Genomic DNA, 288,358 nt, shown 5'->3' on the forward strand with positions numbered 1-288,358 from the left:
GACTAGACAGCCCGGGTTTCTGTCGGTGTGTTATTCTGTGAACTCTCATAACCCTCTAAAGAAATGAACGGACGTGGTTGTAATCCGCTCTTGCAGGTAAGGAAATGTAATCGCTGGGCCAAAGTTCCTGGCTCACACTTATCAGAAGAGGAGAGGACGAGGGTTGTAAAGGACATGATGATTTCAGAGGTCCAGAAGGGAGCACAAATCTTTGCAGTGCCAACCAGATTCGTGCTATGTTTATAGCACGCTAATAAACCCACCAAATGACCCCTAGCCATTGTTTAAATAACAAATCAAATTGAATGGAGGCGGTTTCTAAACCCCAACTTATGCCCTATTGAACAGCTACCTTGAGCAAACAGCCAATGAAACCGAAATCAGGAACAAAGGAAAATAGCACTCTCTCTCTCCCTCTCTCTCTGTCTCTCTCCCCCTCTCTCTCTCTCTCAGAAAGAGAGGCCCTTGTAAAATGTTTTAAGTGTCAGTTGAACTGTCCTATTTATAAGGCCTTTGTTTTTCTTTACTGGAAACTCTTAAGATTGCTGCGGTGGCTGGCACAATTCAATATGACTGAAGCTCACCGGGGTCTTGATCTCCACGTTCAGCATACCGCAGAGTGATTTATAAACCCTTGCCTCGGACCCTGGAGCATCCCAGGCACCGGAGTGAATTGAGGCTTCCACGTGAACACCAGTGCTATGAATGCCAATGTTAGAGCGGCATGAGAAATGTCCCCAAACTCATTTCCTGAAAGGGAGTGGGGGGGGGGATTGGGGTTGGAGGGAATGAGTGGAGAGTGGCAAACCCCGAAAGGAATGAGGTTGGTACCCAATTAGCTTCTTTTCATATTATGGGCTTGGGGAGGCCAAGTAATCCCAAGATGGCCCCAGTCATTTTCACGTTGGCAAAGAGGAACAATATTGCTTTTTAATAGCGTGAGGTCGGAGGAAAATAAAAAGGGGCAGAGAGAGGAGAGAGCAAGCCAAAGGAGGGCGGTCAATACGCACAATTCCCTGGGCCTGAACAGAGAGAGAGAGAGGAGAGAGAGAGAGAGAGAGAGAGAGAGAGAGAGAGAGAGAGAGAGAGAGAGAGAGAGAGAGAGTAAAAGAAAAAGAAAGGATTAAAATATTGGTAACATGAGGTATCAATAAAAATAATTAGCATTGCACAGTCTATTTTTCATAAATCACTCAGTGTCCTACAAGTCATTGTTAACACAGCACTCAAAATACACAAATACTAAAAAACTCCTACCAAAAAAATAAAAAGACTTTCCTGTTCAAATTACTTGTTTTTTTTTTTTCTTTTAACTTTCTTCCTGCCTTTTACACTCAACCGTTTGGTCTAAAGACAGTCAGAGAGCTAAATATATATATTAATTAGAACTCTTGGGGCTGGCATCAGTAAGATACAATTATACCAAACGGATGCCATTCTGGGCTCTGATAGCTTCATTTAAATTCCTGAATAAAACATGAAATATCTTTAATGAGAAATGAATATAGTTGTCAGGAGGGAGTAGTTCTGATATTGTTACTAGTTGAGATATAGAAGATGAAGACATAATGTGAATACCTTCCATTTTATATAAAAATGATGGCTGTTAGGAAAGACATATCCCTCTTCTGAGACATCGCGTGCACAGCAAAATCGGAAAATTACAGAGCCTAACGGTGCAGCCTTCTCCCAAGGAACCTCAGCTTTGGAGCTTCTGTGCATTTGTGGAAAGCACACGCTCGGTCCGCTCCTAGGAAAATGGATCATCTCAGACAGCTGCAGGAAGAATGGATGAACGTACGCACTCCGCTGAATACATTGTGACTGCCTTCGAAGTAAGATCTCATATCCATAAACACATTTTTGTCAGGAGCATGAGAGATCAATAGAAGCGCACGTCTCTGCTCTCTTCAAGACAGATGAAAAATACTAAAATAAAAAAGTAACATAGCAGGAAAAAAAATGTTTTTAAAGGGCACCGCTCAGTACAGAAGGACGTGGAAGCCACGGAGGGGAGCGGTTAGTGAAATGACGGGGTCGGGGTGATGGAGATCCCATGGCTTCTCACGCTGTCTGGGCCTTGCTCTGATCTCTGCTCCCAGGAAATCCAAGCCTGAGCCCCAGGCTCCAGCCCAAGCCTATTCACCTATTGGGCTGTGACTGGGATTGTCCTCTTTTCTTTCCAGAAGCTTCTTCCCATTTATTGGGCCTTTCGTAATTAAAAGAGCAGCATGCTCTCCTTTGCATCTGGTCTTGTACCTGCCTTAATCTCAAGTGACCTTGAAAAATATTACCGATGCTAATAGGGCTCTCTGGGTTACCCAGCAAATTCAGAGAGTCAGTTCCTCGGGCAGAATGACAGGAAAGCGGGGAATCTGGAGTCTTGAAAGACAGTCTGAAATTAAACATAGGAAGATGAGGGTCTTTTGAACCCTAGTCCCTGAGCCAGCCTAAAAGATCAACAGAAGGCCACCCGGCTGCTTCCCGACTCAGGAAAACTACTACTCTGCCTTTAGAAAACAGTTTAAGGGCTGGGAAGGTGGCTCAGTGGTAGAGCACTTGCCTTGCATGCATGAGGCCCTGGGTTCGATTCCTCAGCACCACATAAGCAAAAAGAAAAAAAAGCCAGAAGTGGCGCTGTGGCTCAAGTGGTAGAGCACTCGCCTTGAGCTGAAGAGCTGAGGGACAACGCCCAGGCCCCACAACTGGACCCCTCCCCCAAAAAGAAAGAAAACAGTTTAAGAAGTCAAGTAAAGGAACTAGAACCAGGCATTGGTGGCTCATGCCTGCAATCCTAGCTACTCAGGAGGCTGAGATCTAAGGATCCCAGTTCGAAGCCAGTCTGGGCAAGAATGTTCATGAGACTCTTACCTGCAATAAACTACCAAATAAGCCAGAAGTGGAGCTATGGCTCAAGTGGTAGAATGCTATCTTTGAGGAAAAAAAAAATCTCAGGGATAGCACCCAGGACCTAAGTTCAGGCCTCAGGACAGGCACAAATGAGAAAAGGAAAAGAAACTGGAGATGGTCTGTTGATAAAGGTTCTGTTCCTGTGTTCATTGGATGAATGAATGGGTGCTAGGTACAATGCACTATGGGAAGAAACTGAGACAACTATGAACACCTAAACTAGGGTAAAATAATAGACTAGATCAGTTCAAGAATGAGCGGTCAAAGAAAAAACAGAGGATGACCTTGTGGAGAGGGAAGGAGAGAGACAGAGGAGATTTGAAGCAAGAGAAATAAAACGAATACAGCTAGGAGGCAGCCTGGGTTTCAATCACAACTGGGAAACGGCTGCTGCAAGACTTGACACAGCTAAACTGCCAAAGAACAATACAACCAGAGGGCCAGAGTAGTTTGTTTTGGGCGGAAAAGGTATCCTAAAGATTTCTGTGGTGCTAATCTTACCTAGCTCAGAGACCATCTCTGAGAATTCGATGAGACAACACATGATTCCAAAGGCGTCATTCGGATGGCCCAGTGAAGCTATCACGGGAGCCTAATGCTCCAGGTTTGAAGATCACACTTAGGGTGAAGATCACACTTAGGTAAAGATCATACTTAGGGTACCAAAGACCCTGTGGAGGGCCTGGCCAATGGGTATTTCCAGTAGACCCCTTATCTCAGTGGCCCTCAAATCTGAGCCAGCGACAGGTTAACCTGCGGACAAGCGCATCACACAGATTTCTAAGCTCCATTCACGGGATTTCAGGATAGCAAAGCTGGGCATAGCCTGGGCACTAGAAGGACCAAAAGTAAAAGACAAGCCATCTTATGTACCCTGAAGCAGCTGCAAGGTACAGACTGGGGTGGGGTGTAGGGGGAGTTTCCCCACTTCTCCAGAGAAAAAGCTGTTTATAAACCAGGCCCAGTGAGAACAATGTACCTCAGAGTTATTAAAATATACTAACAAATGCCTTAATTAGGAACAGAGCACCCCCATAGTTCTCTTCCCAGGTCCCTCCACAGATACAACCACAAGTTCCTTTCTACTTTATACATGCTCCAGGAACAACAAAATTAAAGTCCTCTCCCCTCCCCCCACACCCCCAAATGCGATTCTAAACATTAAACCCTATTTATGGGTCTCAGTGAAGAAGTTACCATAGAATTCCTGTTGCATTTCCCCTCCTTTCTTAAGTGTGCCACAGGCTGTTATTTGTATCCACACCTCTTCAAATAACTTCACATTTCTTGAACAGACTAGTAGATCAGAAAGAAAGAGAATAAGCCCTTCTTGAGAGGCTTCCTGGACAAGGTGACATTGGAGGAGTTGTGGTGGTCTCCAGATGCCCACAGATGGGGGGAGGGAAGGGGAAGAGAAGTTAGGCAAGACAAGCTAGACATTTATTCTCTAAGATCAATTCTGCCTTCGACATTCGCTCAGCCGTTGTCTCTCTAGTGGAACTGGCTCTCTTCTGCAACATTTGCCTGGTGTTTTGTGTTGGTTGTTTTTTTTTCTTGACTTGCCAGGCCTGGGCTTTCTTCCATAGAAGGACAGATTTCTGCATCAGGTTAGGAGATGGGCAAGGTCTCCCAAGAGTCTCTGACTCTGCCTGGAATCACACCCCTGAGCGATCAGATCCAAGGACTTTGTCCCAGTGTTGAGGTTGGAGGCCCAGTCAGACTCCACCACTTCACTCCAAGGCTCCACTCCATGGCTGCGTCACCGCAGGCCAGGGAGAAAGGTTCACGTGGCAGGGATGTCTTCGGTGCTCAAGCTGAGGGCTTGAAATCAAATGGCCTGCTGTTGGCTGGGCTTTCCCCCGGGGCATGTCTGTGTCAGTCACCCGGGGAGTTGCAGGAGGGGCGCTGGGCCAAGTCTGAGGAGAGAAGGTCCGTAAGCAGCATTCTGTTGCACACGGCTGAATCCTCAAATAAAGACAGCCTCACTCGCCCATATTGCACACCCGTCTTTCACGTGGGACCCGAGGTCACCTGCCTCCCAATAGATGTTCTGCGCTCATTCCAAGGAGGACAGGAAAATAAAAGGGCAGGGGGAGTAAGGACAAAATATTGGAAATAAAAGTTCATTAAAAATAAGATCAGCTGGTCACCGGCGGCTTGTGATCCCAGCTACTCAGGAGACTGAGATGGCAGGCGTGATCCACCAGCGACCTCCTTGGAATGAGGTTTTTTTTTTTTTGGGTCCGGTTGTGGGGTCTGAACTCTGGGCCTGGGCGCTGTCCCTCAGCTCTTCAGCTCAAGGCTAGCGCTCTACCACTTGAGCCACAGCGCCACTTCCAGCTTTTTTTTTTTTTGCTTATGTGGTGCTGAGGAATCGAACCCAGGGCCTCAGGCATGCAAGGCAAGCACTCTACCACTGAGCCACCTTCCCAGCCCCTGGAATGAGATTTTAATGTAGACTAACTACTTCATGGGGCTGCAAGGGAAGGGGGTTTTTAAAGGTTGCTCTGCCTGTGAGTTCTCACGCTCCAAGCTGGCGTGCATAGAGCATCCGGCACAGCTCCTGAGAGCAGCTCTCCAAGCTAAAGAGTGAAGTTCTTTTTTTTTTTTTTTTTTTTTTTGGCAGTCGTGGGTCTCAAACTCTGTCCCTCCGCTCTTCAGCTCAAGTCTAGCTCTCTACCAGTTGAGCCACACCACCACATCCGGTTTTCTGATGGTTCATTGGAGATAAGAACCTCACGGACTTTCCTGCCCAGGCTGGCTTTGAACTGTGATCCTCAGATCTCAGCATCCTAAGTAGCTAGGATAACAGGCGTGAGCCCCTGGTGCCTGGCTAAAGAGTGAAGTTCTTTACTGCTTCCCTGTGCAAGTCTCCCGGTGACCCATTATGAGATGTCTCAACCAGCATTCCTTCCAATTAACAGTCTTTACCACCCACTGCGAAATACAGCGGTGACTGGAGTCTATTTTATTCAGCATCTATTTGACCCTACCTGCATCCAAAATTAGACACAGTCCAAGTCTCACTGTGTTGCATTTAGGTACATTCCAATATAGGGTAGTCATTATTAAATTACATACACGATATACGTGCACACACATCCATACACACATAAAGTGTAATCATGAATGCCAGCAAGCAAGTCCTACTTGGCTATCCTCTGAATGTTGCTTTTCCTTTAATGACTATAATTTCATCTGATTTTTGCAATCACACAGAAAGACAGCAAGCATATTCTGGTGGCATGACAGAAATCAAAGCTAAGGCACAGAGAGGTTGAGTTAATGTATTCAAGCTCACACAGCTAGGAGATTCCATGGCAAGGAGAGTTGAACCCAAGGAGTCTGACTGTGGAGCTATTTTCTTACACACTTCCCAAGACTGAAGCACAGTGGGTATAGAGGAATGAGGAAAGGAAGAAGCAATAATAATGTACACAAGAGAACAGGAAATAGAATAGGATGAGGTCTTCAATATCCAGAAAAGTCATTTGGACTTCGTTCAGTTGGAAGGAAATCTCGATGTGTGAATGCACGGTCCTTGCAGGAAAGTACCGACAGTTTGAACCCTCCACCCTGGCCATTTATTGCAATCTAAGCGTGTAGGTGTGCGTGCGTGCATGCGTGTGTGTGCGTGTGTGTGTGTGACTTGAATATGCTTGCTATTTCCTGCAATGCACGTGTCGTGTGAGTAGAATCTCATGGGATTTCTCCCCCTTGGCCTCAATGCCGGCCGCAATGCCAGGCACCCCGAAAGCAGTTCACCTCTCTCCAGGGCATCCACCTGAGATGCCAGGTTTCAAACTCCACCGTGATCTCCAGCCCAGGATGGCGTGAAACACCCCACCTCCCCACCAGCTCGTCCCTGGTGACATTGAAAATGAGGCTGCGAGACCTGGCGAAGTCCACGGCTACCCTTTCCTCCCGTCAGCTTCGGATATGAACAGTGTGGGCCGCAGGTGTCACTGCAGTCAGTCTGTCTGTCTCTATCTCTTTCCCTCTCTCTCAATGATCGTCTGATTTTATAGGGACTCCTGTCACAGAGGCCACCCTTGCCTACCCGCTGTGCAATTTCCCTTTCCTATCCATTCCCCTGTCACATAGCTGCGTTTGAAGAGCCATAAAGGAGGGTGCTGGAAGAGCCCACGAGTTGCACGTGCTTTCCCCTTTCCCCATTCATCCTGACCGGCCCTCGGATCATTGCCCTTCCCGCTACGTAGAGTGCAAAGCACTTAACCTTCTGGGGTTTACTTTTATGCTCCATTTTCTGTGCCATTATGAAGGAGGTGAAAGTAAATGGAGTTCACTTAAGATGGGCGCCAGCATTGCCCCATTTAGGAAGTTTCCCCTACCCTCACCGCCTCCTGAAAGGAAACACAGATGCAAAGGGAGGGGAGGCATCCTCCAGTGAGATGTGTTTCGGGGAGGCAGCTAGGCCGGAGCGCGTGCCTGCTGCTGAGAACGCCAAATTGGTAAAGCACCTAGCATTGATCCGTCCACATGAGCATTTACTTAGAAATAAAACAAACCAGGACACGGCCAGCTTGGCTGCCTTGTTTATCCTCCCCCGGGGGCTCCCCGGCTTCTCTTTCTCACCACTTACCGCGGGCCACGAACCTGTTTTGCCTTGGCTTTTAAGGATAGAGTGATAGTTATCCATCGTCATGTCATTTAGTGGGCTTCAAACAGAAACAGATGTGTTCTGTTTTATTTCGTGCTGACAGCTACGCCATCTGGGTCAGGACTGTCGGTTGCAGCCCTGGTCTACTGTGCGTGGTTCCGTCGGGGTAGCACCAATGGAGGGTCCGAGCATTCACTCCCGAGACGGTCCAGGAGAACCAAGGAGGCTCTTGCATGGGAGAGGCTCGGCTTCCTCTCCTCATGTCTTCCTCCACAGAGTCACTGAGTTTCCCAGTGACGCAGTAGCTTTTTGTTTTCCCAAACAAGTCTTCAGAAGAGATAAGCAGCGGATATCATCGGTCCCTGAAAAGCTGAGCCCCCAGCCCCTGTGAACTGAACTGTATTCCCCTAAAGAGTTGCCCTGGAAGACTAACTATCAGCACTTCAGACGGTGGCCTTATTTGGAAATAGGGTCTTTGTAAATAAAGCAGAGGCCCTCAAGACAGGCCCTAATCCATTGTGCCGGGTAATCATATAGAAAGAGGAATTAGGTGCCAAGGGAGACAGTTGGAAAGACACACAGGAAAGTGTCATGTGAAGGTAAAGGAAGGGACTAGAGTGACACACTCATAAGCCGCAGCCTACCAGTCAGGGGCCATGGAACAGATTTTTCTCAAGAATCCTCAGAAGGAGTGAAACCAACAAATACACTCCTTTATCTAGAACATTGGGACCCCACACCTGAGAGGTGACAAATGTCTGTGGTTGAAGCCCCAACTTTGTTATGGAAGTCCCAGAGGTCTAACATGCTGGCATTGCATTCTGCTTAGCCCAGAGTCAACACAGACACATGGAGAATCTTCTCAGGAGGAATGCAGAAGGAACAATCTGGTCCATCTCAAGTCCCCCCTCCCCCAACATGGAAGCAGAGGCCATGCCTAACTTATTTCCCATGATCATATTTGTGCCTGATACCTGGGGTGGGAGAGGGGTTACAATAAACACTTATAGAAAGAGAGAAGATGATCAAAGATGGTGTCTTGTTTTACTTTTCTGAATCATATTGGTGTAAAGCTACCTTTCCTATATATATTTTTTTCCTGAAAAGTCCTACTTTCTAGTAGCCTAGACCCTAGGTTACTATTGGACCAATGCCCTATGTTTGCTGTGTATCTCATATCAGGGTATTTCAGGAGTACATGGCCCTGTGTCCTCTTAGCCCCCACCCACCCTGTGTGCCCAGGGAAAGCAGAGTGAACATGACCGAACCTCGAAGGATGGAGAAATCACCCAGGAACCAGCCCCGCACTTCAGTCCTCCCATTCAGACTCCCATCCTCTCCTTGAAACGTCTGTGCACCTGACCACCCTAAACTAGATCAGGTCTGGCTAAATCCAGACCAGGAATTAGCCTCTGTGTTCCACAGTTCCTAAAGTTATGTAAAAGCCAGAGGGGGGGAAAAAGAGGAGCAAGAGGAGTAGGAGGAGCCGAAAGAGGAGGAGGAAGAAGAAGAAAGAAGGAAAAGAAGAGACAGAAGAGGAAGACAAAGAGAAAGAAGAGGAGAAAAGGGAAGGAATTAAAAAAGAGAAGGAGAAAGGAGGAGGAAGACAACGATAAAAAAAAAAAAAGGACAGGAACCACAGAGGAAGAGAATGAGGAAGAGAAAGAGGAGAAAGGGGAAAAAGAAAAGCAGTAGGAAGGGCTGGGAAGGTGGCTCAGTGGTAGAGCGCTTGCCTTGCATGCCTGAGGCCCTGGGTTCGATTCCGCAGCACCACATAAGCAAAAAGAAAAAAGCCGGAAGTGGCGCTGTGGCTCAAGTGGTAGAGCGCTAGCCTTGAGCTGAAGAGCTGAGGGACAGCGCCCAGGCCCCACGACCAGACCCCCCCCAAAAAAAAAGAAAAGAAAAGCAGTAGGAACAGAAGAGGAAGAGGAGCAGAAGGAGAAGGAGAAAGAAAAGGAGAGAAGGAAGAGAGGAGGAGAGAGCAGTTAGTATGAAGCCCTACTGGGCCTGATGCTGTACATATATTGTTCCATTTCACACAATACGTCTATCATCTTTATTATTCTCACTTCTGGGCACACAGAGGAAATTGAGACACAGAGAAATTATCAGCTTGGGACCCATATTGTACCACTGGAGAATAGCAATACAGGGATACAAGTTCAAGTTCCTAAAACTCCAGAGCTGGTCTTTTATTTGCTACGTCACAGGAAGTGCCAAAGCAAACTGGAAAGTCTGTCATACCACATGAGCCCTGAGTTTGGCAATGGGAAAAGTCATTTACCAAAAAAGTCACCTGATGGCAGAGCAAGCCTCGTGGCGGACCTTGATGAGCCTGAACACTTGTCTTCTATTTCTGGATAGCCTGTCCTATCCTCTTAATCCAAGAATAAATTCCCTCCCCCGTGCATGAAATCCCACCGTAGAATGTCATACCATGTCACACACACTCGTGCTCGCTCCGCTGCTATTTCTCTTCAATATAAATATTGGCACTTTCTTAATAACCATGGACTCCAGGGGAAAGTGACATGAAATGTTTCAGGCTCTATCTAAGACTCACAAAGGGCAGGAGGAGACGGGGGGGGGGGGGGGGGGGGGCGGGGCTGATACCCTGCCTCTCGCTTGCTGTCTCTTCCTGAACAGCATTTTTCTTTGGGATGGTTCCAGCTTTTGAAGTGTTATTCCTCTGCAGCTCCCTTTCACCTTTTGGCTGGCTACTTAAGGCCCTGGAGTCTGGAGGAAAAAGGAAGGGGGAGAGGGAGGGTAAGGAGACAGGAGGGTATCCACGATAAGAACAAAGATCTAGCAAACTCCGGAAGCCCGTGGAGCACGCCAGCCAGAGGAAGAGACTTCCAGCAACTTGAAAAGATGAGTGAGGAGGAGAATTACGGGAACTTCCTTTTCTTGTGGTGTAGCTGGGTCATAATGGGTCTGTGGTTACTCAGAAAAGGCTCATTAAAACAATAAATAAACCACAAGGGCTCTAAAAGAGGAGTTCTCTTCCCCAAGCATGCCTGGTGGATAAACAAGGGCAATGGCAGCCTAAGTCCTGCCATTCTGCTGACCTTGCCCCTCGTATCGATAATATTAATTTAGAGCAGCAAATAATCATTTTAAAACAGGAGCCGAGATCCATTATTTCTTACTATAGTCTGTGAGATGGGGGTTGTGAAAAGGGTGAAGGCTTGTAAGTATTCAAGAGAATACTTCACTGCCGAAGAATCTTTCTGGATAATAATCAGGTCTCCCAGTTAGTTAAATTCCATGTTCATAGGACAATTTTCTTTGGGCTCCATAGAAAAGGCCTAACTTCTGCTATCGTTGAAGAATGGATGGCTGCCTTTTTTAAAAAAAAATTTTTTTCAAAATGCTTCCCTAGGTGGCACCTGCATTTGAATTAATGAAAGAGGTGAAAATGGTACTCCAAAGAGAAGTAACTCAATACGACCAAATGACACTTTAAAATTCTTCCTTTCGCTACAACTCTTTTTTTCCCTTCCCTCATCTAAAATTCCAAACGGCCTCTTCTAAAGGAGATACAAATAACCCTATAATTTCAATAATACAACATAATGGAAGGGTTTAATCCTAAACTGTCCATTTCTAAAATATAAGTGTGACTAAACTACAGGTCATTCGACCTCCTTTTTCCAATTATCATATAAATGCATCTGGTTAAAAAAAAAAAGTCCTTGGAACTCTAAATCCCCAAATTGTAACTGTTCCCCATTCAATACCAACTAATAGTCAAACTTTCCAGCCTGGTCTTAGAGACCTTTCAAGTTCAAGTTCTGGCCCACTTCAGCCCTCCAGTCTTTTCTTTCGCTCTTCTCAGCAGGTGATCACATGTTACTAAAATGAATTTTTCATTGTGTTCTAAATAGGACAGGGCTATCAGGACGCAGGGAATGAAGCTGCTTTTGCTCCATACCTCGCTGCTGCACAGGGTTGAATAGTACACACTTTGTGAAAAGGGAGACCAAGGCTTCAATCTCTGTCTGGTCACTGGTCAGCAAAATCATCGAGGGCAGAAAGACCACGGACTCAGTTTAAAGTGATGAGAAGAGTACGGGAAGGATTAATCATGAAAATTCACATACGCGACTTAGCAGAACACCTGACCTAAAATAAGGGCTACAGAAATCATTACCTCCGCTCGTCAAAGCTCTCCAATCCCAAGAAGATCTCGTTCGAAGCTAACCTCAAGATTACTCCGCGAAGAGCAACTTCTTTCCCTTCCAAAATTCCACCTGGCTAAATCACATGTCTAAAGGGGATTTCTTTCCATGGAATCATTTTAGTACAATCATAAAAGTGCCTTATACTTAATGTGTATGTTCATTAGCATTCCAAGCACTTACTATTCAGAATGATCATTTGCTCTCTCAATTAACTCTGTGAGCCTCCTGCTGCTCCATTTCGCAGATCAAGAAACTGAGATTCAGGTGGGCTAAGTATGTTGTGCCAAGTTACACAGCTACATAAAGGCAGCATTAGAGTTCTAAGCCCAGAATGATATGCTGTGGGCAGGGTGGGTGGGCTCCATTCTTAACTAGTACACACTAGCACATCCCGGGCTGATATTTTATCAGGATGACAGTGGATGAGTCCTTAACATTTTTATATCAGTGACCTCACTGAGCTTCTTCTGGTTCTAGTCCTATTTTTTTTTTGGCAATAGAAAATAAACAGAGTTTAAGATCACAAACTTGTCCTCAAATTCCATTAGCCACGTAAGAGCTATGCAAGTCACTGCCGACTTCAAAGTCTCCATTTTCGAAGAGCTCAAAAGTGGACATTCTTAAAAAAAGATTATAAGGGGGAAGAGAACATGTATTTCAAGTACCGAGCATCCAAGATATGATAGGAACTCGATTGATATATTGTACTAATATCCTTGGAAGGTTTTAAATCTCAGAGATCATATTTTGTATATTCTCTGCTCCTCTGAACAAAAATCTCAGAAAGAATTCCAGATACTCCAGTGCCCAGAAGAGCAACAAAATACATGCTTGTGGCCTGGAGAAGAGGATGAATAAGTAGATGCTTGTGGTACATAAGCAAAACACTCAAGAAGAGCAGAGAAAATTGTCCCATTCGGCTGCATCTGGACCTAAATATCTTATTAGTAACACAGCACGCATTTGTTTACGTTACGGTGGCATTTACAAGTCACCTTTAATAAAACAAGCAATCTCTCCAGTCCCTGGGCTCCCCTAGTTCAGGTCCAGGCAGATGGAGTGTCTGACTCAAAGGCAGACAGCACCACCTACTGAATTATGATTTCCCACATTCCAGAAGGAAACCAAAAGTGCACTGTGTCAGGGCCAGGCCACAACCCTCCTATCCAAGTTTAAACACAGCATCAGCGAAAGTCCCGGGATGCGGGATGGCGGAAAAAACAATATGGCCAGGATGAGGAAGGTGTCTTTGGCCCGCTAAGTGTCATGTTTGAACAAATATTGTGAGAGATCCTGGAGGCCCCCTCCCCTTAAAAAAAAAGAGTGGACCAGGCGCCAGTGGCTCCTACTTGTAATCCTAGCTACTCGGGAGGCTGAGATCTGAGGATTCCCATTCGAAGCCAACCCTGGGCAGGAAACTCTGGGAGACTCGTATCTCTACTGCACTACCAAAAAAAGCTACAGGTGGAGCTGTGGCTCAAGTGGTAAACCATCTGCCTTGAAAGAAAAAAATAGCTCGGGGACAGCGCCCAGGCCCCGAGTTCAAGCCTCAGATTGGCGACCCCCCCCAAAAAATAACGTGGCTAATGATTCACGACATTAACAGCAAAATGGCTTCAGAACTGGTCCTACAGGATAGGATATAAGGTCATCAGAGCCTGGGCTGAGATCTTAAGAAGCCTCAGGCAAATATCACTGGGGTTTGACTCAGTTTCTCTGCTTTTCCCTTTAGGATCCGGGCCTTAGAGTGGGAGAAAAGTGAACAGGTCTCTCTATGTCTCGCTCTGTCCAGTTCCAGCTGTTTCTTTTTCTCTCTGCCCCTCTTTCTGTCTGGTTTCCTTTCCTGCTGCGTGGTTTGTGTGTCACAGTCTCTCTGTGCATCCTTTCAGTTTGCAGGCAAACGCTTTCTTTCTCCTTTGTGTGTGTTCTAGTGAACGTGTCTTTTCTTCCCTTCTCTCCTCCCTCCCCTCCCTTCCATCCTCGGTCAAAGTCAACACTTACTTCAGTCCTGAAACAGTGGGGTCTTTCTTAGTGCCAGCCACTTTGGGAGGGGCGGGGAGAAAGGGGAAGTGGGGAAAGAAAGCACTGTGTCCTCTGAGCTCTGATAACTATGTGAATGTTGGGGACACAATATCTTGTACACACCTTCCCTCCTTCCTTGCTATGAGACCCAGAGAACCATTGGTTCTTCCGTGACTCACAAACTCCCTGGGCTGTGGACAGCAGACAGAGGCGGCTGGGAACGTACGCAGGGTAGGAGGCAGGCCTGGGCTGTGCACTTCCTGCAATGAAGTCCATTCCTTGACATGCTGACAGATGATTGACAGCTCTCCCTCTCTGGAACTCGGCCTACCAGATTGAGCAGCACAGACAGCAGTTTAACCCAAGCATCAAAGGGCAGCCAGGCGTTATCTACCAACTGGCTTGCCTTCCCTTCTATCTTCCCTTCTGAACTCTGACCCGCAGGGGCCATGTTGGAGGGTTTGTAGCCAGGACTCAGAGAAGCTAAGTGCTTTTCCCGTGCCCCTCCCCTCTTTCCAATAACTGAAACTCACCACAAAATCCTCACTAATAACATACAGAACATGTACCAGAGGATACATCCGGAGAGGCCAGAGTGACAGCTCATTAGTTTCATAGGCCCAACACACACGCATGCACACATGCATCCGTGCACATGCATGCATGCACACACACACACCATTGTGCACATCAATGCCATCCTGTGAATCTTCAGTTGATTAAAGATGAGAATTGAAATGTCTCTTAATAACCAAGAAATAACTTACAATCTAACATCTTGACTGTGCTAGATTTCAAAGGGCAGAAAGATATGTTCAAACCGCACATATCTAATCACCAGTGGAATTAACAGATTTGCAAAAGTTATGCTCGAGAACACGATGAGTAGCTGTCGCTGCACATAATCAAATTCCCATTTAATTTTATTAATGCTAAAGTGCAGACTATTTGCGCATTACCCTCCTTGCTGATATTAATTCGGAGGGGATTGAGACAGCACATCTTTAAAAATGTTGTCTTTCTCACGGATATTTTTAAATCAAAATCACATGTATGAATGTCATACCACTGGATAAAAATAAGAGTATTTTTCCCCTCCATTTTATTTTTTTTAACCTTGATCTCAGAAACCTAGCTTGGTAGTGGAGCAGAATTAGACAACTTGGACTCTTTGTGCAGATTTCTCCCCCACCGCTCCACCACCCCCATCCTGCCTCTGCTCTTCACTCCAAGGTTCGCTGCCAGTAATGTCCACAAGTCAGACAATTGTTCCAGCTCCTGCCGGCGGCCTCCGTGGTTTCCCTCTGCCTCATGCAACTGTCCTGATCTTGCAGCTCAGCAAACACAAATCTCAGGATCATCCTTCCCTTCCCTAGAGACCTGTGTGGATCAGAATCACATCCTAGCCAGAGCCCCAGTGAGTAGCAAGTGAGACAGGACGCCACACAGTTTGAATTTGGAAACAAAAGGACTCACATGATTAAAAAAAACTACATAAGGACTTTTAAAAAGTATGAATTTCATGTACTTAAGAGCTCCACATGGTGATAGGGGGGTTATTTAATGGTACACTAAAGTCAAGCATGTAGAAGTCAACATATTTATTCATCGATTTATTGTGACTGAGCTTAACATTCAGGTCAATGGTTATATAGGTTGCATAAAGGGTTCTCAGAGGAGGAGACAAGAGGGAAGAAATAATCTTTCCTTGAAAGGGAAATGTTTAAGTGACCAAGCAGATTTTAGCAAATCACACATAGAATAACCTCAAAATGCATTAGGAAAAAATACTATTATTACTATTTAGCCAGTACTAAAGCTTGAATTTGGGGCCTAGGGCCTGTCCCTTAACTGTTTTTTTGTTTTTACTAAAAGCTGATGCTCTACCATTTGAGTCAGAGCTTTACATCTGGTTTTTTTGGTAGTTAATTGGAGATAAGAGACTAATGAATAGCCGGAGTGTGTTTTGAACTTTGATCCTCAGATCTCAGCCTCTTGAGTAGCTAGGATTACAAGTGTGAGCCACTGACACCCATCTCTCAGGCCCCTTAACATGACCTGTGTGTAATGATCCTGTTGCAAGCTTACGAGATTTGAATGACTCATCAGGCACTACATATCCCAATACTCTATAAAATCTTAAAAGTCACGTGCATACAATGGAATATTATGCAGCCATTAGAAATGACAAAATAATGGCATTTGCAGGGAAATGGATGGAGCTAGAAGGAATCATATTGAGTGAGGTAAGCCAAGAACGAAGAGACAAACAGTACATGGTCTCCCTGATAAGTGGATGATGAATCCAAAATGTTAGGTGATATGACAAAACTAACAGGACTTAAGAAACAAAGAACTCCCACTCATCTGGTTGAACCACTACTAAATATCCCCATGCTGCTGATCACATATATGGTATATAACATATGAGCACCGTTATATATTACAGACTGTGATAGACAATTTGCTCCAGGAAAGTTAGAATGAACTTGTGACTTTAAATGAGCATCATTATTCCACAATACTGTGAATTTCCGGAAATTAAGTAATCACTTAATCACAATCAAAAAAAAAAAAAAAAGAACCTTGGGGAAGGGAGGGAGGGAGGGGATGGTAGGGGGAAAACAATGGAGGGGGTAACAATGTTCAAGAGGAAGTGGAAGTGTACTCATTACCTCACTCATGTAACTGTAACCCTCTGTATAGTATCTTTACAATAAAAAAATTAAAAAAAAAGTCACGTGCATATAAGATGCAGCTATTATACACCTTTAGTTTTTATCATGAGCCTGGCTATATTTACCCTGTTGTTGTTGTTGTTGTTTTCCTTCAAAACACAGCTGCACATTACCCAAACACGCCTTTATTCTTAGCATCAATTCATTGTACCAGGGCATTCCATTTTAACACTTCTACTCATAATAGACCAATGCATCATCATCAGAGTCATCTCTCCCTCTCTGCTCCATCCTTTGCTCTTCCCCTTTCCCCATCCACTCTCAAAGAAATGAGTCTGGACTGGGATGTGGGGACAAGAGGGAGCTCTGGGAAAATGAAGATGGAGAAGGCAGCCACAATGACATTTGTGCACATGGAGCAAATACTCACATTTCTGCACAATGCCTACACAAATCTTCAGTCTTATTTGTGGAGCCACGCGAGTCTAAGCAGAGCCTTATTCACTGAAATAATAACAACTAAAACAAAACAAACTGCAACACAGGAATGTATTGTGGCTTCGAGCCTCAGAGAGGCCTAAGTTCCGATCCCAGAGCCGACAGTTGAAAACTATCGGACCTCGGCAATTTTACTTTTCAGTAAATCTACAGAGGAAAGAAATACCTTCCTTGGCCAATTATATGTATGATGCAAGCAAAGTAGGTCAGGAGGACTTCAGAAGTGAACAATCCCTACTCAAACACAAGTACCAGAAGCTAAATTCAATCTGGCTCAAAAGGAACTAGTTGGCTCTCACAATATTGTTTTCCGTGTAAACAGATTCTCTCACTCCAAAACAACCTAGCACCTATGTTCCTGCTATTTTGCTTTCAACTCACTTAAATTCTTTCCTTTCCAAACAACCATACAGGCAACCCAACTTACCTTCTTTCCGGAGCAAGCACGTGGGAAGGTACATCTTCTACTCAGTTCACAGTTCACCTTGTTCAGAGTCTGAGCTCCCGGCTGAGATGTATTTCTTCCCTAGTAGGTTCCAAGATAGAGGTGTATCTCTGAGCTATCTGTAACCTCCTCTCCTTGGAAGAGAGGAAAGCCAAGCCATGTCCAGATTTCCTGCAGGTAGAGAAGGCATTCAAAGGCTCCACTAGGGCCTGTAGTGCCAAGTCCTTCTCATAAATCACTCACTCATAGGTGCAGGAAAACGTGCCCTGCAGACTCACTCCTCACTGGGCTGCTCTTCTACTGTGGATCTCTGAAATCTTCTCATAAACATGTTTATGACAGCTGCTGCCTTGACCCTCATTTGAGAGATCTGAGCTGAGTTGTTTGGAATCAGGAGCTCATTCCACAGCTGCTGATCCTAAAACCTAATGGTCAACACGTGAATCTTATCAGCAGGTTGGTTTTTTTTGTCCCCCTCCCTAAGTGTTTTCTATAAACAAGCCAATCCCAGAGGTTACAAAGGCTCCCGGATCTTCTCCTCTGCCTCACTTGCTGGCTGATCTCCGTCCTCCCTCAACTCCTCACAGGCCTGGAGTCCTCCCAGCTCCACACAAGTCTCTCTGCAATCTGTAAGTAAATGATCTGGTTTTTTTTTTTCTTTCTACTTCGAACATTGTTGTTCCAACTTTTTAGTATAGCTCACCTGAACGACACACCTAACCACCTTCAGCAAAGACCTTGAGACCAAAGTGGGAAGGAAAATCACACATTTTATGTTCTTCAGGAGTAGCTCACCCCCGCCCCCCAAAACACTCGTCGAATCCTTTCTGGTTGAAGGTACCATCTTTGCATTCTTGTCTCTTAGCAACAGAATCTGATGCTCAGCTCTGGTTAGTAGACTCAAACTCATCGACTCCCTTCATGGCATGTTTCTCTGTGTAAAGGTTGTTCATAGGGGTGAAGCAGGGCTAGGAGACTCTGGTACTTTGGCTGTCTCTCTCCTCTCCCAGGATGTGTCCAGTGGTCAACTCAGGGTAAGCAGAGAGGGATGCCACATAAGTAGCAGATGAAATTTTGTAACTACATGGAAACGAGGTTTCTTTGCACCATCAGAGTCTCCCTGTGACAGGTTTTCAGTGCACCAGGTTGGTGTGGAGATGTTTCTATTGGGGATGGAGGGAAGGGAGAGGCGAAGGGAAGAGAAGGGAGTTAGGCTGGGGTGTGTTGTTCGGATGAGACTGTAATTCCCAGAATTCTGTGGCTTGGATTGTTTCCAGCTGTTGGGCCACAGAAGCGTTTCTTGCAAGTGGTTTGGAGGTGAAGCAGCCACCATTTTGTATTTCAGGCTGATGGTGGTTCTCCAACTGACCATCTGCCTGATTGGTATGATGCAGTAACTGGTGTTGAGATAACTTTTTCCCCATGAGTTCCCCCTGGAGCTTTGTAAAACTCCTGGACTTGGTGTTTATTTCCCTCACGGTGAAGGACACAGCTTCTGCAGCATGTTTAAATGTCAGACACAACTAGTTCTGACACATTTTTTAAGCCCATCTTTAGGGTTTCTGGCTCATGCTTCCATGTTTCTGCTTGTTTGGGCACGTTCCATGTCTAACCCATATTTATCTCATTGATTTCACAGAATGAATGAACCTCCATTGTAACTCAAGGTTTATTTCTGCTTTCTGATACCTGAATGGCTGAAAGATGGGGTTCCTCTAGGTACCTGGGGAAGGTGGTAACAGCCAGAGTGTACCCGAGTTTCCAGTTCACCTGGGTCTTTGCATTTGTATGGGAAGTACTGAAGTAACATTTGTCTCAGGTGAGTTTTGCTACCTGTGATTATTCCCATGTAAGAAAATGGAATACCCAACTAGTAGTCTTGCCATTTGCAGCTGTGGTAAGGCTAGTGCAGGAATAAGCAGACGATGCCAATGCACCGGGAATAACTGGACCATGCCAACGCATCTCACCACCAGCTACTTCCACTTCTTTCACAACCATAATGAACAGACTTAGGACCGGCTACTGACCACGCCATGCATGAATTGGATATTTGTGACCAGTTTGTGACTTGCTCTGTTCTTCGGGTGTGTAAATCAACCCAATTCCATCTTCCATCAAGATACTCAAGTGGTCGTTTTGAGAGCTGAATTGTGTACCATAGCAGCTCTGCTCTTGAATTTCCCCATTGCTGTACAATGGTTCTGGTGTCACAGTTTGCCCATGTTAATCAAGCTCCATTTGTTACTAAGCCTGCAAGCTGTTCTGTCGGATTCATCTTGTGCAAATGAAAGAAATGGAGAGCCGGGGGGGGGGGGGAAATGGAAGAAAACAAGCGAGGGGGTAACACTGTTCAAAAATAAAAGTACTCTTTACCTTACTTATATAATTGTAATTCCTCTGTACATCACCATTACAATATTTTTTTTTAAAGAAAACCCTTGGAAGAAATAAAGGAATCTCTACCAGGAGACGATTTTTTTAGAAATAACAGTTGAAAACCTTTCCTCCCACTCAGAGGTCACTTTACAACTTCAGGTGAGAGGAATGAGGGAGAGAAGGGATAGAGGGAAAACAACAAGGGAAGGGGTAACAATGCTCCACAAGAAACGTACTCATGGGAGGTGAGGGGAGGATGGGAAGGGATGGGAAGGGGAAACAAAGAGAAGGCAACAATGCTTGGTAAGAAATGTACTCATTATCTTGCCCATGTAATTGTAACTCCTCTGTACAGTATTTTCACAATAAAAAAAATAAAAATAAAAAAATAAATGTACTCATTATCTTCCTCATGTAACTGTAACCCGTCTGTACAGCATCTTTACAATAAAATAATTTTAAAAAAGAAAATGTATAAAAACTGGGTTTTTTCCCTCAGATTTTTCAATAAATTAGTTAAACCTCAATATAAGTTTATTTGAGAGAGAGAGAGAGAGAGAGAGAGAGAGAGAGAGAGAGAAATTCACCTTTTTGACTAGGAAAACATGTTCTTATCATACTTCCTAATAATTTAGCTGACAAAGTGACCAAAGAAATAAGAACAGTAAAAGATTCTGACCACCCACACCTTTGAGCTCAAAAGAAAAATGTTTTTTCCATATTAACTAAATATATTTTAAAATCTGGATTTTGAGTGTGAAGTTTGTTTCTCTCCCATAACTTCATAGCCAATTTAATGAACATATACCTTGCCCTCATAACTATCATGTTACCTGAAGTTATGTTCCTTCAAGAGAAATACAGCAAGTTCCCCTTACCATCATCAGTTTTTAGTTTTAACTACAGAAATACATGATATATCTTAAATAGGAGTCAACTTTATATGATGTGCCTGATTCTCTTTAAATGACTTCAAAAGGAAAATAAAATTATTCTATGGTATGAGCTCTTAAAAAAGAAAAGAAAGTCCTGCTGGACACCAGTGGCTCAAGCCTATAATCCTAGTTACTCAGGAGGCTAAAATCTGAGGATCGCAGTGTGAAGCCAGCCTAGGCAGGAAAGTCCATGAGATTTTTTTTTTAATCTCCAATTAACCATCAAAAAGTCAGAAGTAGAGCTGCAGCTGAAGTGATAAAGCACTAGCCTTGAGCACAAAAGCTCAGAGACAGCAACCAAACCCTGAGTTCAAGGCCTAGGAATTGGCCTTGAACCTAGAGGTAGATTGTCAGCTATGCTCACAACCAGCCTTCTTCAGAAACCTTGCTTAGGTGCTCTAGAACCTACTTTCGAAAACAGAATAATTGATCATGAAGTATCTCAAAAAAAAAAATCAGTAAAAAAGAAAATGAAGACTGTCTTCCATTTTATCACCCTGAGAAATGTATTCTTCTATAAACGGGATGATGGATCTATTACCCAGACCTTATCTCTCCATAAAATGAAGCTTTTATGTCCTTTTCATATCTGAAAATGTTTTTAGTCCACAGTCCCTGTTGAGTAAGCATTTGGTTTAATATATAAAGTTCCCTCACATTTACTTTTAATGACTGAATTATGGCACGCGGGCTCCTGCAGGCCTGATTGCTCTAGCCTTAATAGCCCGCCAAATGCCCTCCCGTTATTTTTGAGGGAGCCCCCGGAAGCCAGTCTGTTTCCTCCAACCTCCAGGCCACAATGGGCCCGCTCCCCACCCCCGCCCACCTGTGCTCACCTGCTGTCCATGAGGCCTCCGCCTGTTATTACACCTCACCCAGGGACCGAGACGAGGGATGCCAGCTGCTCTGGAAGCTTCTTTCCAGCCTCGCTTGCCAAGGCTCAGCAGAGATGGAGGGGCAACTCCTCTCTGACAGAACACCAGAGCAGCGTGGTTTCTGTTCCAGACCGCAGCCCTAAACAAAACGCACGTTCTACCCCCGGGGTAAAACCTTCCTGATTACTTCCAGCCATCGCTGCTGTTCCTCTTCCCCTCGCTGAATGAGAGAGACCATCGACCAGCGTCAGGAGGACATTTCCAGGGCCGTCTTGAATTCGAGCAATAGCTTTGAGTTTTGGAACATCGCAGGAGGAATGATTACTGACGTGAGCCATTCATTCCTCCAAGAGACCCCATTCCATGTTTGGACAGTTTGGAGAAGTAGCTCACCCTTTTCTGCTGCCCTTTTAGGGAAGGGGCTGCACCTCAAAGCCTGCCAGCATCTATGTACGTACGTAGATTTCCCACATGCAGATTTAGGAGGCCATGAGTTCGGGACAAGTTTGATTTAGAAATGTAAAACACTACAATTCTTCTCTGCGGCCGGGGCCTGCCCACTAATCCTTCCATGAGCTGAGCCTGGTGTGGTCTGTGCCCATGCAGGAATTCCGTGGCCCAAGAGCCCCGTTGCAGTGTAGAGCACTGAGAGCCAGTGTTCACTCAGAATAGATGCTCAGGAGATCAGCATGGCCGTGGCCCAGGCATTTCCAGGCTCTCCTCGGTGGTAGAGAATCCTCTGACTGTGACACGCTGTGTTTTTGTTCATCTCTTCTTGCTGGCTCACACATTTATTTGGGGGGCAGCTTTCCTCCCGGTGAGGCTGGCCTGACATTGGAGGATTGTGACCACCCCCAGGAAATTTAAAAAGAGGGAGAGAGAGAGATGGAATGAAGAATTGAGGATGGGAGATTCACACCCCCCCCCTTAGATATTTTAGGGGAAAAAAGAGAAACATTGCGGATTACAGAATGGTTTTGTTCTAGAGAAATCCCTCTTTTACTTTTCACAGCATTGTATTATACCGCGATGTATTATCTTGCAGTGTATTAAGACTTTACAACATAGTGACATTTAACACAGGAATAGCAGATCAGTCGAAGTAAATTCTATTAAAACTCTTAGAAAAAAACATTAAAACTCTTAGAAAAAGAAACAATAAGAGTAACATGAGTGACTATGATTACATGTATTCATAGATGGAGTTCATACGAAATCACTTTGTACAATTAATAGGAATATATAATAGATCAGTTAATATTTAGAAGCTACTTATTTCTCATTTTTAATCCGATAAGTACAATAAAAATTATATAGGCATGTGTAATGATCAGCTTTATGTGTCCTCTTGGTTGGGCTGTAGTCTTAAGTCCTTTAATCAAACATTCCTAGGTGTTACGATGAATGTTATTTTGTAGATGTGATTGTTATCTACAATGAATTGACTCTGTACAAGATGGCCCCGGGTAATTTACACGGGTGATAAGAATAGAACTTCTTTTTAAAAATCAAGTTAATCATGATTTTATTACCCGTGGTTGCACCAAGGGGTTACCATTGGACAAGATAGTCCATCTTGATTCATATCACCCCTTTCAACTTCCCCTCCTCTCCCAACTCCGCCCATCCCTTCAATCAGAACAGAACTTCTCTGAGGAAGACTGTGCCTACATCAAAACAGTTGCAACCCCCCGCCTCCCCTCCCCCCCAGCCATCTTCTCTCTTTCCATTCCCTCCTGTTCTGAATGCCTCCTCCCCCGCCCCCATTCACTTCCTTTAGCCTTGTAGAAAATAAACACCTGAATGATGGTGGGCCATGAACTAAACATCATCCTTTAGGCTCCCAAAGAAGAAATGGCCAGGACCAGGAGGTAATGCCTCTTTACCAATGATCGGCTAAAATGCCATTTCAAAGATCACATTTTCATTGTGAAAACCAATAAATGGAGAAGAGGCTAAAATCCTCCCCTGCTCTACCTATGGCCAAAATACATAAATAAAAATGTTGTATCATGTATTGACCTTTTTCTAGCAGAACCATGATTTGCCTTGTGAATCATCTCCAAACTTCTAATAACAAGGGCAGTGCCTTACAATCTTTAAGCGAACATAAAGCATGGCACCATTACCACAGAGAATGGAGCAGACTTCTAGAAGGATAGACTTTGCGTGTGAAGTATATGCAATTGGTCAGACATGTTGGCAATTTACCGAAAAAATTAATAGGCCCTCCATGTGACATTAAATCGCCTTTTAACAAGAGTGCACTTAGATTCCACACCAACTTACACAAAATAAATAGCACTCGGTTGACGAACAATCACATAAGGATTTGTCTTCCATTTCAATTTAAATGACTCTGAAAGACAAGCAAACCTAAGAAGCTAATGGAGGAATAAATCCCTATTCATTATGTTCCCTTTGACATAAATGGGGCCCCAGTTGTCTTTGGAAAAAATTAAGCCACATCATTTATTTCGTATTTTCCATACACCAGTCATTAGGGTCTCCTCGATAAATAGCACTAAGTGGAACACAATAAGGTTATAATACCATCACAAGTGCGCACAAAGGGAGAGAAGAATTAGATGTTTCCGGAGAGAGGGAGGAACACTTGTTTGTGTTCTGTGAAGGATTAGGTCAGTCAAGAAGGGCAAAATGAGTTGCTATGTGGTGAATGCAAGCTGGAAAATGGATGGAACTTGCCTCAAACCTCCTGAAACAATTCCCCAAAACTGAAGATCTGTGTGTCCACCGAAAGATATTCACAGCGGGAGATAACAAGCAGAGTGGAATTTAACAGCCATCCCAACACACACTTACACATGATGAAGTCAAGGGCTGGAGGAGGAAGGGGGCCGAAGGCCTCTCAACATTCCCATCTCACAGTGAACTCAGTGTTTTCCTCTCCTTTATCAATAACACAGCGATGGTAGGATTAGGAGGGGAAAAAAAAAAAAAGCAAGAAGGCAGAGTGACACTTGCCACCTAGAAATGGCAGATGGTCAAGTCGTTGAGAATGGGCAAACCCCTGTGTTTCAGTTGATCAGTGAGGGTTGCCTAGACCCCATGGTGAGCATTGTGCAATCGCCATAAATGATGGAATAAGGACAGGAAAGCACCAGGTGGTCAAATCACTGCAGCAGATCGGAGAGATTCCCTGTCCTTTCCCTATGAGAGTTATTCATCACCCACTGCTGAGTTGCACACGGCAAGCACCCCATCCAACCCCCACCTGGACCCAGTAGAGCCCCACTCTGTTGACAGGGCCTGGCCAAGGGAACTTCATCTGCTCAGGGTGAAGTGAGCAGGAACTCATACACCCCTTTACTCAGATTAGCTCTTCTCTTCCTTCACTGGGATTTAAGCTTCCTACAACCTCTAATTCTTGTGATCACTCATCACCTCCTTGAATCTGAGGGGGGAAAAATACATCACAACCCTGGTGAGAATTTACAGGCCTTAAACAACCATTTGTAGATCTTTAGATCTCATCCATACTGTGGAAAATGGAGGAGAGCAGTAGGAAAGCAGTACAGGGTTGATCATTCGTGGCTTGCCTATGATACATGACATTGATCAAGATGTGTGGTACTCGTAATGGGGGACATGTCCAATCAAAACCCCTGTCTACAATTAACTTGGAAGATCATTTACAAATGAAAATAAACCTACAATAGTCTCACACAAGCTCCTGTGATGAAGGCTTGAGTTCCAGCTGGTAGTAGAGTTATTTGGGGAAGTGCTGGGGAATTTTAGGACCTGGCACATAGCTGGAGAAAGCAAGTCATGGTGGGGGGGGGAGGGGGGTGTCCCTGGTCACTTCCTGTGTGTTTCTCTCCACTCCACCCCACCAGGCCTACCCTCCATTAGCATGATGCTCTACCCTACCTACCCAGGGTCAAGCAACTAGAGAGAGAGAGAGAGAGAGAGAGAGAGAGAGAGAGAGAGAGAGAGAGAGAGAGAGAGAGAGATAAGATAGATAGATAGATAGATAGATAGATAGATAGATAGATAGATAGATAGATAGATAGATAGATAGATAGATAGATAAAACTTCCCTTCCCCCATCTTTGTCAAAGCCTTTTGAAACTCTCTCAGCTCCTCTCTATTTCTATTACTGCTACTGGGCCATGACCAGCTAGCCGTAAGGGAGATGAAAACTATAGATATTCCATGAGGGGCCTTGTAGCCCATCAAGTGTCTAAATACTGAGGAGAAGTGGAATTGGATGTTGGGAGACAAGCCATCTTTGCCTGGTGGGGGTGATGCTTGCTTTCCAAGTGTGCTAGGGCTGTCATAACAAAGTACCAAAAGCTATGGGTCAAATAATGCAATGTATCTTCTCCCAGATCCAAAGGCCTGGCACCAGGGGGTGGGGGGTCGGTCAGGATGTTTAGTTCCTTTGGAGAACTCTAAGGGGGAAAAATCTATTCAATCTATTCTGCCTCTTTTCTCGCTCAGGTGGTATTTCAGCAATTTCTAGTATTCCTTGTCTTCTAGGTAGAACAAGTCTATCTCTGCATTCAGATCCACGTTTTCTTCCCCCTGCGCCTGTTGCTGTGTCCATGCGTCCTTTTATTAATATTTTTTATTATCATTATCATCATTGAGCAGTTGTACAAAGGGATTACAATTCTTTAAGGGATTACAATGTCACCCTTCCTTCATTCTCCCCCATCCTCCCATCTCAACGCTCAAGTTACATACCTCATTTGTTTTTGCATATATATTGAATATAATGACTACATTTGCTTCCTCTTCCCACATTCCTGTGCCCTCCCTTTCTCCCTGCCCCACAAACCATGTTGTTCCTTCCTGGTATTCATTTGGATGAACAGTACATTCGTTGCTCACCTTTGAATTCCTCCCCTAAGTATTTTCACCCTTGAGCCGTGTTATTTGTTGCATGCATATGTGTATGTTAGATCTAGCCTCCACATTTGGGAGAAAATACACGCCATTTGTCTCTCTGAGGCTGGCTTACTTCACCCAACAGGATCATGCTTGCCTTTGGCATGAGGTCACCACCAGCCATACTGGATTAGGGACCGGCCCAAAGACCGTACCTTCACACTTGATCATCCACTCCATCCTCTTTCCAAATAAGGTCACACCCCTATGTGCTGAGTGATCGAGGACTCCACTATATCTGCGGGCTCCTCATTCCATCCACGCCTTTAAGTTTGCGACACTCACGGCCCAACCTCTGCCATATCATTGGCTCTGCTGCTTTCCATGGCTGCTGATGGTTCACCCTCTCTGAAGCCTGGTTCTCAAAACTCCCTCAGTGCTTTCTCTCTTCTTCCCCGCTCTGTGTCCAATGCATGCATTGCCTCCATCCCAGTGGATGTCCACATCCAACTCCTCACCCTGCTTTCTGCTCCCACACAACCACCAGGTCTTCCCGTCAACCCTCCAACCTTCGGCGAAACTCCTGGCCAGGAAATTATTGGTCTGCCCAGATCTGCAGCGCTCCCCGGGGTCCAGTGGTGTAATGAGCTGGTGGACGGAGCTGCAGTAGAGTTCACCCCCATTCAACTCCTACCTAGCACAGCTCATCAAAGGGAAGAATAAACACCGTAGGACCCTCATAACTAAGCAGGATTTATTTTATTTCGTATCTGATCAAATGGGTCCCACGTGGAATAAAACAGTCGTTACCTGTGGCTCCCCAAATTGGCTGCTGCGGTGGGTAATCACGGTTTCCGACCACAGAGGAGAGCCTCGGGCGGGAATCAAGGAGCCGCCAATGGCATCCTCAGAAGCCCACACCCAGCTTGGATGCACACTGTCTCTGGAAATAAAGGATCAAGAGGAAAAGAGGGCAGCTACAAGAACCTCCGAAGGAAGAGGTGGCTCTAAATTAAATATCATTCAAAGTCTTCCAGGAGGCATCGGTAGCATGTTAAACATTAAGCAGCAGCAGAAAGAAAAAAAAAATCTCCACGTGACTGCTACAGGTAGATAGCAAGGGAAAGAAAAGATTGCTTTGTATAATCCAGGACATGGTGAGTAGGGAAATAAGGGCCACAGAGCTGAGATAATTTATCAGGGAAAAAAAAATAGTGGCTTCCAGCAAAAGGTTCACAGATGCTGCCTTCTAATTAAATTTTTTTAATTTTAGAATACAATCTTACAGACTCTCTACCTGCAAATGCACGCCTCGCTCCACGTGGTTTCTCTGGGCACGCAGGGAAGGGAAAAGCCAAGGCTGCCTTCAGTGGCTTAAGCCTCACTCCATGCCCCTGCGTCTTCTGCCGTGCGGTGGCCAGAAACCAAAAAAGAAGGGGGAGATTTAAATTAAAATAAAACACTAGGTGTCCAATATGTGTTTCCAAGTGGTCTAAGCTGGGACACAAAATTGTGTTCTGTAAGAAGGCCGGGCTGAGTTTTATGAGCTGTCTCTCTGGCTTTAGAGACATTCGGAGCCAGGGAATTTCAAAGTGTCCCTGTGACTTGCTGATCCAATCGTGTGGTTTTTAAGTCTTTATCCAGAGGAAAGCTGTTTGGAGATGTAACAGGAGAGGCAGGTCTGGGAAGTTTCTAGCAACTATTGAGCAATCAGACATCCCCCCCTTCCCCTTGAGCCTAGATTAATCTTAATGATCTCAGGAAGATACCCAGGAACCACTGAAAGTTGGTCACCGTTATCCACTTAAGACTGAATGCATTTCCCAAATTAGGTCCCCAGCAAGCTGGGTTAGAACAATTGGCCTTGAGAACTAGTTAGATCTTATGGGGGATTCAGAGGATTTAGCATTGTGAAGAGATCTAACCTCCTTTGTGTCTGACTTAAAGCGAGGTAAGAGTAATCCTTGTGAAGTAAGAACCATGGTCGCCCAAATGTAATAGTGCCCATCAGAGTTACCTAACTCAGATCTACTCGAAAAGCACTTGAGAAGGATGGAGAAGTTGACATGGGAGATGGGCATGAACTGAATGATGAGCCCCAGGCATAATGAAGTCCTGTATCACTCAGTACCAAGGAATGCAGTCTTTCTTGGAGTTAGGGTAGAGTGGATGATCAAGTGTGGAGGTGTGGTCACCAGGGCAGTCCCTGAGGCAGTCTGACTGGTGGTATCGCTAGGGAAAAGGGAAGTGTAAGTGTGTTAAGTAAGCCAGGCTCAGACATACACACACACACACACACACACACACACACACACACACACACACACACACACACACACACACACACACACACACACACACACACACACACACACACACACACACACAGAAAAGCGAAAAGCTAAGACAGATGGAAAGTTGACCTTGCCTTCCCTTCATCTTGGTGAACTAGCAGCAAACTGGGAGGTAGCTTCAAATGGAGCTCACTGTTGACTTCTGGTTTGGGCATGCTAACAGAGCAGACTCCCCAAGTCCAGCCATAGTGGGTTCTTGCACAAACGAAGGGAAATTCTGTGTTAATCGTGCCCGAAACTTCACAGGGCACTCAGTAAGATGAAATGGAAGCACTAAAGAAGAAGAGGGGAAAGTGCAGAATGAAGGATGACCACCGACAGTGGAACCTGGAATGCTGGCTTTAGATTCCAAACCCAGAGTGAAGGAGCTAGTCACGATATCAGCCAAACCGTTCCAATATAGTGATGATCTCCCACATTCAGAAGCTCGAACAAGGCCTGGTTTGTCACAAGTCAAATTTAGAAAAGACTAAACCTTTTCTTTCCTTTCCTCCTCCCTCCCCCTCCACAGATGATAACAGCTCCTTCTTCCTGAAAGCATTGGTTCTAAGTTCTGGTTGGTTTTTTTCCCCCCCATAGAAAGACTCTGTATAGAGAACTTGCCCTTTAACATATCAATGAGATACCTCAAGCCATGCAACTTAATATTCCCCACAGTTGATCCTCCCACATTTAGAACTTTAAAAAAATTAAAAGTAGTGAAAAAACCTCCTTTAAAAACTTTTAGTATTTATAACACTTTGTTTTTCATCTACAGGAGGGAAATAACAAGAGGTCTTCTGATGAATGTGGAAGATCACCATGGTTACAGTCCAGAGATGTGGCCAAAAAAAAAAAAAAATCCATTATGGAGGAACAGAAGAAAGAAATGCACCTCTTTGTCAGGATTTGCTCACAGCTGTAATAACACAAGAGTACTCAAATGAATGCGAAATAACCGAAATATTGTGGCATGTTAAATGCCAGCACATTAAAAAAATGTATTTCAATGTCACGTTATGTAAAATGACAGGAAGCCTTCGTTCTAGCTGCTCCAAGAAACTTGTTCAAAGATACAGGGTTGAAGGGGGGACATACACACCAACAATCCCTACAGGGGGAAGACTTCAACACGGTTTGTGAGAACATGGGAATCCGCAAGATCAACCTGTGACGTGCTATTATGAATCATCTCCACTATACGTATTTGAGTTTAGCCCCGACCCCACGCTCTCCAACATTAGAATCATCACCTAACCTTCCCTTTGAACAGCAAACTCCAAATATTTATACTAATTGAGAGTTTTCTCGATGACGCATGTTACCACACTGAGCAAGCGAGACCCAGATTCCAGTGTGGACTTCATTTGCACAACTGGATTTGCAACCAAAACCTCCCAGGTTCTGGAAGGCTAAGGATAAAGCCATCCACTTTCCTGTAAGAGAAAAGTTTCTATTTCAGCTTAGATAGCGACTAAGTCTTGGTTTTTGAAATGTGAGTGGCAGGATATACCACTTGGTATACAATATTGAAATTCCATTTCTCTATGTGTGATTCTATGGTGAGAGCTGCCTTCGCCAGTTCCCAGTTCCTGCCAAGGCTCAGCCTGCTGTCAGATCCTCTACTCACTCTGCAGTTCAATTAGGCATCCAAGCCGGCTGAAGATGGATACTAAACAACGTTCCATTATTATGACCTATAAGATGGCTTTAGTGTTCTAGACATTGTACATTATTGACACGGTTGCTTGCAGGATTAACTGGGTAGAAGGCAAGGATCTTGGAAGCTCACGATGAAAGAAACTACCCCACGCTGGAAAGACTCAATTCCTCTCCTGGTAAATCACAACAGTGAAGGGTCAAAGTCAAGGTCATGAGTGGGGTCAGGAACCACATCTCCCTGCTACCAGACCCTTGTGATTTCTTCATTGCACACCCCAGGTGGTTATGGCTCATTATTGCACGCACAAGGTCCGGTCTCTTTAGCAGGAGAACTAAATTAATCTTTTTTATATCCTTAAGGGCCTCTTCAGGTCAATTGCTATGACAAACCACTAAAAAGTTACATAGCCATTAATTTTCTTTTTACTTTTTAGCCGTTGTGCTAGCCCCAGGGATTCTGTGGGCTGGATTTGTCTCTCTCTCTGTTCTGCAATGGCCAGAGGCCTCTCCAAGAAGTCTGGAAGGTGAAGCCTGAATCTTCTATAAAGGCTCCAAAGTCTGATATTTGGGTTGGCATGACACCAAGACTGAAATGCCTCTCTGGGGTGTCTCTGTGTGTCTTGTGCTTTTGTGTTTGCCACCTGGTGGTGGTCCATGGCATCTTATATCACAGCTCAGAACTCTAGGCATGAATAGCCTAATAAATTAGAGGCTGACCTATCTCGCTGACTCAGACTCTGAACTTGTACCAGGTTCCCTGGGTCTAAGGGCCGTTCATCTCAGTGGATGGGACAATCATCTTAACTATTCTGCAGGGAGAAACATCAAGGTTTTAAGGCCAACCCCACACTACACACAACCTATGACCTCCCCTTTGGACTAAAGAGAAACACATTACTAATGATTAGGCTTTAAGTAGTTAAGCTAGAATGGCATTTAATTCTTCAAGTTGCTTGTGCTTGTTTCAACCAAGTAGAAGGGTTTCAGAAGGGATGCAAAGAACCGAGAGCAGGTGAATCCGCATTAATGTTTCTCTAGCTAGCTACCTGGGGTTGAAAGTCTAAGCTGGTCATAGTTATTCACCATCTTAACTTTCTACAACCGTGTTAATAAGGATTCCAACCTCTCCCACACAACGAGTAAACCTCAAAGAGCTCAATTTCTTCCAATCTTCCTTTTATAGATAAGATAATGACCAGCAGAAGAATCAAGTGACTTGTGACAAGCTAAAGATCCCTCCGGGTAGGCCATAAATCCAATTGGCCAAAGTTTTGTTTTTTGGTTTCTTTTTTTTTTTTTTCAGGATAATTGTACCCAGAGCCCTAAATTCAAGTCTGAAAACTGGCTCTAGTAACCTTCCTTGCTCAAATTCAAGTGCTTATTTCCTAAGAGAAAAAGCATGTAAAGTTTGCATTGAAGCCAAACAAACATTAGAGTAAGGCAATTGCTTATCAAGATGGAATGATTGGTCGCCATGCATCCAATGCCCACTCACACTTTCCTTTGCTTTATTTCAGTACACCCAAGGCACTGCGGTCAATGCAGGAGTTGGGAATGTAGCTGAGGCAGAGAGCCTTTGGATGCTCAAGTCCCTAGCTTTGACCCTCACCAACGGAAAGAAAAAGTCAGAAAAAGTCAATGCATTGTAGGAATAAAATAGTATTTTGACGTCCTTGTCCCAAACCTCTAATTGCTTCTGTGCCCTGGAGCAAGTCGCTTCACCTTTATGTCCTTTAAAATTCTCTTCAGAAAAGTTGAATGTGGCAACATATAATCCTCAGTATTATTTTGGTCACTGAAACCATCCACTTTTGAGCTATTTGTACTAATCCCCTGTTCCTGTAATTCTATGTCTTTCTAAGAAAGAAAGAAAGAAAGAAAGAAAGAAAGAAAGAAAGAAAGAAAGAAAGAAAGAAAGAAAGAAAGAAAGAAAGAAAGAAAGAAAGAAAGAAAGAAAGAGAAAGAAAGAGAGAAAGAGAGAAAGAGAGAAAGAGAGAAAGAGAGAAAGAAAAGAAACATAAACCTTCTCTAAGTCCACTCTACTGGGTGAGACTATTCTTGACGGGGGCGGGGGGAGGGGGGAGGGGAGAGAATCCTGCCAGACAGTTAAATTTGTGAATGGCGACTCTCACGATATGATCATCTGCCCATTTGTCATCAAGTAGTCAGAAGTCACTCTCCACTGCTTGAGTGTCTGTGAAATTAATAAAGATGCTGCTTATCTGAGCCACGCGGCCCTGTTCATACAATGGTTCCATGGGTCAGTCCTTCAAGTGCTTCCCTTCCCGCCTTGAGCAGAAGGGACCGGGGGAGAGGAAGTGTTTGAGGAGCAGCCACTGCGGTGTCTGCTGGAGCTCAGGATAGGATTGTCCAGGTTTCCCTTGTGCAACACACAGTTGAGTTGCAACCGGAGGAGTGAAAGGCTGGGGTTTGAAACAAAGGGTCTCATTTCAGAGCGGCGGCACCTCGTCACTTTATCATTTGCTGTGTGCTCGTGTCAGATAAGAGGACTTGCAAAGCACTTTAATTAGAATCAAGGATTATGCTGGGCCGGAATCCACTGGACAGCAGGCCTCTCTGTGGGGACAGAAAGCCCAGACTCAATAAACACTAGACAGACGTTAGGATCTTACTGGAAAAATGAACTTAGAGCAGCAAGCAGCCTTCTCTTGGGCCTTTCTCACACTTTAGAGATCTATTTATAATTTTTTTTCCTCTTGTTTGTTATCTAAAAGGATGGGAATACTCATCTTTTTCTTTGCCAAGGAGAAATTCAAAGCCCTCAGAAGAATACACTTAACACACCCTGGGATTCCAGAGGCCATAAACGAAGGCAGCTGATGACAGAACTTGCCAGTGAGCTGCACAAATAGTGGGTTGGATTTTTCTGCACATCTAATGCTCCTCTCTCTCGGCGTGCGGGTCAGTGATTAATGAAGGGTTTCACCGAGTCCATCTGCCTCCTATGGATGAGGGGCCGCATCTCCCTGATTCTAGCATATATATTCAGAAGAATCTTCATCTTTGACAAGGAAGGCTCTCTTCAAAGAACAAAGCAAGAGCCACTCCAGGCTTCCATAGCTAACACTGTTTATAGCCACTGGTATCTAGCTATCCTACTTGTAGGAAAACAAATGCTGTTGGGCTTATGCTCACCTGGGTAAAACTGCATTCAAAAAGACCATCCTGAGGATGTTTTATTGGGGGAATTTCTTTTGTGGGGTGGGAATGAATCATACTACATGATTGTCATCTCATTTTAGAACACCCGCTAAAGGTATCTGTTATGTCTGCTCTTAGGCCTGCCACAGTCCTAATGTAGGCATTCGTTGTTACCTCTGAGTCCATACTCACTAGTCAATAACGTCAAAGTGAGCACATCCACAGTGAGATTCGTGTAGTTTAGCTCCATCTTTGCAGTTGTGATTTCATTTTGGAGAAATAGGAGATAGGTGACTGCAAACCTGGTGGTACTTAAATCTGATCTCCGGTTCGTTTGGAGAGGAGAAAACGGAGATAGGAAGTAGATGGAGAAACGTCTGGGTGTGGAGGAGCCCAGGGCATTGGTATCTCTCACCTCCCTCTTTGCCTTTAATGCCCACACTTCTACGCACACTGCGTCACAACCATCAGAGAAATTGGATATGCCAAAAGCTAAAATTTGATATCCAAAAGCTAAATCTCAGAGAGCAAATGCCACCTTAAAAAAAAAACAAACAGAAGCCTTTTAACAACTACCCTCAAACCTATGAGGTATTAACAAGTTAATCTCTGTTCTTGATGCCAAACGTAGCCTGAATTATTACTTTTCAGATTGGATAGCCTCCGTATCGTGGGTACAGCCACACAGCTGTGTTACCATTGACTACAGATCACCATGGCTTCTTTCTTCAATGGACACACACAGGAAGGGCTATCTATAAGCAATACACTATTGCAAATACACATAAGCAAATACATTATGGGTATATATTTAATAATGGCATTGTTGTCATAAGGAGCATACTATCGTGTCACACTAAATGAATGTTCCAACTCAAGAGTGGGAACAAGTTCAATCTTCTGAGATATTAACTCCTTGGCCAAAATGTATTGGTGGAGCAAAGATAAAGGCTCCCAGACCACAGAACAAGTTTCCTGCCAAAAGAAGCAAATAGCTTAATAAAGCAACACCCACACCTGCCTTCTTCGATGTATAATCTCTGTCTTGATGCAGGGCATACACAAGAATCAAAATTTACCATCCCTCACATGCACATTAATTGGTTTTTAACAAAGTCAGCCTGTGATGGAACTTGAGCCATGCGATCACTACTAATGTCACCAAACTCTAAAAGAAAAAGACTAAAAGTCTTCTTCTAACCCGTCTGCTACCTTTGCTGCCTTTAACTAGAAGAGCTAAGGGGACACAGCAAGTCAGTAGCTATATTTTCCAGATGAAAGAGTGTCCCTCGAAAACATTCTCAAACCGATGCTAATCCGTTGTGAATATGACAAAGCTAAGCCTTCAGTGAGTCTTCAAAGTGCACGAGAGAAGGTCCACTGTCTCATCATATCTCATTGTCCTGTAGATTTAAAAATAACGTTTATAATTATCATGTTTGGCCATCTTCAATTTTCAGCTTCTCTTTCTCACAAATAACATTTCAGTTCTGTGTCTGAAAGCCATGTGATGATGTCAATTGCAGCACGGACTATAAACAGCAATTATTTATGCTCATCCCTCACCAGAAGTCTTGAAAGGAAAATGGGCCCGTGTGTGTGTGTGTGTCACATAAAATCAAATTTATTTTTAAAAATGAAGGAGGATGCTAAAATCATCTTGGTTATTCAATTCCTAAATTTACCAAAAAAAAATTAAGATGGATTTGTGCTCATTAGCCATACAGAGTCACTTGTTAAATGTGTAACACATAGAATTCAAATCCCACCTAAACCTTGAAGAAGCCGTCTCAGAATTCCCAAGACAGTCAAGATAGATTTGATGATCTCTGAAAAAAAAAATTCTCCTTTTAAATTTCCAGGAAGACACATGTTTAATTTCAGGAAAACAGAAAGAAGAAGTGAAGGGTAGGACAGTAGAGAAATGGAAAGGGAGGGACAGAATGCACAGCAAATGTTCCGAGAGAAAGAGAAATCTCCTATGAGAAAAGTCTTGGTTCCTGACATGACATGAAGATGAATCTACTCACCAGCTGAATAGGCAACAGGCTCTGACTACATTCTGTGGGGTGTCTGTGTCCATTAGGTTCCAGTCTGCATCTGTTATTGATAACAGACCTGAAGTACACACCTTCGAGTTCAGCTCCATGCATAGCCCTCAGCTTGTGCTAACGGGGTCCCATCTCAAGTTACCTGCAGCTAGGATTCTTCCTAAGAGCTTTCTTGAAACACATGATATTGACCAGGAGTTCTGGTCATTTCAGTTCTCCACTTGCCTAACTGGTACTCTTGGGGAGTAACTTAATCAAGATCTGTTCAAGGTCATAACAACTAAGGAGCTCTCTTCGCTTCTTTCATAGCATGATCCATACCTCACAAAGCAAGTTCTACGTGTAGAACCTGACCCCAAGTAGGTTGGAGGCAACGATGTGACTCAATCAGATTGAGTCTGCTTTCTCCATATTCCCAGATCCCTGAGCCAGCTTCTGAGGGAAGGGACACAATGATCCCACCAGTGCTACCGCACTGGCCTCTTGACATTCTTCTGCTCAGCTCTCTACTGTGAAGGTTAATGACAGGCCGAGGAAGGCAGCCGACTCGGCATGGGCATGGAAACACATATGGAGGAGTGAGAGGCTGACTTGTGTGTTCAACAAAATGGCAAGCCTCAGATGAGGATTATAAACACGGAAGAATGCACGATCCCTGCCTTCAGTGAGCCAGAAGTAAGAAAGGACAGAAACACCATAATAATAAAGGACTCAATCATCAGACAAAAGGTTTGCTGATAGAGAGATCTAATAGTTTCTCAGCAATAGTTCCATGAGCCATTCTTCTCCCCTAGGATGGCCAGTAATTCTGTTGAAATACACAACTTCTTTTTTTTTTTTTTTTTAGTAATTTTCAGAAACAATTATGCCAGCAGATAGGGTTTTCTAAAGAATTTTTCTTTTCTCCCCCCACCCCAATGCATTTGGCATCTTTTACTGCTCATTCTGGACAAGTAGAATACAGAATCTTTGAGCTCTGGCCTTGTGTTTGGCATGAAAAGCCTCGACCACTTGAGCTGTGCCTTCAGCCCCAAACAGGTCGTTATTTAGCAGTTTTTATTCATTCTATGATTTTTCATATAATGTTTGTTACAAGTGAGGCATTAGGTTAGATACAGGTCTATGAGAGCAAAGAGAAGGTCCTTGTGCATACAGAGCATTTATATATAGTAATGGAATGCCATCTATTAAACATAAAAGCTAATAAATGACAAAGGTTAAGTGGTATCTATTGAAGACAATTAATCAGGGTAGTATAGAAGAGTGACTGAGAGTAGAGGTAACTTAAGGTGGGTCATCAGGAAATGGCTCAATGAAAAGATATTTAAAGCAAGAGCTTTAGTTTAGGAAAAGGCAAACATGTGAAGCTGGGGGAAATAGGTATTTTCTAGGCTAAAGGTTGATTAAGTAGGAAAAATAACTAAAATCTCCTTGACCTTGACATGTCCTCTAAGAACTCTGGGAGACTTTAGCATCTAAAGTAGATTGTGCAATGCAAGCATCGGGAAACATGAGTCTTGTGCTACACAAGTATTTTTTTTATATTTTTCTTTGCAGATTGGAGCCGGCCTATGATATATATATATATATATTCCTGGATTATGCTCCTTTAAAAAATAAAATACAGAAATTGCCAAAGTTTGGACGACTCTATCTGTACTTGACAGAGAACATTCTGTTTACGGAGTCTGATTCCACAGTTCTGAGCTGTGTGTTGACCTCATGGCTACAAGAGGGGGCGGTGGTTCTTCCCACGTGGAGGAGGGGGGGCACCATGGGTAATTTCACAGTCTCAAGAGAAATGGAACAACATTCCACTTCCCTTTGGGATGATGCAAGCTACTGATGGAAGAGTTCAACTATTCTCCCTTTGATGAGTAATTTCTTTTACAAAAAACTAAAGATAGAATGATGACAGAACCCAGAAACTCCTCTAGTGAGCATGAACCGGAAGGCAATGAAATCAGCACACGGAAAGGACGCCCGAACTCCTGTCTATGATGATGCTATTCACAAGAGCCAAAATTTGGAAACAAGCTCGATGTCCATCCATGGATGAGTGGATGTAACCAAAATGGCACCTATCTCCAGCCGCACAGAAGCATGAAATCTTCTCAATTATAATGGTAAATGTGTGTATCTAGAGGATAATATTTTAGGCAAACTGACTCCAGCACTGAAAAAGAAGTACCACACAATCTCACTCATAAACTGAGTCTAAATAGTGTTGATTGAATAAAAGTAGTTACGAATGGCAGAAGACATCTCAATTAGATGTGAACTAACAGGGCTTGGCTGATTCCTTCATTGTTGACTACCTTAAACACTACTGCTTTTCCTTCTACCCCTTTACTACTTTGTATTATACTAAAAACAAACATGTCTTCCACATAGATGCATTCAAATAGCAAAAAGCACTTGTTATAATTATTGGTGTTGTCTCAATTTACAGTAGGGCAAACTGAGTCACAGGCTAACTTACCTGTACTGACAGCCAATCATGGGCAGAGCCACGATTGAAATCTAGACAGTCTGGCTCCAACGATGATATGCTTCCTATTGATAGTTGACAAAAGAATAAAGATTAATGCAAGCATCAGGGGCTAGAGTAAAACTTGGAGAGTTCAAATTGATTTCCTGGTTCCCCTTTGCTAAGAAGCACCAGAGCTGGGAATTCAGTCTGCCTCTTCCGACTCCAGATTTTATGCATTTGTTATAACTGTTCCACCCTGGCCTTTATATTTTTTAATTGTTTTAAAAGCAAATGCATTTTTGCGCTCTGTGGACATGGTTTTAATAAGCCTGTTTAAATATTCATAATTCAAAATGCAAATTCCCCTGCTATAGCCTTCTGTGATATACAGAGCTCACCATATGACCTCTGGCCCTGCTGCTGGAAACCCCACGAACTGACCTGCCCCAAGTTTATCCCACTTCCTGTACGATCAGACACTCGGAACAGACTGCTAAGCCAGGAGGTTAGAATAATCTGTCATAGCTTCCAAAATATTAATTGGATAGTCATATTTCTGCTCTATAGGCAGCTGGTTCATAACCTGACTGAGAAAGTGCTAAATGGTGATTTAAAAAAAAGTGTCTTGATTTCTGGGAGAAATGATCATTTAGAACGTGTCAGGAGTTAACATGAACTTGCCATTAAAAATTGGGGGTGGTGGGGAAAGGGGGCATTGATTCCTCCCAGTTCACTTTTAACAAGTGTTAAGAAATCTCATAGTGGGATGGGAGTTTAAACACAAACCTGTGACTGTCAGTCTTTGACAGTTGTTTGATTGATTTTATACTGGTCGTGGGGTTTGAACTCAAAGCTGGGGTGCTGTGTCTCTGAGCTTTCTTTTTTTATTTTTTTCCTCTCTCATGGCTAGTACTCTACCACTTGAACCACAATTCCACTTCTGGCATTTTTTTTTCATTAGTTAGAGATTGGCATCTCATGGATTTTCCTGCCTGGGCTAGCTTTGAACTGTGATCCTCAGATCTCAGTCTCCTGAGTTGCTAGGATGACAGGCATGAGCCACCAGCGCCTGGTTTATTTCCCCAGTGTTTTTCTAGAGACTAAGGAGTGAGTGTTAGGGAAGAAAGCTGTCTTGAGTTGGCTTACACAGTTACGGAGGCTGGCAAGCCCAAACTTCATGTGGTGGTCCCTTGGATTGGAGACTCAGAAAGAACTGATGTTACATTTCAAAACTGAAGTCTTTCTGCTGACAGAATGCCTTCCAGTTTGAGTCAGGGAAGTCCTTGTAATAGGAAGATTTTTCAAATGACATGATCGGGTCCAACCACGGACTTACTTCACTGAGGCTAAAAATATCTTCACAGAAATGCACAGAATGTTTGATCTGTATCTGGGAGCCGTGGCCCAATCAAGTTGATGTACAATTAAATCATCACAATTCATTTTTTAAAATAATGTCAGAAAAGAGCCAGCGTTGGACAGTCATTGTAGATGCAAGCCATCGTCATGAAGTCATATTGGAGCAAGGTGGACTGATGACCTGTAGAAGAGACACACGCAGTGATAGGAGACAGATCAGAAGGACGATCTGCCAGCCAAGAAAAACTCGAGGTGGCAGCAACACCAGAAGCTCAGAGAAATGCAGAGAACTGCACGGAGAAAGCCTGTCCCTACCAATGCCTTGGCTCTGGACATCTAGCTTTCAGTTCCAGGGGGAAACAAACCTGGATGGTTTTGCACCTCCTGACTTAGATTCATGGTGGCTACAGGAGGAAATGAACAATTTGGTCACCTTCCTTCAGGCTTTCAAGGGTGCAGAGCTATAAACAAAATGCTATTCTCTGGGGAAAATAAATAACCAGGACGTTTCCCCAAATGAGGGTGGGGTGAGGGAGAGAGAGCAGAGACAGAGACAGAGAGACAGAGAGAGAGCGTGCAAGAAGATCTCACTCCCTGTCGCGATGTGCACAGTATAGACACCAAAGTGTAAAAAGCAAGACACAGATCTGTTGGTGGAGCGGGGAGCCTGCAGGAGACAGGGGACAGCAGTGATTTCTTTCATATATATATATGAACTAGCTGGAGATATTCCACAGAATGAAAGACGCCAAGCAAGGGCAGAGGGTGTCGGGGTCAGACATGCTTTAGTCAGCTTGGTCTTTGATACAGGTATCTATCCTAGAGAGCTTTTCAGAAAGATATCTAAGAGTCACTCAGAGGGCCCATATGTTGCCTCCTGCAAAATTAGGAGTAAGAAAGAGAAGAGAGAAAGAAAGCCGGAGGGGCTGGGGGTAGGTGGGGGACGGGGAGGCGGGGAGGCCAAGCCAGACCTGCTGTCGCTCTGGAAGAGAAAAGTGTCAGATCGCAGCTGGTAAATAAGATGTTACGCTGGAGCATGAAAAGCCGGGTTCTTTCTCCTTTATAAAGGATCTACCTGCCTAACATGAAGGGAGTTGGTGACAGACACATTAAAACACCATTAAACTGTGAAATAGAACACAGTGTGAAAATAGATTTAACCTTCACAGCGTATCGATCTCTACCCCCGCGCCGTGCCCAAGTTCTCGGACAACTGTTTTATAATAGGTTTTACTTATTTTCCTGTTGCTATTCTGACTTCCTCAGAGGAGGGTGTTATTTCTAAAAGCTCCTGACAGCGACACACGGCCGACGGGCTTCTCGGGGAGTGCCTTGCACTTGCCAGGCACCTGCCGCCGGTCCCAGAAACGGTTCTGTTCAGGCAGCAGCTCATCGTGGAGAGGAGGGAGGTCCTTTTAACTGCAGATAACGAAGTTGGATGTTTATGCCTCTTACGACTTCAGTCAAGAGGCCCAGGGGTGGGAGGTCTTTCTACCTGGTAAGATGGCTCCTAAGTTTAACTTTTGTTCTCCCCTCCAAGTGTGTATATACATCCACAGTCAAAACTCTAACAGGAAGGAACCAGCTATTCAAGACAACAGATGTGGAGCTAACTTTCTCCCACGAAATGTGCAGGAAGTATAGAAATAAAATTATGAAATATGGGAGGGGTGGTAGTGGGCTGGTGGCTCACACCTGTCAGCCACTCGAAGGGCTGAGATCCAAGGATCACCATTCGAAGTCAGCTCTGGCAGAAAAGTCCATGAGACTCTATCGCCAATTAACCAGCACAAAGGTGGACATGGAGGTATGGCTTAAGTGGTAGAGCACCAGCCTTGAGCAGAAAAAGCAAAAAACAATAACACTAAAGGACAGCACCCAGTCCCCCAAGTTCAAGCCCTAGTACTGACACCAAGACACTGAAACTAAAGAAACCTTATAAACTCCTGTCTTGTCACATAGAGACTTAATCATGTGAGTATTGTTTATTCATTGATCTGGACATCAGGAACAAAGCATACAAAATACTCCCAGTTCATGGCCCCGTATGATTCATTTGTTAGAAAATGCTCTCTCACCATTTTATTTGAAATGTTTTTCCTTCCTTCTTTCCTTCCTTCCTCCCTCCCTCCCCCCTCCCTCCCTCCCTCCCTCCCTCCCTTCCTTCCTTCCCTTTTTTCCCCACTCCTTTTGGTGTGGTAGTCCAGTGCTGGGAGTTAAGTACAAGACCTTGTAGTGGCTGAGTGAGTGCTATACCAAGTGAACTGCCCCAGCCCTCCTTCCCACTCCTCTTCCTCTGCTGGGTGTCCCTCTGCCCTTCCGTTACTGAAGTAGCCCGTTCCGATGTGTATGATACCACTGCCACTTAGGGTTGCTGGGAGAGTCCATGGTGACCTCACGCCATCTGGGTTTTGGTGTGGAACGCCCAGTTCAGCGGGTGGAAAGTGTGACCCCAGTGTGTGATGGTTGAGAGGCGCGGAGGGGGGGGTGGAATGAGGAAAGGCCAACTTAGGCTCCAGATCCCTCATTGCTGATCTCTGGGTGGTTTCCCCCACCTAGCGTCCACTGGGGCCTCATTATCCATGCTGCGAGGTAGACAGAAGGTGTTTGCCACGCCCACTTGCTGCCACTCTAGAAGGCTGCACCCCCAGCACTCTGTGGGCTTATCTTTGAGTTATTTCCATATAGGCCCGGGGTGCACTTTGAACTAATCCCAGCCCTCCACCATATTCCTGCTCCTCTCCTTTCTCCATCCCTCTTTTCCAGCTACTGGTGGGTTTTATGCTGCGCGCGCACACACACACACACACACACACACACACACACACGCCACAATGTCTTTTTTACACTCGTATCCCATTGCTAAAGCACCATCACTATCATCACCATCACCGTCACCATCATCATCAGCTTAGGTCTCTTCTCCACACATACACTATTTGTCAGCCTCCAAGACCTTGTAAGTTACATAAACCTATATCTTTACACACGTCTCAGCCTCGGATATCCTGCTGTAGTAGCAGAAATCAAAGCCACACACATGAAGCGCCATCTAGGGAATACCTATCATTTCGTAAGCCCCCTGGTGAATATTAACCAAAATTAAGTTCGTCATTAAGTACTTCCCTCAAGGAATGTAGTGCCTCTTCATTCAATTAATCAATCCTTTTTTACAGCCACTAATTCTTTCAAGCTTTTTCTCTGAAAATGCTTGTCCATTCATTGTGAGGTTAAAACCTCTAGTTTTTTTTTTTTTTAGAGTAATCATCATTCTATTAAAAGGCAGAATGCAAAAGGGCAAATAGTTGCCTGCTAAGGAAACCTGTTGAATCAGAAGATGAATGACAAACCCACCAGAGGGAAAATATCTGGTACATAGGCAACAAAAAAGCTAGTAGTCTAAATATATTAAAAAGTGATTGCAAAACAAAAGAAAATGGTCAAATTTGGGCATGTTTAAAAACACACAAAAAGAGAAGAACTAGTAATATTCAGCAAATAAAAATAAACATTCATGGCTTTCTATCATCTAAGACCTGTATGTAACTTGGTAGAAGAAAGCACTTTATCAAACGTGTTAATTGGAATTTCTATTTCAGTGACAGGCACCCAACACAATGTAAATTATGTTGAAAGGGAGATTACTGGGTCAGCTTAACCGGGATGTCTAGGAATGGTTCTTGTTTCAGACCCAGGTTAATTTTGTTCTGCATGGTGATTTTGTACGCTTGACAGCAAGAAGTTGCTGCTTCTTGCCTTCTAGACTGAGACAAAAGCAGGGCATTCTCTTCAATGTCTGTACGTGACACCCAGGAAGGATTCTGGTGCTGGTTGAGCTACGTGCTTATGCTGATCCAACCATGAGAGCCAAGGGTTTGATCATATTAGGATGCTTTAGTCTGAACCATCACAAGTGAGTTTGCAGCTAAATTTCTCACAATGATTAACAACTGTACCAGCATTGAGAAACAGGATGCTTTGTCCAGACTAAGTTACACACATAAAATTTTACATTCTTGGTGATGTGGTACAAATAACCAATTCCTAGGCTGATAGGGAATGGGGAATGATATTTCACAGACAGAGGAAATCATCTAAACATGCATTTTTTTAAAAAAAATTTGCCATTGTAAAAGCCCCAGCACACACACACACACACACACACACACACACACACACACACACACACACACACACACACACACACACACACACACACACACACACACACACACACACACACACACACACACACACACACCCTAAGAGATTTGTAAACTTAAAAATGAAGAAATATTACACATGACTCTTTGATTTGTGGGTATAACCCTGCCCTTAATACTGTGAACTTTTCCCTCTCTCTTTCTCTCTCTCCAAAAAACAACTGAGGCCAGAAAATCAAGGTAAAGTTGAATGCTCCTGATACAAGTGATAAAATGAAGGGGAAAATAATTAGATTTGTTCAAAGATGGCCTGGGAAGCAGAAGTTGGGTAGTGTTATGGAAAAGAAAAGGAACCAAGCATTGAGACTCAGCACTGACTCTGACCTAGCCTGAGCACCTATGAGTTTCCTGAAGTGGCCATGCCCTGCTAGCCAAATGTACATCGACACCCAGGTTCTACCATGTTGTCTGCCGAGCCCCAGAAAATAAGCATGCTTATCCCTCTCACTTAGGATCTATGCTGCTTCCACTCTGGACACTGCCTTTTCAGTTTGATCCAGGTTTCTTTATATTTTAGAACAGGCAGAATTTGTCTACAAACTTCAAGGACTTGCCCACTAAAACAAACAACCCTCACCCCAAAACAAGACTACAATTGAAAGGTTGGATTTTGGTCTTCTTGTTGTTGTTGTCATATTGTTGTTGTTTTTGTGCCAGTCCTAGGGCTTGAACTCGGGGCCTGGGCCCTGTCCTTGAGCTTTATTTTACTCGTCTAGTGCTCTACCACTAAAGCCACAGCTTCACTTCCAGCTTTTCAGTGTTCAACTGAGATATACTATTTCATGAACTTTTCCACCCAGGCTGGCTCCCAAACCATGCATGATCCTTATATCTCAGTCCTCCTAAGTAGCTAGGATTACAGGCATGAGCCACCAGTACCCGGCCAAAAGGTTGAGTTTTAACACTGGCATAGGTCTCCAAAATCACAGCATTGCCCCAACTTCTAAAGTTCCTTGGAAAGGTATGAAACCCTCGGATCACTGGTGTTTAGTGAAGTTAGAGTTGGAGGCTATGATTTACAAAATGGAAGCAATGGGCAAATTCAGCGGCTACAGATCTCTGTACAGGAGTTATCTGTCAGCGTAGAATTTTTAAAAAGGTGGGGGGTTGGTATGGAGCCCATTGAAAATGGAAAAAACAATTAAAGTATATTGAAAGTAGGAAGAAAAAGAGAAATCATTCCTAATTAATTCTAGTGCCCTGTTCAACCCCAGCCCCTTTGTAATCCTACTGGGAACATCTCTATTGATCCAGGGGTCCTGCAGCCAGCTTTGGATGCTTATCTCAGCATAAAAACAGGCTCTCGTGATGAGCAGTGATTTAATTACATGACAATCACTGTTAACAATGCATGGCAAATACCAAAAAAAAAAAAAAAAAGCAGTAGAAAGGAAGAAAGAAATATACAGAGCAATACAGGAAGTGATAAACGCGAAGAGGTGACATTGACTCTTCCTGAAGTTTCCACCTAACACTTCCGGAGCTTTCCTCATGAATAAAGATATTCAGTGGCCTGAAATGTCTAAGAACTGACGGCACTGGTGTGAGTTTAGGTAGTAAGGAGAGAGTTTACATTTTGCCTAAGAACCTGAGACATAAAGTTGCCGGGAACTTTCCCACAAAACAGGGAGATCTTTAAAAGACAACAAAGGTAGCCCAGCATCTGTGCTTTAAGTTCATCTGTGCCTCCCTGCCCTCTCCCCACCCCTGATATTGGGAGGCTGAGAAGCAGGGGGGGCGGGGGAACATGGTTCAAGGCCAGCCCAAAGTCAGTGTGACAGAAAGAATGGTAAAATGTTATAAAAAAGAAAGAATAAACCCGTGCAAATTATGAGAAAGAAGAAAGAGACGGCTGTGGAGAGGAGTCGTGGGGATGAGTGCAGATGAACAGAATGGGAAGAATTGGTCCTGAAAAGGAGATGTTCAGGAGGAGACTAGGGTGGGGTCTGCCAACAACGAAGGCATGTTGTCAAAAAGGGGGAGAGCTGCAGAGTTTACACCAAGGCATACTGTCAGACATTCCTCAAGCTGGAAACCTCCTCTTACGGCAGTGTCCTTTCTCAAACGAGTTGAGACACAAAGCCAGACTAGTTGGGTTTGAAGCCCTGCTCAGTTACTTACTTCTGTATGCCCTGGGACAATTCCTTTGACTATCTGAGCCGTAGAGTCCACAGTCACCTATTGAGGATAATGACAAAACTACTTAACACAGCTGTACTGTTATTTTTTTCAGCAGGAGGCATAAATGACAGAAGTTGTGCATATTGATAAGCAAGATAATACTGTGATACACACATTAGGACATTGTTACTACAATAAGGTTGCATAATGTATCCATCATTTCACTCCGTTGACTTTTGCGCATGTGCTAGGGTGAAAATAATTAAGATCCACCTTCTTCTTGGGAGGGTGATGTAGCTCAATGGTAGAATGCTTACCTGTTTGGTGTGAGGTCCTGGACTTATTCCCAGTACCACAAACAAGCAAAACTATTTTCTTCGCTGATCTAAAAAAATATACTTTATTATTAACTATAGACACCATGCTCTCCATTATGTCTCCAGAATTTATTCAAACTATGCCTGAAATCCTGCATATCATTTAGCCAGCATCTACCCCTTACACTACTGACCCTACACCCCCCATGAATACTGGTGGCTCATCCCTGTCATCTTAGCTCCTGGAAGGCTGAGATACAGGATCAGGATTCAAAGCCAACCCAGGCAGGAAAGCCCAGGAGATTCTTACCTCCAAGTAAGCACCAAAAAAGCCAAAAGTAGAGCTGTGGCTCAAGTGGTAGAGCATTAGCTTTGAGCAAAAGAAACTCAGGGACAGTACTCAGGCCCCGAGTTCAAGTCCCAGAGTTAGCACACACATGCACACACGCACTCACACACACACTCTCTCACACACACACAAATTATGCTTCTATACTCTAACCGTGTTTGTCCCTTTCATATTCTACCTAAAAATGCAATTATGCCATATCTCGATTCCTGCATGTGGTTTATTTCACCTAAGGTTCTACAGATTTACTCATGTTTATTCATGTGACAGAATTTGTTTCTTTTCAATGCTGAGTAGTCCTCCATTTATCCCTTTATCTGCTAGCAGAAAGGTATGTTGTTTTAATGCTCCTGTGCTAGAGATGTAACTTTCTCTACTGTCCTCCACACCTTATTATTAAAATGAGCAGCAATCAAGATGGGAGATTAGATATGTCTTCCATCAGCTCATTTCACTTAGACTGACTTCTAGATTTATGCCCAGAAGTGAGATTGCTCAGTTATACAGAAGTGCTATTTGAAACCATGAGGTAACCTACATGATGTTTTGTACAATGGCTGTGTCCATTCACATAATTTGCCTGCCCAAGAACAATGCATGAGGGTCCCCTTCTCTCTACATCCTTGCCAGAACAAAGTGTCTATTGACTTTGTCATAAAAGCCTCCTACTAGGTGTCAATTGATATCTGACTGGTTGGGTTCCCATTTCCCTGAGGGTTAGCAATGTGGAACATATTTTTTCCCCATGTTGACCATTTGTCTGTGGTCTGGAAAGAAAAAAAAAATGTCTTTTCCCATGTTTAATCAGTCGACTTCCTCTTTTGTTGTTGAATCTTGCCATCTAAATAACAGTTTGCTACGCCTAATTTCGAGGGAGTCTTAAAGACATTAATATGTGTTCTTCAGTATATTCAGGGAGAAAAATCAAGAACAGAAAGACACCAGCTCCCCTAACCCAGAGATACGGGCCACCAGGGTAAAGGAAGAATAGCCCAGGTGTGAGAAAGTGAACAAGGTAACAAGGAACACTGGAGTTGGACTGGACAGTGACATCCTGATCTCAAATACAGAAGAGCTAAATGACAGCCTTTGTTAATGATGCAGGAAAAGAAGGCAGAAGTCTACAGAATCATACATTTCTTAGGTAATCTGGAGTTTATGTTAAGGAATATCGATTATCTTAAATTGGCACTTGGGTTTCTAGTAAGCCACACTAACTGACGAAGACAGATGATACAGAAATGGCTTGCACTTTCCAATGTGCTTCAACAATGCACATTATCACTCTCCCTCCTCTTCACACCTTTGTATATGTGCAAAAAATGCTACATTTTATGCACACGTGCGTGTGTGCACGCACACACACACATGCACTCTCTCCCCACATATTAGGCTCAGAAAACCAAGTCGTGGTAAGTTTAATTGTCCAAAGGTTACAAAGCCAAGAAGCTAACTTTCCATCCAGCATTAAAAGAATTCTCTACAAATCTGAGCCCACCTCGATTTATATCCTAAAAGATGCTGTCTGGCGGGAGGAGTTTTGTCAGGTCATGGAATGGAAAGCTTATGCCCACCCCGGTAACTCACCTTTCAGAGAGTCCTCTGAAATCCTCTGACAAACCTATTAAAACAGGAGCAATTCCTTAGGTGACCCTATCTCATTAGCCTGGCCAAGGGTGGGGGTGCTGAGGCGTGCACACGCATTCCCAGCTGTGCACACCTAACACCTCTGTACCAGACCGAGTTCTGTGCAGTTCTCTAACGAACAACACAAGCCAGAGTCAGAAAGAAATCCAGACCCCTGTTCAGTGTTGAGCAAAGATCCAAGACTGCAAATCACAGCATAAATGGCATTTCTACTATTATGCAGTTCCTAGCTTCGTGGTTTCCCCAATCCTGACATAAATACTTTCTACTATGGGCTAAAGTAACGCAAGATGGTGATTACAATATAATAAAAGTGAATGGATATTATTCTATTATTATCTATTATTCAGTTCAGTCATGGCCCAAATCAGAGAGAAGTTTCTTCAAACCAATTCATTTACCCAGTCTGAAGTTTCATAGCAGGGTTTGTCTTTATCTCAAGATTTTTTTTTAATTTTATCTTTTGCTTTCTTCTATCACCTGTTGTTCATGTAGGGGCATATTATTTCATTTCCCTATATAATTTCCATCTTGTTGCTTTGTATTTTATTCTCTACTTAGAAGATACATATTTTACTAAATTTATTTCTAGTTTGGTGTCTCTGCTTGTCACACATATATAAAACTCTTGTTTTTGTTTCTGAAATCTTTTTCTACTTTGGATCAGATATTACAAGGAATCCAGATTTGTCTATGGTGTAAGGCAGGTATCAGTGTTTTTATTTTATCCCTATTAATACAAAAGTATCTCACTATCATTTTCCAAAAAGTTTTTGCCCCCATCCCTGCAAATATGTCAATTTTGAAACAACTTAAGCTACATGTTGCCAAATACGCATGAAAGTCTATTACTTCCTGATGGTTTAGACTATTTTTGTACCAATATCCCCATGGTCTCGGTTATCATACCTTTATCATAGATCTTGATATCTGCTAATGTTCACTTGATGCAATATTGCTTGGGCTGTTCTTAACACTCTTGTATTTCCATATGATCTTAGAATCACCTAATCAATTTTTGAGAAAAAAAAAACAATGATCAGAACTTTAAACAGCATGTTGCAATGTTAATCTGTTGGATTCTGTAATGCACAAATTCCATCCTTTCTTTGAGGTACTGATGATGGAAGTCATGGCCTTGCCAAATTCTCAATGGCTCAAGTCACAGCACTAGCCCATGGTGCTAGCCATAGTTTCTTAATAGACTCTCCACTGGCTGGCCTAATACCAGGATCCTCCCTTCTACTTCACCCTCATAGTGGGACACAAATACATACCATCACACCTTCCGGTCCATTCAAGACACCTGCATTTTATTCACTACTGGCCTGTGAGCTCAAGAGCAAGGGAGGTGGGGAACTGGAATGTGCCAAAGAGAAATCATAAAGTGCTTCCTTTAGGTGACACTGTGAAAGTTCTCTAAATGATAAGAAAAAACTCTGAGTAAATGGAATATAGCTCTTTTCTCCACAGGAGAGGGAGAAGGGATTAATTACAAGGATGGGTAGTGACTTTGGCTTTTGGCATATCCCCCAGGATGCCAGGAACCACTGGGTTTCCATTCATCTGACAGGTCCCTTGCAACTTTGAATGTGTCCCTTTAATCAATTAATTGTTTTCATCTAATGTCTATTAAGGTTGATTCCATTTAGTTCCTCCATCCCTCACAGCTGGTCTTTGGTTCCTGCCCCCCCCCCAAACTTTCAACACTGAGAATTCCAGTTAGACTAAGAAGGAAATAAGTCCTAGCTAAGGTTGCTTTCCCATGGGGAAAATTGTTTCATTTTGAAATTCTGTCGCACAAGAACAACAATAAAGTAGCAGTTTCATTAAAAAAAAAAATAAGGGGTTATTTTGCTCCTGGAAAGTTTTTTATTCAAATGACTAATCGGATCTCACATGTCAGCTTAAAAAAAATATATCTGACTTAGGTCCTTACAAAATGACGAATGATAAGCTGGGTGATAGTTTGGAGCAAGACAATGAAAGCATTGTTTACCCAGAAGATTGAGTAACTCGTTCAACAAAAGAGCTTCTTGGGTATCTATTGTACGTACAACTAAGAGACTTACGGAGGCTCTTATAATCTCTGCAAGGCTCTTTTCCAGCCAGCTTCAATAACTTGAAGCAAATCAAATCATGCAGAAATCTGTCTCTACCAGAAAGAAACCTACGAAGATACAATATGAAGAAAGAAAGAAAGAAACAGACACAAGATAAGGTTTAGAATGGTCGGCTTTTTCTCATAAACATTTTGTTTGATTATTATTAAATTACAACCCAGAGACAAAAGGGAAAAAAAACCACATACACACACAGTAAAGTCACTATTAAATTAGGTCTTTTTACCTCAACCTTTCTTTACAATACATACACATATAAAATTGCACGTTAAGGTATGCATGAACATCAGTCATTGAAGATTAAATATCATTTGGACCTAGATCCTTGTATACATTCCAGATATGCACAAAGTCCAGGCTTTTTTGTTTGGTGAGTGGGACTGGATATGTGCAGGAGTTAGGTACAAGCAAAAGAACACTTCGGGGTGGGATCTTTCTTACAAGTGTGGCTCTGAGACAAATTTGTATTGTAGATAGCTTATTTTGACCACAGAGAAGCAAAAAATGAGAGAGATCCAGAACACGACCGAAATGGTGATATATTTAAGTCAGCAGCTGCTCTCTCAGTCTTGTCCATGCAGCGATCTCAATACTCTCAGAATTAATTTTTTTCGCCCCCTTCTCCCATCCACGCAACAGCCCGGCCTTTCCCTAACTCCAGGCTGACAGACTGTTTATGGAGAGCGGTGGTTACGCTGAGGCAGGAGCTCTGGCATTTTGAAGGTGACACAATCCTTGCTGAAAACAGATCCCTCAGGACCCCTCTAGGCCAGCAATGGACCAAGGCGCAGGCCGGCACCCAGCTGTGTACATACAGGTCCTCCAAAGGCCTGGATTCCTTCCGGAAGGCATTACAAATGTTTTTTTGTTCTTCTTCTGTTATATATTTATCCGCCTGGATGATGGTTACCACAGACTCACTAAATTGAAAGAAAGAAACTTTGAGGGATACCCTGCAAGAAGAATGGGGGTAGGGGTGAAGAGATTGTGTTGGAGACAGGCTGTGGCCATGTAGCTCAGTCAGCCGGGCCTGGCATCCACCACACAGTCCAAGCTGATACCGAACTCTCCATCCGTATGCTTCAGCCTCCCCCCATCACCCCTGGCCGGGGGAGTGGGGGTGGAGGGGGAAGCTGAGATTACAGTTGTGTGCCACCATACCCAACCGGGAATAACAAGACAGTAATGAGAATCAGCTGGAGGGAGGGGCAGAGGGGGTGGAAGTCAGAATTATTCTGAAACCCATGTGGGTCTCCTGCTGTTCCCCGGGGGGTGGGAGGGGTTCATTCTTCAAGCCAGTGCAAACTGTGCTGCTGCGGTAGCATCTTCTGATCCAGACTCCATGTTGTCTTCTGGGGGGGAGGGTTCTTTGGGGTGAGTGGCTGGGTCTCTGCATCTGAGACACCCAGGTGTAGAGATGGCTGCATGTGAAGAAGAAGAAGACAGGATCCAGGGAGGGGTCTACACAGCCCAGGGCCACATGTCCGGATGCCAGTTTGGTTGGGCACACAATCTAGAGAGTGCTGCGCTTCTTCCTAAGGGGACTCTGGCTGCCGCAGGGTTTCAGTTCTGCATACTGCACCTGTGAAAACAAGCAGTTAGGTAACCCTAGCTTACCACCGAGTGTGTTAATGGCTCCCCAAGGCACCGGGAGGAAGGGTCAAAGGTAATGAATCATTTTCTGAACGCCAAGAACATGGGTTGGGGGCAGGCGGGTTGGGGTGGGAGAATTAATTGCAGGAAGGATTTGAGAAGCCATGCATCATTTCTTGAAACCCCCAAAAATATCAAAAGAAGGTATTTTTTTTCTCTCCCCTTCCCTTCCTAATGAGATGCGTAGAATTCTACCTGCGCCGGGCATGGCCAGATGATCTAAGTTTCGTGCACTGTGCCAATTTTCAACCATAAGGAAGTTTAATGACCACCTCTTGGGAATGTTTATCTTCATCGAGGACACACTTAACTTAGGGAGATTTATTCATCTAAAAAATATATATATAAACCTAAAATCTCAGCCAATTAGAGTCATTTATTTTCCCTAAGAGGGGAAAGAAATGGCAGAAATTGATACAGGGCCCCCAGACTTCTATAAAGTTCTCTTTTAAAAGAAATTAATTCCGCTTCCAATACAATGGCTAAAACATCTGAGTCAGGCATGGGCATTCAGGGAGATGCCCTTGGCACTGTGGTATGGTGCTGTTAGAATGCCCCCTTCGAGGGCTGGGAAGGTGGCTCAGTGGTAGAGCGCTTGCTTCACATGCATGAAGCCCTGGGTTCGATTCCTCAGCACCACATAAGCAGAAAAGCCACAAGTGGCACTGTGACTCAAGTGGTAGAGCGCTCGCCTTGAGCTGAAGAGCTGAGGGACAGCGCCCAGGCCCAGAGTTCAGGCCCCACAACCGACAAAAAAAAAAGAATGCCCCCTTCACCAGGCCAGGAGCCACTTGCAAACATTCTTTTTGTTGAATCTCCCTGTACACAGCCAACTCCCGCTGGAAGGCCACTCCCAGAGGCCTGGTTCTTCTCTCTGCATAGACAGTCCAGCAAGGGGCTTGATGGAGACTTCTCTTCTCTGAGGATACAGCCTGGACCTCACAGTGATGGGACAATGCAAACCCACCACTTAGCTGTGTGGCTGGGATAGGCACTGGTAGAAACCATTGTATGACTGACCCCATGGGCTCGCTCATTTTAGCATTTGTGCCAAATTGTCCCCAGGGACATTCTGCCCAATCAGGAGATAGGCTACCAGAGGCCGAAAGTAGATACATGCAAAGATTAAAAGTAAAACACCACTATTCCTTCTAGTGTTTGGTGACCGTCTAAGGGACAAAAATGATGATCATCCCCCACAAAGCAGAGTCCAGGTCATCTTTAATTGTGTCACACCGATGTGAAAGAAAAAGATGCATTTCAACAGTGAAGTGTATCAGGAAATGAAGGCCAAAGTGGGGGATAAAATAGCGTCACGGTCAGTTTTAATCTCCAAGAACGTGGAATTAAGAGGGAGAGGAATTCTGAGAACTGGAGGTCCCAGGAATCTCAAATCCACCCAGAGATATCAGGGGGCCGGTTGTGTTCCAGGAGACCTCACAGTGAAAAAAAAATCAATATTTGATTTGGGATTCTCTCTGAGAATAAGGAACTGTGCCTTTGATGGTCATGATTTCACGCCCCAGTCTCCCACCTACCTACTCAGAATTAGAGAGCGAGCTCCCTGCCTTTCCACTACACGGAGAGTAGGCTAAATCTGCAGGACCGCAGCTCAAGCTGTTCTCTGGGGCTGCGCTGCCTTTGTAAGCCTGGTTATCCACAAAAAATGAGACGCTGCTGGACTAAGCATCCGTTCCCTGTGAATAATACTTGCAATTGATCTCAAGTTATTTCCACGACGTGTATTAGAGAAAAGCAGGGACTTCGCCCTCAGCATCCCTGAAGTCTTTAAAAGGAAGGAGGAGAGAAAAAGGGAGGCCCTGGAAATAACTGGGGGCAAACAAGTAGAAATAATAATAATAATAATAATAATCCACTTGTCCTCATACTTCCCCAGAAAATGCCTGCCACCCGGAAGCAGCAGAAAGGAATACCCGTCCGGTGCGGATCTGATGTGATTCCAGTCCTTGAGCTCATCTTATCCTCTTTAGAGAGACGAGCAATCAAAGCGGGAAGGAACGCCAGCCAGACACTACAACGGCCACGGCTCAGTGTGAGCTCCCAATCGTTCCTAAGTACCTCTTTCCTGGGATAATTTTCACCATCCTCTCAAGCTTTAGGCACCAGGTGTTTGGATTTGTGTGGTTTTGCACCTCCCTGTAAGCCAGATCTCCATTTTGGGGATTTTTTTTCCTGGCTCTTTGTTCTCAATGACACAAGCAAAAGCCCTGTACCCCTGGAGCACCAGGCTAGCAGGCCCCTGTTAGTGGCGACCATGGACTACAACCATTGACTACATACCTTTTGAACATCCGATGGTACCCTGGAGAGAAAGTCTAGTAGCTCATTATTGTCGATCGAATAGGGATTTCGAAGCTTCTTCGTAAATTTATTTATGCCTGGAACGAAAACATAGAAGCCCTCGAATATATCTATCTTTAAAAGACTTTCCTGATGGGCAGGTGGGGGGCAGCATTCACAAGTAAAAATTAGTGTGAAAACAATGACGAGATTGCAAGTCATGCACATCTGTCATTTGAAATCACTCACAAAGATTTTTTTTTAGTGAAGGAAAGAAGCTGGGGGGCGGGGAGCGAGCAGGGAATGGTAGAAGAGGGGCTCTCTCCTCTTCAGCTGTGAAAAAGCCCATTACAATCCCAGCAGTGCGGCAGCAAGAAACACGCTACAACTGGGGAGCTCATTGGCTTCTTTTTCTTTTTTTTCACTTTTGGAAGATGGCTGATTAACAGCCTCCTCATCTATGAACACAAACATCCCAGAGGGGAAAAGGCCTTCATTACCCAAAACAAGTCTCTGCTTGGAGCCTGTGGACCCAATGTGACTGGGGGAGCGGAAGGCGAGAGTTTTCCTTCTCAAACACAAACTGCAACAATCCCCCGCCCCCAGTCTCTACTTCCAACTTATTTTCACAGGATCTCTGTCTCTGTCTCTGTCTGTCTGTCTCTGTCTCTCTTTCCCCCCTTCCCTCTCCAGAACAGAACTTGACATGTCGATTGTACTTTGCTGCAGGAAACTGTGAAAAAAGGAAAGTTATTATTGGAAAATGATCTGACTATGGTAGCTAACTTTAATGTATAGAATGCACCGCCAGCATGTGGGTTTCGCTGCTGGGCGGTGAAAGGTGTACCAACTGAAGACCAGCCAAGGGTAATGAGAAGGGGGGAGTCCAGCATTGAAGACATCAATGTATACTGTAAGCTTCTGTCTTGGGTCGCTGTAACTTTGGGCATGCCCAGAGCACATCTCCCAAGCTCTCTCCCATAAGAGAAGAGACTTCCTCTCAATCATGCTTGAGTATCTACCATGTTCCTCAGGGCTGCATGCCTGTTATCCAGAGTTCATGAACAATAGTCCTTTAAAAAAAAAAAAAAAGACAACTTCTTTTTTTTTTTCTGTTGAGTTTTAGAAGCAGAAAGATTCGGTGGCCTTCTGAAGTTTTGCCACAGAGTGCTTAACAAGGATCGTATCCAAAGCCCTGTCAACCCCAATGATGCTGAATGAATTCTTCACGTAGGTGTGCTCCAAATGTTAAGTTCAACAGTTCCCAACACACATACGTGCGCACTCACACACACACACACACCACTCACCCACAAGGTTTGATGTTTTCTTTTGTTCAATAAATATGACTTTGCTTTCATCTAAAGACTAGACTTCCTGCACAGCATTATACCTAACACAATGCCAGTCCCTGGTTCTTTTCTTTTGGGGGGTCAGATTTGCATCTGCTTTGCAAATGGGGGGCAGCCATTGTTCATGGGTAAATGGTGGCCAGGGGGAAAAGTTCTCTGCAAACGATCATCTTTCCATCGTCAAAGCTGCGCTCTGCCTTTCTTCCCTCTACCCTGACTTGCAAGCCTCATATTTCTAACTACCCCCCACCCCAGAGTTCCTTTTAAACCAAAATACTCTTGCTGTGTTATTTTAAAGACATTTAATTGTAGCATGGGCTTTTTGGCAAAAGAAAACAGACAAGGCAGAATGATGAAGGGAAACAAAGACGTATTGAGAAAAGATATATCTCCCATTGTTAATTATATATAGTGCGCGCATCTGGAGTCTTTACAATGAACAGCAAGGCAGGGATAATATCACAGCCGATCAAAACACTGCATTCTTAGTCACTGAGAAGATTATAAACCTGCACAGTAGCTCAAATGCACCAATAAAGGCAGAAGTAGTCCACAATGCACTAGAACTGTCTACATTTGGGGGGGAAAAAACTTTGAATAAAAATTACAAGGCATTCAGATCCCATGCTTCAAAAGTACACCTTATTTTTTTAAGGTCTCTAAGTCATGACTATTTGAGTGATTCTACCATATTATCTGTTATGGAAGATCAAGTGTGAGCAGATCATAACTTCTGGGTCATGGTAAAAGGTGATGGGACAATGTAACAAAGGTTATGGAGCAGGAAAACCCGAGCCCCAGATCAAGCTTGATAATGTATTAGCTGTGTGGTTTCAGGCAAAATACTTAACCCTCCTCTGTTTCTTGTTATCCCACAAATGAAATCTTTTTTTACATAAATACATTTTATTGTTATTGTAGAGGTGATGTCTATAGTTACATAAGTTACAGTTACGTGAGTCAAATAAAGAATACATTTCTTTTGATGCCAATTTGGAACCCTTTCCCTTCTCTCTCCTAGGTTTTCCCTGGCCCACAAGTGGCATAGTTCATTTTCCACCTGGTATCTAGTACAAATGAAATCTTTATAATAAAAGTGTTGCCCTATGTTGTTTCCAGGGTTGATACAATATCACCGGAACCCACAGGCAAGAGGATTCTGTAATCTGTAGTCTGGAAATTTCCTGTGACATACAGGATGACGAGGTTTTGCAATCACAGCCAAGCTGTAGACATCAGCATGCCTACTGTCATTGTCCTTGTTGTTTTTTCCATTTTCTTCTTGTTTTTACAGCCAAGAAAAAAACAGAAAAAGACAAGGGATAAGATTGGGGGGGGTGGGGGAGAGAAGAAAAGAAAAGAACCATTAATGGCCCTAGATCATAGACCAAATGATCGATGAGGCAGACTGGAACCCTCTCATAGGAAAGAAAAACATATCATCACTTTATTATCAGGCACTTGTACAGGTAAGTAGCAAGTGGCCCTGAGTATAATAACTCTCAGTGGGGCAGAAGAGCCTGCATATTCTTTTAGAAAACCCTGAATGTTTTTCCTATAAGAGAGATTATGTTATCAACTGGAGAGTCAAAGGTAAATGAGTTGTGGATCCTACATTTTAGCTCAGGGAATTCATACCCTCCTAGCAAACTCAAATCCAACTGAGCAATGGTTATCTGAGTGTGTATGAAGTGGGGGGGGGGGGGGGGAGTCCTGGAATCTTTTTTAAAAAAAAAATTCAAAATAATGCTTTCTTGACTGTTTTAATCATAAACTTCCTTTTCAGTAGTATATTTTATTTTTATCATTCTTTAAAATTTTCTTTAAGTAGTTGTACAAAGGAGTTGCCACTCAACAAAGCAGTTTATGAGTTCAGCTCTTCTGGAAATAAGGCTTTCAAACAAGTCTCTAAATTCCAGTAGATGTTTCCTAAGGAAAACTTTGGTAACTTGATTGAATACCTACTTGTCAGTTAAAAAAAAATCTCCAGCCGGGCATGGTGGCTCATGCCTGTAATCCTAGCTACTCAGGAAGCCTGGGCTGGGAGACTCTTATCTCCAATAAACCGCTCAGAAAACCAGAAGTGGCACTGTGGCTCAAGTGGTAGAGTGCTAGCCTAGAGCTGAAGAGCTGAGGGACAGTGCTCAGGCCCAGAGTTCAAGCCCCACCACTGACAAAAAGAAAAGAAAAGAAAAAACCTCTCACACAAGAGTTCTAGATTCAGGAAAAGCAACTCCAAAGAACAGAATAGAAGGAAAAGGGTGGTTGGGAGGAAGTCTCTTGCATACAGGAAACCTTGGGTGGAGCGTCTTCTGAGCATGCCCAAAGCCCAAGGTAGAGCTACCAAGGATAGAGACTGTATAGCATACTTGCATCTCAAACGCTGAACCTCGCTCTCATTACCACCGCCCTATCCTAAGTTATCACGCATTCCATCTTCCAGGTAAGCTCATGTGCTGGCGTTGCAGTACACAAATTGTTAGCAACCATTCACAGCAAGATAATTTCCCGATGACCCAACTACTTTCCTGATGCTTATGGAGAATGTGGGAATCTAGAACCTATGTGCAGATGTGTTCTATTCTCTGGAGGAAAAAAAATAACCTAGCAAATTTTGGGCTCTTTGTCTACTTTAGGAGTTAAAACAGTTAACTTACGTCTTCATAAAGATTAAAAAAAGAGAAAGCATTAGAACCTTCATACACATAAATAACAAATTGGCTGGGGAAAAAACAAAAGTCCTAATAAAACTACAGAACATATTCCAGGGTGAACTCACAGGTTTTCCATGATGAGCCAGGCAATAGCTTTTGACTAGTAAGCTCATCAGGAAACTATGAGCTTCTGTGTGGAACCTAGAACTAGAGAATAAAACTCAAAATGTTTTGGCCCACGAGAGAGCATAATAAACTCCAGTTTTATCCGTAAATGGAATCAGTGTTTCATTAAGTAAATGCATAGAGTTGTTCTGTTGTTGTTTTTGTTGGAAACCTGCCAAGATTTTGGAGGATCAGATCAGCAATCAAGTGATTTGGGTAAATAGGAAGAAGGGAGGAATCCCAGGTTTGACAATGAAATTGGGACAGACCAACACAGGAAGTGCCCACAGGGGTCACATCCTTGGATTCCACAAACCATAGACCAAAAGTATTAGCAAACATCATGTCTATATAGAACATGTACAGGGTTTTTTTTTCCTAGACACTATTACCTAATCAATACAGTGTAACCATTATATCGTATTCATAGAGAATGATGCCAGGATATATACAGGTTATGTGTAGAGTCGGTGCCATTTATTTACTGGACGGGAGCTTCTGGTTTAGGGTGATGTTTGGGTATCCACAGTGGGTCGTAAAGAAAAACAAAACTGGTGGATGGCTGTATCAGCCTTCTCTGTGGAGAAAAAGATGCACGGAACCAAGCATGTCCCCATGTTTGCAAGCCAACTGTGACAGTCAACTTACATGAACTTGAAAATGAACAAAACACATCAAAGGAATCACACCTGGGTAGGATCAAACAGAAAATTTTGAGGCTTAAATGTGGTCTATAATTGGATATGGAAACTAATTCTTACAGGGGGGAAGAGATTATTCAGTCGATGTACATTAAGATTTAGTATATGAAGTCTTCAGCTAAAGACTTTGGCCAACAGATGCCTGCATAATCAGTGTACCACCAAAGAAGTTCACAGTTCCCCATTCAGTGGTAGCGTTGTTGCCAACTAAACAAATCCTTAGCGTGACTAGGAGAGGACTCGGACCCATGAAGAGAGGGCTAAAATGTTGCTTCTTCTTTACCCGGACTTACTAAAACATTAAACAACATAGGAACGATTGGATTATAGTCTCTCAATATCTTTCTTGTCCTATAGTGATATAATTGTCATACTTATCCCATAACTCACTCTCTCCCTCCCTCCCTCATCTCTCTCTCTCTCTCTCAGTCTCTGTCTCCATTCCTGAATGTCTAGTGTTGACTTCCACGTCTCACCAGAGTTCTATATCTGGAGATGTTCTTCATGGTTCTACAAGAATGGTAGATTTTTTTTTTAACCAAGCAATTGTAGGTCCTCCACTACTGCCCAAGGTGAATGCATGTCCAAGCTGCCTCTCACCTATGTCAACTTCCTGCACGTCTTTACCTGAGAAGATGCCCAGAAGTTGGGAGAATGGAAACCACACAGCCATAGATAAAGGTTGTATCAACTTCTTCAACAAACAGGTCTGACACCTCCCTGTACCTCCCGTCAGTCAACCCAGATCCCACCCCTCAATGGGCAACATCGCTCAAGTAGTCACAGAAAGTCTCCTCCCTCACCCATTCCTTCTGGATTTGAGTATGGTGTGAGTTAGTTATTATCGTCTCCCAAAGAGATGAAGTAATACAAGCAACCTGGTGGGCAACTAAATCTACTTTTACAGCATGCACAGGGACAAGATGCAGGTGTGTGCTTGCAGTGCGGGCCTCAGCGTTTCTGGAAAGTTACCAGCCACAGCAATGTATTGTTCCAGAGGATTTATGACTGGGGAAAACTGGGAGGGAAATGGCCTGCGCCGTCACATTTTTTTTTATTTGATCACAGTGATGCAAAGGCGCCATAAATATCTATACAGATCGTTCATGCAACTGGGCTTTCTGGGGAGGTCCTGGAAGATTTTCTTCCCCAAATGCTTCCCTTTCGTCTCATGTTTAATTGCCAACAAGAGCACATTTAAAAGTTCACAGTTGTACTTTAAGAGTTGAGTAATTGGTTCTTACCTCGAACTGCCTGCTAGCAAGAAGACCAAGGCAAACTTACCCCAGATTAAAACGATGTAACGCAGAGGAACGAAGTACAAGATGACAGTAATGATGACAAGGGTCAGGCAGGCCAGTAGCGAGAGGAAAGGGACCGTCCAGTTAAAGGTGCTGTGGACAAATCACATCGATGTCATTTCCTTGAAGCTCAGAGACTTCCACAGTCACCCTGGCAGGTGTATTTTGCACTGGTAGTAAAACCAAGTCTATTGGCCAAGCTTCTTGAAGCCATGGAATTACATGTCCTTTCATAAAGGATTGTCAAGATCAAACTCCACTGTATGATTTGAGACCCGTTAATGAAGAGAAAGAACATCGCCCAGTAGCCATTCTACTTGTGAGAACAGCACTGATTTTGCTTTCCAGGAATCAGAAGTTCCTAACAGAAGACTTATTTTGGTCAAAGAAGTAACTAGAAAACTCCAATACTACCACACATGTAGACAAGTAAGCATTAGTTCGATCTATACGCTTCTACCTGGAAAAACAAAGGATGTAGTAACACTTCTATCACAGGTAAATTTGCTAGAGTTGAGCGTAGTCTTCTATTTTAGTAGTGAGTTCAAGATCTGGCACACTGTATACTCTCAACTGGAGGAAAGGAGTTTCCTACTTGTGTGTTGTCTCTGACACTATTTTCTTGGCTTTGTTCTTAGTGTTTAAAGTACTTCTTTGGATAGTAAAGAAATCAGTGCTCTGTCATGGTTTTGTGTTTTATTTTAGGTCACCTTTTTTTTTTCTATTTAGTAGCTTTGTCTTTATCTTGTTCGTAATTTAACAAATAAAGATACATCTTCTTACATGATCAAATTCATCTTTATGTTTCCTTGTCAGTTTCTGGATTTGGTCAAATGATTACAAGCCTACCACTCATTGAAGTGTTTCCTCCACTTCTTTATTGACGATTTCGATACACCTATGTAGAACCAGCCCCACCCTCACCTTTTCAGAGTAAAACTCGTAACAAAAGGTTGGGGGCAGGGGTAAGTTCAAAAGATGTGTCTGATTATAGGTGGGCTTCACATTTGCTCCAGCCACCTGTGGTGGCAAAGCATCAATCCCTATCACGTCACAACCCCAGACAAGCCCCATGAATGTCCACCAGTGCAGCTCACCACAGCAGCACTTACAAAGAAAATAACCTCACGAAGAAATCCCTCTACAAAATATCCAAGGGAATGAAAAGCTAGATTTATACTCTGCAATAACGCATGGGTGTGGAAAGCTATGAAAACAGAAGAATATCCACGCACCCAAAACTACAAAATGGATGTTCAAGGTAGAAATAGTGAAAAATATACATATAAGTATATTTGTAATATGTAGTGAATAATTGCATATAATAATTACATATATGTTACATAACATAAAAATCACATGTAATATATAATTCCATACTATATATAAATAATTATACGTAATATATAATTTGATACATTAATAATGACATATAATATGTAAATAATTACAGCTATATCACTGAATTTCTACATGTATGAATTCTGTGCTTACAGGTTTCATCCTGAGCACACCTCTGAAAGATACTTAATGCTAACTAGCTATGATTGAAGAGGAGGAAGGTAGGAGACACTGCTTCATTGGCTGTGTTTGATTATGTTTATAATGGACTCCTACTAGATATAATAGAATATCAAGAATATTCAACGGCATTAGCTTTTTTGCTTTTTTTAAAGTGAAAACATAACAGAAAATCCTGGATACAAATCCACTCTTTTATTTTTCACCTTGGCAGATTACTAGCTTAGTATGTTATAATTTGAAATTTTTCTGTTCAAACATTCCTTAACCAGAAGCATGACCACCAATATTGCACCAAGCTCTCAGTGTTTTACTCACATTTCACATATGCAAAAAACAACATCTTATAGAGACAGAAAATCTTTGATATTTTATCAAATCTCTTATCCCAGTATCTAGGACACAGTCATCTATGTACCGTCAACAGTACTATCTGGACTAAGTGTTAGCTACACTCAATTTTTCCTTGATCCTGTGCCAAGTTAGCATAAATATGAGAACAAAGCAAATCAGGTAGGATTTTGAAGACAAGGAAAGTTAACATAAATGTATAAAATTAGATTGAGAAAAAAGTATGCATTATGAGGGTTCCTTAAGGTGTAATACTATTATACCTTAAGAAAGTAAAATACAAGGTAAACCACATCTTAGCTCATTTTGGAAAGAAAAGGAAGAAGAAAAGGAAATGAGGACAACACTAGGCTGACATGAAAATAAGAAAATAATAAGAGTGTGACAATAAGATGAGACAAGGACTCAGGTCGGGGGTGGGGGAGGGGGAAGGTGAGCCAAGGTCTAGTTTTACTCTGATAATTCCTGTGAAATACTGGAATGCTGAGTTTATTTGCTTCCTGTGTGGTCCACGGGGATACAAGATAAAGAGCCAAACAGATTGCCACCCTGGCCTGAAGCGTACAGACTCCGCATAAAGCATGAGATACAGAGGATAAATGAAAGGAGGAAGAAGAACTATGCAAAAGTGGACATAACCATGCCAGCCAGGACCTTGACACTAGGTAAGGTGACCAACCAAAGTCGGGCCACCAACACAGATGGAAAAGTTTCACAAAGCATTAGGATTAAAAATAAAAGAGGATCTAATGTTGGTAGCTGCCCATGGTAACTGTTTAAAATCCTCTCTAGTAATATTCACTATCAAACCAGACAGTATAATCCCAGAACAAAACCCAAGAAATATGATTTCCCAATTACGTATAATGCAAACACGTACACACACACACACACACACACACACACACACACACACACACAGTACCACAAATAAGAACCAGCAGAAGAAATAATAGAGAGGAAGTTCCAAAATAAAAAAGATTTCCAGTATTGAGAACTAACCTGAAATGGTAGAAGTGATAAAAGTGGAGAATGAAAAGTAATACTATCACTAAGGAAGAGATAACAAAGAGAGGACCGAGAAGATTTAAAAAGAAAGTAGAATGCTGACAAAGGAAAATGACCATCTTTAGAAATCCAACTATAGAGTGAAATGTCTCAATGCTATAGAAACAAACACAGTACAAGATTGTCCATGGCAAACACTCAGGAAGGCATCACCCACGAAACGCAAAAATGAAAGACACCAGAGAAGTTCAGGCTCCCAGAACTGAGATGAAGAGTCCCACACTGATGAGGAAGTGGAATCAGCAGTTAACGTTAGACTTCGGGAAATTATGCTGCTAAATGAGGAGTGACAACTAAATGAATAGCAGAAGAGTATTTCAACTCCTGGCAATCAGAGGAAAATCACACACCTGAAAGTTAAATGACAGGCAGGGCCAGGTGACTTATGCCTGTCATCCTAGCTGCTCAGGAAGCTGAGATCTAAGGATACAGGTTCAAAGCCAGCCTGGGCAAGGGAAGTCCATCAGTCTCTTAGAAAAAGACTCCTCAGAAAAAGCTAGAAATGGTGTTTCAAGTGGTAGAGCGCTAGCCTTGAGTACAAAAAGGCTCAAGGACACTTAAAATCTCAGCCTATTACTAATTAGGCTACTTCACATTGGCTAATAAGCCAAGTCACCAGGAGAAGAAGAGTTTTAACACACTAAGAACTGATAACTTTACTTCAAATACATAGAAAACAAAAACTAACCAATCCACAAGGATAGACAAATTCCCAGTCACAGAAGATTTTAACATGTCTAAGAGAACCAGCCGACCAAAACTCAACACATGAACAATACACACACAACAAACCCTGTTGAAAAAATATGCACAAACATACATGTGTCTGCACAAACAATACACCCAATCTTTCACTTGCCAACATCAGGGGGGAAATTTATAGAAGCAGGCCATTGGTAAGTCAGTATTTTCTGAACATAAAGAAATTAAGGGACGAACAGGAAAAGTAGAAAACCAGATGTAGAAAATCCCTAAAGTGATAAGAAATTAAATAATGTATTCTGGGACCAAGAAAGAAATCAAAATAGGAATCAGAGACTAGCTCTCGCTAAATGAATGAATATAAAATTATTACGAGCCAGAATTCTTGGCAGAGTCCAATCTTTCCCATCTTCCAATCAAATCATTTATATTTTAAAAACAATTCACAGGCTCATCAATTTTCCTCCCATGGGAGCTCCACACATTTTAAGAAGGACTGATTTAAGGAGACATGAAACAAACGCCGAGGGAGGGGGGCCGGGGAATATTGAGTTCCTCCTTCATTCATTCAACCACATAGGCTCACCAAAGTGTAAATAAAGATACAATTGGCATTAATTAATTAATTAATGATGGTGCACACATCCCAAAAGCAGAGCCTACCTCCTCTCCAACCTGTCTGCCCTCATTGTTTTCATGGTTGGGCCAATGTGGTGATTACTTTCCTTGACTCCTAGGCAGGGACAAATGAAGTCTTCTGAATTCCTCACACAGACACAAAGAGACAGACAGATAACGGATGATGGATGGAAACAGATAGATAGATAGATAGATAGATAGATAGATAGATAGATAGATAGATAGATAGATAGATAGATAGATAGATAGATAGAAAGATAGAGACAAATTCCACCACCCCCACTTTGGACTTGTCTGTTATAATATTGTCCCTGCGTGTGCTTTCAGTCACAGTTTTCACCTGAGGTTGTAAACTCTCCTTACACCTGAGCCCTAGACCCTAGACCCCTCCTGGGTCTTTCTATCTTCATGATTGTTCTTTCCGACAGGGGATTCTCAGATGAGACCAAACGCATGATCCTATCCCTGCCCTGCTCTCGATGTGCTTGTAACCCACTTGCCCATCTTCCTCACCCAGGCAATCTCCACTTCCCTTCCGGGTTGGGGTGGGTTAGCTTCATCCCATTTGAATGTGATTTCTACATGGAGCCCTGAAACATGTGCTGGTGTGATTTCCCTGTTCTCCTAGATCCATGTGAATCTTGTTCTCTCCTTCCTCCTTGGAGATTTCTGTAGCCACTCAAGGACACCGTGGCTGGAGCCATTACTCCATCAGACCAGAACATACACCAGTACATCACCGCTCTTACCTGGCCTACCTGACGTCTCGAGCATATCAACGCTCTATGTTGAGTCATGATGTCATACGTACATTTGACATCTGTATCACATTCGAAGAGGTACTTACACAAAGTACAGGAAGGAATAAAAGAAGAAGACATCATGTATTCCCTGTCAATATAGCGCCGTTGGAGCTACCCCTCCCCCCCCATCCGTAGCCATGAAACTTGCTCCAAGAGTTTTATGTGAGACTGTTCGTTGCCAAAACTGAGGGTGAAAGTTTTCCTAGTTCTTAAGCACTGAATTACAATAGAATTCCAACCGGATGACACACGAAGTCCCACTTGAATGGGCAGCGGGGATGTTAAGGTCACCGCGATCATGCATGGCCAGAGAATTAATAGGAGCAGCTGGGCACAACAGGACTCTCTGTTCGTGGCTGAAAACACATCTCCGCCATGGCCGCCACAGCTGCACCGGGCACAGCTGCCCCCTCAGAAAGTGCTCTAAAACGCTGAGAGCCTCTTTAAATCACGCTGCCCTCTTCTCTCCTCAGACCCATTTCCTTTAACATTATCCACCACACAACAGGCACAGTTGTGTTTTAGAGAGGCGGAAGAATGGGGACCGTGTTCCCCCCCGCACACGCACACACAACATGATCTTCCTTCCTGGGCCTTGCCCCCACTTCAGAGCCTCCTCTTACCCTTCTCCCTTCTGTATGAAGGGGCTTTTCCTTCCACTCAAGACTCTGAATGATAAACCTCATCTCCAGACACCGCCACAGTCCACTCCCTATGTCAGGGGGCTGTTCAATCCCCTCCTCTGGACAAAGGGCCCCCATTGACTAGAGCCCTCATTCACCCCTTCTTTGCCAGCTGTGATCTTGTCCTCAGGGATACTGAGAAATCGTAGTGTTCATTTTTTCTTCTCTCTCTCTCCCTCTCCCCGCTATTAACCTCTCTGTACTAATCAGACTTCCTCCAACATCTGGTCTCCTGGAGAAAGAATTCTCTTGGGTTGGATTTGAGTCAAGGCTCTCCTGGTTTGATTTGGTTTTGTTGTTTGTTTGGGTTTTTCTATGTCTAACTACATACCAGCTGACAGCTTCTGCCCTCCGATGGACAGAGTTGTATGTGTCACGGACCGCATGGCTTATATAAGGATAAGTCTTGTCTACAAGGCACTGCCATGCTGAGACCCCTGAACACGGTGAATCAAGGCCCAGACATCCATCCAGGGGTGCGGTGAGCCATGTGCCCCCTTCTCAGATCACCCAGAGAAAGATTTCACGCCCGACACTCATTGCAATTTGGGATGCCGATGAGAAAGGCTTTCTGAGGGCATCCTTGAGGAAGAGGGTAACCTATTTTTACATCCCAGAATCTATCACCCAAACCAGGGCATGATGGAGAATGAAAAGGGACACTATTAATAGTCACCCTGGGACAATTCACGTACACTGAGCCATATGGTCACCCCAATTCCAAGGGGACACCCAACCGTGAAGCTGACAAGCCCAACACACAAGCCAGCCCACATCAAAGCAGGCTGGTATGATGCTCCTGCTTTCGTTTGCGTTGTAAATCCTCTGGCCTCTCGGTCCCCTCCTTCCACCATCCCTGATCTACTTTCTACCCCACATCATGCACCGATGACTTACTTTTTAATTCTTTCTCCAAAAGACGCTACTTCCTCCAAGATGTTTTGGACAGTGGAGACAATATCCTGGACCATATAGAGTCTCTCAATGAACCCCTTTTTCTCAGATTCCTGGGGAGACAGAAGCGAGATTTAACATAGCCAATGCATATTTTATTGTGCCTCTCCAGAACTCAGGCAACGGTATCAGAATTTAACCAACAGAGTTTTATGTGTCCAATGTATCACAACTTGTTGCTTTATTATCATCAGCTGCCTCTGTTCTCCCCCAGCTATCAGGTGGTGACAGGTCAAAGCCCCTAGAAACCAGGGGCTTCGCTTCTGGGCCTGGGTGGCCTGCACCTTCCCCTGCAGAATTCCACAGGGTCTAAGCCAAGCGGACTCCGTTCTTGCCCTTCTTCTCAATGTCATCTCAAGAACCCTCTTCTCTTGCAGTCCTGCAGTACTGCTCCCACCGCAAGGATATGTTGGAGATACACATAACACACTCCTTCACACTGAGGTTTCTTACTCAAACTGCTGCCATTTTATATCATGTGGCCAGCCATTGGCAGGTCTGAAGAACATTCCAGTCATTCCTCTTTGTTGGGCAAACACCAAAAGACCCCGCTTGAAGCAACTGGATCATCCATGGCCCTGGACCCCGGCCTCCCACATCATTTGTGCAAGGACATTTGAGAGTCGTCCATGTGTTCATGATAGCGTGAGCAATTAGAAGCTCATCTTCCTCGGTTTGTAATTCTTCGATGGCGACGGATTTCTGCTTTCTAAGAGCATCCTCCCCAACTTGTATACACAGACTTTAAATGTGCGTGTACCATGGTACAAACACAGAACGTTACCAACATAATCTAGACATTAGGCAAATGGCCAAGGAAAGAAAATTCCCTAATTTCTTCTCTTCTGCGAATATCTCCTAACTTCTCCTTGAGCCACACCGTACTTGGGGTGAGATAATCTCATCTCTCCTGCCCTTCTCTGGCTCATTGCTACTCAGGTTCAAGTCTCAACTTCAGATATCGTCTTTCTTAATGATAACTTTACTTGGGTTCAACTTACAGGAGGCTAATAAGCAAATGCTTCTAAGTTTAGGAATTGAGTCCTATCATATTCCCAGTGCATCAAGAGGGGGAAAAATCATGATATTCATCTTACGTTTTTGGCTTCATTAAACTGGAATCATGAAATGGAACACTACCCACCACCCTTGAGCGATGTCAACAACAGCACAAATTGGGTGATGACAGCAAAAAGCACTAGCTCCTTCTTTTATCTGCCCTTGTTTCTGAGGCTATGGATAAAACAGACCAAAGACGAAGGCCGCGCTAGAACGTAGTATTATTACCTTCTCTCTTGAAGTACTGGGGTCTACAATGACTTGAGGGACTTCTTCCCAGCTAGTCTGTTCTCTTACATAGCCATTTATTCTGTATTTCTTTTTTTTAACACTTTTTTATTGTAAAAATACTGTACAGAGGGGTTAGTTACATGAGTAAGGTAATGAGTACATTGTTTTATCGAGCAGTGTTGCCTCCTTTTTTGATGTTCCCCTACCAACCAGTTAATATAGGAAGAAAAAAATGAGTCTCATCATTCCTTCTCGCAATACCAAACTTGCAAGACACTTGCATTTTTATCCTAGTTTTAAATTCTTTTTTTCCCTCCCCTCCCTTACTATAATTCGCCTAAGCAGTTTGTATTAAAAATTAGATATGCAGCCAGACCGACCTCATTTATGTTCAGCCAACTGCTGACATCTATTCATGAACACAATGATGAAAACCCATCTCTGTCTCCTCCATAAGTGCCCGGGTTTAGAAAAGGCACATTTGAAAGCACTGGGGAATTTGACCCAAAGGGCAAAAGTGGTTTCCTCTTTTCTACAGAAACTCATTTAGGTCAAAACAATTTCTTGGAAAAATGGCTCAAATTTCCATGTGGTTCAATTTAATATAAAAAAAACTTCCTATTTTAATTGCCTGATTTTTAATTTTTTTTTTATTTTTGCCTATGCAACAACCAAATACTGCAGACTTGGTTGTAAAGAGAGGATTCCTGAATTAGTAATACCAGACCAATAAATGATTTTGACAAAGTCCTTTTCATTTTTAATGAGTTTGATGCTTTAGTTTCAATATTTGGAATGCAAAGACTAGGCTAAAAGGGCCTTACTATAATCCAGGGTAAAAAATAATAATAATTTATCATCCAGTTCCGTTTACTCTTAAGAAAGTAATCAACTGCATGTAATTTTTGTTTTAATAAAACAACTTGGTTTTATCGTATTGGTGGAACTCTATTATTCCATTTCATTTTCTTAAGCCCATTATTTCAAAGCAAAACAGAAACCTAAATTGTGCACATTAAAATGACAAACTGGTCATGATGGTCATGTGAACAGTTTAAATGACACCTAGTGGCATTTTAGTCCAATCTGTCTCTAATCCCATGCCAGGATTATTTTAAAAATATAATTTCTAATGTCACCTTTTCACTTGTAATACTTCACAAAATTGTTCTTAATCATCTTCAGAGCTACACTAAATGGTCATTAAATTGACACCTTAATTGACTCCACTGTAGATCATCATTAAGCAATACTTTTCAAGCCAGGCGCCAGTGGCTCACACCTGTATTCCTCCCCACTCAGGAGAAGTCCTACACAAGACTTTGCCACTGATAGATGAGAAGAAGAACTGTCCATCTGAGCCTATCTGAGGATTAAGACTGCAATAGTTTCTGTTCTCTGAAAAGCCTAGATGCCTTTGGCTACGGTCTGTGTGTACGCTGCAAGACATGGTAGCTTCTGTCCTAGAGGAGGATGCTATTTATATTTTCGTTCATTTTCTCCACAACCCTCCCATTCTGCTACCCTATGTCCCCACTTGAACTGATGGACCAGCAGATAAAGCCAGACTGCGCTATCTGACCTGGTTATCAGCATCACCAACAACTCATGCAGGTACCTCCTCCTTGGTACTCGAGATGCTTGGTTGATGAACAAATGGATGCGTGTAGGGCAAGAATAAGGCCCACATGTGTATAAGAGGATCAAAATTGATCCAGCTTACACTGATGGGTCAAAATAAGGACTATGATTTATAAGGCCCTGTGATCTCGTGGCTTTGAACTTGTATTAGACCACTTGTGGGGCTATAGCAAAGTCTGGGAGGCTTGCTGATGTGCCCAGTAAAGAGGTTTATTTGGACGATGATTTGGATGACTGAGCTTACCACCCGTGTGGGCCTTGCACAGCAGGGACCAAGAATGTGGCATGCCCTTGTGTTATAACAAGCAGTCTAGCAACCACTCATTCCACCGGGCTAGCATCACTCACTTTCCCCGGGTGGTTCATCATGGCCCAATTCCCTTCCATGAGTCTCCTGCTCACTGTCACACTGGGGACCCAGTTCCTAGCAGTCAAACCCTTGGGAAACATACCCAAACAGAGCCTACCCAGAGAAAGCTTTACCCATCTCTTGAGTCCCAATTACACCATCAGGAAAAATGAGGGCCATAATTCTTGCCCTGATGGGCATATGGTGAGAACACGAAACCCTATCAGATACATTTATTAACAACCTGGATTACTCTCCAGGTGTTTCCTAAACATAAGCACTTCCCCTTCAAGAAGGGCGGGGGGAGGACAAAGAAGGGCTTCCTTTTGTCTGGTTGAAAGAATAATGGTTTAATTTAAGTCTCCAAAGAAATGATCTTCGGGACAAGTCTACTCATGTCACCCCGAGTTGCAGGAAAGATCATTTGGCAGCTCCCTGCACCACGCTGCTTTTATTTACACATTTCAGATTGAACTGGGGAGTGTGGTGGTAACATAGTTTAGCAAACACAACATTACATCTGCGGCAGCCGCAGCAAGGCCGAGGAAGGGAATGAGTCACGGAGAAAGTCGCCCGGTGAGCCCTGTGCCTGTGTTTGCATTTCCCTTTTTCTCATGCAGGCTCATGATTTATATGTATGCAATCAAACAGTAGAGATGGTCACTGGTCAGGTTGTGCAAGTGGACACCATGATGGGGATTAGACATCGATTTCCACTGGGTTTTTTTTTTTTCCATTTGAAAAAGAAGAGGATTTTACTTGTCATTCAAAAACCTGAAGAAGCCCACCATTCACATCTCATAAAATTCCCTTAAAAAATACTAAAAGGGGGGACAAAATAGCACTGACTGCAAAAACGAACTCTAAATTTGTAACTCGAAATAGCAATCTGATAAAGATGAATGCAAGGTCGGTCACCTTTCTATAAATTATCTCCTTTTCTAGAAGACATCAAATGGATCGAGTCTTTTGGACTAAGTTTTATAAACAGCCGCATTAAAGACAAATAAAGTGCCCACAGCATAGCATAGCTGCTGTTCGTTAAAAAAAAAAACAAAAACAAAAAAACCAAAGGCCATCAAGAATAAATCAGAAGGCAAGCCCTTCCTTCCTCAGAGCCTTGTGTTCTCTCCTGTGTTTCCAGCAAGTCTAACACCGTAGGTGCAATAAACTAGCTTTGAACCTCTGGGAGAGAATTAACACCATCAAAATGAATTTTCAACTGAGAATTAATTATATAATCAGTATGTTACTTTAAATCTTTCCTGCATGTTCTGATTTAGAAAAACTCTCATTCCTCTATTAATTATCTGAACCAAACCAGAGATATCCCTGAAAACTGACCCGGGTAAGGAAAAAAAAAATTCTCCCAACACTTTTAAAAATGAAGTTCTACTCATCCCAGAACACCCACAACTTCCGAAAGCATTGGATGCAAAATTTTTAAGCCTCAAATCTTCCCATTATTTTTAGTCACCCAGAAGAGAGATGCAAAAAAAATGTGATCTTTGGACAATGAAAATGCATTTGGTCTATTCTCTATTCCACTCCATAGTAAAATCCTGTAACTTGAAAACTTCAGGAATTATGATGTTAGAAACAGGGCAGCATTTAATGCAAGAAAACTTCTCCATCATCTGTCACAACAAAGAGCACAACACATCATTTCTCATAAATGCGATTAAACTTGTTCTTTGGGAATCTCAGAGCTTAATACACCAGGAAATACCTTAAGATTTTTTTTCCTATGAGACTTTATGATTGGACAGTCTGTCTTTGTCTCTGTTTTCTGTCTCTGGCTCTCTCTTTCTTCCTCTTTCTTCCCTTACAGAGTATTTGAATAAAGGTGGAAGGAGATGTCTATACTCTTTCTAAAGAACATTTCTTTCTCAGGTAGTTCCTTTATTTTGGGAAATGAATACACAGGCTTCAGATGTTGAACCACCATCATTGCTAAGGGCCTCCATACTGCTCTATCTGTTCGTAATACCAGGCGCCACACTGGTACTTACCAACAGGTGATTGGTCCTAGAAAATAAAAGGAATCTCCATGGAGGACCTAAACACTTCATCCAAAAGATGAAAAGTTAATTGATGGAGAGACATCCAAAACTAGAAGATAGATGATTGATAGATAGATACATAGATACATACATAGAAAGATAGATACATAGATAGATAGATACATAGATAGATAGATAGATAGATAGATAGATAGATAGATAGATAGATAGATAGATAGATAGATAGATAGATAGATAGATATAGATAGATAGATAGATAGATAGATAGATAGATAGATAGATAGATAGATAGATTGATAGATAGATAGATAGATAGATAGATAGATAGACTGATGGATGTATGCATGGATGGATGGGTTGGTGGATGGATGGATGGACATGGATGGGTGGGCAGACGGATGGACATATGGACAGATCGACACATAGATGGATAGATGAACACTAGTCAATCAGGAGGATGGTGGAGAGACATTTTGAATACTGAAACCCATGGCTTAAGATGTACTTTAACATGTAAGTTGTGAAAGTACGAAATACATCCAATACCCATTTGCATCTTTTTATTATAAAATATGCTTCAATCAACAATGTCAATGTTTCTTAAAAGAAAATCTCTGTATCTGTTTTGATTTTTCAATCCGTAATGGATAGAGAAGAATTCCTTTTTTCATAAACCCTATCCAGGCACTAACGACCTCACTGATGATGGTTGAAGTCCTTTGGTAGCCCAGTTTCAAACAAACAAACAAACCAAAACAATCCAGGCCACAATACAGGTTCCAGAGTAGAATTTATTTTCCCTGCCAGAAATAAGTAGGTGATTTTTTTTCTCTCTTACTACACAGCCTTGTGATTCCTTCTTCCTGATGTTAACAGTACATGGTAAAATATTCCATGTAAGTGATTGTCATGCTAGAAAAAAAGAAACTCTAATGCAGGTATTTATATCTACCTTCCGCAATGAAAACAAGATATTATTGTCTTGTCTGACCTTTCCCAAGTGAGAGATACAGCATCCTACACAATAGTTTCTTGGTTCATGCTTCAATTACTGACCTTTACTGTGTAGAAAATTAATGCAATTTTCATTGTAATCCATCCGTACAAATAAGGCCCACACGGAAGGATTCCACATATGGAATCTAATACAAATAGGAAATGTCAACCGATTGCTGGTGGCTGAACTTACCCATTATCTGTTTGTTCTGAGGTCCCTAGCGAACTATACTTATAACAAGCAATTTCTTACATGGGCCATCAGGTGTAAGAAAGAAGGATTTCCTCTCTTCAAAGGTGAGTCTGAATGTTTCATCTCTCAAAAGCAAAAAAAAAAAAATCTAGTTACCCAAAACTTTTATGCCATCACTAAAAGTTCATGAAAGAAAAGACAAAATTGTGGTTTTTCGAACACACATTACCATCGTGTGCTTTCAGCAATGAGAAGGAACAAGAAGCTCTAACTGATGTCATTTTACAACCATCTCTGTTCCAGACAGTAAATGTGTGACAGACCCCAGACTGCGTTCTGTTCTGTGCTTCAGAGACAGACACAAGAAGGGATGGGAGTGGGGCAGGGAGAGGCAGCCTTTCATCTTCCAGAGACTTCTGGGATGGTACTAGATAGAAGAGGAGCTAGCAATTAAGGAGTGTCACCGTCAAGATGAATTGTTTGGGGATAGAAAGGAGTTTCTCTTCTTCTCCGGTTGTGCCTGGAATGGCCGAGTGTTTATCACTCGTAAACAGTCCCTCCTGGCGCGGATGTGTTACACATCCCAGGAGCAAGGGCTGTCTTGTCTAACATGAGGCATGAGAAGCACCCAGTGTGGAGAACACCTCCAGACAGAACGCCGGGATGAAGAATCACCAGTCACTCTGGGCACAGGCCTAGGATGAGCACTTGAAGTGGAGCAGGCTACTACACACTGAGACAGAATGATGTGCAGCCCTCTCTAGGGAATGTACCCTCCAGCAGTCTTGACTTTGAACTTCAGGCTGAGCTAAATCTAGTTCTGCAACTCTCAAAAGAGAAGGGAGCATCAAGGCCAACTTCCTAGGAAGTTGCAGGAAGGTACAGTCAGCAGAAGGGGCAGAAAGAGGAGTCAAACTTAAGAGTTTCAATTACCTCCATCTAGATATTGCAGGGAAATGCAACATTGAGGACTCAAGTATAGTAAAATAATGGTAATAATAATAATAATGGAAATGCAATGGCTATAAAAAATTATCTTAGAATACTTGAATGAAAACATCTTAGAAATGGTCTCATCATCTGGGTACCTGTAATCCTAGCTACTCAGAAGGCTGAGATCTGAGGATCACAGTTCAAAGCCAGTCTGGGCAGGAAAGTCCGGGAGACTCTTATGTCCAATAAACTACTCAGAAAGTGGCGCTCTGGCTCAAGTGGTAGAGCAATAGCCTTGAATACAAAGAGGCTCAGGGACAGTGCCCAGCCCTTGAGTTCAAGCCCAAGAACCGGCACATGCACGCACACACACACACACACACACACACACACACACACACACACACACACACACACACACACACACACACACACACACACACACACACACACACACACACACACACACACACACACACACACACACACACACACACACACACACACACACACACACACACACACACACACACACACACACACACACACCCCCTATGGCCTGATTTTGTTGCCTTTGAAAATACTCCTTTATCAGATAGCCCAAAGATATTGGGTCACAACTTTCTCAAAACGGAGGATGGGGCCAGGAGCAGCTCATTTAAACCAACTTGGGCCAAAAGAGATAAATCTCTCACTTCTGAGCTTTGGTATAAAAAAAAGTAGAAGTTTGCCTAGTGTGATTTTTTGTGATATAATAAGAAATATATATTTGGTTTGTGTCCTGGGCTCATGGCCAAAGCTCTTGGAATTGCCCGAGTGAAAAAGAGTTGCACGAAGTATGTTTTGTTCTGTTTGGTTTTATCCTCCATGCCTAAAATCACTCTAGAATGTAGAAAGGGAAAGAGAAACTTTTGCAGTTGAAATCATGATTTTTTTGCACCTCGCTTTAAGTTAATGAGGCCTTTGGGGTTGTTTGTTTTTAAAAAATAAAATAAAGTTTATGGCCAGGCACCAGGAATTCTCACCTGTATTCCTAGCTAGTCAAGAGACTGAGAACAAGAGGATCACAGTTCAAAGAAAGGCCAGACAGAAAAGTCTCTGGGACTTCACTTCCAAAGTAAGCAACAAAAAAGCTGAATGGGAGGTGTGGTTCAAGTAGTAGGACACAAGCAAAGTCAAATCCCAGAACAAGTGAAAAAAATGTATTACACCATAATGTCTGAATTAACCTTCCAAGTTAGTGACTGTAGTAGCAGAAGCTACTAATTCATCTCCTCAAATTCTCTTGCTTTTATTTACTTCATTTTGTGCCAGTTCTAGGGCATGAATGCAGGGTCTGAGCCCTGTCCTTTAGCATGCTTGCCCAAGGCTGACACTACTATTTGACCCACAACCCCATGTCTAAATTTTTGGTAGTTAATTGGAGATAATAATCTCACAGACTTTACTGTCTGAACTGGCTTCAAACCAAGATCCTCAGATCTCAGCCTCCTTCTGAATAGCTAGGATGACAGGCGTGAGCCACCAGTGCCTGTCCTTTTTGAAATACCTTCCTCTGAAGATCAGCAGACCTTGTTGCATTACAGCTCTCAGAACACATTTCCTTCACAAATTTAGAGAGGAAACTCAAGAGAGTCTCCTGGCTCAGCACCTTCACATTCATGTTTTTTCATGCATGCCATATAGACCAGGCTCTCAAAAAAATGTTTTTTAGAATGACGTTGTACCAGTGAAAAGGAATGGGTAGGAAACAAATGCCCAACACTTTATAGTCTCAGCAAGTTCTGGGACAACTGGATTTTGCTATTGCTACCGGATCCCATGTGCCAGCCCCTCCTCCTCACTCACAAGCACTGAAGAATGGACTGTGACATGTGTTGCTGAGCTGGAAGTATCACTCGATTCCCCAAACAATGTTTTTGTGCCTGGCATTAGTCTATCTGAGGCAACGAATCTAGTAAAAGCTTTATCAACCAGGATGAGTCAACATGAGAGCCACATCTGAGCCATTAAAACTAATTAATAGATCCTGTCTCCCTGATTTAGTCCAGTGTCAAGCACACCAAAGACTGCCATAATCCTCCTCTTCTTCCTGTTAAGAGTCCCATTAGGAATAAAATCCCATGAACTGGATTTTAGAAGAGCCATTAATGATGAGGGGGAAAAACTGGTTGGCGGGGAGACCGGCCATGCGACCAGAGACACATGTGACTGGCAGACAAGCCCTAGACTTCTGGAAAACAGAGATAGCTGGAGGCTGAGACATCAGGAGGGTGGTGATTGAACCATCCTTGCCTTCCTACACAGCCACAAACAAACCAAACAGTACAAGGCTGTGTTCAGGTTGGTACTGGGCCTGGAGGAAGGGCAGAAGCCTCACACTCCCACCTCCTACCTTCCCCTGACCACCAAGGCCATCTGGCTGGGCCCAGAGTTTCACTCTTTAGAATAAATCAGTGAGTGTTTCCTGAGGTTTATGAGGCATTCAGGATCTGTCACATCCTTGGAGGGGGATGAATAACAAGTCAGTCCAAAGGACAAGAAGATCTAGACTTGTGATGGGCACCCTCCCAATGAGCGGACAAGTTCACTGGCACTCAGCATTTTCTCTGTGAATACCTCTGGGTATGCACTTGGCATAGCCATGAGCATTGAGATTCAAAGACTTTATCATCCAAAAACCATTCCTACTAGCTCCTCAGAGAGCAGGTTGCATTGGATGGGACCTCTATCCTGGAAAAGGTGGATTTCTTTGTAACTATGTAACTTGGTTTCATCGTTTGGCCAGTGATGGTCATCTGGAGAACAGCAAATAGGATTTACATTGTAATCCACCCATTTTCTTCAAATGGGCAAAAAAAAAACCATCTGGTGTACTTAATTAATTTTTAAGGCCCTCGATGACATGGATGGAAATTTTATTGCAGGAGGATTTGCTGGCATGCTAGCTCTTACGGTTCACCTTTCAGTCCCTTCCCTCCCCCTCCCCCAGCCTCCTCCCTGCGACGCACGCCAGCCCCATAGATCCACAGGTTTTGTTTTTTGGTTTTTGGTTTCTTAAGGGACTGCAAACCCAGGAAGCTTAGAAATATCTCACTTGGCATTCTGCTATTCCCCCCCCCCATTTTCTTCCAGAAGGTTTGTCTGCAAGTGTAATGACAACAAAAGCAGCAGATTTGAGAGATTGTCCCAGGAGGAGAAAAGGGACAGATGTACACAAGACACGGAGCTGCAAACGCTGCCAGCAACAGCTGGACCAGTGACAGGCTCGGAAGTGGGTTGACCGCACCGTAGCGTGCACACAGCCCCACGGAGCGGCGATCTCCCTGCCTTTCTCCCAACTTCCCCTGGGCTGCCTTTTATCTACAAAGGGGAGGCCTGATCTGGGCTTACATCCAGCCTCTGGCTTCTTGGTATGCTTTTCAGGACACATTTCTTGCTCTATCCCTTCTCACCACCCCACTCTTGACAGTCCTAGAAAAGCACGCAGACTTTTACACAGTCCATTCTGTCTTCCAGAAAGATACACAATTAGGATCTATCAATTGAAAGAGATAAAACTGGTATGATCCGTAAGACAAATGCTACTGCTATCACAGTTGGATAAGGAGGCAAACTTATGGTACAATTATTCTATGCTGTTTTATTTCGTTTTGGTGAGGTTCTTTCCCCCACCATTTTATTTGCATCAACTAGCTGAACAACGGCGCGGGGAGGTGTCAGCCTGACCCCTCTATGTCCGCCCCCACATGCCTTGATTGCATTCACCCTCCAGGTCTCCAAGCCCATCTCAAGCTATTCCATCCTACATATCCAGAACGTATGGATTTCAAACAGTCTTACTATGCTGTGCACTCTGTATAGCTCTGCTGCCAGCATGAATGCCCTTTTCCAGCTCTCTCAGGACGAGTTCACGTACCTTATCATCATCGTCTTCCTCCTCCTCTAGGTCTGTGCTGTCCTGAAAAGAGACACCCCCCCACACCCACAATTCATTAGTACAGATTGACTGCCAGTTACACAAGGCAAATGAAACTCATGCACCTGCTTAACTTCTTTCTACAGGGCTTAAGCACTGGCCTATTTAAGGTCCGCTATAACCCTCTCATGTAATCACACGTTTAAAGTTCAGGGACATGGTGGCAAGACCGTAAACAAGAAGTACAATCTACATAGAAACTGTGAACTCTCAACAAAGCTATGAGGCGAGCACCCTCTGCAGGTGTGCAGCCGAAGGAAAGCATCGCTAACCTCTACCATCTAAGAACAGTTTTTCTTGCTCTGTGAGGGCCAGAAGCTGCACTCTTCCATTTGTGCCGAGTTTGTGGTCACAGTGACTTTTCTCTTTGAGACCACACCTCCCATTAGACAGTAGAAAACACATTCGGCTGCAAATAATCAAATTAAGTCACAGGCTTTCCTGTGCCTTTATGAGTTTCCTCGGGCTCCTGTGTTGAAAGGCCTAAGGAAAGAAGAACAGCCCAGACTCCAGTGTTAACGAGCAGGTGTCAGGAATGTATTTGGGGATGTTCCTCGTGGCTCAAACAACATTTGAGCACCATGTGGTGATGGTGATAGTGGTGGTGGTGGTGGTGGTTGATGCAAGACAAATACCAGTACCGTGTGAATCTCTGCTTACCTGGCTATCCTGTGTACTGTTGACCTTTCCTTTCATGGGTCCGATGAAATTGTAGACAAAAAGCAGGAGTAATGCCAGGGGGATCATATAGAGTTCAAAATTCCAGACCGTGACCAAAAACACCTGATTGGAAGACAAATAACGTCAGACATGTTGGATGATAAAACAGCAAGAGAGCCGGGTGCCGGTGGCTCGAACCTGGAATCCTAGCCACTCAGAAGGCTGAGATCTGAGAACCGTGATTTGCAATCTTAGACCCTTATCTCCAACTAACCACCAAAAAGCTGGAAGTGGAACACCGGCTCAAGTGGTAGAGCACTAGTCTTGACTGAAAAAAGCTAAGGGACAGCACCCAGGCCCTGAGTTCAAGCCCCAGGAATGGCACAAAGATTGATAGACTAGACAGACAGACCAATAGATGGACGGATGGACAGATGGGCAGTCTGATGGACAGACAGACAGAAATCTATTTCCTGGGCTGGGAAGGTGGCTCAGTGGTAGAACACTCACTTTGCATGCATGAAGCCCTGGGTTCGATTCCTCAGCACCACATAAGCAAAAAGAAAAAAGCCGGAAGTGGCGCTGTAGCTCAAGTGGTAGAGCGCTAGCCTTGAGCTGAAGAGCTGAGGGACAGCGCCCAGGCCCAGAGTTCAGACCCCACAACCGGACCCAAAAAGTAAAAATCTATTTCCTTGTCAACCCTACTCGTTTTCTTCTGGACTTCTGTGTGTCACAAATCAGAGAAAGCAGCAGGGAAAATCCAAGGTTACAAAGCACCAGGCCACACAGACCAAGCCTTCAACTACAGAGGGTGATGACGTTTTTTATAAGGTCAGCTGTCCAAGTTTAAAATGAGCAATATTTAACATCAAAATTCCAATTTCCAGACTTTCAGGGAGATACTTAGAACTTGTCCCCCCCCCACACCCCTTAGGTTTGCATCACTGGTGGTGGGGGATGGACAAGCCCTGTGGAGAGGAGACAAGAAGGAACTTAGCGGCCCCGATCTCCACCAGCCTGGGAAACTGCAAGTCTCCTGCATACAAAGACCAGCGCAAGCCCAGCTCTCAGAGCACCAGGCTACGCCGGAGTCAGTGCACGCATCGTGTGCAAACCAGACAAGCTCTACCTCCAAGAAACACACTAATTAGGATAAATGAGAACACTTGATGAGCCGAGCGTGTGGCAGGACTGAAATCTTAGGCAAATTACTTCCAAATCTGAGCACCCCGAGCAGGGAGGAAAATGGGAGAAAACGAGGGAGGGGTAGCACATTTCAACAAGAAATGTACTCATTACCTTATATGTGTAACTGTAACCCCTCTGTACACCACGTTTGCAATAAAATAAAACTGAGCAACTTCAACTTCCTCGTGAGCTCAGAAGCGGTCTAAAAGATGAAATAAGGAGATGCATAGATATTGGCTGTCCACAGTAAGTAAATGTCACTGCCTAATATATCCACTAATATATGCCCATTAACAAGGACAATTATTGCATTTAAATACAGTAACTCTTCCTGTCCAAAAGCAATGTTGTTTTATTTCTGAAAACTTTTAAAAGTTTTCAATATGTCACTATTGTTAAGATTTCTTGCTGTCTTATATTTGGGTTGCTATGTAATAAATACATTTTAAAAAAACATTTCTTGCAATCTATCCTCAAATAGATTATGACTTATACATACAAAGCAATCATTTAAATGTTGGGTGCTTGTGGCTCACACCAGTGATCAAAGCTCTGCAGAGGCTGTGATCCAAAGGAGATCACAGATCGAGGCCAGGCTGGGAAGAACAGTTTGCTAGACTCCTAAATCCAAATGAAACAGCAAAAAGCTAGGCTAGAGGTAAGGTGATACGGTAGAGCACCAGCCAAGCAAGAGTGAGAGACTGAATTCAAACCTCCTACTGCCAAAGATTCACCCATGAGTGATTATAGCCAGTGCTCGGAAATTAAACACTTGATAAATAGATCATGTGTTTTTCCTTCTCTCTTCCATGATGGAAAGTATTAGAGGACCGGAAAGACAGACAGACGGACAGACAGACAGAAATCTATTTCCTGGGCTGGGAAGGTGGCTCAGTGGTACAGTGCTTGCCTCACATGCATGAGGGCCTGGGTTCGATTCCTCAGCACCACATAAGCAAAAAGAAAAAAGCCAGAAGTGGCGCTGTGGCTCAAGTGGTAGAGCGCTAGCCTTGAGCTGAAGAGCTGAGGGACAGCGTCCAGGCCCAGAGTTCAGGCCCCACCACAGGCAAAAAAAAAAAAAAAAGCTTTTGTACAACTAAAGATAATTAAGGAATAGATTTTTAAAATGGGTAAGAACCAGAAATTTGACTCTTTTAAGCTATTTCCTGACTAGAAAGGAGGAAACATTTCTCTCTCTTCATTTCGCGCGCGCGCGCGTGTGTGCGTGCGTGTGTGTGTGTGTGTGTGTGTGTGTGTGTGTGTTCGGCGCCAGTCCTGGGGCTTCAGTTCAGGGCCTGGGCACTGTCCCTGAGCTTTTTTGCTCAAGGCTAGCACTCTACCACTTGAACCACAGCTCTACCTCTGGGTTTTTTATGGCGGGGGGATGGCGGTGGGGGGGGGTGGAAGTAGTTAATTGGAAATAAAAGTTTCGCACGCTTTTCTACCTGGGCTGCCTTGAAACTGTGATTCTCAGAGCTCAGCCTCCTGATGAGTTAGGATTACAGGCGTGAGCCACCAACACTGGCTCATTTCTCACTATTTTAACCCTTGTATTGACAATCTGTTACTCTAGTGAGGATGTAGCACTGGCTAGTCCAAGAAGTGTGCTAGGTTTGATTCTCAGTACTGCAGACAGAATGAGAAAGGCTGGAGAATACCATAAAGAAGTTCCAGATTTCATTTATAAAACTACTGTAATCAACTAGGCTCAAGAAACCTGTACAGAACCACAGAGAGGGTACGGTGGAGAGAAATGGTCGTGTCTCGACTATTTTAGAAGCTACGCCTCTATTTAAACCTCCACATTCCCACTAGAGTCTCTGCTTTCCACTCTGATTGCATGATATATAGAAAGCTTACTGATTCAATAACTCATCAATAATCTTCAAACATCTGTAGAGTGTAAATTCTACACACTTCAAAAGAGTACTGTGTCTAGGCTCTATATGGATTGGCCTTGAATACAATTACACAACACATAATAAGCTGGTTGATTCATGGTATTTATTCAACTTTCATCAATTAGTTCTAGTTTGGGGTAGAAATGCGCCCAAACAGTAGTTTGTGCCTTGTAGTTTTTTAAACAGACACGTAGATTGGATGTTTATGATCTTCTGCAACGAAATAATGCATATAAATTTCAAGCTATCTGCAGTGTGTATTACACGATCCTAAATATATGACCCTAAATATACTAAGGTCATCAATCATACATAGAATCATATATATACAAGAATCTTAGTATATATGCATTACATATCATACAGCATATTTCATATAGATATAATGCATGTCATATATAATCCCATGCATATTAAGGTATTTATCATAAAATATATATTATATCAGAGGATCATGTATATGGATAAATGTGATCTTAATATCAAATAGAAGTTGGATGTCTTCAAGTGGCTTCTCCTAGAGATTTTCTTATTAACTTTTTATTTCCCCTTTTTAATGTACTAATGGGTTTTTTTAAATAGAAAGAAAGGCTTCTAACCTATTTTATACCTGTGTGTCTTATTAAATAGTCTTCTCTTCCTATTTTCTTCTCCTTTAAATGTGAGGCATTTATTAAAATCCCATCACTTTAATGCTGTCATTGCGCTTCTGGCCACTCTACACGTTACATTTCTTGATGATTTTATGGAAATGGTAAAAAGCCCAACAATCACCTATGGCCTAATAAAAAATTCTCACACCACTCATAAAGGCAGAGTAACTAGTTTCCAAAGCAGCAAAGTACTACATGAAAGAGAAGAAGAGAAAGGAAATAAACACATCTAATATGCCGTGACTATCACCTTCTTCCTCTGCAATAATCATCGTTTCAGATCCAGAATCAGATAATAAATTTCTCATTACGCATTTTCACAGAAGGTGGAAATTGGGCAGTTGAGAGTCTGGCTTTGGTAAAGATGTCTTTCCCAGCCATCAGCATCTTCTCTGTGCTGATTAAAGAGAGGAAGTTCTGTGCCCCCCACCTTCATTTATTGTACCCAGGATCCATATCAGAGGAGGTCAAGAAGAAAAAAAAAATAACTCTCTGTGGTGGAAATCCCGTGTGTTAGCAAGAGCACATGGTAGAATGAAGCAAGTTATTGTATTAAGTCACTCAACTTCAAGCTTCATCTCTGCCATAAAAGAGGCAGGATGGTAGTTAGGTCACAGGAAGTGGATAAATTCAACCCACTCCCAACAGAGGACAGGGCTGCACGGGGCACCATTCCATCCACTAGCGATTCTTGAGTGATACTATTTTACAAACATAGTTCCATCCCATTAGGAATCCTACCAAGAATCTCTTAAGTGGTTCCCCCAATGAGCACTGACTTAAGTGAAAAACCAAAATGGCGCCCCATCCCCGCCCCCGACATCCTTGGCACTGAGGACAGAAATGATGTCAAGACCTGGAGCGTCCTTTTTTCTTGCAGGTGCTTTTAGAATGCTTGAATTATTCTGATCAGGAAAACACAGTTTCCCTTCAAAGCTGAAACATCACCGCTAATCAAGGAGAAATCCAAAATCCAGTCTTGAAGCACATGGGCACACACGTTCAAATACACTCCCACGAGCTTTCGCACAGCCGAATGAAAGTTCACATCAACAACCCAACAACCACAAATTGTATCCAGTCAATGAATGTGGTTAAAAAAAAATTTTAAACCAACCCAAGCAACAATCCTGAAAAGATCTTTTGAAATTTGCCCAAGTAAAGGATTTTTAAAAAGAAATACCAACTCCAATGGCAAGAGTAGGAAGTCTTCCTGGGTTGCTGAAGCTTCTACGCACAAAATGAAAATATTTCAGGAAGTCCTTTAACAGATGTTCAGATAACAGCAAAGCCAAGAGATGGTTGATTTTAATAAAGCTATTATATATGCACAGCCTCAGATTAGGAGTGGCATCAAGGGCAAAGGAATGTCTAAATCATCATCACCTGTGCCACCTAAGAAATCAATTAAAGTCACACTTGCAGCATTCTTCCCACCCAATAAAACTTCAGACAGCTTCATCAAGAGACACGAGTGGCCCAGAGGAGGGGCGCTTGAAAGCATCATGTGACTCTCAGTCTTCCACGACTTTCCTGTTCCTCAGGCGCATGAGCTACTCAGAGCAAGCAGTCCTGGAAACGGGAAGGAGCAAAATCAGGGTGCTATATCATCCCTTCAATACTGAGCATTCCGCTTCCTGTTGGGGAACTGCATCCTCTCCTCCAAGGCCCATTTTTCCCTCTTTTCTTTTCCTCCCGCAGAGCCCGATTCAGGGCTCCCAGGTCTGTACAACTGGAGGAATCCAGCTCTGCAAGTGGAAAGCGAGCAAGGGCAAAAAAGCCATGGCGGGTATTGTAGTAATTAAACGAATATGCATAATGAACCATATGCCCAGTGGGCCTGTTCTTCATGGGGGCCAGATTTTTGTTTGAATTTTTAATTTTTATATACAGATGAAACATTCAGTGTAATCTACCCACAGTGTGAACTAACACACAATAAGAGAAGTGCAAGGGACTTGGTCCATACAGACTCAGGGCTGGAAGATTCTAGAGAAAGACACAGGAGGAGATATGTGTGGGAGATATATATATATATATATATATATATATATATATATATATATTCGAATGTGTTTTTCTCCCTCTAGCAATTGTTTCCATCATCTGTTCGGAGTCTTCAAGAGACACATATAACACAGCCACTGACAGCTTTATTCAGGAGGAGTAAAATACATCGCCGTCAGCCCAAAAGTGTGGCAATCCGGTGGGACAAGCAAGGAGTTCTTTAAAAATAAAATAAAATAAAAATCCTTCTGTTTCTCTTCACTCAGACTACCATCTTGAATTATAAGGAATTCTCCAGGGCCTCTTCGGAAAGCTACATAAATAGGATATTGCAAAATCCAGGCCACATCGACGATTTGTGTTTGTAGGTGGTGTGTTTCTAAGAGGCATTCTTGGATTCTCTCCTCTATAACGCAACCATAGCTGGTGTGGTTAGGACATGACCTGTGCCCCCGCCCCCACACAACTCCTGGGGTCACACAGGCTATGGGTATAACAACCTCATCTTCTCTTCCAAACACCTCTACCCCCCCAAAACTGCTATTGTAAAAGAACTGGCCATTTCGCTTTTTCAGCGTCATCTAGAAACTACTGAGATAGAATCAGAGCAACATTAGAGAATTAGAGCATCTGATCATTTTGCTGCCTACAGCACCCAGATTCAGCAAAAGAGTGGGAAACGTGCCCACGTGTGGAGAACAGAGCATTTCCACAAAATGTGCGTGTGTGTTGTGTGAGAAATGAGCAAGGAGGGCCTGGGACTAATGTGTGGGTCTGTCAAGCCTATGCCCAAGCCAAGCTAATCCTTTAAGAACAGCATGTGTGGTGGAGGGGGGGGGGTGATATGTGTGTGATATGTGTGCAGTGTAGTACACAGTGTGTAGTGGAAGTACACAGTGGGGTGTGTGCAGTGTGTGTGTGGAGTGAGTTTGTATGGGCACAAATATGAATAATATGTACGTGGTTTGTGTGTGTGTGTGTGTGTGTGTGTAAATGGTGGTGTGAATGCATTGTGTATGGTGATGTGTGTGTGTGTGTTGGTTTGCAGGGCAGCACCATTCTCCACATGTTTAACTGAAATAACCCAAACTCCAAATGGCACCTGAGCAAAAGACCGTGACAGCCATCCAATCACAAGCCAGAGCTACACGGTGGGGGGGGGGGGGAAAGGCCACCCTGACTCCAGCCCTCCTCCTGAGCACAGAGGTGCTGGGAGTTCCCTGTGCAAACACCTCCGTTGGCATGCAGAACATTTAGAGAGCTGGAAATCACATATCTCCTCTCCTTGCTCTCTGCCCACCAGCCGTCCCAGCCAAGCAAGGGACCCTGATCTAGTGGTCTCCCCGGAAAGCCAGTTAACCTGCAAATGCAGGCAGAAGACAAAACCTGGCCAGAAGCAGCACCTTTGCTGACCGGTGAAATCCATGAAGGAAGTACATAAGCAATTAGAGGAGGAGTGTAATCTTGGCAGAGTGCATTAACACAGGGCTGAACTCCCGGACAATAGATCGTCAGACCCTAGACATATAATGCTTCCCCAAGGCTCTTTAGCCGTGGACTTGATCTGTTCGTCACATTGCGTGTCTTACCGGGGGTATCATTCACGCGTGCGCACTGCTGCCTGTCCACCAGCACAGCTGGACTGAGCTCACTGCAAGGCTCGAATGCCACCGTCATCCTCAGCACGGGGGGCGTTTTTGTGCTGGTGATTGATGATGATGATGATGATGATGATGATGATGATGATGATGATGATGATGATGATGATGGGAATTTCTTCTCCTCTCCCTTCCCTCCCCCACCCCCACCAAGCAACCAAGTGTCTTCTGTTCAAGTGCATTCGTCTCATTAATATTCCTAAGTCATTTGGTGATCCTAAGGCAGAAATGAAGGTCAACCCCCAACCCCCCCAAAAACACACCAGGCTTCTTTTTCTTTTTCTTCGCTCCCAAGATAAACTTCATCCTATCTCCACCGAGAGAACTTTCTTGTGTGATAAGCAACGCCCAAGTTATTTGCCAAAGAAAAAGCAAAAGGGGAAGGCAAATAAAATTCTCACCCTGCAAGCTTGTTAAATCTTCATCTGCTCCGTGGGTCTCTCTGCAGGACAACTGGTCAGGTAATAACCTATTTCCTGATGAACACAACCTTTCCAGGCGCTAATCTCATCGCGGAAGCTTGGCTTTTACCATTTATTATAAACATTTTCAAGAACTGCTTACTACCATATTTTTTTTAATAGATTAGATTCTGGTCAGCTGCTCACAGAGCAGAGAACTGAATATTCTTTATAGGAAATCTACAAAATAGGTTTTCAGGGCGTCTGACTTCTCCCTCATAGATAATTAGAAGAGCAGGCGGAACAGAACATAAGCAGGCCAGAGGTTTATTTTATTTCTCCCCTTTCTTCCTCTCCTCTCCTATTTACCATCTTTTCTCCTTCCCTCTCCTCCCTCCTCCCCCTCTTTTTCTCCCTCTCTCCCTCTCCCTCTTTCTTTTCATTCTGTCTCTCTCTGTGTCTCACTTCTCTTCCTTCTCTTCAGTCTCTGTCTTTATCTTTTTCTCCCCTTCTTCTATGACAAGAAGATAAGAATTCAGCAGTTGAGGGTATAAGATCTCACTGGTTTTGAACTTCACCATAATACTAAGTAAGATGTTTAGGAGTGAAACAATGCTGAAATGCACACAATTTGTTTTTTAACACCATCACAGTTGTCTGCTGATAACGCTCCACATCTACAGCCTAAAGCATTTAAACCAAAATAATTACATTTCCTCGAAATCATGGCAGTTCCCCTCAGAAAATGTGCACTGCAAGGTTTTTTAAATGAGACTTCAAGAAAATAGGAGAGCTGAAATTAACTTTATGCTTAAGCAGATCACTCCAGAGTTGGCATTTTTCAAATTTAAACTTGAAAAAAAAGGCAAATGAATATATATGCATCTATATGCCAAAAAGCAATTTAAGGACTTTCGAACTTTGGCCACAAAGAACTCCCAAACTACTTAAGTTTGTAACTTTTCTTTGATGAATCCTAATGTCCAAAATGCAATAATTTAAAAAAATCAAACTGTGATTTTGTCCAAAATGCATTGTCTAATGTTTTAAAACTATTCATTTATGCTGTGCTTTTCTAGTTGGGTAATGCCCGTGAAGGAATTTGTGATTCAGAACACATTAAAACTAACCCTAAGCCACAAAAGGAAAGAAAGATATATTCTCTGAAAGCAACTAGATTGAATTTGGTATCTCTCTCTCTCTCTCTCTCTTTCTCTCTCTCTTTCTCTCTCTCTCTCACACACACACACACACACACACACACACACACACACACACACACACACACACACACACACACACACACACACACACACACACACACACACACACACACACACACACACACAAATGTTTAAGTAACCAAAGCATTTCATAGAAGCTGAATCTCCTCCATGGTATACGTCTCAAACTTTAGCTCCGAGTAAAACCAACTCCCCTCCTGCCAAAAAAAAAAAAAAGGCTTAACAAGATTTGATGAAGATGAAACAGGTACCAACTTGATCAGACCTTTCATCTTCTCCCTTCTATCAAAGATGGATGTGAAAGACCATCAGAGAATAGTATCATAAAGACGCAGATGAAAAAAAATATTCTACAGAGACTTTTTCCTAAATTAAACAGATGTAATAATTTCCACTTGTAGATGATCGTATCAATTAAAAAAAAAAACAAATTGCTGAAATTAACATCCCCAAGAAATAATCCACCAGAAATGCACCTTGGGATTCTGATCATTTATGAATCTCTTTCGCCACCTACAGGACAATCTGTGCACAAGGAGAGCAGCCACTATTGCCTCTGAGATCCTAGTGGCTGAAGTGTTTAACAGCTGAGCCACACAATCAATTTTTCCTCTTTTTCCAAAGTTGAGTTCTGGGGTTGAAATTTGCAATGGGGAACTTTCCTTACAAGAAGGACTTTATCAGTTTCCAAGGAAAACAAACTGCCCCTGGAATAGCTTACCAAATATTCACAATTGCATATATTGCAAATATTCACAATGTGCCTAGAGGAATCCAGAGCAGGGAAAATGTCACCATTTGTAAATATGCATTGAGTATTTGGTTACCTCTCCTTTTTCCCCCAAACACGGACAGCTTCAAAATTTAGTTTACTAAAATGATTAGTGTGGATCTACGAATGAAGGACAAGTTTTTGCAGAAACCAAAATCAAAACACCTTCCAACACAAAGGAAGAGTTATGATCATCGTTGTCGTTTTTTACTATTGTCGTGATGATATCATAGTTGCCAGGAAATCTTAAAGAAGGCTCATGAGCTCTAACAGAAGGGCCACTGACGTGCAGTAACACTACAGATCTATGATTCCCCACAGTAGGCTGTTCTGGGTAACAAAGCCACAGACTTGCAAAATATTTCCAAATGTTACAATCTGAGAGAAAATGTACTTTAAAAAATAAAGCCAGGCACCAGTGGCTCTCACCTATAATCCTAGCTACTTAGGAGGCAAAAAAAACTGAGGACGAGGTTCAAAGCCAGCCCTGGAAGAGAAATCTGAGAGATTCTGATCTCCAGTAACCAGTGAAAAGTCAGAAATGGGGTGTGGTTCAAATGGTAGAGAGCCAGCCTTGTGTGAAAAAGCTAAAGGACAGTGCCTGGGCCCTAGGTTCAAGCCCCAGTACCAGTACACAAATAAATAAATAACCTATGGACACAGGACCTATGGGACTGTGTAGATAGATGTTCACACTCATGAACAAAAAATAATCATGGAAACATTTGTGGTGATTAAAGTCACATGTAAAAAAAAAAAAAGAACACAGTTGAGAATGCTTTTCTTCTCCACACTCAGGAAAACAACACTACAATGCAACCCTTGGTTTCTTCTACCCTGAACAAGCACTGAAGAGCCTCTGACCTCAACATCCTAGGCTGAAATGTAAAGGTCATTTCCAAGCCTCAAGAGAAATATATAGTCATGTGTTAGGAGAGAATCTCAGGAAGGAAGGTTGTCAGGCCGTCAGTTATCAAATGACAATGCCTTGAACCTGATTTTTATTTGATGCTATATTTGTTTGGTGTATCATTGAGATCTGGGATTTTATACCAATAGTCATCTTTCCCAAATAGATCCATTATTTAAAAAGCCAACCCCATACACACACACACACTCTCTCCCTCCCTCCCTCCCTCCTTCCCTCCCTCCCTCCCTCTCTCCCTCCCTCTCTCTCTCTCTCTCTCTCTCTCTCTCTCTCTCTCTCTCTCTCTCTCTCTCTTTCTCTCTCTCTCTCTCTCTCTCTCAACTCCAGATAAAGGGAGAGGTAGCAAGTGCGCAGTAGTAAACTCTAACCAGACCACAAAGAAGGTTGCACTCCATAAACATCAGATCAGGCAGCTAGAATGATTACTGGGCTCTCTTGTAACTGTCACCTGTAGTGGGTCTAATTAGAGGCTACCCAGGAAGCACGCCCACATCACACAGCAATAAAAGGGCCCTTCGTTTGCCAAGCCCAGGCAGACAATGAGAGCACACATGCCACCTGATGCAGACTCCCAAAAGATCAGCCAGGGAGACTAATAAAAATGACAGCTTAGAAACAAATAACAAAGCTCAGACTGAAAAGAATGGAGGGGGGAGGAAGGGAGAGGAGGCGGCAATACTAAATTAGCCAGAAATACAAGTACAAAGCATGGCTCTCCCACAGATCAAAACCTACATGGAGAATGGTGATAACTGTTCTCTGTCTCTGTCTCTGTCTCTGTCTCTCTCTGTCTCTCTGTCTCTCTCTCTCTCTCTCTCTCTCTCTCTCTCTCTCACACACACACACACACACACACACACACACACACACACACACACACAAAACGCACTATTTCCTCTGTTTCTAGATATTCCTTTCCATTTTTTGCAACACACAAAAATGTTTGCACATCCAGGTGTCCTGGATTGAAACAAATGGAAGAGGAGAAAAAGCATTCCTTTCTGTAAAAGTCAGAAATAAAGTATCCCCGCCCCGCCCCCTCCCTTCCTACCCCTGGCTTCAAATTCACAGACTTGTTGATCCCAGTAATGAATGTGTGGTTCCCTTCCTCCTCTTCCCAGAGTCCTGCTGATGGTTACCTTTGGTCATTTTGCTGCTGACTAACACCACCCTGACGAGGAGTTCGGCTCAGGAAAGTGACACTCACGGCAAGGTGAAGTTGAAGTTGTGAAGTCATTTTCTACATTTTAGCCACCAATAGGTGTGCACGAATTCTAGCCTTCTTCCAAGAAGCATCGATCCCATGCCCGCTGTGTCCCTACCACCGCTTACCCTAAGCGGGAAGGACTGAAGAGTGGGCCTTGGCTGTTTTTTGTAGCTCACCACAGACCATAGCAATCCACGTGGTGGGTGTGCTGTAGTTAAGGTTGATATGTTCCTGAAGGACACGTGATTTCCACCTGTGCATCTATGCTTCTGTCTGGAAACTTAATCCAAAGACTGAAAACATGCCTATGAGAATAGGCTAACACAGGTAAGTGTGTCCGTTTACCTTCTCAATGGATAAGCCTTTGAATGCAACGACTGTCATTCCATCAAATGCCATAATTAGCAAATGCCCGAGAATCGCTGATAGAAGATGCAATTATGTGTTTAAAAAAAGTAAAATCACAATGTGCAGTGATGGACTGTTCACTCCAGAAAATGCTAATTTAAAAAAAAAAACTTTAAAATAGTTTCTGAAGTATAGTACGAAGATTTCCCTAATAAGGAAGATGTGGGAAGTCACCTAACAGATGTTACAACCAAGAAAAATGCCTACTAGGTTAAGAAAGCTACGCAACATGCACAGATACCTTACAGGCATGTGTTTATGTGCGTGTGAACGTTTAAAAGACCTTTTAAAATTCTCTCACGTAAAATCGGGGGTCTCCTTTTGTTTTGCTTTTCATCCTTATGAGAACTGCCTGGGTTCGATTCCCCAGCACCAAAAAGAAGACCAAAAGAATTCAATCAAATGCAGATACAGCTGCTGATAAACAAATCAAGGCTAGACCTTCAAGCAAAACTAAATATTTCTGACGATCATGACACACAAATACCTAAAGCATCAAAAGGCCACCTGAACAGCTTTATCTGGGAATGCCCACCAATCTCAGAACGCCACTGGGACTCCATTTGTCATTTGCACCAAGTCAAAAGCACCAAATGTTCTTTGAACCCAAGAGGCTGCATGGGCAGACACCATCCTCGAGGTCTCCGATCCAGGTTTTCCCCCAAAACGCCCTCAAAAATGTGCTTGGGGACAACTTTTGCTTTTCAAAATGCCCTCTGCCTCTTTCTGCGTGATTGCGCTCACCTATGGAGTTGCTGTGTGTGTAGGGAGGGTTGCTTGCTTCTAATCCTAGGGTTGATTTTTAATTTCACAGTGAAATGTGTTTCTAGTTCTTGTTACACTAGTATCTCTAAAAGCCAAGAAATGTATAAATGGTATGTATAGGATTGTCAGTTAAAAAAAAAAAGAGTAGAGACTTGGAACCATCTGATTAATGTCTTAAATTATATAGCACATTACTGTCCCTGTCAATACTGAAGAATAAATAGTTCATTTCCCTACACTCAAAAAAAATTTTTTTGGAAAAAATATCACAGATGTAAAATAATCATAGCTTTATGAAGATGCCTGTTGATCAACAGTAGATAGAGATGACTGCTTAACATCAAATGTCCAAGTTAACAGTTTAATAAAATGAGGAATCCATCAATGCCTCCTTCTATGTAATAGGAGTGGGTTTGACAACACTGGTGGAAAGACAAAAACCATATAAATGTAGCCCTGTTTTACAAGCACCAGGAGATCTTTGCTATTTAAAATAACCTCCTGATGATGCCATCTGTTGAGTTTATCAAATGAAAAATTCACTTCTTTAGAAATGTGAATAGGCAACTTTGCGGGTTACGAGCTGTAAATGTATCCTGGCGAAATGAGACCAACACAAAGCCAGAAGTCAAGCCCATACCTATGATTTTAGACAATTAATAGACACAACACTGTCTCTTGAAAATGGATTCATCTTCATCGCCATCAAACACTAATCCAGACTGAGGCTGGGAAGATAGAACAGAATCTCCCATTGGTAACAGGCATCTATTTCTTGGATCGGATGAATCGGATGATTGGAAGATGTTCTGAGTTCTCTCACTCCCCCTCCCCCCCCCCCCCCCGCCCGCCACCTCCGCCACCCTTTCTCTTACACTGAACAGCCTAGAAATCTTAAAGAAAAAAAAAACTTTAAAACATTAACTGCCTTTCCTATCATCCCCACTTAGTTTTACACAATCTGCATTTTTATTTTTCCTTAAAAATTCTTCTACCTCATCTAAGAGAAATCTCCGGAAAAAAAAAAAAAAAAAGTAGGGGCAGCGGGGAGAAAATCTCATATTCCAAATTGGGAATCCACCTCAAGCCAAGGCTCTGGAACTTTCCATCTGAATTCTTGTGCCAAGGCCTGAGCTGCTCCCCTGGATGCGGGGGGGGAGGGGGGGTTGCTGAGGGAGGGGGCAAATGTGGCCACCTACGGCTCCTTTCATTTAAATCCTGTCACCTCTAATAAAGTAAGTGTGATGGAGAATCATTTCTCCGTAGCCAAAGACTGTGTAGGGCTCCTAAAGCATCCTGGAGCAGTCTTTCCTGGCACACTGATATCAGGAACAGATCACACGTACATCCATCCTGTACAGCGGGCCCAGATTTCAGTGCCAGCTCTGTCTCTTTTAAAAACATATGAGCTCCTACAGGTCCCTTCACCTAGAGAGGCTTGTTCTACCACGTACAAAGAAGAGGACAATAGTACCTATTATTAGGCATCGGTACGTTGCTGTTAGAACTGAATGAGTTAACGTTAGTACAGTGCTCGGGCTAGAATCTGAACCAATGGAATAACCTGAGCTGGGAAGATGGGTGAGCTGCAAAGCCTGCTGGGGCAGAAGCAGGAGTCCGTGTACGAAAAGTGGCTTACATGTACAAATCTACCCACACGAGACTACGCGAAGACACTCAGCGCTAGGCCACTGGCAGTAAAGTGCCATGTTGTATTAACTTGTCTTTCAACTTAGAACATCAAGAATGCAGCTTTGGGGATAGGAGAGGAAGATAACCATTATATATGGATAAGGCCTCAAATAAGTTTTAGTAAAGCATTTTAAAAAAAGGCACTACATAAAAGTATTTAGGAAACTTTCAGGAAAGATAAAAACACAGGGTTAAAAAATATGTCTAGAGGAAAGGAAAGGGAAGGGAAGGGAAGGGAAGGGAAGGGAAGGGAAGGGAAGGGAAGGGAAGGGAAGGGAAGGGAAGGGAAAGGGGAAAGGGAAAGGGAAAGAAGGAAGAGAATAAAGGATGAAAGAATAAAGGATGGAAGGAAAGGCTGGATGGAGGGAAAGGAAGAAAAGAAGGAAAGGAAGGAGGGAAAAGGAAGAAAGGAGAAAGAGGGAGAGGTAAAGGAAGGAAAGAAGGGAAGAAGGAAAGGAGGGAGGGAAGGGAAGGGAAGGGAAGGAAAAGGAAGGGAAATGAGGCTAAAAATGGGATTTTTTTTCTGCTCCAAAGAGTGCAAAATTATTTTTATAATAGCAATGAATTTAGCAATGATAACCTCTTCACTTGATCTGAATTTCCTCTCTCCAGGTTGAGGAGGGTGTCACTCATATGGGTTCCCAGGACAAAGCTCATGGTGGAACAGGACTAAGTTTATGCGACCTAACAAATTGGTTCTCTTATTTCTGTCCACCTCATTCTGATCACATCATGAGGACCTGGATCTCACAAGGCCGTGGACTGTACTTTTCACAACGGCTTCCCACAAGATAGCGAGGCGTTCCCGTCGGGCTAAGACTTCTTTCATGAAGTCTGAACGTTCATCGCTGGCCTAGACTACACACGACCCTCCAAGGCAGCATCAACCGGAAATAAACACACGCACATGAAGCTAACAGACTATTTTACAGTCATTCGCCACCCAGAAAAGAACTCAGCCCCTCCGTTCTGCCCCGAGGATGGCAGGCCACCCTGTCCGTACTTCCAGAGGTTGGAAGAGTCCCGCTGGGACCAGCTTTGCCACAGTGGCTCCTTTCGGTGTTGTACACTGAGCCTTCCACGTGTCTTCTGCCCCCACGCCCTGTGGATGGAGAAGAAGCTCAGGCAGAACTTGGTCATTTTAACCCATTGTGGGCTAAAGATTGGGCTTCGGAACAGCAGAGAGTCATGTCTTACATTTGCAGAGGCAAGCGGGTGGAACATGCAAGATGCTTCCAGAGAAGGCAGAGAAGAGACCCGGTTCATTGATGAGCCTCCATGTCCACATCTGGCTCACCTCACCTGAAAATTCAAGGCTCTACAGAAAGATACCTTACACTGGAGACTCACACACACAGTACCATCGCGACTGGCGTCCCCAGCAGCAGCGCCACGAGACCGCTATGCCGAAACAAAAAAGCCATACAAGAAAAAAGAGATGATCCCACACAACAAATGAATCTTGTCATTAAGAAATAACTAAGGAAAGCCCGGCACTGGTGGCTCACACCTCTAATCCCAGCTAGTAAGGAGGCTGAGATCTGAGGATCTCACTTCAAAGCCAGCCCAGGCAGGAAAGTCCATGAGACTCTAATCTCCAAGAAACCACTAAGAAAACCACAAGTGGTGCTGTGGCTCAAGTGGTAGAGCGCTCGCCTTGAGCTGAAGAGCTGAGGGACCGCGCCCAGGCCCAGAGTTCAAGTCCCACGACCGACAAAAAATAAATAAGTAATACATAAAATAGTAGACTAGAAGAGAGCTAAAACAATTCTCTCTTGGTCCTTTCCAAAAACAAAAAGTATTTTCTTTGTAACCTCTTGATTTAAATAGCAGAAATGGCTTTGACACGATCACGGGGAACCTTTAGTAAAACCCCACACTTGGTGAGCTCAGAGCTAAGAACTCTCAGCATCCCTGTGGGAGATGCTCCATGCTTGAGCAACACAAACATGCTAGGGCCCCTGGAGTGTGAAGTTTCAGATGAAACTCAAGATGGGTGGCGAGCACACTGCCTTCCCATGCTGTTGTGGTTCTGTGTGCACAGTTACCCCGAGGACTCTGTGGGGGAGGGGTACAGGGACATTCCGCCCAGACCCCCACACGCCCAGATGTGCAATATTAGCGACACACACCCTGCTGTGCCCTATAGCTCTAGATGATCTGTAAGGTACAATACAGGCAACTCTAACTCAGGTATAGGTTCGCGAATGTAGGCACAGGACATATATGCCAATGGGACATAGGCGGAAGAAATGTGAAGTCATTGTAATCCTGTTGCATTAAGGGGGTGGGGGATGCCTAAATTTATTTATACAGATGTAATCTCACCCCTCTCCCCCTCCCCGCAAATCTTTCCAATACAGACGCGGAACTATATGGAGTTTGTAACTAGCTGCTTTTTCTTTTCTTTTTCCTTCTCAATGATACCCTGAGGGAAATAGCTCCCTGTCCACAGGCAGTTTCATAAACACCAGTGAAAAGAACGGCAGCTGTATCCCCCTTTCTGTGGGTCTTAGACATCTGAAGACACAAGGCTGCCTCTGCCAGCCGTGCCCAGGGCTGGGCTAGGAGGTGATGTCCAGCAGAGAGACCCACCCGGAACACAGCAGCAGAGAAGTGGAGCCCTGCCAGGACGGCCTTCCCGCCCGTCTAGAAGTCCTCTCTCCCGGACAAACTGTTTCTATTCATTTCTTCTAATCTTTCTTGAGATCAGACTGGCAGCTCATTAATCATTTCTGTCATCTCCCACCTCCCCCCCCCCCCACCAATCCTAAGCCACCACCACTCCCAAACCCAGGGCAACAGATCCCTGTTTTTCTTTTAAAAAAAAAAAATCACAGAGCCAGAAACTGAACTTGAGAAAGAGGAGCCCCCAGGTCCTCACGGCAGCAGTCTGGAAGAAACCACAAGTTGTGTTCACATTTCCCCCTTTCGCCCAGAATTGCACAGAGCATTATTACGTGGGAAGTTTTGAAGAGGAATCCAAGGGAGGCCGAGGTGGTAAGCACAGAAGCCTAGCCCACTGAAGAGGACCTGGGAGAGGGAAATGGATACTAAATGCCAGCACAAAGGAGGATGTGGGTTAGCAAATTCCTCGTTCTTGCAGCCAAATAGGAAGCTTAGACACCAAGAAGGTATAGTAAAGAGAAAGTCTGCTCTGCGTCGTGGCTCAAGTCTAATCTCAGCTGCTTGGGAGTGAGAGATTGGTGAGACTGTCATCTGAAGCCATCCACCCCGAGCACAAAAGTTCATAATCTCCCTAACTCCCCTAATAGAGAGACAGCAGAGACCATGGTGGGCATGACATGGATTAAGACGTACTATGCTCATAAAGTGACCTGTGGAACTGAATCCCTTTGTACAACTAATGATTAAAAGATAAAAAAGTACACACACACACACACACAGTTCGTGAGACTCCACCTCAACCAGGTTGGAAACGGTAATGCAGGAAGCCTGTTATTCTAGCATCAAATGGAAACCACAAATAGGAGGATGATAGCCCAGGCCAGCTCAGGGGCATATTGTGAGACACTACAAGGAAAATAACCAACACAAAAAGAGACTGGAAGCATGGCTCAAGTGGTAGAGTGCCAGCCTAACAAGTATGTGGCTCTGACTGAATTCAACCCCTAGAACCACCAAAAAGAGCAAGAGAGAAAGAGAGAGAGAGACAGAGAGAGAGAGAGACACACACACAGAGACTGAAAATGGACACACAGGCAACATAGCTCCTCTAGGCCCTGAAATGACCAAACAAAATGGTAGAAGAAATATCAAACTCCCAGTTTCCTATAGCAGAATGATACAGCAATAGCCTTTTATGGAGCAAATATACTGATGGTGTAAAAAATGAGAGCGGGACCCTTAACTGAGTCACATCTAGGAAATATTTTTTTTCAGGCTCATAGGATAGGAGAAAACAAAATCACTGACACTATTCTGACTACACGAAGGTAGATTCACGCCACCCACAGAAATTATGCCCTACATTCACTCATTCATCATACCAGACTAGCTCCTACCGTAATCTCTGTTCTGTATAGATTAATGATGTAATACCAAGTATGCAAGCTTTACCCTCGGGAGACATGGAAGTCATTTACAATCTGATTAAGGGTAAGTCCATTTTCAAATGAGACGGAAAGCCCAGAGATGTGAAATGAAGGCGTTGTGCCATCTGTGAAGATTCCAATACTCTCTCCCTGACAGGTTTTTGTGGCTTTGAGTCTGTGGTTTTGTTACCTCTACAAGCACAAGCTGGTGAGAGGAAGGTGGGGGTCTCCACTGCCACATTCAGCCCAATTGTAATACGTACTCATCAGCTAAGCTCCAAATGGCTTGATGCAAACCCGAGTGTTTCATATTCATGTCTATGAGTGACTCCCAGAAAACCTAAACTGGGCCAACTTAGGTATAATCTAATCATGTGATTTTTTTTTTCAGCTACCATTTTGAAACATTGTGGGCCATTGCCAACCCCAAAGGAGGGAAATAATCAAAAATGAGAATACGCTACAGCCTTGGCAACAGAACAATGATGGTGCTATTTTAAAATACCAGCAGCCGTAAGCTGGCCACGAAACAATGTATGAGTAGGATTCGAGGTAAGACCGGATTTTCACATGTTAACTTTCACCCTTAGGTAAGGGTAAGTACAGCATGAGAAAGATAACTTCCTCCATAACCTCCTATGCCAGGAGATATCATAGAAAGACCAATGGAGATGAACACACAGCAATTAATTTGGACTTAAAAGGAAACTTACCACGAATGCTATTGTACTTCGCAACGTGGATTCCCACTGAAAACAACCTTTGAGGAACTGTATTGTATTCCATATCGCCAAGGAGAGTCTTTTTACCCGGTCTACATCTCTTGACAAAATCTGATTTAAAAAAATACAAAAAGTATTCCAAATAGTTCCTTTATATCAAGAAGACTAGCCATTTAAATTATATCCTACAGAGGTACCAATTGAATAAGCAAAGGGAAGACTCCCCTACTTCTAAAACTCTGCTTAAAATATTATCCCCAAAGGAAAAGCACATCCAATTACTCTGAAGTTCATCTGTTTTAATAATGTTTAGTAATAAACAATAATATTCAGTACTGCAACCAGGCATACTGCATATGTAGGGGAGATAGAAGGAAGAGAGAGAGAAAAGAGATAGAGAAACAGAAAGCTTGAAAGAAGGGAAAGAGAAAGAAAGAAACAGAGAGCTTGAGAGAGAAAAATACAGAAGTATAGTAAGATGAAAGCAGTTTAAAAAAATAGGACTGAGGGTTGGCATTTTGTTTGGAAGCAAATGGCTGGATTAATAGCAGACACTGGCAATTACTACAACTGCTCTAGGCCGGAAGTTTATGAGAAAATATCATTTGGGAAGGGGATTCCAATTCTGCCACTTCCTAGCTGTGCCATCTTGGGCAACCTTCTTAACCTCTCCCACCCAATTGGGTTAATATTATGTCTCCTCTTACAAGCAGCTGTGAGAATTAAGGGCCTGGGGGGAAGGAGGAGTACTGCTATATAGCCAATCGCTTTGAAGTATTTATCTCCTCAGCAAACGTTTCAACGGTTGTGAACATCCAGTGAGGCTCAGTAATAAGCAGCACAGGGAGAGAGTCCTGACACACCCCGGGATTTCAATCCCCCATCCCTGGCTGCTCTCAGAGCCCAGAGACACCCCACGTGGAGGAGATCTTGTTTTGCAAAGGAAATGTCTTCTCTCTCAGTGGTAGGCAGATTCATTTCAATTTGTCTGCAAAGCAGATGAGCCAACAACCCTAAGTCGGGTTTTAACTTTCAAGCAGAGAGAAAGGCAATCATAACAATAATAATAAATAATAAAACTCAGATTACACAAAATTAAATATGACACTCAAGGCCCTGGTAGACCAGCTCTAAACACGAGGGATGTTTCTCTTTCCAAGACAGGCACAGGCTTTGCCCAGCACACCCAAAAAGTTCCCCAGGGGACAACAGGATAAGATGCTTTCATAGCCCGCGGCTCTGTGTCGTCCACAGCTGCTCCCCGCAGAGGAAATGGTGGAAGTAATAAACACTTTGAAAAGGGGGACACGCTGTCCTCTACCTAACAACTCGAGAGGACAGGGGGGACAGAATGCAAAGCTAGGGTGTGTCTCAAACAAGGGAAGGGGGGAGCGGAACTCTGAACCAAGTGATCAAGCTCATAATCCAAAAATAAATAAATAAGGTGAAAGGTCCCCTTTCTGTCCCAAAACTTCACTTTTTGTTCAACAGAGAGGAATTCAGGGTGACAGGAAGAGGGAGTTAATTCCTTGTGGGGTAAAATGTCAACAGGGACCAAATTTAGACTATGTAAAAGTTATGTTTGGGTAACCCGGGGTCCACAGCCCCCCACAAACCTGCTGGGCAGCCTTTCTTTACCATCAGCAGAGAGGAAAGCTTCCTGCGACCCACAGAGATTAAAAGGTTGACTGAGCACAGGAGGGCCACCAAGGAAATCGGGACAGCATTCATGTTCCGCAATGGAAAATGTCATCTAGAAGATGATTCAGGAGCATCCTAGAAGCTGATAGCTTCTTTCCCCGATGGGTATGTTTTTGGAGTTGTGGATTGTTTTTGTGCCGGTCCTGGGGCTTGAACTCAGGGCCTGGTGCTGTCCGTAGTTAGCTTATTCACTCAAGGCTAGAGCTCTAGCACTTGAGCTACTGTTCCACTGATAGCTTGTTTGCTGGGTTCCTTGGAGATGAAGAGCCTCATGGACTTTTCTGCCCAGGCTGACTTTGAACTATGGTCTCAACCACCTGAGTAACCAGGATTACAGACATGAGCCACTGCCCCTTGAGTCTTAGCAAGCTCTCTAAAACCCTCTCCTGGGATGGAGACAAAGACGTAGAGAGATGCAGGAATATGGGAGGAGACAGGGGTTGGTGGGAAATGAAGAGGCACAAGCCAAGGCACAACAGATGACTTCAGTCCAGGTGCTGAACTATGGTGCCAAGCCTGCTTCTCGTGGCCCACACCTACCTTCTTTGACAGCTTGCGGCTATCTTCAACAAAGCGCTTTTCTCTGGGAGTAAATGTCCTCAGACTTGCTTTGACCTAGAAAACATCATTGTTAAAAAGGGCAGAATTCATACACATACTTACACACACAAACATTATTGTTATTGTAGAGGTGATATACAGAGGGGTTACAGTTGCATGAGTAATAAGTACGTAAGTAATAAGTACATCATAAGTAATAAGGTAATAAGTACATCTCTTTTTGAACCATGTCTCCCCTTCCCTCTCTCTCTCTCTCCCAGTTTTTCCCTCCCATCCCCACCCACAAGGTGTACAGTTCACATTCCATTTGTAAGGAAATGGAAAGGCTTGGAAAAAATTATATTAAGTGAAAGTAAGCCAGATCCAAAGAAACATAGGTCCCATGGTTTCTCTCCTTGGTGGTTAACTAAAATGTGCCTCTAAATCTACAAGTAAACACACTAGGATTGTCTTTAGTTATGGAATAAATGGGAAGTATGATGCCATAAGACTTACTGGATTATATATGAGGTCCATTTCTAAGTAAATTGTTCCTTTAAATGCTTGTTCTAAATCTTTATTCTTCAATACATAACAATTCGGTTGTCCATCTCTAATCTGTTCAAACCAAAAAGATGGAATCCATATTAAGGCAACTCTTGTTTACTGGTTGGGATGGTAATAGCTTTGAACTCAGGGCCTAGTGTTTTTTAGGCAGGTAATCTACCCCCCACCCCAATCCACATATATACACCCCCTTACCCCAGTTTCCGGTATAAACTTTGTCACTGAAATGTAATAACCAAAGCTAACTTTGACAAGGTAGAGAACGTAGAATGATTCCTGATGAAACAAATATCCATCCTAAATCAATGTTTAGTGCTAGTGTCCTTTATCTGCTAGGAAGATAAATTAACAGGTGTGTTGATTGGTACAAATTAAATGACGCAAGTGTTTGTTTTTCCTTCCAACATCTCAGAGGTTATACATTTCCACATTCTCAAAATTGATAGCTTATAAACCTCTGGCCAATCTTCCTCCAGATTGACAAGGCCAGGGGGTGAGAAGGGAAATCACGGACTAGGAAACTGTCATAAATCAGAAGAGACATGGGAAACGAGATGTGTAAATGCCATGTGGTGTTCTGAATTAGACCCTGACGCCGCAAAGGACATTAGTGCAAAAGCTACGAAAATCCAAACAAAGACCAAAGTTGAGTTTATTAATAACACTTCCCCGACAGATGCTTTGACAAATGCATCATGGTAAAGTTAAGATGCTCACGTGAGGAGAAGGTAGCCAAAAGGTTACTGAGCACACTCTGCCATTTCTAAGTTTAACATTATTCCCCAAATAGAGCATTAAAATATGTTGGACAAAAAAGGAACCTTTTTTTTTTAATAAAGGGATCAGCGTTTCTCTCACTCAGAAACAATGCACAGCAAATAAGTAAATCAGCTTAGCTCAAGTTGAGGTCAAAATCATGCAAAACTGCCCAAAGGGCCAGCAAACCTTCCTAACACACAAGTCCTTCCAACGTGTGCTCTCTACCTATACTAGCTCTACCCCCTCTCTTCCTCAATCACTAAGCTACCTGTAGGCACAGCTTACATCTATGAAAAACAACTCCTGCATTATTTTAGAAAGTAGTCAGCTTCCACAAAAGGCCAACTTCATTAGCTAGATTTAATCATGTTCAGATTTGGTAAGAGTCATACATCTTGATACATGGGAATGGGATGGATGGATAGACAGAAAGATGCATACATACATATGTAAATATGTAGATAAAACAGACAGGCAGGCAGACAGACAGACAGACAGACAGGCAGACAGGCAGACAGACAGACAGGCAGACAGGCAGACAGAGACATATAAAAATACTCTGGATTTTAAGCAGCATGCTGTTAACTCTAAGAGAGCCATGGCAAATTCGGGTTGACTGTGCGTCCCACAAGGGATTGTAATGATCAATCATTTAACTTAGGAAACTCAAGGGCATGAAATCTGAGCCATATTTTAAGTGACTATTGGTGTCATTACAAGCCTTCACACAAGTGTTCTTATAAACAGTGAGGGAAATGAGGTGAATCTGGCACAGGGGGAAACAGTAATTGAACATTACAAGGGAGAGGTATCTTCCTTCCCCAAGTCACCCCACCTCTCTCTGATTGAATAGCTTTTATACAGAAAGATGGTTTTCCTGGCCGGTGACTGAGAGGAAAGGGCTGCCCCCTATAAAGACCGGGTTTCCTTCCTCCACGGTGTCCAAACAGGATCTGGAGTTTCCGCTCCGATACACAGCCTCACTTAATAAATGGTGGGTGTTAAAGTTGAAAGAAATAAATACAGAAATGGAATGTCACTTGGCCACGCTGAAGTCAGCCCAATTGTATTTGTTTCAAGCCTCACTCATTGTAAGGCTATCTTAAAATTTCCATGATTGCTTAAGGAACAGGGAAGGTCAACGGAAGAACCGGAGGTATCAGTATAAAAAGAAATATGTTATAGCAAAAGGAGATTTTTTTCCTTTTTTTTAATTTGGTCAATGGCCATATCCTGTTACTCAATGTCCCATCCATTGTGTCCGCAAAGACCAGTATCCACCTAGGAACATGAAAGCCATCATCAAAGCCAGAGGTACAATCAAGCTGTTCGTGCTTAGCACTTAAAACATACTGTCTGAGTTTGAAAATTACCAACAAGATAAACTTAAGTCCCTTTTGACACTCCCAAACTATACAGCCCTTCCCCTTAGCAGAACGTAAGATAGGAATTTGGTTCATATCTTTTATTTTTATTGAAACTTCATACTCTTAAAATAGCTCTGACAAAAACTGCTTAAAATTTTCTTTTACCAAAGTAATAAACTGAGTGAATTTTACAACTTTATTTTGGATCTACCAATATGATTCGCTAATTTATATATATATATATATATATATATATATATATATGGATGTGTGTCTCACTTTTTTACTGCTATACAATATTCAAAATACAAATAAGGAACAAATTCTTGATTCTTTTGACAACTCTTGTCGATTTTTTGTTTTTTAAAGCCATTATCTAAAAATGTTGCTTGGAAAGTGGTAACAGGTTTGAAGAAGAGAAAGCATAAATCTGTTAGAAATGCACATGGGTTAAAAACAGGTAGATGGGAGCTGGGAAGGTGGTTCAGTGGTAGAGCGCTTGCCTCACACACATGAGGCCCTGGGTTTGATTCTTCAGCACCACTTAAGCAGAAAATGCCAGAAGTTGTGCTGTGGCTCAAGTGGTAGAGCGCTAGCCTTGAACTGAAGAGCTGAGGGACCGCGCCCAGGCCCAGAGTTCAGGCCCCATGACACACCAACAAAAAGGAGGAGGAGGAGGACGAAGAGGAGGAAGAGGAGATGACTATGTAACAACATAAGTAAACACTAGCATAGTAACAGAAGAAATTATCTTTTCATTTCTGCCCACTCCATAGGATTCAACTTCCAACATAGAAACACCAATCTCCTCCATGAGAGCATATCCAGGCTAGGAAATTAAATGGAGCCACACACCTGCCTAAAACCAGGTTTCCAATTTATACTTAAAACAATGGAAGGGTTGCTCTTAATCAAAATGCATTGTACCCAAAAGCAGATAGATCAAAGTATAACCCCTCTGTACAACTACCTAAAGATAATTTAAAAAACATACATCTGAATTTTTTTAAAGCTTCAATGTCATCTCTCACAGTGTATGGTTTCAAACATCTATTAAATGAGAAAAATATAAGCCTAGTCAAAAGACTATTTTAAGGAGTCATGATTCATGTAGACCTTCATCCTAGAAATGAGGACTGCATAAAACTTTATTACGAGTTAATGCTGAGACGTCCCCATCTACAGACTTAAAAATAAACATGACAGAGTATGTAACTCATCCCCAAGGGAAGACTCTCCATTCACTTGGAAATTCCTTCTGGGCTGAGATCTGGAAGGGGGTCATTTTACTGAAGAATAAGGGTCTTCAATAAAATCCTAAACTGAGTTTCACAAAGTAAACTCTAAGTCACTCAAGACCCGTATCTTCATATTCACCTCCGTGCGGAAAAGCAGCACATGCTCCTAAGAGACACCATGAGAAAAAGCAGCTCCACAGAGCAATGGCACAGGAAGAGACATTCTCATCAGCAGAAAAATAAGCATTTCCAGGACCTTTCTGTCATTTTCCGACACACTATGACTCATCAGAAAGCTTTTGCTCAGGAGCAAAGTAACAGTCAATTGCTGGCATCATTAGCCAGTGAAAAAAGGACCTTCAGGAAGTCTTCTTTCTAAGCAATGGTTCAGGGTGTGGGGGCCGAAGGAGAAGTTGCTGAGAAGGTAGTCTGGGTTGAAAGTTTAAACTGTGGTCACTGTTGAACCATTTGGTGTTTGCTCTGTATAAGTAAATATTAGCCCTCCTGAAACGAACTGCAAATGCAGGAACTTTTTTATATCTTAAAAAAGAAAAAACATTAAACCAAGCAGAGTGGTATAGACCTGTAATATCAGCTACTTGGGAAGCGGGAATAGGAGGAACTTGTGGTTCAAGGCCTTCCCAGGCAGTCAGTGAGATCCTAACTCAAAAACCAACCAGCCAGGAGCCAGTGGCTCACGCCTGCCATCCTAGCTACTCAGGAGGCTGAGATCTGAGAATCATGGTTCAAAGTTAGCCCAGGTCAGAAAGTTCATGAGATTCTTTTTTTTTTCTCTTTGTTGGTCATGGGGCCTGAACTCGGCCTGGGCACTGTCCCTCAGCTCTTCAGCTCAAGACTAGCACTCTACCACTTGAGCCATAGTGGTACTTCCAGCTTTTTCTGCTTATGTGTTGCTGAAAAATGGAATCCACGGTCTCATGAATGCAAGGTAAGCACTCTACCACTGAATCACCTTCCCAGCCCCTGTGAGACTCTTTATCTCCAATATACCACTAGAAAACTGGAAATGGCATTATAGCTCAAGAGGTAGAGCACCTGCCTTGACCTGAAGAGCTGAGGGACAGCGCCCAGGCCCAGAGTTCAAGCCCCACAACCGACAAACAATAAAACACACACACAAAAAAAAAACAGAAGTCATACCATATCCTACCATCCCAGCTACTCAGGAAGCAGAGGTGGACAGATCAAAGTCTAATGCTGGCCAGGGCAAAAAAATAAGAGACCCCAGCTGACAAAAAATAAGCAAGCTAGAGCAAAAAGGGTTAGAGGCTAGGCTCACAAGGTAGAGCCTCTGCCTACCAAGTGTGTTAAGGTCTTTAATTCAATCCCTAGAACTATAAAATATAAAGAGGAGGAAAAAAAGTAATTGGTTTAGGCTTTGACTTAGTCTTTCTAAAGAAAAGTATGTTACTGGAGCCCCACATAGAGTCTATTCTACTTTAGGTAACTCATTTGTAACCACTTGCACACCAGTATGTTTACTTGTAGATTTAAAGGTACACTCTTAATTTACATATTCTTGTCTCTTCAGATTAACCTTGTAATGAAATGGCTTGTCCATTTCACTGGCTCTTTGAAGAGGGAAGGAACTAATACATGGAGTGCTCGATTCTACCCATTGTTTTTTGTTACTAGTGCCCTTTCATTTTTCTTTTCATTTCTGTGTGCTCCTTGGTTTTATGTTCTTTTACAATGCTGGGACGTGAACCCAGGGTTTTGTGCATATCGGACAAATGCTCTACTGTTGAGCTATCCACCAAGACTTTCCCAAATTCCTTCCTACTTTATTTTATTCATGGTTGTTTCTTTTGGTGAAGCCCTTAATTAATTTTCAACATTTATGTTTGTTTAATGACAAAGCCATTCAAGTTACGAATTTCCCGTGAACAAAACTTTGGCTTTTTCCCTAGGTTATACGTATAGTATTTAATTGTCAATTTTTTCAAGAAGTCTATCATTGTAAATTTCAATATCCACATTAGATACTTGGGATATTTTTCCCACCAAGTAGTTCCACATTTGTTTCTCTTGTTATTAAATTCTCTTTTTATAGTAGTGCAACCACAGTGTAAAGTGGCCCTTCCTAGAATCTGAGGAGTTACCCAATGGGTATCTGAGCAGAGTATGTTCTATTTTCTATCTGCATGAATACACCTACATCATATTGACAGCTTATTGTCTAAACCTTGCCACTACTTTGTCTAGAAATTGTTTAGATAGTGAAAGAAAATTCTAGAATCTCAGGCCTAGAAATCTAGTAGCTGTCAAGTGGCCCACGGGGATGTTTGCTGCTGACAAACACATCCTAGAATTTGGACTGACAAACATTGGGGTTTTCAAGAATGATCACAGCCTGACCAGACGGTGGTGGCACATGCCTATAATCCCAGCTAGGTAGGAGAAGGAGAGCCACAGTGACCCATTCCACGTCCTGAGTAGGGTCCTGACACCTCCAACATGTTTAAGGTATTCTTTCTCAGGTTCTAGAGCAGATGGAAAATTTTACTGATCATCTTTTATTTCTTTCAGTGGACGTGTTGGACCATGAGTAGATGAGGAATGTGGATTGTCTATGTGGAAAAGTGACCATTCTCTGCCCCACACTGAAATCCAGGTCAAGACTATTTTCTCTCTACATTTATTGGCATATATTAATTGTACAAAGTTGATGATTTTCTCCGTGACATTTTTAATCCTTTGCGTATTTGACATCCATACTGAAAGAAGTATATGTATCAAAGCGGGTAGTTGACCAAGAGATAGGTGTACACTTAGAATTAAAACGATCCAAGCCAATGAACCTATTGATTGTGGTTATAAGTCCATGATCACATGGGTCTCCCTTTGTTCCTGGCCTACACCGTGGCTTCAAGCTCACTCACATAAAGAATTCCCTGATCAACTATCTCCTGAATAGCTAACTGTGGTAACAGAATGTTTTCCCTTCACATTGCATTGAATACCAATATTATCTACCTCAATGGCAAAAATTTTGTTGCAACCATCTAAAAACCACGTATCACTCTGCGAATCATGATCATGTAGGGGAAAAACTCCACACAGGTGGGCTGGGAAGGTGGCTCCATGGTAGAGTGCTTGCCTTGCATGTATGAGGCCCTGGGTTTGATTCTTCAGTACCACATAAGCAGAAAAAAAACCAGAAGGGGTGCTATCGCTGAAGTGGTTAGAGGGCCAGCCTTGAGCTGAAGAGCTGAGGGGCAGCGCCCAGGCCCTGAGTTCAGGCCCCACAACTGACAAAAAATTAAAATAAAAAAAAAACTCCGCACAGGTGAGCCCAGGCGGCTGAATGCCCCATTGGAAATGCAAATAAGGATTTGTGCCGCACTTACTGTGAGCAAACTGTTTTAGAAAATTCGCCTCATAAAGTTAATCAAGTGAAGCCACTACTGGTGAAGGACAAGAGGTGTGTGCACTGTGCACTGAGAACTCTGAGCTTCTGTGGGGCAGAGTGCGTGCAGAGGACTCTATGTTACTGTTTCAAGATGCAACTACTCAGGAAGCTGAGTTCAAAGCCAGCCCTAGCCAAAAAGAAAAAAAAAAGACAAAAGTCCATGAGATTCTTATCTTCAATTAACCACCCCCAAAAAAGAACATCATCCTTGAGCACAAAAGCTAAAGAACAGTGTCCAGGCCTTGAAAAGGTTCAAAACCCCAGAACTGACACCAAAATAAATAAATAAATAAATGATGCAGGGTCTCGTAAAATATTGATGACTGTTTTCTTAGTTATTTGGGAATCACAATGCTTTTTCTGTTTTACATATATAGTTAATTCAAAGAATTCCATTCACCTAGCAAGAAAATGTTGTATAAATATTGACCTGTCTACAAAAGTGCATGGAGAAATGTCAAAGAGAGAGGAGGAGGAAGAAGAAGAAGAAGAGGAGGAGGAGGAAGAAGAAGAAGAAGAAGAAGAGGAAGAGGAGGAGGAGGAGGAGGAGGAGGAGGAGGAGGAGGAGGAGGAGGAGGAAGAGGAGGAAGAAGAGGAGGAGGAGGAAGAAGAGGAAGAGGAGGAAGAAGGGGAGGAAGAGGAGGAAATAATTGTAAAAGAATGTTTCTGCTCCTTTAGACCTCTATAAAAGTGAACCCCATATTCTGTTTACATGTGTTCTTCCAGGAATAACTGACAGCGTATGTAATAATAAAAAAAAAAAAGGTGGGGGGAGGAAATCCCAAATTACCATGTCTTCTCTCTGAGTCCCGGAGCCCAGCACCAGAGGCTCAGAGCATTTGGCAGGAGCGGGTGGTACAAGGGAACAGATGCTCCAGGCAGGCTAGTGGAGTAACATCAGGGATATGAGAACTTGGGGAGAAATTAACCAAGCGATCAAAAGCCGGCGAAGAGATATTAAGAGGTACCACTCAGCCCCCTCTTCCGTAAACAGTGCCGGAGCTAGATCCATCCCGTGGTTAAATTACAAAGAGCTCCATCCATGAAAATACGCAAATAGCTTTGGGGGAGGGGAGGGAGGAATAAGTCTTGGGGAAGAAATAAAGTCTTACTGGCTGATGAAGGCATAACAACTCTACGACAAATTGTGTTTAATGGCCGGATGAGAAGCTGAAATTCACTCCTTTAGAAGAGTTCAAGCCACATACTTTTAGTGTCCAATTAAATAATAAATTCAGTCCCCACCTCTCCCCTTTACTCCTGGAAAGGAGATGGCGAATGATTTCTCTGAGGCACTTGATAAGTATTTTTTTTTTCATTCGGTTCTTCCTCTTGGCTTCCCCCTCACTGAACACAGTAAATACTCTTCCTTCGCCAAGTGAGACCCCTGTACTTTCTTCCACACGAAGTATCTTGTGAGTTTGAAAATAAAATCACTACCCAAAAGATAAATGAAACTTTGGGGTAGCTGAACGAAGAACAAATGTGTGTTCACCAGCAACTCATCATTTTTAAAAATGTGTTTTAAAATCCATGTGTGTTTGGCCTTAAGATATGGAGAGAGAGAGAGTTCCTTGAAATCCAATAGAAAGGAATGAAAGACAGAGTGAATTGAAAGACTGGTCAAAATGTTTGGATTGGCTAAGTCAGTACTAGGCAAACACAGAAAAGAGTACGTCTGCTTACATCTGAAATAAAAGGAGAGAAATAAACAGTAGTTTCTGAAGACAGCTAGCAGGAATTTCCCGCCCCCACCCCACACTGAGAAAGATAAAGCAACTCTAGACATGCAAAACTGGTTGGCTCTAAAATGAGTCACGAATGGTTGATTAACAGAGAGAACTTACAGATAGCAAAGGAATGGCAACTTTTCCAAGAAAATCAGGGGGCTTATCTCCATCTTCATCAAGCACTGTCACTTCCAGAACATCATGGATATCTTTAATTGGACTGAAATAAGAAATATCAAGTGTTACACACAAACACACACACACACACACACACACACACACACACACACACACACATGTGAAGTCTGTTCCATGAAGGTCTAAAAACACAGATTCGCTAATTAAGCCTGTGTGTCCTCTGAGTATAAAACTACCATTTAATTAAATTCCAAAAATTAAATCAAACTGACTGTATTCCCAAACCTTCCATCATACACAATTCAGACATCCATTGGAAAAAAAAAAGGAGGCAACTTTTTACTGTGACATTTTCTAATGGGCATGCAATCATGGCTGAGATTGTTAAAGAAACAGGAATTAAGAATGAAAAGGAGAGATGTTTAAAAAAAAGAATAAGGAGGTAAAAGAGAAAGCGATGTCAAAGAAAAGCGAAAAGACCCCATTTCTTTCAATTAATGAAGGATTCTCATTTGAAAAGGCAAAGTGGTAAAACTCACTCTGTGCTGACATCCTTTTTTTTAATCTCCCATGGTAGAAATACAAAACACCCCACCATGCATATTTAAGAATAATTTTTTCTTTGTATGGACCAGAAGCCAGACCCCCAGTGGGAAGGAACACTGGAGTCACGGACCACTGGCAGTACACTCAGAAAACAGGAAACTCTTACACCAGGCATCTGGTAGACCTCGGTTAACAACACAGATTCCCTTCTCCCATGCCCTTGGGAAACACTATGAATACAATCAACCGCATTTGAAACAAACTTAAATTTGTTGGCACAGCCTGAGCATTTTACCCAGCTTTTGGGGGAAGGGGGGACCTGACGGTAGCATCAAGTCGCCAAACCCAACAGTCCTCCCTTGATAGTCAAGGGCCTTGCAAGCTAATGAAATCTCTGAAACTTGAATCCATCTAAGTCTCCTACATGGCCTAGTTTGATGGAGTACAAGGGGCATGGCTACAAGGAAAAGGTCACCAGGATAAGTGAGAATAGAGGAAGCCATGAGGAGTCTAAGGGTTCACAGATAACCTGTATTTTCCCAACGATGGCAGCAGTAGCAGAATATAACGCTTTGCCCATTGAAGTATTGTTATAACATCTAAGCTCCCTGAATTTAGGGCAGGTCTCCATTTGTAACTTTTCATTAACTCAGAAATGAATTAGTCTAGATAGATGAGTTTCCATCTATTCACAGGTTAACTTAGTGATCAACTTTACAAAACTACTCTTCTAACGTGCCACTGCAGTTCCAAATAGTCTTTTCTATTATCAACATCATACTCTATACGACAAAAAGATGAGAGTTTTGTGGAAGGAAAAATAATAATAAAAGTGCCTCTCTGTACATAAAAATTCAGCAGTTTCATTCCACTTAAGGACCCCAGCCTACCCCACACATTAAATGGAATCTGCCCAGATGCCCTTTTCAATGGACAAATGCATTGAGAAAATGTAATATAAACACACAATGGAACTTTACTTATCTATTAGAAAGAATAATGTTGTACCATTCATAAGGAAAAGGAGAGACTTGGAAAAAATTATATTAAGTAAGCCCGACACAGAGCAACAAGGGCTGCATGCTTTCCCTTGTTTGTGGTGGATAGGATATGCCTATAAATCTATAAATAATGGGCAGCATGCAAGTGAGTATAAATGAATTAAATGACATAAAGCAGACCCTACAGAGAGCTAAAATAGTATAACCTTTTAGAAAGATTAGGTCAGAGCCCAACAAAATCAACACGAGGAAATGGGTACATGTAAGAAGGGGAGGGAATGGGACCAATGGGAGAGAGGTAGACAAATGAAGAGGGGAAGGGGGAAAAGGAGGTCAAGAATTAACTATAAAAGCCAGATACTGATGGCTCACACCTGTAACCCAAGCTACTCGGGAGGCTGAGATATCTGAGGGTCACGGTTCGAAACCAGCTCAGGCAAGAAAGTCCATGACACTCTATCATTAAGAAACTACTTACAAAAAACTGGAAGTATCACTGTGGCTTCTATGGTAGAGCACTAGCCTTGAGCAAAAGAAGCTCTGGGACAGTGCCCAGGCCCAGAATTCAAGCTCCAGGACTGGCAAAAAGAAAAAATAATTCATTGTATAGACCACAAAATGAAGAAAAGTAAGGGGCACTTGCCTAGCATCTGCAATGTCCTGGGTTCGATCCCTAGTACCAAAAAAAAAAAAAAAAGGCCAAAAAAAAAAAAAACACACAGGAAAAGAAAGAAAATAGTAAGGGAAAGATGGGTCAAAGGAGGGCAAGAATGTTGAAGGGATGGCACCGAGGAAGATGCACTGTGTTCCTAAACTGCTTTCTTATATGGCACCTCCTTCGTACAGCCACTGAAAGATAAAATATAAATAAATAAAGCTGCTCCTGCAAATAGCAGAGGCCAAGGCACTTACAAGGTAAAGACTTTGTTCCACTCTGGGTTGAGGTTCTTGTAAATGGTATGTGTCTGCAGCCGATCATTACCCAACTCCAGCAAGCAGAACGGATCGCTCTTTCCTAGAAAGAGAACGAAGAAGACATTGACAGAGAACACTGGCTCAAAGACAAATGGACCTCCCAAAGGACACAAGCAAAGTGAAAGGCAGCCATTCGCTTTTCCCACAATGAACTCGTGTTTGCTGAATGATGGAAGTGGGGTTCCTTTTCCCACAAGCTCTGTGGAGGGCCAGTGAGGGATTCTGGAGCTACAAACACCCGACCAGGAAGGAGCATCTTAAAGGATCCCAGACTGATACCTAGATCCCAGACTGATACATAGCCTGAGAGGTAACTCTAAAAGCAAGGTGAGCACCAGGTCTCACGAGAGAGGTCACCAGCATCACATATCATCAGGACAATGCAAACCAAGTACAAGGCAGAATGGCTGTTATCAAAAAGGCAAAAAGTTCATCACGCACCAGTGACTCATGGCAGGAAAAAAATAATCCATGGGACTCTTATCTCCAGTTCACAAGCAGAAAGCTGGAAGTGGAGGTATGGCTCAAGTGGTAGAGCACCAGCCTTGAACAACAAAAAACAAAAAAACAAAAAAACAAAACATGCTGAGCAAGACTTTGAGGCCTTGAGTTCAAACCCAGTACCACCTCCCCTTCCCCCTCAAAAAGGCAAAAAAAATTCACAAATGTTGGTGTGGAAATGGAGGTGGAGATGATTATAACCATTTCTGGAAGGAATGCAAATGAATACCATCATAGAAAAAAAATGGAATGGAGCTTCCTCAATAAATTACCACTGGGACGATTGTGGAATCCAGCTAGACCACTGTCAGGTATGTTGAAAGATAGTCCCACTTTCGCATGATTATGGTAGCACTGACCCCCAGAGGCACAAAATTAACATTTAAAAAGGATGCGACCTATGTGCTCATCAATTTATGGAAGGACAAAGAAAATGAGGTTCACCTATACCTTGGTCTACTATTCAGCCAGGAAAAAAGATTGGCACTTGTGCATTTTTAATAATGTGGATGAGTCTGGAGGACTCACAGAAGAACACATAACATGATGTCACCCGAATATATAAAATCCAAAGAGCTGTTCCCATGGACGTCAACAGGACAGTGATTACAGGAGAGCAGAGAGCGAAGGAAAGTAAGGACTGAGAATGTCTGGCCTACGCATACAAAATCACAGTGAGGCAGGAGGAAAAAGTTCTTGCGTTCTACTTCATGACAGCTTGGCTGTCCTTAGAAAGATTGTCTTGGCTCATTCAAAATGGCTTGAAGAAATTATTTTGAATGTTCTACCTACAAAGAACCCATACAGTTGTAAAACTGACAGATAGCGAAATACCCTGACTTAATCATTATACAATGCGTAAGCGTATAGAACATCGCAACAGGATGTAGTCGTTAAAAATGGTATTCCAATGCCTGGTGCCAATGGCTCACACACCAATTCCTAGCTAATCAGGAAGATCATGGTTCAAAGCCAGACCTGGCCAGAAAGTCTGTGAAACTCTTATCTTCCATTAACAACAAAAAGCCACAAGTGGCTCGAGTAGTAGAGTATTAGCCTTGAGCACAAGGCTAAGGGACAGTACTCAGGCCCAGAGTTCAAGCCCAGGACCAGCAAACAAACAAACAAAGGCACTCTGTGACAGTCATCTCTGCTTTCTGCTTAGATTCTCTTTAGGTTCATATGCATACACTACTCCAATTGGAAGTCTGTGGAAATGTATAGGATCCCATGTTCAGGTGTAGAATAGCACAGAAATACGTCTTCTGGAATTAAAGCTCTGTCAGATGTGAGTGGCCACAAGGATGTGCAATCTTACATACTCAGTACATTAGAAGGTCACATGGGCCGCTCTTAAGACCATGCACACTTGGACAGACAAGTCAATTAACGTTAAAAATGATGTTCCTCACTTGCTTCTTCTCCAACTTTATTTCCCATATGCTTTAAAGAATGAATGAACACACACACATATACAGAGAGAGAGAGAGAAAGAGAGAGAGAGAGACCCACTATCCAAGTTAGATCTCAGAAATTACCAAGTGAAAATTGTCCCATGTTACAGTTAGCAGAGGGATCTAGAATTGGAATGGCCAGGAAAAAGCTTCTATCATTCCATAATGGCCATCGGACGTGAACTGACCACCTGCCCCTAGGGTACATGGGTGCTTTGTAAAGCACTGTGTGCTAAATTAATTGGGGGACATAAAGAGATGTGCTTCTTCAACAAATGGCCCTGAAGTCCTAGGCCAGGGCCTAATGTCCAGGGAACCCAGACCTCTTGACCTCTGACCCACGGTTCTGAGCACCGAAACTACATTTAATCCTCCTAATAACCAAGAGTGTTGAGGTATTGTACATTCTGAGAGCCTTCCAGGAGCTTGTATTTTGTTTCTTTTTAATTCAAAGAGCAGATTATGGGTGAGGGTCAGTGTTAAACAGGAGATTCCTCTCCTGACTCGTGGCTGTCCCGCTCAGATGACTAGCCCAGGCTTTTACCCCAGTGCCATTCTTCAGCACTACACAACGATCAAGCCACGGGCATAAATACACCAGTTAGACTTCTCGATCCTGATGAAAAATGAATAAAAAGACAGGATCCTTGTCAACATTTTTGCAGAAAATAAATTGATGGAAATAATGTCATCTAGCTCTCGGAATCTCTACAAAAGCTGGAAGTCAGGCTCAAAAAAATTTACACTCAGCTAGGCGCCAGTGACACATGCCAGTAATCCTACCTACTCAGGAGGCTGAGATCTGAAGATCATGGTTCAAAGCCAGCCCAGGCAGGAAGGCCCATGCACAAGCCAGAAGTGGTGCCATAGTTGAAGTGGAAGGGCACCAACCTGGAGCAAAAAAACGCTAAGGTACAGTGACCAGGCCCTGAGTTTAAGCCCCAGTACTGGCATACACGTGCATGCATGCATGCATGCACATGCACGCGCACACACACCAAACTAATGAATAAATGATAAGATTATCTACTAGAAGAAACAAGAAACTCGGCCAATATTCCAACCTAAGGAAAGTCTAATGCACCCCACTGTTTCTCCAGAACATCACACCCCTCCACCTATCTGACTATATCCACTTGCAGTATGAATTCTGCTCTCCAACTTCTGGGCAGATTTGTTAATCTCTGGTATCTCACCTAGACAACTACTTATACCCCACCTGGTAGGAGCTCAGAAAGAGATTTTTTTTTTTTGCACCTGTAACCAGAGTAGCCTTGATCGCTTTTCCTAACTATCCAAAACATACAAAGCTTTTGTTGGTGGTGGTGGTGGTCGTGGGGCCTGAACTCTGGGCCTGGGCGCAGTCCCTCAGCTCTTCAGTTCAAGGCTAGCGCTCTATCACTTGAACCACAGCACCACTTCCAGCTTTTTCTGTTTATGTGATGCTGAGGAATCAAACCCAGGGCCTCATGCCTTCCAAGACAAGCGCTCTTCCACTGAGCCACCTTCCCAGCCCCCTACCAAGCCTTTTAAACAGTGGAGGGTGCAGACACAGGGGCACACAAATCCACCATCGTGCACAGAGAGTCGCGGTCCTTCCAAGATGGGGCCTGCGGCCGTGCATTCTGTGCAGGAAGGGGCTGGGTTGGATGCGGGGGGAAAGCGGAGCAAAGGAAAGCCAGACGCCATGGTCTCCTCACCCACGGAGAATGTGAAGAGCACACTGGCTCCTGGCTCCGCTCAGGTATGACAGCCCCCATTCCGCCACCTGGGCTTTGACAGCTACTTAACCGTGTGTCAGACTATTAGTAGGTGTCAACACGGCGCCTCCAGAGACCCCAACATGACACGCCATCAGCCCTGGCCCTGGAGACACCGCCTGGCACTTTTAATGAAGGCCCGGGGTGACTGCACGAAGGGCAGCCCCAGCCCGGCGGGGCGGAGGCACAGGTGGGCACCTGCTGCCGCTCTGGCTCTCCTGAGCAAGCCGGTGCTTCGCCGTCCTAACTAATGAGGCACCCAGCCCCCGCCGCAAACTTCAGTCACCAGCCCCCCCAGGAACCCCGAGATAATTCCGTCAAAGCTCATTAAAATGCTGCCTTTATTAAGATTACGGCATACACCGGCGGGGAGACAGCAAGAAGAAAAGAAAGACATGCAAACACTTACGGAGTAATTTATGGACGCTTTATGGATTGATTCCTTTCTCTTGAAAGGTTGGGGGGAGGAGGGACAGGCTCTGAGTAAGATTGAAGGGATGAATCTTTGTACTGGGGAGTCACGGGCTCCCCTAATAAATCAAAACAACCAACTGTTCCTCACCGGTATGCTGGGAGATAAGTGCTAGGTGGATGGGTACCCAGAGATTTGAGGGGGGGGGTTCCTCTTTGCCTATTTTGTTGTCAGATACCCAAATGACCTCCTGTATTCAAGATGATGCAAACCACCTTGACATAGCTGTGCTGTTGGTGAACCATTCTCATGATACAAGAGTTTCAGGACCTTGTTTAAATATTTTTCAACACTTGAATAAATGCACTTGAACAGCAAGGGTGTGGTGTGTGTGTGTGTGTGTGTGTGTGTGTGTGTGTGTGTGTGTGTGTGTGTGTGTGTGTGTGTGTGTGTGTGTGTGTGTGTGTGTGTGTGTGTGTGTGTGTGTGTGTGTGTGTGTGTGTGTGTGTGTGTGTGTGTGTGTGTGTGTGTGTGTGTGTGTGTGTGTGTGTGTGTGTGTGTGTGTGTTCCAATGGGGCTTGAACTTAGGGCCTGGTGCTATTCCTTAGCTTTTTGTTGTTTTGGGGGGGGTTCTTGCTCAAGGCTGGGCCCCATTCTATCATTTGAGCCACACCCCCACGTCCACCTTTTGGGTGGTAAATTCAGGCTTGCTTGGAACATTCTGTTCCTGTTACAAAATGCTCTTCCCTGCTCTCCGCTGTGCCAACGCCCTCTCAGCCTTGAGCTATCCGCTCAAACTTCACTTGCAATACAAGCAGTCAGGCACCCTCGGCTGAGAGTCCCCACCCCGGGAGCCTGACCTGATGAATATCATTACATTTAGAGATTCTCTGCTCGGTCATTATTCAGTCCACAGGTGTGACGTCAAAGACCCAGCTTTTTTCTGCTACGACGTCACCAGAGCCCATCACAGAAGAAATACGTGCTGAAATACACTGGGATGTAACGAAGAATCGGCCACTAAGATCAAAGGGATTCACGCTAATTTGCAGAAGGCCACAAATGAACCGACTTCATTCCCTCTCCTCACGACACCATGAACTTGTAACTGTTCAATCTTTTACATCCCCCCTCCCACCCCACCCCAACTTTACACAGACCAGGGTCCCCTATTCTGTGGCTGACAGTTAAAACAGATGGCTTGCCCACGTGGATTTATATAGTTTTTCACAAGTTCTTGATTTGGGCTCAGCTGTCTAGAAGGATCTCAGGAAAATTAAGAGCATTCCATCAGCAGCACCGCATTCTCTCCCAGGCCATGTTTTCCTCCTAGAAAATATGGCGTCTTCAAGAGAAGATGTATCTCTACAGGTAGGACTTTCAGAAACAGACAATGAAAATCAACCAGAAAATGGGCATGCAGCCTAAAATTACGAGCGATCAATGACCACAAGGCAATTCTTTCCTGACACAAACAGACTTAACGCCTCAGAACGAAATTACCAAACAGCTCGAAGCCACTGATAATCTTTCACAGAAGTAACTCAAAAGTCAGTCTTAGACTCTAAGCAGAAAAAAAAAAATTCTGCCGTGTATTTTGGGGGGTTTTCAGTGTACTGAGATTATCATGTTTTGGTCACCAGTTTCAAAGAACAGCATTTTTATGTATAAGAATTGATGAGCTCACAAAACTATTTTATATTCATAAGACTGCAGTCCAGATTGCCAAAAATAGAAAAAGTACAAGGATTAAACTAGTTTAGCATGATAATTCCCCTAACACAAAGCTTTTTTTTTTCATTTTTAGCAGGAAAAAGAAATAGAATTTTTAAAAAACAGCAAAGTATTTATGAGCGGCAACTGTAGATTTTAAAGCCATGTGAAAATGAACTAGGTAACTTGAAGATAGAGATAGGACTAAAAAGATGGGGGAACGAGAGGAGGGGTAACATTGGTCAAGATTCATTGTGCTCACAATCTGACTTGTAGAATTAAAACCCCTTTGTACAACTACTTAAAGTAACAATGATAAAACAAAAAAAAAAAAATAGTGATTGGAGAGCTGAAGAGGGGAGCGATGCTTGTATTCCCGAAAATTAAGGAGATGATACACAATAATTCAGCAAAAAGAAATCCTTGGAAATTTCACATCTCTCCACTCGACTCCGCTAAAATAAATGTAATAAAGAATGAAGGAGGGCTGGGAAGGTGGCTCAGTGGTAGAGCGCTTGCCTTGCATACATGAGGCCCTGGGTTCGATTCCTCAGCACCACATAAGCAGGGGAAAAAAAAGCCAGAAGTGGTGCTATGGCTCAAGTGGTAGAGCGCTAGCCTTGAGCTAAAGAGTTGAGGGACAGCGCCCAGGCCCAGAGTTCAGGCCCCACAACCAGACCCCCCCCCCAAAAAAAAAGAATGAAGATGTCAGGGAGCCAAGGGCAGTTTGAAAGAACTAGGAAGTCCTTGTCTGGGGGCCTCTCTCCATCCTGGTCCATCAGACACATGGATTCATGCAATTGCAGAATGAATGGGAAGCTGAGCTAAAGCCAGAAGAGCTTGAGCCTGCATTTTAAACGTGCCAAGAGCACCTCCTAGTGGCACAACCCCTTCTGGTCTTTGAGTGGGTGAAATTTCTCATCTACATGGAAGACACAGATTGCCCTCCACCTCTGCCATCGAGGGTAAGCAGTTACATATTTCTCAAATGTTCCTGGCACTGTCAATTGTATCTCTTCTGATCCTCCAGGGAGCAAAGGCTTTGGTTGGTTTTTCATTGTACTGCAGACCAAAGCAATGGATAACACTAAGGATCATGGCAATCAGACTTGAGTTCCTATTGTATGTCATGGCCACTTAGAAGTATTTACTATATCCATACTGCCACCTCCTTTTCATATGACTTCTCTTTTCCACCCACATTTCTTTTTCTCCCCATTATGGTGGGCATGATGGCACCGGTTGTTACACCAGCATCTGGAAGACTGAAGCAGGAGGATCGCACCAGTTTGAGGTCAGCCTGGGCAATAGAGAACCCTGTCTCAGCCTGGGCCCATGGCTTACGGCTGTAGCCCTAGCTAGTCAAGTGACTGAGATCTAAGAATCACGGTTTGAGGCCAACCTGAGCAGGAAAGTCCTTGAGACGCTTATCTCCAATTAGTCACCAAAAATGCCAGAGGTGGGAGGTACGGCTCAAGTGATAGAGCCAAACTTGTTTAAGTCCCTCTCTACTGGCACATACAAAGAGAAAGACACAGAAAGACAGACAAACAGAGACCCTGACTCCAGCACAGCAACCACCAAAAGTTTGATTACGACGGTGTGGATTAGGCCTTTCTAGATGAGAATTCATTAGAAAATTCACACAGAAGCTTGATGTTATAAGAAACATAGCAGGTGAAACTGGAAGTACTTCTGGAATAAAGACATAGTTAGCAAATCAGAAGAATCATTAATTTTCTCATAAATAATCCAGAGATAGCAAAATACAAGGTCATTTAGTCAAACTACACAGTTTTATTTCATTTTTAAGCAGTTCTTTCCTTTTTTTCCATATTTGAACCCTTTGATTTTTCACTCCAAAATGATCTTGTGAATACGTTGAATGAAAACAAAACAACCATTCTCCCCCCTACCCATTCCCCCATAAACAAGGTTTGCCGAATATTATGGATTTTGCTAAGACTTTTTGTTTGTTGTTTGGTTGGTTTTCATTATTTTCTTATTTGGTTATTTTTGGTTTTGTTTGTTTCAAATTCCTCTACCATTTGGTTGTCAAAGACCTATTTGAAGATGATACATTAGCCATAAATAACAATGTACATCAATACTGATACCATGGATAAAATAAATTAGGTTATAATATCCACATGTGGATATTGTTGTAAATAAAGCTTTAAAAACTACTTTGAATACATTAGTGCTAGTTCCTTGAGATCAAAAATCTCCAACTACAGAAGAAGGTTTTTGGGGTTTGTTTTGTTTTGTTTTTTTCTTACAAATACTGCTCAAGGCGTAATAAGGAAGTTCTCTTAGAGGCCTTAAAACATTTCCTGAGGCAGTAACGATATAGATTCAACACAAAGCTGTACCAAAGCACTTAGAAGACAAAATAGTTCATTCTTGAAAGTTACTAGATAACCCTAAATATGTGTGTGAAACCCACAAATGTCAAAGGCACATGGGAAAATAGTTGCCTTAAGGGTCAAAGGCCCTCGTGAAAACAGCTAATATCTTCAGAAGACGCAACTACAAAGAGAGGGGAATTAGGAAAAAATGTCCGCAGCAGGTGCAATGCATTAATGAATATTAAACGATCATTTTTCCAGGGGTTTCAGCCACAATCCTTAAAAATGTATTCTCTTCCAACTTGACCCAAAGCATTATCTTTGAATCTGCTTCCCGTTCCCTTTCCTTTTCTAGACGCTGGGAAGTTGTGGATTCTGCTGCTGTTGTTCTGTACCTGAAAAATCTGCTGCTAGAAGGTCCACAGCTTTTAGAACCTTCACCTGCAAAATGCCAACATCCTTTGTGTCCTTCAGGGAATTCTGCAAAGCCTGCGGGAGAGAAAAGCCACAGGTTGAGGACAGCGCCCTAAGATACCACAAACACCCGCAAATCCCACAGGAAGGACAGTGTAGGTTTGCCTTCCCTTCCTTGTGAAATTCCTAGCCACGTATATATGGAATCTGCATATATATATATATATATATATATATATATATATATATATATATATATATATATATATATGCACACACACACACACACATTATGCCAGCCAACAGGACACGTCGACATTTCTAACAGCCAGATTAAAAAGCAAACTGACTGAGAATTAATTAACTGCAACCTCAAAATAAACAAATTAGAAGCGCCTGCAATCTGCTTTTCACATCGCCCCCTGGTGTTAGCTGAGATACCCCACCGGGAAAATGTGTGGGTAGAATTACATTCGTTCCCTTCTTTTTCTCTTTAATTCAACTTTTAAATGTTGCCTCAAAGGCAACATTATTCTGATCTAGTTAGGATCAACTTTATGGAGACCAGAGGACTAAACAGAGGCCCGACGTAGAGATTACCCATGGAAAGAGTTGAGGGTTACAAGTAGTGAATTTTTTTTTTAATGTTTTAGCCGAGTCTTTAGACATTTTAGCATTCATGTATCGTGTGTGTGTGTGTGTGTGTGTGTGTGTGTGTGTGTGTGTGTGTGTGTGTGTGTGTGTGTCTATCTGTCTGTCTGTCTGTCTGTCTGTCTGTCTGTCTCCTGGGAAATGAACTCAGGGCCTAGGTACTGTCCTTGAGGTTGTTTGTTCAAGGCTAGGGTGTTCTACCACTTGAGCCACAGCTCTACTTCCAGCTTTTTGGTGGTTAATGGCTCTGAACCTGGATCCTCAGATCTCAGACTCCTGAGCAGATGGGATTATATGTGTAAACCACAGCACCCGGCCCTAAGAACTTTCAAACATTGTTTCTCCTTCGTATGTTCAGTCTAAATGAATCAATTATGTAATTTCTAAGCTAACATGAAAAGACTAGAACAAAATGATTTAATAATTTAGAGATAAACATCTTAGAAAGAGTATTGATTATTGCTGGGCACCAATTGCTCATGACTGTAAGCCTAGGTATGCAGGAGGCATTGATCTGAGGATTGCAATTCAGAGGCAGGAAAGACACAGAAGTCTGTGAGACTCCATCCCCGCAAAGAACCAGCAAGATGCAGAATAGAAGTGTGACTAAAATGGCCATGAACACAAAAGCCTTGTGGAAGCATAAGACCCTGAGTTCAAAGCCTGGTAGGGGTGTACACACATACAACATACCATCTATTTTTACAACCTAGCTAACAAACAAGTCCAGGGTCCTTTAGGACATTTTTGACCAGCATGTTCTCTTAACAAACACTAACTGCTAAGCACCAGGGGCTTGTGCCTATCACCCTAGCTACTTGGGAGGCTGAGATCTGAGGATCACAATTCAAAGCCAGCCAGAGGAGGAATACCCAAAGGAACTGGAAATGGAGCTGTAGCTCCCATGGTAGTTGCTAGCCTTGAGCATAAAAGCTCAGGGACAACATTCAGGCCCTGATTTGTGTGTGTGTGTGTGTGTGTGTGTGTGTGTGTGCAAGTGTATGTGTGTGTGTGTGTGTATGACAACATTCAGGCCCTGATTTGTGTGTGTGTGTGTGTGTGTGTGTGCAAGTGTATGTGTGTGTGTGTGTGTATGACAACATTCAGGCCCTGATTTTGTGTGTGCATGTGTGCGTGTGTGTGTGTGTGTGTGTGTGTGTGTGTGTGTGTGTGTGTGTGTACAAACCTACTTTGTGGTTCAAACCATTTACAAAGATCACTCCTCATACCCTGAGGCATTATTCATGACTACCATGACTACTGTTACTTTATAAATACAAAACAAGTCGCATGGATTTCATCCATTTCTCTACTTATTCGTGGGAAAGCTGGGGGGGAGGAGGGGGTAAGTTTCCATTTTCACCTTCAAACTTTCGTTTCCTAGTTAAGGAAATGAGTCATCAGAGAGAATGTCAATAGTAAATTCTGTCCAAACTCCACACTACGTCAACCTGACATGTAGATTCTGGGCTGAAAAAGAGACATGGAGCTAGGATTTGCACCCTTGAAGACAAAGAATTATTCAACTGATCAATACGCCACGGCTCCGGGAAGCGCGGAAAGATACAGCCATTGAATAGGGATCCATCTTTGTTTCGCTCCTGTAGCTTGCTTATAACATGTTTTGCAGGGATGGCAGACACGTATCGATTTGCACAGAAGACAAAAAAAAAAAAAAAAAACCCAGAATGCAAAAAAAGGCACCTAGAAAAGCCAGAAAACTAGAATAAACAAACAGAGAGGGCAAGGCCTTTTGCTCTACCACTGAGGAGTGGTTTGTGGTCCAGGACATAGCATAGGGGAAAAGAAAAAAATCACCCATCACTCAGTGCCCGCCCCCCCTGGGAACAGAAGTAACAAGCAACATCCATTGTACTGCATGCCTCCCTCCAACTCAGCTAAGACCCGGGCACCCCACTCTGTACGCAGAGCAATGTAGACATTAAAGAGTCAAAGAAGTTACTTTTGTTTAGCTTCTATTAAAATTCCTCTTTCTACATGCAGGAGTTAATGCCGTGAAGATGTCACTGATCTTCCTAAAAGCTAAAAACTTCCTAAAAGCGATACTACACAGTATTTTTTTTTCTTCTCTTTAAATAGCCTAGGCATATTCCTTTCACCTTCAAACTAATGCATTAACCCCTAGTGCGGTCTGACATCTTGTTTTATGAGACGCACAATTAAGCTTGGGACAAAGATCTCCCTGGATGCAGTTTTTCAGGGAACAGACGTGGTGCGGGGAGGGGCGGGGGACAGGAGCGTAAATGATGTCGCAAAGCACTCACATAGCGCTGGCAAATCTGCTTCCGCTCGCTGGGGTCTTCTAAGGGGCAGACACACAGATCTGAGATGGAGACCCCCACACAGGGCGTAAGCGTGATCAACATAAGGAGAGACCCCGGGCAGCTGTCTAAGGGTAGCTCCAAGCAGTTGCCCTGTTTCAACGGGAGGGCGGAGATATCCACTTTACACCTAGGAAAAGAAAAAGAATTCAGGGAAAGAGAAATGGGTTACTTCAGGCCACGGTGAACCCCTTAAAGCCCAGCCCCAACCCCAGCTCTGCCTTTGATCAGTTTTATTGGACAGTGGAGGGACACAGAGGCTGCTGCGGTCTAGGATCTGCACTCACAGCTAGTATTGTCCTAAAATGAAGGAAAGGATGCTGGGTACGGGTGGCTCATGCCTGACATCCTAGCTACTCAGGAGACTGACATCTGAGGATCATGGTTCAAAGCCAGCCTGGGCAGGAAAGTCTATGTGACTCTTATTTCCAATTAACCACTTTTGGAAAAAAAAAAAAAAAGCTGGAAGTATAGCTCAGGTGGTAGAGCGCTAGCCTTGAGCAAAAGAGCTTAGGGACAGTGCCCAGGCCCTGAGTTCAAGCTCCAAGACTGGCAAAACAAAACAAATAAATAAAATTAAGGAGAGAAAGAAGTAAAAACAAATCCAAGAGAAGACAACATCAGGGGCTTAATAAATGAGAAGAGAACAGAGAGGTCTCTGCCAAGTTAGAGCTACAAAAGGACCAGGAAAGTCTGGGGGAGTGTTAATGCCAGCTGGTGAGTTTTTATTTAAAGCAACATTTAAAGTATTTTCTGAGCAGGCTGGGTGCCCCAGTGGGTTTTTCCTGGACAAATGGAGCACGAAGTATTGCTAACTGCTTCCATTTCCTCACCAAACCAAGAAAGGTTCTCCCCCATCCACATGCTTTCTGCTGCTTTTTATTTTCTTTTTGCCAATGCTGGGGCCTGGGTGCTGTGCCTGAGCTTCTTTTGCTCAAGACTAGCACTAGCACTCAAACCACTTGAACCACAGCACCACTTCCAGATTTTTCTGTGTAGGTGGAATCGAACCCAGGGCTTCACGCATGCGAGGCAAGCACTCTACCACTGAGCCACCTTCCTTTCTTAACAGCCAGTCTTCGGGCACCACTGAAAGCCTCCTCCTTCAGGAAGCCCCAAGGCCAAGTTGATTTCTTCCACACTGGGAGGCACAGCCCTCACGCTGCGGTACTGCCTGCGATGCGCAGCAGCCCCAAACATAGTACCCCAGGAAGCAACCTTATCCCCAGGAGCTCTACAACGACCCCAATACACAACGCGGCCTCTACTTCCTGAATAAACGAAGCTGCACATACAAATAGATCCTCGTGAATCAGGAAACACATGCAGTTATAACATCAGTGTTGTCTAGCCACTCCTTTGTTTCTTCCCTTACATTAGAAAAACAGCTGAAGTAAATGTAGTCCTCCCAGGTTGAGAACTCCAGAGTGTTCTACACACCGAAAGGAAATAGGGAATAAATGACTCCTTTTCTTTCTTCTTTTTTCTTTTTCTAGAACAGACATATTAAACCTTTTCTCTCTCCACCACAGGCAGTGAATATGCTGATTTAGCATTGTTTCTGACCTCCTGTGCTTGTCTTTCACCATTAATTCTGTGGCCTTTTAATGTTTCTAATTCAACACATAATTTTACCGTCTCCATCAGCCAAACCTGTTCAAGTTTTCCTTGCCGACCACGGGCTTTTAACCTCGTATTCATTACCATAACTCTATGTTTTATATTACAGACTGGTCAGCTTTTAACTTCCACGCAAAGGGGCAGGAGAGAGTGTGAGAGTTTTAAAAGCTGAACATCTCAGAGGCTAAAGAACCAGGGAAACAGAAGTAAACAGTAAACGTGCCAAGCCTGGCTGTAAAAGCAGATCAATGATCCTGGGTGCCAATTTGTCCAGAGAAAATACACCAGCCCTGATTTTTCACTGCCGGAAAGCCACTAATAAATGGGGAGAATGTCACAGCCGCTTTATAAGACACCATCTGGCACTGAGAGGTGACCGAGAGGCAGGCCAAAATGGGCTCGTGGATTCTTCTTCTCAACCTTTCTTGACTAGATGAAGCCTAAGAACATTCCATCAGGAGTTCATCTCTAAAATCAGCCTGAAATGAAGAAGTACCCATTTAAGAGAATAGGATTTCTTTGAAATAGCACACAATGGAATACTCTATATTCGTATATACTCAAGAGTTCTGCACTTTATTAAAAAAAAATAAATCTTGAGAGTGGATTAAGGCTAGACCCAAGTCAGGTATAGGTAGGTAGGTAGCTCATGTCTATAATGTTAGCTACTCAGGAGACAGAGATCAGAGGACTGAAGTTCAAAGCCAGCCTGGACAGGAAAGTCCATGAGACTCTTATCTCCAATTAACCACCAAAATGTCAGAAGTAGAGCTGTGGCTCACAGGGGTAGGTCATAGTATTTTTTTTAATAGTGGGTTTTAGTAGCCATACTTCATTTATTTAAATTGCAGACTTGAAAATTGTCAGAGTAAGGGGTTTTCTACAGTTGCCTTCTAGAAAAATACCCCCAAATTACTAACAAGAGCACTCGCCATAGACAACGTCAACAGCCACTGTCACTTAGCAGGTTCACGCTGGTGGTGAACCCCTTGTACAACCAGAGAGGAGACTCCGGGGCTCACTGTCCTGGAGATTTGTTCTACCTTCATGTCAAAGTGCCTACAGTGGGAAGCTTTGCTCTAAAAAAAAAAAAATCCACCTCACCCCCAAGAGGCTTTAAATGACTTATTCAAGGTCAAGATACGAGACAGGACCTCAGGAGACAGTTGTCACTTGTTCTCATTGTTGGAGAATCTTCTGATGTGAAAAGAAGAAAGAAAGAGAGAAAGAGAGAGAGAGAGAGAGAAAGAAAGAAAGAAAGAAAGAAAGAAAGAAAGAAAGAAAGAAAGAAAGAAAGAAAGAAAGAAAGGAAGGAAGGAAGGAAGGAAGGAAGGAAGGAAGGAAAGAAAGAAAGAAAGAAAGAAAGAAAGAAAGAAAGAAAGAAAGAAAGAAAGAAAGAAAGAAAGAAAGAAAGCCAACAGACAACAGCCAGGACATAAAATGCCTAAATATAAAATACTTAAGAACATAAAATATCCAAAGCCTGAGAATGAAGGGAAAGATGAAAAAAGCAACCAAGAAAGAACTGTGAGTAGCCTGTCCAGCGACACCTTCAAATCCCAGCAGCTGTGCTTCTGGTGAGGACAGATTTCTCTCCAACTAAACTTTCCTGCAAAGAGCGGACGTGAAGTCAGCCCCCAAGAGATGCTCCCGCTATTTTCCACACCAACAGGAGAGGAAACAAAGGAAAAAGATACTTAAAAAAAACAAAAAACAAAAGCAACGCATGAAGAGGAAGGAAAGAAGAACCAGAGATCAAAGTCCACTTCTCAGTTACAAACAGGAAATAGCTAAAATCATCAATGCATCTCAAAAATTAATAATAAGCCGGGTGCTGGTGGCTTGTGCCTGTCATCCTAACTACACAGCCGCGGGGAAGGAAAGCTGGAGAGACTCTTATCTCCCATGAACCACCAGAAAACTGGAAGTGGCGCTGTGGCTCAAGCCGTAGAGCGCTCGCCTTGAGCTGAAGGGCTCAGGGACAGCACCCAGGCCCAGAGTTCAAGCCCCACAGCAGATAAATAATAATAATACCCACTAGATTGTAATGGGGCAACTTTTGTTCTCCCTAGTATCTGTGAAGCAACCCAACTTTTCATTGAGGAAAGAGCTTCCTGTCCAGTGATGGACACTGCACAACCAATGCCCCGTGACAGACATAGGGATGGATGTACAGACTGAAATCATCTGCGGGCCACTTGCTCCCGGGGGATGGGTTCCCACGGTGCAGATGGCACTTGGGGACACAGAGCACTTTGCGTGGCCTAACTTCTCCCCACTCCCCGGCCAGCCCAGGATCCTTGTCCCCCCGCCCCCCGTTGTTGCTATGTTCAGGGTATGGATATGTCACAGAGCCCAAGCTGCAGCGAAGTGGCTGAGATGTCTCACTTCTGCATGTAAGTGAACAGTGGCCAGCAAGGTCAGACTAGTCACTGACTGGCAAGGACCGTGGAACACTGACCCCGGGTGTCACCTCCTTGAGCCTGGAAGGATGTGTGGCTCAGGGTGCTGGCCTGTGCATAACCTAGCCCAGGGACGTTGGGAACAAAGCAGCCACTGCTGCCTACAGAGGAGGAACGGGTGCAAAGCATGGTGCTCAGGGCACCAGGACAGCGTAGGATGACTAGGAGCTTCTGGACATGTGGGGCGGGATGCAGGCGGTGTGTTGCACACGCAGGGAAAGTTACTGGCATCGGTGCGTGCGAGTCAGGCTTGCTAAAATAACCCTGCAATCGGACAGTGCCCTGCAAGAGGGTGCATTCATTGAGAAACAATAGAATGTTCTGTGGGTACTTCCATCCCTTCCCAACTCGCTCAAAACAATCTACTGAGAGAAGACAGCAGGAACGCTAACACGGACTTCCACAGACCGAGCTAAGAACTTGACAGGAAAAACAAAAAACAGTCTACACACTGGATCTCATGCTATTTCTCCCCCTGAAATCTTTTTCTCTTCTTGGGCCTCTCTGTCCCATCAATGAGCTGCAGGTGATGAGTGATTTGTTCTCTGTCCCCCTCTCTCTGTGTCTGTCTGTTAAGTTTAGCAAGGACTTATTTAGCACCACAGCGTGAAAGTAAAAAGAAACATTTCCCTGCACAAAGTAGAAGCAAGACTCAAAGCGGTCCTCAATGTTCAGCATGCAAAAATAAGACTCCACGCTGACTATTTATTCTCCATGTGCAGTATTCAAAAGAAGTTGAGCTGCTTCCCCAATCACCCCAAGACAGCTGCTGGAACCATGATTCTCAAACCCACCTCCTGTGGAAATAGGGGACCCTATCTTCCTGTCTTCTTTTCTGCTTTTTTTTGGGGGGGGGAGGCAGTAGGGAGTGGTCGGTCGTGGGGCTTGAACTCAGGACCTGGGCGCTGTCCCTCAGCTCTTCAGCTCAAGGCGAGCACTCTATCACTTGAGCCACAGCATCACTTCTGGCTTTTTCTGCTTATGTGGTGCTGAGGAATCAAACCCAGGGCCTCCTGCATGCAAGGCAAGCGCTCTACCACTGAGCCACCTGCCCAGCCCCTCTTCTGCTTTTAAACACTGTTTTTTCAAGACTGCATAGTATCTACTGATGAAATTCTGATCGCTCTGGCCATAGGCCTGATTTCAGAGTTCCCTCAGCCCAAATCATAGGATACGGGTGAGCAGTAGTCTCCCCCCCCCCACCCCCACCGGGCAGACACTAAGTGAGAAGCGGGGGATGGGAGGGGGAAACTCACGTGCCCATGCGCTCCTCGTGCTTTTTACTGTCTTTGCCCCACACTTCAATGTCCAAAATGCCCATCCTGTCAGAGAAGTAGTGAAAGTCAAACTGTTCCTGCCACTGCGGGTTTGCATTCTTACACAGTGTCTAGAAAACATGCAGTCAGATCGTTTACTTTCTTCAGACGCCACTGGCGGCCACAGCAGCTACACAGCAACAGAAATCACTCTACCGGGCAGGAGGGCCCCCGGGGAAGGGGATGTCCCCCTTAAGTAAGGTGGGATGAATGAGATCTCAGTTAGCGGCCTTCCCATCCAGCCAGGTATTGATGTCTTTTATTTATTTTCCTAAGACAGGCTTTCAGGATGGCTGGCCTCAAACGGTCAATCCTCAGGCCTCAGCCTCCTGAGGGCTAGGGATTACAGTGTGAGCCCCCACACCCAGCGAGACCCAGTAATTTACTGACCAAGTTCAAAAGAATACTGTAACAATAATAACAATACACCTTGCATCTATCGAGACATGGATATGTGTGTATATATATTTACACACGCATGAATCTATCCATATTGATACCTATTTATCTATATAGATATGTCTCTATACATCTATCTATATAGATATATGTATGTAAATATATAGAGATACAGATAAGACAGTTTGTAACTGCTCTTTCTTAAGGAAGATAAACAAATTGCTTAATCAAATTCAAATAACATTCTTGTTGGCAAATACGCGGAGTGTTGACTTCAGAAATATATAAATTAACAGTTTGGGGGTCTTAATTAACATCTGTCAAATGCATTAAAGGAGAAAGCTATAACGTCTACATCGCTGCCTATTTTTAAATCCAAAAGCAATGGAATCCAGACACTACAGTGGCGGGGGGTGGGGGGAGAGGGAGGAGGGAACGTAGAAATTCTACTGCAGCCGTATTTAAAAATGAACAGGAGTGATGTGAAATGTGAAAAATCCCATTGGACACGGCTTGCGTTTGCTTCCCCGGCTGGCCGTGTTTTCGTTGATCTTTTATTGATAAAGATCCAGCTTGTGGCTCAAGAGTTAAAATATCCTTGTGAGCTTGAAGCATCCAGGGTGAACGCTTAGCAACGCAGACCTCAGCTGCAGCCAACAGGGGAAGTCACTTAAGCTAGTTTTCACATCGAGTTTAACATATCAGATCACAGGATTGAAAAGCCAGCAAAGGAGAATTAAAAGCAACATTCTCCACAGAAGAACATACTAGATTTCAGTTTATCTACCCTCCACCTTAGTCCAAACAGCCAAATAGTGTTTTTGCTGAATACAATTTCCCATACATCCTTAGCCTGATGTTGGCTGGCTGCAGGAATTTCAGAGGAGATGTGTTCATGCCACATGCATTCCCAGCAAGGGGGCCCCTACAAGAACCTTCTTAAACAAATAATCTGCACTCCGTTTCTTTCTTTTGTTTTAAAGACTTTTTTTTTTTTGGTAAACTAGTTTTCAATGTGTCCCTCATTTCTTTATTCATCTTTTGGGTTGGAGGACAACATTTGTAACTTTTAATTGGGTTCGGAAAATACATCAGGACCGGCAACACCTCAAACCTCCCTAACTAACTCTCAGAGTTGCCTGGATCTTCTGCACTGGTCCCACGATGCAGGAAATCATGAGCAAACATCTTTCCCCACCCACCCCCCAATCTAAATCTCTGTGGGTTTTAGCAAGTGACACAACTTCCAAATACGCTGGCTCTTTTAATTCATAAAACATAGGAAATATTCTTTGCCTGACAGTGATGCAAAACTAATGAAGATTGCTGTTTTGAAAGAAAATCACATCCCATCATTATGATTTAAAAAAGAAATGGAATTTGAATTGGCAGCATAAGATGTCTTACCTATTTAAGGACATTTTAAATGACTGTTATTCTTAATACCTGAGTTTATTTTTTTTTAAACAAATTCACAGCAGAGGAACCACTGTGCTTGTTAACGATTTCTGCTAACTATTTTTGGTGTTGAGATTAACAAGTAAGAGCCACAGGGTGGAGTTTACAGTTTTGAAAAGGTTTTCAATGATCTCCAATGTTCCCATTTAGATATCAAGCAGTACGCTATTTTACCTCTGTTGGATTTTGAGAAATATTTAAGAATCCTTTTTTCTGCATTCTGTGAAGTTTAACTTTGCTCATTTCCGAGATGGAAAAAATAATAATAGACCATGCATTTTAACACTGGTTCCATAAAACTTGCTCTACCTCTGAGTGTCTTATAATCAATTTGCCTAAGCAACCAAAGCAATCCTCGGATTAATTGAATGCATCCAACACAATCATTTTTGTTTTCCAGGACGCTAGTTAATATGCTTCAGGAAAGCTAAAGGTTTCATTCTCATAAAGTTTAGGATGGGGGGGGGGAATAAAACCATGTTTTAGGACTTTTTTCTTTCTTTAATTCTGGAAATGTGTTCTTTCTCAGAAGTAGAGCTTACCTTGCTTTTATACCTCTGATCTCCCAGTCTGAACTGAACAAACACCTCAGTCATATGTCCTCCTGAGAGATTCCTTCCTTCCAACAGAGTGATACTGAGGATCCCATTCCAGAGTTGGTTCTTTTTCAAAGACTCTGAGAGGCGCAGGTTGCGGATGAAAGAGGACTAAAGCGAGACAGAAGAGAGGACAGGTGAGCTGGCCGCCCTCCTCCCGTGACCCTCCCTGAGCACAGGCATTCCTGTGCAACCCGAAAACCACTCCCTCGCTCAGTGGGAAGTTTGTGTTTCTCATTGGCCCTGCAAACGCGGGTCCCCGTTGCAGGACCTGCTTCTCAGGTACTGAGCGATGAACAACACAGCAGAGCCCTACTCCCACCCAGAGGGACTCTGGGCTGTTTTCTTCCTAGGAAGCAAGGGAAGGCCTTCTGGGAAACAGGGAGGGAAGAGCAAGGCGGTCGCTATACAGGGACCCGTAAGTGCTCCTGGGGCAGTTAAGTCATCCCAAGGAGGACTTTATCCCCCACTCCTTATCTGATGAGTTTTAAAAAATCTAGATTCCATAATGTGATTCACAAGGCCACAGTTCCCCCTCGTAAAAAAAAAAAACCAAAACGTGCTAGCAAAGTGAGCTCTGCGGGACCAGAGGGTGGGACAAGATGGATGGAGGAGGAGAGGGAAAAGGGAAGTCTAAACATTCACCAGAACTTCTGGGACCCAGGAGCAATTCAGTCAGCTATTATTTACTTTTCTGAGTCACTCAAATATGTGCGTCGGTATGAGTGTTTGTAATTATGTATATATGCATCAATATGAATATTTGCCTATTTGTATACTTATACATTTATGTATTTACATATACATATTCACATATAAATATATAGATGAGCTAAACACAATAGGCACAAGTAGGCGAGCACCTCCTATTGTTAAATTAAGGTGATGATAGCCAACTGTATTTTTAATTTCCCTTATGCAATATTTTATCTTTTATTTTTTTTTGGCAGTAATTCGGTTTGAACTCAAGGCTTTGGGCTTGCTATCCAGGTGCTCTTGGGATGAGCCACACCTCCAGCTCCTGTAATATTTGTAAGACACACCCAAGGGTTAAAAGGATTATTAGAATAAATCTCTCTGTACTTATCAGACTCCCTATCTTACCAATCTTAGCTCTTCACTCTTATGTTAGCTGAAAGATCTAAAAGCAAAACTGGTTTTTGTTTTTATATACTCATCATACCCCAATCACACTCGACAACAACAAAAATTAATCGACTTCCTGAGTGCCACTAAATACTCTGGTCATACCCTCCCTCCCCACAGTGAACTCAGTGATGTCTTAGGTTTGGATTGAGCGAGAGTCCCTACCCGAGCCACGAGCTGAGTTACCTGGCAGGATTCATTTCCATCCTCCATTCAGTGAGTGGAATGGCGCAGGACAGACTTTTTTTTATTATTATTTATTATTGGAAGGAGAAATAAATGGACTGGAGAATATCAATGGCATCAGGCGTCACGGTAAGGCCGTGAATTTCCAACACTATATAGTCATTCCGGTCATCTGCTCACTCTATCTTCCAAATCATTTACACATCCATTTGCTCAGACATCAGTTAGTCACAATTTATCACAACACATGGTTCCGGGGGACTGTATTAATTACACACCCACTTACCTCATCCCCCCAATGTCCCTCCTCCACTCTCTGCGGATGATTTCACAGTACCAGACCAGGCGGGTTGTTGATCATTTTATGAGATCCTTACTTTTCTGTGATTCATCATGAAAGCCTTTAATGAACTACATGTATGGAAACTACATATATGGTCCCAAACCTTTATCCACACTGCTTTCCTTGGGAAACAACTCTCTCTCTCTCTCTCTCTCTCTCTCTCTCTCTCTCTCTCTCTCTCTCTCTCTCTCTCTCTCTCTCTCACACACACACACACACACACACACACACACACACACACACACATGCAGAAAAAGGAACAGAATGAAACAAGAGGGAGGGAACACATTTAGAGGTTCCAAGACAGAACGTTGCATATAAATAGACAAAGAAGTAATTTTAAAAAGTGGTGTGGGGGGAGTCTCCTCTAGTAAACATGAATAATGCTTTTTGAAAAAAAATTACTTTTACCTTATTTCGCTTTCTTAGGAGGCTGGGATAGAACCCATGACCTCACCCATGCTAGGCAAGCTCTCTGCCACTGGGCTACCATCCCTATCCCTGATGAATAATGCTTTCTTAAAACTTATTTGCAAAAAATATGTGGACAGGGGAAAAAATATTTGCAGTTCATCTCCAGGTAGAATATAATAAAAGTTTGTGAAATTTGTGGAGGGGAAGGGAAAAAACAAATCGCTTAAATAGGGATACAGGTGGACCCACTGCAACAGTGAGATGTACAAGTCTTTATGTCGAAAAAATGAACTTTACAACTTTGGCGGGGTCGGGGGGAAGGGGGGATGAAGTGGGGGAGGTGGGGAGGGAAAAATAATAATAATAAAAGTTTGTGAAATGGTTTAAAAAAAGCAACTTTTTGTATTTGCTGACAACAACACAATATCTGCATACACAGCCCACGCTTGAGCGCACAGGTCTGAAGCTCAGTAATGGAGAAGCGGGAGGTAAACTTCATACATTTTATAGCTGATCAAGGGCAAGGTCTGCAAAGTTCTACCTTCCAAACAAAAATGAGATTTTGATTCATATATCCTGTTGTGATTCCTTTTTCTTCTTCTTCTTAAAAGTTCGACTTGTCAACCCACACGCTAAAGCACGACCTGTCCCACCGCCATGCTTCAAAGTTCCGACAGATAAAGCGTCCTCCCCAAACACTGCAACTATTTCAAAACCCTTTTCACAAAATAAAAAGGGGGGCGGGAGGGGGTGGATGTCCACAAAGGATCAAAGGGCACCCTACAGTCTGGCAATCGCCGAAGAAAAATGGGAGCGCTTCCATGAAATATTGGCCTAAAATAATTTTGCGGCTTGGTATGTCCTAATTTCAAATTGGATGTTTATCTTGGAAAGGCTTCTATCTAACTTGTCCATAAAACGGTCCCACTTAAGCTCCATGAGTTCTGTGGAAATGGAATCCAAAGCCGGTTATTAAGGGGGCCTGGAGATGGGTTCCATATGGCAGACCAGCATGGGAGGGCAGGGCGGAGGCCTGCGTCGGGGGCTACTTGGCAGGAACGCCTGCTCTATCCGCGGACACTCGTTGCATTACACCCGAACATCTGGATTATTGCTTGTAATGTCCCTGGGAAATATCCACTTTCCATCAAAGCCTTTATCTATCTCTGTCGGACTTTGAACATTTTAGTATTTAGCGCAGTCATGTTTGATCTGATGCACTTGCTTTCTTGCTATTCAAGTTGTTGGTGGTGATGGGTTTTTTTTTTTTTTTCCTGTCCTCCCTTTCTCAAAGGCAGGGTAAGAGAATGATCTATTATAGAGTTCACAGACAGAAAAAGACACAAGACATGCCTTCTATTTATCTCACCCTAAATAATAAAGCATGTATAATACTACAAGTAGTAGTAGTACAATATTGATAATCCGACTACTAAAATGGCTCCAAAATTGAAGTTCATTTGCATGCCACATACTGTGGGTGTGTGGGTCTGTGTGTGCGTGCGCGTATGTGTGTGCTTTAAAGAAGTTCCTTAATTACTTGAATGTTTCAGTTCCACCCTCAAGAGGGGTAATGAGGCAAAGGAGTCGGAGGTTGGAGGCGGAGTTCAGACCTTCTATGCACCTTTCTGTGGCAGAGTCAGGATAACATCTATTTGTTCTTCAAACACTCTTCCTTTCCACCCCACAATAAATCAGCTCATCTGCACTCACTCAGTTAGCTGGAATAGCTCAGGCTTTCATGTCCCATGCCCTAGCCCATAAGTGAAATTTGTCATCTTAATGCAGCCCAGGGAGGAGATAGGCCAGAAAGGACCCAGCCCACCTGAACTGAAGGGAACACCAGCAGATGCAGCAGAGTCACCTGGGGCCTGACCCTAATTCCTCCACAGACAGACTAGATAAAATATAGCACATCAGGGTTTTTATATTATCCTCCTTTCCTCTCTTTCTTCCCCCTCTCCCCAAGGATCAGCACCTTTTACTATTTCTATGTTGATTCATTCATCTGCTCTCTCTGCCTGGGACCCCAACCCTATCAGATCCACACCCATTCTTCTTGAAAGGACAGAACCATTTCCACGGAAGGCCGGTGCCGTGGTTATTCATTTGTGGAAGCCAAGGTATGATATTCAGTGGTTAGCCATACTGGTTACTGTAAAAGGGAGAGAGCCTGGGAAATAAGTATTTCTAGGACATGAGAAGGAAGGGGTAGTGGGAGAGCACACCATAGCACGTCCTCTGACTTCAAATGCAGTGGGGGGGAGGCACCCAGAGTCACCCCAGTCTCCACAGAAGGTTTTGATCCAGGAATAGACCTTCAAAGCCATGATTCACCTCTATTCTGAGAGCCACACGGCTGTATTTTAAGGAGTTCCTTGGAGAGGACATGCTAAGGAGTCTGCATTGAGATGCCAGGACCCAGGGTCCTGGAGGCAGCTTCCACAGAAACCCAGGAAGTGAGGTGAGTTCTCTGTCTGCTCTTTCTCCTGAGCCCAGGAAGCAGGGCAGAGAGGGGACAAGTCAAGCAAGATCATGAAAGGTGACAAGGAGTCAGAATCCAAACCAAGGTCACAGTGAGCCAGGCGGAGCTCCAGAACTGCCTGTGATGGCCAGCTCATCCAAGACGCTCCAAAATGGAGAGGAGGAGGAGGGAGGAGCCAAGGGGAGGAGAGCGAGGGAGGGACAAAACCATGAATGATCTGCACATCCTTGAAGTGCCAACTTGTGCACAAAGACCCTTCCTATCACCCGGGTGACAGAAGTATAGAATCATGTTTCCCGTGCATCCTCTTTTTGGACTGGCATCGATCATTTCTTTGATGCTATGGTGACAAATCCGAAAAAAAAAAATTCATCAGCTTGGTAAGAAAAGCAATAGAGTGTACGATTCATCCATGCTGACCACTGTTCCCAACCCCCCCCCAAAAAAAAACGTGATGGGAAAAACAGCCATCTACTCAAAAAGTTTTACGAAATATTCCTTGCAAGGCCCTTTCAACACGTGAAATGGCTCTCTGTCACCGGCAGCTTTTGCAGGTGACACTAAGAAGGCCCACACTTGCAGGGACCCTGACTTCCAGACTAGATTCCCCTTGGCAGCTCTTTTATATCATCTGAAGAAAATCCTGCAAGTATGGATGCTACAGCCACACAGACCCCTTTTGCCTAAGGATCATCAAACATCAGCCTCCTCAGATTTACCACATATGGATGGAGGGTAAGATGTGTCTGTGTAGATGAAAACTCTACCACAGGTCCAAAACAAGACAGAAAAAAAAAAAAAAGAGGAAGAATTTCTACAAACAAGATCATGATTTTTTTTAAAAGCTATTTTACCTGGAATCTTTTTGCAATTAAAAAAGCATATCGTCGCTCGAGTTTCCCACCTAAAAATTTATAAAACAACTGAATGAAGAGAATAAAAAGATTAAGTAAATAGATGAGGTCTTTAAATACCCAAAGAGCTCTCAGAGTTCAAAAATCATTCTCGCGTTCTTACCTACTGCTGCAAACTAAATAATAAAAGGAGTTTAAGTCAACAAGCTTATCTTTTTGTCATAATCTACAGGAAACTCTTATCATCCAATATTTCTTGATTGTGTGTGCATGAGCATGTGCATGCGTATGTGCACGCACGGCCGTATGTCAGATCTAGTCTTTTCTACTTTTTTTCCTGTCTTGGCTTTGACTTACAATGCAAAGGAGTCTAGACCCAGGATGACTCTAACTTTGGTTCTTACAAGCCCCACCAACCTGCAAGGCCAGGGGAAAGGGTCCCCCCTGCACCTCTAAATATCTCTATCTCTTTACGTCTCATCTCTCCTATCAGCCTGTCAGTTCAGACTACACTCCAGGGGGGATCCCTGAGCAAGTCTAAGTCTCACGTCACTTGGAGGGGCGATCGGATGAACGGCTGAAGAAGAGTGTGTCTAGTCTGAAAGGTTCAGACAGATTTCTGGCCAGACAAGAGATGGACTACAGGCTCCTTTCAGAGAGAAGGGAAGACCACCGAAAAGGTCATTCTACCGGCATTAAAGTTAGATGATGGAGACAGATGATGACAGATAGATAGATGGTAGATAATAGACAGAGAACAGATAGATGATAGATACACAGATAGGTAAATAGATGATAGACAGATATATAATAGATATAGATATAGACAGCTAGCAGATACATAATAGATAGCAGATGCTGGATGATAATAGATAAGACAAGGTAGATTATCAGATAAAGTGATTGATTGGTAGATAATAGACAGTAGATTATCAGATAGATTAATTGATTCGTAGGTAGATAGCAGACAGATAATAGATATTATAGATAGCAGATAGGCAGGGAGATATGATGCAGATGATAGATAATAGCAGATAGATAGATAGATAGATAGATAGATAGATAGATAGATAGATAGATAGATAGATATGAAACCTGCTGGTCAAGGGAGCTAGAAAATGCAGCCCTGATGGGCTGGGAAGGAGGTTCAGTGTAGAATGCTTACACCTCATGCATGAGGCTCTGGGTTCGATTCCTCAGCACCACATAAACAGAAAAAGCCAGAAGTGGTGCTGTGGCTCAAGTAGTAGAGCACTAGCCTTGAGCTGAGGGACAGTGCCCAGGCCTGGACTTCAAGCCCCACAACTGACAAAAATAAAATAAAAATTAAAGAAAATGCAGCCTGCAGACATCAGCTTCTGCAGTAACAGACAGTGGAATAAGAGAACAGGAAGCCAAATAGTCTAAAAGAATTGGCACCATCCATTAATTCCATCCTAAATAATAAAGTTATACACTCAGGAAGGTCCCCTCTTAGAGAGAGGACATATAAATGCATGAACCAGTGGCCTGAAAAAAGGCGAGGGGGGGGGCTATGTCAAACTATGTACTTCATCTCTGTAGTGTCATTGTAAGGAATGGAAATCTCTATCTAAAAAAATCATTGTGTTCAGACATAGCACTGCTATAGACCAAGTGACCATGGGGGGGGGGGGGAGGGAGGGGAAGTGTGTGTGTGTGTGTGTGTGTGTGTGTGTGTGTGTGTGTGTGTGTGTGTGTGTGCGTGCGTGTGTGTGTTTCCTAAGTTTCTGAGTCCAGTCAGTGAATTCTCAATTCTGTTTCAGCGATTTCTTCCTTCCCTTCTCCTCTCATGCTGCTTGATAGAAGGGGCAGCTGTTGGTTTTTATCCCCACCCTGGTTACAGTTCTCAAGCTAGACAGAAGGGAGGCTGGGAAAGCGGCCCTGTAGTTACACCGAAGACCTACCAGAAATCCATAAAGAAATTACATGGCAATCCAGGTCCTATTGAATCAAACCGCTAATTGCTTCTTTAAATGCTCATTTAAAATAGGTATGCATTCCTATTTTAGAAGGATATATATATATATATATATATATATATATGTATATATATTTACTATCAAAAGATAAGGCAAAACAGTAAGGAAATGGTTTGGAAGAAGTTTAAACACACACAAACACACACACACACACACACACACACACACACACACTCTCTCTCTCTCTCTCTCTCTCTCTATATATATATATATATATATATATACCACGCAGGTACATTTGATGCAAAAATTAGGAAATTAGAGGAAGAGACACGATTGTCTAAATGAAGATATTATAAGAAACAGATTGAGGTGGGCATGTTAATGATATTTTACCGGCTGTACACCATAATAGAACATGAAGTTTTTCATACATGTCAAGACATTACCCACTATGAACTATAATACGTGAAGCCTAAAAGAAAATGATACTTCTCGCGTAAACATGTCATCAGGTAAGCTAGCCAGTATACACAGAGTTAACGACAATGTCTCTAATAGCGTCTGTGAGTCTATTTTCATAAGACAAATCAGCAATTCCTCCACACCTCTGTTTCGAACTGCACACTCTCAGAAGCAGAAACTCTGGACAGAGTTCCTAAGTCTTCCCCAGGGTATACCTTACATGTTTCAAAGAACTTGAGCAGCTGTCAATGAATTCTTATCATTCGTAAGTTTACTAAATGTAGAGTAGTCGGTGACATTAATAATACTTTTAAACCCCTGCACGCAGAAGTCAAAATTTCAGAAATCAGTATGACTTGGGATAAAAAGGGAAAGGAAGAGGGAGAAGGAGAGAGAAAGGGGAGAGGAAGAGAGGGGGAGAGAAAGAAAGAGTAAGAGAGGAATACAGCTCAGTTTCAAGACACCACATACACATATATACATATACATACACATATATACATACACACACACACACACATATTGCTCTCTAGATCCTCCATTCCCTTCCATATTTCTGAAAGGGAAAGAGGGGGAGAGAAAGGGAGAGAGAGAAAAGAGAGAGAGGAATACAGCTCAGTTTTAAGATACCACACACGCGCATACACACACACACACACACACACACACACACACACACACACACACACACACACACACACACACACACACACACACACACACACACACACACACACACACACACACACACACACACACACACACACACACACACACACGGCTCTCTAGATCCTCTGTTCCCTTCCATATTTTTGATATCTTTCTCCAAGCCGTCAACATTTTTTCCCCCATCCCTCCTCACTCCTTTGGCCATTCTTCCATAACCTCTCCGGTCCTCCCTAGACTCCAATATTCCCCAAGCTCGCAATTTTTCTCTCCAGTCTTTTATGTTCTTCCACACACCAGAGCTCCCTAACTAAAGCTGGTTATTGATGTACAGTACCAATGTTTTAGTGCACTAGCAGAATCAATAAAGGAGGAAATACTGCTTTGTCAGGTTTCACCAAAGCATTCTGGGAAGGTTTACTGCCCTGGGTGGTTGCAGACTGGAAAGGGGCAGGCCGGCGCTGGACCTCGTTGGCCGTGAGACACGGGCCTCTTCCACCCTCTAGTGGAAGCCCAGGAGTAAGACAGACTGGAGAGCTTTGAGACAGGGCACACACAACCACTTAGCACTCTCAGGTTTATTTCTAACAAACTGGCAGGGTAACAACTTGCCGTGGTCACAGGTACTTGGAAGTGTTCAAATGCAAAGCGTGGCTGTATTTCAGTTACGTGGGGGAAAAGCTTCTCCTGCTACCTCCCAAACCAAAAGGGATCCTAACCCAGCCTCGTTTCTCTGTCTCCTATCTTCACACCCTCTTCCTCTCCCTCAAACACATACACATACACACATGTGTACACACACACACACACACACACACACACACACACTTTGATCTGAAGGTATCCTAATTGTAAACTAGTTATTTTATAGAGGAGGCATTCTGTTAGAAGTTAAAGATCTCACCACATGTGCACATCTGTAAGTACAACTTGATTATGAGAAAAGCCTCTGCCTGTCACACACACCACCACCACCACCACCACCACCACCTCCACCACCATCATGGCAGTAGACCTGGATGTAGGCCGTTTAATTAGAATTATTTTCCTAAGAATTTCTCTTTCAAAAGTAGCTAAATGAAGTTAGAGGGCTTTCGTTTACTTTTCTAATAACCTTTGCACTTGGTCTCCTATGTGATAATTCACACACTAAATAACTTGATCAAACTATTACATGCAGAATGTCCCCTTAGAATACCTAAGCACTACTGTATAGCCACTGTGTAATTGCTTGACATTAATAACAAAGTAAAACAAAACAGCCATCATCTCACGAAGAAATAATTTGGGATATTCTTCCGCAAAGAGTAATAGCTTCTTATCAGAAGACATTATCCAAGAGACTTAGAAAACATACCTCACATTCCTTCCTCTCAATCTGTACATTGCCCCAATAATACTGATGGTAGTTTTTAAATTTGATGGTAAATAACTTCCTAAAGGAATAAATCTAACCACATCATATGCTTCATAATCCAAGCTTAAGGGTATATACAATTCAAACATGTCTGGTACATATGAAATGTTACCATTCCAACAAGCAATGAGTTCAACTATCTGGCCAGGCCCATTATTAAATGAAATTTTAAAGGAAAATTGTTGCCTTCTTATATGTTAAGAGACAACGAATACCATAACAAGTAAAGGTTGAGTGATGTCCAATATGTATATGCATTTCTCTTTGCTTCAAAGATGAAGTTTCAGCCACAGTATGGAAAGGAATGAAAAGGAAAACACAGATATATTCACCTTGTTGGCACTTATCCGCTTCCGATGCGACCACCGCTAAGTTTGGCACCATTGGATAATCAAGATGGTAACAAAGGAACAGAGAAAACTCATTAATAAAGTGATTTTACTGTGTTATAGGCTATAATTTATGTGCTATGGTTGGCATTCAAATTCTGATGTTATGAACAAAGCACATTTAAGCAAGAATGTACGAATGCTAAAATTCCCATTTGTACATTGCACCTAATTTTCTTCCAGTGTTTAGTCTACCCAGCTCATAGCAAATGGATACTGTTCTGTTCCTAAAGGTATTATTGAAATGACATTGAAACTGGTACCATTTTCTCTTTTTTTAAAAAAAAAAAAGTAGAAAATCAGGTTTCTCCTAAGTGAAAACACTTATGACTAATGTTAGTTCATGTGTAAGTTTCCGTATTCCCAGAAAACAGCAAATACTATTCGATTAAGTTTCATAAGCTAATACACAATATCCAAAACAACAGGAAAATATGTGGAGTCATTATTTCCTAATTAAGGAAAATAAGTTACTACAGCCCTGAGTAAGAGAAGAAAAATATTTTCCACGTGGTTCTTCCCTCATCTTTCATTAGATATGCTGAGCCCGCTGAGCCACAACTACAATTAAAATTAAAACCTGGCGGCTGGCGGCTCACATCTGTCATCCTAGTTCCTAAGGAGGATCTAATGATCGTGGTTCAAAGCCAGCCAGGCTAGAAATTCCATGAGAGTCTTATCTCCCATTAAGTAGCAAAAAAACTGGAGTGGTGGTGTGGCTCATAGAGCACCAGCCTTGGGCAAAACAAGTCAAAGGAAACAGAGAGACCCTGAGTTTAAATCCCAGGACTGGTACAAAAAAGATTTAAAATTAAAATGTTCTTTCTGCAAAACCATCTTCTTACTCTGGTGAGCATTCTCTGTTTCAAGGCTCTACTTAGGCTGCTCAACCAGCTCACTCACTGGTCGTTAACATTTGGATAAATTTGGAATATGCTAACTCAGTTATAAGCCTAATGGAGAAGACCACATTTACGACTGGACTGAAGGAAAAAATAATCCTTCTCAGTTAACTGGCCTATCCATTTGTCCATATGCCATGCCTGGAGATGAGACACCAGAAATAAATGGTCTTTAGGATAAATTCACTCCGATTCCATTGCCCAAGAACTAGAAACGTTGGTACAGAAATGGCTTGAAAATATTCTTTGTTCAGAACACCTCCCCTGGTGAAACGAGGAGGAAATCAACATTTAACACGTGACAAAGAGTTCTAGAAACTACCACCAGGAGAGTAAAATCAGTTCTTCCAGCTGGTCTTTTCTCAGTGTGGTATCACGTATTTTCACCCAACCCAAATGCCAAAATTAATTAGCATCTTGCAAGAGGATGAAGCTATTTAAATCCTACTCACATAGAATTCTTTGCTTTTTTGTGTGATAATAATCAAAATGGATTATTATTAAAGAATATCCATAGAAAAATGACTTCCCCGCATGGCTTACCCTTCGCTACACACTACCACACTGAATGTGTCTACGTCCTTAGAAGCACCACACCTCTTCATCCCGATCTTCTCCATAGCACTAGGAAACAAATACTTTCCTTATCTTCCTTCCTCACCTAAGGAAAATGAACTGAGAGGTTCAGAGAAAGGTGTAGACTTGATTAACTCTTGGTGGGACTGGGATTCAAAGCTAGGCAGGCTGACAAAAAATAAAATAAAAATCTTTTCATTGCATTCTTCTATTTACTCAGGAAAAAAAAAGTATTTGTCAGCCTTCCAACAAATGTTTTAGCACCTGATCGGAAGATTCCAGTTCTCATCTGTGTTACCTAGGTCTCGATCTCTACCCAGGAGGGAAAACTTGGGACAAGTTGTAGGTGTGAAGGTTTTTCTTGTGTGTGTGGGGGGGGGGGGGGGGGGGAGAGGACAGGTTGGTTCTGTAGCAACAATCACTAACTTCATGGTTGATGGAAAGAAAAAATAAGTGGAGACAAAACTGAGGATCCCTGCTGAAGTCCCTCCATCGAAACTGGAATTGAAATAGAAATGTATCAAAGGTACCTAGTTATCTATGGCCCACTGGTCCCAAGGGCTAGTCCTTTCCATTTAAAAACCTCAATATAAAAGTACCTTGAAATATGAACTTCACTTGATGAAAAGAACAAATGTTTTCTCCTATCTATGACACTCCAAGGGCCCATCACACGCGATTGAAGTAGAAAAGCCACATATGGCTCAGAATAAATTATTATGTGAGTATTCCTAAGCGATACTCTGACCAATATATAAAGAGAAAAAGGCAAGCTGCCAACGAGAAGAGCCAGGGTTTTGTATACGGTCTCCATAGAAATATACAAAATAAATAGGTTGTACACCAGACCAGAAACCACATGAGTGAGCACACTGTCTAACCAATTCTTCAACACAGAAGACAGGCTGGGGAGGGGAGGGTTAAATATAAGAAGAGCCAAACACAGTAAAGCAGGAACTACCCATGGACTTTGAACTTGAAAAAAAAAATTGAGTTGCTTTACAAACACCCAATCCAAGGTGTATCTAGTATTAATCACTCTGCAATTTGAAATCAAGTAAACCTAAAATCCCACTTACTTGGCCTCTCTAAATTTGGGGGCCAATTTAAATGTATTTAAATGGCAAGATGACTGCTCTAATAGACTACAGAAAAATCCACAAAGTAGTCATTTAAATATGTCAATGTGTTCATGCAGGAAATGATGTAACTTTACAAACACCACTTAAATACACAGGAACATTTGAGAATACATTGGTTATTTGTATCTTGGGTTATTTTAAGCTAGCTTCCAGCTCAAAAATTATTTATTTTCAATATCAATTTCAGACATCATAACATCAAAATACCAGATTCACTGACATCCTAAGTATGGGGTACTTCTTTAAAACAAAAAAAAGTGATCAGCAGAGATTTGTTCTGTCTCTGTTGAGCAAACTTACCATCAGGAAATCCAAATTAAAACGCAAATGTTTAGTTGGCACTAATAATTAAAAGGGGACAACCCAGTTCTACTTCTTGAAGCCCACCTTCTGTGTATTTGCTAGCAAACCACTGTTGATGTCCAAATTACAACTCACAAATTACAGCTCTCAGTGTTGGTATGTTCTATGGAGATTATTCTCCTTGTCTGACTCTTGTCTGTTGAAACCTAACTCACACACAAGTGTCAGATTGTTCACAGTGAACTCCACCCAGGCAAGACAGAAACACATTTTATTCTTTCTCCAGCAAAATGAGAAAAAAATGCCTTTCAAGTAAGTTATAATAAGGCACATTTTTGTTCTTATTTTAGTGTGCGGGATTAAAAATGTATAATCCCAAAACATAAAGTGAAATTGTGATTTACAGTCAGCTATATGTTCCTGAGAACAGAGTCTCCTTTGCGTCCTGATAGAATCGGGTGGCTCTGGATGTAACAGACATCTTCAGAAGGCTGGGACTCACGGAAAACTTCCATGAAGGAGAACAGAGAATACTAAAATCTTTCTCCTCACCAAACTATCCCCAAACTTAGTAGGTAAGAGAAAGGAAGGAAAATTCAGAATGCTGCAAATGATTTATAATATTTAAAACATATTCATAAATGAAAATGAGATTTTTAAAAAAGTTTATCTAGGACACACACCCCAAAAAATTACTAAACAGAACTCTTGAAAATGAGTGAACATATAGTTCAGGCAAGCAACTGTAAGTAACATATGAATCACATCTAAGTTTTAATTACAGTAATACTAATCACATCTCTAGCCAAGTTAGAGATAATTCTTTAATGTGCTTTCCTGTTGGTCATTCAAATGACACGTAGGTAACCACAGATGGGTTCCGTAAGTTTATAAAGAAAAGTGTTTGTTTCCTCCTAAAAATAATTATAAAAATGTCAATAGCCCAATAATCAAATGGAAATCACAGGAGCGAGCTTAAAAAGAATAAGAGTTTTCTGCTCACATGTCTCTTGAAATCCCCCTGCTTCACAACAAGGTTCAGGTTTAACACAACCACTCCCATGTCATCTTCTAAGCTGTTTGGATCTTCCAGTTTTAAAATATGCTCAGTCGTTCTGTAAGTGAAAGGCAAATACAAAAATAATGATCATTTTAACACCGACTGGTCTTTTGGCACCATAGATAGCTTATGGTAAAAAGTCTCCTATCTCTTGTGAAGGATCAAAACGCCAATGCTACACGAGAGCCCCAGATTCAGTGAAAAGAAACCAACCACTGTCAGGGCAGAAAACTTGGTTTGGTATCATCTGATCCAATAGCCACCTAACTCATCTGCAAGGCCATGTGGCCCAAATAAAAGATAAACTATTGGTCTTAAGTGAATGAGCCTGAATGTTTAACAATGAAAACCCCAGCACATATTTCCAGGTGTGTTATAAAAGGTTTACTGTCTGAAAAACTAGATTTGTCATCTGCAACGAGCAGAATCTAACAATAACACCAGTCTTTCATTTATTTGGGTTGCTCTCCACAAGTGTCACGCGTGAGGACCTCAAGTTCCCATTAAGTAGTAAAAATTAATTAATTAATGAACATACCTGTTAAGTTGGAGATCACGGAGAACAATGAAAGCAGAGCCCATGAAGTCCGAGGTGGTTAAGTCTCGATCGTACACCTACAGAGCACAGAGAGGTCGGGAATGTGTAGGAATGTGCACAAACCCACAGTTTCTCAAATGAACAACAAGGATCCTTTAAAAAAAAAAATCTCTCCTTCACACCTGACAATAATTTGTACCATCCACTTACAGAGAAATGTAAACCAACCCTATAGAAAGAAGAAATGTATCCAGCCTTACTCATTGGAGGGGGGGGGGTAGAGGAGGGGTATACATTGAAAACAGATCACTTCCTGTTGTTTGAATGAGATCTCATTCTAAGTTAGCACCTCTCCTTACGGGAAGCAGGTCTTAGGAAACAGAAATTTGCTAAGCATTCTACAGCGGGACCTCTTCTCGAACCCAACTCCTGCTCTTTGAGCCCAGATGTTGGAGCAATCGCCGGGGAGCTTGAAGCGCTCTGAGGTATAAAGTGATCCTCACAGGCAAAGCTTTCTGTACGGTGTCATTACTTGCTGCTAGTAACAATCCTCCCCCGTTTACATACGGTCAGTGGAGATAGGATTTCACACTCAGTCTATGCCTCGACAGTGACCCGCTGGCTTCCTAGAAGGCGTAAGAAATCCCAGAGAAGATCTTAGGATTTTTTCCCCCCCAGCCATCCGAGATTACCTTCACCCGCAGCTTCTGATCGAGGCTCTGAATTGGCAGCACAACGATTTCATCCCATACTGGGTTCAGGTTCTTATAGATGACTTTGCTTTTGTACAGGGTCTTCCCATTCAGCTTAAATTTCACATAGGGATCGCTTGTGCCTTTCAAAGGAAAAGGAGAGGAAGAGAGAACAAGAGTTTTTAAGTAGACATAATCCGTTCAGGGCTGGGGCTCAGGACACCGTGCCAAGAGCAGCCAGGTCTTGCTGCTCAGACCTCGAAGGCCCCTCTGGTGGAGGAGAGAAAGAGGGAATGAAATAATTCAGGAGTAAATGACTAATTCCTTCTCTCTCTCTTTTTACCTTTACTAGAATATGAATGGGTACTTTGAGGGTTTTTGTTTTGTTTTCCCCGTTTGGCCCCATGCGGGTCTATCATCTCTCTGCTGCCCACAAAAATTCAAGGCATCAACTCAAGTGTCACGAGTCCTGGGGAGACGGAGACGCAAGCCCCTCTCCCCAAGGAACAGCCAGAGGCCCACCGAAAAGCAGAGCAAGTGAATCTGCAAACCTTCTGCAGCTGGCCCGCCCAACAGAGCCCCCACCCTCAGAAACACAATCACAATACACAAAGCCACCACACGCTCAAAGGACCGGCCAGCAGACGACAGAGCGCGGCACTGAGGGCACAGAGATTAAGCTGACAGAGCCTGGCCATTCTCCCCTGTCCCCCTGCACCTGCCACACGAGCAGCAGCCATTGTTTCTCCCTCCACCCCGCGGCCTGTGGAGCTCCAAGCCTGCCCAGCCCTCCGCCCGCCTCCCAGGCTGACAGCGTGGGACCTGCCCCGGGGAGCTTTGGAGTGGATGCCAACAACAGAGTGAGTGAAGACCTCTCCTCCCCTCCAACCGGCCCAGGGCGGAAAGAGATGACTGAAGATGGTCCTCCACAGTGTTTCTCCCAGATCGATTGAGGAGGTTTTATTATTATCAATAACAACAGCTTGCAAAACAAATACATGGATGATGTGCTGTGCCTTTGTTACATGCACATGTGTGTATCGTTTTATAATGATTGAGAAACAAAAACAGCACAAAGGAGAAGAGGCCATGAGGACCTAGGCTATCTCTGAAACAGAGCAGTGCTCACGAGGATGCAGGGTACAGGGTTCTATCCCCTGGTATAACCAGCCACGCCAGCAAAACCCACCGTGAGAGCCAATGCAGCAGCATCGGAGATGAGTATGTGGAAAGGCAGTCACGTGACACCTTCCAAGCCATGAAGAGCCCCAGATTGAAATCCCTGAATAGTTGAGGTGTTTTGTTTTGTTTGCTGTGGTGGTGGTGGTTTGGTGGTGGTTGTTTCACCGAGTTCTTCCTTTGGCTTCTATGGTCTAAAAATGGCTGCAAATAAATTCAGGGAAGTTTCCCATGATGTGAAATCAAAGCAGCCTCGTGATCAGGGTAAGATCACTCTGCCGTGTTTGCTAGGTAATTAATAGAATTAAGAGACTCCATAAGCCACACCCTTGTTGATCCACCCTTGTTCCAATAGAGCCAAGGATATGAACTTTAAACAAGGACATTAAAGTTCAAATACACACACACACATACAAACACACACATTCAACTATCACTTTTTAAGTTGGGTAGCCGAGCCCAACATTTGTGTTATTTGAAACCTGGACACACACACCATATTGAGCAGTGTTTGTGTGAGGCACTGTTAAAAATACATGCATTCGTAGACACCCGTAGAATTCTCAGTAGTGAGCAAGGCGTCTGTCCACTTCCTCCTTTCTTTAACACTACAGGAAAATACCTCTGGCAAGTCAGACATTAACGATCATCCTGATATATATATACATATATATATATATAAATATATATATATATGTGAAAGTAGGGGGAAACTATAATAAAAAGAGGCCTTTAATTAAATGAAACTGCCACTCGGGGATCAGGCTTTCATGCTTGTCAGCCTACTCTCAAAATAAACATCTCAAAACTCGGCCCGTGGTGTCAGTTTCTCACAGGCAAAGCATACTGGGTAATCCCAGACCTCTTGACAGCTACATAATGTTCAAACTGTTTCACGGGTGAATGGCGGCAGTTGCATAAAAGAAAATATTAATGTCTGGAATTAATAGAAGAAAAGGACCGGGGGTTGACAAAGGCAAACAAGGGAAGAGGGTGTCAAGTTAGTGCAGCGTTAATTGTTAGGAGGGGGAAAAAAAAAATATATTGGAGAAAGGCAGGGAGCATTTGGTGATTTTCACTCCTTGAGCCTAAGTGACTCGTTGTCGAGTAAGTGACATCTCAACTAGGCGGGTTCTGAAAGGGGTCAGCTTCCCAGAAAGGCAGCCGCCCCCCACCCCCCAGCCTCTCCGCCTGACGAGATGACACCTGAATGGGTGGACTTCCACCCCGAAGACGGGAGCTTCATCCACAATGAGACTCCAGGTGGAGAAGGAAGAGGCCTGAAGCCCGGGGATGCAGCCTCCATCCTGGGGCCTCCATCCTGGGGCCTCCGCCAGGTCTGCCCAGTTAGACACCCAGAACCTCTCACTCAGAGTCTCAAGATGGTTCGAGGAATCTCCCCACAGCCGTGTCCCCCTGTGTCTGCACACCACAGCCTCTACATGATGCCACAGAGCCGAGCAACTGCAGACGGACAAACAGGCAGCCTGGGTCAGTTGTGTCTGCCCTGGGCAAGCGAGGAGTTCCCTCAGAGGGGCCGTGCCCTCGTGAACCGGGGCCCGCCCTCACGGCGGCTGCTGACGCATTCGCTCTGCGCTGCTGTTAGAATCTGCGAAGGATTTAAACTGTGAGAAGGCGTACGATGAATATGCGCAACCTGCCTACCACGTGTACACACGTATTCCTAGACACACATGCCCATCATATATGCATACGTGTGTGTGCATGGTGCACACCTGAACATACTTAAGACATGGGTGTATGCACGGGTGTGGACACATTCCCATGCATGTACATGCAGTCATGTGTATATACACCGCATGCACATGAGTGTGTATAGACATACGTGTGTGTACATGCATCCATGCACTTAGGGGCCCACGGAGCCACACGGGGGGCACACAGGGTACACGGGGGTGCACAGGGTGCTCTCTGGGCATTCCAGGAGAGACATGGGTGTTTTGTCTCCTGATCCCTGGCTTGTCCTCCCCAGCAGAAGTAGTAAGCTCCACAAGAACAGACCACACCCCGTACTCTTTGCAAGGGATTTTGTCTTCTTAATCATGTGCATGCGCAGCACAATCCCGTAGACGGGTCCTGTGAACCTCCACCTTGTCTACACACCCCATTATAAATATCCTAAGCCCATCCCTCCTGCCCAGCTTTTCCAAAGGTTATCACACAATCTGACTTCACTGAGTGTAGATTACATTAGAAACCATCCATCTAGCTGGGCGCCGGTGGCTCACGCCTGTCATCCTAGCTACTCAGGAGGCTGAGATCTGAAGATCGCGGTTCAAAGCCAGCCCGGGCAGGAAAGTTCGTGAGACTCTTATCTCCAATAAACTGCTAGAAAACCGGATGTGGTGCTGTGGCTCAAGCGGTAGAGTGCTCGCCTTGAGCTGAATAGCACAAGGACAGTGCCCAAGCCCAGAGTTCAAGCCCCACGACTGACAAAAAAAAAAACATCCATCTATCTATAGACATAGATATATCAGATTATCTATACACATGTATATACATGTATATACATGTATACATTATGCATACACATGTATACATATACTTATCAAATATGCACTCTATATATTAGGTACATATGCATATTATATATACATATTACATATATAAATACCTATCAGATATATCTATATATACAAATGGATACATTATATATATACATAATTAGAAGGATGGATAGAGAGATTAGACAGATAAATGATAGAGGGATAGATGGATGGATTAGAGAAATGACAGATGGATGGAGAGATTAGATAGAGGGATAGATGGATAGATGGATGGATTAGATAAATTAAATGACAGATAATTAGATAGATGGATGGACAAATTAGAAAGATATATTAGATAGATAAATGATAATTGTATAGTTGGATGATGGCTTAGATAGATGGATTAGACAGATAAATGATAGATAATTAGATGGGTGGATTAGATGGATGGATTAGATGCAGATAGATAGATAGATAGATAGATAGATAGATAGATAGATAGATAGATAGACAGACAGACAGACAGACAAGCAGACAGACAGATGCAATAGATTTGAAAATACAAGCTTCCTTGTGTAACTACTCTATTTTTGGCTTTGTAATTAAATGCCCAGGTACAGAAGCAATTTTCTCACTGTAAGCTTTTAAATCAATTTAGCCATGTTTCTTTCCATTGATTTGTCTTTGTTGCTGTTTTTTAACACTTAACTCGTTAGTCCGGCTGGAATTATTTTAACATGAAGAATGAGTGAAAATTGGGTTCACTGATGAACAGGGGAGAAAATGATCAGAAACAACCTTTACAAAGATGAGTCTGGAGACAGCTTGTAACATCGAATAAAGAACAAAAATGAGATTAAGGAGAGGGGGAAAAAGTCTGCTGGCCGAGAAGATAAAGCCGGAGAGCATTGAAGGGCAAAGAGAAAGCTAATCCAGGCAGTAAGAAATACCTGCTGGAGGTCTCAAGAAGCGTGCTCCCAGCACCAGGGGCGAAAGCCAGCCAGAGAAGCAGCGACTGCTACATCCTTGCTTGAAACACATACTTAGTGTGACCAAATACAGAAGACTGCTCAGAAATGCAGCAGGACACAGGGAGCTACTAAAATAATCAGCTTAGAAGTTTCTCACTGCCTTTTTAAAAAAAATTAATATAGAAAACAAAGAAAGTCCAGGAAATGAGTTCCCACAAGAGGGCGTGTGGGGCTTGGGGGGAGGAGGGGAAGAAGAATCAAGAATTCATTGTATATACCATAAAAGAAAAATAAGGGCTGGGCGGAAGGGAGGTGAAAATGGCTACCATCGAGATGGCTTGTGTACGTAAACCGCTTTATTAAATGGGAAAAAAATTCAATGCACAGCCTATAAAAAATTAAGAGAAGTGAAGGAAGGGGCAGGTGGGGAATGCTAAAAGAGGTAGCATTGATCAAGACACACCTTATGCGTACACTGCTTGGTTGAATGTCAACTCCTTTGAACAACTTCTTACAGGTAATTGAAAAAAAAAAGGATTCAAAGAAAGCGTACTTCTGGGAGTATCATGCACGCCATTTTTCACTCATGCAAACATAGTTCAAGAAAGATGCGTGTAGACACGTGCTAGATTATAGACAGGTAATGAATGAATGAATGAATGAATGAACATGGGAGTCCAAGGCCACAAAATCCACCACCGATTCCTTCTTCGCTCCCTTTTTCTTACGCCGTTCCATTTCTACCGGGCAGATGAAAAACTACCAATCTCCAAGGTTGACCTCAAGAGCAGAAGAGCTGGCACACGGCTCTGGTCTCTTAGTTAGAATGCCTGCTAGGAGATCCTACTGTTTGTAGTAGTAGCGCTCAAGTAAGCTTTTTTAAAAAAGGAAACTCAAAGGAGAGCATATAATCACATACGCGGTCTAATATTCATCTACTTTAACATCCAGGATCGAATTCGTCTCTATAATGTTTCTTTGTTGCTGTGTCTTAAAGACATGATTTATCATCTTTATGAAAAATGGTAGGAAAAACTTTTTTTTTTTTTTTGGTCAGTCCTGGGGCTATGAACTCAGGGCTTGGGTGCTGTCCCTCAGCTCTTCAGCACAAGGCGAGCACTCTACCACTTGAGCTACAGCGCCACTTCCAGTTTTCTGGTGGTTTATTAGAGCTAAGAGTCTCACAGACTTTCCTGCCCGGGCTGGCTTTGAACCTTGGTCCTCAGATCTCAGCCTCCTGAGTAGCTCGGATTAGGGGCGTGAGCCACCGGCACCCAGCTTGGAAAAGCATTTTTTATCCTAGGTACTTCTTGCTAGGATTCTGTGCAAATTTTAGCGGGGGAAACTATTTAAAATAGTTTTTGTTTCCCCAGGAGGAACTAGCTTTCTAAATAAGCCTCCCTAAGTTCTCAAAATCAACAGTTCCTCGCTGAAGATGCTGTGTTCTTTGATTCAGCCTTTCTGGGCAGCTAGGCTGTTGGAAACTGGTTTCAGCTGAGCTGTTTCAGCTACCAATCTCAGAACCGTGTGTCTCTGACGGTCCAGTCTTCGACTAGCCTTGCTATTTGCGCTTTGCTATGTGGCATCTCCAAAATAACCAGCAAAAGGCTGGGCCAGAGGCATGACTCAAGTGGTAGAGCCCCAGCTGAGCAAGCAAGCCAAGCAAGAGCACCAGGTCCCATGCTCAAACTCTGGTACCAGCAAAAGAGGGGGAAAAAGTCCACTCCTAAATTTATTATAAATGTATAGCTGTAACTTGTGTAACAGATACTTATATAAAGTTGTATATAACTTACATAAAACTTTCTGCCCTGCATGATCTTTTCCCTACAGGCTGGAGTCTATTTCACTGGACTTAAGATTTATGCTTAAGCCAGTTACCAGTGGCTCATGCCTGTAATCCTAGCTACTTAGGAGGCTGAGATCAGAGGATTGCAGTTCAAAGCCAGCCTGGGCAGGAAAATCTGTGAGATTCTTATCTCCAATGAACCAACACACCAAAAGTGGAGGTGTGGCTTACGTGGTAGAGCACTAGCCTTGAACGTAAGATAGCAACCTAGGCCCTGACTTCAAGCTCCAGAACCAGCACCAAAAAAGGAGGGGAGCTTAATAGTAGCTTGGGGAGAGGATATCTCTCTACAGTATTTTAATTATGTAATTTTAAATGTTAATAATCGTATAGATAATAAAACTTAAATGGTCTGATTTTTAACATAAATCAAAACGTTAGGGTCTGAATAATGGCAAGCGAGAAGCACCAAGACATTTTAATCTGCTCATGACTTTGTGGAGCCTTCCCCTCCACCACCAAAAAAAAAAAAACCTGATGGTAATATATAATACTGAGACCAAAAAGCAAAACAAACAAAACAAAAGGCGCAAAACCCAGCGGCCTGGGTTTGCTTTAGTCTCAGCAAGTGCTGGATGTGCATTTGCATCTCATCTTTAAAGTGTGACCACCCCTCCCTCCCCCCCCCCCGCCCCCCCCCAGCCCAGGCTCCCACTTGAGCCCACCGGTGACTTAGTGCCATCTGGCGGTCACAGTCAGTACTAGGAGAAGTCAGTCCCAAGTTTGCAAGGTGAAAGCGGCCCTGACCTGTCAGTGCCTTTGATACTGTCATAGCACTAGGCCCGGGACAGGAGAGCAAACATCGATATGTATTACATTTGAATACACAATTCAAAACGGGCACCCACATCATTAGGGAAAGAGATATTTGGGTCTCTTGAAGGAAGCCAGTATGATAAAAAGTTCCTAATCTGTGTGAGAAATAAATTTTAGACCGAAGAGGTAAAAGAGAAACATAAAACCACTTGGGAGAATAAGCCTGTATGACTCGGGGAGGGGTGGGGGGAGGGGTGGGGGGAGGGGTGGGGCGGGAGGGGGCGGGTGATGGGGCTCAGGCCTGTCATCCTAGCTCCTCAGGAGGCTGAGATCTGAGGATCATGTTTTGAAGACAGCCAGAGAAAGAAAGTCCATGAGACTCTTTTTATTTGTTTTTATTTTTTGCCAGTCCTGGGGCTTGAACTCAGGGCCTGGGCACTGTCCCTGAGCTTCTTTTGCTCAAGGCTAGTACTCTACCACTTGAGCCACAGCACCACATCTGGCTTTTTCTGTGTATGTGGTACTGAGGAATCGAACCCAGGGCTTCATGCATGGGAGGCAAGCATTCTACCACTGAGCCACATTCCCAGCCCTCCCCCCATGCTCCCCTCCATGAGACTCTTGTCCTCAATAAACCAGCAAAAATGCTGGTGTACCTCAAGTGGTAAATTTTTGCACAAAGTGGCTCAGAAACAGTGCCTAGGCCCTGAGTTCAAGCCCCGGGACACACACAGATACACACACACACTTATACACGAAGAATATCTCCAGAATAGCATTGTAAGTTCTTTGCAACAACAACAAAAAAAAAAGCTGTAAACTAATTTGAAGAAAAACATAAAAACACAGAAAATAGTTATGTGCATGCAACCAGAAAATACTAGCGAAAGCAATGGGTGACTGGGATATTCAGAAAAGGAAATTAAGTACAAGTGCACACATTTAAGAATGTAATGGAGGGAGGGAGGGAGGGAGGGAGGGAGGGGGAGGGAGGGAGGGAGGAAGGAAGGAAGGAAGGAAGGAAGGAAGGAAGGAAGGAAGGAAGGAAGGAAGGAAGGAAGGCAGGAAGGAAGGAAGGAAGGAAGGAAGGAAGGAAGGAAGGAGAGAAATGCAGAGTCATGAAGTCCAGGGCTTTTGCTTGCTTATCCTGCTTGCTAGGCTGGCACTCTACCACCTGAGCCATGCCTCTAGTTCAGCATATTGCTCTAGTCATTTCCTGTCAACTGGTTTTAAACCACAATCTTTCAACTCAAAACATTAGAGGGATAAGCACAGGTATCATTCAGCAATATCAAACCGAGGTGATATTTTGCTTTAGAAAATGAAGATAGAATGACAAGAGTTAGATCTGGGGTGGGCATGGTGGTACACTCTGTAGTCCCAGCTAGGCAAGATACTACAAGTAGGAGAATCAAGGTCTGAGGCTGGTCTGAGACTAGAATACAGGACCTTATCAGACAGTAACCTACAAGCAATCAGGGCTGAAGGCCTGGTGGTAGAATGCTTGCCAAACAAAGGCCAGGCGCCTAAGCTCAAAGTTCAGTTATTGCCCAAATAGAAAAAAAAAAAATCATATCATGACATGTGCGTTCCACTCAAACTTCTAAGAATTATCTACTGATATGTTTTTCTCCCCATCTGCTTTTCTCATGTTTGTCTCCATATATTTGTGAAGTCTTTTCCTTGACCACGGCATCACTTCTGGCTTTATCTGAGTAGTTTATGAAAGATTAGGAGTCTCACAGACTTTCCTGCCAGGCTGTTTTCAAACCACAATCCTCAGACCTCAGCCTCCTGGGTAGCTAGGATTACAGGCGTGAGCCACCAGCACCCAGCTACCTTTCTTTATAAAGCAAAATTGCCACCATAAAAATGATATAATCATATAAATCAGCCTACTAAATAGCAAAACAGACCTGTAGTCCAAAGTGCCTTACACGGAGCTACCTTTGTAACAATCTGGTAATTGATACCTAAGAATGTGGCAGAATCTTCTTCTTACTGGGACATATTTAAACCCCTCTCTAAGTCATTCAAGCATGAAAATGTCTTATCTAATGTCATATTTTTCTTCCTGTCATTTGTAGAGGAAATTGCATACTAAACAAATGTCATTATCTACATGTGTTGGAAATGCAAGAAGAGCAAGCTGTTTCCTGGGCAAATGCCCATGTACAGAAAAGATCACCATCCTCACCCACACTTGCAGAGAGATTTTTTTTTTAATGGTCCTAGAAATGTTAATCATGCACATCAATTGGTTTGTTTTCCTTTCTGCAATACTAAAATATGACCACCAGAGGGCAGTCTTTCAATTGCCAACCAAGGAACTGCTATCCTGTAGTTGGCCAACTTGAAGGAAATGCACAGGGTTTCAATGCGGTCTAGAACCCAGGGCTGCTAGAATGAACTCCACCAGCTCAGCAGAAATTCCCTCCTCCCCCCCCCCAACTAAGTCAGGGTCCCAGTAAGGGAGAAGAGGAGAGAGGAAGGGAGATGGGAGGAGAAAGGAGAGGAGAGGGAAGGAGAGAGGGGAAGGGGACTGGGGGAGGAGAGAGGGAAGATCAGAGGAACTCTGCAGTCCAGAATTCTGAAGTCCATTCTTTCAAAAGGAATTCAAGGGCTGGGAAGGTGGCTCCATGATAGGGCGCTTGCCTCGCGTGCGTGAGGCCCTGGGTTCGATTCTTCAGCACCACATAAACAGAAAACACTGGAAGTGGAGCTTCGGCTCAAGTAGGAGAGCGCTAGCCTTGAGCTGAAGAGCTGAGGGACACATAACAGCTAAGAGAAGAAACAGAATGGGATTTGGGGGCGGCTAAAATAGGCGGCTTACAGCGCTCTCCATCCTATCTCCCTGACAGGCAAACACTTTCTTGAGCTGTTATTATGTGCTAGACACACAGCCTCTTGTGTGACTATTAGTATGATTTCCACAAATGCTCCCCAGGTCCTGACCTCTACCGAGATGGAAATGATCCACTCACAGCCTTCCCAGCAAAATAGCCACACCACAAGAAGGGTGCGGGCTGCAAAGCCCAGGGCTGACCCGAGCAGACTGCTTACCACAGCGGTCCCGCACCACCAAGTTGCGGCCTTCCTTCAGATGGATGGTGAGGAGGTAGGCGAAGGGGCTGGGGAGGTGGCTCAGGCCATCCCCGGCTTCCCTGAGCATCTGCAGAGAATAAAACAAGCATTTCAGTCAGGTCCTGGGCCTAAATGTGCAAGCGACACCTCCAACTCACACCGAAGTGTCACGGCCCCCTGACACTAGCTTTCTAACGAACTCCTCTGTATCTCTCTCCCCAGTGGGGTACAACCCAGATATCAAAGGCAAACGTGATCACATCTTTGCAGGATCAGCTGTCCAGTGGTTGGATGTGTGCCGGGCTATCTTCCGTCGCCTCTCACTGACCGTGAGCTTGCAAAACGCATCCTACAGCCAACATGCAGGGATTCGCTACAGCGCTGGTTCCTGCCAAATACGGAAGCCCTGGCACTCCCGGAGAGCAAACATCACCCTCTTCTTCCTCACATCTCCCCACTACCCATGGGGAATACCCACTGCTCCACGTGGGGTAGTTTCCGTGGGGGAAACCCTCAGTGGCTCTGGTCCATGAGATACATGCTCCTCACTGCGTCCGCACAGGGTCCTCTGTCTGCCCGGGGCTTCCCAGGTCTCCCCCATCTCCATGAATTCATCAACACCCAGGGGCTATCATGCCGAACTCCAGGCCCATTTTTGCCTGTCTTTCCTATGAATCCAGTGGACGGACGCATTTGAGCCGCTGCAAATCTGTGTCTTTCTTCACAGAGAAGGACAAACAGAGCTCATCCACTCTTTAGACATTCAATCGACCGGTCCTGCGGCCAGCACACCACCACCATCCCTCCTAGCCTTGGCTGTCGGCTCTGCTTCCTTCACCTCACACCCCTGCATGGATGCTAGGTATTTTTAGCAGAGTCTGGTCCAGCCTGACCCAATCACTAGGCCCCGAGTTCATCTCTGGACACTGAAACCTGTGGGCCACTCGTTGTGGCAGGTGGCTATACTGGGACATCTGTTAGAAATTTAAAAAATAAATATAGCCGGGCGCCGGTGGCTCACGCCTGTCATCCTAGCTACTTAGGAGGCTGAGATCTGAAGATCGAGGTTCAAAGCCAGCCCAAGGTAGAAAAGTCCATGAGACTCTTATCTCCAATGAACTACTAGAAAACTGGAAGTGGCGCTGCGGCTCAAGTGGTAGAGCGCTCGCCTTGAGCTGAAGAGCACAGGGACAGTGCCCAGGCCCTGAGTTCAAGCCCCATGACCGACAAAAAAATAAAATAAAATAAAAAATAAAAAAGAGGCAAAGAAATCCAAAGGACTGAGGGCAAGAGTCCACAGCACCCGCTCTGGGTGTTAGTGCTTGGGGAAGGACACTCACAGACTCTTCAGAAGGTTGCAATGCCGCAGGAGCCTGGAGATCGCCACCACCACGCAGCTTCTGCAAAGGAAAACAAAAAGCCGGCTGTTGAGAGGGGAAGTGGAAGGATCTGGGAAGGTGGCTCAGTGGTAGAGTGCTTGCCTCGCATGCATGAGGCCCTGGGTTCGATTCCTCCGCACCACATAAGCAGGGACTCTGTCCCTGAGCTCTTCAGCTCAAGGCTGGCACTCTACACTTTGAACCACAGCGCCACTTCTGGTTTCTGGTGGTTCATTGGAGATAAGAGTCTCATGGACTTTCCTGCCCAGGCTGGCTTTGAACCACAATCCTCAGGTGTCAGCCAGGATGCTAGGCATTCCGTGATTATTTTTATGTTCTCCATAAGAATGGCTGGCCATGTTGCTTGCAAGCTCACTGTAAGGCAAATTAATACTCAGTAAAAATGGATGTGTTTGTCTGTGTGTGAGCATATCACGCTTTTTATCTTTGTTTTTATTTGTTTATTTTTGTGCTGGGACAAATCATAGCGCTGATTTTCTATTGGTGATCTTTCAGATGGGCTCTTGCTATATAATTATTATACCGAGTATAAAATAATCCACCCGTGTTGGGCTGCTGGGGAACTAGCTAACAGGCACAGACCACTGGGTCTCTCTGTTGATTGAGATGGTCTCTTTTTTTTTATTCTGCCCAAGCTAGCCTTGGATAGAAACCCTCACCATCTCTTCTTCTCAAGTAGCTAGGATTACAAGCAAGAGCCACATCCTGACTGTGGCATGTGTTTTGACCAAATGCATAGATTTGAATAACCTTGATCTTGTACAGGTATGTACACACACACACACACACACACACACACACACACACACACACACACACACACACACACACACACACACACACACACACACACACACACACACACACACACACACACACACACACACACACACACACACACACACACACACGATACATGAATGTGCGCGCCATGGTAAAATCTTTCCCCAATTCCTAAGCCATGGAAACCTCCGGTCTTCATCTTTTCTACAGCCTCTTGTTAACACGATTGAACAGTATGTCAGCTGTTGGGACTGGCATCTTCCCCTCAGTGTGCGCCTCTGAAATCATCCAAGCTGTTGTCTAGATCACCCCTTTTTAGCAGCTGAGTAATATTCCATTATGTAAGAAAACCGGGGAAGTTTTTTTAACCACTGTGTATCCATTCTAATGTGTTTTTTAAGCAAACCCTTTCAAATACATCATTGGGAAAAAGACAAATAACTTCAGATCTCAACGCCTATAAATCTCAATATAAGCAATGATTTAGCCAGTGATCTACAAGGCTTCAGAGCCGGGCATTATAAAACACGCTGGCCTGGGGACTCTCGATCCTCACACACCTCCTCCTGTCTTTGACTGAAGTGGCATTTAGCTTTTTGATGGGCTTCATTTGTTTCACTCCATCCCAACGTATGCAACAGTAACAAAGAACCGTTCGTTCCCTTTAAGCAATGGCTCTCCCACAATGGAAAATAAATAAAATTACAGACCAGCAGGTGATGGGGCACCGATTATTTGGAGAGGGAGGGGGAGACCTCTTGTCTCTTCACCAGGAACTCTGAGAGCCACACACGGGAGTGAATAAACATGTGTGTACAGCCAGTGTGATCCTGAACAAATGTCACCCTCCCCCCCCACCCCCACCACAGGGCTGTCCAAAGGAACTCCCCACGAAGGACACACAGGAAGCCAAAAGATAAACGACCCAGCCGTCTCAGTGTGCTCCACACTTCAGCCAAAGATGCACACCCGCACTCCGAGAAGCTACACAAGGCATAAGCAGTTGCCGAAAAGATGACTTCCTTGGAAAACCATGCCATTAAAGTGCACAGTGGGGGGGGGGGGAGCCCACCAGGATACATTCGTTATGTAAGTCTGTAAACCAGCCTAAGCTTCTGAGAGGATGGACGCATGAGACTCCAGGGGTCACCAAGGGCCTACAGCATTAAGGAAACGATCGCATAAACACAGCGGATCGGAGGATGACGCGCTGACCACCAAACAGCCACCGGACAAACCTACCGTGACCTCCATGCCCAACAGACGCCAGCATTCCCATACACGGGTGAGGCACCCCAGGGGAGCGGCCCTGTCTGAAAGATGGCGTCCAGGTGAAAGGTGAACAAGGCTGGGCTATGTGGCAGTAGGCTGGGTGTGTTTCTTCACATCTCGCTTTCCACACCCGGGGCCCTCTGCCCGCACCACACCCTCCCCATCCTGGTTGCCAGCCCCGTGACAGCCGCTGACTCCTTCCAGTGGGCCGGGGAAGGGCCGCAGGGCTCCCAGCCCTCCCCTCCCCCACGTACCTGGCCCCCTCTGCCTGGCGGGATGGGAAAGCCCAGCGTGCAGGCTCCCTTGGGGCCCTCAGCCCTCTGCCATGGCTCCCTCCTTCCCCCCTGGCCCCCTCTCCAGCCACAGCTTCCTTGCTCTGCTGGAAGGAAAGAACCCAATCACACGGCCACGGAGGCTAGGCAGAGGCCTCCGTGTACACAGCCTGCTCCTTCACTCTTCTCTTTTATTTTGTCAGTCATTGGGCTTGAACTCAGGGCCTGGACATTGTCCCCAAACTCCTCAAGGCTTGCACTCTACCACTTGAGCCCCAGCTCCACTTCTGGTTTTCTGGTGGTTTATGGGAGATAAGAGTCTCAGGGGAGCCGGGCACTGGTGGCTCACGCCTGTAATCCTAGCTACTCAGGAGGCTGAGATCTGAGAATCGTGGTTCAAAGCCAGCCCGGGCAGGAAAGACCGTGAGACTCCTATCTCCAATAAACCACCAGAAAACCAGAAGTGGTGCTGTAGCTCAAGTGGTAGAGCGCTCGCCTTGAGCTGAAGAGCTGAAGGACAGCGCCCAGGCCCAGAGTTCAAGCCCCACGACCGACAAAAAAAAAAAAAAAGAGTCTCAGGGACTTAACTGCCCTAGGTTGGCTTCCAACCACCATCCACAGATCTCAGCCTCCTGAGTAGCTGGGATGACAGGCCTGAGCCATGGCCGCTTTCTGGAAGGATTATCTTCTCAGGGCTGGGGTATAGTACAGGAACAGAGAGCTTGTCTATCACATGCAAAGTCCTGGGTTCAATTTCCAGCATGGCCAGAAAACATACATGTATGTGTGTATACAGGGATGGACGGAAAGACTGGATGCATGGATGGATGGGAATAGACAGATGGACAAGATAGACAGATGATAGATAGTAGTTATTAGGTAAGTTGACAGATGATAGAACATAGCCTAGCTAGATTGATTGATTAGAAATGTGTACTTGTTTTATATAATAAAAAAAAGACTTCTCAGCAGAGACCTTTCCTGACCACTCTGGTCTATCAGCAGTATTGTGACCCAGCATTCCCCAGGCCCTTGTCCACCATGACACCTGTACTTTGTGAACACCCATGGCCTGCTACTCCTTGGGATGAAACAACCCTGCGGGACAAGAAGGTTGACCTAGCTCCTCAGCAGCAGGAGGGAGCTGCTGGCTGGGAGGGGATGGGAGGAAGGAGGGGGAGGGGGCAGGAAGCTGCCCGTGAGAGTCTCCGGGCTGTGGCTTCCACACCGGCTCCCCCCCCCCCCCCCACTGGATGCCACCAAGTTGGGGCATAGGTTTGAGGTCAAATAGAAATGGTCAAGAACAGATCCAGTGACGCAGCCTGAGGTGGATTCCCTGCCTTCCTTTCAGCTTAAACTGGAGGGGGGTTCCCGGCCTCTAAGGGTCTAAGGCTGTCACAGCTCTGCTCTGTGCCCACCGCACTGAAGCTCTGTGGTTGTCACTAGAACTGCACAGGCCTTCCGGAAAGGTCCCACCAGGGAGCGTCTCTAAATCACCCAACTCGCCCACATCAGCTCCAGCTGCCAAGCGAAACATCAAGTGAGAAGAACGGTGGCAGGAAACCCCGTATCTTTTTTTCCCTCAGGGAATGCAAGGGAAGTTCTCCACAGATGAGTGCCCACACGTGGACAGACGCGGACGTGGACAGACGTGGACAGATGCAGACAGAGGCACCACAGCAAGACCTAAACCATCCCGCCATCCCAGCGAGACCCCTGCTTACATTCCTCAGAAAGAGGAGCAGAGGCCACCCCTGGCTGCCCTGGCATCCTAACTACTCAAGAGGTTGAGGTCTAAGGCCAAAGTTCAAAGCCAGCCCAGGCAGGAAGGGCTGTGAGACTTATCTCCAATGAGCCACCAAAACAAAAGCCAGAAATGGAGCTGTGGCTCAAATAGAGGCGTGCTAGCCTGGAGAGAAAAAGAAGAAGAAGAAAGGAGGACACAGAGAAAGAAGGAAGAAGAGAAAGGAGGAGGAAGAGAAAGGAGGAGGAGGAGGAAGGAAGAGGAAGAAGAGGAGGAGAAGGAAGAAAAGGAGGAGGAGGAGGAGAGAGAGAGAAAAAAAGGAAGAAAGAAAGAGAGAGAGAGAAAGAGAGAAGAAGAAAGAAAGAAAGAAAGAAAGAAAGAAAGAAAGAAAGAAAGAAAGAAAGAGGAGGAGGAGGAAAAGAAAATAAAAAAATCTCAGAGACAGCACCTAGACCTTGAGATCAGGTCCTAGGATTCATACAGAGGGGGGGGGAAGGGAGAGGGAGAGGGAGAGGGGAAAGAGAAAGGAGGGAGGGGAAAGAGAAAGGAGGGAGGGGAAAGGAGGAGAAAGGGAGGGAAGGGAGGAGGGAGGGAGGAAGGGAGGAGGGAGAGAGAGAGGAAGGGAGGGAGTGAGGGAAGGTAGGAAAGAAGGAAGGAAAGGAAGAAGGGAGGGAGGGAGGGAGGGAGGGAGGGAGGGAGGGAAGGAAGGAAGGAAGGAAGGAAGGAAGGAAGGAAGGAAGGAAGGGAGGGACGGAGGGAGGGAGGGAGGGAGGGAGGAAGGGGAGGGGAGGAGAGGGGAGGGGAGGGGAGGGGAGGGGAGGGGAGAGGAGAGACACATTGAACACACTTAACCTAAAAGTTAGAGATAAGATTATGTTCTTGATTTCTTTGCCAGGAGACAGAAAAAGAAAGGAAGAAAGGAAGGAAGCAAGGAAGGAAGGAAGGAAGGAGAGAGAAAGGGAGAAAGAGAGGAGAGAGGGATGGAGGGAGGAAGGGAAAAGAAAAGCTCATTCAGTGGGGTTTCTTAATGCCTTAAAGTATCCCAGAAAAGTTGCTTGTCATAGCTTTCTAACACATAGAGGTCAACCGTACAAGGAATGGAATGCTAGATCCAATCAATATTACATTAATTTCCCTTCTTGTACACCACATTCTCCCCTTCCGGGAAAACCACAGGAAGAGGCTCCGAGCCGTGTGCTCCAAGGGCAACGAATGCACATGGTAGAAAGAAGAAGACACCAAAACAAAACGCAGCAGCGGCCAGAAGGGGCCAGCCCCGAGTCTCACCTCTGGCTCTCGGGCTGCATTTCCTTCCAGCTCTGATACACCCTGGCCAGAGGAGCGCCCGGCCCCCACGGGAGACCCGTGAATGTCCTCCGAGTCTGTTTCCGCCCCTCGGAGATGACTGGCTTCCTCCAGGCTCCAGTCTAATTCCTCCTCCGATTGCTTCAGGGAGCTGCTGCTGCTCTTGGGCAGGATGCCGGCGGTGGACAGGCTGTTGGGCACCGAGGTGTAGGAGGACTGAGGCCCCACGTACGGCCGGCCTTCGGGGGCTAAGGCCTCGGCCTCCAGGAGGTCGGGGACAGACAGGCTGAGGCGGCTGTCCAGGCGATGCCTGGCTCTCAAGTCAAGTGGTCTGCTGGGGTTCTTTTTCTCCTTCTTCTTGCTCAGGTTGAGTAACAGTGGCCTGGTCTTCTGTTTTAAGGAGTCCCAGACGGACGACTTATCCAGATCCATGGAGAAGCAGGGGTCCGCTCCTCCACAGAGGCAGCCTCCAGGGAGAACTTCAGGGACACCTGTGGGCCAGAGCGAGAGTAAATGTCGGTGCGGTAGAAACACACCCAGCGTTCCTTCCCGCAACAGACGTGTAAGAATGAATTCAAACAGATCTGCTCCGGTTAAGGGGAAGACATCAGTTCTTAGATGGTCATCCTAAGCACGACAGGTTAAAAACCTATCCCAGCAGGGTTGGGCCTGGGTAGCTGCCAACGATTCATTGTCTATGCCCTGAAAATAGCTGAGAAACAATAAGCTAGAGATATAGTAACTACATAGGGTGTGAATGCCAGTCACCAGGCCCCAACCATTACAGATTGCAGAGTGCCTAGAAATGTCACATTGTACCCTATAAATGTGCACAATTACTATGTGTCAATTAAAAGTGATAGATAGATAGATAGATAGATAGATAGATAGATAGATAGATAGATAGATGATAGATAGATAGATAGATAGATGATAGATAGATAGATAGATAGATAGATAGATAGATAGATAGATAGATAGACAGACAGACAGACAGACAGACAGACAGACAGACAGATGGATGAACTGGGTCCTGGTGAATTGTGCCTGTCATCCTAGTTACCCAGGAGGTTGAGATCTGAGGATCAGAGTTCAAAGCCAGCCAGGGCAAAAAAGTCTGTGAGACTCTTAACTCCAACGAACCACTGACAAGCCAGAGATGGAGCTGTGGCTCAAGTGGTAGAGCACTGGCCTTGAGCACAAAAGCTCAGGAACAGTGCCCAAGCCCCGAATTCAAGCACCCATTCTGGCACGCGTGTGCATCGTCGCGCACACACACACACAAAGTAAAAATATACTAAACACCCAGACCAACAAAAATGTAGTCCATGCTTTGTAAAACACCACAGTAAGAGCAACAGCTCATTCTGCCCACCCCCTTCCTGACCAACTTCGGCTTTCATTTAACAAATAAAAATAAGTGTTCCTTCTCCAAACTACTAACAGCAGCTAGACAACTTCTTGACAGGAAACCACCTAATGCCAAGGAGCCAAATGGAATTTTCACAGCAAACGTCCTCCACGGCTGACTTGTGGAAATTGGCTAATGGAAAAGCAGCGCATTGTTTGACCTGCGGGCCTCAAGTGTCTGATAGAACCAGGACCACCACACCAGAGCTAGAACCGCAAAGGAGGGAAGAGGCTTTCAGAATGGCACCTGCCTATTGTGTAAGAGAAAGCTCTTTTGAGTCAGTCAGGAACTCTGATTCAAACTGTGCCCTCTCCCCACCCAGAGTTTTTCTTTAGGAGAAACTGAAACTTGATTCATTTTCTCGTATCTAACTATCAAATTCAAATTTGAGAACAGCCCAGGCTTTCCAGGATAATGGTTAACAACATTTTTCTCCATCTGCAATTCAGGCAGAGCGGATAGGCCTAAACTACATAGATTTGGGGAATTTCTCTTTATCCTATGAAGAAAGTAGAGGAAAAATACAGAAGGGAATAAGATGAAAATCTTATAAACATCAACTGTCACTTGCGAATCTTTCCACAGCCAGTCCTCGGTGCATGCTGACCCTCTGAGATTATAAATGTAATTTCCTTCAGCACCCACAGTTCTCTCCTTGTGTTTGAAGACATTAAATCAATGCTTGGACGTCACTCAGCACCACCTCAGTTATTAGACTTCACTGCCCACATCAACTCTCCAGTTTTATGACCGCATCGTTAGCCCGAATCCTGCAAGACCATATCCATTAAGGGGTTTTGCAAACATTGGATAAATGCTAACCAAGTGGTCTTCCATGCTGCTTGAGGGTCTTATCTCTGACCTCCTCATTTTTTCTCTTGCTGGAAATAATTGTGAAAAGCCTTTGAGCTGATATACTGCCCTGGGTTTTCTTTTTCTTTCCCCCATATACATTACTTTGTAATAACTTTCTCTGACCTAGGACATAGGGCCATGTTTACCCATCCTTCCTCTCTCCATTTGCTGCCCTCTCTCCCCTTAACCTCCCCCCACATGCACACCACACATCCTAGATTCTTCGTATCCATTTTTGTTTAACTGTTTTAAGTTTGTTGTTCAACAGAGTTCATCATTGGAATTCTTCCCTACATACTTTAGGTAAGATGTTTATGTATCTATGCATATAACCCTGTATATGTTTACATGTTTATTTATATATCTGTTGTTTACCTGATGCTCAGGTTTACTGGTTCCTTTTTCTCCAGAACCTTTTTCTCCAGAATCTATATAAACATATTTTTAAAGGATATAAACCATACAGGTGTTGGTAATATGCCTCATGAAATAAAAACTCAGAGACAATGTACAAGAGCTGGGAAGGTGACTCTTGGTAGAGTGCTTGCCTTGCATGCATGAGCCCCTGGGTTCGATTGCTCAGCACCACATAAGCCGAAAAAACTGGAAGTGGCGCTGTGGCTTGAGTGGTAGAGCGCTAGCCTTGAGCTGAAGAGCTGAGGGACAGCGCCTAGTACCAGAATTCAGGCCTCACGACCAAAAAAAAAAAACAAAGAACAAGGTCTATGTACATCTCCCTGGCTTTCCCTGCTAGAAGTATCTGAAATGTAATTATTTCATCCCAGTAGTTATTATACCCATGCATTTCTATCCAATATTAAGGCATATGTGGGTATGCATGTATGTAAAGCAATCATTTGAAGCTCTTTTGTTTAGATCTAGCATCTTCTTGTTCTGTCAGTAAAAGACAGCTGATGCAGATTAAGAGACTGTAATGATGTAATTGTAATGATGTTGAGTTGAGGGACTCCATAAAGAGAATGAGACCGCAGGTGTCAGAACTGGTTCCAGCCCAATCAGAGAGAACTGGAGCCATTCACTGGGAAGTCTAGATTTTAACAGGATATCATAAACTCAGTCTTGGCAAGACACAGAGAGAGAGCGAGAGAGACAGAGACAGACAGAGATATGGAGACAGAGAGAGAGGTGATCTGGAGATATTTTGTCACTGAGATGATAACTCAAAGTCTGGGAATGGCAATGACAGGCAAGCAAAATACACATAGAATGAATGTCAAAGAACTCAGACAGTCCATGGCCAGTTCAAGCAGGATAAATGCATGAAGGAAACTCAGAAGACAGAAGAGAGGAGAAAAACACAAGGGTGATGGTGCCTATGACAGACAGAGCCCCGAACAGAGAAACCAAAGAACCCAAGTTTTATAGAGGAAGTGGTCAGCAGCAACACTCAGCTGCACAACACACGAAGATGGAGATACCATGAATTAAGAACCAATACTACAGTTGCGTTTCCTAGACAGGCATTCTGACCATAGGCATCCCACATCCTCTTTTGCTAAGTTAACAAGTTTACAACCGCAAAGGCTTGAGTCAGGACTCCGTTTCCCACTGTCAAGGAGAAGTAAGAATTTTCACTGCATCCGAAAGGAATTACCTGCACAGACCTCCAAATGCTAAGTAACAGTATGCAAACCTTTTGAAACATGCCTTGAGAAATGCCATTATGACAGTGTCGCAGAAATCAACACTGTGGTTATTTCTCTAAATCTGGCACTATTCGTTAGACTGGCATTCACAATTAATGTTAAAATTAAGAATACATTCACAGGACACAGACCTTAATGAATGAAACCAGGCCAATCTGTGTCCAGCAACAGCCCAGTCAGCAACTAAAAACATCTGGCACCCACTGCAAATTGCTAAAACACAAAGGCCAAGAAACATGGAAACACATACACACAGGATGTGCAGATTAAAAGTCATCTTTGAACCATTCTTTTTCAAATGTAGCTCAGTTCACAAACATTGTAAATATCAATGGATATAATACAGCAGCGTATTTAGTGATAACCGTACAATTAGACTACAGGTCTTTAATAGTACTAAAATGCTTTCTGAGACTTCAACATACTTAAGCATTTTTTTTTTTTTTGGTCTGTCATGGGGCTTGAACTCAGGGCTTACTCAAGGCTAGAACTCTACCACTTTGAGCCACAGCACTACTTCCAGTTTTATTTTGGTTTTTTTTTTGGTGGTTAATTGGAGATAAAAGTCTCACAGACTTTCCAGCCCAGGCTGGCTTTGAACCATGATCCTCAGCTCTCAGCCTCCTGAGTAGCTAGGATGAGAGGCGTGACCCACCGGTGCCCAGCCATAATTTATTTTTAATCTTTCCAAGTAAGCTAAATTATCCCGAATAGAAGGGTGTAGTATGGTGATATTTCTGGAACCACATGCTTAAAAGTAATCATCAGAGGAAGAACATAAAACATCAATTTGCTAATTTCCCAAAGCTACTTAAGCACATGTCTAATAGCTATAGACAAACACATACAAGAAATGAACATGTTTTTTCCCCCAAAGTTCTGAAGTACATACAATTTCCTAATCAACCATGTTAGCATTTTTTGTTGTTGCTGTTGTTCTTGTTGCTATGACAAGTATGAAAAGGCATAAACAGTTTCAAGGAGTGAAGATTAACTTTAGCTCTCAACTTCACAGACTTCGGTCTACGGTTGGTTGGATCCATTGCTTTGGGCCCCGGATGAAGCAGAAAGCCATGGTCTTGGAACCATGTGATGAGGAGGCTGCTCACCACATGGCCTCCAGTGAGCAGAAAGTAGGGGAGGTACTGGAGGAAAGCCAGGAACATGGCGTATCTTTGCAGAAATTTCCCCTTGTTACCTATTTCCTCCACCCAGCCCCCACCTCTTCTTTCCCCCCACCTCTCACCAAGACCGCCATGTTAGATATCAAGCAAGTGATCGTGGGTAGAAGAAACAGATGAAGAAGGCAAACAGAGGAGGAACAGTAAAAGATTCAACCCGTCTAAGAGCAAGAATCTGAAAGGCAGTCTCCAAGAGTTCACAAGTCAGCCTTTCATTGGCCACATGTGTTTCAAAATTCAGAAGTTAAGCCGGGCACTGGTGGCTCACGCCTGTCATCCTAGCTAACTCAGGAGGCTGAGATCTGAGGATTGCAGTTCAAAGCCAGCAGGGACAGGAAAGTCTGTGAGATTCCTGTCTCCAATTAACCACCTGAAAACCCGAAGTGACGCTGTGGCTCAAAGGGACAGCTGCCAGGTCCTGAGTTCAAGCCCCAGGGAGAATTTAAGAGTTTAGAATGAAGCATCCTCTTACACAATGCCTCCATCCTCTTGGAGAGCAGCATGCTATACATAGCAAGCCAGCATCAAACACAAGATTCCAACTAAATGAGATACATACCTCATAAACAGCTATCAAAGAAGTCAGATCGGAATTTGCTCACAAAGAAGAAGATAAAATACTTTTCTTTTTTAGAAGGTTTTGAATATTGAATTTGTGGGTCAGAGGTTTCTGGACCAGATGTAACTGCTGCAGAAATAAAACAATAGTGCAAAGAGACAGAGTACCAACCTCCGCTTCCTGACCACCACCAACCCCCCTGACCACCCCCCCACCCCCTCCAGGCACTGTGCTGGACCCCTTACCTCCAAAGGGAGAGGATGAGACTTCAATAGACTCCTGATAGGCCTACTCTCCTCCCAGCCTCCTTAGAGAGAATCTTTTAATGATTTTTTTTTTGGGGGGGTACGGTCATGGGGCCTGAACTCTGGGCCTGGGCGCTGTCCCTCAGCTCTTCAGCTCAAGGCTAGTGCTCTACCACTTGAGCCACAGCGCCACTTCCGGATTTTTTTCTTTTTGCTTATGTGGTGCTGAGGAATCGAACCCAGGGCCTCATGCATGCAAGGCAAGCGCTCTACCACTGAGCCACCTTCCCAGCCCTTAATGATGTTTTTATATTCAGGTCCTGGCTAGGCACGGATGTCTCACACGTGTAATCCTAGCTACTCAGGAGGCTGAGATCTGAGGATCATGATTCAAAGTCAGTCTGGGCAGAAAAGTCCCCATGTGACTCTTCTCTCCTGTTAACCACAGAGAAACCAGAAGTGGAACTGTGGCTCAACATGGTAGAGTGCTCACCTTGAGCACAAGAGGCTCAGGGACAGGGCTCATAAAATAAAAACAAAATAAATCCATGTCCTATAAACCCCATTACCTGTGCTAAACTGGGGGCTGGGGGCTCCCCACAGGAGAAGATCTAGAATAGCCAAAGGGGATGCACGGGAAGAAAATGCTAGAACTTCCCTTCTGACACATTGTAACGTGTCCTCTCCATTTCTATTTTCATCTCTGTTTAATAATATATGTACCCATCAGATCACGTACATAATTTATAAGTACATATGTACACTTATATCGGGTGTGTCCAGAAGGAAGGAAGATCAAAGGAATAGCAGAGAGAATCTTCAGAGGACTTGAACAATTCAACCTTTTAATCTATTGAAAAATGCAAAACAAAAAGAAACAACCAAATAGTACTGAAGTTTAAAAAAAAAGGGGAAAAAAAAACAAGAAGAATGAGTTTCACCCTTTAGGCTATGACTATTTTCAGAACTCTGCCCCTTCTTTCCCCAAGAAGGATCAGGTAACCGGCAAAACACAAACCAGGACACCCGCACCCAAAAATAGACATAATGCTTATTTTAAAAGGAAGGGGAGGGAATAGGAGTGTGATTCAAATAAAGTGTTCAGGAAAGAGTGCTCTCACCTCTGTGGAAGGTTGTTTTGTCTCCGGGGGAAATGCATTAAACATTCATTTGGAGAAGGACCTCACCCGTCTACAGTTTACCCTAACATTTGCAAACTACCTCTTGCTGTGTTGACTCCCCGCTGCCCCCAGCCCCCAGCCCCCAGCCCCTTTGTGAAATTTGATTTTCAAAGTCAGTGCAGTTTGCCTTCCAGCAGACCCAGGCCATCTTGACTTGAGGCGGGGGGGGGGGGGGGGGGGGGGGGGACGGGATATAAAAAGACAGGTGTCTTCTTTTTAAGAGACTACCACTCATCAGAGCAGAAATCCATACTGCACAACATCCAATCAGCCCATTCTCTATCAAGTGAGAATGGAAAGCCCGAGTTAGCCAAAGCCTTCATTGAGCTGTGGCATTTTGATAAGCAATGAGGACACTCATGAAATTGGAGCATAATGCAAGGCCCACATGAAGAAAAAGGAACATATACATACATATAAATATATGTATGTATGTGTGTGTATATATATATATATATATATATATACGCACACACATACATACACACACATTAACTGTGGTATTTTCAAAAGTACAGAACAACTTTTCTTTGTAATGTTAACAGGTCATTGTTAAACTATTACAGATTCCAAATGTAAGAGGTAAGGTGGAATTCCATTTACTCTAGCATACACTCTAGAAAGTTCTTCCTTCTAAACAGATTTCATGTTCAACATTCCCTAGGTATTCACTCCTGTAATCCTGGCTAGTCAGAAGGCTGAGACTCCAGGATCTCCATTTAAAGCCAGCCCAGGCAGAAAAGTCTGCAAGATTCTACCACCAATGAGCCAGCGAAAAAAGAAAAAAAAATGCTGGACTGGAGACATGACTCAAGTGGTACAACGCTAGCCAAGCAAGTAAGCCAAGCATGTTCAAACTCGGGGAGTTAGGGGGAGAAGGGTTTCAAACCTTACTACAGTCCAAAAAAAAAGAAAAAGAAGAAGAAGAAAAGTTCCTTCTCCCAGACTGACACTCAGAGAAGAGAGACCAATGGCAAAGAAGGCCCGCCCCCTGACGTGCAGGTGACATCCTAACAGCCCTGCAAGCTAGGCAACACCATATAACATCGGCACATATTTACTCAGACTCTCATTGCTCGGTGAGAGTGGCCCCATTGTGTAGACAGCTAGCTTAAGGACAAAGCTAAGCAATCAGCAATAAAAGTTAAATTTACTGAGACAAGAAAGGTGTGTAGGGTGTGAAATAAGACAGAGTTTTTCCCCCGAACTGGGTGTATTGGCAGAATGACAAAGTGGTATAACAATATAAAAGTCTCTCCAGGAGACAGTTTAGAAAATAAAAGCTATCTTGGGCTGGGAAGGTGGCTCAGTGGTAGAGTGCTTGCCTTGCATGCATGAGGCCCTGGGTTTGATTCCTCAGCACCACATAAGCAGAAAGAGCTGGAAGTGGCGCTGTGGCTCAAGTGGTAGAGGGCTAGCCTTGAGCTGAAGAGCTGAGGGACAGCGCCCAGGCCCAGAGTTCAGGCCCCACACCAACAAAGAAAAAGATAAAAGAAAAGCCATTTCTAACTAAAAAAAAAAAAAACTTTTCGTACAGTAAGATGGTCAAGGAAGGCATCAAGCTCAGCAGAGAACATTTCCCTAAGATCATCCATAGTTGTCGAAGAATGTGAGAGCCTGCCATTGTTCCAGTGCCTTCTTTAAGAGACAGTCTTCTATCAACTTCTGACTCCACTACATTCCCCCTGCATGTTAACATCCACCACCAGCCAACACCATCACCCACAGCACCCAGCACTACCCGGACTCCAGCTTCCCCCAGCCCCTCCTCAAAGCCAACCGTGCGACCCTCCCCTTCCTCTGTGACCTTTCACCAAACAGCCAGAAATCCCTTCCCTAGACAAGAGCAGGAAAGGGAATTGGAGATTTTCATCTAAATGGAATTTATCTTTACTTAAGAAGTACAAATAAAATGATCTTAATCCCTTTTTGTTGGTTTGTTTTTAGTCTGTACAGGGGTGGGTCGTGGGGCCTAGAGCTCACGAGGCTTTTCCCACCCTAGGCTGGGGCTTTCTCCCTTGAGCCACGCCTCCATTTCTGGTTCACTAGAGACCTTTATTTTTCCTCTCAGGCTGGCTTGGACCCAGACCTGGAGATCTCAGCCTCCTGAGTAGCTGGGATTACAGGTGTGAGCCACCACCTCCTGGGTTATTTTTAGTATTTAAATACATCCCATGGCTATGTGGCCATTATGTCCAAATAGCTACTGAGGGCAAAGGCCTCTATGGTACAGGAAAGTCTTCTCTCTGGATTTCATAATAGAAATTATATCAAGCCCTCCAACTTCTTCCTGCTAAGATCTCCAGAACACCAGGCTGATCAAGTCTGAGACTTAGAAAACTTCCCTTAAAGATATGCTTAAAATCAGCCAGAGCACTGGCACTGGTGGTTAACGCCTCTAATCTTAGTTACTCATGAGACTGAGATCTCAGGATTAAGGTTCAAAGGCAGCCCCCAGCAGGAAAGTCCATGAGACTCTTATTTAAAAGCCCAATGTGGAGATGTGTCCTAAATAGTAGATTGCTAACCCTGAGCAAAAAAAGCTCAGGGACAGTACCCAGGCCCTGAGTTCAAGCCTAGGACCAGAACCAAAAAAAAAGAAAAAAGATATGCTAGAGTCATTTCTGCCCTAACTAGGCTGATCTTTCCACAAGGAAAATTAATGTGTAGGCATAAAATCAATTAGTAACATTAACTGTGTGATTGAATCTACCAATATTTATAAAAGAGGGAGATGGCCAGGAGCTGATGGCTATAATCTATCTATAATATCTATAATCTATCTATCTATCTATAATCCTAACTACTCAGAGGGCTGAGATCTGAGGACCAAGGTTCAAAGGCAGCATAGTCAGGAAAGTTCTTGCGACTCTTATCTCCAGCTAACTAGCAAAAAGCCAGAAGTAGACGTGGGATTCAAGCAGTAGAGTGATAGCTTTGAATGAAAAATCTAAGAGATAACACCCAGGACTTGAGTTCAAGTCTTGGTACTGGCATGCATGTAGACACAATGTGCCTGGCACACACACATACACACACACACACACACACATGCACACGCGCACACACACACGCACACACGCACATACGCACACACACATACGAGGAACATTGCATGATCTACCAATAGAAAACTTCTAAAAATTTCTGATTTTTATCATTCCTGCCTTTGCTAAGAGCCCAGTGTCACATTTATTGACTTATTTCCCCAAATATAGTTCACCGTTTTTTATGAGTGCTGATGAAATACATCTAAAGACTTCAAGGTTCAGAATGATATAATAACAATGTTTCCATTACTAGCAAAATGAAAATTCAAAAATTTCCTCTTGTAAGTTCATTCTTTTCTAAATAAATGGTCATTAATCATTTAAGGCTGTCAGTGGCAAATTAACAATTATTCTCATGGGGAAAAGTACACAGTTTAAAATCATTTATTCATATATGTCCACAACTATCAGAAGATTAAATCTGTGCTTTCTTCACCTTCATATGGCTGAGTTGTGTTGAGCTCGATTTTAGCCATGTATGAAATAATTACCTACCTCCAGAAAATTAATGTTGGATACATTTGCAAAATTTCCAAATGAGTACATAATTTAGAGATGATAAATAATCTCTTGTGACCACAGGCAAGTACCATAGCCCTGAGTTTCCCAAGTCCTCATCAACATAATAAAGCTGGCTAAAATTACCCTGATTACACAAAGTCTTCTCTTCAAGGTTTTCTAAAACACGTATTAGTGACTCTTTCCTACACTGGTGTGAAACATAGTTTACAGAAAAATATAGTTCTAAGCCTGTCAGAGATTCGAATTAAAGGGATATTTGCCAAAAAAAAAAAAAATCATGTGACATTCTGAATGAAAATACACACAGGGCCTACTGAGCACCTGAGACCATAGCTAGCCCTCATTAGGAGCATTATAATGGCATTATGTGTTCCACAGGATCATAGCAGCTCTCAAATGAAAAGGTAAAGAAGCCCGTTATCAATATTACAAAGCCATCCACCTCCTAAAATGGTCTCTATCGATCTTTCCTCACCTCGGTTTCCATCAATAATTCGTGTCAGCTCGGGGAAGAGGCCCTGGCATCTCAGAGCAGAAACTGATAATTCCCCAAGGAACTTTCCCGATTGTCATCCTTTTCATCCCATAAATTTGCCAGTCAATCTTCTACAGGCCCAGCGAAGAAGTGGTTTGGGAACTAGTCAGAAACACCCGAACAAACCTTTCTCAGTGAACTAAAAATGCTGTGAATATGAAACAATCATCTGGGTCTATTCAGGTAAGCGCCTAAGTTTACTGCCTACCCAGGATTCACGAAGTCTTTCTTGAGAAGAAAAAGAATTCATGAAGGACCTGGGGCTTGTCAAGGCCCTTGGTCTACATCACTACTCTACCTTCACAACACCTGAGCTAAGCATTCTCCTCTCCCTTCTCCCCGTGAGAAGATTGAGTTGGAGAGACATTGAAGTCCTCCAGATGGCAGACATGATTTTTATCTGAATCCCAAATTAACACTCTCCCCAGATTCTAGCTGGTGATGACTTCCTAGATGGACGTTTCTCCCGTGGTCTTGCCCGGGGCCTACCTCAGTAGACAGGGCTTTTGGAAAACTGGAGAACTAAGAGAGAGAAGAAAAAAAGAAGAAGAAAACCTGGAAACTTTTGTCTGCTTGAAGCATCTCAATCACCAGAGCAGTACAAGGTCCCCTGACTTCAGAGAAGTTGATAAAAATCAGACAGTAAGTGCCAAAGACTTTTTCAAAATGTTAAATAAATTCCAAGTGTTTTTTTTCCTTTTACTACCCCCATATGGTTTGTGGCTTTTTTTTAAATGGCATTTTAAAGACTACAAAATAGGCCTATCATCTCCCCCATCCAATGAACCCCGGTGCCATTTTTAAAGGGATGTGTGAGAAATGATTATTACTATACACTGTGGCTCAGTCTGGACTAGACTGGCTCCATAAAGAGAGCTAATAAGTCTCTCAGTGTTCATTTCTCCAAGCAAAAAAATCTATTCTTATATCAGCCCACAGTATAAATATATGCATTCACAGGAAAGGGAGGCCGCATTGGACTCTTTTTCGGGCTCCACTTTCTCATATGACTGAAAGAGCAACAATAAAGCCAAGTGCTTGTTTAGCACTAAGTCAGAACTCACTAACAACCAAAAGGCACTTGGCAAGTCAGAGCCTAGCTTTGTGGCCGACCAAATTCAGTTTGTCACTACCAACCACAGAAACTACACAATTTCACAAACAATGCATCCAGAATGCTTTAACCAAGTTGGTACTCATAGCTTAACCAGAAACAGTTATTAATCGCCACGCATCCTAAATGACTTGGCTTCCTGCTGGAATGAAATAAATAAAACTGACAAGCCAAGTATCCCTGGCTCACGCCCTTCATCCCAACCACTCGGGAGACAGAGGTCTGAGGATAGAGGTTTGAAGCCAGCCCAGGCAGGAAAGTCCAGGAGGCTCTTATCTCCAATTAGCCAGCAAAAAAATAATAATAATAATAATAAGCTAAGGGACAGTGCCCTGGTCCTGAGTGCAAGTTCCAGTACTGGCACAAAATAAATAAATGAATAAATAACACTGATGACAATGTTTCTCAAAGACCCATGGTAAGGTGCATGGGACCCAAAGGCCAGAAGAAGCTGGAAGCCTCAGTTATCTCCTCTTAAACTAACCCTGCCTTCAACTTCAGCATCTGCTGACGTGTTCCTGGAGAAATCCCAGATCCGCCATCTGTGGAAGCTCAGGAAGACTCCCCAGAGATGTCTTTGAAGCTCTCCTGAGGCTAGGAGCGGCTTCAGGGACTCCACAAACTAGAACACCAGCCGCACCGGATTCCGTGTGTCTGGATAGACAGCGGGTGGTGGATACACACAAATGCTTAATGGACCCATCAAGGACGACAAACAAACAAACAAACAATAAATAAAACACACCCAGATCTAATCAATAACACCATAAGAATTTTCTCTGGATTTTAAAAGGTCAACACCTGTTTAGGTTCAGAAGCTTCCATGGCTTAATGACATAAATCACAGTGAGCTTGTCCTCACGTGAACGCTGGAGGATGGATGGTATTAAATGCAAGCTGACTGCCCACTTCCTCCACTAGGCCCCTGTGCTTCACGCACTCACCTCCAACTAACAGTGAGCTGTTTGAAAGTGGTAGGAGAAAAAGAAGAGGGGGGGAATAGAGAGGCAGACACAAATAGATATAAATAAGACATGATGAGATATACAGTTATATTCACACACACATATATACACATACATATATACATAGATCATATATATGTGAGATAATATGTGTATAAATGGATCAATGATTCCAGGCCACCAGTCCATCTCTATGTGACAGTAAGCAGGATCCCAAAGTCCAGGGCTCTATCTTTGTGGTATTTTAGTATTTTCTCTAGGTTCGCTTCTACATTGAGCCTGGGAGCATTTACAAACCTAGCAGGCAGAAGGAGGGTACAGCATGGCTTGGCCTGAGTCTTTGAGACCCCCAAGTCTTGTGGGACTTGTGCAAGACAGGAGAATGAATGGAACATAAACGACTTGAAGTAGAATAAGTGGGGGAGGTAAAGCAGGTATAGTCTGGCCTGCCAACCTACTGGGTGACTTCACGCCATTCATTTCCTGGTTTCTCTGACATCGGGTGTGGCCCTGGGTAAGATGGGATGACGGCTATCTGGTGAAGCTGCCAGGACTGGAATGACTAACAAGATGCTACGAGGCTTCAACAACAGGGGCGCATCGCACAGCAGCTTAATCTGTGTGACCTGCACCCTAAAGAAAGCAAGTGACTTCTTTCACTAAATGAAAGAGGAAAAGAATCTATTTTTTAAAAGGGGGGTGGATGGGAAGCTGGGCACTGGCGGCTCCTACCTGCAATCCTAGCCACTCAGGAGGCTGAGATCTGAGGACTGCAGTTCAAAACCAGCCCAGGCAGGAAAATCCATGAGACTCTATCTCCAGTTAACCACCAGAAAAACTAGAAGTGGCGCTGTGGCTCAAAATGGTAGAGCAACGGTCTTGAGCAAAAGAGCTTAGGGAGACAGTGCCCAGGCACTGAGTTCAAGCACCCATAACTGACAAAAAAAGAAATAGTGACTTAGATTAAAACTAATCCGTGAGTGATACAGTGCCCTGCATTTGTGTCCTGTTGATTGACACAAGCTAGACGTTAAAGATGGCCCACAACCACCTGCTGAAATGGGTTTTGTTGGTTTTTTTCACATAAGAAGTTGCTGCTGAAGACAATTCTCCACCTGTGTGTTCTCTGCCCTGCTGTGTCTCATTAAATACTTACTAAAACTTGCTGAGGCCCTTCTTTCTTATTCCTCCTTAAAGCCCCGTGTCCCTCTGCCAGCAGACCTAGGACTGACGGGAATGAAAGGAACGTCAGAGAAATGTGACATGTTCAGACCGGCCCAAAAGTCTGAAGACAACACCTGCCCAAGGAGTCCTCTGACAGAACTGCAAGCCAGCCCTCCGGCAGGTGAAAAGGAAGTCCCCGAGAGGCAGACGCAAGGGAAGACAAGGAAGAAAGCAGACGTTACTTACATGGGAAAGCACAGGCCGGAGAGGAGGAGCTAGGTAGTTCCGGAGTTTGCTCGACCAACAAAGTAAGAACCGTTCACAAAAATCATGTGAGCCCGTATGGTTACAGGGAGAGACAGCGCCATGCTCCACAATCCTGCCAGGCATTCGCTCCTGAAGGAATGCAACGTTCTTTCTAACCCAGGAAACTGGCCTTCGAGCACATCTTGTGAAAATGAACTTCAGGCAATGGAACTAAGAGATGGTTTTTGTTTTGTTTTCCCTTTCCATCCCAGGGTGTTTATCTGTCTTTGAGAGTCAAGGGGGGACACCCAGAAATGGAGGGACAACAGGATACAGCCGTGGTGCTCACTAGACACTGTGTTGAAAAAGAGCTGTACGACTAGTGGGCGGGGACAGGATGGAAAGACTGGCAGAGAGCAAGGGGAGGGTGACATTGCCTGAAAAGAAATGCACTCTTGACCTGACCCGTGTCACTGTGACCCCTGTGCATCACCTGTATAATAACAATTTTTAGAATATTTTGAATTAAAAACAAAAAAGAGGTAGGGCCTAGTTGGAGAAAGTAGAGCAATAGGGGTATGCCTTTAAGGGATACATCTTGTCCCTGGCCCCTCCCTTTCCTGTTTGGCTTCTCTAACTTCCTGGCTACTGTGAGGAAGCTTTCTCTGGCCACATCCTTCAAGCTAACATTCTCTACCTTGACACAGACTTGACAACAATGGAGTCACTGACTGAATCCTCTGTAATTGTGAGCAAAAATAAAACTTTCCTCCTCAAAATGACAGATAGACCAAGGAAGGAAGGAAGAAAGGAAAGGAGGGAGGAAGGAAGGAAGGAAGGAAAGGAGGGAGGGAGGGAGGGAGGAAGAAAGGAGAGAGGAAGGAAAGAAAGAAGGAAGGAAGGAAGGAAGGAAGGAAGGAAGGAAGGAAGGAAGGAAGGAAGGAAGGGGGGGCGGGCTGGGGTGCACACACTTCTAACGAGCAAGACCCGGGTTTGTAGGCACTGCAGTCTGGATGGGCACTGTAGGAACACTAACCGGGGCCCATCATCAACACCAACGAGGAGAGCAGGTAGACCTGAATACCAGGGGCTTTCCAGGGCCCTCTCCCCACCCCGCATGCCCTTCCCAGGACCCCCCTTCCAAATCTAGGAGCCCCCAAGACACCTCTGTGCATGCTTGTAAGCCATGAAAGCAACTCCAAGAGACAAAGAGCTCTGAGCAAGTAGAACCTGGCCTTCCTCCATACTCCAAACACAGAATACCTTCAATGAGGACTGACAAAGTCAGGAGACCCAAGGACCAAAGCCCACCTTAAGGAACCAACCAGTATCACTGGTAGGTCTCACAGATCCTATCTGAGCCCTTCATTGGATGCCTTCCAGGCTCCCTGGACAGACAAGGAACAGCCACCACTCCACCAACCACCTCGTCCGTCTTTCCAAGTTCTAGGCTCCTCATGGGCAAACTACCAGCAGATACCAACTTTCCTTAGAGCAAAAGCCAGGGAGAAAACAGGAAGTCTTGCTATGTAAATATGGGTGGTAAATTACCCAATAAGATTTCAGAATCTCCTTGTTTTAAATAAATACTCGCTGGAATGCCAAGTTTTGTATTAATCCCCAAATTCTTTGCCTTCCGGAATTCACAAAACCTTCTCATCCATACATTCATATACCCATACCCACTTGGCTTTGACCTTTGGAGTTTTTTTTTTCTGACCTGTGTGTTGTTTTTATTTCTAGAAATGTCTTCAATGTATCATGCATGGTCACTCTACTTCCCTTAGACCATTTGAACCAAGTCAAGCCCACGTGTAGAAGCACCTCCTCCAGAGGCTCTTTTAGATGCTTGTAAAATGGTGATAAAGGGTTGATGACATCTTACCGGGGTCACTGCCAAATGAAGAGGGAGAGGGGAAAATAATCATGTCAAGCATGATTCAGGAAAAACATCTTAATCCTTTCTACACAAGTACAAGTCCTTAACAGTTAACTTAGGACATGAGAGAAAAGCTTTCTGGTTTTGTGTGCAGTTACTAGGAAAGGGGTTTTTCGTGTGTGTGTGTGTGTGTGTGTGTGTGTGTGTGTGTGTAAGGAAGCTACTCATTCTCCATGATAAGAACTATCATTTTAAAATTCTAAGTGCTAGGAACTCTTATTCCATAGCTTATCATCATTTGGATGGGGGAATCTAATTTGCATGTGCTTTTAAGAAATTGTTCGTTGAGTGGTTAGGGAATCATTTATTCAAAAGTCACATTAGTCGCTCTAGGATTGTTGCCAATTCTGCCCCCCTGGCCTTTGCCTCTCTTGAAACAGATTTAAAGGAAAAGCAGATGTCATCTTTCCAAGTTAGGTAGATTTCTGTAAGACTATGGACGAATACACTAACACAGTCCTTTCTAAGTAACAATCATGGTCTCTTTTCACTCACAGCTATGGGAAGAAGTCAAAGCAGAATATGAGAAAGCACACGAATAATACAAACACTAGCTCTTCCTGAACACACACACACACACACAACTTCCTATAAAGGTATATAAAGTTTTCTTCATTGGTTCCACTTGGATACAGTAGGCCCTTAAAATAGGTTAAGGTACATTATAGGCCTTTAATTAAAAACAGCTGTTCATCTGCTTTTCCAGCTAGGTTTCAGTTTTACCACCTAAGTTTAATTTTTTAAAAAAAAGTACGCATTATTCATGACAGACTTCTTGAACCCCTGCAAGTAGATTCTATGAATATAAAATTGAGTTCTAGTTTCTAGTCATTTTGTCCAACTCAATGATCCGTCATTGACTAGCAACTACCAGATTGCTTTCTGCCTCCGTTTCTCATCTAAACAGATGAGTACTATCTACTGTGTTTATTCTACACCCCAAGACAAGATGCCGAGCACAGAAGTTGACTTGATTTGGGCTTTTTGTTATTTTTTCTTTAAGGGAAAAGGGGACTAAAACCCAGGCCAGTGTCAAGTTAAGCAAACTAACCACTAAGCTTACTCTCCCAGTCCGTTAATGGGTTTAAGCACCTTTCTCCCCCCACCCCCTTTGTGAAAAATAACAGGTTTCACTGAGACATTTTCCTGAGGGTATAGAAATCTACTTTGATCATCCATAGCAGATTCTGAAGAACTTTGATCTTAAGGATGGCTTTTGATTTTTCCTGTCGCTGTGGATAAGCAGGCTGGCGAATGACCGCTGTGCAAATGGCATTTTCTGTGCCTTTAAGAGACTTGGGTCGGGTGAGTAAATAGACTCCGGAGTCTCTTCTAAGCACCCACCTGCAGGGAAGACGTGGCTAGCCTCTCTTACCAACACCTGTGCGCTCCACAGTGCTCGCTTCTGCTCTTAACAGGTGTGCAACCAGAATCGGTTTCCCTGAACTACTGTAGCTGACCACAGGGTCCGGGGAAGACCCCTTGGGCACCTGTAAGTGTGCCACCTGCCAGAGCAAAGCCAGTTCAATCAACATCCTGCAGGCCCCGGGGTCGTCCAGACCTCCCACAGCTCTGGCACCAGAGAACCCCCCCCCCTTCCACACACACACCCCTTTCATGGGACCACGCTTGCTCGAAGGCTCTCTCTGCTGTTCGGTAACTGAGCAAATGTCAGCGCCCCGGGGGAAGGGGATCTGAAACTCTGCCACCCTGTCCCGGGGGCACGCATGGGATCCGGCCCAGGTGCGCAGGTGCCCAGGTGCGGGAACCCGGCTCTCCGCGGGAAGAAGCCGGCCCTGGGGCAAGCCTGGGCCGTCAGCCTTCCAAACCCAGAGCTAACCCGAGCCCTCCCGGCCTCCGCTCTCCGCGCAACTCGGTCCAGCCGGCTCCGAGGGGGGTGTCAGCCGCTCCGATCCCCGCACCCCCACATCCTGGACCCTCAACCCCACCGCACCCCCTCCACCCAAACCCCATCCCACCAGGCAGAACGCCCGGCGCCGGGGCGCGCGGCCAGGTGAGCCGGGCGCACCGCCCTCACCTGTCCCCGGCTGCCGCGCGCCGGTGGCCGGCGGGCGCGGGGGGCGCGCGGGGCACGCGGGCCGGACGTGCTGCCGCTGCGGTGGCCGCCGCTCGGGATGGCCAGGACATCGCCAGGGCGGCCGGACTTCCCCGGCTACCCCGCAAGGTGGCTCCCACTTGGGGGCCCCGCCTTAAAGAAGGGGCGGGGAGGAGGCGGAGGCGAGCGCGTCACCGCCCGCGGAGCCGCCTCCCCACCGAGCCCGGCGCGCACCGGGAGCCGGAGCCGGCGGGGCTGGGCGGCCGAGGGGGGCGCGGGGCCGGGGGAGGAGGGGGCCAAAATACACACACACACTCACACCAAGTAACCCAACAGGGGTGCGTGTGACTGCCAGGTGTGCGCCTTCCTCTACCCGCCTCCCCGGATGCGCACTCCGAGGCCATCGCGTCCGTCCATCCACTGGATCCCTAAAAGATCAGTCGGCAGAGAACCCGGGCAGAGACACCCCAGCTAGTCGGCCGGTCCAAGCTGCACCGATAGACAGACAGACAGACACCATCACTGAGCCTTGGCTCTGGCTCTCTACAGGAGAGACTGACATGGGTGCCCACCAAGCTGCCCCAAGAGCTCACTTAGGAAAAGACAGACAGGCAGACAGACAGACAGACACAGGTTGCAGTCACCGCCATGCTGTGGTTCTGACTGACTTACCCTGGCGCTGTCTTTTTCTTTCCTGCTCTTTTCTTGCTGCTGTGAGCCTCACCACAGTTTGCTGCGTCTCCCCGACGGCTCACCGGCTTTCCGGTCTCTTCCCGGGCCCAGGGTGTGCTGTGCTGGGCCCCTTCGTTCAGGTTAGGGATCAATAGGGTAAGATCCTGGCCTTGGGGAAAGCCAGGGCCTCACTCGGGTTGAAATTAGATTCAAGAGAGTCATGTGTGTGGGGTTTTGCTCTCTTTTGTTGTTGTTGTTTTTCTTATTTACAAGAGCTAAATCAGAGGTGAGACAGAACAGATATTTTATAGGCCGGTCTGGGAAACGGAGGTCTATAAACCCAGAGGGGTTTAGTGAGTATAATTGCACAAATAAAATCCTAGTTGAGCAACTAATTATGCAAATGCAACAGCTCACCTAACCACTGAATTTCAGCTTTCCCTGGTAACTAGGTGAGATTTAAATAGGATGCTAGCCTTGAGCCAAAAAAACCAAAAATGCTCAGGAACAGCTCCCAGGCCCTGACTTCAAGGCCCAATACTGGCACAAACCAACAACAGCAACAGAAAAAAAGATGCAAAAGAGTCTTCAAAATCCCCCTTATAACACTAGCTACCGCTTGCCTAAGGTACCTGAGAATCAGTTTCCCTGCTTGCCGCCCCCCTCCCCTCACACGTTGATTCTATTTAACTTTCAGGATCTGCAGAACCATTGATCATCTTTCTGACCAAAGATGAAGAAACAGCCTCCAAGCCATGAAATCAGCTGCACGAAGGTATAGGTATCACAAGGTCACGGGAATCCAGGCCAGGTGAGGCTCAGACCAGCACATGGGGGGGGGGGGGGGGCATTTCCAGTGGGCTGAGGTTCAGCATTCCCCGTAGAGAGCAGAAGTAGCCAGGGAAAAAGAAAGAAGAGAAAGAGCAGTTGGTAAAATTAGCCAGAAATGACTTAAAATAGGAAGTGAACCCACACACAAAGCTGCTCCCATCTCCCCCTCCCCCCCCCCCCTTCTTGGCCTCTAAGTCTTGCCCCAGCGAGGTTCCTGTTCTGTGGTTTGGGCAGCTCAACCACAAGCAGAAAAACCAGTGTTTCGAAATCATTAGACGCGGCCGGAATGGCATGCCGGGAAGTGAGGTACTTAAAGATACAGGTAAGTCACGTGATTACCTTTGCCCTCTAGGCTGCACGGCCTCCTAGATTGAATTGGTGGTGGGGTGACTTCTCTTTCATCATCCAGACACATTACGTACTTACCTCCCGTGTGTATGCACCCAGAAAATAGTTTTCTGGCTTCTCCTAATGGAAATTTCTATATAACCAGAGTAGCACGATTCATATATTTAGCTGAGAAACTCTGTGTGTGTGTGTGTGTGTGTGTGTGTGTGTGTGTGTGTGTGTGTGTGTGTGTGCATGCCAGTACTGGGCTTGAAACTTAGGGCCTCAGGCTCTAAATTAGCCTTTTCACTTTAGGCTGGTGCTCTACTACTTGAACCACACCTGCACGTCTAGCTTTTTGCTGGTTAATTGGAGGTAAGAGTCTCATGGGAAAACCTCAGCTGGCTTCAAACTGTTGTCCTCAGAGCTCATCCTCATGAGCAGCCAAGATTACAAGCATGAGCCATTCACAGCCAGCTGGTAGCAGAGAGGTTTTTAATATCCTGTTGCCATATTGAATGTCTTCATTTAAACAGGTCTTAGACCAAGTGCTACATATATAGGCACAGATCTGTGATGTTATCATTGTTACTTTGTAAAAAAAAAAAATTAAAAAATTAGAGTCTCCAGAGTTTATATTGGGCAGCCTTCTCTCTCTGGCCTTCATAATACACAGCAACAGAAAGATATTTGGCAGCTCAAGAAATAGCCCTGTGGTCAGGTGTCATGGTTGAAGTAGAGATTTCCTGCTTTCAAACACAATTGCTTGTACATCTCAGCCAATGGACGCTCTGGACACCGGGTTGAACAGCACTCTGATAACAGTTCCTGTTCTTTTCCATGTGAAGTGCAGGTGTCACTTCATCTGGGGACTCAGACAACTTCGCAGTCTCAGCCACACCCCCTGCGGACCTTCAGACACACTTCACCAGAGGCGTCCTAGCAATGTCACCCTTCCAGTTTGATGGAGACAGTGCCATGCAAGTGAGTCAGACCTCAACTGCTAGGCTCACCTGGAATCTGGGATGTGAGGCTTTTCAAAGCAGTCTTCTTCAGAAGAGGGCATTCTACCTGTAACCGCACAGGTGATAGAGTTCTGACACTTCTCAGTCCAGAGGGACCACAATAGTCTTCCTTGAGTCGTCTTATCAAAGCTGAGTGTGCTGACAATCCAGCCCAGGGTCAAATGGAAGACTGAGGGCAAATCTCGTGAGAAGTCCCTTCTAGCCTGAGAGAGAGGCCTGCTCTGCTCTCCCGACACAGTCAATATTGCTACGAGCTCTTGGCACCGAACGCCATTCCCATTTCCTGTATTACCGCATCTCACCATTCTAGGCCAACAAAAACAGAATTAGAAAAACAATTGAGACATCTACCAGGATGTGAAGCAAATGGAATAATAGTCAAGGCAAAACAGATGTTTTAGTGTGGGGGGGGGAGGGGGTAAGGGAGTGTATGCACTTCTTTGTTACATGGTATCGAGAAATGGCATTCCTTTTATTATTAGTGCAAATAGTCTTTGTTATTTTATTTGCTCGACTCGATTTTTCTATTCTATAATTGTTATTTCATTTCCTCTTTCTAATGGCAGGTGTAGAGATCACATTTAGAACCTGCAGTACCACTCACTGGCTATCTCTATTTTTACCTGCAGGCTTCATTTATCTGAACAAAGGAGGCGCTCTAATTGAAAATGGCCTGTATTTGTCAAAGTATTTATATAAAAAGTCCTTATATAATAACATTTAAGTCTTACTGTAAAGTCTTTCTTCAGGAACCAACATCAACTTTCCACTGCCTTAATCATGATTCTATGTAGAAAGTAATTGTAAATGCCTAGACATACTTAATACAAGCTGATTAGAAAAAAAAAGTTCACTAATTGAAAGATGTGCCGTTAGATTTTTAAGGATGTTCTGCCTTTTCTAGGTGACAATTTGAATGTATAAAATTTACAAAATATTGAGGCTGAGAATGTGGCTTAGTGGTAGAGTGCTTGTCTAGCATGCATGAGGCCCTGGGTTCGATTCCTTGGTAGCACATGAACAAAAAATAAAGTTTAAAGAAAAAAATTTTAAGGGTTGAAATGAATAGAAACATGGAAGATACATCTTGAAGAGATTCAGTCCCTGTTTCTTCAGTTAAGTAAAACAAAAGCAAAAGTTTTTTTTTTTCAGGTTGAGGAGCCTGTCCCATGCTTACTCTCTCAGCACCAACATTTTTATGTCTGATGACTTGAAATCCATCCAGTTAGCTGAGAACTGGAGAGCAGTCCACACAGCATTGCTATGGCCCTCTTTGAATTTGCTGTGTATCATCCACTGTTGGCAATGGTGAAGGTCATTCAAAGAATTGACCTTGAGAAATGGGTCATTGAATTTGCACTTGGAATGCTGGTCGTGGCCATTTTTTACTCTGTTCTTGTTATTGTTGTTTGGTTTTTAAATATGCCTATTTAAGTTATTGAAAGTAGGACTGGCCATTGATCTCAGGACCAGAAATCTAGACTCCCTTCACTAACTGGTTAGAGCACATCCCAGGAGTTCTATAAACAGCACCACTGAATTTGTTTCTCTCTCTAATTGGACCAGGAGAAGGCTGAGCTTGGCCTACTTCTGATGAGTAATCCGAAATGCTTACTTGGACATTGGGCACCAGAGCTTTATTTCCCTAAATCTGAGATGAAATGAGGGTAGTTTTTAGGGCTTGAATATGGGGACAGCAAACCATTCTCTGTAATAAACAATGCAGTCGTCGACTTCCACACTCACCCACCTAGCCAACGCCGCACTTCCAGCCAGGACCTCGCACGAGGGTGCCCACAAGAGCTAAGCTCAACTGTGGTTCATGCAAAAAGGACAGAGATGGTCTCCAGTCACCACAGACACGTCCACAGGAAGACATTCAAATCCACACGTTGATAAACCTGTGCTACCAGCCAGAAACCAGATGATGCATTTGTGTCCCACCGCCCCCACCCCTGTGAACAACGCACCACGCTCCATGATCAGCTCAGCACTATGGAAAGAAAACCCTTGGAGGAGAGATATGTTACCAAATGTTCTTGTAGGAACTGAGGGACATGCTGTGAGACACAGAGCTGGGGAGACCGGGAGTTAAGAGTGAAGAAGCCGCTGCAGGGACCAGAAGGAAGGGTGCAGAGTCAAGTTCAGGATACCAGGGAGAAAATACACAAGGAAATCAGGACTGGGAACTCTAGGCAGCCAGGTGCATAGAAAACAGGGTCTTCAGGTATAACACTCTGCATACACCACCAGGACACTCACAGCCCCAATGAGCAGGTGAAGATGGAGTTAAGGAATGAAGTCAGACTTGCCTAGCACTATTTCCCTAACTGTGTATTCAATTAAAATGCAGACACACAGGAAGAAATAGTGACTACACTTGAAGATGAAGGCGTTGACAAACTGCAGAACTTGATACGGTCTATGGTGGTTGTGACGGTATATGGGACCTGTCATTTTTGTAAGGTTAATTCATCCAGCCACCAATTACTGGCTATAATGATGACCTGGGAAAGAAAGTACAGAATCACTAATGAATGATTGTGAAATGGTCAGGTGTCTTATCAAGTGCATAATAGCAGTATTTTCAAGCTAGCTTGGTACACAATTACCTGCTTTACTGATTTTGAGTGTGCAGCTTTATAGTAACTATTGTTGTCATTTCTTGAAAAGAAAACAAAATCTAGGTCCCCAAAAGAAAAAAAATAGTATGAAATTTAAAGGCTGCGTGCTGGTGGTTCATGCCTGTAATCCTAGCTACTCAGGAGGCTGAGATCTAAAGACTGGGATTCAAAGCTAGCCTGAGCAGCAAAGTCTGTGATTCTTATCTCCCAAGTAACCAGCAAAAAAAAAGCTGGAAGTAAAGGTGTGGTTCCAAGGGGTACAGAATCAGTCTTGAGTGAAAAAGCCAAGCAAGAGTACCAGACCATGAGCTCAAGCCTTAGCACCAAAAAAAACCTCAAAAGAAATTTGACCTTCTAACTCCATTAATTTCTTAGCTTCCAGAATATAGGTACTCAATTTTCCCCCAGTAGAAAACATCCAACTGTAGAACAGAATATACATTCCTTAGAGGAACTTTTTAAAGTATAATGTCCTAGCTTTAACTTCCTGTTCAGTTGATTTTTATAATGAAGAAGAAAGAAACTATGAAATCAAGCATAAAATATACTGCAGATTATTTCAGGGAAGAAGAGTGTCTCAGCCAGCTCACTGTTAGACATCCACAGTTGTCACTTTTGAACTTTTTATTTTAGTTATTTATTTTTGGTCATGGGGCTTGAACTCTGGGCCTGGGCGCTGTCCCTCAGCTCTTCAGTTCAAGGCTAGCGCTCTACCACTTGAGCCACAGCGCCACTTCCGGCCTTTTCTGCCTATGTGGTGTTGAGGAATCAAACCCAGGGCCTCATGCATGCAAGGCAAGCACTCTACCACTGAGCCACCTTCTCAGCTCCACTTTTGCACTTTTTACAGTGACCCTTATACTCAGCCTCAATGCAGGCTTTGACCTGTCTCCTCATTGCTAACTGTATGCAGTAAAGCTAAATGCCTTGTTTAGTGACCTTGCAACACATGGCTCTACTTTTGTATCTCTCATCTGAACATTCCCAGACTTACTCAACTGTATCTGCTTTGGCCATGCACATTCACGGCTAAAATATGCTGAGCAAAACCACAAAATAACAAGGAAATCCAAACTACGTGCTCAAACAGATTAAGTGACTGATGGGGTCTTTGCTAAGATTTCTATCTATAATGCCTCATGTCTTTCAAACAACCTTTCTTCTCCATCAATGAGAAGTAAGCACTTCTTTTGAGAGTTACAAATCCCCAACCTCATGGTTATTTTGTCTGTGCATGCTATATGTGAGAGTGATCTTGAACTAGTGGTGTACATGTGTGTGTGCAAGTGTGTGTGTGTGATAGAATACTTTTCTTTGAGCTTGAAATCGATGACACGAGCCAGCATTTCAAACACGTGTGGAGACAGTGTCCTGTTGGCTATTTTTATTCTGTGTTGCTGTGATGTTTTATCATGGTTGTAGTCAAGGCGGGACTCACAAAACCATACACTTCCCTGCTTCCTGCACTTAATAGATAAGATGCGGAAGAACAGAGGGCCGAATTCACAGCACCACGAGAAGTATGACTGGCCATCAACTGGGTGGGAATTAAAAGGGAAAAAGTGGGTGATCAATAAACCTTGAGAGGGAGCAAAATGGAATTTAAATTGGCAAGGAAAAACTACTCTAGACAGGTGATCAGGAAGCGTGAAGACAAATAAGACAGACAAAAATAAGTCAACGGAAATAGTCTGGCTCTCAGCAGCCATGATCATGGGACCAATACAATCAAAAGTGTATACAGTGTGTGGCTGTAATATGGCAGAGAAGAAATTGGGGAGGAGAGGCAGGGAGGAGAGGGAAATGAGAGAAGACTCCTTCTATGTCTCTCAACTCTTCCCTGTCTCCCGAGGCCTGCCAAATCATTCTTTTACTCACAGAAACCAGTGGGCTTTGTTTAGTCTTCCCACCCTTGACTTCTATCCTGAAAACTCTCCAGGCAGTAAACTGAGGCAAAAGTTAGGTTTGCCTCCTTTATTTTCTGACATGCCTGAAATTATCAGGCTGGTGATGATGAAGATGATGATGAAGAGTCAGAGGGTGATGACATCACACTTGATCCCTTGAAGACAGGTCAGTGAGCACCTTAGACAAGGTTTATGAGAAATAGTCTCTTCCCTCTGAGAACAAACCTTTATGGGTCTAGTCATGGGGCTTGAACTTTGGGCCTGGGCACTGAGCTCTTCAGCTCAAGGTGAGCGCTCTACCACTTGAGCCACAGCACCACATCCGATTTTCTGGTGGTTTATTGGACATAAGAGTCTCATGGACTTTCCTGCCTGGGCTGGCTTTGAACTGTGATCCTCAGATTTCAGCCTCTTGAGTGGTTAGGATTACAGGTGTGAGCCACCGGCGCCCAGCAGCAGCTAAATTTGTCTACATCTTTGCTTCTATACCAAGTTGTGCCTTCTCACAAGTCATCATGATTTTTAAAGTGCTAGCGACCCATTCCTCTCATTTTGGCCAATCTTTTGACTACCAGCCAGGCACATTTCAGTTCTCAGGAATACCAAGCAAAACCTTCCAGGTCATGATGCTGCTTTTCGTGTTCTTTGAAATGTACCAGGAATGTAGTTTTTCTCCCTCAAGATACTAGGACATGATCTTGTTGTCATTTAGGTTAAAATGACCGCCACGTATTTTGGGAAGGAATCTACTGATATGAAGCCATTGAACAATTTCTCCTTCCCAGATGACTGGCACAAAATCAGAGACAGGACTCAAAGTACCCTTCTGCATTGTTCATTTAGAAGCAGAACCAGGGTGTAAATAAATACATCACTCATGGGTTTCTATCCATTCCTGTCCTCAGATGAGTAACGCGTATCTATTAGTTAGATTGATTGTGTGTTTATTCATCCACCGTGCAGCTCAGTGGCTCCCGCTATACCACAGGGCTCCATGGCTTCCTGGGCCACTGGAGGAATAAACAAAGTCAGCCATGCAAGGTCTCGTTCAGATAAGATCCATATTTTTATTTGTCCATTTGTCTTCATGCAAGTTACTATGCAAGCTTAACTTGATAGTTTCTCTGTTTACCTAATATATCCTATATTCTTCATGGTGGAATTTCAAACTTGAGTCTCTACAGCTTCATGTAAGGTTTTGTTTTTTGTTTTTTATTTGTTTGTTTTTTTTTAATATATCCTGGGAAGTAAGGTGATCCAAACAAGGACAAAAGCAATCAGTGCCTAGTGCTGATGGCTCATACCTGTCAACCTAGCTACTCAGGAGGCTGAGATCTGAGGATGGCAGTTCAAAGCCAGCCAGGGCAGAAACATCCATGAGACTCTTATCTCCAACTAACCACCATAAAGCCGGAAATGGTGTTTTGGCACAAGTGATAGAATGCTAACCTTGAGGGAAAACAAGCTCAGGGACAGCGTTAGGACCCTGAGTTCAAGCCCCAGGACTAGCACAAATAATTTCTTTTTTCCTTCCTTCCTTCCTTCCTTCCTTCCTTCCTTCCTTCCTTCCTTCCTTCCTTTCCTTTTTTAGAAAACAGTAAGAAAATAAACTAACAGAACAAGTCTGGTGTGGCCTGTGAGCTTGAGCTCTGGCACTTATTTCCTGGTGACCTTGAACCACTTTATTCATGAATTAGAAGCAGGACCTTCGCTATAGCATCAGTGTGAAGATAGGACATATTTTTTAACGTATCTGAACCAAAATGTTCTCATTGTGCATCAATGCTCATCTCTTATTCCTGAGATCAGAGTTGCATTTATTTTTTACCCACTTTGTTGAAGATGATGATCAGTTTTTATAAAAAAAAAATAATAATGTTCCAGAGATCAGCAGTATGGGACAATTACAGTCCAGGTAGAAGTTCATACAGAATTTTAGAGGCCTAGGATTGTGTGTATTGGTCCCCAGTTCGTGATAACGACCCCTGTGCATGCCATGGTGACTTCTAGCTCTTTCCTTAGAGGGCCATGTGGGTCATGTGACACTCGAAGCTTCATCTCCTGTCCGGGTCTGTGTGCCACACTGTCACGTGCCCTTTCAGCAAAGCCTCTCAATGACTTAAGGTTCTCCTAGATCCCAGGGGACAAAAATGAGACAAATGGGACTCAGTGATGATCAGAGCACACAGCGGTAATGAATGAAAGCAGTCTGGGCCGCATGACCTACTGAAATCAAATAACTAAATTCCCTGTCATCTAGTCAGGACTCTTGAGCGGATTATGACTCCACTTCGATCCCCGCCCCAGTCATTGCCAGCTGCAAGCTACTGAGTGGTTGATGTGACCTCTTAGGGTACTGATTCTCAGGGCCAAGGTCAGGCTGGTTGTGTGTTCTGGGGTTCAGGCTGGGGCTGGTCTTCAGTGCTGCACAGTTTTCCTGTGCTGATGGCAGGAACTTCCTGACGACGCTGGTGGCCCGGGCAGGTGTGCATGAAAGACGCCCAGCTCCTAGTATCCTGTTCATGCAAAGACTGCTCTAGGCTGAATAGCCAGGGAGGAAGCCGCTGTACTTCTTCCTAAACCAGGCACCCGCAGTACTGCTGGGTATTGAGCTCTAATGGTCACAGCCACAGCGGCCTCTCACAGGCAAATGCTGCTGAGCCTGCGGACTCCTCTCTCTTTCTGCGGCTGTAGGAAGAGGTTCCATGGGCAGCCTGGTGTCTTAAGAGTCTTATTTTTTTCTCATTCCCCCCCCCCCAGGTTACAAGATTTTTATTTCACCTCCGCTGTCCACATGATCGAAATCCAGTTTTCTTTCGATTGGGTGAACACTTTAAACATCTTCTATAGAGACACACCTGGGAAATGCAAAGGTAGATATAATAATAGGCCTGTTCTGGTTAAAAAGTAATTTTCAAGAAAAACAAGCCAATGATAACAGCCCTAAAGTAGTCGAATGAACATTTGTCAGAGGTTTCTAACCTCAATATCAACAAGAGGGAACCTTTAACTATTAAAATCAATTCGAAGGGAAAAGCAAAACTAATACAAATTTATATGGAGTCGTTGAATTTTGAAGTGAATTTGCCAACAGATGCAAAGCTGCCTTTTCAGTGATGGACCAAGATGGTTTGCATATTTATGTGTAAGAATGATTTTGAATTGCTGTTACTTATCTAAATTTTACCATTTTGTAAAGTAGCTCAAGGGCAAAGAAAGGTTATATCATATTCCCTGGTGTATATAGACAATGTGTTTTTCCGTGGAGACATGAAATAAATGTTCTCTCCACCTCAATGTAAAAAGATCTGAGGGTGAACACTGGTGGCTCACGCCTGTCATCCTAATTACTCAGGAGGCTGAGATCTGAGGACCATGTTTTGAAGCCAGCCCAGACAGGAAAGTCTATGAGATTCTTATCTCCAATTAACCACCAAAAAGCCAGAAGTAGAGCTGTGGCTTAAGTGATCGAGCACTAGCCTTGAGCAAAACAAGCTCAGGGACAGTGCCCAGGGCCTGAGTTCACACACACACACACACACACACACACACACACACACACACACACACTCTGCAACTTATAGAGATATCACAGTCTTCCAAGTTATTCTGCTCTGAAGTTGGAAAGCTGATATTTATTTATGTGCATACCTGATTCATAGACGTAATAGTTATACACTGTGCATTCTAATGAACATTTGTTTAAATAATGGCCATGTGGAAAAAATTACCCAATGTGACTTCTTTGCTGCGACCGTTCTTTATACAACCTAGATGGAAGGGTGCTTCTCTTTTTCTAATCATGATTTTCTTACATTTTGGAAGCTGGTATTACTTGTTAGGTAATTAGAATCACTTGTCCCCAGCTCTGGTGGGAAGTTGAACCCTGGAACATGAACACAACGATACAAACACTGCGTTGCTCCAGTATTCTCCTTTTGTTTAGGAAGGCTTGGTCCTTATCAGCCACTAGACATTGTTGGGATTTCACCACCTTTTCCCACTCGTGCCCTTTCTTTGTGTCTCAGGCTCCAGTCCTGAAGAAAGCGTCTCATGTAGTTAGCATGTAGATATGCTCACGGTCTCTTCTCGTTTGCAATGGTGTCTTTCTCATTCCTCCCTCTTCATGGACCGCCCAGATTCCCTGTAATATGTCTCTCAGCCTGGGATGATCGTCTAGCACACCAGCCAGCGCGGATCTCATTCTGGGAGGTGAAGGAGCTTTATTACATGACATCACCAATGACACTGGTGATGCCCGGCTTTGCACAGCATAATCCACTGTGATTTTTGTTTTTAAGAATAACTTTGGGATTTGCCTGAGAGTGGAGACAGGCAGTTTAGCCCTGTGTGTGTTTCTGGTGTTTGAACTGGCCTTAGCTTGTCAAGCAAGATCTACCATTTGAATTATGCCCCCAGCAAGTGATGGGAAGAAGAGAGATATGAGTTAGAAGTGGCTCTTGTCCTCGGCTCTGCCCTCCAACCGTCCTTCAGTCGTGAGTCAGTAACCTGGCTCGCTCTCCAGGAGCCACGTCCTTTTCCAAACAGGAAAAGACAAGTCAAACCACCGCCCTTATTATTAAGTGGCTCTTGGGTTTTGTAACTGTGCGGGCCGCCACAAGAAGAACACACTGGCCTCCAGGAATTTACACACACATACACACACACAACAAAGTTCAGCTAAGTCACGCCCTCAGCTCCAGCATCTAGTATAGTCAGTGCAAGCGTGTCCCGGGACAGGACAGGACAGGAGCTCCCCAGGCCCCTTGTAATGACACAAGTCCTCAGAAGTTTGGAAATGAAGGGGGACCCCGCTGTGGGGCAGAGACGCGGGCTCCAACCAGACTCTCAGAGACCGTGGTGGGATTTTGTGCAAGTCTCTTTTAACCAGGATGAAAGATCACTGCAGTTCAAATCAACCTCCTAATGCACATGCAGAATGCACTGACTATAATAGCACTCTCTTTTTAATTTTTTTCCCTCTTTGTTTATGTAAGTGGATGCTCTCTGTAAATAGTCCAGACTTTAAGGAGTTAAAAAAAGAGTCTCTGCTGAGTTAGGCATGGTAGGTAGCTGACTCTTGTAATCCCAGCACCCAGGAGTTTAAGGCAGAGAAACTCTGAGTTCAAGGACAGCCTGGGCTAGATAGTCAGACCTGTCTCAAAATGGTTCTTAAAACAAAAAGCTCTGTATGCATAGATCTTACTATATAAAATAAAACTCTTATTTTTAGGTGTGTGGGAAGGGATGAAGAGCAGAGAAAATGATTTTTTTAAAACCGGGTCTGTACCCGGTGGTTTAAAATGGACTGTACTAACGTGCTTAGAAGAGAAACATGGCCGGGCACTGACTGTCCCACAGAAAACGATGGTTCTGGAGGAAATGAACTACATGTGGTGTTTGGGCGGCTGTTGTGGACACAGGCCTCAGTGAGCTCAGGGAAGGAAGCGCCGGGGGACAGGAAGGCATTACACCTCCATGGAAGATGTTTCCACTAACTGTTCATCCCCTCCAGCCAGAGTACTCGCTGATCATTTATGCTCATTTGATGAGGATGAAGAGGCCGGTGGTAGCAGGAATTACAATCATGACAAGTAATGCTCTTCTGTCACCAGGCCCAGCATTTCACAGTATTGACAGCCTCTCTAGCAACTCAGTGCACTGAGTATTATTACGACTCCTTTTTGCTTGACAATACACTGAGACTTAAAGAGGTCATACAGCTCTCCATCAAAAATGTCAAAGAGAGCCGGGCGCCGGTGGCTCACGCCTGTCATCCTAGCTACTCAGGAGGCTGAGATCTGAGGATCATGGTTCAAAGCCAGCCTGGACAGGAACATCTGTGAGACTCTTAGGTCCGAGTAACCACCAGAAGTAGCACTGTGGGTTAAAGTGCTGGAGTGCTAGCCTTGAGCAAAAAGAGCTCAGGGACAGCGCCCGGGCCCTGAGTTCAAGCCCCACAGCCAATAATAACAATAATAATAATAATAAACAAGAGTGGATAGTCTGGTATTGTTGGGTGGAGAGTAATATTTACATAAAAAGTATTAAAATTTTGAATTATATGTAGTAAGTATTACATCAATTTGGATGATATAACACTACACAAAATTGAATTGTATTTATTACACTCGTAAATCGACATGTTGGATTATTTATGTGTTGAGTTTTTATTTTAAGTGTCTGTGCAAAGGGGTTTCAATGCCCCATGTCAATCTATGAGTACAAGGCACCTTGAGTCATGTGACCCCTTTCCGTTTTCCTCCGCCATCTTTCCTAGGCCTACCCATGCCCTCCAAATCATCCTGACGGCCACTTCCTCCCCTTCAGCTAGTCTGCTTTGAAGTATGAGCAAAAAAAAAAAAAAAAAATGCATTTATTTCTGCTCCAAGTCTACCCGTTTCCAATTTGGGGGCTCTGGGGAGATAAGATGGTTTGCAAGGAGGAAAAGAGAAGAAAATGGTAGAGAAAAAAAACCAGCACAGAAAAGACAGACACTGAGGTTTGAACCAGCCCAGGGCGGGCAGGGGTGGGGGAGGGGGTGGGGATGCCAGGACTAATCATAAAAGGGAACACAGGTTTCTCCAAGAGCCTCAGAAACTTTCTCCCTGAGGCCAAAGGCCACATCTGGTGTCCTGCACTGCCACCTGGAGGCGGCTACTGAGATGAGGGGTGAGCCACTCCGAATTCTCTCGTCTAGAGAGTGCAAGATGTCAGCAGACTCTGAGTCAAGAGAGGCCTTTGATGGGATAGATGTGTTGTTTGCCTTTAACCCTAGGTTTTCAATGACTGTTTTCAAATAGCGTTGTAAAAATTAACTCAGGGGAGGATTGCAATGGGGGAACTCCACGGTTTAACGCTTTGTTAAAAGTGTAACTTACAGTTTAACAAACTCGCCGCTTGACAAAATGCATGCCCAGACACTGAAGCTATCTATATGTTGTGGGCAGGGGGAAGAATTCAAGAGGAGGGGGATAGGCAAACGGTGAGAGGAAGGATGGGAGAATAATACTCACTAATATTCAGTGTCTATATGTGAAAATGGAGCCAGGTAACTTGAGGGGAGGAGGTGAACTTGGGAGAGGTAAGGGAAGAATGGTAGCAGGGGTGACATTAATCAAGATGCATCGTACTCATACACAGACAGGTTGTATGGAAACCCCTTTGTGCAGCTACTTAAAGAGAAATTTTTAAAAATGTAAAACATTACCCCTCCCTTTTAAACTCTGGAATCTGAATATATGCCTCAAGATCTTCGTGTGAGATCGGCAGAGATTTCCCTCCCTGGTAATACGAGTCATGTTGGACTCATCATGGTTTATTTAGCACATATCGTAATTATGGATGGATGGAAAAGACACTCCTTGAGCTGGGTGAAAAAAAGAATCAGCTGTTACTTAGAGCCTGAAATTTTTGGCTTTCTGTTAACTTTCTAGCTCTGTGATTTTTGGCAAGTTGTCTATTTCTTTCTGTGGGATACTATATGTGGAATACTACTTTCAGGATTTGGTGAGAGTTAAGTGAACTCATATATCAAACCCTAATGTAATCCTTGCGTATGGAAGGACTCTACTAATGGTAACTATGACCATTTCCACATTCAAGTCTTGAGCCCCAGCTGGTCTGTGTTTCAAAGCACTCGGTCAAGCACGTCGTTCAGGCTGGAGATGAGCAATTGAATCTCCCAGCGTCCTGGGTACAGATTAGTCCCTGGAATTTATGAAAACTGCTGCTGAGAAGTTTTCTCAATGCTGATAAAAGACTGGAAGGTTCTAATGCCATCTATTGGGATGTGTATTTTGAATGCACCTAGTTGGATGTGCAAGGTCTTAAGAATCCATCAATCTTTTAAATACTATAATTCCCAACCCCCTGTTACCAAACCGTGCCGTTTTCCCTGTGCTTTTCAAACGACCCAGCTTGGTTCCTGTCTTATTCCTGATAAACGGGGATGTGTAGAGGTCTCAGCCTTTTAAGTAAGCCTGCTTTTCCAGTATTTGAGGCAGTTGGACGCAAATGGAACGGAAAATGACCATGATCACGATAATACCGTCTGAGGCCCTCATACCGTTCGTAGCTCTCCCTCGCGATCACAGGATAAAATAAAGTCCACGTTCCAGGGCAGTTTCTCTAATGACTACCATGGGATATCAGCAGCCTAGACTGGCGCTTGCTCTCGCTCTGCAGGGGTGCGGGGTGGCTGGTTCTAAGGTGCAAGCTTTGAGTCAGCAGAGTGAACGCCCCTGGAGCTCTCCTCTTAAATGATAGGCAATGGTATGGTTCAAGTTCCCAGGCAGAGAAATCAAAGCTGGTCCCTGGGGCTGCCATATGCATTCTCAGTAGCCTTCCCTGCGTTTCTGAGGATCATGTTGGGACAAATAGCTGGGGAAGAAATGGAGACATTAGAACTTCACTTCACCCAGACCCCATGCTAATTTCCTTCTGTTCTCTGGCATTCTGGAGGGGTTAGATGGTGGTGGTGGTGGTGGTGGTGGTGGTGGTCGTGGGGTTTGAACTCAGGGCCTGGGCACTGTCCCTTAGCTCTTATGCTCAAGGCTAGCTCTCCACCACATGAGCTATAGCTCCACTTCTGGCTTCTTGGAGGTTCATGAGAGATAGTCCCATGGAGTTTCCTGCCTGGTCTGGCTTTGAACCGTGATCTTTAGATCTCAGCCTCCTAAGTAGCTAGGATTGCAGGCATGAGCCATAAGCACATGGCCTATTTATCTTATCTTTATTTCTTTTCCTTTTTCGTTTTCTTTTATTTTTGGTGCCAGTCCTGGGGCTTGCATTCAGGGCCTGGGTGCTGTTCCTAAACTTTGCTCAAGGCTAGCGCTCTACTACATGAGCCACAGCTCCATTTCCAGCTTTTTGGTAGTTTATTGAAGATAAAAGTCTCATGACCTTTCCTGCCTGGGTTGGTTTTGAACCATAATTCTCAGATCTCAGCCTTCTGAAGAGCTAGAATTACAGAATAATCAGGATTTTATGACAAAGAGAAAACTTGTTGTTCCTAAAAGGAGAGGTGCAGCTCATCAAACCGTCATGTTGAATCTTCACCAAAAATAAGAGGAGTTTTAAAAAGTGATATAATGATTTTATCTAAAGCTAATGACTATTTTACTGATAAACCCCACAATATGGACACAACCAATCCACCAAAGTTTACTTCCGTCTTTGTTTTCTCTTCTTCCCCCTGCCGTCTTCTAAAACTTACTTTTTATTTATTTAAGTAGTTGTGCAAAGGAATTTCAATCCAGCGTGTCAGTTTGTGGGTACAATGCATTCGGTCAATGTCACCCCTTTCCATCATTCTTTCCCACCTCTCTTCACCCCTCCCCTCCCCTCAAATTACCTTGTTTCATCGCCACATATGCACATTAATATTCTGGCTACATTCTCCCACCTTTGCTCTCTCCATTCATCTTCAGCCCTCCCCTAGACACCCCCTTTGACAAGACCTATCTCTCTTTTAGAGACAATAGACTAGACTTCGACAATGAGCAGTCTGAATTTTGCAAAACATGTTACAGGATAAAAGATCCAACAACACATCAAAGTGCCAAATTGTGTTAGCGAACCATCAGAGATCAAGAAGATTTGATTTACAGCCACCGGTAGATGTATTTTTTTCTACTGCGTGTACTTTGACGACAAGCTTGAAATTTTCAACTTAGTAGGAAAAAAAAAACAATAAAAAGATCTGTAGGGAAATTGAGGGGGATTTGTCATTGCTCAGCCTCAGGCTGAGTTTAATATTAATCTTCGTGGAGACATGTTTGCAGGGGGATGGAGAATAAGCGAAATACACCCAGGGTTTCCTGAGCAGGTAGTAGGGAAAAAAATCCATTTTTGTAGGGCTATTTCTCTTCCGCGATAAATGATTAGGAGAGGAAAAGAAGAAAAGCTTAAAATTGGTGTCAAGCACTTTGTTTCCCCCATTTGGGATTAGCTGGAAGATAAATAGATCCATTTCTAATGTATCATTTCGATGCTGTTGCAAAGGTAGACGGGAAAACAGCACGGAGCGGGTCTTGTTCTGTGTGGAAGTCCTCACCAGAGTCTGTCAAACAATAATGGACTATCAATGTGCTTTTATTGACTGCATTTGATGTACAAGCTCTCTCCGTACATCCCCCAGCAGATTACATGGATGAGGAAATAAATGTTGCAAAATGAGAATACATTCTTCTTTCCCACCTATGGTATCCAGCTAAATGCATTTTCTCTACCATTAACAAAGCAGGGACCCTAACACATAGATCATAGTCAAATTTGGGAGCATGTATTAAAGTACAATTGGACAATTAGACCAGAGAGCCATTTATCTTAGTTGTTCGGGGGTAGGGGAGCTACAGGTTCTTCTACGAGCTAAACTTTTAATGACAGGGCTTCAACACAGCTTCTCAACAATTGTGTTCTTTCCTACCAAGCTGTAGGTTGAATGAAAAGAAGTTATTTGGGATAAGATGTCAGTCAAACTTATTGGTAATTCTTCCCCCAGGATGCACCTACACAGCTACCAATTGTTGTTTAAAAGGCTAGAGATAAACAGGTGTTATACTTGTGAGTTCTTATGGTAGAAAAGTTGGAAGGAAGAACAGTATGCATTGGTTGCAGTAAAAGAAATATTCTGCACTTTCAGGTTTCTTGGATTATTCCTTTCATATTCAGTTTGTCTCTAGATGACAGGAAGTGATCTGAGGTTCATTGAGTATTCAATCCTAAGTGGGCTCAAAGTTCCCTGTAAGACTTTTCCTTTCCTCTCCTGTCTCTAGACAACGTTACAATATCAAGGCAGGAAGAAGAAAATCACCATGGAAGCCAGATTCTAACTTCTAGCAACCTAAGGTTCAAGAGGGATTTCCTTGAAGTGCCTTCTGAGCCAAGAGCTTGTCAGGAAATCTGTGCAAGGAACTTCCAGTGCAAGGAACGAAGAATAATAGTGGTGATAAATGTGCTCAAAGACACGGATGGCTCACGCCTGTCCCCCTAGCTACCCAGGAGGCTGAGATCTGAGGATCCTGGTTCAAAGCCAGGTAACGTTGTGAGACTCTTATGTCCAATTAACCAACAAAAAGCTGTGGCCCAAGAGGTAGTGCACAGGAACAGTGCCCCCCGAATTCAAGTCCCAGGACCACCATACACACATAAAAGGTACGTTGTAAGCCACTTGTGAAATATCGCCATTAATACAATTAATCAACAATGAATATATACTAATAAATTACAATGGCAATTGATATATGCCAATAAATCTATACAAACAGAACTCTCCAGTTTGTTCAGCAACAGATACAGTGACATGAAAAAAATCAGATTTCAAACTCTATTAAAAAAAAAAACAAACCCAGGAGCTAGCTGGGTGGCGGTGGCTCATACCTGTAATACTAGCCACTCAGGAGGCTGAGATCTGAGGATCACAGTTCAAAGCCAGCCCAGAAAGGAAAGACCATGAGACTCTTATTTTTAATAAACTACCATAAAACGGAGAGTGATTCTGTGGCTCAAGTGGTAGAGCACTCACCTTGAGCTGAGGAGCTGAGGGAAAGCGCCCAGGCCTGGAGTTCAAACCCTATGACCAGCAAAAACAACAACAACAACAACAAAACACAGGAATAAAGAAAGTCATTTCATAATGGTAGAGGTCAACTCATCAAAAACAAACAACAGGACTTTTTACCTCCCAACTCCTAATGGGAGGCAGACAACATTTCTCCCTACTTTCACCCTGTTAGGCTGAAATAAATCACTGCTAAAACTTTCACAACAACCCTAAACGTTTAGGTACTAAATAAAGAGAGCTTTAAGATCAAGTGAAAACTGGTCCAACTATGGGGGGGGATAATGCTATAATTAGTGTCTCTCTCTCTCTCTCTCTCTCTCTCTCTCTCTCTCTCTCTCTCTTTCTCTCTCTCTTCTCTCTCTCTTCGCTCTCTGCCAACCCACTCAGTAATTGAATAGGACAGGTAGACAGAAAATCAGTAAGGAATGAAGGATGAACAATACTGTCATTTGACCTAATTTATAAAACATTTCAGCCAAAAAAACAACAACAAAAAATGCACAACTCATCTACATTCATCTCAATGCACATAGACTAGTCAGTAAAGCCCATTACATCTGGGACCATAAACCCAGCCTCAATCCACTTAAAAGGGTTCGAGATGTACAGCGTGTATGATTTGGTCACAATGGAATTGAATTAGCAATCATAACAGAAAAAATAACTTGAAGATTTTTATTTTATTTGGAAACTAAACTACATTTTTCAGTATCAACTCTAGGAGAAGCAAAAAAAGGAAGATAATTTAGAAAGCCTTTAGAACTGACTGAGGAGGAGAAAATGCCACTTCTGATTTCAGTGCCGACACCATCTTAGAAAATGCTGCTCACTTCCTCCCAACAGAATAAAAGCTCAAAATGAACAATTCTTCAACCCCACAGAGGCCAAGGGATCACGGATAAACTGCCATTCTGAATGCTGGACAGAGGGACACATGCAGAGAGCTACTCAGTATTCAAGGAGAATCCATTTCAAGATCCACGTTCTCAGACATCCAAATTATGGGAATGTTCTAGGCCCTTATAAATATCATGATGGTTGTATACTTTAAACCATCTCTAGACTACTTCTACTTCTAATAATGAATGCAATGTAAATACTATATAAATAGTTGTTATGTTGCATTGTTTAGGGACCAATGATAAGAAAACTTAAGAAAGTTCCGTGTAGATGGGCAATTTTGTCGTCCAATATTTTCCATCCTTGATTGGTTCAATCTGTAGATGTAGATTGAATATAGAGAAAAGTGGCTGGCCATGTGTGAAGCAGAGTGTACTGGACCATAATCTGATAGGAACTTGTGTGTATGTGTGTGTGTGTGTGTGTGTGTGTGTGTGTGTGCGTGTGTGTGTGTGTGTGTGTGTGTGTGTGTGTGCGCGCATGTGTGTGTGTATGCATGCATGCTGATCCTGGGGCTTGAACTCAAGGCCTAGGCACTGCCCCATTAGCTTTTCACTCAAGGTTAAGGCTCTACCACTTGAACCACAGCTTTTTGGTGCTTTATTGGAGACAAGAGTCTCACCTGGGCTGGCTGCAGGATCTCAGCCTCCTGAGTAGCTAGGATTATAGGCATGACTTACCAGCCTTAATAGAAACTCTTACACCTCAAGTTTGATGAGCCACAGAAGGCTGCATACAGACCGGTAGGAGGGATTCACTCTGATGGAAGCAGTCTCTGCAAACACCGGGCTCTCGCAGGGAGAAGCCGACGGACATTACTCAGGACTGAAAGGAACGAGCAATCTCAGCGCCAAGCCCTGCCTCCCAGAGGAAACGCTCTCATCCTCATCCTCCACCTTATCTTTGGAGGAAAGATCTTTTAGCCCATTCCAGTTTCTTCTTGCTTGTATTGTTAAAGGTATGGGGAAGGCAGATGCAGGAATCTGCATTTCTGGAGAAACACATGTGAACGTCACAGCCCAGAAAACAGATCCAGTAAAAGGAGGAGGGTAAAAGAAGGAGTGAAAGAATGTAAGATGTAAGATGTCATGTCTCACACCTGGAATCCTAGCTACTGGATCTGAGGATCGTGTTTCAAAGCCAGCCTGGATAGACAGATCCAAGACGCTCTCATCTCCAATGAGCCCACCCAACAGGTGCAAGTGGAGCTGTGGCTCAAGGGCTAAAGTGCCAGCCTTGAATGGGAAAAGCCAAGCGAGAGCTTGGCCTGTGCTCTGCCACGTAAGTAGCTCATGGCTTGCCTCCCGAGCACAGGGAAGGCCGGTGAAGGCTGATCGCAAAGCTCTGTCTCCAGGTCTTCCGGGTCAGAATCGTAAGCCTGGGGCTAGCAGCCTTGCACATCCAATGAGTTTCCGAGTCATTTGGCTGTGACTTCCATACAGATGGCACTGAAGAGCTGCTATCTGAGAATCAGTGGCTGGATCATGGTACAGGATCCCAGTGCAGTCGTCGCACGCCGTGCTTGTTTGGAAACTCTGGCAAGCGTTATCATCATTGTCAGGAAATGGGGACACTAAATGACAGATGACACCTGTTACACAGGATGACATCCATGAGGAGCAGCATCAACGTTCTTCAAGTATGTGTGAATGGTTAATAGCATGAATGAAGTAAAAATGGACAATGTCAAACCAACTGAAATATTTATTGAGGACAAACACCAAAGCCAAAACTCCTATGGGTTCCCTGGGGGAACTTTAAACTGTGCGTGAGGCTCTTTCTACAAGCTCCTTCATGACTCCCGGTTTGGAATGAGGCAGAGAAGGAAAACCTACCTAGAAACTTAAACTCACATCACTCAGCTGACCCATGAGGAAGTTCCAATCAAACTCCAGGAAGCTGGTGCCACACGGAAGATGCCAACTCGTTAGAGTTCTTTATTATACTGCACATGATTGTATTTCACGCTCCACAAGTCCAAGTATGAGGGTAGAGGTGGAAAGAAGGTTGTATCCGTTCAGGGACAGGACCGAAACACGTTCACTGAAGTTCCTCTGTGGCCTAAGAATTCCCAGATTTAGAGGCCTCCACCTGGACTTGCTCTGACAATAGGATTTAGTAGAGGAGCAACATTCAAACTGGCTGAAAACTGCGCTGGGATTTGCACTCGGGGTCTCGTGCTTGCTAGATAGGCGCTCCAGGTCTTGGAGTTTTGTTTTTTTTTTTAAAAAAAATAACTCATCATGCAGTTTCCAGGATCAGCCAGACGATGGCAACATGACCTCATGAAATGACACTGCAGATGCGCTGTCTGGGCATGGCCACCAGACGGCAGTCATTGCCCGTTCTTCTGAGTTCTGGACATCAGGTTCAGCCTGTTGGAAAGCCTCCCGTCCCTCCATTGATTCCAAAGCAAGCTTTACCTTCTTAGGAGTTCTGTGGTTTTCACTGCTCCAGATCAACCGGTACCTCCTCAGGGGTTTCTTTATGAAAGGAACTTTTTCTTTTTCTTTTTTCACAGCTTGGGTTTCACAAAAAGTGGGAGATCTCCATGGCTGGGTACGATGGTAGAATACCATCACTGCTCATCCTTTGGAAAGGTTTTGAGAGGTCCTGAAGGCTGGGTCACCCCAGGCCTCAGGGTTCAAGGTCTGGGGGTTCAAGGTCTCGGGGAAACAGATCAGCAGCTTCCCTTCTTCACCCCGCCATGTAAGACTATGCACTGAGCTCTTCATGACTCTAGGTTTTGAAGGAGACCTGGACTTCGTTTTATGGAGACGGTCCATGCTCCAATATTGGCAATGGATTCATCATCGACAGCAGGACCAACAAAACACAAACTATAAAGGGAAAGTCAACCTTTGCCCGGCTACTGGCAGCAAGTAGGTTTCCAGAAACGTTCAGAAGAAGGGCTGGAGTTGGGCTGGAAAGTTCAGAAAGGGCTAAGTTGGGGGGGTGTCCAGAGGGGTAACATTCTGTCCTTTGTGTTTTCTCTTGAGAGAAGAAGCACGTTGGAATACTTGTTCCACACACGATTATATCACAATATTGTTTTTCCTCACGCACATCCTCGCAAGAAGTTTGGCCACCATTTGAAGTTTTAAATAGTGCTAACACATCTCCTTGGACTATTTTCTTTGGCTTTCCAGGCAGGGGAATCATGCTTCTACTGTGCCAAAGAAGTATTTTCATAAATAATAATTGCCATAATATGTCTAGGTGACTCATGTCAATTTGTCTATATTGGAAATTTGTCATTTTCTTCTCCTGAATACGAAAGCAAAGCACGCTCCTATGGGCAGGAAGAGGAGACCTCAAACACTATTTAAACACTTTATGAGCTACTAAAAAGCCAGTTCTGCCCTCTCCTCCCCCCATAACCCTTCCTCCTGTCTACCACAGAGTCACGACATGGTGTACAGTCTTTTTTTTTTCTTTGCAAGACAAAAAGACATGGAGGCAAGATAAATATGCAAACCAAAGGATTCAAAGTCAGGGTTAGGGAGCTGGTGGGTATAACTAGTTGACAATCCACCTCAGAAGTGGAGCTATCGACACCACGCTCCGACTCCAGGAGTCATCTGTGTCAAGACTAGCCGATGGACAAATACAGACACAGGATGAAGGGCAGAGAAAGAAAGGACGTTGCTTCTGGGGCAGCCATGGGAAGGCAGCACTTGGATACATCTTCACCCGTCTTCTGTTGAATAGGGAGAATTGGGGGGCAGAAGGTGAGAAAACTGTGCACAGTGAAAACAGTTTCAAGTCCCCCGTGGGGTCCCAGGTGGTGAGAGGTGGGGTCGGAGGTGGCAGAATGGCCCACTGTCTCAGGACTGCTCCGTGGGGCCTTGTCACCACGGAGCCATGGATCTCAGACAGGTGCCCCAAAGCCTTCTTGGATTCCAAGATGGCAACCCAGTGACTTCCAGAGAGAAGGCCTGGGAGCAGAGGACATGGATTCAGAATGGCAGAGACAAGGAAGCATAGCTCTCATCCCCTTCCCAGTTAGTACGAGGCCCAAATGAAGAGTTCCTCGGCCCCTCTTACACTTCGTTATGTCCTAAGGTGGTCCGGTGACTCGGTGGTTGTGACCATTGGGAGTCACCACCTGCAACAAGCACAGCATATCTGGCTTCAGACTGTGGCCCGCACCTGTACTGCTACTGTCTCCTCCTCCTCCTTCTCCTCCTCCTCCTCCTCCTCCTCCTCCTCCTCCTCCTCCTCCTCCTCCTCCTCCTCCTCCTCCTCCTCCTCCTCCTCCTCCTCCTCCTCCTCCTCCTCTTCTACCTGCTACTGCTGCTGCTGTCCTAGGACTTGAACTCAGGGCCTAGAGCTTTTCTGCTCAAGGTGAGTGGTCTACCACTTGAACCACAACTCCACTTCTGGTTTTCTGGTGGTTCATTGGAGATAAGAGTCTCACAGACTTCCCTGCCCAGGCTGGCTTCGAACAGCGATCCTCAGATCTCAGCCTCCTGAGTAGTTAGGATGACAGGCGTGAGCCACTAGCACCCAAATAAAAGCCACTCCCATAATTTTAATAGGTAGCCAGGATGGAGAAATTCTCCCTCATCAGACCCCCATACCAAAGTCACGGCAGGAAAATAGCACGTGCCTTTCATCCTTTATCGTGGGGAGGGGTCTTTTCTATTCATCTGGACTCACCAGGTTGGAATTCTCCATATGTGAAAAGCAGCTCAGATTTCATAATGCAAACCATGAGAGACAAATATGCACTTCTGCTGTTCTAGTGGCTGCCTTTATGATTTAAAACCCTACAGACAAGCCTCTGTTTCTTGCTTTATTGCCTACAGTCTGCACTTACAGATTCTCTGCTATGAAATACGAAGAAATTAATACACATCTCTTTCCCCCTTCTCTCTTTATCTCTTTACCCTCTAGTCTCTGAAAAATCTTATACTGCCAACATTTAAGGCATTGGCGTTTTGCTCCATAATTATAGTTCACTTAAATTGTCCGCAAAGCGGGATATGTACTAATTTTATAAGAAGCCATAATAATATGTCAAGGATACGCACTGCAACCACTAGTTTTAACACTGAAATAATAGGAAAATAAGCTTGCCGAGGAGAGAATGACATAATGAAAAGAACACCCTGAAAGAAAGCAAGCGAGGCAAAAACACCAAAGTCTATAAAATAAGTAGGATTGCTAGCAGATTGTCAAAAAGACTATTATTAAGCAATTAGGAAAAGACAGGAGCCAACAAAAACAATGTACAAAGAATTTGAACAGGCTCTTCTCAAAAGTCAATATCTGGGTGTCCAACAAGAATGTTTAAGGGAAGCGATAAACAAATAAGTAAAGAAATAAAAAGCAACCATGAAACGAAACCCACTATAAATAAATGAGAATGGCTAAAAGGAAAAGGACAGCAGCCCATATTCACAAAGATAGGTAACAAGACCAACTATTATTCTGAACTTCTCCTAGGAACAGAAGTCAGTGCTTTCTAAGCTTGAACCTGTGCAGTGTGCAGACCCTGCTACGACCCAACATCGCCTTTCCTGTATAGGATCCCTGCAAAACATACGCACGGCAGCCCAAAAGGCATGTCCAGAGGCTTCCTAATGTCAAAAGCCATTTCCAGGACTGGAAAGAACTCAGATATCCATCAACAGCAGTAAAATGAAATGTTCAATTAGACTATGCATGCCATAAGGAAGATAAATAAGCTACAGCCAAATGACCAAACTTGGATGAAGCCTATAGATCACATATGTGTGTACGCATATACATATATGTATGCCTGTATAAAATCTGTGTGTGTGTATAATATATATTCATACAGATAATGAAATTCAAAGGTCAGCCAAGGAATCTTGTGAGAATCTGGCAAACCTCTTGCAGTCCAACCACAGAGGTTTGTGCTTTCTGCATCTCTCCATTTATCTGATATGCTTCAACAAAATATTCATCGAAGCCAAGAGCCACTGGCTCACGCCCATCATCCTCACTACCCAGGAGTCTGAGACCTGCGGATCATAGCTCTAAGCCAGCACAGGCAGGAAAGTCCATGTGACTCTTATCTCCAACTAATCACAGGAAAAAGCTGGAAATGGTGCTGTAGACTCAAGTGGTAGAGCGCTAACATTGAGCAAGAAGGAGCTCAGGGACAATGCCCAGGCCCTGAGTTCAAACCCCAGGACTGGCAAAAAAAAAAAGTTCATTGGAAATAGATTTTTGAAAAAAAATATTGTTACTACAAAAGTGGGGTTACCATTTCATAAGACGGGTGATGAGTCCATTTCTATCTGAACCATGCCATCCCTTCCTTCTGCCTCTCCCAGTGGAACTAGAATCTTTATTATGCTTTTAGAACATCATAGCAATGAGACACACGAGAAGGAGATAACATTCTAAAATTTTAAAAAATTATTCTCACGATAAAATGAATCTCTCAGAGTTAGGCAATTTTCACAAGTACTTCCAAAAGAAAAACAACAACAACAACAAACAAAGCAAACAGAAGGAAGTTAGAGGCATCTCACTGTGTGTAAAATGGGTGGATGCTACTTGCATTGATGATTGACTTGAAGGTAATCACTGATTCTTCTCCTTTGGCAACTTATGTGAGTTACGTAAGTTACATGCAAGGTGTCTTAGTTTCCTCATCTGTAATACGGGGATAGTAAATGATACCTGTTAGGCTGGTGATCTACCGCTGAACCACACCCCTAACCCTGCTTTTCACTGATTGAGGAACGGAGTTTTCCAAGATCACAGGTATGCACACCCACAACCACCCCCAGTGTGGTAGAGATGAAGTTTTCTCTTCCCATTGGCTTGGCACTGTGATCCTCCCAAACTCAAGGTGACAGCCATCTTGCCACCATGTCCGGTTAAGGGTTGGCTAGGAACATCAGGGGCGTTTTTGCCCCAAATGGCGGCAAACCATGGTCCTCCCGATCCCGGCTTCCCAAGTAGCTTGGATTACGTACTTGAGCTACTGTGTACAATTCCTGAACGCTTCTGAAGTCAAATTTTTACCCCATTTCAAGAAGGGCCGAACTGAAGCAGCTAGTGGTTTACAATGTATCCATCATTAGCTCACTTAAACGAAAGGACCATTTTAACTCACCCTGGCCTATCATTTCATGCTTGGAGAATCAGGTAAATGTAATAATTCTCTCCTTTTGGAGATTCTGATCTTAGGCCCTGAGAGAATGTTCTTCTCTTAAAAACGAGGGAAGTTGGGACTTGGGTCTATGTGACATTTTCCTTTCTGAGAGTTCACGTATGATTCTTTCTCCACTTCTCAGTTTTCTGCTTTGCGGACATCGGGCGGCGATGTGATGTGTTCACCCACAGAGACCAGTCCTCCTTGCTGCATATTTCTTCTCGTTCCCCCCCTCCCCCAGTGTGTTCAGGAACAAACACCATTCTTTCTGTCGACCTGCCGAGGAGGTAAGCCAGGCAGACATCATGTGACCGGGAGTCTTTGAAAGCTCATATTTAGCAACCCCTTTTGTTCTTCACTTTCAAAATATTTGTCTCTGGAAATAATGTGTGAAGGAGTTTGTCAAGGGGACGGGAAGAGAGGACAGAACACAATCCCCGCACGGCTGGATGAGCGAGAAGACAGATCAAAGGCAGCAGCATTCACCTGGGGTTCAAAACTTGTAACCTGAGAGGCGCTCAGAGGCCCAGGCCACTGGGGAAAGGCAGAGAGCTCCGAGTCCTCTCTCAGGGAATGAACAAAATAAAAAATCGGGGTGACTGGGGGGTGGAGGGGAGGGGCAGGAAGAACACACAATGTCAACACAAGAGTTGACATTGTTCCTTTAAGCTTTGTTTCTCACCTTTAGCTTTTTTGAGGCTCAAAAACTCTTGGATGGAAATACACCATAAACCCCTGCTATGGGATTTGTTGTTGTTTTAGAAAAGGAATATTGCGTGGGGGTGGTTGAAGTGAAATGAAGATGAGCTGTACAATTGGCACCCAAATCACTTCTGGAAGTGGATGAGAAGGACTGGGTGGGCGTAGTGCATGGACTGACTGTATTCTCAGCCACTCGGGATGCGAGAGAGATTTGAGAGGCCAATCAGGGCAAAACAGTTAGTGAGACCCACCCACCCATCCCTCAAAGCAAGCCCGGCCTATAATCTCAGATCAGGGCCACAAAGTAGATGTTGGATAAGGCACAGCCTGGGAGATGGGGAACAGGGACAAAGTAGATGTTGGATAAGGCACAGCCTGGGAGATGGGGAACAGGGACATCGATTGTGGGGTACAGCAGGAGGGGCTTGTGGACTGGATGGGAAGAAGGTATCAAGAGCATGCTGGGTTCCTCTGTCCAGTCCAGGAAAAAGCCAGCCACCCCAAATGATTTAAGAGCCCCTGGTGATCGTTGCTTCCTCCGAGGATGAGCTACAGAAGACAGAAGGAGAGACTGATCATGGACGGGGTGCTCGACTTGCTTCTGCTTTAGCTACGTTGCTGTTCATTCTGCACTGGACACGGGTTGATAGCATTCGAAAATTTGCAAATATCAAAGTACAGGCCTTCACTTCGTGACCCAGTAGTTGTGACTTGTTGAGGAATTCAAGGACACTGCTTGTTCTCTGTGTTAATTTAGGTAATATTTTTATAACGTGGCCAAGAGGCTTGCTAGAAACAAAAGTGTGCAAAGTAGTTATAGTCAGTGGCGAGAATGTATCCTGTTATGGTTGTGAAGCTTGCACAATGCACGATTTAGAGGAGAAGACTCTCATGGGGTTCTGCTTTGTTTTAGATTGCATACGTTAGCTCTTGTGCTCATGGACTAAGAGGTGATAACCATTGGCCACCCTGGGGACAAAAGCACAGAAGTCTTGTTAAGAGAAAAAGCACAGTAGAAAGAGAGAGAGAGAAAGCTGAAAACACTTGAGAGTCAGTGTAAAGATGCCCAGAGAACATCTACCTGACCACATCAACATGGAGGTAAAGCCACAGGACAGCTTGGCAGGTGGCTGACACCTGTCATCTTAGCTACTCAGGAGGCTGAGATCTGAGGATCAAGACTCAAAGCCTGAGCAGAAAAGTCTGTAAGCCTCTCATCTCCAACAGACTCCTGAGAAAAAAAGCCAGACGTGGTGCTATGGCTCACATGGTAGAGCATTAGGCTTAAATACAAGGAGGCTCAGGGACAGCACCAAGGCCCTGAGTTCAAGCCTAGGACTGGCAAAAAAATAAGATTAAAAAGCTACATGATGGAAACCAGGCTTGATTAGTCATTGGGTTTGAGCCCAGCTCAGGGCAAGATTAGAGTGAGCTGGGCCGGCCCGAAATATCTCCAGGTCTCCGTGGTACCTCAGTGGGATCTTCTTGGGGGAGAAATGAGTCAGATCTTGATGATATCTGGGTGGAGCTAGAAAATTCTCCTACCCAAAGGGGTCGGGACCGTGGCACTTTTGACTTTGTGGTGGGAATGTAGATACGGAAGGTGACCCTTGCAAGCCTGTGTCAGCAGGTTCACATGGCCTCCAGGAGCAGAGGGATGTCTGAGCCACCATCAAGAGCACTTTGTGGTTGAGGCTGGCAGATGACCAAGGTGACTTGTCCCAGGTGTACCGTGTCTTGGCTGGACGCCCCGCCTTCTTTTGCAAAGGTCAGCAGGACTTTGCTCCCACAAAGCATTTCCCTCCCAGAATGAGGGCGCTCCCAATGAAAGCCAGGAGAGAAGATTAAGTAGATTCTCAAGCAAGATAACAGTCACCGGCTGTCTGATGTGGCTCTGAATTATGTTTTTAATGCATTTCTGATTCATTGGAGATGGTAAAGAAGCGGGATATAGGTATTGTTTCTACCACAGCTTGCTTTTCATTCCATCAAAAAAATTAGAGATACTATATCCCTCTTGCTGAGGTGCTGGCTGCTACCCTTTTTGAGCATGTGCAAGGTTGTGTGTGTGTGTGTGTGTGTGTGTGTGTGTGTGTGTGTGTGTGTGTGTGTGTGTGTGTGTGTGATCATGTGCACATACCTGCGTTTGAAATGCCTACTGTCAGTGGTGATTTGGGTGTAAGCATGACCTTCTGAGGTTATTTGACCTTGCAAAGCTGGGGCTTCACAAAACTGTGCTTTAAAAGAAAAAAAAAACAAAGGAAGAAAACCATTATCACATTGCCACCAAGTGATCGTAGATTCAATCCGGTTTAACCTCTTCAAATATGGAATGTGAGATCCAGAAAGGAAGAAACTTGCAGACAGTTAGGCAATAAGCACTGTTGGGAGACCACCCTTCCATGGGTCTCTTGTACATCTGTGCATTGCACAAGTAGAAATATCCCCTTCAAGGATGTTGGCGCTGTATGCAGGACTTGAAGAAAGAGGCTCTCTCTCTCTCTTTCTTTCTTTCTCTCTCTCTCTCTCTCTCTCTCTCTCTCTCTCTCTCTCTCTCTCTCTCTCTCTCTCTCTCTCTCTCTCTCTCTCTCTCTCCAGAACAAAGGACAGACTTGATCACACCCCACTACCAAAGACTCAGGTTCCCTCAGCTTGGAGTCCTGGGTCACACAAGCCACCCTGTGTGCAAGCAGCCATCTGGTCCCATTCGCAGTGTGCTGCATGTCCTTGTGGGTGTTATGATTGGGATCCCAAGTGTTTCCCAAAGGCCCATGTGTTGAAGGCATGGAGGCTGATGGCACTGTTGGGAGGGGCGGGAGCCTTTAAGAGGCGGAGCTTCATGAAAGGAAGTTAGGCCATTGGAGGAATATCTTTAATGGCATAGAGTCATTAACCCCTTCCTGTCTGTCTCTTGGCTTCCTGGCTACCATGAGGTGCCTCCTTCCTCTCGTTCCCTCACTGTCTCACTCTCTTGCTTTTTCCCTCTCCCTCTCCTCTTTCTCCTCCCCATCACCTCCCTTCCTCCCTCTCCCCCTTTCCATTCTCCCCTCCCTCGCCTTCCCCTTTTCCTCCCTCTCCCCCATCCCTCTCCTTCTCTCTCGCCCTCTCCCTGACCTGCCACCATTCTGCACTGACTGGTCACAAACCCAAGGCAACAGGATCAACTGGAAATAGACAGAAACTTCTGAAACCAGGAGCAAGAGAAGTAAGTTACACATGTAAGATGTATTATCATAGCAGCAGCATGCTCCCCAATACAGCAGGAAAGGGGAACCCATGCAAACAACCTGGCTCTGTTGCTGTAATAACACACTATTCTTTGACCTAGGCGTCTTCTGTTTTCCTCCCCGCATCTGTGAAACCTCCAGCATGCTAGCATGCGGTCTTACAAGCAGGATTCCATCCCAGACTCTTTCCCATGGTTGAGAATGTGAGCTGGCTGTAAGTATGAATTCAGACTCGTTGTCTGAATTGTGGTATTCTTTGACAGATTGTTTTGCAAACTAGTGAATTCTTCAGAGAAATGAGAAACACACCGACACCCCCCCACACACACACTGTGCTATTGCATGGCCGGGGTTTCTGGGGAATGTGGACAGAGCTATCTGGGGCCTTGGCAGCTGGACGGTTGGTGCTTTATGAGTTCTCTCCCTGACACCTGCCGACCTGGCCTTCTTACAGCCTACACGTGATTTCGTCCTCTCAGCAGGGTCTGTCGGGAGTGAATGAAAGCAGTTAAGATGCCACCTACTCCTCTCTCTCCAGATGAGGGAAGGCTGGAGGGATCCCCCGTGTCTCACGTGACATCATCGCTAGAAGTTCCTTGAAAGAAACTGGATTAGGTTAAGAGCTGCGGCCTTCATTACAAATCTCAAGCTAGTGTACTGACGGGTCAACAAGCAGGGTGAAGGTTCCATCAAACCCCAAGCAATGGATCCCAAGAGGCAGCGGCCTCCTCCTCAGCCTTTAGCCTGATATGGAGACACCTACGGTACCCAGGAAGGTGGGAGATATCAAACACCCTCTGTAATGAAGAATTCCCCCTCGGCCTCCCCTGGCCTCCGCTGCGGCCACCTCATGCCACCTCTCCTGTTCCATGCCAAGTGACATATCCCCTGAGTGGTCACTGGCCTTTGCTCTCTCTCTAGTTCAACATCTCCCCGCAGTAAGCTGTGCGGGAGAGCCTCACACCTACAATTCAGTGTTAAGGTAGTGTACATGGGACCATCAATTCATTAGGAGGTAGGTAGTGCATCATACAATTGATTCAGCGTCAGGGTGGTGTGCATTATACCATCAATCCAGGATGTGTGTGTGTGTGTGTGTGTGTGTGTGTGTGTGTGTGTCAGACAGTCCACACACTGTGGCAATGTTTCCTGTGTCAGGGAGGGGAGTTCACCCCACAAGGAAATTCTAAAATGGAGCCTTTTGCTTTATTCACAAAGAATACAGGATTACAACAGGAAGTTGCAGAATTACCATTCCAGAAAACGTTTCCTTGGATAAATTACTCTCAATTCCCACTGACCTCTCTCTCTCTGTCTGTCGCTCTCTGTCTGTCTGTCGCTCTCTGTCCCTGTGTCTCTGTCTCTGTGTGTGTCTCTCTCTCTGTATGTCTCTCCCTATCTCTCTCTGTCCAGATCTTTGTCTTTCTTTCTCTGTCTCTGTCTGTCTGTCTCTTAGCTGCACTTGCATGCAAGCCTGCTAATGGAAATCAATGCAATTAAGTTGAGGGAGGGAACCTTCCCTCCAAACCTTTCTGCAAGCACAGCACTTTTGTGATTGGCTACTCTATCTTCTGATTCCTCCGCTCTCGAACTCTGGTCACGTCTAATGATGATGAAAAGACTCTACGGAGATGGTCTGCAGCCTCCCTTTCCACACAAAGGGTTACAATTCCATTTCCCTCCTTTTTCTTAGTGTGTCCTTCAACATCTGGCTCCACAATTCTTAGACACTCCACGTTGTGCGTCCAACGCCTGCATTCAAGGAGAATTCTTTACCTCCCCTTTCCACTGCAACCTTGAAAATACCTTCAAATGTCGAACCAAATGGAGAACTTCCTAACTGTCCTACACGTATCATCCCAACTCTTTGTTTCATAAATTAGCTTATTTGTTTTGGAACCAGTGACACAATTTTGTGTTTCTCATTGTTCAGCATCCTTCGTGAAATTCACCCATTTTGGCATCTCCTCGGTCTGTACCAACCAGCAAACGAATTGCCCCTTTCCTTTCTCCCAAAGCCATGAGAATAGAAATTAAACGATGTGAATTCAATACGTTAATACATTAAATAATGCAAATGAGATAATGAAATAGTGCCAAGTCGACTTCCGCACTTTGTCTTAGATAGAAATGAAATGCAGAACAAGTGTGACAATTGAGTTTGGATTTGTTACACACTGTTGGGACCCACTGGGAATGAATGTTCATTGCATAAAGAAACCTACCATTTGAAAGGGAAAGAGTCAGGCTAATAATGTTTGTAAGGCTGTGTGTGGGAAAATGGGATTTTTGTGTTGGGGCCTAGAATGACGGAAGGAAGTCTCTCTTTCTGCTATTTCACAGAAAGTGAAGTGAGAAGTTATTCAAGCTCAGTAGTTAGAGAGGAGGAGACATCCATTTGTGGGTTCTTAGAGCCTCATTAGCCCGGTGAAATCCTAGCAGTTCCCAGAGTAGGTTTAGAGATTGTAAATACAAATACGTAATTCCGCCCACATGTGTGTGTGTGTTTTGTTTGTTTAAATCAACAAAAGTCTGGATGATACCAGTTTAGGTAGAGCTGAGCAGATTTCTGTTATTGTTTGACTTCTCAAAGGTTTTTGTTTTTGTTTTTTGAACTCTGGGCCTGGGCGCTATCCCTCAGCTCTTCAGCCCAAGGCTAGCACTCTACCACTTGAGCTACAGCGCCACTTCCAGCTTTTTTCTGCCTATGTGGTGCTGAAGAATCGAACCCAGGGCCTCATGCATGCAAGGCAAGCGCTCTACCACTGAGCTACCTTCCCAGCCCCCTCAAAGGTTTTAGGTTAACCAAATTTCTTCAAAGCACACACAGATGGTGCAAGATTTTTTTCAACGTATCTGTCGAGAGCAGCCATTTGTCATCACAGTATCTTTGAAGAGTTTTTGCTCCCCGGGGAAATGTTACCCCAGACAGGGTGAGGGAAAGAGAAATGCGTTCTTTCCAGTGATGGAGAGAACACCCAGCTCTTCTACCACGCAGTCTCTCCAAATCACTTTTCTCCTCTGACTCCCAAGCATGGCTCATGGGACATGGAGAAGATGCTGAGTCTGTGCACAAAGCTGCGCTAATCATGTCTTATTGTAACCAGTGGGATAACCACGAACAAGAGACTTCAAGGAAGAGTGAGGAGAGGTTGTCTCTGTCTGCCAGCATCAGGAATAAACTGACGTCCGTTCACCCGCCCACCAGGGGGACAGAAGAGATCCTCGGGATTCCTTGTCGATTTGGCATATTCACCAACAACAGCAGGAGTTCTGTTTCTGCCCTGCTCAGAGGGTTCTGTTATGTTGAGCACTGAGCAAGATGGATTCTCTGCAGGGTAAGCGCCATATTGTGGAGAGATTCCTCAGGTGTCATGGGTAATGGAGAAATGAATTAAGCCCCAACTACTCCTGGGGGTGGCTTACTAGAGTAGCTAGTCTATTTATTACCATTCTATATCTGTGCTTCCAGTGGTTACACACCCAATGGGGAACATTCTCTGGGCATTGGGTGCCGGCGGCCAGTCCGAGAGTTTTCATATCCCATGTGAATAGATGACATCAAAGCCCTGTGTATGTGTGAGTGTGTATATGCTATATCCAATTATATATAGGAGGTGTATATATGTGTGTATATATATATATATATATATATATATATCCTATGGAATGTGCCCCATATCAATATATATATATAGTGTGATGATATATATAGTATATCATTGTATATATATAATCCTATATAATATATCATTGTATATAAATACTATATATAATATATATAATATCATTAAAGTCTTAATTAAAAATTAAAGTTGCAGTTAGTTGTTGTTGTTTTTTTCTCTGCAGACCGCAGATACAAACTCAAGGCAAAAAGTCTGGCTAGTCACAAGGACCCGAGATTTGTACCTGGGATGGAAATAATGAGAAATAACGAGAGTTTATTCAGCTACCTCAGGAGGGGACAAAATAGCACTGGAAAGAACAAGTTCCTACTTTGGTTTGGCTTTTTTGTGGGGTGACAGCCAAGACCCCAAACACTGGCTAAAAGGAAGGTCGGTGATCAAGAGCAGGGCTTTCTAAATGCATCTCATGTAACTGCAGTGGACACAGCATCCACCATTCCCTTGTGGGGGCGAGGGGGTGTTGTGGTGAAGTTCCTATTGGACTCGTCCCAACGAACTTCATCAATGTCCTCTTCTTTATACTTACAAGAAATGGACAGGCTTAGCAACCAGTGCCTCATGCCAGTCCTGGTTATGGTTCTGGCCATTGTCTTTGCTGAATGTTTAGTAGAAATGGCTGGGATATAAACACCACTCAATTGACTCAAGTATGTAAATTGAACTCACCACAAAAGAGCGCGCAATAGAAACAGAGGTTCACTTAGCTGGGACTCTAAATATCAGAGTCATTTGTAAAAAAGAAATATGTAGTGGTGGTGAAATCAAATGCCTGTGTGCTGTCTGTACAAATGTCTCCATCCTTATCACCTGAACTGGAGGACATAGGACTAATTCATAAGTCATGTGTTACAGAGTACCAATCGAGCACCAGCAAACACCTGTCGAAGGAAATGGGATTGGAGGCGTGGCTCAGTTGGTAGAGTGCTAGCCAATAAGCAAAAGCGTCCTGGTGTCAGCCCAAAAAACAACAACAGACGATCATTTACCAACTGAGTTTATATAGACCAACTGCCCATTTTAGTGGCATATCAAAAAGTAATATTTTAATATGAAAGGGATCTGTTGCTAATTGTATTTAACACAATGTGTTCATGTTGTAAATTTGAATCATACTTTTTCTTTAAATTTGAATCATACTTTTTCTTTAATTTATTTATCTATGCAATAAATTCCCCCCCCCACCGCCCCACACCATTCTTAGAGATTTCAATCAATACGAATGATGTTAGATCTGGAATATTTTCTTTAGTTTATTTATATCTCAGAAATATTTATAAGGGAAAAGTCTGACATGGATTTTTATTATATTAGATACTCATGAACTACTTTCTTTTCTTTTACTTTGACCATCTATAACTTCTGTATTTAAATTGTAGAAATTTCTAACCTGACATGAATGTCTGTGACATTCATTTCAAGAGTTTTAACCAGCTGGGTGCTGTAATCCTAGCTACTCAGGAAACTGCGGTCTGAGGATTAGAGTTCAAAGCAGGCAGGGCAAGAAAGTCCATGAGACATGTATCTCCAGTGAACCACCAGAAAACTAGAAGTGGCATTGTGGCTCAAAGTGGTATAACGAAAGAGCTCAAGGACAATGCTCAGGCCCTGAGTTCACACTCCATGACCAACAACAACAACAAAGATTTAATCAAATACTGGCATAAAAGTAATGTCACATTGAAGTGGGAAGTTGTTCAGAGACCTTAGTGAAAAGACTATAGGATATGCACAAGGTATAGGAAATCCATAAAAGGTAGCATGGAATACAACATCTTAGCGTAGTATCTATGGAAGCCAACACAACGCTCCTAACTGATGTCTCCTTTTTTGAAGGTACTGGGGGCTGAACTCAGGGCCTCACACTTGCTGGTCAGGAGTTCCACAACTTGAATCACTAAGCCCGCCAAAGTTGCTTATTTACTTTTCTGATAAGAGTCTCCAGGTTTTTCCTATGCCAGCCTGGACTGCCATCCTCCTATTCAACACTAGTAACGTAGCTGTGATGATAGGCCTATGTCACTACTCCCAGCTTATCTGCTGAGAGGGAGACCTTACTAATACCTCCTTTTTGTTCCCTGTCTCAGAGGTACTGGATGTGAAGTCGTAGTGTCCCTGGATTTGGATCACTATCATCCCAAAGACTTTGACTAATTCATATAACGAGGGAAAGAAACAAATGACTCAAAATGGAAGTTGAATAATGTGTTGGCTATTAAGATCAGAACACAGCAGCAGGATTGGACTAATAAAGATGTCATCTATACCATCTCCAAATAAAAATTCGCTGTTAGAACAGAATGGAATCTCTCTATTTTTTCTTCACCAAAGGGAGGCTTAGATTAAAAACGCTTTAGGAAAAGGTTACCAAATGGTATCAACATTGCTGCCAGGGATGGGCACAGACAGAACGTTACTCTGGCCCCCTTGAGGAATCTGGGTATTTTACATTTCACATTTTTGCACCATCCACGTGTCTGTTTTCTTAAAAGAAATATCCTGATTTCCAAAAGGAAACTGCACTAGAAGCTTAGTTACCGAAGATTGACCCAGAGGCCAGAAGTGAGTTTGTGACAAGTTGAATCTAGTCCTTCATACCAAATTTGTAGAATCATTTCTATTTCCTTTCTCCCTTTAAATTCTGTTCTTACAGCTGGATAAAGTCTGCTGGTCTGTCTTCAAGTTTACTGATTATCTCTTCCCTTCCAACTAACAAGCAAAGATGATCCAACACGAATGAGTCAGCTGATGTCTGCCATTGTTTTAGATCTCCGGCACCCATAAATCTAGGTTCCACTGAGAGCCCATCTGTGAGGCTCTGTGTAAAAATACTTTCCTGAATAAGGAAATGAATGCATGAGGAGCGCAGATCGCTTCTTTGTTGCATTGAACTTTAGAAAGGTTCTTTTTACACAGAAGAAGCACCATGCCTGAAAGACTCCAACGTTATTTATATGCAAATAAATACCTAAAATTACTCCTGTAAGAGAGTAGGTGGGGAGAATGACCAATTATGGGACTATAAAACTCAGGTTTTGATGTGTAGGAAGCTAGGATACAGATTGAGACGTTAGATGTAAAAAAGATCGAGTGATACTAAGAACCCGTACTGCTACTAATGAAAGTGCAAGCCGAATTGCACTGCCGGCCACCATTTGTTCCTGACAAAACAGCACCAGACAAAAGGCTATGAGGACTGCAAACAATCCCATAGAATAGATTTTTTAAAAAGAAAGAAAAAAAACTGGTTTTAAAGAAAGGCAGCAAACAAGAACAGATATTTATTAAAACAAGGCATTGGAATGGATGAAAAGGTACTCATTCACTACACTCTTCTGTTGGCAAATTTGGTGTTATTTTTAAGAAGCCAACTTAGTGAGACAGTTCTCTACCTTCTCAAATCTCATGGACCAAAACTGCTAAGCGTGCTAACCTTAAGGCCTACATTAAGGAACATCTCAAGGCATGGTAAGTCTGCCCGTGATCTCTTACTTAGCACCTGCTGCCAGAACTAGCCCGGGCTTAGAGGCAGTGTTCTACTCTTCCTCATTAGACACCCCAGGAGTCCATGCAGCAGCAAGAAGGTTCAAACTTTCTGGAGTACATACAGGACCCGTGAGACTGGTGGCCAGCAGATTCTTAGCATAAAGAAAGACACCTCGCTATCCAGTGGGACTTACGCAAAAGCAAACCAGGAATCAGGATTTGCTCTCAATCATCCGATCTTCAATCTTCATGAAGAAGCAGGACTGGAAATATATATATGTATATATATATTATATATATATTATATATATACATATATATATTTCCATATATATGTATGTATATATATATATAGAGAGAGAGAGAGAGAGAGAGAGAGAAATTTATTAATTGTAGTGCAAGAACAAAACAGACCTGTGGTTTCCCACCCTGCCAGAGTACTCTTCAGCGACCATTCGGTGTAGGTATATGGGAAGAAAAGAAAAGTAAAAGGACTGCAGAATGCCAAGTTCTGACCCTGTAGGCCAAGAGTATTTTAGGCAGACTCCCCCCCACCATGAGAGTCTAATACTTGCTAACCTTGAACATGAACTTTCCCACCTCAAACTCTGCCTGTTCCAAAGGAAGTAGGAGCTGAGGGCCACTTTCCTTACTTGGTGCATCGAAGCCAAGAGATTTGCAACCTTGGGTTTTCAGGTGGCTTTCAGAGGGCTTTGCTTTGTGCTTGTAAGCAGAGAAGCATGGGCACCCAAGGGCCATAGGGGAAAGAATGCCCGTGTGATTCCAATACTGTGCTGATGGAAGAAATCCTGTTTTTTCAACTTCAGCAAGTCCAGGAGTTGAAAGCAAACACATTTTCATTGATTATTGTGTTTCGTAGATGCCCGAATACTTTCAAGGTTCAGCCCTTTACTATTTCATGAAGAAAGTCCCCCACCCCGCTTTCTTTCTTTTTTTCTTCAGTAAGATCTTCTCGGTCAATACTGTTATTCTCCCCAAAGAGTTTCTATCGAGAGTTTGAGTGATGTTGTATGTTCACCTTGTTCTTGTCTTACTCATTCTTAAAGACAACTGTTAGAAAAGGCAGTCAATTGAGGCTTTACCAAGCCAGAAAGAAGTGGGATGTTTTTTTAAAAAAAATTTGTTTCCTTCACAGATCTATGCAGCCTTCCCTGCAGATCAATATTCGCTGACTTTTGGTATCAATAATATTTTTTCTGTTTGTTTTCTACCTAGGAATAGTATCGATCTGGTGCCATCCATAATTTGACAGCTACATGAGTGGATAATACGATTGATATAAATAGCATGCACTTATAAAAATAGCAAATGCGCAAGAGATGGACACTTACCAACTGTGGGGTTGTCCCTGAGGAATTTCACTTCTTCATTTGTAAAGCAGTTATCCTCAGCCTCCCAGTATGACTTAGTAAGGACACTGGTACAAAAGCTCATGCCTATAATCCTGGCTATTCAAGAGGATGAGTTCCAGAGGATCACAGTTCAAAGCCAACCCAGGCAGAAAAGTCTGCAGGACTCTATCTCCCAAAGAACCATTGCAAGTCTGGAGACATGTGTGAGGCCTTGGGTTCAAACCCCTGTACTAGCTTGCACAATACCTGGCAAAGAGCACACTCAACAAATTAAACAATAATTTATGTTTTTTCCATTGAGAAATATCTCTGTTCTGATTGTCTGAATCCTAGCAGACACTTTACACAGCACTTTATCATCTGACTTAAAAGAAAGAAAAGTTTGACAGAACAGATTGCTTTGGAAATGTTCCTCTTTATTCGGGGAAACACACGCATTTATGACTAATGGATGAGAGAAAGGGTTGCAAGTCACCAGAAAAGAATTTAGGCTCTGAATGGATGCTGTGGCTCAGTGGTGGAATGCTTGCTAAGTGTGCATCAGGCCTTGGGTTCAATCCCCAGAACTGGGAAAATTAAAAAAAAAAATAAAAAGTAAGATTCTGACATCAAATTTTAAACTGTTTGTTTGCTTGATTGGTTGCTTTTATCATTTCCTCCTTCCTTCCTTCCTTCCTTCCTTCCTTCCTTCCATTCTTTCTTCCTTTCTTTCTTCCTTTTTTCCCCTTTTGCCACTCCTAGGGCTTGAACTCAGGGCCTGGGCACTGTGTCTGAGCTTTTATGCTCACAGCTCATGCTTTACCACTTGATCCACAACTGCACTTCTGAATTTCCCTGGTGGTTAATTTGGAGGTAAGGGTTTCATAGACTTTCCTGCCTGGACAGCCTTTGAATTGCAATCCTCAGACTTCATCCTCCTGCATAGCTAGGATGACAGGCATAGTGCCCTGTTGCTTTCTTATTCTTTGCATGGACTCATTCATATGCATGGTGATATTGCTTATCACCAATGGGATTGTCGTTTACCCTAAACAGAGAAAAAGGGAGGGGAAAAAGAACCCTAATATCTAAATCTAGGAACTAAGCTAAGGTATCCGACTCTGGATCTATCTGGGAAAACTCTTACCTATCAAATAGGAAGATATATTCATTTAAAAAAAGTTTTGAAAAGAACAATCCTGGCACACTCTTACAGCTAATAGGTGACAAATGCTATTCATCGATAAGGTTCACACATACTTAGAGGGATGGGCCTTTCTTTTAAGTTAGAGTAGCTATTTCAGGATTTACCAAACAAAAATATATTTGAGGAGAGAAACTATGGAAATAAGGACATTTTAATGGGATTAGGGAACCCTAGTTAGTCCCTGAGAGAAACTGAGAACTTAGGATAAGAGATAGGTGGCTAACTCTCCAGTGCTCTGCTGATAAAGACCGACGAGTAGCCACCCCCTTCCCACACAGCTGGGGATGAACAAAGCTCTGTACTCTGGCATCTGCCAATTATTATAATATGAATAATCCAACATGGCCGACTTCAAGTCACCAAACCTACGACCTGACCTGCATCGTTCCGGGCTCTCCTAGCTCTGCTTCTCCTCCCGGGCATTCTGACAGCTGTCCTTGGGAGCAATGTGCAAAGCAACGGACTGCCAGGAAGACCGGAGCGGGGACATAATTAGTGGCTCGTTTCTCTAGCAGCCCCATGCGTAGTGGATTTCGTCTCTCGTCTTACATATTTTTTTCTTCCTCTTAAATTATATCCATTAGGTTTTGTTTTTTCTATTTAATCCACTTAGATTCTTTGCTCACCAAAGTTAGAATAAATAATACATTAAAACTATGAAATATGTGCGAGTGGCAAAGCAGTTTTCTATGTCCTGCGTCTCCCACCTGGCTCTGTGGGACCATCTGGAAGCAGGCCTGGCCCGTCCCCTGGGGAATGAGATGTGGGGGGGGGGGAGGCTCAGATCCCACGACATCTCACTCAGAGAGCTATGGGGCCTTCGCAGAATGGAATGATCTGGAAGACTGCGGCCATATGTCATTAATTTTTTAAAATTTCTCCCTTCTAGGAACAGCCCGGCCACCTTTCCTTGAGAGAGAAATTTAATTGGAAGAAATCTATTTGGAAAGAGAGGTAGGGCAGTGGTTTCGCCCTAATTAGACCCAAGCTGGTTTTAATCACCTCCTTGGCCACAAGTTCCCTTGGGAGACTGGGACAGGAAACTGAGAAAGGAGCAATGAGTCTGGGCGCCCCCTCTGTGGGACTCCTCCACCGTGTCAAGTCTTTATGCCCAGATGGATGAGGCTTTTTTTTTTCCCAATCTCTAAATCTTACTTCCTTCAATGTGACGTTGTTTCTAATTGGTTGGAGCCCCAGGGCAGCAGCTGGATTGGTTATTTGTTCCATGGCCACCCTGGGTCACCACCAACAACAGGTGTGTTTCACAGTGGCCTGCTGGAGAAATCTCCCTTCCACTGGGGGAATGTGACTAGTTGAGGAACGTGTGTTGGTGTTGGAGTGAGGCAGAGTGTGTGTGTGTGTGTGTGTGTGTGTGTGTGTGTGTGTGTGTGAGAGAGAGAGAGAGAGAGAGAGAGAGAGAGAGAGAGAGAGAGAGAGAGAGAGAGAGATCTCCTGAGTTTGGTTGTGTATATGTGAGCATGCATGTGCAAGTGTGTCAGCTTATGCATGGCTATGCGTGTAAGTGTGATTTGCATGTGTGGATGGGTAATTGTGTCAAGGTCTACGTGATGACCCATGCTTAGCAGATGCATATGTGTTTGCTGTGGTCTCTAGCTTTACTGGGATTAGAAACTGGGAATAAAAATGAGACCCAGAATGCTCAGCTTGCTTGACCTTGCCTTGAACTTACAGAGGGGAGAGTTTGCAACTAACACACTCAATGTGGGTGGAAATGCTGCCTGCCTCCTCCACATACCTTACAGTCCTAAAGTAGGTGAAGGGAGGAAGACAAATGCATTTCCTGGAAAAGAAGCTAACAGAGCAATCTTCCCCTAAACTTCCTACCTGAACCTCCACAGTGACACAGAGCAGTGCACTAGCCTGCTGCCAGGACCCCACCCTGTTTTCCAACCACCCAAGCCTGTTCTGAAGGTCACAGATAGGATTCTGCAGCTGGAGTCCTCCTGCGAGAAGCAGGCACCAAGGATGTCAGGTTGGATGGTGGACAGACAAATCTGCTCTTCTGATAGGTCAGGGCTGATTAAGAAGACTAATGATTGGCTAACAGAAAGGCTGACGCCACCAATCTTCAAGCTTTGCTCTTCTGATAGGTCAGGGCTGGTTAGGAAGACTAATGATTGGCTAACAGAAAGGTTGACACCATTAGTCTTCAAGCTTTGCTCTTCTGATAGGTCAAGGGCTGATCAGGAAGATTGATGATTGGCTATCCTAAATCATGAAGGGTCTCTTGCTGCCCTCCACAAGATTATCTGAATGTTTCCTAAGACTAACATCCTACCTAGCGACCTTTCATGCCACCACCCTCCATCACTCCGGAAGTCTCAGCTGGGCCCCCATCTCCTTTATACCTCTTGCTCTGGGCCTTTGTCCTGTGCCGATACTCCACCAGCTGTGGTCCAGCTGCTGCATTCCACCGGGAAGGGCTTGTTGTCCCGTATCCCGCACCTGGTGTGTGAGCTCATTCCCCTAACACACTGCTTTAAGCCTTCTGGGTCTTTGTTTAAAAGGCAGCTCTAAAAATGTCAAGTATTATTAACTGTCCAAGGGAGAGGTAGTAAACCAAAGGCCTTGGGAAGACAGAAGATTGAATAACTAACTCCCCTCACCCCTCCTTTTCCATCTGCCACTTTAAATTGGATTTCCAGACGAGAAACCAAAGCATCGCAGTGACCATCCCCTCATATGGAAGTCGACACGCGTCTGGAAGCACTCACCATTTTAAAAGAAAAATCGCGATTATTGCTGTTTCTCACCATCACCGGAGCTTGCACATGGGAGACTGGAAGGTAAGCAAAAGTGGCCCATGCCCCCTGAACAGCTATTAGCGTAATACAATTTAAAGGCATATGCACCGTATGCATAACGTCCTGGATGGCAAAGAAGCCGGTGCCTGGGTATCCCGTCTTTGCCACACCCTTTTCCTCTTGCCTTGCTGTTACTTCTGCTATTGTAGGCCAAAAGATCCCACTTACATGTATGTCTTACCAGGTCTTTCTTTCTTTTCTTTTCTTTTCTTTTCTTTTCTTTTCTTTTTTTGTCAGGTGTGGGGATTGAACTCTGGGCCTGGGCACTGTCTCTGAGTTCTTTCGGCTCAAGGTTACCATGCTACCACTTTGGGCGACAGCACCACTTCCAATTTTCTGGTGGTTCATTGGAGATAAGAGTTTCATGGACTTTCCTGCCCAGGCTGGCTCTGAACCACGATTTTTAGATCTCAGTCTCCTGGGTAGTTAGGATTACAGGCACGAGCCAGGTCTTTTACTTACTGTTTTTGTTTAAGCTTTTAGAAGAGATCAAATAAAAAGCAAAAAGAAATCCAAGCATAAGAAATTCTGCTTGATTTTATTTTATTTTATTTTTTTTGTTTTTTGGTAGTAATGGAATTTGTGCTTAGGAACTCATATTTGCTAGGCAGGCCCTTAACCCCTTGAGCCACACACCCAACCCTTCTTTGCTCTAGTTATTATTCACATAGGGTTTCCTGTTTTTACCAGCTCCAGACCCCAATCCCCCAACCTATGACCTGCCCAGCTCATTTGTGGGCATGAGGGAATGGCCTCAATAGCTATTACCCACTGAATCTCGATCCTTCCATCTCCTCCCGAAAGTAGTTCAGACTACACACATGTGTTACTACACCTGGTCTCATCCTTTCAATAGCTGAGAATTTTTTAAGTGCTATTAACTTTTCTACTGTGTTTTTAATAGTACAGATAGAGAACGTATATCAAAAGGTAGAATGTCTCAAAAAAATCTATTTATGCAATGGCTTCTTCTGAAAGAAGATTAACTTCGGGAAGACTTTTGTTGATGTACACATCTCCTAGGTTCCCTAGTCAATTCATTCATTTCTAGAATATCACACTTAGAAGAAATCATCTTTTTGTTGTTGCTTTACCTTTCTTAGAACGTATTCAAGCTGCGAAGCCCAAGGCTGTATTCACAAGTAAAAACTTACAACGTGAAAATGGACACATTAATATAGGATTACTGGTGTTATTTATCTGAGTATTTAAGCCAACTGGAGCTTGCCCTCTAACTCATCTCATCTCAACTTTGGGGGATCCCCTAGTTTTAAGGGAGCACTTACTAGTAAACTAGTGACTGACTTTGTACTCATTTCTAAACATATTTCAAAACTGACTTCAATACATGCCATGCTCAGAGGTGAGCCTGCATATGATTCTCAGTTAAAGATTTATACTTTATAGGCTTAAGATACCATAGTTGGTTTTGCTTTCCAATTACTGGTGTAACAGCACAAGCATGGCTCAACAGAGCACTAATTCATATTACCTTGCAATTCTGGAGGTTGAAGTTCAAAAATGGGTTTCATGTGGCAAAAAAACAAAAAAAAAAAAACTTTCAACAGGTCCATGTTCTCTGTGAAGGCTCTAGGGGAAAATTCATCTCCTTTCTTCATCCAATTGTAAGAGGCCCACCCATAGTCCTTGGCCTGTGGCCTCGTTCTTCTCTCTACTGAGCCAGTGATGTTGAGCCAAGTACTTCCTCGATGCTGTTCTTTCCTCTTCTCCTATTAAGAACCCCCATGATTCCAAGAACATTGAGGCCACCAGGATAATCCAGGAATTTTAATTCCCTGTGCAACCTTAAATCCTCTCAGTCATGTCAGGGAACATACCCACAGGTTCCAGGCACTGAGAGGCAGATATTTTGAGTGCCAATATTCTGCCTATTAGCTTGTTATACATAAGAATAGACATCCAAGGTTATAAGGCAGTTGATCAATGGGAAGGAACAAAGAAGAGTCAATCTTTCAGTAAAACTCATCAGAAATTAGAGTCCAAGGCTAAAGTGGATTAACACGGAGAATAAATTCTGAAGACTCTCTGAAGTCTCAGATGCCATTGTAGGATCTGCACAGTTGAACAGTTGTAACCTATTCAGTGCTACACACTCTTAAACCTACTTGAATTAAAAAATAATTACTAAGACAGATGGTTCCTGGAGACTCACATTTGAAATCTAGCCATTCAGGGAACTGAGAATGGAAGATCACAGTTTGAAGCCAGCAGGGCAGAAAAGTACCCAAGACTCTTCTCTCCAATTCACCAGTAAAAAGCCACGAGTGGTGGTAAAGTTCAAATGGTAGAGAGCCAGCTTTGAGCAGAAAATCAGGGCAAGAATGTAAGGCCCTGAATTTGAATACTATAGTACCACTACCAGCACCACCATAAAAACAAATGGAATGACATTGTCCAAAGAGAAATGTACTCTTTACCTGATTTAGGTAACTATAACCCTTTTGTATGTCTGGTGACAGTCTTGTCCGCAACGCAGAAAAGGAAGCTGCTGACTGTTGCATTCTCCAGCAAGGGTTGATGCATGGTAGAGGTGGTATTTGAGAAGAAGAAAACAAGCAGGAACTACCCTGGAGGCTTGCCACCACAAGATAATACACAATAGTCTTAAGCAACTAAAGCTAAATTTTCTCATGAGGGCAAATGCAAATAAATCTAAAATCATGTGACCTCCTTCTCCTTGCCCCTCCATGGCTATGACCTTGCCCAGAGATCTGGAAGTCACCAATGTGAGAAAAATTCAAATCATAAGTTTCATGTATTTCTTCTCAGAAAATTGGACTTTTCTGTTCAGAGCAATTCCCACGAATATCTCCACCCCTTAACCAGAGTTTTCCCACATATAACAAACTATTTTTGTGAGCCTGACTGGTAGCAGGGTTCAGAGTGAACAGAAATCATGGATTTTCCTAAATATGTTTACAGTCTTGCAATGAATTTTAAAGCAGCACAGGCAGTCAGAATGGGGTTGATCAGATGCATCATACTTATAAACTGACACAATGACTTGAAACCCCTTTGTACACTACCTCAAGATAGAAGAAGAAAGCTGGGTGCTGGCAGCTCACACCTGTGGCCCTAGCTACTCAGGAGGCTGATATCTGAGGATTCTAATTCAAAGCCAGCCCAGGCAGGGAAGTCTGTGAGACTCTTATCTCCAATGAACGACCAGAAAACTGAAAGTGGTACTGTGATGGAGCCTTGAGCAAAAGAGCTACGGCGCCCAGGCTCTGAGTTCAAGCCTGTGACTGACAAGAAGGAAGAAGAAGGAGGAGGAGGAGGAGGAGGAGGAGGAGGAGGAGGAGGAGGAGGAGGAGGAGGAGGAGGAGGAGGAGGAGGAGGAGGAGGAGGAGGAGAAGGAGGAGGAGGAGGAGAAGGAGAAGAAGAAGAAGAAGAAGAAGAAGAAGAAGAAGAAGAAGAAGAAGAAGAAGAAGAAGAAGAAGAAGAAGAAGAAGAAGAAGAAGAAGAAGAAGAAGAAGAAGAAGAAGAAGAAGAAGAAGAAGAAGAAGAAGAAGGCAGCCACGGACATTAGACCTCAGGCTGTCAATTTTTCTCTAAAATTTATTCTCCTGATCTTGCTGTTAAAACAGAAGTTTCTCCCCCCACCCTCACCAAAAAATAATAATAAAAACTCACAGGGCATTTCTATCTGTACATTTGGCTTTCTGGAGCTAATTCCGCCTTTCCAGCCTCCTTTGCAGCTAAGTAGGTGACCAAGTTCTCATCAATAAAAAAAGAAGTGATGAGTATAATTTTGATATCATTCCATTCAAAGGTATATTTTTCATTGTTCTCATTTTTTCTTGGTTTTGGTGAATAAAGGGAATAAAGCTAAGTAGCCACACTGGGTTCTGACAGGAAAGCCACAGGTGGATAATAAAAAGCCCACTTTCAACTCTTGATAAGTCTCAGCTCTGGTCTCTTTAGCAGAAATGAGAGGGGGAAATGAGCCTCTATTTTGTTTAATTCACTGAATTCTGATGTCCCTTTGGTGCTTTTACTCAGAATGGTACTTCAAGTAAAATAGCAAGTGAAAGAATCATTGCTATTCAAGTAGATGTGTGTGTGTGTGTGTGTGTGTGTGTGTGTGTGTGTGTGTGTGTGTGTGTGTGTGTGTGTGTGTGTGTGTGTGTGTTTCCTTTTCTTTTTTTTCTTTCTCCAACACTGAATAAGCCATTGTCTGGACACTTGTGAGAAAATGATCTGAAACTCAGAAAAGAATGAACTATGAATTATCCCCGTGTTTCTGTGTTCTAGCCACACCTTAATGGTCTTTATTCACATAGAGTAATCTTCCTTTCTCGACAGTTTGAATGTAAAGAAAAGATGAGTGATTCTTGAACCCTTGTTGTGTCTTCTTTGCAGTACGTGAATAGACACTCTGCCCCTAAAGGCAAAGCTTACTATTGAAGTTCACTATTCCCTCTCACTCACCTGCTTGTTCCGTTCAGATCATTTGTTCTGTGCTGGGAGGACAGCAGTGTCTGTGTGTGGAAAGGTGACCAGAGTGAGGTACGAACTGGATCTATAGCCTGAGGTTACAGGAAATGGCTGTGTCAGTTACAGGAAATGGCTGTGTCAGTTACAGGAAATGTCTGTGTCTGTGGCCCCACCGGTATTCAGGGGGACACAAAACGAAGCGTTAAATTCAAAATTTCTGACTCACTGTTCCCTTGAGAGAAGGATTTCAGAAAACACAGGTGTGCGGTCTACTGAGCTGATGGGTTTCCTTCACAGTTTGTTTCTGTAGAAATAAACCTTGACATTCTATCCCAGGGGCTACAAAGTTTTGCCTCCCAGAGAGACCCCTGTGGGAATGTATATTTTAGAAGCCTCAGACATAAATTTCTATTTAGGCATGATTCGCCTTTCATGACATCATTCCTTCTCGATTTTCCTACCCCTTCACTAGATGGTTCTTTTTGGATGGGTTTTTTTCTGATTCTCTCTCTGTCTCTCTCTCTCTCTGTCTATCTCTGTCTCTGTCTCTCTCTCTGTCTCTGTCTGTGTCTCTGTCTGTCCATGTCTCTCTGTCTCTCTCTCTGTGCCTATCATGTATGCTAAAAGCTTCCTAGAGCCAATTTGACCCTGATGGTCTTGACTATAACACAGCCCTATGATGTACTATCAGTTAGGCCCTTGTAGCACCCGAATTTCTACTCCTCATTTCTCCCAGAGACGTCAGACTTCACATTCCCAGTGTTTATAGGATCCCGCTCTCCCTCTCTCTCCCTCTCTCCCTTTCTCTCTCTTTCCCTTTTTCTCCCTCTTTCCCTTCCTCCTTGTTTCCTTCTGTCCCTTTCGCTCCCTCTCTTCCTGTCTCCCTCTCTCCCGTTCCCTCCCTCTTTCCCCGCTCTCCCTGTCTCCTTCTCTCCCTCTCTACCTCTCCCTTTCTCCCTCTTTCCCCCTCCCCCTCCCTATCTGAAACCTCAGCTGTTTGGATGGACCCTGCTCATGTTGAAGGCAGTCCTTCTCTACTCAGCCTACTGACTCACTGCCATTTTTCTCTGGAAATACTGCCATCCACACACTAGTACCACTAGTACACACTAGTGCCTTGCTAGGGTATTAGAGTTTCCTTCATCTGGTCAGGTTGACACCTAACCCCACCAGCAATCAGATAACCACCAGCAGCTTACCTTGTAGGTCCATAAGGAGGAGGAAGAGGAGAAGGAGGAGGAGGAGGAGGAAGAAGAAGAGGAGGAGGAGGAGGAGGAGGAGGAGGAGGAGGAGGAGGAGGAGGAGGAGGAGGAGGAGGAGGAGGAGGGGAAGAGATAAAGAAGGAAAAGAAGGAAGGAAGGAAAGAAGGAAGGAAGGAAGGAAGGAAGGAAGGAAGGAAGGAAGGAAGGAAGGAAGGAAGGGAGGGAGGGAGGAAGGAAGGAAGGAAGGAAGGAAGGAAGGAAGGAAGGAAGGAAGGAGGGAGAGGGAGAGAAAGAAGGAAGGAGGAAAGAGAGGAATAAAACACTTACCTTACTGACAACAATACATGTTTCTTACCTCTCTCTCCATCTAAATGTGTAGAAAAGTATCAGAGTCACAAACTCAGAAGGAACAGAGGGTCCTAGAGTGTGCTTGAATGACTGAGACCCTTTTAGGGGGTGTCAATCACCCAAGAGAATCCCTCTAGGATAGAAAACAACCACAGTCAATATTGCCTGGACTTTTTATGGCACCATGAGATTGTCACAGTGCCCCCCGAGAGCCATGTTGAGGAGTGTGAAGGTGGTGTATGTGTTTGGACTACTGAGATTCAACCCCTCTGGAAGCCAGTGTCCAGGATTGGCCAAAGGCTCTCGAGAGCAGCAGGAAAGACAAAGGCAGAAGTCGAGCCTGGCAATCCGTCTTGCTGAGCCCTCTGAGCCTCTTTGAATTTGGTATAAATCCCTCTCCACAACTTGAGATAAACAGCACTCTGAAGAGAAGCAGACTCGGTGTGTTGAGATAATCACCCGTTAAGTTCATCACGGCTCTGTCAAGAAGGACCACAACTGGTGAACAAACAAACCAAGACCAACCACAAAAATGAGGAGTCCAAACAAATCGGAAGAAACCAAAACAGAATCCCAACCAGTGAGCCTTCTCGGTGCGTCCACGGGAATGAAAGCTCTATGGAAACTGTGAGGATAGTTGTCCTTGCTACCCACAATGCTTAGCTCCTGGAGACCCTCTCCAGATGACCAAGATGCTTACATTCAGCCTGTCCCTGCATGATGTCTATGTAAATGAGAAGGACTGACTGTACTCGACTGTAATGCCTCTTCATTGTCCCCTCTTGTGATCACTGGGGGCTGGGACCTCCCCTAACACAAGTTGGAAATCATGGTGCTATCTCCAGCGTGATCAGCCCTCACAACTCAAATTCCCAAACTTGATGTCTCTACCACAGCAACCCGAAAAGACCTCCACAAGTGCATTTTCTCAGATGGCTGGCCAACCCTCCATCTTCAATAGCTGTCATTTCTACTCTTCAAATGTCGAGCGAGGGAGATTGGCTCCCCCATTATTCAAAGGGCTGTTTGGATCCTGCGCCTTTTGAGGAAGAGAAAAGCAGATGCACATTTTATGGCTAAGCTTCTTGTGTTGGAAGAAGCCAGTTCCTTTAATAAGTGCATGAATCATATCTGTTACTCATAAACACGTGGATCCACGTGGTGAGTAGCACACGGACTTTTGGGTTTACGCAACACAGAAAGATGTGCTTTTTACAAGACTTTTTTTTTGTAATGGAAAATTTTCAGGCCTCAAACACAGAAGACATCATTCATGCGTTCAATCATTCTTTCTTGCCCATCTGTGGGGTTTGTGTGTTTTTCAAACTCTCTTTCCTCCCTGGCTCTTGCATACATTTGCTGTTTCATTCTTATCATTTTCTACCCTCATCCTGAACTTGTAAGTTGTAAGATGAAGTTCTTTGGGGGTGGTGTGCCTGAATGTATTCTCTCTCTCTCTCTCTTGAGCTGGATATAAAGTTGACTCACACTGGAGAATCAGTGCTTCAACCCTAGGAAGTGCTTCTTCCATAATCTCTTCAATACTTTCTTCCTATTATATATGTTCTCTATTTCTGAAATTATTCTAAGTCAGATGTTAGCTATTGCAAAACAAATCCTATGTTTTCCCCTATTCCTCTTCCTTTAAGAAGCCTTTGCCTCTTTGTCTTAGACTTGTCAAGATTTTTTTAAAAATTTTATTGTCAAGGTGATGTAGGGGTTACCGTTACATATGTAAGGCAATGAGTACATTTCTTGTCAAATTTGTTACCCTCTCCCTCATTTTTCTCCCATTTTCCCTCCCCAACCCCCCCCCCCCCAAGTTATACAGTTCATTTCCAACATATAAGATTTTTTATACTTTATTTTCAGGTGATGTTGCACCTTACCATTTGAATTTCCATATGTCCTTAACTATTTACTGAAAACTTCTGATGTATAAAATTTTTTGATTCAGCCTGTCCTCTACATTGCTGCAATCACATACATGTAAGTATGTCAGGAGGATTAATTGTAGGATCCACACCTATTTGGAGAATAAAGATTTTTGCAAAGTGAACCACTTTTGTCTAACTCTTAGCCTCTTCTCCTCCCTTCCAACAGAGTTTCTGGAGGTTTCATTCCTTCCAAGGCAGACAAGCATGATGTAAGAACACATGTAGACTCATTGTCTCCTTAAAAGACTGAGCTTCAACTCCGACTTACTACTGAGAGGATGAATGAGTATGAATCCCTTGCTTGGATAATGCCTTCATTGCTCTCAAACTCCCACAGTCTGGCCTGTGCTGTGTGGGTGTGGGAGATGCATACATACACTCATACACAAAGGCACACACTCCTGAAAAATCTTTCATTGTTGTTTGAATTCTAGGACTTAAATTCAGGGCCTGGGTGCTGTCCCTGAGATTTTGTTTTTGTTTTTGTTTTTGCTCAAGGCTAGCATTCTACCACTTGAGCCACAGCTCCACTTCAGGTTTTTGGGGTGCTTAATTGAAGATAGGAGTCTCACAGGCTTTCCTGCTGGCTTTGAACCATGAGCTTCAGATCGCAGCCTCCTGAGGAGCTAGGATGACAGGCATGAGCCACCAGCGCCCAGCTGCAAATCTTTTTGGAGTTTTGAGACATTTCACTCCAGGTGACTCCCAACCTTAAAGAGCCCCGAGACACGTTGCATGCTTTGCATGTGTGATGAAGGAAGGCCTCCTAATCTGGAGCTAACGTGACTGTCTCAGCACGTCCTGAGAGCACCAGGATGTGAGCACGTCCTTAACTTATGCTCACCGAGGCTTACGCAAGTCCTCTAACGAGAGCATCCTTCATTCTCCTGCCATGGAATTTCACTCTCAAGTTTTCTTCTATTTTTAAAGGCAGCTGTTTTTAATCTGGCGTCTCTCGCTAGAGAGACTCCAGGGGATTCATGTAAATCCTGAAGTTTTTATGCAAAACTCTGTGGCTCTGGGATTTGTTTTAGGTGAAACGATCCACTGTGTTTGTCTTCTGCCAGCACACAAATAATCCTGGCGATGAAATATGCTTTGACTTGTTTGTCCTGCATAGGCTCTGGGTTTTCAAACATTTTCTCCAGAGGGCTAGCAGGGCCCCTGGGGACAAGCATGGGACCCGGTAACACGGTACGTGGCACTTCCTAAGCAAGTCACAGGGACTGGTGGGGTGAATGCATGGGAAGAAAGGAGGCTGAGGGTGGGAGGCTGACATTGCTTTCAAAAGGCAAGGTAGATATTAAGATAACATTAATCGTCGAATTATTAGATTGGTGGCTATATTAATCGTTTATTTCCTTAAATATATTCTAAAAATTAAATATGATATTCATAATGTTAATGAATATTGATAATACAACAATGACAAGGTGTCCATGCTTTGATTCAGTAGAGGTTGTGGGTGTGAATGTGTTGTGGGCATGAGTGAGCCCTATGCATTTGAATATCCAGTGGGGAGAAGAGGAAGCCAAGCGCCTTCGATTTCAAAATGATGGAGGCTAGCCGGGCACCTGGGCCTCAGGTCTGCCATCCTAGCTACGCCGAAGGCTAAATTCTGAGGAACATAGTTCAAAGCCAGCTCAAGCAGGAAAGTCCATGAGACTCTTACCTCCAATTAACCACCAAAAAGTACACACACACACACACACACACACACACACACATACACACACACACACACACACACACACACACACACACACGCATGATAGTGGAAGCTATTTGATCGCAATGTTCAGACTCACACCCTAGCAGCCCTCCTGGGAACCTCCAAGACTATCCTGTGTCCATTGTGCTATGCATGGTGGAAATACACGTGACTTCTTGGTCTCTTAAAATAAGAACCAGGCTCCTCGGGTGGACAATGCAAGACGGAATGCACCCACCGCTGGCTTCCATCACTTGGAATACAAGTCAGTAGTACCTAGGCAAGCTAAGCTTTTACTAAGGTGTTCCATTGCATGAGCTTTCCTCCCATTTTCAGTAGATTTTAGAGGGAGGAGGGAAGGAAGAGCTAGTATAACAGGTACATTGCCAGCTGGGTCAGGTTGAAGGAGACTTTTTTATTTTAATTTGAGGAGCTGAGCAGTCGCTACTATAGCTTAATTTCCACGAGTCTAGTGGAGGCTGGGTGATGTAGATTTTAAATATTTCTACCGGGTGTTCAGAGCAGCACCTGTTGCCAATCATCGAGGCCCACAGGGGAGGAATTCTAGGAAGGAAAATAAATCACATGCTAATTTTCTCAGTTGGAAGGAGGCGAGAGAAGAAATGGTAGGGAAGGTAAAGGAAACACATTCATAAATTAAAAAAAAAAAAAGAAAGAAAAGGAAACTCCCTATCAAGTAGAATGCATCTGTTGAAAAACTTCCAGACAGGCTTGTCCCTGCAGATTTCCAGATTTTTTTCTTCCCCTGTTGAGTATTGTGTCATTTCACAAATATCCTTACTTCCTATGGTAAATTAGGAACACAGAAGTTTATCTCTGGAAGCAAAATCAGCATTCAGAGTGAAAGAAAGCCAGAGCGGCTTGAGGCTTGTCTAGAGCTTTAGAAACATCCGGATCTATTTGTTCCCATCTTGCAGGCTCTGCAGCAGGGCTCCAGTCTGTTTTAGCATGGTAAATTATCTTGCCTGTAAGGGCCTGCGTTGTGGTGTATGAGTTCAGTACTAAGAGCTTGCTACAGGCTCATTTGGAAATCACTTACGCTCTTTTCTGGAGTCTAGTGTAGTTTCTGACCAGGATTCTTCCTCTTTGGACTCACCCAGTTCAGCAGGTCTGAGTTGCTAGGTGCCATGACCAAGTTCCCCATGCCAGTGAGGTGAATTTCCCTGGGGATGTGGTGGTATTCCCATTCTTAGGGTGAAAATCTCAAACTCTACCTAATCCTCTCAGATCTATGATCTTGGATGACTACGGTGTTTCTCTGAGCATCACTGCCCCATCTGTGTTTGTTTGGGGTAAGTCAAGTGGGCAGCAAGTGTCTAGTAGGATGACATGCAGAGATGGTTTCCAAGGAAACGCAGTGTCGTGGATGTGCACGGTACCTGGACTTGGGCTTAGGGCACCTGTGCTGGGCCTACTCCTGTTTATGCCATAGCATCCCTTGCCTTTCCCAGGGTCTGCCTTGATGCCTGGGTAGAGGGGGGAGGGGACATCTCCCAGGCCTTCCTCACACGTAGATTCCAGGTATGCTCAGCCAAAGGGAGGCACTTGGAAAGGAAGAGCATTTGTGTTCCTGCTCCACTGCCCCTGGTGCAGTGGCAGTGTCTCCACTCTTCTTCCCATTGTGATGAACGGTTCTTTAGAATAAATTCAGTGCCCTGTCACTAATTCCCACGTTTCCTCATTGCTCCCTATTTGACATCAGAGCTCCACATGTGTTACACCTGTAACCAGTCTCCTACGTTCAGTTCCCTCTGCTTTGAGGACTTAGGGTTGCTTCGGATTTCCTATCTAAGTGATTCTGTCAACAATGGCAAAGAACAAAAAGAGCATGGTCGAGATCATCTTTCTAAACTGCACAAGGAGTGTTTTGACTGCAAGGTGAACTTCCACGTTTGAAAATCAACGGTTCCCAAGTGTGATCCAAATGCCACAGCCTCCTTGATTTCTTGGTAGTTGATTGAAGATGCCTCCTTTTTGACTCATCTTTTACCTCAGATTCTGTCTCTGAGAGATGTGGCTGAGGGTCTGCTATTCAAACCAACTCCTTCTGACATTCTTATAAAGAGTAAAGTTTAAAAATCAAATGATTTCCCATCTTTGATCTCCTTGAGCATGTTGTAGAGAGAGATGACACAATGTTTTTATTGAGGCGTTCTGATGAGTGTTGCGTATAAGTTATTTCAAGAGATGCCATCTGCCCAAGCAAGATATGTAGATGAGTTTGGTTATCACAAAAGTCAACTAAATCCTAAGCAGGACTAAGTGTGTCATGCATACCTCCAAGGAATTTCACAATCTGTGAAACAGTGGATACATGAAACACAAAACCACGTGTAAACCAACCTTTCGTGCTTTTCCTGCTAGACCAGCCATTGCCAAATCTTGATCTATTGTAGCCCATGCAAAATTAACTTACATAAGGGGTAGCAAGTAGTTTGGATACATTTCCAATCAAAATAAAATGTCTAAAACATTGCTTAAAATATGCACAATGCAACATTCGCAAAAGAAACCGAAGGCAGGGGGTGTTTCAAATGAAAAAGTAATAATCTCATCTTATCTTGGGTGTGCCTTTGAAGTGTATAAAAAGTACTTACAAGGACAAGTACTTTGTCATAAGAAATAAAACTCAAAGAGGAAGAGGAACGAAGAGGAGAGAAAAGCTAATGGAAGAATGTGGTAGCGAACTGATAACAATTAAGAACAACTAGCGATGGGACTCAGTAGAGTCCATGCAATGAAGCCAATAGAATAAATGCAATTCAAACCCATCCTCTAGTTAGACAGAAGGTCAAGGGTATATCCATCTGCTTTTGACCTCAATGGTGCAATGAAGACAGATGAGGGAGCATGAACCCATCGCTCCATGTCCTTCAACGGTGGATGGCTGTTCAATGGTGTATTGAGTTCTCCCACTTCTCCCCACTTCTTCCCACGTGTGTGTAGGTCAGACAGTGGAATGGATCTCAACAGCCAATCCACACAGTGGCTGCAAAGTCATTCTATGTATAGAAATGAGACACCTGGTAGAAGTGAGATGAACGACTGATAAGTTACAGGAACATACCTGGCCACTGTGTTGATGGTATTGTATGAAGGTGGGTTAAAAAAAAATACAACCCAATGGAAGTCCAATATGCTCTCTTCAAATAGTTATCAGAATTTATTCCCTAGGCAAAAGCGCATGAATTATAAATAATTTTTTTATCCCCAGAGATGTGTTTTTAAATTATTCTGAATTCCATTTATGCCCCATCTCCTAGCCTGATAGGAAACATTTGTCCTGACACAGTTGCAAAACTGAGAAAGCACCCATGAATAAAAGCAAGTTAAAATAAATTCCCGATGACATAAAATTAACCTTCACAGCTAGGCCTTGGGATTGTTTATTTGGTAACTAGAGTGAGACTTGTTGGATATTGAGCAGATTGTGTAGTTAGCATCGAAATGACTTCTAAGCATAGGCTGGCTTTAAATCAGTCTGGTGATAATGTAAGCTGTGGTAAGCTGGGACTATTTGAGAAAGTACAAACCACATCCCCTCATGATTCTTAGCAAAAGCAAAATAAGGTTTTTCTTCTTTTTAGTTCTTTCTTCCTCCTTCTCCCCCTCTTCCTCCTCCTCCTTCTCTAGATGATCTTAAACTTTTCTATATCCTTCCCTGACCTAGGTCTTCTTGTCTTCTTTTTCATAATATCACAATGTTCTCTTCTTGTTTTCCATCAATTTTCTGGAAAGGGAATAGAGGGAAAGTATTTTCTGATTTGTGTATATCTTCTAGTATAGCTCTTTCTTTATTGACCAGTCTCTAGTGATGAATTCATCCCAAAGCTATTCAGACTGCCAGTTCTGCTTTTGATCATCTGAGCCTTAGGATCAGTGTGAGCGCCAACTCTAGAATCTGTTGATCTTGGGTTTGAATCCTGATTTGTTACCATTTATAAAATGTGTGAATCAGAAGGAAACGGCTTCTGCGAACTAAGACTCAAAATACATTCCTTGTCGCCTTACTGTGGATTCTAAGTGAAACAGTAGACAGTGAAAAGTTCACGGTGCTGTGTCTGAAGCCTAATATTTGATGAATATTTGATTTGATAAATGATAGCCATCATCAGGCTTCAGTGTTCCTCATTTCTGCTCTTATCTGCAGCCTTCCATGTCATCTGTGAGTTTAACAGTAAATATACAGACGGGATTACCAGTAACACAAGAGCTTGAAATCACTCTTGTCTGCTAGGTTTAAATAGATTCTCCTTGACCCATCTAGCACTAGCTGTGTGGAAAGTTGCACACAGAGACAGGTTGGAGCAAGCGTTGTTTAATAACAAATATAGACAATAGCCACAATTCTTAAAAGAAGCCTTCTAAGCTAAACACCACCGAGAAACCAAAGATACAGAGCAGGGCTTAACAATTGCAATGTGAATCGTTCTTTGTTTCCTCCAAGTCATAAACAACATGGTGCTTTGCAGCTGCAGAGCCAAACACGTGAAAAAGAAGGCCAGCTTCCTGCTTGTGCAGTGAAGAAAGGACTTCTGGCCTCCATGTTCTGTTCTCTAACCCCGCCCATGTACTAGAAAAATACTACACTCACGCTACTGATTCTCAGAGGCAATATGGAGGCCCAGAGAATAAGAAGATGGGGAGGTTAGGAGTGTGGCTCAGGCGTGGAGCATTTTGCTAGGGTTTCAGAAGGTCTTGGTTTTGATCCCTAGCACCAGAAAGGAAGAAGGAAGAAGTGGAGGAGGAGGAAGAGAAGAAAAAGGTCATCTCCCTCCTTTGGACAGTATAACTTACCTTTCAAAACTTGAAGCTTGGGAGCCGGGAAGGTGGCTCAGTGGTGGTAGAGTGCTTGCCTAGCATGCATGAAACCCTGGGTTCAATTCCTCAGTACCACATAACACAGAAAAAGCCAGAAGTGGTGGTGTGGATCATGTGGTAGAGCGTTAGCCTTGAGCACAGAGAAGTGTTTGGGGACAGTGTCCAGGCTCTGAGTTCAAGCCCCAAGACTGGCAAAACAAAAACAAAAACTTGAAGTTTGACTTTCTGACTGTAGACTAAGTCTCTACCTTCTGGAGTCCTGAATCCCTAGTTCTTCAAGACTTGTTCTCTAGAGACAAGTGTTCCCTTTGGAACTGATGATTGCTTCTTCCTAACAGAGAATGTGTGTGTGTGCGTGTGTGTGTGTGCGTGTGTGTGTGTGTGTGTGTGTGAGAGAGAGAGAGAGAGAGAGAGAGAGAGAGACAGAGACAGAGACAGAGACAGAGACAGAGACAGAGACAGAGACAGAGACAGAGACAGAGAAAGAGAGAGAGAGAATGTGTGTGTGTATATGTGTGTGTGAGAGAGAGTGTGTGTGTATACACCAGCCCAGGCTTGAACTCAGGGTCTATGTGTCCCTGAGGACTTTTTTCCTTGTTATTGCTGTTGTTTTTCTCAAGTCTGAGCACCCTACCACCTGAGTCTCAGCTCTACCTCCACCTTTTTGCTGATTAATTGGCAATAAGAGTCTCATGGACTTTCCTGCCTGGGCTGGCTTCAAACCTCGATCCTCAGATCTCAGCCTCCTGCGAGGATGATAGGTGTGAGCCACCAGCACCTGGCTCACCTTCCATTTCTAGTGGGCAGCCTTGGCCACTGGAATCACAGCACTAACAATTCACACCATCGGCTCTGAGCTGCTCGCTTGGTTGGGCCGGAATAAGCAGGATGCTTATTCCACAGGTCTGGCAAAGGCCGTCCGTTTGTACGTCTGGAATTTCTTCTTAGGGTTTGGGTCTTGGTGAAATCGTCGTCCGCCGCCCAACGGCAGGGAGCGCCCAGGCTGCACCCCGTCTCACCAAAGTCACTGAAAAGGTCGGCACCGAGGCTCGCTTACAAAAGCACATTGTCTAAGGGAGATCGGAGCTCTCTATGTGCTTTGTGTCTGCAGCAGCATTTACGGGTTCCAGGGTCAGACACACTGAGGCTGTAAATAACCAGCCTGACTAAAGGTCCACCAGCTTCCTCGTCACCCCCAGAGTCTAAGAAATCCCTTTTACCCCAAGGTCAGGCCTGCTGGCTCGGTCATACTTTAGGACCAGGAGAAAGAATACTTCCCTCTTCGTGGTCAATAGTATTGATTGGCCATTCTTTGGGTGGTCCTGGTCATTTTTATGTGCCCGCTTTGTTGTGAGCTGCCCTGGGAGTGACTTCATCTCTCCTTACACAATATAGAATTATTGCAATGCTGAAAGCCAAGTACAAGGAGGTCCATTGTTGGAAATGGGACCTCACCTCTCCCTTAGTATTGCAGAGTGACTCAGAAGGAAAGAAATTCAGGGGAGCGAGGAAGCCCGTGTTATGAACCCCACAAGTCATCTGCCCGATAACTACCATCTTTACCCTGTTCACCATCCTCCCACTACACTCCAACAGAAGAGCAGGTATGACTAATTCCTCCCTTCACCGCCCAAAATAAACCACAGCCCTGCAGCTGGAATGAGACCCAGACTTTTCCGGGATGAAGAGTTGAGTTGGAGGCTGAGACATGGGAAAGGTTTTGAAAAGGAGCCAGAGTTGCTGAACAAACTCCCCAGACGAGACCTTGTCACCAAAACCTGGCGCATTCAGAGTCGCAGCTGTACTGGACAGTTGCATGTGTGACATCTCACCAGACATGAAATGCATATTATCTTTGGGGAAAAAAAAGGTCACTCATAAATCAATTTCCTTAAGCATCTTTCCCTCAAGGGCTTCTACAAATGCCTCTTATTTAGGGATTAGAGATCCTTCAAGATTTTCTGAAAAGTCATGTCACTAAAGTTCAGAGAAACTTGTGGGCCAACGTTTTCTTTTTCTTTATCTTTTTCTTTTTCTTTTTAAAATCTGATTCACTGAGTGGGGTCCAGAGCACACTGTGGATAGGACTTAAAAGCAGTTTCCCTCCCCCTTTCCCCCCCAAAAACATAAGATAGATTTAAAATCTGCTATTCATTTTCTTGTGGCTTGAACTGAAGACCTGGGTGCTATCCCTCGGGGTTTTTTCCCCCTCAAGACTGGTTGATCTATCACTTAAACCACAGCTCCAGTTCTGGCTTTGTGTTAGTCAAGTGGAGATAAGAGTCTTATGAACTTACCTGCACAGAGTATCTTTGAACCATGGTCCTCAGATCTCAGGCTCCTAAGCAGGTAGGATTACAGGTTTGAGCCACCAGCACCCTCGCTTGCTATTTCATTTGGAGTTTGAGATTCGTAATCTATAAAATGGGAATTGCCAGTGTGTATTTGATAAGGTAAAACATATGAAGGGTTGATTGTACAGATGGTAGAGTATGAGTGTTGCAATAACAATTGATATGAGTCTGCCAAGGAACAAAATGGCTGTTCAAAATGAGGCATGGGCCAGGTGCCAGTGGCTCACGCCTGTCATCCTAACTACTCAGGAGGCTGAGATCTGAGGATCACAGTTCAAAGCCAGCCCGGGCAGGAAAGTCCCTGAGACTCTTATCTCCAATAAACCACCAGAAAAACCAGAGTTGGCACTGTGGCTCAAGTGGTAGAGTGCTCACCTTGAGCTGAAGAGCTGAGGGACAGCGCCCAGGCCCAGAGTTCAAGCCCCACAACTGACAAAAAAAAAATTTTTAATAAAAAAATAAAAATGAGGCACAGTACTGCTTTGGCTTAGTGTGTATATTTATCTGACCACTGCAGTGATTTATACATACAAAGCATCAAATTACTGGTTCCTTTAAAAAAATTATACTTACTATGAAACTAATCTAATCCTGACATTTTTTTTGGAATGGTGTGTAATTTAGCATGAAGGTTCGAATTTGGAAAAGTCAATACTGAGACGATAAAAGATTTCATCAGCACAAACTTTCACACCCCAGCACTACAACACACAACCCCTTACCTTGGAAAAAGCATTGGCCCTTTGGACAGATTGGATCACAGGGAGATGAAAATGGGGACAATTCTGGAGGGAAAGCCCCTCGGATTGAAGTCCTGCTTTTATCTCTTCATACCAGAGGACCTGAGGTAAATTGTTTGATGGCTCTGTAACTCAAATTCCTCAAATAGGAATCGTGGCTTGGAAGAGATATTTGCATACCAAACTCACAGCAGTATTATTCAAAAGAGCCTACAGATGGCATCACACCAAATGTTCCTATAATTGACAGATGAAGAGATAAATCAAATATGGCATACATGTGTCATGGAATACTTTTCAGTCTTAAAAAAGAAAGGACATTCCGACACATGCTACAATATGAAAGTGTGTGTGTGTGTGTGTGTGTGTGTGTGTGTGTGTGTGTGTGTGTGTGTGAGAGAGAGAGAGAGAGAGAGAGAGAGAGAGAGAGAGAGAGAGAGAGAGAGAGAGAGAGAGAGCTTAAACTCAGGGCTTGTCACTTGGTTTTTTCACTCAAGGCTGGTACATGACCACCTTGAGTCAGTCCTACTTCTAGACTTTTCTGGTTCATAAGAGTCTCATGAGCTTTCCGGCCTGGGCTGGCTTAGTCCATGATCCTCAGATCTCAGCCTCCCAAGTAGCTAGGAGTTACAGGCATGAGCCTCCAGTACCCAACCAAGGCAAAAGAATGCTGAAGACATAATGCCAGGCGGCACGAAAGCCACAGAAGGATAAACGCTGCAGGATTTCACTTGATGGGGCATTTCCAGTAATCACACGTCCTAGGGACAGAACACAATGGTAGTTATGAGACTCTAGTGACCAAGAAGAGCAGGGGGCCATTCAACGGCTGCAGTTCTACAAGCGGAAGAGCTGTGAAGAAGGGCCGCCGTCTCGTTGAGCCAGGATGTTGAACGCCCTGGACGCCCCTCATCTCTGATAAACGGCCCCGATCGTGAACTTCATCTTCTGCGATGGGAGTTTCTTGGAATTCACAACTGTCGACTCTGAGCTTAGATGGCTAAGACTGAGGACAGGCGTTGGAGTCCCCCAAACCTGGATGGGAACTCTAGTTCGGGACCAACCGTGGTGAGGGCCTTAGGCAAGGTTTGAAGTTGAGTGTGAGTCTCCTAGTGGTAGTCAACACGTAGAGCCAGCAGGGGGCGCCGGTGTGTGTGTGTGTGTGTGTGTGTGTGTGTGTGTGTGTGTGTGTGTGTGTGTGTGTGTGTGTGTGTGTGTGTGTGTGTGTGTGTGTGTGTTTGTGGAGGGGGAGCTGTCGGGGTAGGAGAGTTAGAGGACAGGAGGTACGGGTGGGGTGTATGGATGGTGCCCAGTGGGCGTGGAGGATGGGGAGAGATGGAGTTGGACATAGCCCCCAGGAGGGAATTTCCCCCTCCTTGTGAATGCTTTTCACAGGCTTTCAGTCCCTTGGATGTGTCTTTTCTCTGAAAGCTAACATGCTTGGCAAAGTTGATCTTCCTAAAACATGGTGCTGCTGGGAAGATATTCATGAATTCATTAATTAATTTATGTTTAAGGAGAGCATTTTCTAAACAACAAGTCCCTCCCCCCCTCCTCTCCCCTTCCCACAAGAAGGCTCTGTTACCTGTCAGGTTGGCAGAAGCTGTCAAGTATACCAGGACACACCCCAGCCCGCTTGGGGCTACCTAAGGTCAGGCGGCTGGCAGCGGACTGGTCTCCCGGGGCGGGGTCAAGTCCCTCGCTCGCTCAGCCCGCCTGCCACCCGCCCTGCAGAGCGGGCCGTACTTCCTCCTACTGATCTAAACTATTCCAGGTTTTAATTAGTTCCAGGCGGGTCGATGTGACAGCTCCATCTGCACAATGCGGCTGTGCCAATTTAAAGTCTGAAGCCGATGAACTCATAGAGCCAACTGAAGACCAGTTGAAGGAGGCAAAGGGAGCCACATCGCTCCTGGAAAATTCTCCTGGAGAGGCCTTGCCAGCACCCAGGGCATTATGAATTCCATCTCCTATCCCTGCCTCTCCAGAAAGCGAAGGACTTAGATGAATACATGGGATACACATCCCCCATCATCCGGAGAACCTCATTGACTCAGTATACATGAGCAGAAGCCATGGCCAAAATTCAGTCGCGGCCAATCATCCCTTATTCAGTGTAAGTACAGTGCTTTCTGGGCGGACGGCCTCCTTCGTGCCTGAAAACAGAGCCAAGTCCTCCGCCATTCCAGCTCGCTTTCACATGTTGCTTCTAGGCTTCTCGGCTTCGGAGATTTCTTTTTTTTTTTTTTTTTGTATCCAAAGTCGTCCCCTGCTAGCATGCCTTTCCAGTTCTTAACTCCTAAAGAGGAAAAAAATATCACGGTAACACAGTGTGTTCTATTCATCAATCACCCATCATCTATCCCATATTATCTATCAGGTTAGCCAATGCATTTAAACCCCGTGTCTTCTTTATATTGCACGTCAACAGAATGTAAAGAGGTAATTCATAATGCCCCAACTAAAATTATATCCATCTCTCTGGCACACGTTCTCAACTGATTATCAGAGCAATGATTGTGTTTGGTAAAGTTCAATTCAGATGTTTTAAAATTTTCCCCATTGTAAGTACCCTCTAAAACATACTTTTAATTCAGTCATGTACTTGTTTAACTTAGGTATTGAATATCTTCTATCAGGCTAAATCCACTGTTGAGTAACGAGTAATAAAAAAAAATACGTAGACAAAACTTGCTGTTTTGTGAAATGCTTATGTTATTCACCTCCCAGTTACTTTGATCTCAGACAATATGAAGATGAAGATCTCCAACATACTTACAATTCTCAAATGATTCCTGTCGCTAATTGTCCTCTGCTCATGATTAGAAGATGTGTTGGTAATACTTGGTGGGTGACCCTTGGCCTTGATGTTGTCCATGAGGTCATTCCCATGTCCGAGGGAAAAATGCCTTGATGGCCTGTCTCTCCCATCCCACACCCCAGTGGATGACCCCACAAAGACTCTTTAGGGCTCAGAATGCTAGAACCCCACTCCTCACTCAGGAATGCTCGCTTTCCCAACCTGCCCTGTGTACAGGTGCTGGTGGAGACAGTGCAGGAAAAGCTCAACCGTTTTCACTGAACTGAAGGAAACAAGTAGTCATGAGGTGGTTTGTTGCAAATCCTCCTTGGGGGCATAAATTAAAAAAAAAAAAAAACAACCTTCTGATGGCCCAGTGACACCAGGACTCCCACATCGAAGCCACAGGTGGCGTTGGCAGTTCTCTTAATAACGCTCTTCTCCACACACCAGGCCCTGAGGTTTTATTTCCTGTTGTTATATTTGATCACTTCTGTGATCATTCTCCCCGTAGGTCCACTGTTAAGAGTCTCATCAACAAGTGGGATGTACTTACTGAAGAGAATCAGGTAGGATGACAGAAATATTATTATTATTATTATTATTGTTATTATTGTTATTATTATTATTATGAGGGGTGCTGGGGATTAGCCCATCCCGTGGAGGTAAAGAGAGTAAAAAGAAAACCAGCAAGGGAGTGATTTCCCCCCACCTTGCTTCCATTAGCCAGCCTTACCTATGACCTGTGGTGTTGTCCAGGCCTGTCAGTTAAAACTAAACACATTTCACAATGGCAGCCAGCCAAAAACATAAATCCTGCCAGAAACTAAACAGTCTACAAGGCCTGCCTAGTTTCAAAACATCGGTGCCAACTGCACAATACACAGGCTGTTGTGGGCGTTATTTTGCAAAAATACTGGAGGAGTAGTCTCTGTGGGAAACAGATCAGCCTGGAATGCTAATAGCTCTCAATCTTTGGGGCAGATTCTTCCTTTATCTCCTATGAAATAATAATAATAATAATAATAATAATAATAATAATAATAATAATAATGCTAGTTTATATGGGCAAATAATTTAAAAAGATCCATTTGCTTGGGTAATATGCTCGCTGAACATCTTTATGAAAAGAAGTTTCCAGAACATTTCAGAGGCAGAGATGGGAAGGTAGCGGGGGTGGGTGTCTCTATGAGTTAACATAGCGGCAGAGTATCTGATATCAGGACATTTAACTAAAGAAAGTAAGGTCTATTGTTTTATTGTCTATTTTTAAAATTCGAGGAGACCTAATAATATCTCCTCACTGCATCAGAGCTGTGGATTCCGCGTCTGGGTTGGGCTGTGGGCACTGTGACACTTGAGCAACACATGGACATGCCCAACGACCAGGGAATGTGAGAGCTGTAAATAACAGGGCATAGATCTTCTAAGAATAAGTACATGTGCGTATTTTACTGCCTTTGTTCAACAAATAGTTTGGAGAGATCTCTACATCCTGGATCCTAAGACTAAAACAATGAAACAGAGTCATTGGAGGTAGAGTCCAGTGGGAGGTGGAGTCAAGCGAGCAGATGGGAAGACAGGCTGAGGACAAGCAGAAGGGACGAACACGGCGCCCTCTTGGGGTGGGAGAAGGGTGTCTTACTCCATCTTGGAAGAGTCTCATTAACCCAAGGACTTTCTGGAAGGATCTGGAGGCCATAGGAGGCCATTTAATGAAAGACAAACAGGAAAGGTCTTTAGAGCAGCATCTGCAAAGAAGTATCATGGGAAAAACTGTTGAAGAAGAAGACTTCTGAGCAGCAAGGCGGGGGGAAGTGAGGATCCAGGAAACCCCAGGCTTTCACGGACTGGCTTCAGGAGAAAGACCCTACCAATGGCACTTGATTAATGGATCCAAGAAGCAAGGGGAAAAGACAATATGGCCAAAGCCCCCATGGCTATCTCTTGCAGTATGCTCCCTCTACGAGAAACTCCTCTCTCAAACCTTCTATTTGATGGGGATCATCGGGGAAGATTGCTATTCAGGTCTTCACAATTAAAAAAAGACTGTCTCAACTGATTAGATCTTTCTTTTAAAAAAAAAGTTAAAGTGTTAGAAATACATTTACCTTGCAACACACCTGATTATGGTGGTTTTGGCAGAGTCTATTTCAGGCTAATCAGAAGCAGAGAAAAAATAACATAGAGATTTTCTTTTATTACTGTGTGTTCATTGCACAAAATAATGGAAATCGTTGTGACATGTTCATACATGCCGATAATGTACCCTGCTAGTATTCACCACCCCACACACACTCTGTGTCCTTTTTATTCCCCCTCCCTATCCCTAGATCCCATTCCTTAATATCCCCTCTTATCAAATAATTCAGAGTGGGAAACATACAATAGTTCCTTCACCCACCAATACTCCAAATTCAAGTTAAGTGAAATCAAAAGCATATCTGGGTACTAGCCATGGAGTGCTGGCTTCTCTGTTGGCTAGTGATGACGTAGACACTTCTCTTACCACAGAAAGTCCTGCACAGGGCGGGCCTACCATAATTTCTTAAAGATGGCTCCGCGGCGGAGCTGCTGTTGTCTTCTTTGCACTTCTCTGTCCTTCCTGCTTTCCTCTTCGACTGTAGAGGCATAAAAAGTAGGCTCCTCAGCAGGGACGTATGGAAGGTGTCACTTCTGTATCTGATGGTGTCCTTATGTCGTTCTTACATCCGATTAATATTTTGACAGCTTGATCTCGGGAGCCGTTCTTGTCAACGACGCCGCAGCGTCTCAAGCTTATTTGTCTGCTCTGAGGAGTGGGTAGACATCCAGATTCTCACCCTTTGCATATGATTCTTCCTCCTTCTGTACCCACAAATGTCAAAAATAAGAAGTCATCTTTGTTCTAGAATCCCATAAAGACCAACCTTGGAGAGCATTTGTCACTTATTCCCTGGATTTTCAACCTCTACGGGCTCTTCAGTTCTAACATTTCTTCTGTGTTCTTTATATGACCATTTCACCCTTGTCATTTCCATTAAAGAATTCTTTGTGTCAGTATCAGTAGATCTCCCCCCACCCCACCTTCAAAGCAGTAGATTTCTCTAGAAAGGGGTTAAAGACACTGCAGGCCAATGACCTAAGGTGATCTACCCCGATAATTTGTATTTCCTGAATTTGTAGGCTATCACATGATATAATGCCTGATCTTAGCACATAGACTCCCTAAATTCTCCACCAGAAGTAGAAGTGTGTCTTGAATTTGAGTTTTAAAATGGAAATTAGCTCATGGTGCCAGAACCCGCTCTTTGAGGTCAAGGTTGATGGGTCGGGAGAGGTCTTCTCCAGGCAATAAGCTCTCCAGCTGGGTGTGGATTGCACCCTGGCTGGCCAAAGTCAGCAGAGTTGGGAATCATAAACAGGAGGCCTGGAACGGTCCCTTCCACCTTAGGCAGCTGTAATCTGGCAGGCAGAGCCCCGCAAGCTATGCGAAGCCTTCCCCAAACACATGCGCGAGAGTAGGCAGGACCGAGCAGGGCAGGTTGGAACCAGCAGGGGAGTTTAGACAGGGCAGGTTGGGACTTTCTCTCTCGGCCTACGTTATCACAATGGACCAAGCTTGATGCCAAGCAGTGGGCAGGTGCTGATGCCAGTATGAACATCTGACTGAGAGCTTTCAATCCAACTGGCTTGAAGAGCTACTGGGGAGCTGACACCCACAGGTCTCCCCGGGACTTCTCTGTTGCCTTGATCTTCCTCTGAAACTTCATTTTGTCATCAGATGATGGCGTTATTAGGGCCTTAACTCTTGGTCCGAATATAATCGAATAGTGATTTGCAAACCACAGTCCCTTATCAAGACAAAAGATTTTTTTTGGTAAAATTTTTGAATTAGAAAAGAAATAAAATATTAAAACACAAGCCAAGAAGTACAGTGACAATGAGTACAAACAAACAAATAACAACAAAAAGAAAACTAATAGTCTGAAATGGCCCCTTTGGGGAAGAAGAAAGAGACAGAAATTTCAAAAAATATCTCCAGGTTAGCCTGCCTACCTACCTTCCTTCTTCTTTCCTTCCTTCCTTCCTTCTTTCTTTCCTTCCTTCCTTCCTACTTTTCTTCCCTCCATCTTTCCTTTCTTTCTTCTTTCTTTCCTCCCTCCCTTCTTCCCTCTCTTTCTCTTTTTTCTTTCTCCCTCCCTCCCTCCCTCCCTCCCTCCCTCCCTTCCTTCCTTCCTTCCTTCCTTCCTTCCTTCCTTCCTTCCTTCCTTCCTTCCTTCCTTCCTTCCTTCCTTCTTTGCTTCCTCTTTCCCTCCTTTCCCCTCTTCCTTTTCTGGTAACAGGGTTTGAACTCAAAGGCCTTGCACTCTCTCAGCTTTCTTGCTCACAGCTGGCGTTTACTATTTGAGCCATGTTGCCAGCTAGACTTTGTGCTGGTTGTTTTAGTGATGAAGTCTAGTGACATTTTCTGCTGAGGCTGGCTTAGAGCCATGATCCTCATGATCTTCACTTCCTAAGTAGCTGGGATCACAAGTGTGAGCTGCTGGCACCCAGCCTAGAACTTTTGATGATGATAATGATGATGATGACGATGATGATGATGATGATGATGATGATGATGATGATGATGATGATGATGGTGGTGGTGGTGGTGGTGGTGGTGGTGGTGGTGATGATGATGATTAGGAATAGGTTGCCATGAACATCTTAGTACTTCTACAGATTTTTTTAACTTATGTATGTAATTATTGACTGGAATAATTAGAATAATACTGTGCATACTTAGAAAACTACCCTCAATATAATAAGGTGTGGATACTTTTTTTTTAATGCTTTTGATATAGTGCCTGAAAAATTGTAGCAGTGTAAGTTCCCGACAGCGGTGAAACTGTCAGCTTCAACTCTGTCAGAATTTGAATGTTATCCTCAGGATCCACGACTAGAGTAATCTCAAAGACGGCTTTGGGTTACCAGTTAGTCACTGCACAGCCACCAAGAGTGGTCAGTACCATTCTTCTGACCCTTGTCTTGGATAAAAGCTAAAACTCTTGAAGTCACCCATGACCTGAAATCCTTAATGAAGTGACATAAATCCGTATCAAGTGATAGTTGAACTTGAAGCGAATCAAATCGGGGCAGGGGGGCCTATAGTATATTTGCAAAGCGCTGAAACACCTTAGCAAAAAGAAAAATGGAAATGAAGAATTATTTCATTGAATCTTGAGAGTACAGACACAGAATGTACCACAAACTGTCACATGTGAGCCTTGCCTGGATTTTCTCTCCTGCTGCAGGACTTCTCTCCCCAAAGCAGCACGGCTCTGCCAGAGGCCCAGAGACCCTTTTCCAACCTCGTCCCCCAGATCCTGTTTTCTGTGGAGAGCGCTAGCAATTTCACACTTCCTAGTACACAAAGTCATCCGGGTGTTTGCTAACGCATGTGCTTTCTGTGTCCAGAGATCAAATCCAGACTTTGCATCCTTCCCTGACCAGCAGACACTTGTTGGTTTCCTTGCTGACCTGATTCTTTCCCTGTTCTCCTTCACATGCTGTTTTGTAACTAATCATTCTCGTAAGCCATGGCTCTGACTCAATCTCTCCTCCTATCGTATGCTACAAAGGATTCCTGACTGCTTCCTGGTATAAACTTCAACAGAACCATCCAATGCCTGGACGCCATTATCCATGTCTGCTGTCCTGGTGGGCTGTTGTGGTCTCGTCCAGTTCTCTTTCTGCGTGACTGACCCAAAATGTTACTGCACTTGAAATGGGGTCCATGCTGGTTCTACTCTAAAGATTTATTCCTAATGTTCTTTGGCTAAGATGCTTCTCTCTCCTTTTCTTTTTTTCTCTTTAGTTCCAAGTCTTTTATGATCTACCTCTCTCTTTTTTTTTTTTGGTCATGAGGCTTGAACTCAGGGCCTGCGTGCTATCCCTGAGCTCTTTTGCTCAAGGCTAGTGCACCAGCACTTTGAGCCACAGCTCCACTTCCAATTTTCTGGTGGGGCATTGGAGATAAGAGTCTCACAAGGACTTTTCCGCCCAGGCTGGCTTCAAACCACAACCTGCAGATCTCAGCCTACTGAGTAGCTAGAATGACAGACGTGAGCCACTGGTGCACAGCTCATCTACTCTACCTTTGATAATATTTAATATTTAAATTCAAAGTAGATAAGTGGTCTTCCACTGAGGAACTTCTATACTTTTATTGGTAAATGCTAGCCCTCCGTGAAGGACAGATGCCTGAGAACACATGAAATAATGGTAGGTCATTCTCCCCCAAACCTGGTAGCATTCGTTCCGCTCAGAATCATTCTATAGCACCAATTGCCTGAGCCTACTCTAAATACCCTTTTTGGTTGTTGTTTCGCTGTGTAATATTATCTAGATGATTGTTGTCTACATGTTATTATCTAGATGATCATTTGATGGCATTTTAATGTATATTCATGGCTTTAATTATAGTATAATTTCCTTATGACCCATGGTACCCTGGTCACCTCATTAGAACCAACAAATTTGTCTCACCTACCTAGTACAGCTATGTGGTCATTAATGCACCATGAAGACTGGGAGACGATGTCTGCTTAGTTTCCTTTGGCTCTCCCTAGTGAAGTCCAAAATCTAACTCTGAGCTGCCGATCCATTCCATCTGGTGGCCCACACCTGTCATCCTAACTACTCAGGAGGCTGAGATCTGAGAATCACAATTCAAAACCAGGCTGGGGCAGGAAAGTCTGTGAGGCTGTTGTCTCCAATGAGCCACCAGAAAACCATAAGTGGTGCTGTGGCTCGAAGTGGTAGAGCACTTGCCTTGAGCCGAAGAGCTCAGGGACAGCAGCCAGGCCCTGAGTTCTAGCCCCATGGCCGACAGGAAAAAAAAAAAAGAATTTTTACAATTGGAAGTCATACCGATAATAAACTCAGAAAATAAGCCAGGAATCACAATCATAGTTAGCACAGCCCACATGTACCAATGTTTCAGTGGAGGTTAATCACTGTCTGTGAATATACTCACTCCCCATCTGGAATAGAATCATCGAATCACTGTTTTTGGGAGCTGAGGGATGACAAAACCAAGCAGAGCATTGTCAAGGGTCTTGCTTACAGACACACAGTGTCATTGCTCTCCGAGTAGGCAAGGCAGGTCGGAGCGTGTAAGTGGATATGTTAAGCCTCTTTTGTAATTGGCTGTTTGGTGAGGTGCTTTGAGCCTAAATCTTGTTAGGGCCTAATCAGGAATGCATAGCCCTGCACACTGGGCAAGATTCAGTTTGCAAGGAATTGAGAAACCACAGATAGCCAGGGAAACAAAAGCAGAAATACAGCTTGTTCAAATCGACCACATGCTCACATTTCCCAAAGATATTGTCGAAATGTGCCTTACTGGCTATTGCTTGGCTTGTAAGGGCTTTAGTAAAAATTAAATGACTTGCATAATAAGAACACAGGCAACCTTTCCATCCATTAATATCCCAACCTACATTGAAATCTTATTACTAAGAGAAGGAAAATAACATATATTAGTGTAGAGAAAAGGGGTCACACAAATGCACCAAAATGTTCATAAATTAAAAAAAACAAAAATATTTCTCATTCTATTGATCAGGAGGTAAATACTGTAGGTGAATCTTTTGTGAATGGTGATGGATTTTTATGTATATTTTTTTAATTATTACTGTTCCTAGCTAGGTAGCAGCAAAAAATAAAAATAAAAATCAGTCTCAGACTCTTTCTCTCCCTTCTTCTCCCTCTCTCCCACTCCCCTCTCTCACCTCCTCTCCCCTCATATATTACTATTAATCAGAGGCACATGGTTCACATTAACATGGAGAGAAGAGATCTATCTTAGAAATTATCCTTTAAGTTGAATTGTAGGCCAGGAAAAATTAGCCTTCTCCTCCCCGTCCCCCCAACTGGTCCTGTTTTATATGCATGGGTAGCCCAACTAATCACCAAAAGAAATCAGGTCCCTCCTGCTTCTTCTGCCCTCCATCTCTTTTGTCTCAAAAAAAAATAATATAAAAAAATCCATGTATTTGAGACAAGTAGGAGTTATATGAGAGCAAGAGAAACTGTGTGTGTGTGTGTGTGTGTGTGTGTGTATGAGAGAGAGAGAGAGAGAGAGAGAGAGAGAGAGAGAGAGAGAGAGAGAGAGAGAGAGAGAGAGAGAGAGAGGTAAGAAGAGAGGGAAACGGAGGAAGGGAGAGCGAGAGGAGGGTGGGGGAGGAGGAAGGAGGAGGGAGAGGGAGGGTCGTTGGAAAGGAGTCTGTATCTCCATTTATAGCAAGACTTCATTTCTGAGAAGAGATCAGCTCTTACAGTTTCTCCATGGGCTTGAGCTACTTTCACGGATTATCTGGGTACTTGGAAACACAGTCAAGAAGTAATCTCCCCTTAAAAGAGAACACAGAGGAATTTGAAGGGCTGCATGAGAGATGTCCTGAGAGAAATAAGCCAGTGGCAGCCAACAGCTCCAAGATGGGTAAAAAACAGAGCCCCAGTTGCTCAGGGCCTAGAGTTTGAGTCTATGCAGAGAGAACCAGATTTGCACCCTATCTGCCCATCACTTGTTCTGTGACCCTGAGAAAATGGCTTAGCTTTTTTTTTCTTTTTGCTTATGTGGTGCTAAGGAATTGAACCCAGGGCCTCAGGCATGCAAGGCAAGCGCTCTACCACTGAGTCACCTTCCCAGCCCCATGGCTTAGCTTTTCTGTGCCTCCTTACCTATGGATGAATGGTATCTGTGTCTCAGGACTGTGAAGGGGAGGAAACCCTATCAAACCTCATGAAGATACCTTTGGGAGCTCCCAGGCCCACAGCTTACAATGTTGGTTACCCTTTTGGGGTCTTCAGCTTACCTTGGGGAAGCTTCCGATCTGTCACCTGCTTAAAACATCTGCACATCACCACATGATTCTGACATAAAGGCAGACTCTGATTACCTTCGTTGACGTAAGATAAACAGATCAGAAAGTTCACTTCCACCCAGATGAATTCAATAATGACTCATTCATCAACGTTTTGGCTCCCGAGCTAGGTAGAGATCAAATGCCTTAACCTTGATGTTCTCTGTGAAGATGTCCATGTCCATGTCTCTTTGTTGCCCAAGAAGGAAGATCAAGGTTGATTGACAGTCCCTCGAATTAGCTGGTAGAGATAGCCCCTGATTACCAATGGTTGGACTTAGAATCTGTGACTTGACAGTAGTGTAAAAGCTTCACATGTTCAGTAATAAAGCAGATTTTGAGTTTTGACTCCCCACCCCCCATCCGCCCCAAGCTAGCAATAGAGAATCAGCCAATGAGGACAAGAAAAACAACCAGGACACCATGCCTGACAAACTGCGCTGTTCAGTCTCCACATTCAATAGGTCCAGGGGTGATTTTAACTGATAATATTTTCATTTCACTAACAGTAAATTTGCTGGGGCCTAACTCCATCACAAACTGAGCCATCTTGATTTCTCTTTCTTCCTTCTTTCTTTTTTTCTTCTTTTCTTTCTTTCTTTCTCTTTCTTTCTCTCTCTCTCTCTTTCTCTTTCTCTTTCTTTCTCCTTCTTTCTTTTTTTGGCAGTACTTAGATTTGAGCTCAGGACTTAGCTTTGAACTTAACCAGGTACTCTTAGCACTGAGCCACACCTCCAGCCCGTTTTTGCTCTGGTTATTTATCTATTTATATATTTTTACCTTTTGAGATAAAATCTCCATTCCTGTTGGGACTATGATCTATTTTAGTCTTCCTCATCATCTTTGGGATGGTAGGTCCATACTGCCAAGCCTAGTTCTTAGCTGGATGATGATTCACCAACTTTTCTATGTGGGTTGGCCTTGAACCATTCTCAAGTGTGAGCCATTGGTGCCCAGCCTGTATGTACATCTTTTTACTTTTGCTTTTATCTCCTTCTCATCATTTCCTACCTCTCAACCCCTTCCAGGAAGGAAGGAAGGAAGGAAGGAAGGAAGGAAGGAAGGACTTCAATTGTAAGAAATGCTGTTACATGTTTTCATAAAATCAGCATGAAACTTAAATGTGGAGACAATATTCTAAGAAAATAGGCCTTCTCTCCTATGACAGCCTCCTGTCATAGGAGAAGGTAAGGTCCCTTGTACTGACATTTGAACCCAGAGTCTCATGCTTGCTGAGTTTGCTTGCTTGGCTGGTGTCCTCCCACTTGATCTTCTTTTCCAGCCCTGCTTTTTGCTGTTTATTTTGGAGATGGAGTCTCACAAAGTTTTCTGCCTGGTATGCCCTTGAACCCCAGTCCTCCAGTCTCAACCTCCTTAGTCTCTAGGATTAGAGGCATGAGCCACTGGGCCTCCGTGAAGCTGAAGTCTCAAAGTCGTTTGATCAATGATACCAGGGTAGAGTAGAAATGAGATTTGTTCCACAAAAGGCCTAGTTGATCCTCTTGTCGTGACCCCACAGCTACACTCCGTTGACGCCACGGCTCACTGAACACAGAGGGATGAAATCAGCTAGTTTCACACCCCTACTTCATGACATCTCAAACTCAGGATTGGGGGGTTGGAGTGTGTGGCTAGATGAGCTCAAGAATGCAGGTGAAAGAATGGGGGGGCATCAAAGAGAGGTGCCTTGATGTAAGCAACTTCTCACAGAGCAAATGGAGATGCAAATGGGGCAGTGTCAATATGGGACGGGGCGTAATAAACTTTGCCATCTCTATGATATAGGAGAATCATTACGCCCTGTGTTCTGCAAATCATACTGTGAGTGTATTCTTGGATGAGGGCCATTGACAAGTGTTATCTGTTGAAAGTGGAAGTTGTCCTCAGTCATTCAGGGAGAGGAGACAAAGGCTCCAATAGAGGGCAGGAAGTAATTGTCATTGACCAAAGAGCCCGTGAGACTCTTATCTCCAATGACCCACCAGGAAATCAGAAGGGGTGCTGTGGCTCAAGTGGCAGAGAGCTAAATGTGAGCTGAAGAGCTGAGGAAGGGCGCCCAGGCCCAGAGTTCAAACCCCACAACAGGCCAAGAAATAAAAAAGATTGTTACCCTCTCTCTGTAGATGAACTAGCCAGGGCCTGGTGCTATTAAAGAATGTGCCCAAGTGAGCCTGCCTGGTAACTGAGCTGAAATTTTAACCCAGATCTATCTAAGAATAATGTTCATGTCCTTTGGTATAAGAAACTACACCACGGAGGAAAGGTAGAACTTGGTTACCTCAAATTTGAAGTTGTTTCCTAATCTAGTGCTTCCAAAATGTGCTCTGTGCACCCCCACCCATCCCAGAAAGAAGTTTTTTTTTTATTTAATTGTTACATAAATATGTGTGTCTTTTTATTCTTTGGTGCCTTCTCAGGGATTCAAATACAAATTAACTTACTTCAATCCCTGAAACTCTGTTTTAAAACATAGAAAACCACTTAACTTCATTCAACAGATATGCAACATTTATTTTTGAGTTCAGCCTCACACTCTCCTTTAGTTTTTTGTTTTTGTTCAAAGTTGGCACTCTACCACCTGAGCCACACCTCCACTTTCAGCATTTTGCTGGGTCATTGGAGATCAGCAACTCTCAGATTTGTCTGCCCCAGTTTGGCTCCTAACTTTGATCCTCAGATGTCAGCTTCATGAATAGCTAGAGCCACCAGCACCCACTGGAAATGCTTCCTTTGAAGCTGTTAAAGAGAAGTGTGTCTAAAAGGTTGTAAGAAACATGTAGGTTGAGTCATCCATCCCAAAAAGGGAGAGAAGAGACTTCATCATAACCACCTTACCTAAACCAACCCCAGCCAGTAGATATAAATAAATAATCAAACACCTGGTCCCAGAGAGCAAATAACTATCTACATTCTTAACCAGATGAGAGGTAAATGGATGGCTTTCTTGGCCTGAGATAGCAATGTCTTTATTATCCAGTTGATTCATGAGGTCACTTTGAATGGTAAATCTAATGGTAAAGGGGCATCTAGAGACAAGTAAATTTTAGCATTTGTTTGCTATTAGCTGTGTATTTATTACTGATCTCTATGCCCGCATGGGAAGAGTATTGGGCAGACTCTTTGTCTTGCTCCTTGCTGTATCCCTACCACCTACAGTGGCCCTGCTTATTGGTATGTGCTCAGTATTTGTGGAAGAAAAAGAACAGAGGAAAACAACAGAACAAAGAAAGGGATGTCTCAGAGACATCTTGCCTCTCTTCTTTTCCATGGTCTAGGTATGACCGGAAACGCTATGATTGCCTCCCCTGGAAACTTGGATCCGTGCCTCGACATCTCAGTTACAGAGATCAAAAACGTGGACAAGCGTTGGAAAACGTCATTCCACATGGAGGCCTCAGACCTTCAGGGCAGAGACAGGAGTTGGAAAGAGCCAGCCTGGGTGTGTGTAAGCTTTAGTGAGACCCTCCGTAAATGGTTGCTGGATTGGAACAATCCCTGTCCAGCTCCTCGGTGACTGTCATGGTGGGTGGGGTGGGAGGTGACTTATGGGATCTCTTCCATCAGAAACCCTGAAACATCTCAGAGCCCATCCATAGCCTCCAGAATCTTTCTTTCTTTCTTTCTTTCTTTCTTTCTTTCTTTCTTTCTTTCTTTCTTTCTTTCTTTCTTTCTTTCTTTCTTTCTTTTCTTTCTTCCTTTCTTTCCTCCACAGGGCAAATGTCAATGGTGGCTTATGTTTGTGTTTGGTGAAGAAAATTCTAGAAACATGCATGCATGCACAATGGGCCCAGGCACCCAGCATGGCCAGTGCCATCCAGTTCCCTTCCTTTCTAGGCTCTAAGTAACTCCAAGGAAGCCTAGAGACGCCCAAAGAGCTCTTAGTACAAAGCAAGCCGTGTGCCAGAACCTCCTCTTCTCTCTGCAAGACAGACCTGCTTCCTCTTTTTCTTTTTCTTTTTTCTTTTTTTTTCATGTCCCATAGAGGGAGGAAAGAAAATAAGTCTGGCTATAAAGAGCTCCATTTAGTCCAGTGGAGATGTGTTAGCAATGCTCGGAAGAGGAAGGGGGCTGGGGGAGTATGAAATCCAGCTATTAATAAAAGATGAACTCTTCACAGTTGAAGGTAGTTTTTTGACCAGAGAGATTCAAAACCAAATATATAATTTTCTCACACCTCAGTTCTAGGGACCTAGCTTGACTAGAATGTCCTTGAGATGGTTCGAATGCTTTTGTGTTCCTTGCAAGTCAATTCACCAGTTACTCAATCACACACACACACACACACACACACACACACAGTCTCACACACACACACACACACACACACACACACACACACATTTCCTATCCTCTGTTTCTCGTTCACCTCCTTATTCTTTTTCATCCCTAAAACTATAAAGAAGAAAATGAAGACTGGTTAGGTATTTTCTTGCCAAAAAAAAAAAAGCCATTAGAATATACCCTAAAAATCAAATACCGCTTTTCAGCATTCGTTGGATTCCTTGGGTACAAGCTTTCACCGTTCATATCTAAACGGGGGCCGGGGGGGGGGGACCACATCCGGCAGGATCTGTTGGAGACTGTCTAATCGGTGAAGATTGGAAGAATAGAAGGATCCCATAAAAGGAAAGTTTTCACTCAAAAACAAAGGGTGAAGAAAGGCATGTTGTGCACACACAGAATGGAGAAAGAAGGTCCCGGGTTTTTTTTTTCTCTAGCTTTCTGTTCCCTGTGAGAATTCGCATGTGCATAAAATCATGAAAACAATGGACCAGCTGCAAGGGCAATGGGTAATTTATTAGGGTGGGGGGGGGAGGGATGACATTTTTAATGAGAAACACTTGCTGCCGGAGAACAAAAGGGTTTGTTTGGTCAGAAAGATGCTCTTGAATCTCTTCTGAAGTGCATGAAAAAGTAATTTCATTTACACGTCATACTCTCAGCGGTGGAATTTCCTCAGACTCCAGATGCTGTCCCACGCATATGTGGAACAAATGGAATACACGTCCTAAGAGTTTCAGAAAAGACAAAAAAAAGGAAGTAACTCAAGGGAATTTTATGAGTTTTGTGGCCAAGAAAATCATTAACAAATAATAATGAGCTCAGGAAAGAAAAGGCTGAGGTTAGCAGCACACAGCTGGACACACCCAGCTATCCCTAATCATTTGCAATTAAACAGAACGATTGGTTTTCAACTTAGAAAACTAGCTGCGGCTGGCCTTCTGAAAACGACCTCGTGATTTCCCCAAAGATGGTGAAAAACAATACGCTTGCAGTCTGAAACCTGAAAACCTAAGATTATTCACTTCTAGTAGTAACTCACCATTGCTTCCAACAAGAAGATCCTGGTATCATTCCAGCCTGATTCTCTTCTAGGGTGTAACCAATGTGAGTTCAGCCCAGGAAGTGTAGCAATGGATGAATACAAAGGGGTAAAGTTCCTGCCCAAAGCCAGGTGCTGGTGGCTCACACCTGTCATCCTAGCTACTCAGGAGGCTGAGATCTGAGGATCGCAGTTCAAAGCCATCCCAGGTAGGAAAAGCCATGAAATTCTTATCTCCAATTAACGACCAGAAAACCAGAAGTGGGGCTGTGGTTCAAGTGGTAGAGTGCTAGCATTGAGCTGAAGAGCCGAGGGACAGCACCCAGGCCCTCAGAGCTCAAGCCCCACGACCTACAACAACAAAAAAGTTGACCTTAGGACTGCCATGTTCCCTGGACACTAGGAATTGTGTGCAGGCTTGCCAAGCCAGCGTCTCTCACCGGCGCTGATCAAGGCTGGAATAGATGACCTTGAAAAGGCTCCCATTGTCCTGAGGGGTGTGTTAGAGGTCAGGATCCAAGGACTGATGGTGTTTGAAAAATCCACCATAAAATAAGCCTCACAATCAGCCCCACGCTGATCAAACCCAACAAATCCACCATCGGTAGCTCTGCAAAACTCTGTCATCCTTATCAATGGGCAAAGCAAACGCATCCACCTCCATGGTTCACAGAGGAGACACAAATGCACAGAAAGGTCAGGTATCTTATTCCAGGTCACACAGTCAGTTAGGGATGGAGACGGTCCTGGTGGGACCATCCTCACCCCGTGTGTCCTCCTCCCTCGGAGTCTCCCCAGGCCTAAGTCTGTGAACCCTGCGTGTGGCATTTGAACCCACACTAACCTGAGAAGGGCTGCCATACAGACTAACAAGCACATGTGCGTAGAGGGCCATTCTGGTTGTTGAAGCAAAGGCAGTAATGTCCGCTGGAAGCAAAGGCAGTAATGTCCGCTGGATGAGCCTGGCGACTGAAACGTGTGCAGGAGCTTTAGTCTGTCTGTGAGATGGAGTTAGGAGCTCAGGGAGCCCAGGCCAGAGCTCTTTGTGGTCTGCAGCAGGGCATGCTGTTTGCTGACATCACCCAACTGTCTTTAGCTCAGAACCTCAGATGGTAAGGAAGGAAACGGACCAGCACCCTCCTGGGACATCTTTACCAGCATCTGAACCATTCCTGTACCCCTTGCCTTTTGCAAGCTAACAACAGTTCAACAGTTCTTCCAGTGCAGAAATCAGACTGGCCTTGAGCCCGTAAGAATGGTTGGAGCTTTCCAAAATGGAGGGCAATCCGACCTTTTCATCCTCCAGTGACTGGATTTTGATCCCTGAGCTCTAATGTTAGTATCCACTAGCAATTGAAACCTGTCTCTGGGCGGTATGCAATGCTCTGCCCTGTCCCTGTTAACCCTACCAGCCCTCCTAACCCTACCAGGTAAGTCGCTCTTGTTTGTTGTTGAAGCACAAGGAAAGACTGAGGCTCAGAGCAAAGAATCTGTTCCTGGCTACTCAGTTGGTCAGATGGAGTTGGGGTGGGTGTGCAGGTCACACCCAGATCTGTCTGGATCTCAAGGTGAATCTACTGCATGATGACATTAAGACTTTTGTTTGTATCTCATCCAAAAATGATCAGGAACTTCCTAAGGAGAAATGACCGGGCAGCAGAGGCTAAGAAAAAAAAAAGTAAATAAACATAGAGATATTTTGTTAAGGAGAGGGTGTTAAGATTGAGATGAAGTAAGGCCAAGAATGGCTCAAAATAACTAAATATTTTTTTAATTTTTGAATTGAAAATTGAAGTTAAAATAATCTTAATGGGGGAAAAACAGATTATTCTGTCATACTAAAAGGTGGTCCATGCTTGTCAGAGGTGACTTGATCTCCAGAGGAATTGTATAATTTAAAAACTCTCCTTCCTTCCTTCCTTCCTTCCTTCCTTCCTTCCTTCCTTCCTTCCTTCCTTCCTTCCTTCCTCCCTCCCTCCCTTCTTCCCTCCCTCCCTCCCTCCCTCCCTCCCTTCCTTCCTTCCTTCCTTCCTTCCTTCCTTCCTTCCTTCCTTCCTTCCTTCCTTCCTCCCTCCATCCATCCATCCCTCCCTCCTTCCCTTTCTTCTTTCTTTCCTTCTTTCATTCCTGTTCTTGTTCACTTTCCTTCTTCCTTCTTTCCTTTTACCCTTCTTCTTTCTTCCCTTACATCCCTCTCTTCTTCTTTCCTTCTGACTTCCTCCCTAACTTCCTTCCTTATTCTCTTCCCTTTCCCTTTCTCCCCTTCTCTTTCCTTCCTTCCTTATTCTCTTCCCTTTCTCCTCCTCTTATCCCCTTCTCTTTCCTTTCTTCTCTTCTCCTTCCCTCCTTTCCTTCTTCCTTCCACCCTAACATCATGAATTTAAAATGTGTTGATTATGTATGTGTGCCTTTGAAATATAAACACATAAGCCTTACTTGGTGAATCAAATATTTGTCTGGGCTGGTTGCTGAGGGGTGTGGACCATTCTCACAGGTCTTCACTAAGGGATAGTGCCCTGATGCCGCAGCTGGGATCTGGGGTGGAGCAGAGCGGAGTGGTCCAGGATGGTTCCTTACGCCAGGCAGCCAGCCAGTCTTGCCTTGGGTCTTTCCATTACCCAGGGCAGCTCTCTCAGTCAGTACTATGCAGCTGAAGGAATTGTTTGTGAGAAATGAGACCCAGGAGAGAAGGAGCGGAAATTCAACGTTGTAAATTAAGACACTGGCCTGTCATGACCTGGCCTTTGGATCCAATCAGAGGAGGCTAAAACAGGGTCAGTAAGAACACAGAATATTGTCTGGAAAATCCAGTACATTCCCAGAAATCTAGGTTTTATTCAAAACTCTGCTAGATTAAAAAAATAATAATCCTTTCCTGAAATAGTAACTGATGTGTAAATGTAGGACTTAATAGGATTCATTTATTAAATCTTAAAGACAAAAGGAATTTAAAAGGCAATCACATGCATAAATAGAAGATGCTGAGGATGAGAGGGAAAAAATAAAGAAAAATTCTTTAATTGTGAATTCGTTGTTAAAGAGAATGAAATGCTAACAGGAGGAATTCTGTATCATTATCCCTTTTAATTTTTTCCTTCTCTCCTCTTAAATCCAAGATGTTAAACTGCTCTTAAAACAACTGATTACTAATGGCCTATGAAAATCATATGTATTTCTAAGAGCACTCTTCATGTTAGGGCTGAAGTTTCTTGCATAAAAAGTACAAGCTAGGCACCAATGGCTTGTGCTTATAAGCCTAGCAACTCAGGAAGCTGAGATTTGAGGATCAGGATTCAAAGCCAGCCTGAGCAATAAAACATGTGAGACTCTTATCGCCAATTAAATTCTAAAAAGCCAGACATGGCTCAAGTGACAGAACACTAGCTTTGAGTGAAAAAATATCTCTAGGACAGTACCCAGGTGTTGAGCTCAAGCCCCAGGACTGACAAAAATAACAACAAAAAAAGTACAATTTGCAAACATTTGCTAAAGTAAAAATGTCAAATTAGAGTGCCCATCTTGAAAAATGAGATTTAAAAAAAATATTCGACAGTAAAGAGCAATTTATGAAGGCTGTAAAATATGTATTCCAAGCACATAAACTCCAAAGGGATGTGAAAAATCTACAAGTAGCCAGCTTCTAGGAATGACACTGTTATCCAATGTAGGAGATGCAACTGAGACTTTCCATGTATTTCTGGAGAGCAATGTAAGAATATATAATATATTTATATATAATATAATATCTCTAAAGACTTACATCATTTTTGACCTGGCAATTTTCCCTTAATGGAATTTGTCCTAAAGAAATAATTAAGGCATGTACCTAAGGATGTGTGTAATACAGTTTAGATTAAAATAGAAACTAATAAAGTCGACCATCCCTGTGGGATTAGTGAGCACATGATCATCCATCTGTTTGAGAAATTTCAACATCCATTAGAAGTCAATGCTTTGGAAAATTTGTAATGATATCAAAATCTAAAGGGCTCCTGATTTATGACAAGTGGAAAAAATCAGACGCAATGTATGTGCAAGTGTGTAAATATGTACATGAAAACACACATTTACGTTTGTGGATTTATAGTTACTCATATAGGGATAGACAAAACAGAAGAACATTTACCCTAGTAAGTTCTGGGGACAGAAGTGTGGAGATTTTATGTATATATACATATGTATATTTATATAAATGCATGTATAAAATGTGTGTATATAATATATTATTATTATTATTATTATTATTATTATTATTATTATTATTATTATTATTATTTCCCCCAGCACTGAGAACTCTGGGCCGCACATTTACGTGGCTTGCTTGCTTGGCTTGTGCTCTACCATCTGCACCATGCCACCTGTCCAGGTTTTGCCAATTACTGCAGAGGTAAAGCCTCTCAGACTTGTCTGGCATGACAGCAACTCAAGGAACTTGGAGTGATTCTCACAATTACCGGTGGGCATGTTTGACGTTCAGTATTCACAGCTAGATGTTTACTTTATCTCAAGCATATGGGTACTTCAACAAACGAGTCAGTGGTGACAACAGAAGCTTACAAGATTTGCCTTAAGACACTGGGAGGAAGTCTGGAACTGAAGTTTGACCTTGTTTTGTCTCTAGAAACCTTTAATTCTCCCCCTCCCCTTTTTTTGGTAAACCCAGGATCTTCTAAATCTCTTGAACCGATCATCCTGAGAGCGAGTGTGCAAATCCAAACTTGTGAACTTACTAACTTAAAAGTTAACAACGGATTCACTGGCGCTATGGCTGTTATAGAACAGACAATAGAAATGCGTAGAGGATTGGGGAAAATGAAAACACTCAGATACTCGATGCTTTACTGTGAGCCCCAGTCCCGACATCAACAACCTGCAGATAGCAGCAGGGACATTACACCACTCTTACCCATGATGCCATGCTAGTTATGGATGGCATTTGTAAAAATGAATAAGCAAATAGGTATCACTTTTAACTATGAACCTTGGTTATCCTGCCATCGAAATTCACTGAAGAAACGTAAAAATTAAAAAACAAGGCTTCGCTGGTTATATTTTCAGTGATTATCCAGGTGAACCAATAACCAAATGGATCAGTCATGGACTTATTTAGTCCCTACCCTTCACGCGCCAATCATCTCCATCCTTAATGAAGGGGGACTTTCTTCCCCATCCTTAACTTCCAACCTGCCTCCCATCTTTTTGCTTGCCTCCTGGCTGATGGGGCCTCCCCTGGCCTTTTCTTATTTACTGCAGGAGTAGGGAGGAGAGCCCCACTAACTAACTGGTCACCAGTTAGTTCTCTTAGGTCGGGAAACCTTGCTTAAGATCTCAACTCAACGACATCTCTGTCTCCAACTCCAGTCCCCTTGGTGGGTTTCCGTTTCGGTGTAGGAGTCCTGGAGGAATTCGGTTCATCCTGTAGCATGGAATACCCATCTTGAACACGCACTGCTCCCTGACATGCAAGCAAGAGTTGATCTCAAGAGCCCTTCCTTCCTTTCACGGAGATTGGAGGAGAAACTGACCCTATGCTGGGACTGACAGCAACAGACCCAGAGCTGGCCTGCCGGAGTGACAAGACTATAAGGGAATCACCTGTGGTTGCCAGGGCCAGTGAGAGCTGTCCCCACTCCATGACGTGGTCCAAGCTCCAGGGCCATGTTTTCCTCTGCTCCCTGGGTTCTGGAGTGTAAATGTCAGATGGGTGACAACCGAAAAACCATGAGTGGAGAGCGTTGCGAGGAGAGGTGACGCGGGTCGTTTCTCCTTTTGTTTAAGGAACTGTCCTTTTGGGGGGATTTCTGTTCAGAAAACTCATATGAGAAAATTGAATCCATGTGGCTCAGAGGGAAGATGATGAGTGAAATAATTAGATGGGACCCTGGCCCCCCAGCAGCCAGGCTAGAGATAGGAAAAGAGGCCTCAGACTTCCATCGGGAACTCTTCTTTGTGGAGGTGCCACAGACCCACCTATCACTCATTCTCTCTCTACCGTGTACCCTTCGCCCAGTCTGTGCCCTATTCACTTCCCAGAGGTCCGGGTGCTGGGTTCAAGTCCCAGAAGTTCATTCTCAGTTGGCAGTGGTCTCCTCCCATGTGCTTCACACTCAGAGTTCGTTATAAATAGTTTCTCCAGAAATAGAGAAGCAGTTTTAGACGATCAAGTCACTGTCTAATACTAGCTACGTAGGGGAAAATAGATGCGTACATAATTATAGATATGGATAGAAGTTGGTTCTTTTTTTTATGTTTCTTGGCAGTATAAGATTTAAAATCAGGGCCTCACACCTGTTAGTTCCACAGTGTACCACTTAAGCCACACTCTCAGATCTTTCTGTATTAGTTACTTCTCAGATAGGCTCTGGTGTTTTTGCCTGGGCCAGCCTCAACCACAATCCTCTTACCTATGCCTCCTGGGTACTGGGATTATAGACATGAGCTACCATGCCAGGAATGAGTATTTTTTTAACATCTATAGCTTATTTTTTAAATCACTTATAAATTTCACCTGTATATTAGGATCCATTCTCTTCATAATAGTATATTAGGATCCAATAATATTAGGATCCATTCTCTTACTTTCAGCAATAATGGCTAAGTACATAAGTGTAAGAGCTAAGTAAATGAGGGTAATAGCTAAGTACATGATAGTAAGGATTAAGTACATGAGAGTAATGACTAAGTACAAGAGGGAAAGGGCTAAGTACATGGGGGTAATGACTAAGTACATGGGGGTAATGACTAAGTGCATTCCATCTGCTCTGTGACTCCTTAGGTCACAAGTAACAGCCTTCTTATTGGCCAATCATTAGACAGTTTATGTAACCTCACTAAGTCTTGGTGGCTCTTTTCTCTTACATAGCATAATATAATAGTTCCTAACGGTTAAGTTTCCTGTGAGGCTAGTTGTAATCCATGCACAGCAATAATCATGGTATAAATTATGTAGTAAATGCCCAACCAATGTTGCAATTTATTATTTTTACCTCTCCACCAGTCCTTCCTTAAGCTGGAAAAAATTAGTATATATATATATATATATATATATATATATATATATATATATATATGAATGGAAATATTTATATCACAGGTAACAGTATGTGAGCGCTAACTAATGTATAACTTAAATGAGTTAATTCATCTAAGGCATTTTTTTTTGTCTGTGATCAAGACACAAACTTAGCATCTGATGCTTTTGCTTATTTGACTGGTGCTCTACCACCTAAACCATGCCTCTGACCCCTTAAAGCATTTTTAGACCTATTCTATAACAATGTTTTATCCTCCCACATCATTTGTTCCTGGAGAGTTTAGTGGACTTTGCTATATTTTGTTTCTCTTAAACAATTATAAAGGGAAAATATTCTCATAGTAAAAGAGCCAGTCAGTAAACCTGAGGACTGCCAACAAATGTCAGGAATGCCATTTCTCCCTCTGCATGGCTGTGAGTAGAGAAGACCCCATAGAGCAAGCACTCACTCCCAACCCAGCACTTACCCCTGCAGAAATACAGGCTGTCTTAGAAGCTCAATGCCTTTTCATGGTGTACAGACATCCTCCTCCTAATATAATCACCAAGACTATCTTAATAAATTACCATGCTCATGAAAAGCCTTCCACGGAGGCTGAAGAGCTAGAAGCAACTTTAGTTCAACCTTGGCCATTTTTACCAGCATTGCATTACTAATTCTTAGATTCTGTGGCCAACTGGTTTTAGATCCACGAAGCCAAGCTAGGCAAATTGGTTATTGTTTCTCCAGGAAGTCAAATATAGTGCAACTGACGAGATGTAGCAGACAGATTCTATTAAGTTTAGAAATCTAAGTAAAACTGGCTCTCCCAGGGGAAAGAAAATTCTTAATAACGTGAATTATGAATAATATTTTCACCAACCACCAATGGAAAGGAATTTAGGACATAAATGGTTTTACAGGATCTGTATCCCAAGTACTACGTAACAGTGCATCAATACAGTTGATACCTATTCTAAACGAGGTTCCCAAAGAGGAATTGCTATGTGTGCATAGTTACAAATCCAAATGATTCTTTTACAGTTTTCTGCCAGTCCCAGTCATGTTTGGCAGCATTATGGGAGAGTGATGGCAAGTCTATATAAGATGATTCATAGGGTCAAGTTGGGGGTCAACTTTTTACTCATAACCATGGGCAATTCCTCCTCCTCCTCCTCCTCCTCCTCCTCCTCCTCCTCCTCCTCCTCCTCCTCCTCCTCCTCCTCCTCCTCCCCCCTCCTCCTCCTCCTCCTCCTCCTCCTCCCCCTCCTCCTCCTCCTCCTCCTCCTCCTCCTCCTCCTCCTCCTCCTCCTCCTCCTCCTCCTCCTCCTCCTCCTCCTCCTCTTTCTTTTTTCTTCTCAGTCATGGGGCTTGAACTCTGGGCCTGGGTGCTGTCCCTCAGCTCTTCAGCTCAAGGCAAAGGCTCTACCACTTTAGCCACAGAGCCACTTCTGATTTTCTAATGGTTAATTGGAGATAAGAGTCTCATGGACTTTCCTACCTGGGCTGGCTTTGAACTGCGATCCTCAGATCTCAGCCTCCAAAGTAGCTAGGATTACAGGCATGAGTTACTGGCACCAGCCCCATGGGAAATTCTTTAAGGATAACAATCAAGATCCAAAGGTCAGAAGGAAAATCTGAATTGGTCTAGAAGACAGGCCAGGTAGAGGATCAATAGTTAAACCTATATAATACAAGTAGAGATCATAGATTTGAAGATCAAAAGCAACAGAAAGCCATGTCGTTATTGGGCTTTGTTTTGAGTTTTGGAAGAAGGACTGAATTGGTAATATGATGCATACTATTACCTGTCGTTGGTCCTAGTGTTGTAGGTGATACTCTCTAGTTTAATGAGCCAAAATAGGGAGTAAGATCACCTTGTAAAGGTAGTCCTTTGAATAATAGATACATTATGTTAGCTTTTATCCAGGAATCAATATGCCAATGTCTGTTAATTTTATTCACTATTCTGTTTTGCAGGTATCAAGACAAAAAGGAAAAAGAAACTCACAAAGAAAATTGTACATATCGCTAATAACTCTTCTCGCCATTTTTACTTCAGACTCCTTACTTGTCAGAATATCCATTCATAGTTATTAAATTGTGAAGGACTGTAATCGATGACAAATATCAGTCATGAGTGCCCATGGCTAGGGCATTGTTTTTACTGTGTAAATTATTGTATTTTTTTCTTGTGGGTAGAAAGCATATGCTGAAATATTTACATAAACAATACAGAATATGTAACATTAGATGTTGTGTCAGATACCCACATGTCTGATTCTTTTTAAGAAATATCTGAGGAGTATTATATTTATCTAGAAGAATAGGTCTGCTTTCTATTACAGTCTGTCCCTAAACCTATGGGAGATTAAGAGAAGGTACTTCCTGGCAAGGGAAAGAATTGTATAGTGTTTATTGGTGTGGCCTGAGGGAGGAATTTCTATCTTGACATGAGAAAGATTTGGAGGAAATGACTACAGTAATATGAGCCCAGGAATGAGTGATATTCCTATCCAGGAAAAAGAGGAAGTTGAGCTAATTGATTATGTTCAGACAGAACAGGGTGAGGAGTGAAATTATTCTGGAAAAACAAAAAGCTAACAAATTTCTACTGATAGCAAGAGCCTGAATATTCAGCTGCTAAGTATCTATTGTTATTTTTAAACTTTCTTTTCATTATGCCTATGTGTCCTTACACCCTAAAGTGACTCCTAATTCCCAAGGTGATAGCATTAAGAGATGAGACCCTTAGGAAATGACTCCACCGTGAGGACAAAAGAATTCCAGTGAGTGCAAAACCTCCAAACCTCTTGCCTTGTACACATGAGGCTCTGGGTTCGATTCCTCAGCACCACATAAGCAGAAAAAGCCAGAAGTGGAGCTGTAGCTCAAGTGGTAGAGTGCTAGCCTGGAGCTGAAGAGCTGAGGGACTGCGCCCAGGCCTAGAGTTCAGGCCCCATCACCGAAAAGACAAAACAAAACAAAACACCACCAAACCATACCAAGTGAGAAAGACTTCCAGGAACCAAAGAGCAGCCCTTCCTGGAAAAACAGATCTCTATTTGCTTTGATAGTAGACTTCCTCCTGTCCATCTTTTTGGGAGACAAAGTTCTGGTGTTCTCAAACCACCCAGTCTCTTGTGTTTTGTTACAGCAACCCATATGAACTCAATGATATCTTTTCTGAATTTAATTGAAAAGTAATCTAGGGAGTAATATTTTGACTCCATGTGAATACTATGGTCCCCCAATAAAGTCTTACTATTTAATTTGATCATTTTTTCCCTCCACTTTATTAGCTTACAACCTTTATAAAGAACTCTTTTCTTTTCTCTCTTTTTTTAACATATCAGTATCCATACCTTTCTTCTTTTCTATGTCTTCACTATTTCATTTCATGTTCCTCCTATCCTAAACTCAACCTGCTTTGATCTCTTTGAGTCTGTTCCATTTCCTTTAGACATACTCTTGACCCTCTTCATGCCAGCATTGTGGCAAGATGCTACAGGCTCCTTTTGCTCTCTTCTTGACCCAATGATTTCTCTATATACCTCCTCAATTGCTTTGGCAGTTCATGGTGTTTAATATCAGAAAACATATCTTGATCAGAACTCTAAAGATTTTTCGGGGTCACAAACATTTCCAGTAAGTGCTAGTGAGATTAATTCTCATCATCACGATCCGAGGAACCTTGAGTGTCCTGTGATGGATGCAATGGTGAACTAGAAGAGACAAGGAATGGATGGAGCACTAGCCACAGCTCAAGCTACATAGCTTCCTTGGGTAGCATTTGCAGGCCAATATATTCTCACATTCACTCTCTCCCACTATTAAAGTAATTACCTGTGTCCTGTGAGTTCTGGGAAAATTAATTTGCTAATGTCTTTAAAGAGGCTTGAAGATCAAAAGTTCTATGGATATGTTGATGTCATTATCATCTTACATGGAGCCCTTATTCCTTGGCTGAAACAGCATTGGCTCAGTTGCGGTGTCTTTGTGAAACCACATGATTCATCACTTTCAATCCAAACAGCACAACTCTGACCAGTGGCCCTGCAGCCAGAACCAGAGAGAAAGGAGAAGAGGGAATGGGAAGAGAGGGAAGGGGAGGGGAATGGTGGGGAGAGGAGAGAGGGGGAAAGAAGAGGGTTAGGTTCCCAACTCACTTTTCATCCTTCCAAACTTCCCCTAGGCCCCAGCTCTTTAGGGTCCTAACACCTCCCAGTAATACCACAGGTTATAAACTGAGCCCCCAAGGCATGTCCTTTTGCGGGGGGACCTTTAATAGCTAACCTATAAACCTGGGGGTTAGCTCACATCCAAGCCCTGCTGTTAGAGCATCTCATGAGGTCAGTTGAGCCATTCCACAGGTGGGAAAATAGAGCAGGGTAGCACTCAACCAACTTGCCATTCTTTTGCCCATACTTAGTGGTGGAGTCGGGGTTCCACGCTAGGTGTGTTCAGCTTAGAAGGGTGCATCTTAATTGCTGTATGAAAACACATTTCTCTAGGAGCCCATGGGAACATCTTGATTTTTTTTTTAACGTGGAATGATCTACGTACAACTGTGATCTTTTACTTCCCCAAGTCCATCCAAGAGGCTCATGTCAAAAACCCATACTGCCTCTTTGGAGCATGGCTGTGATTTTTAGACCTTTAAGCAGTACCTTCATAGGCCTGAGCACCCTTTTCCGATGGACTCTCCAGTTAGAAGAGGCCACGGGTCCTGGGGCACAGACTCACAGTGCTGGGATGGCAGCAGGGGCAGAGTTCATACCACCAAATGTGTTTGTTATTTCCGACCACACCTCCCCAAAAATCTGCACACTGCCCAGGCGGGGGGACAGACACACATTTTCCCCACACACAGATAGAAGAAGAAGGAAGACTGCAGCATGATCGGAGCTGACAACAGTACAAATGGAGTGTCAAAAGGAATTACTTTTTATACACAGGCAGATAAACTATCATCGCCCCACAGGATTGGATCCGGGCATTCCAGAAAGGTCGATGCCCACAGCCATGTGTCACTCAGCTGTCTGATCTCTGATCGGGACAATTGGTGTCAGGCTGAAGGCTACACTATGGCAGCTTCTGGTGAAGAACGAAATGAATGTTATACACGGATCATAATAATGAATGATAACTCGCTCTTCATGGAAATACCACTCATGTCACCTCACACGGGGTAGAAAATGTAATTACAGGATTCACCTGGACTGGAAATAGAAAGAAACTACAAATTGACTTACTGGGATAAAGTTTCACCATATGTTGAGTAGAGTTCATTGCTGTGAGGCATTTTCTGTTCTGTGCAATATCTTTTATGTGGCAATAAGAGGTAACTGAGCAGAGAGGTAGACATTAAACGAGATTGGTATGGTTGTATCCTTTAGTTTAACTGACAATTTTCTCCTGGAAGTTCCAGCGAAAGAGGAAAAGCTATGCACACAAAAATTCTTATCTCAATGTTGCTGTAGTAGCAGAACTGGGCTACAGGCACACTGCTGCCTCGTGGTAACAGAGGGGGAGAGAGACCAACCTACTACAGACACAAAAACAACATTTGCTCTCTAATGAGCTCCTTGAGTGTCCCTCTCCTAAATCCTCTTAGTGTAAACCACACACTGAGTTTCCCCAGTGACCTTACAATGTGGACACTGTGTCATTCCACAGATGACATTACTGAAGCACAAATAAGTGAAGCCGGGGGTTCAAAATCGCAAAGCTAGAGGATGGAGCCAAGCTCCTTCCAACTCCACGACAATCTTATTTCAGAGTCATTGCTCTGTGACACCACTGACAGCGTACGTGATGATCACTAGGCAATGCATGCCAAAATATCTCTAGTCATGAGAGATCCTATGAATATGCAGAGCTAGATTTCTGTGAGTTGCTCTAACTACATATCCTCTCAAACGTATGTGCATGTGAGCTCGTGCTGGAAAGGAATTGTGGGCTGCTGATGTGATCCTATCTGATCCACTTGATTACCACAGACTTTCATAATATTCCAATGTGATTTTTTCCCCAAACAAAAGCACGAAGCCAGGAGAAGTAAACAAATGCTAATCAAAAAGACTTTTCTAGTTATTTACATTCCCTCCATATGCTTAATTGCATATATTTATCAGAATATGCTTCCTACTTTTCCCCTTTACAAACATGTCACATACATATTTTTTGATGGGATTTTTTAAAAGATGGTAATTAAATCCACACATAAACATATGGTTATGTCTAGTTGCACGATTAATGTTAATATATGGCATGTAATCACCATCTAATTTGAATTATATAGCATGGGGTGACATAATTATAACATGTAATGATGGAAAGACTTTAAACTGAGTGAAATGACTACAGCTTGAATTGGACGATGCTCAAATTGTAATTTCCTAGTTGCTGAAGAGTCCCTTAGGGAGAGAGACAGGTTGAGCATCTCTTCATTGTTGAAGAGATGGAAAGAGGGAAGGAAGGAAGGAAGGAAGGAAGGAAGGAAGGAAGGAAGGAAGGAAGGAAGGAAGGAAGGAAGGAAGGAAAGAAGGAAGGAAGGAGTTAGATGGGCAGGGGGGCCTTGTATTTCCAAGAGATGTTAGTCAAAGCTTTGCTATCCTATCCCTCTGAATTCTTAATTCCTGCGGTCAACACATGGGTGAATGAAGCAAGACCTAGGAGATCTTGAAGTAAAAATAAAGATAATAATAAGATTTTTCTGGTTAGAAGCCTCTGATCTACTCCATCTTTCTGTAGATACAATGGAGTATCAAAGACTTGGTAATGTAGAAAGAAAAGAAGTTTCTTAAAGTTCCAGAGGCTAGAGAACCTTAAGAAGAAATAATGCCATTATGCAGGAGACAACCTGTCATGGTAGCAAAGCTGCTTCCTTGATTGCCCATCAGTCCATCAAGCCAGTCACAACAGCTCTGAACACCCCCCCCCCAAGAGTCCTCCATCTTCAAATGCCATTAGACCATGACACTGAGGATTAAGTTTCCCCATGCCTGAATTCTTGGGGACACAAGCCAAGCCTTTAAAAGAGTCTATGAGTTGAATTTCCATCCATCACACAAGTTGGTATTACCAGAAGGGTCTAATAGCAGTATGGGCTCCATCTTGGTTTGGGGCTTTTAAGCTTCTCATGACAGTACTTACCCAACCTCCAGGTGGAGGCCAAACCAGACCTAACACCAAATCTGAATAAAACGGAACATGGTATACCATGCGGCTACAGGACCTGTTATGATGTCACAGTCAAGGGACTCAGTCTCGGTTCAGGGGTTCTTGGAAGCCCAAACCCACTACAAATGGACCAGAAGTGGTGTAATTATTCCACATATTTTTCTCCGTGGCCCCGTGCTTGCCCTCAGGAGATGTTTCTTTGGGTCTTGTGGGTTAGAAGAGCCATTCTGAGATGAGACCAGAGGCTGGCCTCCTTCAGGTTCCCCGAGGTGCCAGGTTGCAGGAACAGGAGAAGCTCAGGAATTCTGTTCCCTGTTCTCCCTCCCAAGGCAATGGCCTCCTGTACAGGTAGCGTCCTAGGGACTTCAGAGGTGATGGGCAAGGGGAAGGGGAGAACTGGTACGTGGGTCTACACCAGGTCCTGTAATGCAACACCTCGGCTCTGTCATCTAGCAGATGCATAAACAGGGGGTGTGTGCATTCCCCTACTCCAAGGGCGGGGCTGCTAATCCCTGTGAATCAGTCAAGGCTTCCTGGGCGCCTGGCCATCTGCTTAAATGTAGAAGCCTGGACTGGAATTGTGTCATCATCTCACGTCACCCTTTGAGCCCAGTGGATCCCCATGGCGGTATCTGAACGCTTCATCTCTGGACGGTGCTCTGTGAATGGTGGCTGAAACATGAAGCCACCTACTGGTTCACCCACACATGGTGAAGAAACCCCAAGAGTTCCAATGGGAATGGGACCCTTGGCAGACTTTGGGTCTCCAAATAAAGAGTTGGAGCAAACAGCGAAATTGCCCAGAGAGTTGTACGCATTTCCATGACGGTAAAAAAAGTTATATCTCCACCAGACACCAAGACATTACACACATACACACACAAACACACAAACACACAAACACACACACACACACACACACACACACACACACACACGGTGTTGAAGGTTCAAAATGTATAAGGTAGAAGAAGTTACACGATATTTGGTGGGCTCCTCCTGTTTTCCTAATCCAGTGTGAACGCATGAAACACTGAAGAAGTTAGAGAGGATGTTTGAGAAGAAGAATTCTTTTTTTGGAGACAGCAATGGTCCTGTGAGCGCCTCTCCTCTCCCCTCCTGCCTCTGCCCCGAACTGGATCCAACATGGATGGAGAAGGCTGGTTGTCTTACTAAACTCTACTGGCAGGATCTTTGCCAAGAACCTTGGAAAGCAATATGGGTTTTCAATGGACTGGACCAGAGAGTGGGGAAGAGAGAGTAGTCACTGTGTGAATTCACAGGCCATCTAAGGGCATCAAAGTTGCAAGATGTTGCTGGGCACATATAGCTCATGCCTGTCATCCAAGCTACTCAGAAGGCTGAGACCTGAGGATCGTGGTTCAGAGCCAGCCTGGGTAGGAAAGATTGTGAGACTCTTATCTCCAATGAACCACCAGAAAACAGGAAGTGATGCTATGGCTCAAGTGGTAGAGCGCTCTCCTTGAGCTGAAGAGCTCAGGAACAGCACCTAGACCCAAAGTTCAAGCTCCATGACTGACAAAAGAAAAAGAAAAAGTTGCAAGATGTGATCCCTCCTCCCAAAGGCCAGCATGTAGCTAGAGAACCAACACTTATTAGTTCTCTTTCTCTTTTTTTTTTCTTGAAAGTGAAGACACCTCTTAGCCTCAAAGCTGAACCCCAGAAAAGCATCTGGACAGAGGATTTTGTATCTTTTTTTGTGGGGAAGTGGTTCGGCGCCATTGAGTTCTGAGGAGGTCATCCCTTGGAATCCATTTGATTCTGTCAGATAGTGAGTTCAAATGTACTCGTGAGGACCCAGATGAGCGCAAGGGTGGATGGGAATCCCAGACTGTGTGGAAGGCAGAGGGTCCTAGCATGCTTTTCCTTTAAGGAAGTGTGTCTTCAGAATTTCTCTTCCAAAGCTGGTGCGGGCTCAACTTTTACTGAACTCTTACTAAACACCCGAGGACATCCTGCTTTATTTTCCCAGATGAAGAAACTGAGGCACAGAAGGGTCCAGTCACTTCTTCCTCCCCAGGTGTTACTCGGCTGCAGAAGCCAATTTAGCACCGAGATAAGCCAGGGCCCTGATCTATTACAGCCCGGTTCTGCCCGTCGAGAGACACGGAGCTCAGACAGGCTCTTTCTGATGGGCCAAATGAACGAGGCCTTGCGAAATGGCTGCAGAGCTGCAGTCACGTGTCAGGAATGGCTTCTGAATCGAAACAGAGGCTACTAGACAGCCGCCCCCTGATCTAGCGGCCTCCCTTCCACGGGCGGGCCTTTGCATCTATCTATTACGTGAATCACATCGGAAAGCAGGGCCATGCATCTTCCCAGGTGGGCGGCCACCTCAAAGACAGAAAAATGCAGTTTTCTCTCACAGTTATAAATTACCTAGGGAGCTGGGGAAAGCCGAGGGTGTAGCCACTCCCCTGCCCTATCCAGCCCCCAGTAGAGCTTGTTCAGGAAAACCAGGGGAATAATGTACATTTCAGCAAACTGTTTCAAACGAAGCAGAATGTCCTCTCAGTGCTATGCTAATTCGTAGTCAAAAGCTAGATGGCTGTGGGAAGACGAAATAGTAAGGCCTCTCTTTGGATCAGTGAAGGTGCTTTCAGAATGCAAGACTTAGATTTTGAACATGGGTGGAGACGTGCCCCATTTCTCTTAATGATGGGGTGTAGGCACAAATCCAGTCTCCTTGCCGAGTTACAAGGCTTTGTCCTTGTTTTACAGTCTCCCGTTCATGCCAGTCCCACAGGGCCTAGCTTCCTGCACACGGATGCTGAAGAGACAGGTCCTGCACTGGTGGGTCATGTTCTTTGAAAGGCAGTCAAGGTCAGGACAAGAGGATAGCTTTGGTTGGATGCCCCTGGACTCATCCTCTGGATCTCTGGGAGCCATTTGTCGAAGATCTGCAGAAAGCTCCAGGAGAAATGGTCCTCCTCCTCAGAGGCCCGGGAACAGCACCAGAAAAGCTATTTTACTCCACCTCTGACTCACATACTTCCTCTCCAGCTTGGACTCTGATGTTGCCAAGACAGCTGAAGAAGAAAAAATAAAATAAAGAAAAGATCAGCTTCTCCAAAGTAAGCTTCTATTTAAATAGAAATGAATCAAGTCATTGAGCCTGGATAGAGTCAGGTTTCTGCGTGTAGTAAGAGACACGTGATGGCTCAACACCAGTGAATCTCAAGGTCAAAGCTCTCCATGGCTAAATCCAGTAGATCTGGCTGGGTGGCTACCAGGCTTAGCGCAGGCCTGACTCGCATCCGGGTCTCAGGCCATTCAGTTGGGGGCAAGGTGAAATCTGAACTGCATTTCATTTTTTCTTTTCCATTTTGATTAAGCCAATAAAGAAACAGTTTTTACAAGATGTGTTCCTTGTGATTATAGAAGCATTATTTCACAGTGAGGAAAGTGGGAATTCTAAGGTTATCAACAGGAAGTGCCTTCTAAGTGTCTTATATCCAGAAATAAGTGCTATGAAAAACAAACGAACAAAAGAAACTGCACATGCCTTCATCCAGACGAAGAAATTTATCTCCTGTTCCCTATTATAAAGGTAATATGTAATCTGCGGATATACAGGGTTTTGCTTATTCCATTGGGATTCCGGAATCCGAAAAGAGGATGGGGATAGAGGAGGGAGAATTTGTTCCTTGGGTCATGATGCAAAAATAACAAGCTGCAAGGCAGCTTTGTGAGTAGCATCTCCATGAAGGAATTGGAAGAAGACAGAAGCATGTGGTCCTTTCTCCTCCATGCTAAGTCACCTGACCACTGCAGAGAACTCCCCCAGTAGATTCCTCTCGGATTGGATTTAGAGAACCTCAGGTCTGCCACCCATCAGCACAAACTCAGCACTCTTTGCATTAACGATCCTGTTACCCAAACACATGTCCTGAAGGTCCCTTCAGCTCCTCCAGCTGTTGATGGCGACTGTGCTGGGAATTTAAAAATCCATAATGAATCGAGGCCTCTTTACCCTCCTAGATCGCAAAGCCTTTTGAGAGCACTGTGAATTCTGTGAGTTGCATTAATAGGTGTTTTCACATGTTGGAAAAGCAAATATTCTTTGGGCAAGTCCTTCTCTCTCTCTCTCTTTTTTAAATTTTCAATCTAGCACTAGCAGCTCGTTCCCATACACCGTGTGTGTGTGTGTGTGTGTGTCTGTGTGTGTGTTTGTGTCCATCTACTTGAACAATGTAGGTTTAGGGAAAGGGAAAAGCCATCTATTCTTAGTACCATCAGTCCACCTGCCCAGGGTTTTCTGTGGGGTTGGGTTACATGAGACTTCAGAGAATATTTCTCTTCTCTGATCAAGTAGACTTTGATTTTCACAGAGAGGGAAAGAGACTGATGTTTCTGCCATAATTGCTCTCAGGACAATGTCAGTGTGTTTTTAAGAGAAAACAGAGGCTACTCTTTTAGCAAACCTATAGGGAAGGACCATCCGTGAAAAGCAGATTGTACAAAATATTGTATAATTAGTACTAAGTGATTCTGTCCAGAGACCAGAATTCACTTGGTTTTATCCTCACTAACCAAGACAGAAGGAGTCCAGATTTGGGAGACCCAACGTCCTCATTATTGAGAATTAAATATTACGAGATCTAAATTCAGAAATCTTAGCAAGGGAAAAAAAACTTAAGAACATTCACACCACCATTTATCTTCTTTTATTGTTTGTGATGGTTTGTTTAGTTTGTTGCTGGGCCTAGGGCTTAAGCTCTGAGGCTGCCTGGGAGCTATCCCTGGGCTTCCTTTGCTTAAGGTAAACCCTCTACCACTTGAGCCACAGCGCCACTTCCAGTCTTTATTGGAGATAGAATCTCACAGAGTTTCCTGCCCAGGCTGGCTTCAAGCTCGGATCCTCAGATCTCAGCCTTCTTCGTAGCTAGGATTACAAGCATTAGCCACCAGCGCCCAATTCTATCAGTGTTTTTATTCACAGAATCTAGCAAGCCAATCCAAGTATTTATACTATACAAACGAGCATTCCAGGTAAGAACTATGCAAATATTTTCTTGCACTTCCTAGAACATAACATTTCCTATAATACATAACTAATATACTTTAATTGGTGACAGAAATATAATCACACTGATTTATCAGAAAGGAGAAATAAGCCACAGAGTTCATGGATCGTGTCCCAAATTACACTTCTGCCAATGAGTGGCAGAAAGTGAGCTACAAACAGGTCACCAAGCTCCCAAATCCGCCCTTACTCCAACCTCCCCTCAGGGGATTAAAACAAGTGAGCAACACTCAGCCCCATGACACAAGCAAATACCTAGAAAGCTGACTTCCACTGCATGGAGCTCGTCTCTGAAGTTCACAGCGTAATTATGGTGTTTGGTGCTCAGTGCAGACACACATCATCACACCAATTAAGCAACTGTCTTAATGATCAGGTCTCCCGAAGGAGGTTGCCCTACCAAGTCCCGTGTCTCATGGAGAGATCGGGCATGATCTCTTTTTTTTTTCAGTGAAGACAGCTGATGAGAAGCCAAGACGAAGCGGGTTGCTGGATGGTAGGGCTCGGGACCGCTCCAGAAAGCCTTCTCCACCAGCAGCTACTACTGTGCATGGGGCCCCGGGGAGATGAATGGGAGCCGTGCCCTGGGGTCCTAGGTACACAGGACTCCGCCCTGCACCGAGCCAGCCTTCCCTATGCCTGTCATCTCACCAATGAGCCTAGTGCCAAAGATGGTGGAAATGGTGCTGACTTAAGTCTGTTTTCTTCTTAAAGAGAGACCCATCTTTCTTATGAACATGGGTACACCCACGATCCGATTAGAAAAAAAAAAAAAAGATAGTAACGCAAACACCTGCTAGCCCGTTGAATTCCAGCAGTGTTTATCAATGGTAGACATACCCATTTTTAAAGCAAGCTGGGGTTTTGTGTGTCTGCACCCTACACGGGCACACACACAATTTCCGTAGGCAGTGCACGGTAGCTGCTGGTGCTTTGACTCTTCTTTCTCTTCAGCTGACCTTGCTTCGTTGTTTTTGGAGTTGGACACTGAGAATGTTTCAACGAGACACGGTTCATCAGCAAGCCTCGGTGATGTGAGAATTATCTGGCGACTTTCTGCTTAGATGCTGCTTCTTTTTGTTTTTGTATAGAGCCTATACAAGGCCAACAAATATAACAAGCACTCAACACGTGCCAGGGCTTTGTTCAGCTTCTGTTATCTCATATGATGTTCGCTGGAGCTCGGGGATCCACACGCAAAGGGGCCTAGCCAGGAGTCAAACCGTGTCCGACGCCAAATGCCTTAGCCTTCCTTACAACGCTATACATCGCTCTGCAGCAGGCAGATGTCTAGATAGCAGGAGAAATCAACAGTCAAAAGCTGAAAGGAGTCTGTGTGCGTGTGTCTGTCTGTCTGCGTACCTGACAGAGTGATCAAATTTAGTGCTTTGTACATGCCCTGCTCCAAGTTAAAAAATAATTTCTCAGGTTTCAACTTTTATTATTAACCCAAATTTGAATCTGTCTGTCTGTCTGTCTATACTGATTCATACCTGACTATTTGGGATGTGACTGTTTTTTTTTTTCCCAGAGGAGAACTACCTGTGTGTGGTGTGTGTCGATCCTTCTCCTATAGAGAGAGTTTCCATCCTCCTACATGTTCGGCTGGCCTTCTGGGTTTATTTTCAAAACGTATTAGCATCCATCATCACCGCTAATTGCTATTTACTGAGAAATCCCACCGGGACGGTGCACATCAGAAGCTCACTTGAGAGAGGTAACTCTTCCCTTGGAGCAGAAGGCAGAAACGTGAGTTCACTTCTTTTTATGAGTGTAAAGATGCGGGTGCACACCACCCCCACCCCACGCCCAGCCCTCAGGAATATTGCCAACCAGGAAGGCTCCAAAATCCCAATCCATTAGCACAAAATAACACAAGAAAGCCGACATGAATGCAAATGACAGGGTGCATTTGTCACCCGGTGTTAATAGAAGGAGCCATCTGAGCAAATAAAGTATTCGCTGCTCCTCCTCTGTGCACCTTGCTCCGTCCTTCCATGCCAACACTCATCTGGAGGAAAATGGGGAGTTTTGGGATAGGCTCTGAGAGTCATTGAGTAGAAAGAGAGGGGGAAAATGCCTTTTCTGGAGAGCGTCTTGGTGTTCTTAAAACTGGGCTATTCTCTTATTGTTGGTTAATTGGCTGGGGTGGGGGCAGGCTGGAATTTCCCCCTATAATTCTGAGTCTCTGGTTTTTTCGGATTGCATAAGATTTTTCTGCAAATATACATATACATATATGTGTGCATGTATAAATGTGCGTATATATAATATCTGATCTCTAGAACACATTATTTGCTGAGGGCTTGTCATTGATGTAGAAGAATTCTTCATTTTGCCCCAATCTTCCAACCAAATTCATGTAAGGTATAATAATGACTATAAGATTCAATGTGGGGTTAATAAAAACCTTTGGGTCAATGTAAAAAATGTCTTCCTGGGTACCAACAAGGACACTCGGAGGTCATTCCTCATAAGTCCATGATACTCTTTTTCTGATACACACAAGTGGATTCATACAGAGCTGGTATCCAACAACTTTCTTCTGTAGTTTCTCACGCTTCTCCTATAGTGTGTGTGTGTGTGTGTGTGTGTGTGTGTGTGTGTGTGTGTGTGTGTGTGTTCTTTTTGTCTTCATTGGTTAGCAAATAATTTAATAAGTCAACCTGTAGATGACCAGCTTTCCTTCTCTTTAAGACTGGCCTCTAACATTTAATATTTTGATTTTGTTATTCTTTTTCCTAACTTCTTTCAGCAAGTGTTAAATGAAGTCTTAGATTTAGTGGTGATGAAATTTTATCTGAGTTCCTGTGACATTTTACACACTGTTTTGATTTTTGCAGTTTTCTGGACAAGCCGAAATTATGCAATGCTTATTTTCATTAGTACTGAGAGTTTTTGAAGAAATAATTTATGATTATCTATGCTGGGAAAGCACTTGTTCACTGATTGCAATTAATATTAGAGTTTTATTGACTGGTTAACAAATAACACTGACATATTTATTAGTATTCACAGTGGCTTTCTTAGTGACTTCACATGTAGCAATTTTTTTTCTCTCTATAATCTGTCGTCAAGGAATGATCTTTCTTATTGCACAAAGTCTGATAAATTTCAATCAGATCTACCTTTTTCACTAAGATATTTAGATATCCTATACTTTTGCTTGGTTCTGAAAAATCACAAAAATTTGAAAGACCACCAAACAAATATAAATTCAATAAACTCTTACTACTATTTTTGTTTCTTTAGCTAGTAATTGTTAGTTGGTTGTTATGAACAATATAATTTTCTACTTCTGTCAAAGAGTATAGTCAACAAAATACCTTCCTTTGGGTTAAGTTTATGTACCTACATGTACTGATTTTCTCTTAGGTGATCTATCAGTGTCAAATACATGATTTCTGGGCCTTGGATAATTTTCAAGGCAACCAATAAACTCAGTCTACTTCTCTCCTTCCTCCTCTGTCAGTTTGTGTGTGTTAGGTCATTTCTCCATTAGGGAGGGCTTCCACATACACATTCTGTCCTGTCACCCTGGCATATGTCTCTTTGTAGTCTAACTTTTCCACTAAAATATATTTCCATGTATTAGCTGCCTCTCACATCTGTGTTCTTATTTCTCTAGTTATTTCTTTGTTTATTAACATTCATTTCCCCTTAGTTTCATCAATAAAGAACCAATGGCTAATTAATATTTCTTTTCAAGATTTTTCCCCACATTCAAAATTGTGAAGTGAGCCTGGTACCAGTAGATCACACCTGTAAATCCTAGCTACTCAGGAGGCTGAAATTAGAGGATCACAGTTCAAAGCCAGCTCCCCCACACGCCCCACCCCCAAGCAGGAAAGTCTGAGACTCTTATCTCCAATGAACTATCAGGAAGCCAGAAGTGGTGCTGTGGTAGAGTATTAGCCTTGAGCAAAAGAGCTCAGGAATACCTTCTAGTCCCTGAGTTCAAGCCCCACAACTAACAAAAAAAAAAATGTTAACTATCTGCACGAAAGTCCTTAGCTGGATATGAAATCCTTACTTCACATCTCCTTTTCTCAAGGAATTCTCTCCACAATTCTCTCTCAAGGAGTAGTGCTTAAGATAAAAATAAAATGAGGGGGCTGGGAAGGTGGCTCAGTGGTAGAGCACTTGCCTTGCATGCATGAGGCCCTGGGTTCGATTCCTCAGCACCACATAATCAGAAAAAAAAAGAGCCAGAAGTGGCACTGTGGCTCAAGTGGTAGAGCGCTAGCCTTGAGCTGAAGAGCTGAGGGACAGCGCTCAGGCCCAGAGTTCAGGCCCCACGACTGGACCCCAAAAAAAAATAATAAAATAAAATAAAATAAAATGAGCTTGAGCTTGGTTTTCTCTTGGAAGTGGCTCTGTCCTCTTGTCTTATTGCCAATGAGGGTTTTTTCCTTTTATTGAGCAGGTTACTAATATCACCAGCATATATTTATAATATTTAAGTATTACATTGGTATCTACCATTACTTCCTGATATATTTTGTGTCTTTTCAATGCCAAGGTTCATAGTTTTTATGTGGCAGGAAATCATTCTGAATTCTGTATTTACTTATTTGTCTTATTTATAGTTTGTCTTTATTCTTCTTCAAGGACTTAAATGACATGAATATGAGATTTGGAAAGCTGTGGCCCTGTACTTGACAGTCTATTTATTATCCTTCTAAACACTACACTTTTTATGTCCCATATTTCCATTTGATTTCTCATTTCTATCTTCGGCGTCTTTAGTTGTGTCTTTCGTTGTGTTTGCTCTCTCTCTCTCTCTCTCTCTCTCTCTCTCTCTCTCTCTCTCTCTCTCTCTCTCTCTCTCTCTCTCTTCTTAAATGTTTTGCAATTCTGTCTTGATTTCTGTCATTGTTTTATTTTCCCAAATTTTTCAAAATTTTTTTCAGTTTACCTTTTGTATGCTTCTGCAAGATTAATCATCTCTCTTAGAATCCCTACATTTGGACACTAGAGTCTTCTTTATAGAGATCGTTATTCCATAAGGTTTTTAACATTTGCATCAAACATATCTGATCCTAATTATTTTGACTATTTTAATTATTATGTCTATTCTATGTATGTGTGTGCATGTGTGCATGTGTGTGTATTCTGTCCAAGTTCCTCTGTTCTTTCTTTATGATTTCCTTCCAGTCTTTGTGCTGCTGCTGTTTAGCTGGCTTTGATTGCTTGTCACTGAGTAAACTGCATTTTGGAACATGTGATTGTGAAGAGTTCCTTGTAAGAAAGCGCCCAGACACCGTTCTGATGTAGAGCCTTCCAAAAATCCAAACGCTTTCCAGCGGATGAACTCCAGCAAATTATGACCTCCTTCATTGAATCAAGCTGCTTCCCAGCTCCTTGGGGCTAAAGTGGGCTTACGAAGGCTGCCTCACCAGCCTGGCCACCCCTGGATTTTGCCCTCGCAGAATGTATTCCTGGAGACAGAGATCGTTGTGATCATCTTGGAATCTGAGAATCACAAGATACTACAGTTGTCACGGGAAGTAGACCAGACATCTCTGTAAATATGAATAGGACCACTTATTCACCCCTTCAGCCAGTCTCAAGATCAATAACACATGCCCTTGACATCAACTACATCCCAGGCTCCGTGCTATTTAAGAGGGATTCTGCAATAAATAGTCCATGACCTCATTTTTACATTCTGGCAAGAGAGATACACTCATCAGTAAACAGACAATGCCGGTCTACTCTAGAATAAAAGATACCGGAACCATCATTTAATAAAGGTATGGAGGATTGTATGGGGGAAGATCACTGTATTTCCTACAGAATCCCAAACTGAGCAAGCAATCTTAAAGTTCTGCTTTAAAAGCCTAGCAGAGAATAGAAAGAATGGCATTTCACGAAAGACAGAATGGCCCAAATGCAGAAGAGATGATATCCAAAGGATAAGGCGTTCTCTTCGTCAACATGACATTGGCCATATGTGCATCAAAAGGTAGAGCCTATTATTTCTTCAGGCTCTTCCATCTGAGAAGCTCCACTGTAGACTGTGGTAGAAAGATGCTTTCTTGTCTTAATGCTTCAATATCCCAGACATTTCCAGTGCTGGCCTCCTGAGACACAGCCCTCCTGGAAGAAGTGACGCATTCTTTAGTTATCCATATTTCAAGAAGCTAACTCAAGTGCAGAACCCTGGTGAATGAGCAGTTCCACGAACAGGGAGAGCCATCAAGGAGCTCCGAGTGAAGAGGCAGGCCACCTGCAACCAATTTCCTCCACCTTTCCTGATTCTGTTCCTCTCAGTGAGCACCTGGTTGAACCATTCCTCAATCCCCAACCCACACAACCATGAGCAAAATACAGTAGCTTTCAGCCACTGACTTTAGAGGGCGTCCATGCTGTTGCCAGACCGAAGGGAAGTAAGAAGCCCATTGCATTCCATGCTCAGTAAGCCACCAAATGGCGGAGCAGAACAGGACAGCAGGCAGCTGGCACCGAATCCAAATCTAAGATGCACTCGGCGTGCCAGCCTAACTGCTTTAGAAGAGCAAGAAGACATGTTCAATTGCACTGATCAGTGGAGTAGCGTGATTAGAGATGCTCTTACCTAGACAAGTGCAGTTGGGTGGCAGAGGAGAGAGGCCAAAGGGAGGCAGAACTATTCATATACTCCTGTGGAACCGAACCCACAGCAATAATGAAGTCAGAACTACAGGAGCATCACAGAGCGGAGAGAGGCGTGGCATAGGAACAACAGATTAGACTTACACCTCTTGTTGGGGAGATGGAGTCCAATAGCAAATGGCTGCAGAGGATTCTAGAATACCTAGCTATCATCTGTAATGGAAAAGACAAGCGAAGAGGCAGGTACTGCAGGGCAGGAAGTAGATAATGGGTTCGATTTCAGAAGAGTTGAATTTGAGATGCCTGTGGGATTCCCAATGATTCTACTCAAGTCCCGGAAAAGCAATTGGGATAAGCTTTCACACTCTATCATAATTTTCACCTTGCTTCCGTGCTTCCTAATTATGTTTCACAGTGGACAGCAGCCCAAGAGGTGTTGATGGCTACCGAGTTCCTGCTCACTGCTCCATACAGATCCTCATAGCATAAGGGCCCTAGCAGACTACCAACCCACTTTTCCAGTTTGGGGTGTGTGTGTGTGTGTGTGTGTGTGTGTGTGTGTGTGTGTGTGTGTGTGTGTGTGTGTGTGTGTGTGTGTGTGTGTGTGTGTGTGTGTGTGTGTGTGTGTGTGTTTCTTTCTAATTACAGAATAATGCCTGGGTTACAACTTCTGCAAGACAAATTCTGTACATAATTATAGGTACACGTTTACAGTAATATCGAAGCCATCCAATGTTTCCATAGAGAAGATAATTGTGGACCTCTGAACTGCAATTAAATCTAAATAAGAATTAGCATCTTCTTCCAGCTCAGCATATAGTAAGCTGGTTTTGATCAGCTGAGCCAGGGCAGCCAGTGGAATGAATTTGCCGCACAGGTTAATTAGTGGTCTATGAATGTCACCACCGGGGAAACCCCACATTAGATGT

General features: G+C 43.8%; 1 protein-coding gene and 2 long non-coding RNA genes across 5 annotated transcripts; 1 reads left to right on the forward strand and 2 right to left on the reverse strand.

The window, feature by feature from the left end:
- Window positions 1-50,315: 50,315 nt before the first annotated feature.
- On the reverse strand, window positions 50,316-183,600 carry Mctp2 (multiple C2 and transmembrane domain containing 2). 3 transcript variants are annotated; one of them, XM_070043178.1, is made up of 23 exons: window positions 183,492-183,600; window positions 164,802-165,310; window positions 159,384-159,443; window positions 158,023-158,131; window positions 147,695-147,837; window positions 147,003-147,079; window positions 146,408-146,519; window positions 142,425-142,460; window positions 132,123-132,287; window positions 129,664-129,794; window positions 124,269-124,455; window positions 121,314-121,407; window positions 112,668-112,770; window positions 110,188-110,290; window positions 101,493-101,594; window positions 100,977-101,051; window positions 98,727-98,846; window positions 79,135-79,257; window positions 78,415-78,456; window positions 67,013-67,122; window positions 60,332-60,441; window positions 54,176-54,273; window positions 50,316-51,803 (listed from the first exon to the last, which is right to left on the reverse strand). In XM_070043178.1, exons 2-23 carry the CDS (start codon window positions 165,249-165,251, stop codon window positions 51,735-51,737), a joined length of 2,619 nt encoding a protein of 872 aa, XP_069899279.1. In that variant the 5' UTR covers window positions 165,252-165,310; window positions 183,492-183,600; the 3' UTR covers window positions 50,316-51,734. The 3 variants fall into 3 exon arrangements, with proteins under 3 accessions (XP_069899279.1, XP_069899278.1, XP_069899280.1); XM_070043177.1 differs by lacking the exon at window positions 142,425-142,460 and having other exon boundaries at window positions 183,492-183,594; XM_070043179.1 differs by lacking the exons at window positions 142,425-142,460; window positions 146,408-146,519; window positions 147,003-147,079; ... (3 more) ...; window positions 164,802-165,310; window positions 183,492-183,600 and having other exon boundaries at window positions 129,664-129,729; window positions 132,123-132,207.
- Window positions 183,601-226,829: 43,229 nt separating this feature from the next.
- LOC138842048 (uncharacterized) lies at window positions 226,830-271,836 on the forward strand. Its single transcript, XR_011376574.1, has 3 exons — window positions 226,830-226,963; window positions 259,540-259,703; window positions 270,581-271,836. It is a non-coding gene; the product is annotated as an uncharacterized lncRNA (long non-coding RNA).
- LOC138842047 (uncharacterized) lies at window positions 261,078-275,802 on the reverse strand. The gene is made up of 4 exons (XR_011376573.1): window positions 275,759-275,802; window positions 272,447-272,656; window positions 262,432-262,556; window positions 261,078-261,272 (listed from the first exon to the last, which is right to left on the reverse strand). It is a non-coding gene; the product is annotated as an uncharacterized lncRNA (long non-coding RNA).
- Between the last annotated feature and the right edge of the window lie 12,556 nt (window positions 275,803-288,358).

The sequence above is a fragment of the Dipodomys merriami genome, unplaced genomic scaffold (assembly GCF_024711535.1).
Source record: "Dipodomys merriami isolate MVZ:Mamm:240054 unplaced genomic scaffold, mDipMer1.0.p SCAF_33, whole genome shotgun sequence".
NCBI classification, from domain to species: Eukaryota; Metazoa; Chordata; class Mammalia; order Rodentia; family Heteromyidae; genus Dipodomys; species Dipodomys merriami.

What these genes read in the sequence shown, in the direction of transcription:
- Mctp2 (XM_070043178.1), bottom strand. Translation starts at nt 165,251, where the DNA reads ATGGATCTGGATAAGTCGTCCGTCTGGGACTCCTTAAAACAGAAGACC. An exon ending in CGTGATCTCCAACTTAACAG is followed by an intron (nt 146,520 to 147,002) that starts GTATGTTCATTA and finishes TTTCACTTACAG; the next exon opens with AACGACTGAGCATATTTTAA. An exon ending in ATCAGAGGTATAAAAGCAAG is followed by an intron (nt 129,795 to 132,122) that starts GTAAGCTCTACT and finishes CATGTTTTCTAG; the next exon opens with ACACTGTGTAAGAATGCAAA.